General features: G+C 43.2%; 8 protein-coding genes and 1 non-coding gene across 13 annotated transcripts; 5 read left to right on the top strand and 4 right to left on the bottom strand.

The window, feature by feature from the left end:
• Nucleotides 1–7,151: 7,151 nt before the first annotated feature.
• RCOR1 (REST corepressor 1) lies at nt 7,152–30,549 on the bottom strand. Its single transcript, XM_072116220.1, has 12 exons — nt 29,998–30,549; nt 29,855–29,914; nt 18,105–18,185; nt 15,622–15,674; nt 14,680–14,841; nt 14,199–14,317; nt 13,097–13,175; nt 11,701–11,895; nt 11,175–11,252; nt 9,292–9,349; nt 8,485–8,714; nt 7,152–8,355 (listed from the first exon to the last, which is right to left on the bottom strand). Exons 1-12 carry the CDS (start codon nt 30,155–30,157, stop codon nt 8,317–8,319), a joined length of 1,314 nt encoding a protein of 437 aa, XP_071972321.1. The 5' UTR covers nt 30,158–30,549; the 3' UTR covers nt 7,152–8,316.
• A 76,778-nt stretch (nt 30,550–107,327) lies between these two features.
• Nucleotides 107,328–123,306, top strand: ANKRD9 (ankyrin repeat domain 9). 2 transcript variants are annotated; one of them, XM_072116219.1, is made up of 2 exons: nt 107,328–107,387; nt 121,190–123,306. In XM_072116219.1, exon 2 carries the CDS (start codon nt 121,244–121,246, stop codon nt 122,126–122,128), a length of 885 nt encoding a protein of 294 aa, XP_071972320.1. In that variant the 5' UTR covers nt 107,328–107,387; nt 121,190–121,243; the 3' UTR covers nt 122,129–123,306. The 2 variants fall into 2 exon arrangements, with proteins under 2 accessions (XP_071972320.1, XP_071972319.1); XM_072116218.1 differs by lacking the exon at nt 107,328–107,387 and adding an exon at nt 119,301–119,452.
• A 4,036-nt stretch (nt 123,307–127,342) lies between these two features.
• On the bottom strand, nt 127,343–166,907 carry TECPR2 (tectonin beta-propeller repeat containing 2). Of its 2 annotated transcripts, XM_072116211.1 has the most exons (20): nt 166,748–166,907; nt 162,632–162,906; nt 161,443–161,571; nt 158,661–158,792; nt 158,406–158,563; nt 157,807–158,119; nt 156,661–156,790; nt 149,435–149,827; nt 144,475–145,277; nt 143,026–143,209; nt 142,256–142,429; nt 141,965–142,145; nt 140,885–141,026; nt 140,513–140,753; nt 137,848–137,937; nt 137,151–137,384; nt 133,108–133,256; nt 131,286–131,427; nt 130,964–131,113; nt 127,343–129,968 (listed from the first exon to the last, which is right to left on the bottom strand). In XM_072116211.1, exons 2-20 carry the CDS (start codon nt 162,848–162,850, stop codon nt 129,820–129,822), a joined length of 4,113 nt encoding a protein of 1,370 aa, XP_071972312.1. In that variant the 5' UTR covers nt 162,851–162,906; nt 166,748–166,907; the 3' UTR covers nt 127,343–129,819. The 2 variants fall into 2 exon arrangements, with proteins under 2 accessions (XP_071972312.1, XP_071972313.1); XM_072116212.1 differs by lacking the exon at nt 161,443–161,571.
• CINP (cyclin dependent kinase 2 interacting protein) lies at nt 166,876–173,666 on the top strand. The gene is made up of 5 exons (XM_072116217.1): nt 166,876–167,010; nt 169,660–169,822; nt 170,468–170,576; nt 170,657–170,786; nt 173,243–173,666. Exons 1-5 carry the CDS (start codon nt 167,004–167,006, stop codon nt 173,443–173,445), a joined length of 612 nt encoding a protein of 203 aa, XP_071972318.1. The 5' UTR covers nt 166,876–167,003; the 3' UTR covers nt 173,446–173,666.
• A 3,990-nt stretch (nt 173,667–177,656) lies between these two features.
• Nucleotides 177,657–184,592, bottom strand: ZNF839 (zinc finger protein 839). The gene is made up of 8 exons (XM_072116213.1): nt 183,630–184,592; nt 182,321–183,046; nt 181,858–182,070; nt 181,204–181,296; nt 180,485–180,619; nt 179,639–179,731; nt 179,095–179,221; nt 177,657–178,503 (listed from the first exon to the last, which is right to left on the bottom strand). Exons 1-8 carry the CDS (start codon nt 184,557–184,559, stop codon nt 177,956–177,958), a joined length of 2,865 nt encoding a protein of 954 aa, XP_071972314.1. The 5' UTR covers nt 184,560–184,592; the 3' UTR covers nt 177,657–177,955.
• A 118-nt stretch (nt 184,593–184,710) lies between these two features.
• Nucleotides 184,711–207,209, top strand: MOK (MOK protein kinase). Of its 2 annotated transcripts, none has more exons than XM_072116214.1 (12): nt 184,711–184,829; nt 192,134–192,248; nt 195,442–195,531; nt 196,130–196,200; nt 201,777–201,855; nt 202,274–202,322; nt 203,232–203,410; nt 204,309–204,410; nt 205,258–205,431; nt 205,509–205,617; nt 206,555–206,749; nt 206,834–207,209. In XM_072116214.1, the coding sequence occupies exons 1-12, from the start codon at nt 184,742–184,744 to the stop codon at nt 206,909–206,911; spliced, it is 1,329 nt and encodes a 442-aa protein (XP_071972315.1). In that variant the 5' UTR covers nt 184,711–184,741; the 3' UTR covers nt 206,912–207,209. The 2 variants fall into 2 exon arrangements, with proteins under 2 accessions (XP_071972315.1, XP_071972316.1); XM_072116215.1 differs by lacking the exon at nt 184,711–184,829 and adding an exon at nt 190,200–190,444.
• On the top strand, nt 189,949–190,021 carry TRNAK-CUU (transfer RNA lysine (anticodon CUU)). The gene has a single exon. It is a non-coding gene; the product is annotated as a tRNA-Lys (tRNA).
• A 2,120-nt stretch (nt 207,210–209,329) lies between the features above and the next one.
• On the bottom strand, nt 209,330–231,710 carry WDR20 (WD repeat domain 20). 2 transcript variants are annotated; one of them, XM_072116209.1, is made up of 4 exons: nt 231,350–231,709; nt 219,643–219,825; nt 217,706–218,983; nt 209,330–210,337 (listed from the first exon to the last, which is right to left on the bottom strand). In XM_072116209.1, exons 1-4 carry the CDS (start codon nt 231,596–231,598, stop codon nt 210,284–210,286), a joined length of 1,764 nt encoding a protein of 587 aa, XP_071972310.1. In that variant the 5' UTR covers nt 231,599–231,709; the 3' UTR covers nt 209,330–210,283. The 2 variants fall into 2 exon arrangements, with proteins under 2 accessions (XP_071972310.1, XP_071972311.1); XM_072116210.1 differs by lacking the exon at nt 217,706–218,983 and having other exon boundaries at nt 231,350–231,710.
• A 35,732-nt stretch (nt 231,711–267,442) lies between these two features.
• On the top strand, nt 267,443–274,044 carry LOC140069927 (heat shock protein HSP 90-alpha-like). Its single transcript, XM_072116207.1, has 11 exons — nt 267,443–267,658; nt 268,297–268,444; nt 269,582–269,948; nt 270,079–270,212; nt 270,577–270,885; nt 271,300–271,465; nt 271,585–271,775; nt 272,212–272,359; nt 272,446–272,714; nt 272,831–273,164; nt 273,623–274,044. The coding sequence occupies exons 2-11, from the start codon at nt 268,298–268,300 to the stop codon at nt 273,730–273,732; spliced, it is 2,175 nt and encodes a 724-aa protein (XP_071972308.1). The 5' UTR covers nt 267,443–267,658; nt 268,297; the 3' UTR covers nt 273,733–274,044.
• The last annotated feature ends 2,133 nt before the right edge of the window (nt 274,045–276,177 follow it).

Below are 276,177 nucleotides of genomic sequence, written 5' to 3'. Positions count from 1 at the left end.
TGAAAATGCAACCAAAGCGCAACGTGTGAACGCGACCTTAATCTGCACGGATGCTGTGTCCACAAGTTCAGGTTTTGCAGCTGTGGATTATATGGGTGAGAAATATAATTCAGATGGGTGAAGCCCCCCCATTTTTTTTCCACTCCACTCCTGGACATGAAAACCTGAACATGTGAACAATGCAAAACACCAGGTGCTGGTTACAGATCACATGCGTTTCATTAGAAACGCATATGTGATTGGGACAAGCCACGCCCCAATCGCAACATGTGACCGCACCCCAAGTGTCTGACATTAGGTAATATTCTTTAATAACAGGCAGGTAAAAGGATGTATTCAACATTCAGATCCCTAATGATCACCAAAACAGGGGTCCAGTGTTTCCCAATTTAAACAGAGATAGGTGGGGAGAACATGCTGGCTGCTCTTTTCAAAGGGACATCGACCACCAGGATAAAAGACTATATGCAAATCAGCCTGAGGGGCTCCAGGCCCCATTAACACATATGGAGCCTGGAGATGCACCAGTTTCACATCATTTGATCAGTCAAGTTCGCTGTGCGCCCTGGCCAGAATGACTGACCTGAACACTGCTGCTGCAATCACGCGCTCCATTTACATTGTGTTTAGAACCAAAAATGCTCGGGGGCGGAGCACTGCCCGATCACATATGCATTTCCAGTGCAACAATTGGTAACGGCCACCCAATGCTTTGCATTGTTTACATTCACTTGTTACCGATCACTTTCATTTCAGTTGAAACGCATATGTAATTGGGCCAAATCCCATTTTCACACAAGCAAGTTAGATCAAACTCACTACATGAGCTCCCGGAATGTCAGGCCTTGATCACACATCACATTCCTAAATGCAGTACTAATGATATTTGAAAAGCTTCAGGGAGGAGCTTGGCCTAAGTTAACATATAACATTGCATTTCTATATATACAATGTTAAGGGCAATGTCATTAGCTCCTTCATGCAGCCTCTGAATTGCATTTACAAATTAAAATCAAATGCTGTGTGTGAACAGTCTCAATCTCTTGTGACTATTTTCCCATGAAGCAGTTGCAGCCTTTATATAGATGCTCATTTTGAGAGCCTTGTACCAGGATATGGAGCTATTCCTTTTCTCTTGCATCAGAAGCTTCTTTACATTTTCATTCCAGGATGTCAACTGCTTTCAATGGCAGAGAAAGTATTTGGATCTGAGGTTAATTGGATCCCCATGGCAACCCACAGTTAAATGAACAACTTCAGAAACAGTACACACTCTTCAACACTAGATGGCACCAAACAAGAACTTTTCAATGAGCAATGTCTGAAAAAACAACTCAAGAACCACTAAAGGCTAAATTCACACTATGTACTACAGTACGGCGGACATAGAGCGATGCTTACCCCCCTCTCCATAGGAATACACAGCGCAGCATTCTGTAGAAAGATAGGACATGTCCTATATTTCTATGGGCTATGGATAATAATAATAATAATAATTCTTTATTTATATAGCGCACACAGATTACGCAGCGCTGCACAGGCATGTCAAATTGGTCCCTGTCCCCATGGGGCTCACAATCTAAACAACCTAACAGTATGTTTTTGAAGTGTGGGAGGAAACTGGAGTACCCGGAGGAAACCCACGCAAACACGGAGAGAACATACAAACTCTTTGCAGATGTTGACCTATGGGTACAGTGGCGCACCGTACGGCGCTGAGAGGCCATAGAACTGTAACTGACCTTAAAAAAGTTAGGAACAGAGGTTTAAAGTATCAATTAAAAATCTCATTGACATCAATATAAATTTTATGTAATCCGTTATGCTCCTTTGCGGCAGGGATCCATTATCTATGTTTTTTGTTTTTTTTTCTTAAACAGAAAAAATGAAGGAGGCTTCCGTACTTTTACTCAGTGTAAAAAAATAAATAAATAAATATGCATGGATAAGAGATACCTGCCTAAACGGAACGCAACAGATGACACTAAATTTACATTGAGGTCAATGGGATTTTTAATTGATACGTTAAACCTTCATTCTATTTTTGCCAAGGAGGTAAGGAACGGTAGTGTGAAATTAGCCTAATTTAAGAATTAGCATAATATTTAGGTTTCAGAAAACTCCTCTCTAGGGCCACATATATGACTTGGTTATCTTAGGCAGGTCTATTTTCTAATTTGATAAAAACATCCAATATTTGTGTAAAAAAAACGAAAAAAAAAAAACCCACAAGTCTGTGAATATGGTAAAAAAAATAAATGAAATGAAGCAGTGATGAGCTTGTGCAGGTCCCTCCAGCTCTACCAGGAAATCACATTCATATTATAGCACCTGGCTGTTTATAGCTCTGTAATGTCTTGTTGTGTAAAGCACAACCACCATTGTTTGGACCTGCAGGGCATTTTCTCCCACTTTACGCAAATCGCAGAAAAAAAAAAAAAGGCGGGTTGCAGATTTAGCACAACCAGTATTAAACTTTTTCTTACACCGAGAAGGGACTGACATGGATTAGAGCCAAATTTTAGAGGGTTTTTTTTTTTTTAAAGAAGGCAAAATGTCAAATCCAACTTGCACATCTGGAATACCCTGATAAAGCTGGAGTTGGCCCAAGGGGAAAGTGGAGTAGGTTGGCAAAAGATGCAAACAAGGATGAATTCGTCCAATGCATATACACACAAACACAACAGAAAATTTGTTTAAAGGACTAGCACCAGGATGAAGGATGTAAACCAAGCACACTGACATACTGGTGTGTGACCCCTCTGGCAGGATCTGCTCTTAACTTCTTATCTCCTGGTTCTTACAAGAAAAGGCTTAAGATTATGCAAATGACTAATTTTAATTAAGTTTAGTTTTTCTTCCTTTGATAAACATAAGAAATGACACTTTTTCATGTATAAAGAATATATTTAATTATGTAAGATCACAAATTCAGCTTCCACTAATCTTTATTTCTTTTTACAGTAAAATATTAAAAGTCAAAATAAAAATTTTAAAAATGTAACCGCCAGTGTCTGAGCAGGCTTGGTAAGCAATGGACATTCATCTCACAAAATCATAGAAAATGAGCAACAACAGAAAAAAAAAACTATTTTAACGACGACACATCTATCACAACACACAATGTTTAACCCGTTCTGGGCCTAATTTCATATTTCACATGTCTAATTTTTCTACAAGTATTGCATGTTCTCATCCTGTAAATCTATAGCAAATTGTAAGCATCAGGTAACAACGGTTTGATGGAACAGTCATTCACTCCAGTATAAATGCAGTTTGATACATGTAAACACTCTATAATACAACATGCATAGTCTAAGCCAAGGGTAGGCAGTGCTTGGCATGACAGTAATACAACCCCCATCATGTTTGCTAGTAAATAATTGAGGGTAGCAAATTGGAGCCAGAGTTGTAGCCAAAAGCAGTGCACCCCTGGATTCAAGATTACCACCTGCCATACAAGCCACACAGCTATTGTGCTTTGCTTCCTTTAGAAACGGAAGCTTTTTTTTTTGGTAAATAAATAAAAAGTGATAAGGTTTATTTCCAGGGAGACGCAGAATATAACTCTAAGGGTAGCCCTGGTGTTGACAGCAATGTAAATGCAGCAAGCCATATTTTTCCATCCTACTCAGCAACATGTACACTCAGTGGAGGCCATTGGAGGCAAAGGGGGGCAGATGCAACACATTGCATTCGTCTCCGGCCTCCGCTGAGCATGCACTCAGTGTACAATCGCATCACGTTTTGGCTCTGTTGTAGAGGGTGTTGACACCACTGCGGACTTCCCTATGTATATGGCAACCTAGTGTAATGCTTCAGAGTGTAGTAATGAACCCAAGCTTCTCCAAAAGTTGACATTGCTAATGCAGCTCTAGTAGTGACTGGAGTATTTAACTCCGTAAGTTAAGTAAATGCAAAGATTTGTGAGTTATGAACATTCTTTGTAAGACAATGATCAAAAGGAAAGCTAGCGTTTAAATATTCATTTTTCTGAAAACATCAACATATTACAGCTCAAGCTCCTTGCACAAGCTGCGGATACGAAGCGCGACAAATCTGTTCTCAGTTGCCTGTGAAGTCCTACAAAACAGAATTTTAATTGATCACCTTAAATAATGGAATCACATGATGCCAGGAATCCAACCCTGATACAATGTTCATTTATTATTGGGATGCTGAAGATTACACTGTAGTGGCATAAGACCAGTGATGGCGAACCTTTTAGACACCGAGTGCCCAAACTACAAGCAAAACCCACTTATTTATTGCAAAGTGCCAACATTGCAATTTAAGCAGTAATTTCTTGCTCCCTTCTCTATCAGAGCTTTTAATCGGATCAGTATCCTGAGAACACCAATATGAGAGAAAGGAGTGGTAAATTCAGGTTCCCCAAAATAGGAAGAATTCTCGGACCTGAAGTCGGTGTTACAATGATAATCCAGATCTGCCCACACCTTCCTATTCCTCTTTTAGTCTCAGGCAGAACTGTCACTTTAAGATGGCACTGAGTCCTGGGCTGTCTGGGAATCCATGAAGATACCTCGCGTGCTCTTTGGTGTTGGCATTGATGCCCACAGTAAGGGCTCCGAGTGCCACCTCTGGCACCCGTGCCATAGGTTCGCCACCACTGCTCTAGAAGAAGCGGAGAGCTGCAAGACCTGCATCCTTCAGCACAGGCTTGATATATGTATGGATCAGGCACTACTAAACCATTGAAGTATTTGCATCCTGCTCCTTTATGGATGGTAGAATAAATAGACTATATTTATATACAATATTATAATAAGACTAATAAAATGAGGAAACACGAGTCATTACAAAAAAAACATGGGTAGAGTTGGGTTTATCCTCCTCATACTTCAGTTTTCACATATTCTTGCAGTCAGTGAATTGCCCTGTAATTAAATATTCCGTTAAAACTTTCAAAAAATAAAAAAATTGCCTGTAAAATTATAGATTATAGAACTACTTTTCTGACGCACATTTTCTGCTTTTACTAAAATCTTTACTTTGAACAGTGTAAAAGAAACAAACTTTTTATTTAGCAAAAAAAAGGGAATAGATAAGAGGTCACTGAAACGAAAGTTAACAGAACCACACAATGATAACTATTCTTCCTGATCATTTGATATTAGAAGTGATAGAAGTTTCAAAGGAGGTTTTTTGTGCAACTATTCTCTATAAATTAGGGTAAACAAATACTGGATATAGTAAGGAAAGCTCTCCTGGGCTGGTTACATAGCTTTCATGGCGTTCTCAGAGAATTTAGGAAAATCTATAGTTTAGTTTATGGATTTTCTGGTGATTGTCAGTGGTCAGACCACCACTGAACTTATCCCCCATGGTGTAAAGAGGATAACAATACATGGGACCTCCCTTTAAGTATACTTACCATGCTACTAAGCTGCCTTCAGTGTGTCAATACTCCCGAAACCACTGAGGCCAAAGAGGACGCTAGAAGCCAGAGCTTGGCAAGTATATTTTTTCCCCACACACCTGCACTGGCACCCAGGGGATTTTGCTGGAATTCCCGAGAGACTGTCACATATGGTCATGTAGACCTGAAGTTCACTGCAACACACTGACAGTATTATCTGCAAACCACAGCTCTCACATAGACAACAGGAATTGCCGTTTCTCACCACTTGTCACTGCCTCCAGACTGCATAGATACAGCACCAAAATATGCTGCACTTGTAGACAAAAGGAGATGATAGGAAAGTAATTTAATAGATGGGCCACAACTGCAACTCAATTGCATGGTATTCAGTTTTGATATGGTTTCCAGTGAAGTTTCTTAAAAGAAATCTACCATGATAACCCAAGGACACCGACTAATAGAACCAGACACTAACTGTGCAAATCTGATAATGTGTTATCCATGGCCTTCTTCCTTCTAAAATCAACTTTTAAATTTATGCCAATGAGCCAGAAGGGTGTTAGGGCGTTATCAGGGGCCCTCCATGTTGCAGCTACACATAAGGTTTAAGCAGTCTCAGCAGAGAGTTTCAGCACACAATGGCAGGTAGAAGTGCTCCTACACAGACTGTGAATATGCAACACAGAGGGGCTCTGGAGACACCAAAAGCCCTTCTGGTTAATTACTTCAACTGTAAAAGTTGATTTTAGAAGGATGACCGCCATGGATAATTGGATTGGATCCTTTCAATAAATGTGCTTCATTTGTTAAATTAAAGGAAACCTTCCACCATGGACCTACCTATTAAAAGGGAGATTGGGTGGTAGGTGCCTCTATTGTATGTGAGGATAGCCCTTTTAAGGGCTATTCCTCATGTCCCTTGTATCTTTTTCTAACTTTTATTGCCCTAATATGCAAATTTTCTAAAGAGGCTCCTCCCGGCATGTATTCAGTGTGCAGCGACAAGGAGCTGCACGCCCTGGCCCACAAAGCCGGAGTTCTGCGCATGCGCAGTACCTCCGTCTTCGGAGCAGTGACCGTGCAGCAGCTGGCCTGCCGTTTTGCGTATATGACCTCACGGGCAAGGGTGTGCATCTCATCACAGCTGCGCCTCAAAGATATGGGGTAGGAGAATCAAGGAGGCTACTGGGGGTGTGGAGTAGCCGCACCCAGTAGCCTCAGCTGCAGCTACTCCACAACCCAGTAGCCCCTTTAGAAAATTAGCATTAGGGCAATAAACGTTAGAAAAAGATACAGGGTACATCCGTGGTGGTAGATTTCCTTTAACAGGCTGCAATAAGACGCTCCGATTGGATTGAGTAGGCCCTTGACCCAATCACACATGTGTTTCAAGTGAATTACGTGCGATCGGTAAGGAGCACCATAGGCCTTGCATTGTTTATATGTGTGTTTAGTAACACAATCCAACCAGAATGTGTGAAAGCAGCTTCAAACCAGATCAAAATGGATCATGCTGCAGTGGAGATGCAGCTCTAACTGTAAAATATGAACACACATCAGGGTTTTAAAGTGATTCTCTTTGATAAACTCAGAATTGAGTTTACAAAAAAAAAAAAAAAAAATGTAAATAAATATAAAAAATACAAACCCAGAATGCTCACATACAATAGGTAATGTGACCAAAAAAAAAAAATATATATATTATTTTTCTGAATCAGAAATCGGGGGGAAGGGGGGGGGGGGGGGGTGTTAATAAAAATTCATACAGTACAGAAAGAGACCTTAATATAACTGCTGATACAGCTCCTTAGCCAGTAGTAAACTGTAAAGGCACATAAGACAAGCATGCAAATAAAAAAAAACAAAAAAAAAAAACACAACTCTGATTAAATAAACATGATCTGTAAAAGAAATAAATTATTCAGCAAAAAATAAAATTGTATTTATAGTATTGTGGAGATACCAAGCATAGGATTTCTGGAGTTTAATATCGTTATAAAGGCTAAAATATAGACATAAGTAGTTTACACATGCGTTTACACCTATGGATTGCAGATGGGATTCAGCTGCACGTCCCTTAATGCTTGGAAAAAAAAACTCCAGTTCTGAAGGACATCTTACAATCTATCACAGTTTAGATCCATATTCAGTCATCTTTCTTCTGCTTTTCAATTACATTACAATTTCTCAGCAATTTCTTGGGTCACAGGGGTCATTGGGTGGGGCATCACCCAAGTTCAAAGTGAACCAAAGTTATCAGAAGATGTAAACTGTGACAAGAAGTTATATCCGCTTTTGTACAAGAGAATTTTATATATTAGGACAAGCTGCTGTTTAAATTAAAAAAATCTCGTTATGGAGAATGAAAAAAAATAAAATAAAATATTCCCTATAATTTAGGGAAATTCCAATGGTTTTCACTCCCTCCAAAACGATGGCCAAAAGTATAACCAGCTTGGGCAAAAACATTTGTATAAGATTTTCAATGTTCCACAGAAAAGAAAAAGAAAATATCTATATAAAGATTGGACCATCAGGGAATCAGTCCATAATTAAAAAGAGGAAGGAGGAGGGGAGTCTTTAATGCTAAACTAGTTTAACGACATCCAAAAAGCAAAGAACACAAGTTTGTGCATGCAGCATCTGTACATCCAGGACTGTGGTCATCAGGCAGCCATGAACATTGGAGTTGTGGTGCGGAGGGACGGGTGGTCGCACTGTTGCGAGTTTCAGTTCAGTCCTCACTAACATGAGTGGAAGCAGAATGTGGATGTGTGTAGGGGTTAAGGCAGATATCTCAAATGGCTGGAAGTTATTTGCCTTTTTGGTAAGTAGCTGCTTGTCCACAAAGCAAGATGCGGGTGGTTGGCCGAGTTCTTTTAATACCTGAAAATCTGGGCAAATAAAGTAGCAAACACTAAGAGTTCTTGGTCTCATGAAGCAGTAGGGTATCTGACATCTAGAAGAGCAGCCTGTGCAGAGATGAGAAGAATAAAATAAATTTTACAAAGCAATAAATAAGAGCAATCTTCAGTATTATTCCATTATACATCTTCACTAATTTTATAAACTATTCAACCAGTAAACCAAAGATGTCTCACCTCTTCTTCCTCATCGGACATCTTTATAGCAGTGTCTGGTAATTTTATTGGCTTCTCAAGGCAATCACCATTCTCCTCAGATTTCCCATGCTCCGCTTCCCATTCTTGTAAAACTTGGTCTATGTTGAAACGACGACGATAATTTACAAAGAAATTTTTAACTTGAATTACGGATTTGTTTCCAATTACGTCAGAGATGGCTTGGAAGTCACGTCCATATTTTCGGATAGCTATTGGCACAAGTGGGGAAAAAATAAATTAAAAAAAGTAAATAATCTATAGGGCTAGACACATTCTATACTCCTTTGTGACCAGGCCTTACAAAGCTTTAAATGACCAGAGAAATCTACCACTAGCTAATTATGCACGCCTCCAGCGAGTCATCACCTCCTATGGGAGAGGGAGGTGGTGAGAGCATGCATAATTAGCAACCAGGATCTCTCGTCCCAGTGCTCCGCTCTGCTAATTATACGTTTCTTTTCTAGGTGATCGATGAGTCAAGCTTAGAGGAGGACACTGCGGGGATCAACATCAAGAGGAGAAGTATATGCAGTTTAATGCGTCAAGGACCCTTTTTTTGAATTTTTTTTAGCAGTAGCAATACAGGTTGTAACCTTGACAGGACCGAAAGTGAGTTTTTTTTTTTGCCAAACAAGAGGTCGGTGACAATGAACAAATACCAAAGCGATTACTTTGCATCAAGGCCATGAAGGTGTACAGCACACCTCTAATCATGATGGTGCATAAACAATATAGACATCACATGGTAGATGCAGGGCTGTCCTAGAGCTGGCCAGTCAGTAATACCTTGTACAGCAAGGAGTTGTTCTTCAGTTGTCCAGCGGGCATTAAACTTTTGAGCAACCTAAATGTATGATAAAAACAAATATATAAGAGATTACCCTCATATAACCTATATAAATCCAACAGCAGATCTTTTAGGCTTTTGTTGTTTCATTGTGGGTGGATTGAAAAAAGTATCCCCATGTTTATATATACACACAGATGTAAGTTTGACAATTCTATCAGCATGCAAAACCGTTCTTACTATAAAATGACACTATCACATTATAAGAGAAATCAGAAATTAATAGATTTTGGCTAGTTTCTGATGAAGGTGGAATAAACAAAGAAATGCCGCTTCATCTGCAGAGAGCCTTATGAAGACATCATGATAAAAGGAGAAAAAATAAATAATTTTTTTCCCTTTGGTGACGCTGCAGAGAGGAAACCTTTTCTTTCTGCCAAGGAACCCTGCATAATAAATGAGATTGCTGGGGACACTAGAAACAGTCACTAATAACAAGTTATAAACGAAAAGAATTCTAAAAACTTTATCTGCTACATGTAAATGCTCTGCCGCTGAATGCACCATGGAGCTCATGGACTGTGTCGAGTCCCAGTAGAGTCGAATACATTTGGAAAATTCCGTATATGCATCTGACTCTACAGACCTCAGCATATTAAAGTGTTCAGGATGGTAAAAATGATTTCAAAAGGACGTCAGATAAAGCCTCCTCCTAAACAGAAAATGCACAGATTTGCAACTGAACAAAAGCAAAACTTTTGGAAAAGTCTTGTGTTGGGACCAAAAACTGAAAAATATGTCCATAATGCACAGCATTTGATTTGGCAAAAAAGAAAATCAAGCATAACAGCACAAATGCCTTATACCAAAAGTAAAGCTGAGTGTTTAGGGGGGGGGGGGGAGTAGTATATATTATGCATAGGAGAGGCTGCTCAGCAAAAATCAAGCATAGCAGTATGTATAAAAAGTGCAATGGTCAGGGGGTATGATATTTCAGCGGTGTAGTCTATAAAATGTGTTCTATAGAGTGTAATACCCCCGATTCCCTGAAAATAAGACACCCCCCAAAAATATGACCTAGTGCAATTTTTTTCACGCTTAGAAATATAAACCCTCCCCTGAAAATAAGACCTAGTGGCCGCCAGTGCTGCAGCTCCTTGCACAAGGTGGTGGGATAAAATCACTGTTACCTGGGCAAGAAGTCCTCTTTAAAAGGAAAGTGGGCCAATGGTTCTTACAGAAATGGAGGCAATAGAAATTCAGGTTTTGGGGAGTTATGATGAGGTTCCAGAAGATGATACAAAATAGTGGGACTATAAAAGGTACCATAGATTATTGTACATGGAAATAAGAGTCACAAGAAATTCTTGATGGAATTCAGAGTTTGGACGGTTATGCTGAGTACGGGATATTAATAAATGTAGATTTTTTTCCAACAATAAATTTGAACTCTTGTGCATCCCTGAAACTAAGACCTAGCGACTCTTTAGGAGCACAAATTAATATAAGACTGTCTTGTTTTTGGGGGAAACAGGGTATGTTACACACAATTCACTTATTATGTTAAGAACAACTTTAAAAGGACATCTCCCACCAAAATGAAGGAATGTAAGACAAGCACACTGACATACTGGTGTGTGCCCTCTCAGACAGGACCTACTCTTCTTTAAGCTTCCAATGCCCTTTTGCCCAATGCCCATGAACACCTATGGAGCCCACAGCGCATTTGCATAGTTTTATAAGTCTTATGTAAAAACCAGGGCATAAGAAGCTAAAAAGAAGAGCAGATCCTGCAAGGGGGGGGCACACACCAATATGTCAGTGTACTTGGCTTACAATCCTTCACCCTGGTGGTAGATTTCCTTTAAGGTTGAGTACTTACTTCTGGAATCCTGAACTCTTCCACTCCACCCTGTAGCTTCTCCTTAAGAGCACTATTTGTTTGTTTAATATTTTGGATCTAACGAGAAGAGAAAAAGATAGAAAATGAATAAAACAAACTGATAAATAGCTGGGTTCTAGCAAATAATATTATGAAGCAGACCATGGATATGCGTTTCCTGGCAACAAAATAAATACATCCATTTCTGAACAATCCAATTTTTTTCCCCACACTCCTGGATTTTTTTTTTTTTTTAAATGATAAAAATGTTTCCTGCTTATAGGACAATCACCCACCCCAGAGTCACTGCCTGCATTTGGGAATAGGTTCTATGTTGGATCAAATATGGCATATTAGCAAAAAAAAAAAAAAAAAAAAAAAAACTGGGCTTAGAAGTGTATTGGGCTGTACAGCTCCGCATTCCCTACTCTTCAACATGAAACCTCAAAAGTATTTTCATTGAAACTGGTTCCCTTTAAAATATCACAATCCATGGGGTCACTGGGTGCAGGCCGCTGGTACTTGCCTGTCTTTTTATGGAGACCAGTTCCATATCCAGTTGTCTCAGCAGTGTGGCAGCAGCATTGGCATTTGCAGAAACTGCTTCTACATCTTCTTGGGAAAGAAACATTCCCTTGGGAGGTTTCCTCTTAGCCCTGTTCTTGGCCTGTGACGGATGTTTCTCCTTCTTCACATGAGGGATTGTATCATTTTTTGGTTCCTGTCCGCATTAAGAATAAAATGCATTATAGCTTTTTACGGCTTTTACTACGGTTACTCTAAAAACTTGGTGACAATGTAGCGTCACATATACAGGTTTGCTAAAGCCCTTGCCAAATATGACCAATAGGCCTGTGAGAACAGATCAGAATGGGGTTTCTGTTACTTTAATGCAAGTGAAATTGTCTAGAAAATAAAAACAGAAGTGTGAATAAAGCTCTGGAGTATGACACAGGCTGTAAGTGGGGAACAGTGCATGAAAAGTACCATTACTACACAACCTGAACTTGTCATGTACATTATACAGCAGAATAATGGTTCGTGCTCAGCACAATATGTTGAGAAAGTTAGAGGCCCTACTAAAAGGTTTTTATATATAAAAGGCTGATCATATAAGAATCACACAGAATTACAGATGCTGTACTTAAAAAAAAAAAAAACCACACACAAGATTAAGTCTAAATACATTAAAACTTTGGACATAAATGTTTCCCTTAAGATCATTATCACTCATGCCCATAGTCTTACATAACAATGCTATTTTTGATACTTCTAGGAGAATAGATGTTGAAATAAAGCACAAAGAACAATTGTTGCATAATGAGCTTCCTCAACAGCAACTGATCCTCTAATTCAATTTTTTGCTAGTGAATGTGGAGCATGTGGAGAGCAGCGAGAAATGAATATTCACCATTAGCACACAAAAGCCGGCTGACAATTAAACACAACAGATTCATTTTCCTCATTCATAGCAAGGACACACTCTTCCATTTATGGCTGCAAAATTACCCTAGAAAACAGCTTAGAAGAGAGCTGCACCTAAAATAGAGGCCATATTGCTACCTAAAAGCTTTATACACAGATACGGCAATAGTTATCACAGATGTCTACACATTAGATTTCTGCGTTTGGCCAATCATATATTGTTCAAGACATCAGATGTGATAGAAGATAAAAAATGAATTTTAATTGTCGATTCTTTTCTTATTGGGCAGATAAGTTGCTGCTGCTTTACCTGGCGTGTATAGTGTATGGCTAGCCTGAGCTTCCAGTACATTCACTGCACACTTGTATTTCTCAAAATGACGGCGTTGAAACAACTTTACTAAATGATATTTCAGATGTATAAAACACATATATGGCATACACACAGCGTAATTAAAAAATACATTTCACACATTACTAGTTTTATAATAACTTGCCTCTTTTTTAGGTTCTTTTTGCGGATCAACCTCCATATCAATTGGGTTGTTGCCATTTTTCTCTTCCATTTCATCTCCACTAAATAAAAAAAAAAAAAACACATTATGTATCAAAATTTTCCGAAGGCCAAGATCACATGGATCATGGATGTCACTGGTTAGGCTGCAGCTGTTACAATGTAGGCACTGCTACTTGGCTGGCAGACAGGGAGCCCTTGCATCATATTTATCCAAGTTCCAAGGAAGTTGAATCTGAACACTGGTTCATTCCCACAGATCAAGCACGTTCGTGTACAGCCAGCCTAAAGCTGGCCACACTTGTAGGATGTGGGATCGCTGAACTACAACTTCAAGTGTATGTGGCAGCAAGATTTACATCAAAAGTATTTTTAAATGATTGTAAGATATTTTAAAAAGGTTATCCGGGTTTAAGAAATAATTTAGGGCTGGGCCATTTAAAAATAAACATGTACTTACCTCCTCCGGCACTGCTGATGTTCCGCACCACGCACCGTATGATCCATGCCCGTTTTTCTACAGGGGCATAGAAGCCGCACACTGGGACCTTTCAGCAGGCAAGGTGGCCGGCCACATCCATCCGTACCCATCTCACAGCATTGTAGAGCGCTGGGAGACAGTGTCGGATGGGAGCTTCTGGCCAGACAGAAGCTCTCTTTGCGCCACTCTAAACGAACCGGCACAGACCAGACGGTCTGCGGCGCGGGACATCAGCAACACTGGAGGAGGCAAGTACTTTTTTTTTTTAAATAACCCACCCCAGCCTAAATTATTTATAAAACTCGGATAACCGCTAAGCATCTTCATAAACTGAGATAGATATAAACTAAACAAGCATCAAAATTCATGTACCCTTATTCCTACATGTAATTGACAAAGTCACCAGCCGTCCAAATAATGCTGGATATGTTGCTATGGATATTTTCCCCTCCAGTGGATTGAAGACCATTTTAGCCTATTCCTGGAGTGATTAACAAAAGGACACTTCACTGTAAAATACAGCACTGGGAACAGAAAATACATTCATAAATATGAAGTTAAAGACGGGAGGATGGGATAGATAGGACTAGAAGCCTCCATTTACCTTCCTTCTCGTTCACGTTTCTGCTTGCGTGCATGGCGATCCATCACACTAGTCTTGGACCTCGTCTTTTTCCACGAGTAATAAAATTTGACTAGGCTGGCAATGGATTTATCAGGAAGCTGCAAGTAAAAGTGAATGTTTAGCTGTTAGTAATAAGTCTGTAAATGCCAGTACTGTATAGCTAAATATCCATGGTGCCATGTTCTGGACTGACGTCATGACTGCATCGATAACTACACATGGATGGATATATAAAAGTTCTAAATACTACATTAAGATCTATAATTTGTTTCTATTATGCAATATAATACTGTAATACTTGACATTAGACATCAGTGGCTTGCCATGTTGCTGTAATAAAAGGCCAGGTAACTGGTCGTTGCCGGGGATGACCCTCCTGCTCTAAGTTTGTGAATATGTACTGAAAGCCACATGTTCTCAGTATAACTCAATCCAGAATTTACAGCTTTATTGTTCATACCATTTGCTGGATCCGGTGAAAGGTTTTTCCATGAAAACTGAAAGCTTGTTCAAATAGAACTTTATCCTCCACAGTCCATTCATCAGGAAATGGGGTAAAGTTAGGTAAGTCGGCCAACGACTTCTCAATGTTGTGCTTGTGCCAAAAAAGCATTCCGAGAGCCTGAGAGAGAGAAGTATACAATCATGTAAGCCACAGGGAGGCGTTAAGAGACACTTGACAGGTCTAAATGCAGAGCAGTCCAATGGTTATGTTCAGCATGTTACAACATATGCCAAAATATAAGAGACTGTCAAACTGCATTAATATAAATAATACAACACCAATGTTTTCAGATCCCTTTCAAAGGAAACCTTTTATTACTCTTCGCACCCTTTGAGCCAGGAGCTGACAATTAAGGTCATCCACATGTGTAACATTTTACCTGCAGGTTGTGCGCCAAATTTCGGTCACCCACACGTTACATTATCTGCAGGTTTTGTGCGCCAAATTTCCTTGTAGTAAATGCAAAGTGTAATACAGCAGCAGTTTGGTGTAAGGGGAAGTGTGTAAATCCCACGTACATATCTGCATAAATATCTGCAGTGGAAACACATCATCACACGTCACTTATTGCTGCAGATCCCAATGCGGAAATGAACTTCAGCAAAATTTAGGCATAAACCGCATCAGAGACAAGTGGATAGCTGCTACCTTGCCTTGCTGAACTACCACTTGTGTAAATTAAGCAACTATTCTGCTGCGCTAGCAGTTACCTCAAGAGTGACCAATTGGGGGGGGGGGGGCTTGGCAGAACAGGGTGAACCACACCCGGTTGCCACAGCCATGGTGCACCAAAAAGTGAGAACAATGTACAAATAAAAAGTAAAGTTCAAGAATCAGATTAGCTTTTACAGTACATAAAACGTTTTGTAGTTTCACTAATCTAAACCTCTCGATTACCTGTTCCATGTTATATCCATGTTTCTCTTTTGCAACTGAAATATATTCATCCACTAAAAGGCAAAGACAAATGTTAGAATCAGTTTAGGCCTTCACAGATTTTTGTTAGTGTACATCTTAAAACATATGAGGCCAAATACCATTGGACAGAAAGAACTTTTGTTTGGATTGTGGAGTTACCTTAAGTGGGTTGTCCGAAACACAAAAAAAAAACCCACTGGTGGCAGGGAGGGGGCTGCTTAAAATAAATACGTACTTGCCTTTGCAGCCTCTGGTCCATGCTCCTGTAAACAAACAGGAGCACGGTAGCTGCACTGCGTTCAGCTTAGAGCCGGCCATGTCCACCCGTCCCTATTCCCAGAGCTGTACAATGCAGGACAGGCAGGAGTGGCCGGTCGGAAGCTAAACGCAGCGCATCTTCTGTGCCCGGAATGGAGAGATGACAGCAAGGGGCACCGAGGGGTAGGCAAGTGTTTATTTATTTAAGCAGCCCCGCTCAAGCAACCAATTTTTATTTTTTTTTACGGTCTCAGACAACGCCTTTAAAAGGAAGCCTACCATAAAGAATCAGATTTACTTCTGATGGTAGATTCCTCATACCTCTGCCCTAATCTGCAATTGAATAATCCTGGAACCTAACTTGTTAAAACCGTTATTTTAGTAATATGTAAATTAACTGCAGAGGCTTTAGCCTTAACTCCCATCGCCTGGCCATCTACCAGGAGATCTACCTCTGGTAAACTTGCTTTAAAAGACGTGTCACCAGAATACAATTTTTATTATAATTTATAAAAAAAAAAAATACTACTACTAATAAAAGTTATTTAAACCAATGTTAGCCCCAAGAGGATCCATCATCTGTGTACTATATCAGAGCAAAGCACAGAACAAAAATTGACACACAAAAAGCAAAAGGTGATCACATCATGGGTTGAGGGCAAGAATACTCAAAGCAGACCACTACATTTTTTTTTTTTCAAAACTGTGCCAGTAGCTGTGTAGCCTGGGTGCATTGACACTGTATACAGCTGAAGCTCCCTCCATTAGCCAACAATGTGAATTATTAATAGTGTAACAATTCGTCAAACAGAGGAAAAAAATAAAATATATATATACACGTACACACACACACACACACACTTTTGGAGATCTGTGTAACCATATCTTTGTGTGTTAGCAGCGGCAGGACTGTTAAAAGTACATCTGTATCTCATGCACATGATCTGGGCGAGTATTTCAGCCTGTAGAGCTTTCGTGCTCTTCTCACAGACGATCTCCACAGCCTCTACCCCTGCTATAAGAACTGTTCCAGGATTCCGATTGGATACTAAAGCATTCCCTCAACAAAGGGAAGAGTTGTTAGTTCAATGCAGAGAGTTGAAAGTCCCTCTGACACATGCTTTATTATGTCCAATTATTACAGTGTCAGGCTACATGCACACGTCAAAAGTAGCAGACCTGTGCAGTAAAGCACAAGCCAGGTGGAGAGGGGAGGGGGTCAGTGCTCCTCACACCTCCCCTCTGCATAGGGAGCTCAGACACTACAACGCACAGGTATAGGAAAGGAAAAGGCAGGAATACTACCTGCTCCATCCTTTGCAGCGTGGCTGCACGGCTTAGACACAGTGCAGTGAGAAACAATGTGCTAATGTGTGTCCGTGCCTAATGCACGTCATTTGCGGCTGCGAGCTAGCGGCCATGTGCATGCTCCCTTAGGCTGCTTGCACACGAACGCATGCAGCCATGTGCTGGAGAGCCCAGCCATACATATGGGTACTGTGGCTGGGCACCACAAATTTTGCGGCTGGATATGGGTCCCCCACACATTTGTCTGAAAGTGGCCTTAGAGAGATAAGGAACCGCTGATAACCAAATCTGCTATGAAGTGGGATTTATACACAGTCCCTTGCTGCCATCTAGTGTTAGAATATAGATTGCAGTTTAAAAGCAACCCCATTACCCAGAATGTCATTTTTAGTTGGTGACAGGTTCTAACAGCCTATGCTTTGCGAATTTTAAAAATGCCTTTGTCAGCATTCTGAATCATTTTTTTTTAGTAATATATAATAAATATTTGATTTACATTAGTTGGCTCGCTGACAGCAGCATGTGTGCGTGTGTGGATTGCCCGTTTGGTGGGGCTGCTGCAGTCTGTGTGCGCCTGTGTCGGTCTCTTCCACCCTCATCCAACTCCCACCTGACCGCTTCCTATCATGTGCATTTGGCAGGCAGGGGAGGTAGGGGATGGTGTGGAGTAGAGGAAAAATGCATTATAAACCACTATAAACTACTGAAATGATTCAGAGGGTTGACAAAGACATTTTTTTTCAATCAGTATAGCATAGACGATTGGTCATTTATGTTAATATTCATCAGAGCTAAAAGGAAAAAAAATATTCATGTTGGTACTAAATAATATCTTAAGAAACCAAAGCAACAGCATATGAACCAATCTATCATATTATTCAGGACTAAATACTTACATTTGGCTTCCGAAAGATTCTGATTAGGTGACCACACCAACATGCCGAGGTTCTCTCGCTCCTGACAAGTTTTTGCCACTTCTGTATGAAGTAAATATGTAAAATATTTAGTGAATAGGAACTATTGATGGAAATAAGAGGCGGATCATAAAATAAAATATCCTTCTACTGGATATACATAACTGTCTGTATTGGCTTTAGAATCTGTATATAACAAACATTACTGGGATTTAATAATGTACAATAAGACTGCAATAAGACTAGAGTGCACTTCATATGCAGAACTCCCCTCTTGCCCCTAGATGGCAAAGTCTCTGCACATTTTAAACATCCTAACAGGTTCCCATTGAGGAACATTTATAATATTTGACACTACGAACAAAAAATAAAGCTACAACCTGTGGTAAGAAATCACAGGAAACCTAAATATTTTCTGGGTATAACTCAGCTTACCACAGACCCTGAACAGCAAATAAATCTAGAATAAGGGAACCATAATATGGTAACTTCAGCAGAAGAGTGCAACTCCGGCACATACAACAGACTAGAAACCAAGTCCAAACTAAAGAACTCATTTCTATAACCTAGAGTATAATAAAGTTTATACAATGCTGCACTCTGTTTCTGCTTCTCCAAAGAGACAGTGTACAAAATCTATGCCATTACTGTAAGATCTGCCTCTGTGGTGAGCAGAGAAGATCCTAGAAGAACAGTGTATAAATAATTGAACAACAGGTCGTCTACTTGATACAGCCGAGGTGCACGTTCTCCATCTGCCAATTGTCTATCTGAACGTCCAAGTACCACATCACTCCATTATAGGATCATTGCCAAGCAGCCACTCAGTATGGGCTGCACCTATAGACTCAGGAGAGAGTACAGATAGAAGACAAATCGCTGAGCACCTGATATGAAAGCGCACGTCTCAGTGCTTAGGATGATGGACCCTGAACAGCTCCTATGGTAAAGGATAAAAACACAGAGACTTATGGAAATAGAAGCAGACAGAGGTCAGAGTGCATAGTAAATCCATATAATTATTGTAACAAAACACTAGTAAATGTCAGTCCCTTGAGCAACAGGCAGAAAGAAATTCCCTCCTCCACTCCCAATTAAAAACTGCCTTTGAGACTTTTTTTTTTTTTTATAAATGTGTATGAAATACAGTATTAGAGAAAGCAGCCCTAGATCTTAACCCCTTAAGGACACAGGGTTTTTTTGTTAATTTTTTTGCTCTCCACCTTAATAAAATCCATAACTTTTTTATTTTTCTTTGTACAGAGCTGTGTGAGGGTTTAATTTTCTGCATAATAAATTTTACTTCTTAGTGACGTTGTTTATTATTCTATGCTGTGTACTGGGAAGCTGGAAAAAAAAACTCCAAAATGTGGTAACCTATTTAAGAACACCCGACTTACAGACAACACCTAGTTACAAGAGGCCTCTGGATTTTGGTAAATTACAGTACTTTAGCCCAAGGCTACAATGATCAGCTTTAACAGTTATCACAGGTGTCTGTAATTAAGCTTTATTATTAATCCTGGTTCTTATGACAGCCCAACATTTTTAAAACCGGATTGTCACAGACCAAAAAAAAAAATTGGCTGGTGTTACAATTATAAAGTATATGGTTCCGACTTGCATTCAAATTCAACTTAAGAACAAACCTACAGAACCTTTCTTGAACGTAACCTGGGGACTGCCTGTACTGTGTTTAAATACATTTTCAAAAATTAAAGTAACATGTACCAAAAAAAATAAATACATTTCGTCATCTTCTGATGTTAATAACTCGCGAAAATACTGAACGTGTGGGCGATTTGAATTTTTAGGGTCTTTTTAATTTTATATTTTTAATTTTCTTCTATTTTTAACTTTAACCCTAGATCAGTGGTGGCAAACCTATGGTACGGGTGCCAGAGGTGGCACTCGGAGCCATTTCTGTGGGCACTCAGACTATCGCCCCAGGACAGAGTTCACCACACAGGACCAATTCTTCCTGCAGTCCCAGGCGGACTCTCCATTCTTTCTTTACAGAGATCCTGGAGAGAAGCTACAACGAGAGTCTGATTTGCCCTCCTTCTTTCAACAGTGTTGGTGACCTTAGGCGGCCGATTCGATTGAAAGATGTGGAAGAAACAAATTGTCATGTTGGCACTTCACACTAAATAAGTGGATTTTGGTTGTAGTTTGGGCACTCGGTCTCCAAAAGGTTCGCCATCACTGCCCTAGATGGTCTGATTGCACCTACCATATATTCCAATACTACTGTATTGCAATATATGGCATTTTACATAGTATTCATTACAATGAGCCAGTGCCTCCGCACTTCTGTGCCCTACAGAGCAGAGCATGAAGGAGTTAAAGGGCATCTACCATAAATTTCTGATGAAGTTAAACTTGGTTTTGCCCACTGATCTGGAGTATGTAGGCGCATCCTACAGTTCTTGACGTTATGAAAGCCCTTTCCTCATACTATAAAATGCATCCAAAGCAAGTTTTGAAATCTGAAATTCTGATGGTAGATCTCCTTTGAATCTTTTAAAATTAAAGGACACCGGTCATCAGGTCTCTGTCACTACCTATTGGAGCAGCTCACAAGGATCCATCCCAGCCTTTATCTAGTTATTTCATACATTAATCATTATAAAATCATCTATTCTTTATTATGTAAATGTGGCTGGTCACATGGTCAGATGCAGTGATGTCACTCCTTTTACCCCTCCCCTCTCCTCCCCCTGCTCATGTCTGTGTGTAAATGTGTAGTAAAGCATTGCTAGTGTTTGTGCTTTATCTTCTGACATGCTGCATCCTCCTAATACACATGTGAGTGACACAGACATCAGCTACACATGAATCTGACATGTTCTGCTATAATATGGCTGCCTGGAGCTGTTGTATCTCTCCAATATACACACAGGCTGCAGGGAGCGCCAGCAACAGAAAGCACATGGAGGAGACATTACACCATTATAAAGGCTGTCACTCAAGCATTGGGGGGTGTGGCTGTGCCTCCCACTCATGAATAAGCTGGACAGCTTGAATATGCTAATGACTCATTGGACATTTCACAGGTCATTTGCATACAGCTTTAGGACCTCATTGCTTAGGTTTACAGGCATGTAAAAGGGACAATGCTCTCTAATGGCAGCTTATGAAAATATATTTAATTTGCAAGACAGATTCTCTTTAAGGACCTTCCTTCATTAGGAGTTTGTCAGGACATTTCTGCTTCTGGGAACAGGGAGGAAAGTACAGAAACCAGACATAGATCCTTAACATGTTTTTCAGGGGATGTAGTCAACATTTTTCATTAACAAATTCTTCTTGGTGGGAAAAAAAAAAAAATATATATATATATATATATATTATATATACACACACCCTCCTATAGAGATGCATATTCCAGCTTGTACAGTGCGTCTCCCTGTGTGTTTGAATATTGTGCTCATAGCATACTACAGCCAGGGAGAGAGCAGGAAGGGTTAACACTCAGCTGTGTAACAAACAGTAGAAGAGAGATCCCTCTTCAATCCTGTAGACACATTTATCATAACAATGAAGAGGTAACGTTGTAACTAAGGGGCAGGTTGCAGTCTTCACAAATTAGAGGGTTTTTTTTTTATGAAGTATATTAGAAAAATGTTCAAATCACACACACAATATCAAAAATCATCTGAAATTACAGTCACACTTTGACTCCGATTTATATCTGTTTAACGATCAATTATATATTTAGGATAAAGTGATCCCTGAGCAACTCGCAAAACAGGAAATGAGATAGGTTTGTGTCAACAGATTGATAAATTCATTACAAGAATCTCATCTGTACAACTGAAGCATGCAAAAGGATAATATAGCATTTAATAAGAAATCTACCATCGAAAATCCATCATGATTTACTCACTGATCCAGCCACAGTGACTGTGGTAATCTTTGTTATCCATGGCCACCTTCCAAAATCAACTTGTAAAATTATGCTAATTAACCTGAAGAGTTCCTGGGGGTGTTACCAGAGCTGCAGCTTCAAAGGCTACTACACTGTGCACTCCTCCAATGCATGCTGCAAATTACTTTACTGCGCAAAAAGGGTCTCTGGTAACGCCCCCACTCCAGAGCCCTTCTGGAGCTACGAGTTGGTGTGCCTAGTTTCTCATATTTAATTTTGATAGTAGATTTCCTTTAAAAAGACACAATTCATTACACAAGTAGGGAACTTCAGCTGTCATATATTTTCTCTAAAATTACAGAGAAATTTGAAAGTTATTATTATCTGTAGACAAGCCAGCTTCTTGATCACCAATGAGGAGGGTGATATCCGTTTCCCCCTTTACACGAATGATTGACCAGAAAAAAAAAAATAAAAATAAAAAAGTGTAGAAATAGAAAATAAGTGCGCCAGCAAACATGGTCCAGCCCCATGAGTGCCAAAAAGTTAGTTGGTGCCATTGCCATTTTACAGTTATGATCATTACTTTTTTTTTTTTGCAAAATAAAGGTTTTATGCTGATATACTTAGGTAATTTTGTAAAAACCTGTTCTAGTGGCATGATGTTGCCCTTACAAAAAAAAAAATACATCAAATGTTGATCAATGAAGATTACATACATACATTGTTCTCTGATACTGATCTCCAGTGTACATTGTACTGCATTACACAGCACACCAATACTGAATCTTTAACCCTGTGCACAATCCTCTCTTTAGGTAGTCACAGCTAGTCTGGATTTACCACTAATATCTTTACTAGCTTCTTGGCAAAAGTCCGTTGTCAAAAAGTCCAAAACCTTGGTTTGGCAACCTTTACCAAATATACTCTGCACAGGAAGTTAAGCAGAAAGACTTCCAGGAAAAAATTGATTTCCCCTTCTACTCTTGCATAGTCTGCCGTATGGTCTATAGATCTGCAAGGCCTTGAAAATCTAATTAAAGCCAGATACAAAGACATCGTACACAATGTACAATGAGCACACATGGACTATCCCGTGTCATAGGAAAAGCTACATAGGATAGATGACCTCCACTGCCCACCCATTCTGTGTGATAATCTCCACTGTCTGACACTTGGATAATCTGCCTCCACAGAACTAATCTGCCATTACTTTTTGTCAAATTGGGGAAATCTCACATTTACAGCATCTACACTGCATACAACCTCACAACACAGATTCTGAAAGCAGCGTCCTACAATATCCACCACCTAGCTAGTTTAGATTTCTCTAGCCTCTGCCCAATGAAGCAGCTCAATGCAAAAACAAAAGAGGATGACATTGATGTGCATCACTTCACATGTCAGGATATGCATTTATTTACTTCTGCACCGTTTTATTCACATGAAATTAAATGTACATCATGTTATGAATTTTAAAGATTTTTGCATGTTCCCTAAAACAGGCAATGAGAATCTAATTCTCACATGTGTGCTGAAAAGGAGAACGAGCGAAGAGAATCTCTGCTCTATTTTATTACAAACACATTGATATGAGCAAAAGGAAAGAAAAAGACAAAACAACTATTGGACTGAACAACAGATCGAAAAAAAAAAATAATCCTCTTCCTACAAAGACCTTCCAGAGCTCACAGTGAGAGCGTGACTCGTCCACTTTCAGGATATTTGTGAGTGTTGGGAACATACATTACAACACAGATATCTGCCGTGTTTGTGCAGCGCTGAAGCCTGTCTGCTGTCTCCAAGCCTCTTTGCTCTAAGGAAATGATGTGTAACGTTCCTGTTTAACGTCACAGTTTTGGATTCTCTTGCCGTCAGCTCTACAGCTGCAGAGGGCCCTTCGGGTAAGACATGAACACATTGTTGCAAGGGAAAGACACGGAGGATAAGAAGAGGCGACTTTCAGAATTGAAACTAGTATTTAAATCTGAAGACCCCCAACAAAACTAATAGAACTCCAACATGATTGGAAAAAAAAAACCCTCCCTTCCCCAAAAAGTAGAAGGGGCAATTCTCCTACAGGATGCATACAAAGAGCTGCTGAATGCAAGAGGAAGCAGACCCTCAACTTCCTGTATGTCTCAACATCAGAAGACAAGTCTGAAAGGTACTGGACCCCAAGAGAAATATATATATATATATATATATATATATATACACACCCCAAGTATTTACAGCAAAAACATCAAACGTGTTAAGCATGGGTTGGGCCAATAACATAGTAGAAGCAGTCTGAAAAACAGACCACTGAAAACTATCCCTGCAGGGCTCAGGGTGTGACCACCTCTGCATGGATGGTGGCATTTTCCACCTTGGTTACACAGCACAGCTCCGTACACACGCCATACTGTGCCTGGTACTGTCTGCAGCCCTGTCCTATGCTCCTGATTGGGAGTGTGCTGCAGTACCAGGCACAGCTGCCTGTACAGACCTGTAGCTGTACAAGCATTCTTCATCACCCTGTCCCAATCACTCTGCTTTAAAGGGAATGTGTCACCAAGTTTTATTTTTATTAAAACCAGATGACAAGAATCAAATCTATTTTTTTTTTTTTTTTTTTTACAGGTTCAGTTTCAAAACTGCCATGAGGATGCAGACAAACAAGTCACCATCCTGTTATCAAAGACAGCAACAAGTTCAATGATGACTTTTATATTCCAAGAAACCATGCATTATGCAGAAAATGAGCCTTAAACATACAAGTGAACTGTAACTTCAGCAACTGGTTGTCTTGCAAGGATAAACATGGCCCCTAGGACATCAATGAAGCTTGGAGAAGTCATCCCAGCATAATTCATCTCCACCCCCATGGTTCCTTACAGGCCCGCTAATTTTGACAATACATTTCATCCTATGGTGTTTCAGTTAAATCTACCATCAAAATCCAGCATGATAAACCAAAGACACTTACTCATAGATTCAGGCACTGCTACTGCGGTAATTACCTAATATTTGTTATCCATGTCCTCCTTGCTTTGTACTCATTACCATAAATTTAAAGTTGATCTTAGAAGAGCTCAAGTGTAGGGGGGTTATAAGAGCCACTCCATGCTGATTTACAGGAGCCCATCTCAGCCTCCGCTCTATTCCTTAGCACTCCCCTCCTCCCCTGGTCTGTACCGATCTGTGAAGCTACACCATGCAGATGTTCTGGAAATGTCCCCCCAGCCCTCGCGGTTCATTAGCATAATTTATACATTGATTTTAGAAGAAAAGGGGGCCATGGATAAAAATGTAAAGATTACCTGAGTAAGTGTCCCTGATTTATAATGATTGATTTTGAGGGCAGATCTTTTAACTAAATGTTCCAGAATATAGATGGTCATCACTGTGATCCGGTCACTGTCCTGGATAACAGGTTGGAGCCAATTTGTGTTCTTAAATCCTCATGACAGGTTTCCAACTGATGATAGATTTTTCTTCTATTTTCTGTCCAGGATTATGGCAGCTGCCATCTTGCCTGAGCTCTAGTAAAAGCATTTAGTGACACTTTACAGTATCCTCACGGTCATAGGCAGAAATAGTCTGGAGACGAATTACTGAGCTCTAGGGTTTTCTACACATGCTCTTTGCAGACAGCTCTATTGTGTGACATATGTCACTAGTGCAATTTGATGGAGTTTTCTACATAGGTGTTATCTTCTAATATAATACAGTCTTGTCAAATGTAAAGGAGGAGGCTGCTGCATAAAAAATTCCTTCATTATAGGCAGTCTTCTGTTAAACCCAATAAAAATAAAAAAGGGGGGAGGGGATCATTGGAACATTAAGTGTAAAAACATGTGTACACAGATTGTAAGTGTAGCAGATCTGATGTAGTTGCGAGAAAGAAAAAAAAATTGTATACAATTTTTTATTTAAACCTGTACAACCAATGGCCCCAAACGTAACCTGGCCTATGGATTGATCAATGGCAGAAAACCTTGGAAACAGAAAAAAAAATATATAGCACCATGCTGAAACCATAGTATATACACACACTCAGATGGTGGTCAGTCAGCAATGCAATCAGTTAAAAATATATCAATGACTGAAGAACAGCTTCTATATACTGCTGAGATATACAATAAAGCGTGATTAGTATATAAAGTGCTTGGTTATCAATTATAGATACACCAATAGGCAGGAGAGAATAACAAGTACCTTATGGTAAGCAGAGAGGAGGGTGGTAAGAAGACCCCTACCCCCTCCAGCTCACGCTCACCATATTGTAAAGTAGGCGGGCTGGTAGTGTCACAGCTCATGAGGAACACAATGAGGAAGGTCTTTGCAAAGAACAACTGATTGAATCTGTCATGGCCCATGCATCCACCATTAGCATAGTCTAAAAGAGTGTCTCCCTGAAAAGCAAGGGGAGGGTGTTCAATGTATGCAAGGCATGACATAAAGTGCCTGTCTGTATAAGTCGGATAAATGATTTCCCACCATAAAAGGGTATATATTGACAACACAATAAGCTGGAATCTGAATAGGACATGTGTCTATTACTCAGTGCACTTCTATAGGCAGAGTCTCAGAAAAAGCTCCTTCCAGCAAAGTCAACACCCTCCACCGACAAAGGTGCTAGACGGGGAAAGAGCAGCCAACTACAATATACTGCATTAGAAAGCAGCATGCCGGCTCAATACTGCACAGCCACATCAGCTCCAAGGGATTATCCCAAAGATATTCCCCACTCACGGTCCTCAGGAAAAGCAGCATCATCTATTACATACATGGACAACTTCTGCCAACACAGTGGCACCACGCCACTCACATTAACTCCCTGTGCTTGCTAATGACTTATCACAATCTCCAGAAATCTAGGGAAACCGATGCTCTAGTAGAAGGGCATTATTCAGATCATGTGACAGGAGGAGGTAGACGGCACACACAGCAGATCCTGTGCTTTCACATTGCAGGGTGATTTTTATGGCTTGCAATTCTATCTCTGGACACTGGGTGCAGATCTATCGCCCTTCACTTCAGCCTTCTCATAAACAGAACTACACAAACTTATTACCCCCAGGATTATCCACTTGACCAACAGAAATCTTACAAAATATAAATATAGAGAAGGTTTTTGCTTCCATAATAATTGAAGCCATTGCAGCCATTATAGATTTCTAATGCAAGATATATAATGCTGCCCCCTCCACCAATGGGTCCCCTTTTGGGAGGAGGAACTACGGTACTCCCTCAGGCACCAGGTGTGACCTAATCTCTGCAACCCCCACCCATAGCAAATGGTTAGGGCTGATGGCAATGATGTACAGTAATACCATTTGTGAATAAACAGCTAAGATTTGTAAGTAATCTGTTCAGATCCTGGAAGATGGGAGTTTTGACTTTTTTTTTTTAATTTAATAAAAAAGGAACAAACCATTTCAGGAAAACAAGTAAACAAATAACAGATCAATTAATCTGCAATAAATTGTTTTAACACCCCCCCCCCCCCTTCTGCCTCATGTTTTGTCCCACATAAGCCTAGTGATGGTGGAAGGTCACATTTCCTGGTCAGATATTTGCTCCTTAAGGAGAAGTTGATCAGTTTCTCCTTTCATCAGTCTGTAAATCCAGAATAAATATAGAAGGGTGATGGGTATTGGGGTGGAACAGCAGAATTAAGGGGATTGTGCCCCCTGCTGTCCACATGTGGGATTAAATAACAGCAGACATCTGCAGCATGGCAGCAAGTGCTGAGAGTTTGAGGCTACCACACAGTCAGAAGATTTTTGCTCATAATAAGAAGTTAGAACAATACTAAATATAACAACAAGATAAAAGAAAGAAGTTACAATCAGATATTTATTTGACCAGTTTCTGTAACAATAGAGACATACTGTTAGAGCTCCTGTAGAGATTACTCAGCTTTCCCAGGCTTCAGATTAGAGAATCATTACACTTCATGGTGATACATTCCTAATTAACCTGCCGTTCCCCAAGTAGGCAGAGATTTGCGAATCACCCTATAGACAAGAATAGGTAAATCACTCATCTTCTCAGAGGCCTGTGGAACCAATTTGAGGTTCATGAGCTTCAGAAAGCTGGGTGCCAGAGCCTATACATTCTCCCCCTTGAATCTCAGGGAAGTGTTACATGATTACCCAATCACTCCACCAAAACTATAAGGTTTAGCGGTTCACAGCTGGTTGCCTACGCCATCTCCCCTTTGTAAATAAATTCCTTTATCCTTAAGGCCATTATTTTCAGAGGTCAGGGTATTCTCTCCATTATCGCTACGACACTCGTGGATCCGAGAAAGCTGGGTGACTACCATTTCTCTCCATTATAGCTATGATTCTCATGGGGGTGGTAAATTTGGTTGACTACCTCTGTTCTACCATGAGTTTATAACTCATTAATAAAGGTGGTGGTGACGCTCATGGGTCTGGGAAAGCTAGATGACTCTTTGCCCCTCTTGAAGCGGAGCCAGGCTACATGGATTGAATATGGAATTTCCCCATGTGGAGTTTTTCTTTTTTATCAGGAGCCCAAGAGGAGAGCTGGTTGACTACCTATTCTCTCCATTATTGCCATGACACTCGTGGATCTGGGAAAGCTGGGTGTCTACCCATCAACTCCATTCATGCTATGACACTTATGAGTCTGGAAAAGCTGGGCGACTACCCATTCTCTCCATTATAGCTATGACACTCATGGGTCTGGGAAAGCTGAGTGAGTACTCATTCTCTTCATTATTACTATAATATGCTGGGTAAAAATTTACTTATTTCCTTAAACTGGGTAGCTCAAGAGTCTGGATACCTGCCCCACCACCAGCATACATGAAGCCCATGAGTCTGGGAAAGCTGGATACCTGCCCCACCACCAGCATACATGAAGCTCATGAGTCTGGGAAAGCTGGATACCTGCCCCACCACCAGCATACATGAAGCTCATGAGTCTGGGAAAGCTGGATACCTGCCCCACCAGCAGCATACATGAAGCTCATGAGTCTGGGAAAGCTGGATACCTGCCCCACCACCAGCATACATGAAGCCCATGAGTCTGGGAAAGCTGGATACCTGCCCCACCACCAGCATACATGAAGCCCATGAGTCTGGGAAAGCTGGATACCTGCCCCACCACCAGCATACATGAAGCCCATGAGTCTGGGAAAGCTGGATACCTGCCCCACCAGCAGCATACATGAAGCTCATGAGTCTGGGAAAGCTGGATACCTGCCCCACCAGCAGCATACATGAAGCTCATGAGTCTGGGAAAGCTGGATACCTGCCCCACCACCAGCATACATGAAGCCCATGAGTCTGGGAAAGCTGGATACCTGCCCCACCACCAGCATACATGAAGCCCATGAGTCTGGGAAAGCTGGATACCTGCCCCACCACCAGCATACATGAAGCTCATGAGTCTGGGAAAGCTGGATACCTGCCCCACCACCAGCATACATGAAGCTCATGAGTCTGGGAAAGCTGGATACCTGCCCCACCACCAGCATACATGAAGCCCATGAGTCTGGGAAAGCTGGGAGCCTTCTCGTGGCTGATGACCCCTGAGGGCACTGCCTTCCTCTCCTACTCCGCCGGGGGAGGCTGCACGTTTGCAGGACACGTTTTATCTGCTGCTATTCTCCATCTGAACAGTAGGTGAAAGCAGGAAAAGAAACTTCTATTTTTCTCTGAATATTCAGAACTATTAATCACTGCTTCTATGCCCTGATGCAGACACATCCCATCCTAGAAGGCGCAGAGGTGCCAGTGCCCCCGGGATGCCCCTATACACGGGGTGATGGCTGGCAGCCAGTGCTGCGAGTTTGAGGCTACCACCACCGTCCGCAGCACAATAGTCCACAACTTACCCTGGTCATACTCGGGCACCACCGCCTGGTACTGGCTGCCCACTCTCATGCCCCCGCCACCTGTAAGAGAGGACAGGGAGAGGGTGAGGGCAGGGCGCGGGGGGCACCTCGCGGGGGGCTGCGAGTTCGAGGCTACCACTTACCGTGCTCATCATCGCTGGACGAGGTCGAGCTGCTGCCTTCTTCCCACGAGTTGCTGCCATTGCCATTCTGAGCCGTCAAACTTTTGCTGCTGGCAGCGTTATTCCTGCCCCTCCTTTTGCCCGACCCCTCTGCCCCCTTCTCTATCATGGCTGCTGGCATTTAGAGGGGAGCTCCTCGGGGGTGTAGAAAAAAAAAATGGGGCCAGCAGTAGTCACCAGGTGTGAAGTGTAATGAAGATGCAGTAATCCCCGGTGCAGAAGAGATGACTAATCTGCCTGTGGTCGCCCCCAGTGCCCGTGCGAGTCACCCACTAAACAAGCGACAACTTTCTCGTCACATCGCCGCCCGCACTAAAGCCACACTCTGCCTCACAGCCACAGCGGCTGAGGGCAAACCTACCCCGCTGCTCCAGCTATTCCCGCCTTTCCACCATCCCTATTGGACGCTGGGGAATTTTGGAAGGAGATCTCGCTTTCTATTGGCTACAGGTCCCGTCGATCAAAGAAGCCGGCGCTTCCGTTCGTTTATGTTTGGTTGAGGCGCAGCTCCTCTCTTCTCTTGTACGTGGGTTTGGGGTTTGCAATCTCTACGCCCTTGATATCAGGTTCTTTTTTATTGTGAAGGGTTTTCATAACACTTAGAAGGAGATGGACGCACAGTTGAATGAAACTCAGTGGAAAACCTTGAGTAAAGGAAATAAGGAGCCTCTCCTTGGTGTGGGAGAGACTTGGAAAGGAATAAAAAGAATTACAAGTCAAGGGGACTATTTTTTTGCTCACTAGTGCGGAAGGATACTCATAAGAGACTTCTTATCCCTCAGTATAATAAATAGGAAAGAGTCATATACTCATAATGGGGGTTATTAATATAGAATGGGGGTGTCGTTTAACATGAGAGGGAACCAATAATTTAGCATTTTCACATAGTAAAGGATTATATTTGTGAGTTGAAGAATACATACACTAGGTAGGGCTAGAAATATCTGCCATTCACTTGTCACTTGTGGAATTAGCACATTTCCAGCATCCTGGGCAAGAATTGTTGTTATAACATTTCACCTTATCAGATTATTGCAAATTTTTTTTTAAAAAATTGAATATTTAGAACAAGGACTATCTCACAATATGTGAATGGGAGCGTGGACATTTCATATTTCTTATTGATAGCGAGTTGTGATTAAAGGACATCTACCCCCAGGATGATGTTTTTAAAAAATTATTAGAAAATTATGCAAACAAGCCTGAGGGGCTTCAGGCTCCATAGGTGTTAATGGAGCCTGGAGCTCCTCAGGCTCATTTGCATAATTTTGAAATCCTTTTTTTAAGGTAAGATAATAGGAAGCTTAAAGAAGATTAAATCCAAGCTCTAAGATGTTCTGCAGCAGCAAGATCCTTTAAATGACAATTCCACCTAAATTACAGGGAAATAAACTCCATGTTAGTCTCCATGATGCCCTCTTAGGTCAAGTTATTAAAATAATTTTTTTAGCTATTCTGTTTCTGGGAAAACTGGCTATCAATCAAGAAGGCTAGGTTTGTCCCTCCTGAATGGTTAGATATACAGTGCTGTCTACCTGCATGGACTATAATTAGGTTGGTAAGTCGGAAGAGGACTATTGTAGACAGAGGCGTGTCTACAAGGGTCAGGGGTGCACCAGCCATGAAACGAGTTGAGTCTCTTGCCTCAGGCAGCACCCTGGGGGCACCATGCAGCAAGATGGGGAGCAGCATTATGGGTGAGTCATCTGCTAAAGGAAAAGCAGAATGTGACACTTAAAAATAGCATTTCTTCACACCAGATGCATGGGTGTGATACACAGCATGGAGAAGACACGTACTAAAAAAATAACCTGATATATTACTACTGGAAGGGGTGGAGGGGGCGTCATTCTTTAACTCGCCTCAAGCAGCAGAGAGTTTAGGTTCAGCCCTGACCAGGGTGTTTAGATAAGTCTTTAGAGTAATAAACCTAATCTTGGACCTGAATGAGAGGTGAATAAGAAAGATCAGAGCTTACAATAAGGTCTGTTGGAGCTGAAGGGTATCATTACATAAGTATGGGACTCAAGGACTTATTTACCTAGGATTTTCCTTAAATTAATTCTCCAGGCACACGAACATTGTTTTTTATTTTTTTTAATTATTTTTTTTTGCATGTGGCACACTGACACACTAATTTCCATGGACCCATAAACATGAAGGTGCATTACACGGCTCAGTGGGGAACATGGGAACACATGTTGCGTTTTGGTTGCGTTTTCATTGCGTTTGAAACGCATATACAACAGCTGATGAGAGGTGATTTGCCTAATTACATTACCGTTTACGTTTGTAAACGCAATGTTAACGCATGCGTTAACAAAACGCATGTGTTAACACGTTGTTAACGCATGCGTTAACATCGCGTTTACGATGCGTTTTGTAAATGAATCACCCCTCCTCAGCTGTTGTATATGCGTTTCAAACGCAATGAAAACGCAGGTCAAAACGCCCTCAGGGTGATGTCAGACGTGGCGCTTTGTCTGCGCTTGCAAACGCAGACAAAGCCGCGCCCCCCCCGGGGCAGCCCGCGGCACGATCGCATCGTCGCTTCTATGGAAACGCCTGCGATCGGGAATGAGCCGTCGGTGTTTTGCGTTAAGTTAATGCAAAACACCGGCGGCTCGTTCCCGATCGCAGGCGTTTTCATAGAAACGACAATGCGATCGGGCCGCCCCGGGGGGCACAGCTTTGCGTTTGCAAGCGCAGACAAAGCGCCACGTCTGACATCACCCTCAGGTGTCCAGGTATCCATTTGCAGTCTGTATTTGCTATTTAGTTGCTATTTGACATCATGTGACCCCCTCAAAAGGTTGGGACATATAGTGGACACAAGGACTGTTTCTTTTTTTTTTTTTTTTTTGCAGACATACATTAAAATAGACATTTCTCTGAGACTCTCCATTATAGGACAACTCAAGAAATTCTGTTTGAATTCTCTTTTAGGCTAAATTACCATTACTTCCCTCCGTTAAAAAAAGTGAAGAATGGAGGTTTAACAGAGCTGCAATGTATCAATTAAAAATTCCCATTGACATCAATGTAGATTTTTCGTCATAAAGACACATGGATAACGGATATCTGCCTAAAAGGAACAAAATGGATGACATAAAATTTACACTGAGTTCATCAGGATTTTTAAGAGATACGTTAAGGAACGGAAGAAAAGAACGGTAGTGTGAAATAAGCCTTAATTATGTGCTGAACTACATTCATGATGGTAACAGTGCAGTTGAATAAGATGCTCTGCAGTTACTTTGTTGCAGGAGCCTTTAACAATATTTTGTTTTGCTAAAATGACCCAAATAAATAGGAAATGAAAAATACTGAGCTCTCCACCCAGGGAAGACTGTTCCCTGCTGCTCTGGGACATTTCAAGCCTTTATAACGGAACGTGCTATGTGCCAATAGCAAGGAATGACCTCCCTCTCAATGGACAATGCTCTGCCACACTCCGGCCTATACACTGCAGCCATCCACTTTCTGCACAGTTTAACTCTTTATTGTATTATTGTATACCACACTCCAAGTTTTTCAGCCTGCTGGGTGGGTGTGGGGCACAGTGGTCTCAAAAGATTTCCCAACTGCTACAGGGGTGGTGACTCCATTGAGTTGTAGACACAGTGTGATGTTAATCAAACTACACTGGCTATTGTGTGACAAAGTGGCCTCATCCCATGTGGTTCATTAGCACCTCTGCACTGAAACATCCAGTTATACCCAAAGATAAATCTCAATGCATTTTATAAATCCTTTACTACTTTATAGGTTTTCCATTACAGCTCTTATTGAGAGGATCATTTAGCTTCCCAAGACTGCAGAAATATATTTTTCTCAGGTTGGGAGAAAATCACTGTATGCATTTTCAGATCCTAAGAAAGATCAGGTTGACTTTTTCTCTTTGATTTTGTTTACACAGAATTAAAACTTTGTGGATGAAACTAGTTTGGAGACTTAGGACAAGGTAATTGTAAATGAGCACCTCCAGGACACTTAGATATGTAGATATAGTATGTTTATACTCAATGCCCACAATGGCTAATGGCCACCCACTGGGACAGGTTGGATCAGGAATTTCCCTAGAGATAGGTGCAGGTTTGTTTCGGCTTTTCATTTCACAAAAGATCATTATGGATATTAATAAATATTTATTCTTTCAAACTCCTTTGATGCTGAGTTCACTCCAGTGGTATTTCTTTCTATGGCTAAGGAGAACAATTGAAACTAATTACGGATCATCTGTTTAGAATCAATTCACATTGATACTCATGCATTGAAAGGTTCTGTAATAAAATACATAAAGTAACCCAGAGTCTTGGCCTGTTTTGAAATGTTAGGGTTCTGTCCCACGGGCCGCAGCCCGATAGCATCGGCATTTTTATGAAAACATCTGCGATCGGGAACGAGCCGCCGGTGTTTTGCATTAAATTAACGCAAAACGCTGGCGGCTCGTTCCCGATCACAGGCGTTTCCATAGAAACGGCGATGCGATCAGGCCGAGCGTTTGCAAACGCAGCCAAAATGCAACGTGGGACAGCGCCCTTAGGGCACGTTTACCGATTGCATATGAAAACATATGGAAACATATAAGCGATCGTCCTGCCCCCTGTGCGCTAGCGGCACGTTATGAACGCAACGCTAGAGGAACGTTTGAAAGGGCCCTCAGGCCAGTGACCCAACGTTTTTGTCGTGTTTCTGTTGAGATTTTGAATGCATTGAAACGGATTTGTTTTTGCGCATTCGTTTTTCAAATGTTTGCCTGCATTGCGCAACACTTGATGTACGGTAATTGCATTCAGCTGTCTCTTGGAATTTGTAAAAACGCAGTGATCTTGTTCTCCATGCAGTTTGTGCAAATAATTGCATGCGTTTAAAAAGGGAGACCACAAACGCATGCTTTTTCAAAAACGCAACCGCTTTGAAAAGCACAATGAAAGCGCACCTCAAAAACGCAGACAAAAATGTGTTTTTCAAGGATGCAAAAACGCAATGAAAACAACGCAACAAAAACACCACGGCTGTCACCGGCCTTACCTTGTAACATTGCTGTGTGATAAAAATGTATAGTGCTGGAAATAGTTCCCTGTAGGTTTATATCTTATCCAGTATTCAGGTGATGTACATCTTCACTAGGGTTTTGATATTGGATCTGTTTATATAACATGAAACCTTTTTACATCTGAGAAACATGCATACATTGGAAGTCTTCTAAAGTAAGGTTGCTCACATACAAGTGAGTTTGATGCATGTGCTGGCTGCAGCGTCCGGCCTGAACGCTGAGCAACCGGAACTGAACTCAACATATCACTGCAGTTCCAGATGCTCTTTGTCCTGGACAGGCGGTTTTCCAGCCAGCACACACTGCGACTAGGATTCAAATTGATACACATGTTTAGTTTTTCAGATACAGTTTTTGGAGCCAAAAGCAGTTGTGGATGATAATGGGTTGAGAATAATATTTGAAAGATTCTACTTCTACTACTTTAAAGAGGACCTGTCACCAGATTTGACCCCCCTGAGTAACAATGTCTGCTGATAAAGGGTTACAAGTCCCCATGTTTCCATAAAATCAGCTGCCAGGGGGGCGTTGTAATTTAATTACAGACATTTTTCTGATATGCAAATTAGCTTTTCTGACTCTCCTGAGGGAGGAGAAAAGTCAGTGAGCCGTGCCCCATTATTCTGACTGACAGCTCTGTATCTCTTCAAATCGCCACTCTGCCTCCTTGTACTTAGGGACCATCTGCTAATATTCAGCTACAGACATATAAAACTCTATGTACAGATGGGAAATATTGTGTCAATCTTTTTACACGGTGCCTTGTGCTACATTGATGACATGTGACCAGTGACATCATCGCAGGTCTCTCAACCTTCTAAGAATAGCAAACTGTACACCATGTATGTGATGACATGAAATCACAGCAGCCTCCATGGAGGATAGAGAGGAGTAGAAGTTCATGGAGGCTGCTGTGACTTCATGTGGTCAGATGCATGCATGGTGTTCACTTTGCTATTATTAAGAGTCTAAAGTACCTGAGATGATGTCACTCTGGTCACATGACATGAAATGTGACCAGTAAGGAGGCATAAGGCATGGGGAGGATTAGATTGGAGGGGCCGGCTGAGCAGGACACGTCCCCCACTGATGCCAGGTAATATAAGATAAAAGGTGATTTATGTGAATGTAAGCAAAACACTTTTTAGCTAAAAGAAGGGGGTCAGTCATTTAATAGAGCTCTATAGGAACCTGTCACTGGCTGTATATGTGCAAATGTGCTGACAGGTTCCCTTTAACTCCATTTCTGGTTTATGCCCTGAGGGCGCGTTCACACGTTGCATGTTGCCTGCGTTTTCATTGTGCTTAAAACGCATTACAACAGCTGAGGAGAGGTGATTTGCATTACTGCTAGCGGAACGTGTGAACGCGCCCTGAAAATGAAGCCTGTTCCACAAATGTCTTTCACAAAAACTACACCTAAAACCACCTCAAAGCTGATTGCAATGCAGTTTTAACTGCACCCTCTCACAACCGTCTCCAGGACTTCTCACATGCATCCCCATACTCTGCAACTCTCTACCACCGTGTCAGAATGTCTCCCACCTTAGAATTGGCCACAATAAACAATCTATTCTCCTTCATAAAGATCCATGGGAGCCCTCATTGGCAGGCTTCTCCTTTTGCTTAGACCAGCTCAGTCTACTTATGTGTCTTTTGATCTTGTTTTTGTCTGCATGTAATGTATGTGAACCCCTCTGCAAAGCACCACGAAATTAATGTCCCTCTATAAATAAATAATATCAAAAGGGGGCTTCTGAATCTGGGCTGATTCTTAGGAAGGATCAATCAGGTAAAACATTTACAAAATATGTATACATAGATGTATATAGATGAGTTGTTAGCTTTGTAAGCTCCATATGCGTCTATCAAGCAGACCTAGAACTACTTCCTGTGCAGTGTGAGGATCTGCAGAGGTCTATTTCACCCTCTGTTTAATAAGGTGACATTGCTGAGCTATCGCTGGAGCACATTCTGTATGGAGCTGATCCCAGCAGAACACCAAGGGTTAATGCTTGCAGGCCAAATGAACGTTATTTATTCTTGATAAACACAGTAATGACAGGATGAGTGATTGACCTGCCAGCAGTGCAGGAGTTAAATCTGCTGTTTACTGTAAAGTGAAAGTATGTAATGAGAGGGAACATATGGAGCCATTTAGTAAAGCCAATTTCATAGTTACACTTTACTGTATCGCACGTTGACATGTAAGATATAGATGACCGCCTTTAATTGGTCTGATTATCATTAACTCATATATAGGATTTAATAAATGTTCTTACGACAGGCTATAAATAATAGGAAATTCATGTTTTCCATGCACTGACCCTACATTCATCCTGAGCCTTCTGGTTCATGAATAAAAATCTAGAAAAGTAAAAACTGACAAAACGGCTGGGTAGTAGGAGAGCAATAGCAGGGTTATTAGGCACAAATCCTATTTCGCCACATAGCTGTGAAGCATCAGATTGTTGAATAGCCGTTTATGTACATAGAAGTCTAAAGCCCCTTCCACACTGGCATTTTTCACGCGCGAGTTCTGCGCGTGCTTTTGACGCGCAGAACTCGCATTGCACTCTGTCCCATTGTATTCAATGGGTCTTTCTTCATTAGCGTTGGTTTTAACGCGCGTGCTTGCGTTCGTTTTCACGCGCGTCAAAATCGCAGCATGCTCTACTTTTCACGCGCGATTTTCACGCCCCATTCAAGTCTATGGAGATGCATCAAGAACGCATTGCACTCGCAATCATTGCAAGTGCAATGCGAGTGCAATGCGTTTTAAACGTAAGGGTTGCTAGGTGACCAGAATAACATTATTTCCCCTGCTCGCGATCGAGCATTTAATTAAAAAAACACAATGAAGAACAGTGAAGAATAGAATAAAAACATTGAACACAGTGAACACAGTGAACACAGGATCATTTAAGATAAAAACACAGTGCAGAACACAGTGCAGAATAGATTACAGATGTTCGGCACATCTGCTTACTTGTCGGGAGATGGGCACGGAACGGTGCGCCCAAAATAGCATGTGAAGAACAATATATATGTGTGAAGAACACATTGCAGATGTATTTAAACATCTGCAATGTGTTCTTCACACACATATATATTGTTCTTCACATGCTATTTTGTTCGCGCCGTTCCGCGCGTATCTCCCGACAAGTAAGCAGATGTGCCGAACATCTGTAATCTATTCTGCACTGTGTTCTGCACTGTGTTTTTATCTTAAATGATCCTGTGTTCACTGTGTTCAATGTTTTTATTCTATTCTTCACTGTTCTTCACATCTGCTAACTTGTCGGGAGATAATATACGCGCGGAACAGTGAAGAATAGATCGCAGATGTTTGCAAATTATCAGAAGACATTATTTTTCAATTAAATAACACATTTTAATCCCAAACCATGGTCCCTTTGAAAAATGCTTGAGTCTCCCATTGAATCGCGCGTGAAAAATGCGCCGAAAACGCAAAACAACGCTAACAACACGCGCGTGAAAAACGCAAAAACGCTAATTACTCCAAGGAAAAATGGAACAAAAACGCAGGCAAAAACGTCAGTTTTTCACGCATTGCACCCTGACGTGAAACGCAACGCTAGTGTGGAAGGGGCCTTAGGGTGATGCCACACATGGCGTTTTGAATACGTTTTTGGCCCCAGACTGGTGTGTCTGTGTGCATGCTGCTATTTTTTCCCTCTCTATGCAAATCCAAGAAAAAAAAAAAACTATGTGTGAACCCATAGGAATCAATGGGTCAGTATGCCATCTGCAAAAATGGATAGCATACAGACGTCAAAAACAAATCTGAAGGAGCAATAAAAAAAAGTCTTTGTTAAATGTTATCTTAAATGTGGTATAAGGAGAGTTTTGCTGTTCTATATAAATAAATCTGCATTCACATGCTGTGTTTGAATTGCATTTAGAAACAGTCTGGAGGAGTTTCTCCTGATCGCAGATGTACTTAGACCTAAACACTGGTGATCAGGAACAAGCAATACTTCTTCCTGAGAAGCTCCTCCAGACTGCGCTTGAATTGCTGGTCACAGCAAGCGGAGTTCTTGGAAAGAGGAAACAAAACACAACATATTTTATAAACAATAAATAGATCTTTATTTATATTGCTTTCACCATGTCTCCTTTACAGGGTTGGAGTTAGGGGACGGAAAACTGTGTATTTTCCCAGGGCCCTCTGTCCTAAAGGGGCCCCCTGCATGTGGACTTTTGTGGGCAGAGGAGGTACAGCTGCCTTAATACCCCTTGGTTGAAAGCCTGGGTGAAGATGCTATCTATCTATCTATCTATCTATCTATCTATCTGTCCTGTTATCTATCTCCTATAATTTGACTATTTCCTATCTTTGGTATATGTCTAATAGTTTATCTTCTATTTATTATCTATCCATCTATCTTCTACTATAACTATCTCTCATCTCTATCTATTTTCTATCTAGCTATATATATATATATATATATATATATATATATATATTTCTTCATCTATAATTCTATCTATAAATCTATATCATCTTCCATATTTATCTTCTATCATCTATCTATCATCTGTCTATCTCCTATAAAATTCTCCTACAGCCCCATATTACAGATTTCCTTTTATTACTACTGTTTGTAAACTACAAAGTGTTATTATTGTGCAGGGCTAAAATAGCCTCTTACTAACTGTGACTGTTCATAAAAAAAAATATTTTGGGGCCCCACTTTTAGTTTTGCCCAGGGCCCCACATTGTCCAAAACCATCTAATTGCATCTGAACATATGAAAGGGAAACTGGCACAGGGTACTATATGTGTGACCCCTACCTGTCATTCTCTTTAGGTTGGGGTCCATCTCCATTCTAAGCCCAGCGATTGGCTTTAGTGGTTACATGTGCCTGTGTTGAGACGTCATCAGGGGACTGAGATGTGCAGAGGGGCAGGGAGCAAGCAGTGGCGGGACAGAGGCAGCAATAAGGACCATGACATGAGACTTTTTATGCAGCAGTCTGAGCAATATTTTCATATAATTTTTCTTGCATAGAAAATACCTTAAATCTATATCATCCAGAGGTTAAGACAACCCTATTCAACCCTTGATACTCTCATAGCGGTCACCATGCTATGGACCATTCTATGTGTGACCTTGAAGGAGAGTGGCAAATGACTATAGGGATTTGCAGAGGTTTTTTTTATTCCTTATAATGCATTTCCTCCTAGTCATAGAATAGTTTCATATGAAAACTCTGCAAGCCATTTATCAAAATGTCTTTAAACCCAAAAGCAAAGCGGGGGAGGGGGTTTTATTGCTGTAGATTAGGTTTTTCACTTGATGAATCTGTAGTCTTTCCTCCAGCACAGAGATTGTGGTGGATCCTGCTAGTGTCTTTAATCTTTCTTCAGAATGGTGATCAGGTAGTAATGGAATGCAGTACACAGGCCGCACTCCTGGACTGGCCTTACTATCCGCAGCGCCTGCCATAGAAAGCAGGCAATCAGCCCGTGTCAGTCAATGCAGTCCACCCCTCCCTACACAGGCTTCCCTTTGGGCCTGTATTTCAGGTAAACAGTGTCATTATATAAGATTCCCAGACATTTATAGAATTACCTAACAATTTATATTGATTTCATTATTCAGAAAAAATGTAACGTCTCTGCTTGCTGTCATTGAAATTCTACATATTTGTCATTCTCACTGCTGAGTGTTTACTGAATTTTTTATCCATTCAAGTCTTCTGTGAATGAAGGAGAGGGATATAAGCTGATAAGTTTAAACAACATAAGCCTACAATGCTGCAGCTTGTTATGGCACATTCGTAATGTTTCACGGCCAATAATTGCTGGAGCGGTTTTCCTACAAAATTTGTTTGATGACCAATCCATACAAACAGGGGCGTAACTTGAGGAGGTGCAGAGGATGAGGTCACAACCAGGCCCAAGAGGCTTTGGGGGCCCATGAGGTCTCACTTTCCCATATGAGAAGACTATTACTATAAACCATACATTATAGTCGGGGGCCTGGCACAGACTTTGCACTGGGGCCCATCAGCTTCAAGTTACGCCACTGCATACAACCATCTCCTGTGGGTCACCCCTTCTCCTCCATAGAATGTAAGCTCTTGCAAACAAGGCCCTTATTTCTATCCGATCATGTCATTGCTCTGTGATGTCTTATTTTGTCTGTAAATTTACCCCATGATCCGTAAAGCGCTGTGGAATGTGATGGGGCTATATACAAAGATTTATTATTATAACTACAAATCATAAGTATAAGAATGATGCGGTACAACACTCAGGACCTGTGCTGCTCAACTCAATATCAGCCCCTCATACAGTGGGTACGGAAAGTATTCAGACCCCTTTAAATTTTTCACATTGCAGCCAATTGGTAAGATCAAACTTTTTTTTTTACTTCTTAATGTACACTCTGTATCCCATATTGACAGAAAAAAACTGAAATAGCAGATATTTTTGCTAATTTATTAAACAAGAAAAACTGAAATATCACATGATCATAAGTATTCAGAACCTTTGCTCTGTATTGAGTTTAAGCATCTTTTGCGCCATGAGTCTTCTTGGAAATGATGCAGCAAGTTTTCACACTTGGATTTGAGGATCCTCTGCCTCTTCCTTGCAGATCCTCTCCGGTTCCTGCAGGTCGGATGGTGAACATTGGTGGAAGCCATTTTCAAGTCTCCCCAGAGATGCTCAGTTGGGTTTAAGTCAGGGCACTGGCTGGTCCAGTCAGGAATGGTCACAAAGTTGTTCTGAAGCCACTGCTTTGTTATTTTAGCTGTGTGCTTAGGGTCATTTCTGCCAGTTTTGAAACTAAAAAATGTAAAGGGCTCTGAATACTTTCCGGACCCACTGTGTAGTCCACCTCTGTTCTCATATGCCCACTAATCAGATAAAAATTACACTTGGTACCATACCTGTAACTTGCAGAGGATGGAAGTAGGTTCATTGGCGGCAAGCAAATAGGTTTTTGTACATTTATTTAGATTGTTTATACAAGCAAGGCCACAAAAACATGTTATATTTAATGAATTAAGACAAACACATAACATGTTATATTAATTACATTAAAATCTTAAAACATGTATTGTTACTTAAATAACATTAAAGGAAATCTACCATCAAAATCCATCATGATAAACCAAGGACACTTGCCGATAGATCCAGGCACCGTGACTGTGATAATTATATTATTATTATATTAATTATATTTGTAATCCATGGCCTCCTTCCTCCTAAAATCAACTTTTAAAATTATGCAAAAGAGCCAGAAGGGCTCTGGAGGCATAACCAGAGCCCCTCCATGCTGCAGCTTTACAGGTTGTTACAATCTCTCCATCACCCTGAACCCTCAGCGATCTCCCCTCGCTCTGCCTGATGTAATATTGCACAGTGTGTAACAGCTGGTAACACCCCCAGGAGTCCTTTAGGCTTAATTTGGCATAATTTTAAAAGTTGATTTTAGCAGTAAGGAGGCCATAACAAATATAAAAAGATTACCACAGTCACTGGCCCACATTTACTAACGGTAAACTAACGAACGGTTACTAACCGTATACTTACTAAATGTATAATACTCTAGAGCTGCACTCGTGACTTCCCTGAGTACACACATTCATTACCTTTCCTGTAATGATCCTGAGTTACATCCTGTATCATACTACAGAGCTCCACTCCGTATTGTGCTGGAGGAGTCACTGTCTACATACCTTTCATTATTTATCCTGTACTGCTCCTGACTTACATCCTGTATTATAACCTAGAGCTGCACTCAATATTCTTCTGCTGAACTCACTGTGCATATGCATTACATGACTTATTCTGCACTGATTAGGAGTTACATCCAGTAATATACCCTAGATATGAACTCACTTTTTTTGGTAGTGATCTCATGTGTTCTAATCCTGTACTGATTGTGAGTTGCATCCTGTATTACACTCCAGTGCTGCAAGTACTATGAAGACAATGAACAAGTAGGGTATTCTGAGTGTATGCTGCTCTAAAGATTTGTGAATGCATCTCTGGAGTATAATATAGGAATTAGACTTTTGGAATTTAAGATCACAACAAGATAAATAATGCAATATGTTCAATTTATATGTTAAAAAACAGAAAACACCTTTTCGAATAATCACTCCCTTATTAATGCAGCGGAAGGGAATACATTGACTATGTATACAAAAAAGTGAATCTCCTGTATTAATTCATATTCTTCAAGGGTTGATCCTCATCCTAACCCTTCTCTATTCATGAATTAAAGTACTCAACCTGCAATTAGCTGCATTCTCCTGCTGCATACAAAAGATAAGCAGTATGAGGATGGAGAATTATTATTTCATGTTACAAGAACCTAAAACACTTGTTCATTGGTGACATAAGCTCCGTGCCCAGTCTCTGCTGTTTTTGTGTAGGTTGGGGAAAGATATTAATTTGCCAACAGCAAGGGCCACTGATGAGACGAGGCACATTTACCACTTTGGAGTCAGGGGACAGCAGCTCTCCTTCCGGGTGGGCTGACGGTAGCTGTGTGCTGCAGGCTGTCTGCCAGGGAGCTCACAGAGTAGAAAGCCGGGGGATATGTTCTTGCTATCCACAGATGAACTCATGATGATTCGGCTTTAGAGAAGACGTTGCATGCCTTGCTGTCTAAAAAGCTGACACAGACTGTATAAATGGAGTGTACCCCTTCATACCATGTCTCCTGATGTAACCTTCAGTCTAAGGCATTCTGTGATACATCTCACATTACTTTGTTTTAAAGGGTCTCTACAACCATTTTGTCTTTATTAAAGGATTGTACAACCATGCTGCAGCCGCACCTTTCAAGGGGTGTTTGAGGCTCAGTAACTTCCTACCACCATTTTATTTTATGAATGGAAGGATTTCACGCAGAGGCATTTCCACTCACAGAAGAAGGTTTATTGTATCGTAATGCATTACAGGGAATCTTTAATAATCTGGCGCACTCTGCTCGTAGTGGAATATGCCTCACTATGGGGGCCTGCGTTCTGTTGAAGCCCTAGAGAACAATGTAATCATAGCTATCTATGTGTATGCTGTCAGCAGGGCCGCCACTAGGTATTTTGGGGCCCCTAAATGGATATTTTTTTTGGGCCAACCTCCCATGAGTTTTCCATTATTTACAGAAACAAGTGGAACCGAGATTCCCGTAACCTGTATATCCATAGCCCCAGCACATGCCTCCTCCACGATCCCGGGTTGCCTAAGGTTGCTCTTTATGACCCTAAGCAATGGGGGTGGCATCTGGGTCGCACAAAGGTCGTAGGCAGCGGAAACATTGCTGACTGTGTCCAGTGATCAGCAGTGTGTGCACCTTAAAGACGCACACAGCGCTGATCAGTATTGAGGGTCGGTATGGCGCTGGGGAGTTGTGGATACAGTGGCTCCTCTGGCGCCCCCTTTGATTGTAAAACAGGGGGGGGGGGACCCAGAAACAAATTGCCACTAAACCTCACATGATGGCAGCCGTGGCTGTCAGTAGCATCAAATATATACAAAATGGGTTTATTGTCTAATATTTTAGCTTCCCCAAATGAACTGGTGGTATGTCCTCACACTGCTGTGCATTTATCTTTCCACATTCACTCTCATATGCTCCTTGTAAAACCTGTAGCAGGCTGCTGGTAAAAAAAAAAATATGATAAAATATAACATATATATGCCCCCATTTCTGTAATATGAATACATTCAGTTGCTGCTAACAACACACATAACGGTATTATTAGACATCTCTGTGGCGCTGCTCCCTACCACCATGTGCTGCTTTGGACTGTGTAAACTGCTGACACATTCCCTTTAAGCTTACACAGGAGCAGCAGTGGAACTGAATTGTGACCAGGACTTGTAGCAGAAAAAATGTTGTGGTTTTACTCTCCGACAGTTTATAAAACCGCTTTTAGTGTAGTAGTGCCTCTAGTTACATAACTGTGGGCCCTTTCACACAGCAGTGTTTCACGCATAAGTCCTCCGTTTTTTTACGGACAGGGCCTGCATTGTACAATGACCCATTATCCCTTGTGTGAAACTGGCCGTAGGTTGCAGACAATAGATCCTTAAAAGTGAATAATAAAGAGATAATAAATATACATAAGGAAATTGCTATTTGTGTAGTTTCTTGTTATGTAAGGGGAAATTTCTCAAATATAAACCTAAAGTAGAAACATCAGTGAAATAGTTCATTTTCTATGTACGGATTTGTCTGATCTTGTCATTTTTTCAAAATTCCTGTGTTGTATTTCTCTAGTAATTCAGGCTTCTTGTTCATTAGCCAGTACAGAGTAAATTTAAGAGTTGCTTTTAGGTTCCCCCATATTATAATCGTTATTACAGCTGATCTTCAGAAGTCTCAGCAGTCAGACACCTTGCAGTCAGCTTATTGGGGACCCAATTATCCAAAGGAGAACACCGCATGAATCATTGGCTTTATTTAAACAGTCTATTCATTGGTTAGGATGAGGGGGGGTTCCCTGAAATCAGGTTATTATTACTGAACCTTCTAGTGAACCCCATGTGAGCCTCCTCTCGGCTGTTGTTAGACTTCGGCATTTCCTTCCCAGCTGTTTCATGATCATGTTATATTCTTAGACACTATAATCTCCTCTGGTCCTGCTATTGTGTTAGCACATTTATTTATTTTTTTCTCTTTACTTGTGTTCTTTGTGCCTATTGTAATCACAGTCTATAGTAATTTGCTGTATTTTTCCTTATTTATATGGGCCTGTAAGGTTCATGAGGTAAACAATACTATTTTTATTATATAATCTATCTTTATTTCTTGATCTGTACCCCTGATCCTATTTCTTAAGATTGCTTAGACACCACTTACCTTTCTGTCTAAGTCATAACCAGTACAAAAAAACAAGAGGCCAAAAGGACCAATGGAAGCTATTGTAGAATTTCTGTAAATTTTATTGTGGTTTTCCACATTTATTGCTAAATGTAACCACACTTGCAATAAAAGTAAGAAGTACAATCCTTAAATATGCATTTCTTGAGAAAAGCCAAAGCCTCTTTACAGATAATTTGTCATGCAAATGAACAAAGCAGTGCTCCATGTGCATGGCCATGAGGCACAATGCCCCCTGTCTGCATTGAATAGCAGTGCCCTGCTCCCAGGTGTGAAGTACAGGGTGCACCACATGTCATTACCACTGAAGTGCTACTTTGTATGTTAACATATTTCTATGCATTCAGGGTATCAGTTTTCTCTAAAAAGGTTTGCTTATGATGAAGAACACTTCCCCTACAAGACCATGCCTTAAGGCATAACTACGTTTTTAACAAAATGTTATGTTAATTGTGCAGATGATAATAGTAAACTTTGTAATATACTTTATCAAGAGAAATATTTTCCACTTCTTTTCCCCTGCCTTTCTTCCTTATTTAAGCAGTTTATGTAAATCAGCTTTCTTCCCAGTTCTCCACTGACAGCTCCGAGATAAAACATGATAAAGCATCTTATGACTTAAAGAGTAACTGTAAAGTCAAAAAAACTTACTAGACCTTCAATAAGTGGAAATAAGCACTTTTGTAACTATTTCCGTAACTATTTATAGTTTTCTTGCTAGCAGACTTTACCTACTCCTTCTAGCCTCTCTCTCTGTCTTGGGGCACTCATCATCAAGGAGCCTCTGTAGCAAATCTTGTGGGCAGCGTCACTAGGAGAGGTACATGCTCCCAATATGCCACCCAATACTGTTCCAATGGGAGATGTACATGAGAAGATATTTGATATAAATGCTATGCTGCAGGGGGTGGGAGTATTTAATACACACATCCCTCCAAAGAATAGCTTATATATTGTGAAAAACCTTCCCCCACCTGCATCATAGTGTCACAGAGTCATCATCATTATCTGCACACTGTACTTACAACTTCCTCCTTCCCCCTCCCTCATGCAAACATGAGCTGATCCCGTGCTGCAAGCAAATCTCTCTCTCAGTTCACATCTGGATTAGAGGAGGGGACGAATGGGGTAGGAAGGAGAATTGTTATAGCAGTGTGCAGATATTGATGCCTCCATGACTGGATGCCGTTTGCTGGCAGGGATCCAGGTATACTATATACTATACTATACTATATAAGTTTATATGTGACCCAAACTTTAAAAGGAAACCTGACATCAGGATCACACAGACGTGAGTTGACCCCATGCTCCAAGCAAATCTTAGCAGAGAGGAAATAATCATGATAACAACAATTGTCAGCAGAGAGGAAGTAAAGGTGATGACAACACTGCGGCTCAGAAGCCTCCATGACTTGATGCAGTTTACTGGCAGGGAGCCAGATATACTTTTATATACATTTAAAGGATATCAACCACCTAAAAAACATAAAAAAAACCCTATTAATACTCATCCCCCGCTCTTCTTCACCTTCATCCCTGCACTGTCCATCGCTAATATTGACACGCCGGGAACACCTAGAAAAGAAAGTTATAACTAGAAGCATGGAGCGCTGGGACTAGACGTCTGGTGCTTCGGGCTGCTAACTATACATGCACCCGCCTTTTCCAGCGTGAAATTAACACCTCTCACATGACATTACCTCCCGCATGGGAGAGGGAAGTGGCGAGGGCATGCATAATTAGCAGCCAGGAGCGCCGGACATCTTGTCCCCATGCTCCATGCTGCTAATTATAACTTTCTTTTCTAGATGATCCTGGCAAGTTGCCACAATGTATCACATGGAGTGCCGGCAGCTTTGTAATCCAGCCAAAGCTATGTTCATATACTTAATATTGCAAGGCAGCCAGGGATCTCACACTCTAAATATTAGAGAACTGAGATTAGGGGTGCGCATTGGCTAATTAAGAAGTCAATATCTTGGCCCTTAATGTGAATGGCACAAAGGCGAGCACAGGGGAAGGATGCAGGGCGGATATCACTGCTTGCATTGTGTTTGCCTGCCGAACCAGAAATGCTGCAAAACGTATTTGATTAATACTTAAGATCATCCAGATTCCTTCCATCATCATATACATTGCCGCACCTTGGATCAATCCTTGTGTGACTCCTCTTAATTCTCATGCTCTGACACGGATCTGGATATATTCCTGGGGATTCTGACTAGCAATCTGCCTGGTGAATAATTTACTAGGGACACCAAAGGCAGTCTATGAAAATCAGCAACCGACACATTAACCCCTCACTTGCCAGCTCAGGCTATAGACACTCAGACCAAATCTCCATCCAGCCAGAGTATACTAATTCAAGGCAGTGGGTTCATGATTGGAATTATTCGAGTCTTCCATCCCTCTGAGAAATCGGAGAAATCCTTGAGAGCATAATAATAGTCTGCCAGTAATAAAAATATCACAGCATGTCCCTCACATTTTCACCAGCCATAAAGGGCAGTTTAGTTGCCATAGACGCATAGATTACCAGCATGATGGAATATTATTGGTGATAATTAAGCAAATTATCTGTGGTCTTTAGACAACCTCAAGCAACAGGGTTCAGTTAACAATCTAATGTAAATGGGGGAGGTGAGGCAGAAAAATATCAGATCAGATCCAGATTTGGTTGTTCACACTTCATATTCTCTGCCTATTAGATGTAGAGGCTTATTAAAGGTACATAGACAGGACAAATCCTATGGAGAAGTGTAGAAATAGCAGGGTTTAGCTATATTTATATTCTTATGTAAATTCTGAGTGGCTGCTGGTGTTATTTCCAGGATATAGATACCACAGGTCATTTACTACAGCTCCTATTGCATAACATTTTTCTGTTTAATGCTGTGTAATGTCACTTTTTTTTTTGCAAAATTATGGACATTTCACTACATCAGTAAACTCAGTCCACTCATCCCGCATAGTTGGAATTTTCTCTCTAGCCCCCACCGTTCCGGAGCAATCAATGTAATATTTTTTTGCATCTCTACTGGCAGATGGGTGGTGCCAGGCTGTCTGCTTCACTTTTGAGAGTAGAGAATCTAATTAGCCTATTGGGTACTGAAATTACCCCGAAACTATACTTATAAGGGTCCTCTGTCATATACCGGTAGGTGGTCCTGGGCTGGATCAGGCAGCCTGGGTCTGTCCAACAAACCATAACCCTATACAGGCAGTCCCCGGGTTACGTACAAGATAGGTTCTACAGGTTTGTTCTTAAGTTGAATTTGTATGTAAGTCGGATCTGTATGCTTTATAATTATAACCCCAAGCAAAAATTTTTTTGGTCTCTATGACAATTGGGTTTTAAAAATGTTGGGTTGTCATTAGAACCAGGATAAACCTGAGACTAAAGTACAGCAAATTACCAAAATCCAGAGGTCCATTTGTAACTAGGGGTCATCTGTAAGTCAGGTGTTCTTTAGTAGGGGACCGCCTGTACTGTTGGAAAAATATGTCATTATTTGCTCACTTATGGTAGAGATTAGGAAACAAAAATTCCAACTGCTCCAAAATCAGTGGAACATTGTCCCTTATTTAACACTTAATGACAACCACATCGGTTTTCACAAGTCAGTAAGGGTTCTTTTTAAGATGCAGCGCAGTAGAAAGCATCAGACCCTAACGATTTCCTGACTGCAACCAGTGACTTTTCTCTCCTCATTCTTCTGGATCTCCTCTTCAGGGTGCTTTCCTCCATGGGCCTGCAGTCTCTTGTTTTTCTTCCTATCTATGTGACCACACTTTCAGTGTCTCCTTTTCTGGATCTCTCTCATACTCTCTCACTTTTGCGGTTCCTCATGGGCTCAGTCCTTTTTTCCCCCTCTATACTGCCCCCATTGGACAAACCATCAGCAGATTTGGTTTCCAAATCATCATCTCTATGCTGATGGTATCCATCTATATATGCTCCTCAATCTACCAATGATCTCAGATTATTCTCTACCTTAAGTTGAACCTCTCACTCGTGTCTCCAGGACTTGTCCGAGCTGCACCAATTCTCTGGAATGCCCTACCCCAGACTATCAGACTAATACCTAACCTCCAAAGTTTCAAACATGCTCTTAAAATCTCTTTAGGCAAGCCTATCACACTCCTTTCTGTTATTCAGCAAAAAGGAGAAACTTCAGGCTTCTCTGCAGTCCCATTGACCTTGGACTCTGTATAAAAGATGGCAGCTGATGACTGGCTCAAGCAACAGCATCTCTATTTATTAAATTATTTTATTCTGTTCCCTTGTACAGAATGGCTGAACCATTTATACAAGCTCTTATACCTCATCCTCATAGACTGTAAGCTATTGTGTCAACCCCTCATCCTCATAGACTGTAAGCTCTTGTGTCACCCCCCCTCATAGACTGTAAGCTCTTGTGTCACCCCCTCATCCTCATAGACTGTAAGCTCTTGTGAGCAGGACCCTCACTCCTATTGTTCCATATGGCTGTTGTTACTCTGTAATGTAATAGTATATTTGTATTTGTCCCCTATGATTTTTAAAGCGCTATAGAATATGATGCCGCTATATAAATAAAGATTATTATTATTAATAGTAGCCTTCTCGTGTCCTAATGATTCCATGACTTAGCACATACGTTACCTAATTGTATGTGGTGGCATGAATAATATGTGATCTTTCTTTTGCCCCTGCATAGCTTCATTATTTTGCCCACTGGGACACTGTTACTCTGAAGCCCTGTTAGTATGGGCTACTGGGGCATAGTTATTAATGGCTACTGGGGGAACTGTTACTATGGGCTACTGAGGGCACTATTAGTATTAGCTACTAGGGACACTGTTGCTATGGGTTACTGAGGGTACTGTTACTATGGGCAACTGTGGGCACTATTACCAGGAGATCATTTGTACTGTGACTATATGTACAGTGGGGCCATGTTTCTATATTGGCTACTGTGGTGGACACTGTTAGTATATACTACTGTAGGGGCACCATTACTATATTGGCTATTATGTGGGCACTTTTGCTACTGGAGACAATGTTACTATGAGCTAATTGGAAACTTTTACTGTTGGCCGCTGAGGTACTGTTAGTATTGGGTACTGTGGGGACACTTCTAGTATATTAGGGGCACCATTACTATATTGGCTATTATAGGGATCACTGTTGTTACTGGGGGCACTGTTACTATGGACAACTGGAGGCACTGTTCGTATTGGCTTCTGGGGAATAGTTCCTAATGGCTGTTACTATTTTCTACTGAGGGCACTGTTAGTATTGTCTAATGGAGGCAGTTACTATGGGATACTCAGGGAACTGTTACTATGGGCTACCGGGGCACTATTATTATGGGTACTGGGAAACTCTATAGGCTATAGGCACACATATCTACCTTCAGACGGTCCATTGATGCTAGGTGCAAGTTGCATTTGTGAGGACACTTTATGGCAGACACTTTACTGGAGTACAGTACTCTCTTGTTTTAGCATTATTTAAAAAGGAAATATTTGAGTGGCAGAAGGGGCCACCCCCTATGCTCTTACATAGAGGTCTGGTTATTACAGGTGTAAAGGATTTTAAAGAAATGGTATCAAATACTCCAGAATTTGAAGTGTGTAATTTACCTTCATATAACCAATGTACACTAACTATATGAAAGGCTAATATATATCCATGTAATAGTTCATTAATATAAGATTAGTGGGGATCCAACACCCAGCTACCTCTCAGATCAGCTACTATTCCTTTGAATGGAAGCTAATCTTCACTGACTCAGCTCAGCATATGTACTGAGAACTAGACCACAAACACACAGTAACTAATCCTCCTTCATCAGGACCATTGTAATAATGATGTCCTGCTCACATGAAGATGGAAGAAAAAAACATTGTGATTTTTCCAGAATGTGATTATGTCTTTGTTCAAAATTGTTCCCCCTGTTTCTAAATAATACATCATATTGTTGTGGATTTGATGCTTGGCACCCCATCAGTTGTCACACTTTGTGACTGCTGCATCCTTGTTTTTTCACATGAACTGTGATTTATCCAAGGTGGTCCCATACTGCAGAAGTGTACACTGTAGATGTGTTGCAGTGGAGCACAGGAGCTCTTAATTCCTGAATTTGCTGCTACCCATATCAAAGGCTGCATGCAAGAGGCACTGTGACTACTGGGGGCAGAACTGGCTACTGGGGGCATCACTGTGACTAATGGGGACAGCACTGTGACCACTGAGGCCAGGCACTGTGATAATGACTATTGGCTACTAAAGACAAGTTCTGTGACAATCAGCTACTGGGGACAGATGTTGTGACTAGTGGCTACTGGGGCAGACACTGTGACTAGTGGCTACTGAGGCAGGTGCTGCAGCTAGTGGCTACAGGGAGCAGGTGCTGTGACTAGTGGCTACTAGAGGCAGCTGTTGACATATCCCCCAGATAGAAGAAGATGAGTTGCCCGATTTACATTAAATGCTGGTTATGGTTCTGTTTTCATGTGCTTAGACATGGCTATATATATATATATATATATATATATATATATATACACTCACCGGCCACTTTATTAGGTACACCATGCTAGTAACGGGTTGGACCCCCTTTTGCCTTCAGAACTGCCTCAATTCTTCGTGGCATAGATTCAACAGGGTGCTGGAAGCATTCCTCAGAGATTTTGGTCCATATTGACATGATGGCATCACACAGTTGCCGCAGATTTGTCGGCTGCACATCCATGATGCGAATCTCCCGTTCTACCACATCCCAAAGATGCTCTATTGGATTGAGATCTGGTGACTGTGGAGGCCATTTGAGTACAGTGAACTCATTGTCATGTTCAAGAAACCAGTCTGAGATGATTCCAGCTTTATGACATGGCGCATTATCCTGTTGAAAGTAGCCATCAGATGTTGGGTACATTGTAGTCATAAAGGGATGGACATGGTCAGCAACAATACTCAGGTAGGCTATGGCGTTGCAACGATGCTCAATTGGTACCAAGGGGCCCAAAGAGTGCCAAGAAAATATTCCCCACACCATGACACCACCACCACCAGCCTGAACCGTTGATACAAGGCAGAATGGATCCATGCTTTCATGTTGTTGACGCCAAATTCTGACCCTACCATCCGAATGTCGCAGCAGAAATCGAGACTCATCAGACCAGGCAACGTGTTTCCAATCTTCTACTGTCCAATTTCGATGAGCTTGTGCAAATTGTAGCCTCAGTTTCCTGTTCTTAGCTGAAAGGAGTGGCACCCGGTGTGGTCTACTGCTGCTGTAGCCCATCTGCCTCAAAGTTCGACGTACTGTGCGTTCAGAGATGCTCTTCTGCCTACCTTGGTTGTAACGGGTGGCGATTTGAGTCACTGTTGCCTTTCTATTAGCTCGAACCAGTCTGCCCATTCTCCTCTGACCTCTGGCATCAACAAGGCATTTCCGCCCACAGAACTGCCGCTCACTGGATGTTTTTTCTTTTTCGGACCATTCTCTGTAAACCCTAGAGATGGTTGTGCGTGAAAATCCCAGTAGATCAGCAGTTTCTGAAATACTCAGACCAGCCCTTCTGGCACCAACAACCATGCCATGTTCAAAGGCACTCAAATCACCTTTCTTCCCCATACTGATGCTCGGTTTGAACTGCAGGAGATTGCCTTGACCATGTCTACATGCCTAAATGCGCTGAGTTGCCGTCATGTGATTGGCTGATTAGAAATTAAGTGTTAACGAGCAGTTGGACAGGTGTACCTAATAAAGTGGCCGGTGAGTGTATATACACAGGCGTGCCGCTACTTAAGAACACCTGACTTACAGACGACCCCTAATTACAAACGGACCATTGAATATTGTTAAATTATACTTTATCCTTAGGCTACAATAAATAGCTATAACAGTTATCGAAGGTGTCTGCAATTAAGATTGCTTATTAATCCTGGTTCTTATGACAATCCAAAAATCCAATTGCCATAGAGACCAAAAAAAACCTGTCTGGGGTTACAATTATAAAATATACAGTTTCGACTTACATACAAATTCAACTTAAGAACAAACCTACAGAACCTTTCTTGTACGTAACCCGGGGACTGCCTGTAATATGAAAAAAAATACAGAGCAGCACAATGGGTGAAGGGTGGGTGCACAGCCGTAGGTTACGTGGTGTAAAATAGGCAGCAATCTAATTTTGAATGAGTTCAAAAATCAAGGGTAAAGTTTATTCATATATTTTATGTATATTGTGTGTGTATATATATATATATATATATATATATATATATACATACATGGCCTTTATGATTAAAGGGGTTGTCCAGGCTGGTATACTGTTTTTACCAGTGGAGTGGGGAGGCTGTAAAAACAAGAAAGCATTTGTACTTAACCCTTCTCGTGCTCTGGTTCAGCGATGTGCCTCCTATCATTGCAGAGATGCAGCAGTGATGTTGTAACCAAACCACAGCTCGTCCCCTCTGCAGCCTCTGCCTGCATCACTTGAGTTTCTCCCAGTTGCATGTATACAATACAAAACAGGATCAGAAGCGTTTCAGTGTAAATGCAGATACAATTGGGAGAAACTCTGCTTGAATTGCGTTCCCAAATGTAATTCAAGCGATTTGTTTGCAAATGTATTGGGAAAAATGCATCACCAAACTGATATGTGCCTTGTCTTATGACATTAATAGTGATGGCTAACGATGTCACAAACCGCACGCAAGTTGCTACTCAGAAAACACATTTACATACGATAAAGCACTTTGTCCAATGCAAATGCAGTCTGAAGCAGTTTATGAAGCTAATGCTAGCAGTGGGTCATTGGAGAGGCTGCTCCTGGGTTCAGCGCTCCTCTCTTCTAGTAACGTGCTGAGGGTTATGGGCAGAGGTGTTAGCTTGATGGGGTCATAAACAGTTAGAGTAGCTAGGAATGCATAAACACTAAATACGACCCTGGATCTATAGAATTGAAAATAGAATCAATTTAGGGGATAAGTCAAAGGTGAGCAACTATGTCTTTTGTACTCTGCATGCCTATAAAGTTTTACTTTATGGGAATAAACATTTGAAGCTACTAAGGAACCAAAAAGGGATATAGTCTAGGTTGACCTCACCCTCTTGCTCAGAGGTTGAAGCTCCACACCAAACATTAGCAAACACAGGCAAAGGCTGGCCCAAGGGTCATGCTGCCCTTCTTTTTTTTTTTTTTTTTACAAAGGATAGAAAGGGGAGGGGGCCTCTCCTAGGATAAGGGGAGTGGTGGTATGATCCAGCCCTAGGAAGGCCCCCTTCTTTATCCCTATGGGGCCCTTTCTTCTTTGAGTTTGTCCTGGATTCTGTAATGTGACAGTCTGTGTGATCAGGGATAGCAGAGGGTTAAATTCTCAGAGTTACAGCAATGAGGATCTACTTAGCTTCCTGTGTGCAGTAGATGAAATATGATCTTGACATGTACGCTGGATATGCACTGAGATATGGACCCGAATAGTGTTGTACTGCATCTTTCTACAATGTCAAGAAATATACTGTTCAGCATAGATACTTGCCACAAAATATCAAAACTTAATCCATTCACGTGTCCTTGAGAGTTATAAATGCTGGGTGTTATTTATAAATACTACTACTATTCTGTTGAAAAGTCCTGCCTAATGATAACATAACGGACACCCACCAGACCCCATTACAGTCAACAGGGGTCAATTAGGATGTATTGATGTCTATTATGTAATAGATTGGGAGGTTTCTATTTTTGTGTCCCTATAACAAAATTGAAAAGTGGAAATCTTGTTGTGAACTTTGCCTTACAGTCTCTCATTCTCTCCTATATTGCTCCTTGTAGTTGTGGCCGTTCTAATTAGCAACCCTTAAAGGGAAAAAGTATGGCATGTGAGAGAACAGTGTAGATAAGAAAACCTTGAATTCTTGCATTACCCTTTTTTGTGTATGGAAAAGGGGACAAGACCCGTTCACTGACTCCCAATACACAACATCGAAATAAATGTCTGAAGCCAGGGAGGGGAGGGGCAGGGTGTCAGCATAGTGAGGGCAGGCACAGAGATGAACACTACAGTAAGTGGGATAATCACAGGGTTAGCAGATCAGTCATTGAAAACAAGAGCCATATTGTTGCTGAGCAGCTGCCATGTTTGCTGCCATGCAGTCTGCACAGTCATGTGTGCCCAGGTTTTTTCCGTGGACCTGGCGGTCTCTGCCAATACTGTATATGTAAAGGAGATAATTGTGCTTATTCTTTATAGATTTGCAGCTGCCGGATATTTCTAACTTCAGAGCCGGAGACAGGATTCTGGGATTTTCCCCTGGAAATGTCCTCAATAAGCACAGTAGGGGGTTATTTCTAAAGATAAAATGCATGGAGGAAATGGAGTCCCCTATCTGTAATGTATGGATGTCAGATTTCTGTAGGCATAGCTGCAGATGTTGGTACCACAAGCGTCACATATAGCACTGTAAATGATTGTGACATTATTTTGTATCCTGTTTCTATTCACATCTAGCTCAGCATCTGAATACAGTGTGATTTACTGCAATGCTTTCTGGGAGATGTAGTGCTTTTCTCAGACACCTGTCTGAGAAGTGTGTACTTGCTAAAGACCTGCCCTAAAGACCTCAGCTTGCACCTCAAAAACATTTAAAGAATCCAATTTTTCTTGACATGGAAACTTCTGTTTCACTCCCGTCTACACTACTGTAATTCCCTACCAACCGGTTTTTCAGTCAGGGGCTTACTACAGTGGTAGCAGCCACAGGAGCTGCAAAGTCAGGGGGCCCCAGAATCTGACCTAAAGAATGGCGGATGTGCACCATTATAAACATTGTACATCATAATATGTATATAACAGTGCACATCGTTCACAGTACACAGCATGAATTGGTAGATAGGAAATGTTGGGGGGAAAAGGGAGGGAACAGCAGAACGACACAACTAGGTAGCTCTGATCTCTAATTCATGCCGTGTACTTCCCCCATGTGGTCAGCAACTAGCGGGGCAGATCTGTGTATATATGTATATATATGTATATAGACCAATAGCTTTGCAGTATACTATTCACACCCCTTTGATGACTCTTTTGTCTGATATATATTATGCATTTTGATTATTAAAGGAGTAGAAGATCTTGACTAAGAGATTGACATGTCTTGGTCTCTATGTTCAATCAAGGGTTAATTAGGACTCACCTTACAAAAGTCAAGAGGGCTGTTGGGGCCCTGCATAAAAATCCCTAACAATATTTGGCGTCCATCTGGGTGGGTTTAGGAGTAAACAACAACAACACCGAGACAGCCTCCGTGAAGAGTCCCCGCCGGCTTGGTGAACAGAACTGACCAGAGCGCTCTCAGGGTAAGATGTTTTTTATTGTCTACCTTGATATGTCACTTCTGGTTCACTGGTTGGACGGACCGGGTAAGACTGTCTCTGTGTTATGTATTTGCCACTGTTGTTCACTGTAACCTAAGCTCATAGTTTTTGGCAAAGAACCACTTTGTAAGGTGATGGACAGAGACTGGACAGAGACGGATGGTCAGACAGTCTGTGGTGTTATCTGGTTGGAGCTGTGAGGCGGGAAGTAGTAACCCTTAGATGTCTGCAATGCTAGAGTGGGAGATATTCTGTTGTGATTGTCATAGTGTCAATGATACAGTTTTGTCATTAAGGGTTGCCCACAGATTTTCTTTGGGAGTCTGAGCGGTCTCGTATGACTAAGAACTAGTCGAGTCTGAAAGAGAGCGACTTGGAGAGTCAGTCTGAGGACAGTGACCTGAGAGTCAGTCCAGTCAGGCAGTGATCTAGTGTAGAGTCCCTTGTGGACCTGCAGGGTCAGTCTGAGGGCAGTGACTTATTCTAGCGTCAGTCCAGTCAGGCAGTGACTTAGTCTAGGGTCCTTTGTGGAAGACTCAGGTGTCTAGTTTCTTTGGGGTCAGTAAATCGAGGTGTCGGCATCCGTTGTGAGACCCTCTTGAGTCTGTGGGGACAGGTTCCTTTGACAGTATTGTGGTTATGGACGCTTATGATGAGTAGTGAATTGGAATAGAGCCAAGTGCATTGCAGGCAAGAAGGAAGATTGTGTCCCACATGAAGGGGAAAGATGATGAGTAATAGTGAAGGTTTGAAGGTTTTGGGATGTGTCAGATGATCTGATGATTGTACAAGTGAGAAAACTTGATCAGATTTGCAAAACAGACACTTATAGCCTCTGACTGACGGACGGACTAGGACAGAGTGACTGGGATTCTTCAGAGTGCCCAATGAAGAAAGAGACAGGCGATAAGGGACATTTCAAAGTTTTTGATGTGGAAAGAATTTGAGAAAAAGAGATTTTATTATATTTTCCTTGGAGTGAAAAATGGCCCCTGTAATCCAGACTCCACCCCTGTATCTGGTGGTTAGAGAAGATGACACGCCCTACCATTCTTCAGTGGCGGCCATCTTAAGACAGTTTATTTTTCAGTGGCGGCCATTTTAAGTTATATTCCCTTCAAGTCAATGAAAGTTGATTGCTGTTGGCAGCCATAAAAGCTGTTGTGGGGCTTTGTAGGAGAACACCTGACCATGTTTCGGGCGTCTGCTAGTGGTCCTGGAGTGAGGGAGGTTGTTTGTTTGAGTATTATTAAAATTTATTGATCCCGACAATTAGAGAAAAATTACTATAAAAAGTGTTACAATGTCTCCGGTACCTGCTTTCTGGCATTTAAGGGGTTAACAAAAGGGTGGGGGCTGTTGGAGCTGCGTTTTGTTTTGTGAAGAACTGACATGTGCTGTGTCTCTTATCTACGAGAGAGACGATAGTGACCTTGATGTTCACGGAAAACTGAATTTCTCCATATTGAGTTGCTTGGAATCTGTGTTCTGTTATCTCGTGGTTTACAGGCTAGTGAGAACATTTACATTTGGGAGGGATAGATCGCTGCGTTTAGACTTCTCCCTGACAATCTAAAAAAGACTTGAAGGAATTTATTTGATTGTGGAACAAGAATACAGTATGATGTGATGTCCTCCTGTGTACCCCATGAACAGACTAAGCAAGAATGAGCCCCCCAACTGTATTACACAGCCTATGACTGACTTTTGTTCCTTTTTGATTAAAAACCATCTTAAGTGTACCTGGATTTTATTGAGACGTTGGAGTCTGGCCAGAACTTTATAGGTAGCACAGAACACTGGGCTGGAGATGTGCTGGAGGGACTCTGACACATTGACGTACAGAGGGAATAGAGGATGTTTCACAGACCACGCCAAAGTGAGATTGACAACATCTATGGAAGTCTCAACCGGCCAACCCAAGTGGGCGTTGTGGGGAGGAGACATTACTGTAGTGAGTGGCGGAGACGGCCCCGACAGGGCAAAACAAGGGGGGTGGTTATGGACAAGGATGTCAGCGAGAACAGCCCCCCCAAACAGAGTTATCGTCTTTCATTGTAGAACTCTCCTCTGCTAGCCCGATGATGATTTTAGCCCATTCCCGGTCAAGAAAAGACTCAGAAAGAACAGCCGGATACATGTAGCATGGTCCATGACCTCCAAGCTGCCAATGAGTGTACTGAAGCCCAGTGGTCCCTAGCCCAAACTGGCAGCAGTCCCTGAGAGTGACATATTATTCACTGTTATTGATTTGGCAAATGTTTTACTCTCTGTGCCCCTACATGAGGATTGCCAGGACCTATTTGCCTTTACCAGTTCAGTATTCCAGTATACCTGGTGCAGATTCCCACAGGGGGGGGGGGGGTAAAATCACAAAGCCAATACCCCACGGCCCTACAGGGAGTAGACTGACAGATTAGCCCCTTACTGGATGTTCTCCTTTCAGTATGCGGAGGACCTGCAGTTTTTGTTTGCCAGGATGCATTTATTGACCTTATGTGTTTTCTATTCCAGAAGGGTTGCAAAGTTTCCTGAGACAAACTCCGGTACTGCCAGGAGAAGGTGGTCTTCCTAGGCCACTGCTTCTCAGCCACAGGCAGATACCTGACAGAGGAAAGAAAGCTGGCAGTCCAGAATGTGCCCCTGTCCTGAGGCCCTAAGCCTCTTCACATGTTTCTAGGACTGGCCAGTTCCTGCAGGCCTGGGATAAGGTCTGCTGCCCCCAGCCTGATGCTGCCCCTTTCTGACTGAATTGCCTCTTCCCCATTTGCCCTTAGTCAGGAGGCAGTTGATGCATTCCATAGCCTTAAGCTGGCAAATCCTGTCTGCCCCGGCCCTAGGCACATGCCACTGAGCCAGACCTTTTATTTTATTTTGCACGGAGTATCTAGGCCACAGGTGTCTTAGCCCAGGAACGTGGTGGCCTCCCCAGTGACCCACTATTAGGCCCGGTTAGACTCAGTTGTGAGGGGAGCCCCTCATGTGTCAGTAGCTGCAGCCAGCAATCTGCTCAGCAAGGCCAGTGAGTTGATCCTAGACCCTAGATCACTCAGTTACAGTGCAAACCCCACATACCTTGCACAGTGTCCTCACCCAAGTACAGCCCAAGCATGTGAGCCAGGGCCAGACAGCTCAGACTCCAGTGTGCACTCCTGATGCCCCAGGATACACTGATAAGGTGCACAGCTCTGAATCCTTCATTCTATCGCCAGTCTTCCAGGATTCAGAGAGGGGGGGGAGAGAAGGGTGATTAACCCAGATGTTGAGTTTTTTCTCATAGATGGCTCCAGGTCTGCAGGAGAAGACAGACGGTTCTACACTGGATATACAGTGGTCAGTGGCGCACATGAGGTAGTACAAGCAGAACCACTCCCTCCACACAGGTCAGCGCAGGAGGTGAAGTGACGGCACTCAGGGAAGCGCTACAGCTGGTGAAAGGTAAAAGGGCGAACATCTATACTCAAGGTATAGTTTTGAGGTCTAAACACGACTATGAACCCTTATGGAAGGCTAGAGATTTCCTCACCTCTGCAGGGACCCCCGATAAGCATGGCACGCTGGTTAAAGAGCTCATGGATGCTCTCTTACTTCCACAAGAGGTGGGGTTAGTAAAAGTAAAAGAACACACAATTTGGTAACTCCACAAGCCAAGGGCAAGTATGTGGCTGACAGGATGGCGAAGGCAGCTGCACAGATGGAGCCAAGAGACTGTCCTGAAGTCTCAGCGGTGAGTTCTGAGCTAAAAGTTTGATCCACAGGTGTTCCAGTCCCTGGTGGCCCGAGAGTCCTCAGAAGTGAAGGAAGTGTGGAGGAAAGCTGGAGCCCAGATGCCGATGGGACCTGGATGCTGGGAGAGAGGGTGTGCCTGCCCGGAGCCCTGCACCCGACAGTAAGTCAAGTAGCCTACAGACACATACACATCCAACATGGCCATGCTAGTGCTCATAAACCGCAAGTGGTTTGCCCCGGGCATTACTACCCCTGTCACTAGACTAGTGAAAGCCTTTATAGTCTGTGCCCGCCACAACCCGGGTAAGGTGGTAAAGACCCCACGGAAGGTGACACCTAAGCCGCTGTATCCCTTCCAAAGACTGCAGATGGATTTTATCCAGCTACCAAATAGTGGTAGATAGGAATACGTGCCTGTGTGCATTGATCTCTTTCCAGGGTGGCCAGAAGCTTCTCCCATGACCAAGGCTACTGCCAGAGCTGCAGCCAAGAAGTTGGTGAGTGAGATTTTTCTGCAGGTTTGGACTTCCAGAGACCATAGAGTCCGGTCGCAGAACCCACTTCACTGGACAGGTAAAGACCTGAAACCTTGTCCCTCCTGGGTGTAGAACAGGCCCTGAACACCCCATACCCTTCCCAAGTTGGTGGTGCGTTTGAGATACTTTAAACAGCACTCTGAAGTTAGAGATCCGGGAGGCCATGGAAGTAACAGGAAAACCATGGCGTGAGTGCTTTCCTGCTGCCCACCATTCAGTTAGGACCACACCCAACAGAAAGATGGGATTGTCCTCCTTTGAAGTACTTTTTGGCTGTGCACCCAGACCAGGCCCCTACTTCCCACAGACCCTATAGCTGATGGCAGGAAACCAGGTGGAACATGCCACAGTTGAGCCAGGCCTTGAAAAAGGTCGGCAAAAGTGTTTCTGATTCCTTTTTTCAGATCCAGACAGAGACCTCAGGACGCATAACCTGAAGCCTGGAGACTACGTGGTGGTAAAGAGATACCAGGGAGAGAGTCTGGAGCCTCGCTATGATGGTCCTTTCCAAGTCCTGCTGACCAGTGCCACGTCTGTGAAGCTAGAGGGAAGTCAGCATGCTTCCATGCTTTCTATTGCAAACTTATTTATTCTTCTTGCTAGCTGGTCTCTTCTGACTGACTGTATGCTCAGGGACACCCCAACCATGACTATCACTGTAACTATAGGATGCCCCCAGGGTAGGAGACTTTACCTACGGTTGGTGCAACAAGACAATGACCTCCTTTAACATTGACAGCACAGGTAACCCTGTATTAGCAGTGTCTGGTGTGTACTGGATTTGTGGGGATAGAAGAGTCAGGTCAGGCCTAGAGGCTGGGAAGGTGAGTGTACAGTTATAAGATTTGTGCATTCCTTCCTCGTGATCCCCAGGGATAAGTTTGATCAGACACATAAAGAAAAGGTAGAGAATCCCAAAGGATTCTGGAGGTCTGAGAGAAGCACCTAGATGACAACGTTTATATAGATACAGTGGGAGCACCAAGGGGGGGTCCCAGATGAGTACAAGGCCCACAATCAGATATGGGCAGGTCTAGAGTCCATTATTCCCCAGAGAGCTATGAGCAAAGATGTTGGTTGGGTAAACTGTTTTTTTTATTGTAATCAACAGAGATTTGTGAATTATATCGGAGATGCTTCCCAGAACCGCACGGCTTTGGACATGATCCTTGCTGAGAAGGGAGGAGTCTGTAAGATGGTGGGAGTGGCTTGTCGCATATACATCCCAGATGACATCGCCCCCTATGGATCCATTACCCATGCTCGTGAAAAGATTGAAGGACTGTCCAGGGAACTCAAGAGAAACTCTGGGGTGGACACTTTGTCCTTCACTTTGTGGTTGGGGGATTGGAAGGGTTTCCTTTAAGTGGGGGTGATGTTGGGGATTGTGATTTTGCTCTTGTCACTTATTGCGGGTTGTGTGGTCCCCCTCATCAAGTCCACCATGTCCCAGATGGCCGTCAGGAGAAGTGCCCGGAGCGGAGGATGATGCTGCCTGTTTACAAACCTATGGACTATGGGGACTCAGTGATGTGATTTGAGTGTGCGGGCCTGTAACCCCTGAGTGACCAGCCTCCAGGGATCTGGTGAAGAGGTAACAAGTCCAGCAGGTACGGGCTTAGCCTACCTGTGGGTAGCTGGAGCTTGAGGAGGTCGCTCAGGATGGAGTTACAGGCCAGCAAAGCTCAAAGGGGGGAATTGTTAAGGAGGTCGCACTGGTTTCGGACGCCATCTTGACTACTGTCCGCCATCTTAGATACAGCGGCCATGTTCCCTGACCATTGTCAAGTTAATGTCATGATTCAAACTTCATTTTATGTAACCTGTTTGCTCGCCTGTCAGCTAATACCCTTTGACATTTAATGAGAAGCCAGTCTGTCCTCGAAGCTGCATAATAATATGATTCTGGAGCCACTTATCATCTCCTTCTCAGCAAACTAGTATAAACAATATCTGTGTACAAGGTCTCTGAGAACTGAGCACAATTAATTAACTTTCTTTTCCCAGAATTTGCTGATGACCAATAGCTTTGCAGTATACTATTCACACCCCTTTGATGACTCTTTTGTCTGACATATATTATGCATTTTGATTATTAAAGGAGTAGAAGATCTTGACTAAGAGATTGACATGTCTTGGTCTCTATGTTCAATCAAGGGTTAATTAGGACTCACCTTACAAAAGTCAAGAGGGCTGTTGGGGCCCTGCATAAAAATCCCTAACAGGAATGAACCCAGAGTGTTTAAGAAGTCAGTGAAAGGTAGTGGAGGAAGTGTCATTGTTTGGGGAATGTTTTCTGTAACAGGAGTTGGATTTACAGCTACATGGCAAAAGAAATGCAAACAAACAACATGTGATTCCTTCCTTTCGGTTATCACTCAATCATTACTCATGCATTTATAATCTTTCTCTGTACTACAGTCATTGATGTTCTCTAATTATGATCATCACATTTGTTTTGCAAAATAAAGGTTCTATGTTGGTGTACTTTGGTAGTTATGTAAAACACTGTTCTAGTGGCATGGTGTACCTTTTACAAAAAGTCTATCAAATGTTGATCAATGGAGATTTCACATTATTTGTAAAAAAAAAATAAATCAAGGGATCATATATTGTTCTCTAATTTTAATCTCAGAACGTGCACATTTTTCTGAATGGGGTCAGATTTCAGGCTTCTGTGCTTGAAAACCACACCCAGAGCTGCCTGTGAATGACAGCTCCCTTTCTGATCTTTCCTTGGGAAAGCTGGGTGTGAGTTTGAGATTGTTCTGTCTGCAGCTGTGGCTTGAGTGATGGAAGGCTGAACCACTCAGTGCTGGACGTAGTGTCCATTGCCCCCTTTATATTCTGCCCAGTTCCTTCAGAGGGTGCTGGTTATTCAGTCTCATCTTAGCTATTTAGTTCTTTTGCTATTTTGTTGTTTGCTATTCTGTGTATTTGACCTCTGCTACGCATACTGACCATTCTATTACTATACGATTCTGTACCTTTGCCGCCATCTTGGTTTTGACCTGGTTCTTTTCGACACTGCTTATCTGTCTGTATCTGTTGTTTGTCCTTCAGTGTCATCTATCTCCTGGTGTTACCCCGCTTCCCCTGTCCCAGGTTTGTTTAGTTCTGGCTTAACACTTTTTTGAAGACTAGTGTGAACTCTGGTTTATCTCAGTATTCCGGTTACCTGTCTGCTCCACCATCCAGCACCTGCCAAACGAAGTTAGTCTTCCTGTCACCTTGTAGGGTCACTTGGGGACCGTTAGTTAGGTTCCTGGTAGCGGGTTCACCCTTGTCAGGGCAGTTTTATCTGCTGCAGGAAGAGCCCTAGCTCACAGGGACCTCACAAGGTTAGGTTGCCACCACTTACCCAGTCTGACAGCTAATGACAAGGCTGGTTGTGGTTGCACTGTTGCTGGACAGGTTCATTACATCTCATTTGTATGAACACAGTGACTCAACTTTTTATTAATTCTATGAGTAAAATGATGCATGTGTGACCTATTAGAATATGAGATTCACATTGCAGGCTCTACTCAAGAGCTTTTGCCTTCAACCACAGATAAGCTGGGTGGTGCATTGCATGTAACTATTTTAATACTTGAAATAGGAAAAACTTTATCATTATCTGGTAGATTGCTGCTTGGATAATGGAAGAACAAATCATAGCAGCGTGCCCATGCCAGATGGCCCTGTGAATTCCACCAGCAAGAATGCAGGCTGTGTCAGTCTCTAGCATCAAGTGACTAAGCCTATGACAACAGGAAACATTCATTTCAAGCACCTGCCGGTGATAAGGTACAAAGGCAGCAGAAGGCAGGGAGGGTCAGGACGGGGTCCAGTGCAATGTATGCAGGTGACTCCGCTATATATGGTCTCCTGATAGGAAGCAGGAGGTGTGGTATATGTGGGGAGTGATGAGGACTAGAGTAGGGATTGGATCGCTAAGCTCAGGTTTTTGCATTACCAGCAGAATTATTTCACTGCAATCTGCTTTATGCAAGCTGAATTGCATAAATTTGCATATCACCAAGTGTAAAGAAAAGCAGTTATTTTAGGCTTCTCTGTTCAGAACTGTCTGCACCGTATTGATTTCATCATTAAAAAGAAATCTACTGGGTGGTAGCCAAAAAGCTTTCCAGCAATTCACATGCTTCATGGGGCAGATTTACTTACCCGGTCCATTCGTGATCCAGCGTCGCGTTCTCTGCGCTGGATTCGGGTCCGGCCGGGATTTATTAAGGCAGTTCCTCCGACGCCCACCAGGTGGCACTGCTGCGCTGAAGTTCCCCGGAACGCACTGGAATACACCGAGCCGGGCTGAGTGAAGGTAAGTGCAAGCTCCGTGACACATTTTTTTTTTTAAAATGCGGCGGTTTTTCTGAATCCGTCGGGTTTTTGTTCGGCCACGCCCCCAGATTTCAGTTGCGTGCATGCCAGCGCCGATGCGCCACTATCCGATCGCGTGCGCCAAAATCCCGTGGCAATTCAGGGGAAATTGGCGCAAATCGGAAATATTCGGGTAACACATCGGGAAAATGCGAATCGGGCCCTTAGTAAATGACCCCCAATGTTCTGCTTGACCTGCAGGAAACTTTTAAAAGGGTTTTCAGAGGAACAAAAGTTAGGCCCCATCCATGTGATCAGATCACGAAAACGAGGGGTCCGATGGGGTCCCACGTACCTCTGTCGCTCTGTCAGACTAATGGAGCAGATGGCCGTGCATGACCGTTCTGCTCCAGTAATCTCTATGGAGATGCCGGAAATTGCCGGACCCCTTGTTTTCGTGATCTGCGGGGGTCTCATTACCCCTTTAATTATAACTGGACCCCTTTAATTATAACTGGACCACTCCGTAGTGTTTTTAAACATCAATGGGAGTTCCATGTACAGGGCTTTGAGGGGCCCACTCTTCAGGTTTCAACTATCTGTGACCCATGGAGGCAGATGGAGCTGCTTAAAAATGACCCCAGTGCAGCCCTGCATTCCTTATTAATACATATATATTTTACAGCTATAGGACCTTCAAGGGTGCTCCAAAGGTCCTAAACAGGCAGCACAGGAGGAGACACAGGAGATTTGTTAGGTAAGTATTGTTCGCCTCATTTGTGACTCCCGAGGGCACAGTCACACGCTGCGCTAGTACTTCATTAACAAGCACAGTGCTAGTGCAATGGGAGCGTGCCTCGGGCCGAACGCATTTGTGTTTACAGTGAAACGTATGCAATCAGTAAACAACTGCATGCATTTCACTGAAAAACTGATTGTGAGGGGAACATTGCCCCCTGCACTTGGAAACTCCATGGCCAGTAAGTCTTTGCTGCATATTGCAGCAAACACTTGCCAGTAACACCCGCGCTAGATATTAACCTGTGGATCGTTGCCGGCTTGGTGAATATTGTTGATCCCTGTGACATCATCTGGGGGCGGTGATCAGTTTCCATGACAGCCTCGGGTTTTCTGAAGAACTAAGGCTGTCTGGATTTAACCTATTCACTCCAATGTGCGATGAATGAGGAGTAAATTTCCCATATACTGCTATACTGTTGTATGGCAGTGTATGGTAGGATCAATCAGACAACCTAAGGTGAAAGTACCCCAGGGGGTCTGAAAAACTGTAAAAAAAAATAAAATAAAAATAATATTTAAAAAACCCTAAAAATTCTAATCATCCACTTTTCCCTAGAATTCATATAAATATAACAGTAACAGGAAATAGCGCCCAAAATCGAAAAGGTTTTTTTGCCATTTTGAAAAATATAAAAAATTCAATAAGTGATCAAAAGGCCATACAGTCCTAAAAATAGAAGCACTGAAAGCATCATCAAAAGTCGCAAAAAGATGACAACACCCACAGCTCTGTACACAGAAGTATGAAAAAGTTATTAGCCCCAGAAGATGGCAAAATAAAAACTATTTTTTATGTACAGGAGGTTTTACTTCTTGTAAATGTATAATAGCATTATAAAACCATTACAAATTTGGTATCCCCATGATTGTACCGACTCAAAGAATAAAGTAGTAGTCATTTTGGGGCGCACAGTAAAAGCCGTAAAATCCAAGCCCACAAGAAAATGGTGAAAATGCAGTTTTTCACCGATTTCACTGCATTTGGAATTTTTTTCCTGCTTCCCAGTACATGGCATAGAATATTAAATACTGTCACTATGAAGTGCAATTTGTTACACAGATAACCAGCCCCAACACAGCTCTTTACATGTAAAAATAAAAAAGTTATAGATTTTTGAAGGTGGTGAGTGAAAAATGAAAACACAAAAATGAAAAAGGACCTCGGCGTTAAGGGGTCAAAAGCCATTCCTGCCATAGGGGGCACACACCAATATGTCAGTGTACTTGGTTTATTATCCTTCATCCTGGTGGTTAAAAGAAAGGAAGGCGAGAACTTTCAAAATATACAAAAAAATTACAGTTGCAGATGTGCACCACACTCACTTTATGCCAAAATCCTTTAAATAAAAAATGAAAGACCATTCTTTTATGATAATGTGTTCACACACTGAAGTGGGAAGGAGGGGTCTTCTCCTTATAACAGATGCATTTAGAAACAAGCAACTGGTGCTTTGCCTATAAACAATGCAAAACATGTGCTTGTTCCCAATCGCAATCGTTTATTTCTAAATGCATCTGCAATCAGAAAAAACTCCCCCACTAAACTTTAATTGCGTCTGTCAATGCAAAGCAGGGGCATAATTATAGTAGTAGCAGCTGCTATGGGGCTCACAGTGTCAGGGCCCGGCATCAGACCAGACACACTAAAGAATAAAGGATGTGTCCCAATATATATATACACATATATATATATATATATATATACACACTCACCGGCCACTTTATTAGGTACACCATGCTAGTAACGGGTTGGACCCCCTTTTGCCTTCAGAACTGCCTCAATTCTTCATGGCATAGATTCAACAAGGTGCTGGTCCATATTGACATGATGGCATCACACAGTTGCCGCAGATTTGTTGGCTGCACATCCATGATGCGAATCTCCCGTTCCACCACATCCCAAAGATGCTCTATTGGATTGAGATCTGGTGACTGTGGAGGCCATTTGAGTACAGTGAACTCATTGTCATGTTCAAGAAACCAGTCTGAGATGATTCCAGCTTTATGACATGGCGCATTATCCTGCTGAAAGTAGCCATCAGATGTTGGGTACATTGTGGTCATAAAGGGATGGACATGGTCAGCAACAATACTCAGGTAGGCTGTGGCGTTGCAACGATGCTCAATTGGTACCAAGGGGCCCAAAGAGTGCCAAGAAAATATTCCCCACACCATGACACCACCCCCACCAGCCTGAACTGTTGATACAAGGCAGGATGGATCCATGCTTTCATGTTGTTGACGCCAAATTCTGACCCTACTATCCGAATGTCGCAGCAGAAATCGAATCTTCTACTGTCCAATTTCGATGAGCTTGTGCAAATTGTAGCCTCAGTTTCCTGTTCTTAGCTGAAAGTAGTGGCACCCGGTGTGGTCTTCCGCTGCTGTAGCCCATCTGCCTCAAAGTTCGACGTACTGTGCGTTCAGAGATGCTCTTCTGCCTACCTTGGTTGTAACGGGTGGCGATTTGAGTCACTGTTGCCTTTCTATCAGCTAGAACCAGTCTGCCCATTCTCCTCTGACCTCTGGCATCAACAAGGCATTTCCGCCCACAGAACTGCCGCTCACTGGATGTTTTTTCTTTTTCGGACCATTCTCTGTAAACCCTAGAGATGGTTGTGCGTGAAAATCCCAGTAGATCAGCAGTTTCTGAAATACTCAGACCAGCCCTTCTGGCACCAACAACCATGCCACGTTCAAAGGCCTCAAATCACCTTTCTTCCCCATACTGATGCTCGGTTTGAACTGCAGAAGATTGTCTTGACCATGTCTACATGCCTAAATGTACTGAGTTGCCGCCATGTGATTGGCTGATTAGAAATTAAGTATTAACGAGCAGTTGGACAGGTGTACCTAATAAAGTGGCCGGTGAGTGTATATATATATATATATATATATATATATATATATATATATATATATATATATATTATACTGCATATAAGAGTGCACATCTTCCACAGTACATCGCATAATTCAGAAGATCAGATACAAAATTTTGGGGAGAGGAAGGGGACGGCAAAACAACAGAATTAGGGAGCGCTCAACTGTAATACCTGCCGTGTACTTCCCTCATGTGGTTAGCAGCTATTGGAACAGAACTGTGTATAAATGTATATATCAGTGCATAGACGTGTTTGCATAAATAGAGGGGCCCCATTCATAAGTCTGCTATAGGGCCCTGCCTCTCCTAGTTACGCCCCTGATTCAAAGGTTGTGTGTGAACATGGTCTTAGGCTACATGCATACAGCCAAAAAAAGTGGAAGCATTATCACACAACCAAGCCAAATCTGATTACATATAGACCAATTCTCTCATTAAACAGAGAAGGTCTGTGAAAAAAATGCAGCAAATGTGTCTATCCAAGTAGACCTACACATATAACACAATGCATGTCAGGGTACATAGCATTTAACACCTCCTGTACTGACAACACACAAGTCTCCATCCCCCACTGTCAATGCATACGCCTCCCCTACTGATGACACACATACTCCCCTCCCCCATTGCCAACACACAAGCCTCCCCACCAGAGGTCACACTACATTTTTTCCCGAAGAGTAACAATACTCATTTTACCATTTTTAAGCAGTATTTTTTTCCGATGAGGAGTATTAGATTTCCAGAAATATAGTGTGTGGTGGGGGTATTATACAGTATGGGGAAAGGGGGGAGGGTATTATATAGTGTAACGTGTAAAGGGGGGCATAATACAGTATTGGATTAGATTTCCAGAAATATAGATTAGATTTCCAGAAATATAGTGTGATCTGGGGGCATTATATAGTGTAAAGTGGGGCATTATACAGTACGGGGGAGGTGGGATTATACAGTGCTTTTGTGCAGTGTTAATATACTGCCATTCATTCAAGGATTGTGTAACTCCTATTGTATGTGCAGGCAGTGAGGGCATAAGAGATTGTGCAACTTAAGTGGCGCATTATGCTGTGTAGGGACACAAGGCTGGAACTACACTATTTGGGAGTAAGAAAGAGGCATTATACAGTGCGGGGGGGGGGGGGGATGGGCATTATACAGTGCGGGGGGGGTTATACAGTGCAAGGGGGATGGGCGTTATACAGTGCGGGGAGGGGGGGGCTTTATATAGTGCAAGGGGGATGGGCATTATACAGTGTACGGGGATGGGCATTATACAGTGTACGGGGATGGGCATTATACAGTGCGGGGGTTATACAGTGCAAGGGGATGGGCGTTATACAGAGCGGGGGGGGGGGCTTTATATAGTGCAAAGGGGATGGGCATTATACAGTGCACGGGGATGGCCATTATACAGTGCGGGGGGTGGGTGTTCTACAGTGAGGGGGGATGGGCAATATACAGTTTGGGGGCATTATATAGTGTGGGGGCATTATACAGTGCAAGGGGGATGGGAATTATACAGTGCGGGGGGGGGGGGTTATACAATGCAGGGGGACATTATACAGTGTGGGGGGTTATACAGTGCAGAGAGATGGGCATTATACAGTGCGGGGGGTTATACAGTGCAAGGGGGATGGGCATTATACAGTGTGGCGGGGGCTCTATATATACTGCAAGGGGGATGGGCATTATACAGTGCGTGGGGTGGGTGTTCTACAGTGAGGGGGGATGGGCAATATACAGTTTGGGGGCATTATATAGTGTGGAAGCATTATACAGTGCAAGGGGGGTGGGAATTATACCGTGCGGGGGGGGGGGGGGGGGGTTATACAGTGCAGGGGGACATTATACAGTGTGGGGGGTTATACAGTGCAGGGAGATGGGCATTATACAGTGCGGGGGGGGGCTCTATATATACTGCAAGGGGGATGGGCATTATACAGTGCGGGGGGTTATACAGTGCAAGGGCTTATACAGTGCAAGGGGGATGGGTGTTATACAGTGCGGGGGGGGGGCTTTATATAGTGTGAGTAGGGGCATTATACAGTGTGGAGGGTGGCAGTAGCGTAACTACCGCCGTAGCGGTTGCTACGGGGCCCGTGAGGTTCAGGGGCCCGGGGATGCACGCTCCCTGCAGTGCTTTGCCACCCACTTGGAGTAAGTGGTCCGGGGCTGCAGTGCCGGATGCCTGCCAGATCGTACCCCCGGGCCCCTCCCTCTCTGTGCATCTACACATATCTCATGGCCCACCCACCTCTTTCCAGGATCCAATGCCTGCTCATCTCCTTGACCCGCGCCCCCAGCCACCTCTCTGACCCGCGCCCCCAGCCACCTCTCTGACCCGCGCCCCCAGCCACCTCTCTGACCCGCGCCCCCAGCCACCTCTCTGACCCGCGCCCCCAGCCACCTCTCTGACCCGCCCCCCCAGCCACCTCTCTGACCCGCCCCCCCAGCCACCTCTCTGACCCGCCCCCCCAGCCACCTCTCTGACCCGCCCCCCCAGCCACCTCTCTGACCCGCGCCCCCAGCCACCTCTCTGACCCGCCCCCCCCAGCCACCTCTCTGACCCGCGCCCCCAGCCACCTCTCTGACCCGCGCCCCCAGCCACCTCTCTGACCCGCGCCCCCAGCCACCTCTCTGACCCGCGCCCCCGCCACCTCTCTGACCCGCGCCCCCAGCCACCTCTCTGACCCGCGCCCCCAGCCACCTCTCTGACCCGCCCCCCCAGCCACCTCTCTGACCCGCCCCCCCAGCCACCTCTCTGACCCGCCCCCCCAGCCACCTCTCTGACCCGCCCCCCCCAGCCACCTCTCTGACCCGCCCCCCCCAGCCACCTCTCTGACCCGCCCCCAGCCACCTCTCTGACCCGCCCCCCCCCCAGCCACCTCTCTGACCCGCCCCCCCCCAGCCACCTCTCTGACCCGCCCCCCCAGCCACCTCTCTGACCCGCCCCCCCCAGCCACCTCTCTGACCCACTCACTGTTTTGAGCAAAAGAGACAGAGCGTAAGAACGGCCATGTGCTCTATTCTCTATGGAGAGGGGAAGGCTGAGCTGCGCTCACCTCTCCTTCTCTCCAGTGCGCCCGACGTGTGCCCGCCACATATATATATATTTTAAGGGGAAGGGGGGCCCCATGCAGAAATCTGCTATGGGGCCCAGCCTCTCCTGGTTATGCCCCTGGTGGGTGGTTATACAGTGCTTGGGGGGGCATTATACAGTGCAGAGGCATTGGCATTGTACAGTGTAGGGGGTGGTTATACAGTGCGAGGGGGGCATTATACAGTGCAGGGGATGGGCATTATACAGTGCGAGGGGACATTATACAGTGTGGGGGTTTATACAGTGTGAATAGGGGCATTATACATTGCAGGGGGGATGGGAGTTTAACACAAACCATTGTACTGTGCAAGCAACAACACTGACACATTCATACATTATACATGTAAATAAACATGCACAAAATGTTCACATATAGATCAGACATCACACCTACATACACAAAGAACAGTACACAAAAACACATAAACATCAGAGACATACATACTTTCAGTGTTTCTGATAAAGATCAGGGCACTGACTGCAGGGCTGAGTAGTAACTGGTCCTGGCTGACATGAACTTCCCTGCCCCTCCCCCTCCTGGTCCTGGCTGACATGAACTTCCCTGCCCCTCCCCCTCCTGGTCCTGGCTGACATGAACTTCCCTGCCCCTACCCCTCCTGGTCCTGGATGACATGTGCTTCCCTGCCCCTCCTGGTCCTGGCTGACATGTGCTTCCCTGCCCCTCCCCCTCCTGGCCCTGGCTGACATGAACTTCCATGCCCCTACCCCTCCTGGTCCTGGATGACATGTGCTTCCCTGCCCCTCCTGGTCCTGGCTGACATGTGCTTCCCTGCCCCTCCCCCTCCTGGCCCTGGCTGACATGAACTTCCCTGCCCCTACCCCTCCTGGCCCTGGCTGACATGTGCTTCCCTGCACCTCCCCCTCCAAGCCCTGGCTGACATGAACTTCCCTGCCCCTCCCCCTCCTGGTCCTGGCTGACATGTGCTTCCCTGCCCCTCCCCCTCCTGGTCCTGGCTGACATGTGCTTCCCTGCCCCTCCCCCTCCTGGCTGACATGTGCTTCCCTGGCCCTCCCCCTCCTGGCCCTGGCTGACATGTGCTTCCCTGCCCCTCCCCCTCCTGGTCCTGGATGACATGTGCTTCCCTGCCCCTCCTGGTCCTGGCTGACATGTGTTTCCCTGCCCCTGGGAAACCTGGTCCTGGCTGACATGTGCTTCCCTGCCCCTCCCCCTCCTTGCCCTGGCTGACATGTGCTTCCCTGCCCCTCCCCCTCCTGGCCCTGGCTGACATGTGCTTCCCTGCCCCTCCCCCTCCTGGCCCTGGCTAACATGTGCTTCCCTGCCCCTCCCCCTCCAGGCCCTGGCTGACATGTGCTTCCCTGCCCCTCCCCCTCCTGGCCCTGGCTGACATGTGCTTCCCTGCCCCTCCCCCTCCTGGCCCTGGCTGACATGTGCTTCCCTGCCCCTCCCCCTCCTGGCCCTGGCTGACATGTGCTTCCCTGCCCCTCCCCCTCCAGGCCCTGGCTGACATGTGCTTCCCTGCCCCTCCCCCTCCTGGCCCTGGCTGACATGTGCTTCCCTGCCCCTCCCCCTCCTGGCCCTGGCTGACATGTGCTTCCCTGCCCCTCCTGATCCTGGCTGACATGTGCTTCCCTGCCCCTCTCCCTCCTGGTCCTGGCTGACATGTGCTTCCCTGCCCCTCCCCCTCCTGGCCCTGGCTGACATGTGCTTCCCTGCCCCTCCCCCTCCTGGCCCGACTGATGTAGCAAAGTTTAGCAGATACACAGGTGGGGGAGGAGCTGCTACAGTAACACAGAGGGCAGCACAGAGCAGGAAGCTTCTCCCTCTGCTCAATGCTGTCAAGTGCTGATTAGTGATGGGAATTCCAGTTCCTCTTAGGCTCCGCTCACTAAGAAGAGCCGGCTCTTCTGGCTCCTGAACGACTCCCTATTAAATATATAATAGGGAGAGGCAGGCCAGTCAGGCGTCCTGCACCACTGCACTTTTAACCCGATATTATGGGGATAAAGGGGGTGTGGTGAGCCGTTTAGGGGCAGGGTTTAGTGAGCCATCTCCTTCGCAAACGACCCATCACTAGTGCAGGCTGCCTCCCGTCTGTCTACTCTGCTTTAGGTCTGGAGCCTGTGATAAGTACATGAGCTTTGGTCACATAATCTTCTATCGGGCCAGTAGCTACAGCAGTTACATGAAGAGGCTGCAGCTCCAGGCATAGAGATTTGAGATGTGGATTTATATTCATCAGGAGATTTTCAAGGGGTAAAACTGCCTCTACATGCGACAGAGACGCTTGCAGAGGCGTTAATGGGATCTCAGGGACCTCATTTTCACTAAAGACAGGTTGCAGAAGCCCATCACACCAGCAGTGCAAATCTGCCTTTCTGCCTTTTCTTAGCATTTGCATTACAATATAATTGTGTGTTATAACTCACCTTGCACCCTGACAAAATCCTGGGGTAGTCACAGGGACTGCACTTTGGTTTAGATGCATTTTAAAAAACAACATGTGCCTTGTCTGTGTTACTCACTCCTCAGAGATTGGTCCCCACCTTTGTGCTCATGTACAGCTCCTCCTCCTGCTCCTTCTCAGAGGTCACAGCCTGGTCAGCCTGACATCAGTGGGGGAGGGACAAGCTGTACAGGAGCACATAGCTGGAGGCAGCCTGCAGCTCAGACAAGTCACATGTTGTTTTTTGAAATGCATCCAAACCAAAGTCCAGCCCCTGTGACTACCCCAGGATTTTGTCAGGATACAAGAGTAAGGTATAACACACAATTATATTGTAATGCAAATGCTTAGAAAAGGCAGAAAGGCATGTTTGCACTGCAGGTGTCATGGGCTTTTACAACCTGTCTTTAGTGAAAATGAGGTCCCTGGTGACAGGTTCCCTTTAAAGTCCATTTCAGAAAGGAGGTCATGGATAACAAACATAAGAAGATTACCTTCTTATGTTGGCTTGAATTTTATGGCTTTTACTTTGCGCCACAAATGACGTCTCCTCTATTCTTTCAGTCAGTATGATCATGGGGATACTAAACTTATATAGGTTTTATAATGATCTTCAAGTAAAAATGAAAACCTCCTGTACATTTTGCCATATTTTGTCGCTACAAACTTTTTCATACTACAGTGTACAGTGTGTGGTGTCATTTTTTGCATGATGAGATGTCGTTTTCAATGCTATCATTTTGAGTACTGCACATCCCTTTACCACTTTATAAAATTTTTTACATGTTGCAAAATGGAGAAAAAGTGGCATTTTTCGAGCCACTATTTTGGGCGCTATTTTCCATTAACCCCTTAAGGACGCAGCCATTTTACAGCTTAAAGCTCAGCCCCATTTTTTGGATTCTGACTTGCTTCACTTTATATGGTTATAACTTTTGAACACTGTCACTTATCAAAGCGATTCTGAGATAGTTTTTTCCCCACATGTTGTACTTCATTTTAGTGGTAAATGTCGGCTGATAAGTTTTGCGTTTATTTTCCAAAAAAAGAAAAAATGATGAATTTTTTGAAAAATCTCACTTTTTTGAAATTCAAAATCATTACATTTTCAGGTAGATAGATTTACCACCTAAATAAGTTGCTGCATAACATTTCCCATGTGTCTACTTTACATTTTCATAATTTTTTAAATGTCTGGATAATATATTTTGATGTTGCTCGGCTTACAAATCGAATAGCGATTTTCCGTATTTTCAGAATTTACTCTTTTGCGGATAAATACAGTTTTGAATGAAATGTTACATATTTAGTATCAAAACCCTCGTATATAATCAACCCATTTTCAAATCTGCACCCCTCAAACTATCAGAAACAGCTTTTAGGAAGATTGTTAACCCCTTGAGATCTTCATAGTAATTGAATCAAAATGGAGGGGAAATTTAGATTGGTCAAATTGTTCCGGTTATATGCTCACTTAGCCCTAAAATTTACACATTTCCAAAAGATAAAACTAGAAAACCCACCATACAATTTGTTCTGCAATTTCTCCCGAGTGCAGAGACCCCCCACATGTGGACGTTACTTGTTTTATGGGTACACAGCGAGGCGCAGAATGGAAGGAGGGACCTGCAGCTGCCAGGATTTTCGTTTCCTCTTTGGTCCCTTTTGTAGGCTATAAATTTTCGCTTTTTCGTTATTGGGGCCATGTGCTGGCATTTTTTTTTGCAGGATGAGATGCTTTTTCCAGTGTTGCCATTTTGGGGTTGGTATCACCTATTGCTGAAAATTTAGGAACTCGTTTTTGAGGGTATGAGTAGAAAAGCATCAATTCTGTACTGGATTTTTGACTTTTTTTTTTTCGTGTTCACCGTTTAGCCTAATAATCATGTTAGCTTTATTCTATGGGACGATACGATTACGGGGATACCAGACTTGAATATATTTTCTTACATTTTACTAAATTTGTCAAATAAAACCGTAATGTGGGAAAAAATCTATCATTTTTGCATTGCCGTCTTCCAAGTGGCATAACATTTTTACTTTTTTGACTTGGGAGCTGGTTGATGGCTTGTTTTTTGCGGGACATGCTGTACTTTGCAGCAGTATCATTATGGAGTACATATGTTTTTTTGATCACTTTTGATGGCATTTTTTGTAAGATTGAATAGGTAAAAATGTTAATTTTTGGTGGGTTTTCAATAGTTTTTTTTAACGGCGTTCATCGTACGGGTTCAATAATGATTTACTTGTATTCTACAGGTTGTTACGGATGCAGTGATACTATATATGTGGGGTTTTTGTTATGATTTAGACTTTTTTGGGGTTATATGTCTCTTTATATGTTATGGGGTTTATGGGCATTTTTATTGATTTATTACTTTATTTTTTATTGAATAACATTTTTTTTTTTACTTTTTCACTTTTTCCACCATGGGAAATGACCAAGCAATCATCTGATTGCTTGTTCATGATAATACTCTGCAATAATCATGTATTGCAGGGTATTATCAGTGTTAGCCTTTGCGCTTGCATAGGCTGGCACTATGCCAGTAAGATGACGTCACAGACGCCATCTTACTGGCAGTGCCTGCAGGCAGTGCTGGGGACCAGATCGGACCCCAGCACTTCCATAGTAGCGATCTGCGTCCCCCGAAAACGGTTCAGTGGGGCCGATCGTGGGAGAAAGACCCCCAGAGGCATGTTAGATGCCGCGGTCATGCTGACCGCGGCATTTAACGGGTTACACACCCGCGATCGGAGCCCACTCCGACCACGGGTGTTACACTGGGGTGCCGGCTATTAGTTACAGCCGGCACCTCGTGTTTCCCGATGCCGGTTCGGCTCTGATCCAGAGCCGAGCCAGCATAAGCGCCGTGGCGGATATATCCGCCATTGAGCGCTAAGTCACTGCGCTCCGTGGCGGATATATCTGCCACGGAGCGTGAAGGGGTTAAGGGGTTAAACTGTTAATATATTTTGATATATCGGACATTTTGGGATGCGGTGATACCTAACATGTTTATGATTTTAATTGTTTATGTATATTTATAACAGTTCTAGGGAAAGGGGGGGGTGATTTCAATTTATAATTTTTTAGTACATTTTTTTTAACTATTTTTCAGACCCCCTAGGGTACTTTAACCTTAGATTGTTTGATTGCTCCTACCATATTTTACTGATTGTGTATTACAATGTACCACTGGCACATTGTAAGATATGATCAGCTGCTATATAGCCCTGGGTCTTACAAAGACCCAAGGCTGTCATACCAACAGTTCATTGCTGCCTGAGAGACGATCAAAGCCACAATGGCAGCACCCACACGCCGCAGGCTTTTTACAGCTACTGGCAGCTTTGCCGCCGGCAATCGCTAGGGAGTTACCAGCGAGTGGGGCAGATTTACATACCCGGTCCTGTCGCGATTCCCGCTGTGCATTGTCTGACGAGGATTCGGGTCTGCCGCAATTCACTAAAGTCGTGCGTCCAATTTCCTTCATGTGTCGCTTCCCCACTGAGGTCTGCCGGAGTTCACCTTCTTCTTCCTGGTGCATGTAAGTGCTTGATCTTGCGACACAATTTCGTTTTTAAATTCTGCGGTTTGTCCGAATCAATCGGGTTGTCCGACGGCACGCCCCCCGATTTCTGTCGCATGCAAGCCGACGCCAATGCACCACAATCCGATCGCGTGTGCCAAAAACCCGGGGCAATACGATGCGGTCCGGGGACCCTAAGTAAATGTGCCTCAGTGTTTGCTGCAATATTTTCCGCCACATGCCTTGCAACATGATACATTTAGTATCTTCGTACCATTTTATGGATAATGAGTCTTTTTGATAACTTTTAGAAATTTTTTTAAGCAAACTTGTCACCAGGAATTAGATTTTTTGCTGGTGTCAGGTTCCAATAGCTTACTCTATGCTGGTTTGTAAATGTCTCTGGATGTGGAATCATATTCAAAATCAAATTTCTGTCTGATTCAACTTCAGTGGATATGCCTCAAGACCAGGAAGTAAGGCTAAGTAGTGTGTGTGGCCTCCACGTACCTGTATGACCTCCGTTACAATGCCTAATAGGCTTCTTCTGATGAGGGATCTCCTACCAGACCTGTATAAAAGCATCAACCACCTTGACAGTCTGTGGTGCAATTTGGTATTGGAAGGAGATATGATGTGCTGGATTGGATTTAGGTCTGGAGAATGAGCAGGACTGTCTATACTATAGCATCAATGCCCTCATCTTGCAGGAACTGCTGAACATTACAGCCACATGAGGCCTAGCATTGTCCTGCATCAGAAGGAGTCCAGAGCCCATTACACCTGCATATGGTCTCACCATAGGTCAGAACAGTGGCATAACTACCTCCGTAACAGCCATAGCGGCATGCACGGTCCCCGCAGGACTTTGCCACAGCCTGTGGTGATGCACTGCCGGGTGCCTGCTGGATTTTGACCCAAGGCCCCCTCCCAGCTACCACCCATATCTCTCCTGGCCTCCATGACCCGCCCACCACCTCCCTGACCGCCCGTAAGCCACCTCCCTGACCCACCCGCTCCTCCCGCTCATCCCCCTGCAGGGCGGCACAGTCGACAGTACGCCCCTGGGTCAGAGGATCTCATCCTGGAACCTAATAGCAGTCATGGTACCTCTGGCTTGCACTTGGAGGGCTGTACAACCCCCTCAAGAAAAGCAATGGACCGATTTATAGAAATACCAGCACTTTTTCTTTGCTTAACATCATTATTGCATTTTATTCCAAAGCAAAATGTTGCATTTCGGTTTTGTGAATTTATTAATGAAATCAAGTTGAAAGACGACCTCCTGCTGAGACCTCCCCTGCTAGACTTGTTTGTCTGGATGTCAGGGTCCAATCACTTTCTGGACCTGGACTCTGATATCTCATAAGAGGACTGTCTGCTCACTTCACAGTGCTTCCTATAAGTCTTCCCTGGAGCTTGCTAGTGTATTCTGAATATCCATATTGTGGACATATATTTCTTGATTTTAGGTAGGTTCTAGCTTTAGGGTTCAACGTCTGTGTCTTTTCCACCTTTCCTTTTTATTGTCCATTCCCTAAACGCAGCATTACAATTACAGTATCTAATTATATTGGTATATTTGTCTCTGAATACCATGTTACATATTAAATTTAGTTTATATATACTGTATCTTTATCTAAACTGTGTTATATCTGTCTGTTTATCTCTCAAAACTACAGTATCCTTCAAATATCTATCTATCAATCTATCTATCTGTCCAGCTACCAGGTCCAAGGATACTGCTGTAATCTACAGAGAACTAAAATGAAAATATAATGTAATTATGGACAAGAATCTTGACATGAAGACAAGAAGTGTCAGAATCATGAGATACAAAATAAGAGTACCTACATGATTATCTGCCAGTGGTCTCTATGGTGACCATAGTGGTATCACTACAGTGTATGATACTTGCCGTATGCTGCACACTGCCTATGTACAAGCCGTATAGTGACATCACTGGTGCAGTCATTATTGCTTACTTATATGGTTTATCAGATTCTCTATGCAATATATATTGCTCTTTTTTTTAAAATTGGTGTCACCCCCTTTATTTCTTGGGTGGGGTGCCGTCCGTCCACTTTCTTCAGTGTTCATTGTCACTCTCTTGCTGAATAATGTTTTCCCTGCCAAGATAAGTGGGAGAAATAAAAGAGCAGAGGGTGCATTCGCATCAGGTCCCTAGAGTCATAGGGGGCCAAAAATGTGTTTTTTCCCATTACAAACATGCCATTGCTATAAGCAATACATAATAGCTAGGGGCCCAAGTATACAGTTTTTACTGGGATCAGTAATGTAAAGTGATGCCTCTGTCCACTATCTTGTAGTAAGATCAACTTCTGCATACATAGGGACACAGAACCCCAGTTTAGTTTTTGGGGGTCCCAAAGTTTGTACCCCACCATTACTAGCTTATCAGCTATCCTGAGGATTGGTAACAAGTTTAATGTACACCTGTTTAAGATGACAAACCAGTAGAAGGAGCTTTGCATGTACTCTATGGGACACATTTACTAAGGGCTTTGCGCCACTTTGCAACGCACTTTAGTTGGACTGTTCATGATCTTCATGGCTTAACTGGCTTGCACAGGTATTTAAAGGGAACCTGTCACCAGTAACCTCATTTTTCACTAAAGACAGATTGTAAAAGCCCATGACACCAGTAGTGCAAATCTGCCTTTCTGCCTTTTTTAAGCATTTGCATTACAATATAATTGTGTGTTATAACTTACTCTTGCATCCTGACAAAATCCTGGGGTAGTCACAGGGGCTGGACTTTGGTTTGGATGCATTTCAAAAAACAACATGTGGCTTGTCTGTGTTACCCACTCCTCAGAGCTTGGCGCCCACCTTTGTGCTCCTGTCTAGCTCCACCTCCTGCTTCTTCTCAGAGGTCACAGCCTGGTCAGCCTGACATCAGTGGGGGAGGGACAAGCTGTACAGGAGCACAAACATGGAGACAGCCTGCAGCTCAGACAAGTCACATGTTGTTTTTTGAAATGCATCCAAACCAAAGCCCAGCCCCTGTGACTACCCCAGGGTTTTGTCAGGATGCAAGAGTAAGTTATAACACACAATTATATTGTAATGCAAATGCTTAGAAAAGGCAGAAAGGCAGATTTTGCACTGCAGGTGTCATGGGCTTTTACAATCTGTCTTTAGTGAAAAATGAGGTCCCTGGTGACAGGTTCCACCCGATTTGTGATGCATGAAAGTCAGCGCGATTGCCCCAAAAAACTGTGCGTGCCAAAAACCCCTGTTAAATGCGGCGCAAAACGGAAATGGTTGGAAAACCCGACTGAAATGCGGTCCGCGGACCCTTAGTAAATGTGCCCCATTGTTTTACATACATATCACATGTAAGAAATAATTTGTTGCACATGCAGCCGCACTGAATACGTTTTTGGGCCTGCCACAAATGAGGAACAATGCCCCATACTGTCCTTGATAAGGACATGTCCGTCACCACATGTGTTATTCTATTTTCTCATAATGTAATTATTCCAGTGTATATGTTATAAGTAGAGATGAGCGAACATACTCGTCCGAGCTTGATGCTCATTCGAGCATTAGCGTACTCGAAACTGCTCGTTGCTCGGACGAATACTTCGCCCGCTCGAGAAAATGGCATCTCCCGCCGTTTTGCTTTTTGGCGGCCAGAAACAGAGCCAATCACAAGCCAAGAGACTCTGCACTCCACCCAGCATGACGTGGTACCCTTACACGTCGATAGCAGTGGTTGGCTGGCCAGATCAGGTGACCCTGGAATAGACTAGCCCCTGCCTGCGCTGCTCGGATCATTCTGTGTCTGAATGCTAGGGAGAGAGCTGCTGCTGGTCAGGGAAAGCATTAGGCTGTTCTATTAGAATAGTGTTAGGCAGGAGTGATTCTACAAGAACCCAACAGCCCTTCTTAGGGCTATAATAACGTTATACATTTTTTTTTTTTATTTGCAGCTAGTACCATATTGTGAGGAATTTGCAGGGGGACTTGCTACCGTTGTGTTTAGCTCTTAGTGACACACATATCCACCTCAAACACCAAAGTGGGACAATGTATTAGGGGTTTGAGTAGAATTAGGCAGAGTCTGCTGATTTTTTTTTTTTTTTAGCTGTATTTCATTTTATAGCTCAAACTCCTCTTGCAAAGCAGTGTGCTCTCATTGTAGGCTACAAAATAGCCATAGGAGAACCCCAACGGCTTACTTAGGCCTACAATAGCGTTATATTTCCCTTTTTTTTGTTTGCTTGTGGCTGGCCTTGCTGGCACTAGAAGTGCAGCTAGTACCATACTGTGAGGAATTTGCTGGGAGACCTGCGACCGTTGTGTTTAGCTCTTAGTGACACGCATATTCACCTCCAACACCGAAGTGGGACAATTTATTAGGGGTTTGAGTAGAATTAGGCAGAGTCTGCTGATTTTTTTTTTTTTTTACCTTTATTTCATTTTATAGCTCAAACTCATCTTGCAAAGCACAAAATCCAGTTGTGTGCTGTCAGTGTAGGTTAGAAACTAGCCATAGCAATAGGATAGCATCGTTTTGTTAAAAAAAAAATAAAAAAACTAAAAAAAATTAAACACAAAATTTTTTTTTTTTCAAGTTTACACTTTAATTTGGAAAATGTTTAACCCGAGGGCTAGGGGTAGAGGACGAGGGCGTGGACGTGGGCGTCCAACTACTGCAGGGGTCAGAGGCCGTGGTCCTGGGCGGGGTGAGACACCACCTGCTGATGGGGGAGCAGGGGAACGCCGCAGAGGTACACTCCCTAGGTTCATCATGTCTCAAGTTACTGGGACTCGTGGTAGAGCACTGTTGAGGCCAGAACAGTGCGAAGAGGTGATGTCGTGGATTGCAGACAATGCTTCTAGCCATTTGTCCACCAGTCAGTCTTCCACGCAGTCCACCCATGTCACCGAAATCGGCACTCCTCCAGGTCCTCCACTTCAGCCTCCTTCCCCCCAGTCTGCCCCCTCCCACCAAAATGTGGCATTTGAACCGGCATACTCTGAGGAACTGTTTTCTGGACCCTTCCCACAGTCACAAACCACTTGTCCTGCTGCTGCTGAGCTATTTTCCGATGCCCAGGTTTTCCACCAGTCGCAGTCTGTGGGTGATGATGACATTATTCACGTAGTGGAAGAAGTGTGTAAAGAGGTGTCGGACGATGAGGAGAAACGGTTGTCAGACAGTGGTGAAGTTGTTGTCAGGGCAGGAAGTCCGAGGGGGGAGCAGACTGAGGGATCGGAGGATGATGAGATGATAGACCCAAGCTGGGTTGATAGGCCGGGTGAACACAGTGCTTCTGAGACGGAGGCGAGTCCTATAGCAGAACAGGTTGGAAGAGGCAGTGGTGGGGCCAGACGGAGAGGCAGGGCCAGAGCTGGTGCATCAGCACCAAATGTTGCCCGTAGTCAAGCTCCCGTGGCGAGGGCTAGATTTTCAGAAGTCTGGAGGTTCTTTAAAGAAACACCGGATGACCGACGGACTGTGGTGTGCAACCTTTGCCAAACCAGGATCAGCAAGGGTTCCACCACTACTAGCTTAACTACCACCAGTATGCGCAGGCATCTTAATGCTAAACACCCCACTCAATGGCACCAAGCCCGTTCACCTCCGGCCGGGCACACCACTGCTCCTTCCCCTGTGTCATCTGCTAGTCAGCCCCCTGCCCAGGACCCCGGCCCAAACACCTCCCGTGCGAAAACCCCATCTTCGCCTCCACGATCCTCCACAGCATCCACCAGCGTTCAGCTCTCCATACCCCAGACGCTGGAGCGCAAAAGGAGGTATAGCGCAACCCACCCACACGCCCAAGCCCTCAACGTCCACATCTCCAAGTTGCTTAGCCTGGAGATGCTGCCCTATAGGCTGGTAGAGACCGAGGCCTTTCGAAACCTCATGGCGGTGGCCGCCCCTCGGTATTAGGTCCCCAGCCACCACTACTTTTCCCGATGTGCCGTCCCAGCCCTGCACAAGCACGTGTCAGAGAACATCCTCCGTGCCCTGACCAACGCCGTTTCTGACAAGGTCCACCTGACCACGGACACGTGGACGAGTGCTGCCGGGCAGGGCCACTATATATCGCTGACGGCACATTGGGTTAACTTGGTGGAGGCTGGGACCGAGTCTGACCCTGGGGCTGGTGATATACTGCCGACGCCGAGGATTGCGGGGCCTACCTCGGTCCAGGTCTCAAAGGCCTACTATGCCTCCTCCTCCTCCCACCCTTCCTCCACCTCCTCCTCTGAATTACTATCCGTGGGCATGGCGCCATCAGTCGGTAGCTCTAGGCACAGCAGCAGTGCCATCGCTAAGCGACAGCAGGCGGTGCTCAAACTGCTGAGCCTAGGCGATAAAAGGCACACCGCCCAATAGTTATTACAGGGCATCACGGCGCAGACTGATCTGTGGCTGGCACCGCTGAACCTGAAGCCAGGCATGGTTGTGTGTGACAACGGCCGTAACCTGGTGGCAGCTCTGCAACTCGGCAGATTGACACATGTGCCATGCCTGGCCCATGTGTTAAATCTCATAGTTCAGCGTTTCCTGAAGACATACCCCAATCTGTCTGATTTGCTCACGAAGGTGCGCCGCATCTGTGCGCATTTCAGGAAGTCCAGCACAGATGCTGCCACTCTCAGGGCAGCGCAGCGCCGCCTCCAACTGCCCGCTCACCGACTGTTGTGCGACGTGCCCACGAGGTGGAATTCAACACTGACCATGTTATCCAGAGTTTACCAGCAGCGCAGAGCGATTGTAGACTGCCAGATGTCAACTTCCACCAGAACTGGTAGTCAGGTCAGGCAGCTTCCTCAAGTCTACAATGAGGAGTGGACGTGGATGTCTGATATCTGTCAGGTGCTGAGTAACTTTGAGGAGTCAACACAGATGGTCAGTGGTGATGCCGCCATCATCAGCCTCACCATCCCACTGCTTGGCCTGTTGAAAAACTCTCTGGTCAGCATGAAGTCGGAAGCTTTGCGCTCGTCACAAGAAACGGGGGAAGAAGATTCCCTTGTTGATAGCCAAAGCACCCTTAGGTCTGTTTCTCAGCGCATATCGGAGGAGGTGGAGGTGGAGGAGGATGAGGAGGAGAATGTTGAGACAGAAGAGGGGACCATTGTTCAGTCCTTCACTGTTCAGCGTGTATGGGCAGAAGAAGAGGAGTTGGAGGAGGAGGAAATGGACAGTCAGGCCAGTGAGGGGAGTGAATTCTTGCGCGTTGGGACTCTGGCGCATATGGCACATTTCATTTTAAGCTGCCTATCCCGTGACCCTCGCGTTCAAAGAATTTATTCCAGCACCGATTACTGGGTATTCACTCTCCTGGACCCATGGTACAAGCAAAATCTTTCCACTCTCATCCCTGGAGACGAAAGGAGTGTGAGAATGCATGAATACCAGCAGGCCCTGGTGCACAAGCTGAAACAGTATTTCCCTTCTGACAGCGCTAGCGGCAGAGGGCGTACTTCTGCGGGACAAGTAGCGAGGGAGAGTTGGCGACCAGGCAGCTTTTCCAGCACTGGCAGGGGTACGCTTTACAAGGCCTTTGCCAGTTTTATGTCACCCCAGCAAGACACTGTCACCTGTCCCCAGTCTCGGCAGAGTAGGGCTGATCTTTACAGAAAGATGGTGAGGGAGTACGTAGCTGACCATACCATCGTCCTAAATTATCACACAGCTCCCTACAACTACTGGGTTTCAAAGCTGGACATGTGGCACGAACTGGCGCTGTACACCTTGGAGGTTCTTGCCTGCCCTGCCGCTAGCGTGTTGTCCGAGCGGGTTTTCAGTGCAGCTGGTGGCATCATCACCGATAAGCGTGCACGCCTGTCGACTGACAGCGCTGACAGGCTGACGCTTATCAAGATGAATAAAGCCTGGATTTCTCCGCATTTCCATTCTCCACCCGGTGAAAGAAGCTGAACCTGAATAATGTATGCACTCCTCCTCCTCATTGTCCTCCTTCTCCTCCTCTTTGTACACTAAAGCAGAGGAAACTGGCAATTTTTTTGCCAGGGCCAACTGGCTCTGGCTATAGTACTCTATGTATTTAATTTTTCTGGAGGGCCAACTACCCTGTCCTCTGTTTTAAACAATTTTTGGGAGTGCCACATACAGGCACTCAATCTATGTAATTTTTCTGGAGGACCAGCTACCTGCTCCTCTGGTTTGAAAACTTTTTTGGACTGCCACATACAGGCACTCAATTTATTTAATCTTTTTGGAGGACCAGCTACCTGCTCCTCTGGTTTGAAAACTTTTTTGGACTGCCACATACAGGCACTCAATCTATGTAATTTTTCTGGAGGACCAGCTACCTGCTCCTCTGGTTTGAAAACTTTTTTGGACTGCCACATACAGGCACTATCCAAATTACATTGTCTCCATAGCAGCCTCCACACGTCGTCTTTTTAGCTGCCTTCACACGTTGTCTCCATTGCTACCTCCACACGTCATCGCCATAGCTGCCTCCAAAAGTAGTCCATATAGCTGCCTCCATACATGGTCCCCTTATCAAACGAGCTGTGTCAGGCAGAATTTTGGGTTGTTTTCATGGCTTCCACATCAAACTTGTTAACTTTGTCGCCACCCTGCTGTGTAATCCACAAAATATACTGGCAAACTTTTATCATTTACCAATATTATTTCAGCGCTTCTTGCGCATCTGTTTACATTCCCCTCACCCGCCATATCCTAAACTTATAAGAACGCTACTACACTTGATCTTATACAAAAGGTTCTTAGAAGTGCTGTTTGGGGAGTAGCCTAGAGACAGGGGCTTGGATTGGCGAAAGCTCGCCTGGCAGCGGAGCGCCAGCTCCATCCCAAGATCCAACTAACATAGTTTTAACTGCAGCACCTTTAATCTACTACTAGTTCACTGCCTCCATACATGGTCCCCTTATCAAACGAGCTGTGTCAGGCAGAATTTTGGGTTGTTTTCATGGCTTCCTCATCAAACTTGTTAACTTTGTCGCCACCCTGCTGTGTAATCCACAAAATATACTGGCAAACTTTTATCATTTACCGATATTATTTGAGCGCTTCTTGCTCACCTCCTTTGGTTCCTCTCTGCCACCCATTGGTTTTAAGCCTGAGTCCATTTGGGGTATGTTGCCAAGACACTCTCTAGCCTGCCGCTGCTGCCGCTGCCTCTGCATGCCGTCCCCTAAAGTGTCAGGGTCAATTATTGGATGTTTTAGATGCTATCTAGCCTCATTCGGTCACTCTGTCATTGCCATGCTGTTGCCCATAATTTTGGCATAATGGTGCGATTAAGCAGCCTCAGAGGCATCCATGCATGCTGCCCCTGCTGTTTCCTGTCCATTTCCGTGGTGTTTCCATCCTTTTCTGAGGTTCCCAGGTGTTTGGCCAAGCTTCCCTGTGCAGATCCTTGGTCCCCTTGAAAAATGCTCGAGTCTCCCATTGACTTCAATGGGGCTCGTTATTCGAGACGAGCACTCGAGCATCGGGAAAAGTTCGTCTCGAATAACGAGTACCCGAGCATTTTAGTGCTCGCTCATCTCTGGTTATAAGTCTTTATCTATTTCATATGCATTTCTCTGTGGGGAGAAGATTTTTTTCTGTACAAGCATTCCTGCCAAGACAAGCAGCCGGGAAACCTGGAAGGGGACGCAGGCTCCAAGATGCTGGTGTCTGCGTGTGGGAGGGATTGTTCTGTAGATGGAACAAATCTTGGAAGTGTTGCCCAGGAAGCAGAGGTTGTGCCTGTCACAGCAGCGTCTAGAGGCACAACTGCAGTCCACACTGTCAGCGCCCGCAGGAAAAATGAGCTGTGGGATGAAAAGCTCTGAGAGGGCCCCAATGCAGAACAGGGCCCCTCCTGGAATGTCAGCTGCCAATTAGAGGTTACAGCAAGGAATCCAGTCCAGCCACATATGAAATCACAGAGCTGCAGCTTCCTTATTTCCTATTAATTCAAGCTCCTTATGTGCCAGGAACAGCTGAATTTGTGGGAATAGTTTCCTATAATTGTTTGGCTATTTACAGTCTAAGAGGAAGCCCTGGAGCAACAAAGTCCATGTCCAGTGATTGTCTGAACTGTCTTTTTTACAAAATGCAAGATAGCCCTGAGGGTTAGTTGGTTGGTGTTGACTGAAGTTGGTATCATAGATGAAGACCTGTCTCCCGTCTTTATTGTCTTCTCTTGCTGAATAATGCACTTACTAGAGAATTTACTATACCACTATACGTATGTACAATAATAAAATTATTATAATACAGCCACTAATATAGAATATAATGAATATAATATTGACCATATGTAGAAGAAAACAAGCATTCTAATACTACCCTCTTTATGGAAAGGAGCATAACTACTAAAATAATGCCCACATTGTACATGAATATAACCACTATAATACTGGCAGGCAAAAGAACATATAGTCATGTAAATAGGAGGCTAAATTATATGAATTATTTTCTTGTGAATGGAAGCAGTATTATAATTATTATTCTTGTATGTATGAGAAGCATTGTAGTAGTTGTATTCTTGTTAATGGGGGTATTATATTACATACATAATGTACTGTACTCTTATTCCTAGTGGCAGTATTATAGTAGTTATATTCTTGTATATAGGGGCAGTATTATAGTAGTTATATTCCTGTACATAGGGAGCAGTATTATGGTAGTCATATTCTTGTACGTAGGAGGCAGTATTATAGTAGCTATATTCTTGTACATAGGGGCAGTATTATAGTAGTTATATTCTTGTACATAGGGGCAGTATTATAGCAGTTATATTCTTGTACATAGGGGGCAGTATTATAGTAGTTATATTCTTGTACATAGGGGGCAGTATTATAGCAGTTATATTCTTGTACATAGGGGCAGTATTATAGTAGTTATATTCTTGTACATAGGGGCAGTATTATAGCAGTTATATTCTTGTACATAGGGGGCAGTATTATAGCAGTTATATTCTTGTACATAGGGGGCAGTATTATAGCAGTTATATTTTTGTACATAGGGGGCAGTATTATAGTAGTTATATTCTTGTACATAGGGGGTAGTATTATAGTAGTTATTTTCTTGTACATAGGGGCAGTATTATAGTAGTTATATTCTTGTACATAGGGGGCAGTATTATAGTAGTTATATTATTGTATATAGAGGGCAGTATTATAGTAGTTATATTCTTGTACATAGGGAGCAGTATTATAGTAGTTATATTCGTGTACATGGGGGCAGTATTATAGTAGTTATTTTCTTGTACATAGGGGCAGTATTATAGTAGTTATATTCTTGTACATAGGGGGCAGTATTATAGTAGTTACATGCTTGGAGGTAGAAGGCAGTATTATAGTAGTTGTATTCTTGTACTGTACATTGGAGCCAGCATTAGTGTAGTTATATTATTTTGACAACAATAAAAATAATCTTTATTTTTGTAGCCCTATTTATATATCCCATAATCATGGGGTACATATAGACCCAAAATAATACATTACAGAGAAGTAAAAGAACCATAAGTTCAAACAATAGGAATAAGGGCCCTGTTCACAAGTACTTACACCATATGCTAAACAGAGGTGCGATAAGTGGTAAAAGTGCTTATACAAGGGTGCACTTGTTCTTTCTATAGTATCCAGAATAAAAGAGAGATGCATTAGCCAGTCACCACCGGTCTAAAAAGTAAAGATACCAGCTTCCTACTCCTAAGTACATAGGAGTAGGAAGCTGGTGCCTTTATGTACATTATTATAGCTACTATAATATTGCAATCTAGGAAGAAATACAATCTAATAATATTGCTCAATATGTACACGAATACAACTACTATAATGCTTCTTCCTATATTCAGCATATTACCATAATACCACCCCTATGTATAAGAATTTAACCGCTATAATATTAACCCTATGCACAAGAAAACTAATATAGTCCTGCCCCTTATATACACAAATATGACAACAATAATAATACACCTGTGTACACACATATATCTACCATAATAATGGTCCTATGTACAAGAAAATAACTACTATAATACTGCTCCCTATGTACAAAAATATAACTACTATAATGCTGCTCCCTATGTACAAGAATATAACTACTATAATACTACCCCCTATGTACAAGAATATAACTACTATAATACTGCCCCCTATGTACAAGAATATAACTACTATAATACTGCCCCCTATGTACAAGAATATAACTACTATAATACTGCCCCCTATGTACAAGAATATAACTACTATAATACTGCCCCCTATGTACAAGAATATAACTACTATAATACTGCCCCCTATGTACAAGAATATAACTACTATAATACTGTCCCCTATGTACAAGAATATAACTACTATAATACTGCTATTATGTACAAGAATATAACTACTATAATCCTGCTCCCTATGTACAAGAATATAACTACTATAATACTGCAACATTCAAAGTCTAGCACACTGAGGATCCAGGATAAAATGTAGTATATTTTTATTTCTCATCCATTTAAGGGCGAATTCACACGAACGTGTGCACGTCGTACCGTAGCATGGGAGAGGAGGAGTAAACGCTGCTCACCCCGCCCCTCTCCATAGAGATATATTGCACACAGCACCGTATTGTGGAGAAAGATAGAACATGCGCTCTCTTTTCCCCTGGTACGGAACAATACGGTGCCGCATGTGTGCTGCACTGTACTGCTCTGTAAGACTCTGTGCGCCGTATGGGGGACGTATATATACAACTTATATATGGCGGCCGTATATACGTCCCCCAACGCCTGTGTGAATGTACCCTAATGGTGGCAGTTACAGCAAGAAACAAGATGCATAATAGACCAACAAGACCAACAGGTTGGTCCGTTATGCGCCTTGTTTGTTGCTGTAACTGCCACTTTTTAAATGGATGACAAATAAAATATACTGGGGGACATTCACTATGACGTTTCCGCCAGTTTTGTGGCTTTCCCACCGCATGTTCTGCTCTCTGACCTATTTATTAGCTGGCGGCGCCAGAAAAAATGACCTTTTTCCGCCTGCTTTGACTCTTTTCCAAAAATTCAGACACGATTATTATGCGTCGCAGCCATTTTTGGGCACTGTAAACTGGCGGAAAGTAGACCAGCGCTATTGCACTATTGCCTGTTCTCTGACTGTTGGACACATTTCTGGTGCTCGGGAAAGATTTTGGTCCCAGGGACAGAAAATGGTCTCAGCACCAGAAATGTATCTGCACAGCTCCACAATATTAAATGTGTATCTTCTTTCCCGAGAGCAGGTTGGTAACAAAGCCAATGCAGACACCGACACTTTATGTAAATATCCCCCACTATGTTTTATCCTAGATCCTCCATGTGCTGGACTTTGAATGAATGTTGCTGTTATCGTCTAGGATCCCTGGATAGATTCCTTGCACACGAGGTGGATGACTAACCGGTGAGCTGAAGCCTTTGTTTTGGACTTTGTACTATAATACTGCCCCCTATGTACAAGTATATAAATACTATAATACTGCTCCTATGTACAAGAATATAACTGCTATAATTCTTCCCTCTATTTACAAGCATATAATCACTTTAATTCTGCAGGAGATTTATTTGATGAAGAATGTCACAAGTTTCAGTCAAAAGTCTTGAAATGTTGCAGCACTATCTATATAAAAGCAAAAAGAAGTTGCTTCCGTGAACAGGGTGACAGTTCTTCAGTTCTTTTTTTTGTCTATGGGCAGCCTCAACATGTCCTACGACATGAATTGCTGCTGTAGGTTCACTGCTCTCATGGCTGAATAGACCTCACTGAGACACGAGGCCTTGGATGACTTGCGGATTTATTGTCTACATTGCAGAAGCGCTGGGAGAGGACAAGCAGTTCATCCTCGCTGCCAATTACATTCCATCATCTGTAGCCTTTTCCAGGGACTTGAAGTGTTAATTACTTGGATGACAAAAGTGGGCAGCTCACCCCGCACCCCCTTATATTCCACCCACCTGTGTCACTATCTGCCCTGCCCTTACCTCTCCATTATACAGGTAAGACAGGTTCTCTCCTGCTGCCAGCTTTAGATGGAGAGCGCTGCCTAGAGGTCTGTGGTCACATCTACACAGGGCCTGCTGGGGATTGAAAAGGGTTCAACGCCATAAAAGACCTGCTTTCCCTGGTGGTGCCAAATAAAAACTTCTATTTTCAGAAGGTTTTCTTATTTTGGACATCTAATAGACCTTATATATAGCCAGCCTGTCCCTCAATATTCATTTCATTTCAATAATCTTTGGGTCTAGGGGTTCACTTCAAGCTGCTGGACCCCAAAGCAGAATCTGTTCAGCTCCCTCAACCCTAATGTATTGTTTATAGTAACGGTCTCACCCATACAAGAGAAAGGGGGTCTTATTGTCTCTAAAAGGCTCTGAGGCACCCTCTACTCCTCAACAAAAAGTGGCAGGTGCATAACATGAATATATTGACAAATCTGCACCCATTCCCAGTGCAGCTTACAGAGTAATTTCCCATGTCAGATACAATTAGTATCCACATAATTCCTGGAAAAGTGCTGCTCACCGATGCGCTCTATACATACAGAATATACAGAATATGGGGCCTTACAAGACAACTACAGGAAAGGAAGGTGCTATTTCTTCAGTGCCCCAAGAGAAGTCATTTCACATAAAAACTGCCTTAATCTGCCCCCTAGAGGCACAAAACTGCATAGCACTAGCTTAGCGTGACCCAGTTACTGAAGCTATGAAAAAAATGGAGACAAAGACAGGTGCTTAGAAGCACAAGCCCTGTGCTGCGACAATGTTATGAGACTCCTATAGAACAAACATATCAATGGATCCAGTCACATAATTATTTGTACTGCTTGGGGTGAACCAGGAAAGGGCAGCGTGTCACGTCATTGTCATCCAGCCTTCCGTCTAGTTCAAAATAGAAGAAATCCTTGAAGTCCTATGCATAGTGTGACCCCCCTCCCCTTCCTTTTCCCCTCCTTTCTTTATACTGCAGCTTTGCACAGATTTCATGACCTAAGTTTGGTTTCCTAGAACAGTAGTCAATGTCATCTGCCTGTCTATGGCTACCATCAAAGCATAATGATGATGATGCCTGGCCCCTGTTCCCCCTCCCTAATTTCTTATTTCGCAGACCGTCTGTCTGAAATCTGACTCCTAGTCTGCTGCCGCAGATGCTTCCTTCCTGCTGCGTCAGCCTCTTTATGCTGCTGCTGCCTCCTGCTGATACTCTCCCTACATCTCAGCTTTCCACCTGTTGTCTTTTTGTGCATCTGTAATGAGCCTGGGGCTACGGATGTATCTGACTGTAGGTACAACATCATAACTGGGCATGTGCAACCTACAGCCTCGTGCTACTTAGTATTCTGCACTATGTGTAGTCATGTAACATAAGGACGTGGATTCTGACCTGGCATTAGGATGCCTTATTTGGTGGTGACACAAATATCATTGTATCCTTAAAAGTTCTGTCCCTTTCTGTTTCAATTCTTCACTGATTTAAAGGGGTATTCTCATCTGGGCATTCCGTTTCATTAATCTATATAAACATTTCTCCAATTAGATGTTATTAAATTTTTTTTACCTGTGTGAAGATAATTTCTCATGAATGTAGTCGTATGGTCCCTTAGAAACAAGACTGTGTCCTTGGATACGACCACCTCTGCTGGAGGGATTTCACAAAGAAACAGAAGGTGTTTGTATATGATATGTCCAAGAGTTACTGCATGTCCCACAGCCGTCCTATGGTAATTATTGCTGAATCCTGGAGGTCAGACAGGGGTCAATAGCGGATGTCTGGCCACCGCTGCCAAAATGTGAGGTGGTCGCATCCGAGGAAGCTATCTCGTTTCTTTGGGACAACATAAACATTTTTTTTAATAACATCTAATTGAAGAAATGTTTACATATGGCAAATTAATTAAATTAAATGTGAATGCCCTGATGGGAAAACCCCTTTAAAGATCATTCTATTGCCACCCAGATACAATCCTATATTTTTCTTCTGCTTGCAGAAGTGTCCAGTCAATCTAGACAAGAAATAGCACAATATTCAGTACTATTTATGTAGTCAAAATACTGTAAGCAGGGTGCTCTCACATTTGTTTTGCATTTACAAACGCAGTGAAAGGCAACTGGCTCGCCGTTGAAATGAATGTGATGAATGTGATCGGTAACCAGCACCCAGTGTCTTGCATTTAAACAATACAAAACATCGGATGCTGGTTGTCGATCGCATGTGTTTCCATGAAAAAGCATATGTGATTGGGTGGAGAAATGCCACGTGTTACTGCAGCCTTAAGAAACCCTAATAAGATCATAAAGGTGAACAAAAAACGGATACATTTTAGTTAGGTACACATTTTCGGACAGGAGAAAGATTTACGCTATTGATAAATAATTGCAGACTTGACTAGATGCAATTGTCGCCAACCCTCAACTGCGAAAAATGTTAGCCATCTACCTGTTTTCAGCTTTTGATTTCACTGACTGCAAGCAGTGGTCTTGTCACAAAGTATGTGAAATAAAAGATGCTGAACTCTTTATACTAAGTTTTGGTTATGTAAAAATAGAAAGTCAGAGACTCTGGATGTCGCCTCGTCTTCCCCATCACAGATGACTGCTTGCTGTGGATGTGATGCCAGTAATGCAGTGTTTGCGCTCCCTGTGTTGATCTCATTACAATCCCCTTGCTGCATCATCACTGACAGCCTGTGTAAGCAGCCAAGAGCAAGAAGAAGCGCCACATAAGCTGAAAGGCCCTTTAGGAAGAAGCTGGCTTTCCTGGATCCCTTCAATTTGCAACTCCCTCTCATATATAAGGGTTGGGAACCTTGACTGGAGCCGTCATCAATACCCTGTTAATCCACAGAAATGAACAACATATAAAAGAAAGCATACAATAAAAGCACGATTCCCTGTTATATCAAGTGTCATGAGAGGAGGGAAAAGGGAGGACCATAGCTTTGTTCACGCAGCGCCTGATAGATTTTCTTCAATCTGATTCAAAAACCATCAACCAGGGGCACTTACTCATAGATGCAGGCCCTGTGACTGTGGTAGTCTTCTTATATTTGTTATCCAAGGCCGCCTTCCTTCTTAAATAAACTTTTATAATTATGCTAATGAACCAGAATGGCTCTTGGAGGTGTTACCAAAGCTCCTCCAGGTAGCTTCACAGGTTGTTACACAGCACAGGATCACTTCCCCTCTAACTGTGTGCTGAAACTCCCTCTGCTTCAGTGAGATTACAGCAGGCGGAGCGAAGTGGGAAGTTCTGAGGAAGCCGAGGGGGTGGGGGAAAAGATAAGGATAAGTGAAATAGTTTATGAAGACAGTTCATGGAGGGGCTCTGTTAAAACCCCCAGGGCCCTTCAGTCCCCCAGGGCCCTTCAGTCTCATTAGCATAATTTTAAAAGTTGCTTTCTATAAGATATTGAGCCATGGATAACAAATATAAGAAGATTATCAGTCATGGAGCCTAGATCTAGGAGTAATTGCCTCTGCTTTATCATGGTAGATTTCCTTTAAAGAATATTGACCACTAGAATGAAGGATTGTAAACCAAGCACAAAGACATGTAAATGCAAGTGTGGATCCCCTCTGGCAGGATTCACTCTTCACTCTTATTTAAGCTAGCTGTGCCTTTGTTTTTAAGGAAAATAAGGCTTTAAAATTATGCAAATGGTCCCTCAGGCTCATCTACATAATTTGTAAAAAAAATAGTTGATAAGAAGCTAAATTAAGAGCTTGAATTTTGAAAATGGCAAATTTTCATTCAAAACAAGTTACAAACGCCTTTCTGAGTGAGTTCTATTAGTGGAAAGCTGACCCTGACATCCTAAACTTCCAGGTCTGTGAATATAGTAAAATAACTGCTTTAAAGACTGACACTCAGGCAGAGAGAATAAACTCTGTAAATCCTCAATTAAGTTATGTTTCCTCTTAAGCCCCTTCTACACTGGCGTTTTTCATGCGCGAGTTCTGCGCGTGCATTTGACGCGCAGAACTCGCATTGCACTCTGTCCCATTGTATTCAATGGGTCTTTCTCCATTAGCGTTGTTTTTAACGCGCGTGCTTGCGTTCGTTTTCACGCGCGTCAAAATCGCAGCATGCTCTACTTTTGCGGGTCACGCGCGTTTTTCACGCCCCATTCAAGTCTACGGAGATGCATCAAGAACGCATTGCACTCGCAATCATTGCAAGTGCAATGCGAGTGCAATGCGTTTTAAACGTAAGGGTTGCTAGGTGACCAGAATAACATTATTTCCCCTGCTCGCGATCGAGCATTTAATTAAAAAAACACAATGAAGAACAGTGAAGAATAGAATAAAATCATTGTACACAGTGAACACAGTGAACACAGGATCATTTAAGATAAAAACACAGTGCAGAATAGATTACAGATGTTCGGCACATCTGCTTACTTGTCAGAAGATACGCGCGGAACGTTGCGCCCAAAATAGCATGTGAAGAACAATATATATGTGTGAAGAACACATTGCAGATGTATTTAAACATCTGCAATGTGTTCTTCACACACATATATATTGTTCTTCACATGCTATTTTGTTCGCGCCGTTCCGCGCGTATCTCCCGACAAGTAAGCAGATGTGCCGAACATCTGTAATCTATTCTGCACTGTGTTCTGCACTGTGTTTTTATCTTAAATGATCCTGTGTTCACTGTGTTCACTGTGTTCAATGATTTTATTCTATTCTTCACTGTTCTTCACATCTGCTAACTTGTCGGGAGATAATATACGCGCGGAACAGTGAAGAATAGATCGCAGATGTTTGCAATTTATCAGAAGACATTATTTTTCAATTAAATAACACATTTTAATCCCAAACCATGGTCCCTTTGAAAAATGCTCGAGTCTCCCATTGAATCGCGCGTGAAAAATGCGCCGAAAACGCAAAAAAACGCTAACAACACGCGCGTGAAAAACGCAAAAACGCTAATTACTCCAAGGAAAAATGGAACAAAAACGCAGGCAAAAACGTCAGTTTTTCACGCATTGCACCCTGACGTGAAACGCAACGCTAGTGTGGAAGAGGCCTTAGAAGAGTCATCCCATTCACTGACAGCAGACAGAGATCTTGAAAATAGGAAATGAATAAAACACAAACTGTATGTAAAACTGTAGACTTGTTTGTCCTGAGCTCTGAGGGTGCAGGAGAGTGGAGTGTAGAAACATGTTTACAAGGAATGAACAGGAAGATGAGCAGACTTTTCCTATAAATACTGTATATTCCCAGCAATCACACCATTACTAAGAATACAGCAACTAGAACCGTTTAGATGATGACCCCCATCTGACATTATTTGTCCCATTACATCACTTATTAGAAGTGTTGAATTTTAGACCATTTGAAAACTTGACTCCGTCACCACATTTAGGCAGTGTCACACCTCCTGTTTGGCATGGTAACAGGCACTGCTTCCTGCCATTTCCTCACAAGATTAAATAACAGGCAATTAAGCCACAGATCAATTTAGTTGGGCTCCCTGGACGTATTTTAAGATATTTTTATCATAGACGGTTGTGCCCCCAATGTCCTCACTTGTCAGGAATTCCCTGGAGTCAATGAAAAATACAAACCCAAAACTCTTCAGTGAGATCAGTGAATTCTACATGTGGAAATGCTGGATTAAAAACATGACATATTCTGAAAATATTAATTACAGGGCATGGTCTAAATGTAATATTCTAGTATTTTGTCTTTGATTTTGTCTAAAAGTGTAACAAACTTTTCAAATAAAATAAAATTAATTTGGAACTGGTGACTTGGCTGCTGTGACTCCCCACCAACCTTCTATATATTCACATTTTTCTTTGAATATCTGTCCCTCTTGCTAACAAGACTGAATTCAGCATCACGTTTTAGAGAGCTTTCATTAGCTGGAGGTTGTAGTAAAACTCAGTCAGATGCATGCAAGCGCCTTCAAGGGGGTCTTCCCTGAAAGACCAGCTGCTCCCTGAAACCCCCACTGAGTTTAAAGAAAACTCATCACTACAATATACCTACCCATACCAACTGCTATGCTACATGTGGCTATGCCCATTCATGTTACCTATACCTGATTTTATTATACAGCAGCTACTTACATTATAAATCGTAAATGAAATCTACCACCATAATCCATTGTGATAAACTTACTCTTAGATCATAGATCCAGGCACCATGACTATGGTAATATTCTTATATTTGTTATCCATGTTGCTGCTGAGACAGTGTAACAGTCTATAAAGACAGATCACAGAGGGGCTAGGGTAGACCCACAAGCTCTTTAGTTTAACAGTTTTATAAGACAGGAGGCAATGGATAACACTTATAAGAAGATTACCACGGTCAGGGTGCCTCAATCTATGAGTAAGGTTTATCATGTTTAGTTTTGGTGGTAGATTTATTTTAACTTTAGAAATGTGCTGAAGTGATTTGGGAGGAAGGAGCTGCAGGGCCCATTTTGCTGGACCCAGGAGTGTTGTAGCTGAAGTGGGATCAATGAGTAAATGTAAAAGGGGCTTAGTTATTGCTGTGTAGCCAGTGCCCTGAGGTGTTCTGCTAAAGGTAACCCAAAGCACTTCAGTCTCATTTTCATATTCCTATTAGCACAAGAAGCAGCAGAAAAACAATAACATGGTAGATGTGGGCATAGCCCTTTGTAACATAGCGGTTAGTGGTAAGTGGAACATGGTGACAGGTTCTCTTTAAGCACCACCGACTAACTACTGCTCAGAGTCTTGGGCATCTCAGGCTTTCTTGCCAGTTGCCATCCTGACTCTGACTCTTTCCTAGCATATGCCAAGCACCTACCATTCTGCAATATGGCTCATGTGCAAATCAGTGCTAACAATGGGTAATACACAATATTAGCCAGAAAAACCAAGAAGCAGTGCCAACCAGGAAGAGAATCCTAGGATGCATTCCATCCTTACTAAGGGTGCAAGCACACGGTTGCAGGCAGGCATACGTCAGGCACGCTGGAGAGAGGAGAAGCAAGCGCTGCTCGCCCCTCCCATCTGTATAGAAAATATTGTACTAATGGACAAAAGATAGAGCAGGCTCTATCTTTTTTGTGGCTACGGCACGGTACGTTGAGCCATAAACAACTATGGGGGAAGTAAATGTGCTGTATATGTGCGGCTGTATATATGTCCCCCATACGTTCGTGTGCTTGCACCCTTAGACTTCTTACTATGAGCATTACAAAATGTGCCTGTTTTCTGTTGGTCACGCAACCCACAGCGTACGAGAAATTTTAACAGGGTAGCAAACAAGTTTAGTAAAAGTGTCCAACCTCACAAGACAGTCTCAATATTTAGAAATTGTATCCTTCAGCCACTGTGATCAGTAAGTCAGCCCCAGTTTTACCCAGAGTATTTCTTTCACTACGCATATAGAACAGGGCTTGTGACTATCCCTGGAAATAACTACAGAGGCAGCAATCCAAGAATCATGTGATCCGGGACAATGAGGCGTATGATTCCAGCACGTGCACTGCAGAGTATCTCCCGCAATGAGTTGCAGACATTGCAGCTTGGCCTCACTGAGTCAATCATTGCATCAGCTGCAATACTTCCCTGCATGGGACATTAATCTCCTTACACACTAGGCTGCTTCTATTGTGCTACCTCATCCCCCCTGAGGAGACGTCTCCTGGGCACTGTGTGATGAAATAAAACACGATTCCTCTACAAGGCGGCTGAGGCCATGCTTCAATTTAACTCTCCAGTAGCCACTCTTAAAGGAACTTTACCAACCAGGAATAATCAGAAAATACCAGGAAGGGGAAGTTCACATCATCAGTTTTTTGCACCAGGTGCAGAGACCACAGATCCAAATCTTTACCTCATCTGCGTGTAGTCTTCAGAATGCACAAATAAAATTTAGCCTCGACCACTGGGAGCGCGGGCCAGCCAAATGATAAAACATATAAAGACATGTTTATTATAAATTAACATTCTTCAGTATATTGAGATATTTTTTGTTCCATTTTTTAAGTTATTAATTAAAAAATTAAACACATATTTGTCAACAAGAACATTTGATGCAAAAACCCCCCTCCTGTATTCCAGCAAACCAATAGGCATGTAGAACGACAACCCCTACCTATCCGTCAGCTGTGACAACATAGCGTATTACTGAACAAAAACATAAAACAAAGGTGGGATCCAGAAGAGAGGGTAGGAGAAGGCTGCAGCCAGTATTTAAGCTATACTCACTTCCTGTACCACCCATGATCCTAACCCAGCCCCTAATCATGTAGCCCACATCACCACACCATACACAGGAAATAGGGAATGGGGAAAAAGCCACCTCATGTTTAAAGGGCCATACCCCTAATTCCCACCAGCTATTAACCTCTATTAACCCGCAGTGATTAGCCCAGCAGCTAAGTGCCTCTGGGCTTACAAAACTTGCTCACAATAACTAATGCATAAAAATCTGAGATATGAAACAGCTCAAAATGTTTTTCTTCTATTTTTGTTTCCGATAAAGAATGCAATATTAAAGGTGACCAAAAAAAAATGCCACCTCCAGAACATGCTGCGTTTTGAAAAAACTAACATAACAAAGGGGGAAAAACATAAAATTAAAAATTGGAGAAAAAAAACAATGGCCCAACTGCTTGCACATGTATTTAGGAAGTGTCTGCACACGTTTTGTGGCGCGGCTCATGCAACACAAATTTCTGCACTGAAGGGGGCTTCCGGCATTTTGGTGTCTTACACAGACATGCAAAATCGCCCCCCCCCCCCCTTCTTTCACCACAATTTGTAAAATTATACCAAAAACACAGCAGAATCAGGGCCGATCCTGAGGTGGAAAATGAAATGACCCCTCCATCCCATTTAAAATCGTAAGAATGAAATCAGATGGTGGGAAATCCATATTTAATAAGAGCCCTGTCTAATTACCGTACCCTTATTTCATAGTTCTAGTCTTTGTACTCTTTCTAGTACTCTTTCTAAAAACATGACCTCTATGGAAATGTAATTTTTTTTAGCATACGGTCACACATGCCGCTATACTAGGGCACGGGGGTGGATCGCTAGCGGCATGTATGACACCCTTATTTTTACCTAATCTATATCTAGGTGTTATATCAGAGTTACTCATTAAAGGAAATCTACCAGTGTGCGGTCACCCTGTGACAATCTGGGAATAAAACTACATCTGCTACAGTATATAAGCTGTAGTGTCATTACCAGGTGTTATTTGGTGACTAAACAGTTAAACATATTAAAGGACACCTAGCTTAGTAGTGATAACTGAGGCTCTGGCAGCCATTACATTAGTGATCACGTTGTTACCATAGCAATAAAATGTATATGAATGTCATCAACCTGCCTTAAATGATCCTTGCCTCAAGTGAATCATTGGCAATATCAAAATAGTTATATGTTGTTACACAAGAGCCGTATCATTGGCAGTATATTGTACATATAACAGATCTGTGTGTTATAATCAGTCGTGCACCTGTGTGACATCACATGACCATAGACCGCTCTTTGGCAACAGGAAGAAGAAATCTAGAAAACAGGAAGGGATTAGAAAATGAGACAACCCGTTTAAGATAAGGTGCACACATCTGTGGCATCTGTTCTTCATTGATTCACAGAAATTTCGTCTATGAGTGATGTGTGCAAATCGATTCAGAGTAGGACATGCTCAACATTTTGATGGGCTGAGCCCTCTTCATAGCCGGTAAGTCTTTGCTGCATATTGCAATGATCGCGGGTGCCATCACATTTTGTCGAGAAGACACATTTTGACATCATCGAAGACCCGAGGCTGCCTCGTTTTGATAGCACATAATGTAGCATGACAGTATATGGTAGGATTGTACAGACAACCTAGGGTTAAAGTACCCTAGGGAGTCTGAAAAATAGTAAAAATAAAAATAAAAAAAGTAAAAAAGATATTATAATAAAAAACCTAAAAATTCAAATCACCCCCCTTTCCCTAGAACTGATATAAATATAAATAAACAGTAAAAATCATAAACACATTCGGTATCGATGCGTCCGAAAATGCCCGATCTATCATAATATAATAACGTTTTTCACTGCATTTAACCTCGTAACAGAAAATAGCGCCCAAAGTCAAAAATGGCACTTTTTTCCTATTTTAAAAAATATAAAAAAGTCAATAAAAATTAAAATGATATCATTGAAAACTTCATCAAAAGTCGCAAAAAAAAAAAAAACCCCACAGCTAGGTACACTGAAGTATGAAAAAGTTATTGGTGCCTGAAGATGGCAAAATCAAAAAACAATTTTTGTACAGGAGGTTTTAATCTTTGTAAATGTATGAAAACATTATAAAACCTATACAAATTTGTTATTCCCATAATCGTACCGACCCAAAGAATGAAGTAGACATGTCATTTGGGGCTGACAGTGAAAGCCGTAAAATCCAAGCCCACAAGAAAACGGCACAATTTCCCTGCATTTGGAATTTTTTTCCCGCTTCCCAGTGCACGGCATGGAATATTCAATACCCTCACTATGAAGTGCAATTTGTAACCCAGAAAACAAACCATGACACAGCTCTTTACGTGCAAAAATAAAAAAAGTTATAGATTTTTGAAGGTGGGGAGTGAAAAATGGAAATGAAAAAGCAAAAAAGGGCCCGGTCCTTAACCGGTTAAGAAGTGTCTGCGCCACTATTGTGTCGCATGCGATCCTTTTGTGGTGTTCTGCGCTGGCTTCCAAGCAACCCAAATTAGGGGCATGCCGGCGGACGGTCTGACTGATATGGACGGAGCGCCGTATTTAACTTTGAAATTGTGTCGCACGCCCTATGTTAAAAAGGCACCACAAAAAAAGATGGTGAACTCTGTCGAACCAGTGCAGGGAAGCGACACATTCATGATTTCTGGTGCACATCTTAGTGAATCACTGCATGCAGCATTATAGACGGACAATACACTTTCAGTGCACTCAAGCGGCAATGTAAGTAAATGTGCCCCAAAGTCTGTTAAAACAAATCTCTTTGTACATTGAGCATTTAAAAAAAAGGATGGGACACGTCCGATTTTCACTATTCTGGGCATGAGCCCCTTAGAGGAAGCAAAGAGAAGCTTTGCTAAAACCCACATCCTCCATTCTGCGGAAGTGCTGTGCTTCCCAGCTACCTTCAACCTGAAATGTCCTGTTTCCATGGTTACCAGCCAATCCAAAAAGAAAGTTTATTTTTAGTTGGTGAACATGGAGTCCTCCGGATTTCTCACTCTTGTACTTTCTAGTTTCCTCCCACATCTGATCCACAGCACGCTGCAGAATACACAGGCCATGTCATGCTGCTGTGTGACTCAACTCTTCCTGTAAAGCACGACACATAGGACGGACACTTCTCATTACTAATCACAAGAAGAATCTGGGCTAAAGCCTACAGGAACTGTCACTACGTCATCCCCTAGTATGACAAGTGCCAGAAAGCCAATCATTGCTTTATCTGTGGAATATAATCTGTTGCTTACTGTTTTCAGCCAAGGTTAACTAATGTCCTTATATACAGTTTAGAAGAATATTTTCCTCCTTGATGACAATTTTTTCACTTAGTTAACTAAGTATCCGGTTTTAATCATATTATACATCGGACCTAAGTGGACCTATAATACTTATGGTTTTGTGTATATGAGGGAGAATTATAGTACAGTATTTTTCGGACTATAAGGCGCACCATCAATAAATGCCTGCTAAAACATCTAGGTTCATATATAAGGCGCACCTTATTATAAGGATGAATGACCAGCAGGTGGCAGACCTGTGCACAGTTCAAGGCAGCTGTTGTCTGTCAGTATGGTCCTTTGATTTCTGAGGAAATAAAAGGATTTTTTGTGCGCCTCATAGTCTGAAAAATACGGTAGTTATATTCGGGTACATAGGGGGCAGTATTATAGTAGTTATATTCTTGTACATAGGGGGCAGTATTATAGTAGTTATATTATTGTACATAGGGGGCAGTATTATAGTAGTTACATTCTTGTACATAGGGGGCAGTATTATAGTAGTTATATTCTTGTACATAGGGGGCAGTATTATATTAGTTATATTCTTGTATATAGGGGGCAGTATTATAGTAGTTATATTCCTGTACATAGGAGGCAGTATTATAGTAGTTATATATGCATGTGTCTGCATAGATGGTTAGAATCCGACTCCTTGATGATGGGTGCGATATCCATAGGTGGGATTGTGCTCACAGCCCAATGCCGCGCAGGATGTTTGGCATTTGCCAGAGAAAACCAGGATTGGCAAATTCGCCACCGGCACCTCGTGCTCTTCACAGAAGAAAGCAAGTTCACATTGAGCACATATGACAGAGTCTGGAGACGCTGTGGAGTGCGATCTGCATCCTTCAACATGACCGGTTTGGCAGTGGGTCAGTGATGGTGTGGGGTGGCATCTCTGGAAGATCTCACAGCTCTCCATGTGCTTGCCAGAGGTAGCCTGACTGCCATTTGGTACCAATGAGATCTGCAGACCCCTTGTAATATGCTGGTGCAGTTGGCCCTGGGTTCCTCCTAATGTAAGACAATGCTAGACTTGCAAGATGAAGGCATTGAAGGTCTGGTCCTGGCCGTACCCCAGACCTGAATCCAGTTGAGCACATCTGGGACATCATGTATTGCTCCATCCACCAATGTCATGTTGCACCACAGACTTCCAGGATTTGGTGGATTCTTTAGTTCAGGTCTGGGAGGAAATCCCTCAGGAGACCATCCGCAACCTTATCAGCAGCATGCCGAGGTGTTGTAGGGAGGTCATACAGGCATGTGGAGGCCACACACAATGCTGAGTGTAACGCTGGCAATGGGTTCAGCCTCTTGTAGTGGTCCCCGTTGCAGGCTTACCTTCAGCTGCTGCGTCCAACCATGCTTCAGTTTCAGCAACCATGCCTTTCACTCCTTCTTAAGGGAACAGGGCATTTCCAAGCTAGGCAATCGCAGCCTATCAGCATGCACCACCCATCATATAGTCCAGCATGCCATACTCTCTGCATCTGAGCATAGGTTTCTAGTTTGCTAGTCCTGCTCTATGGTATCTGATTCAGTTTGTCTTCTTGTCTTCTTGACTTCCAGCTTGTTCTCTTACTCCGTTCCTGTTCCGTGTTCCCTAATATCTGACCCTGGCTTGTCTCCTGAACCTGTGCTTCCTGCCACGACCCTCGGCTTTTTTTATGAATCTGCTTGTATGCTGCCTGCCTCGACTCCGGACTGATTCTGACTATCCGCTTTGTCTGGGCCAGCTGCTATCCACTTTGGGAACCCCAGAAGAGGCAGTAGCCTTGTGATCTCTCTGCCGCAAAGTCCAGATCTTTGTAAAGGGGGAATACCAGAAAAAGTCCAGGGATAACACTCTTAGGGTGATGTCACACGTGGCATTTTTTGAAAATGCATCCGTTTTTGACCAGCTTGAATTTAGATAATTGGTCAAACCTGTCAAAAACAGATGCATTTTCAAAAACCACATACTTTTTTCAAAAACGGATGCGTTTTTTGACGGACTGCTTAAAAGTGGGCCAAAAACGTGTTCAAAAAACGCCACGTGTGACATCACCCTTAGTGTGTGACCCAAAGTCAAACCAGTTGGATAGCACAGTGGGTTCACAACTGCTGCTTGTCACACTGAGCCTCTTTTTGACTTGTGTTAGGGACATTAGATCAAAGTTGGATCAGCCTGTCGTGTGTTTTCCCACTTTAATTTTTTGGGTGACTCCAAATCCAGTCTTCCATTGATTAACTAATTTGAATTTCATTGATGATTTTGTTGTCAGCACATTCAACTTTGTACAGAACAAACAGCTATAAGAAGGAGTCAGCAGCAAGAACAAAGTGCATATCTTCTTTAGAGGAGCAGGGCTGGGAGGAGGGGTAGGCAGAAGTAGGCGATCGTCTAGGGCTCAGGTTTGATGAACACTGCGGGGCTGACAGCTGGGGCCGGAGATTCTCCTCAGCCCAGTCCGGTGCTGCCAGGCCCATCTCACTGTCAATTCTGTGGCTGCAGCTTGGTATAGAGATGACCACCCCTCCCCCAGGTACAAGAGACCTGCCCCTAACAACGTGAGGATGAACAGGAGTTAAGTGACATCTGTTTAGTAAGTGGGGTAGGTGGTAGTGGTTGTTGTCAGGAGACGGTGCATGTGATTGTTGTTAGTGGGGGAGGGGAAATGTGTGTAGTCTATGAGTGTGTCGTCAGTGGGGGAGAGGTTTGTGTTGTCAGTGGGGGAGGGCGTGCTCATGTTGTCAGTGGGGGAGAGCGTTGTGTGTGTAGCAGTGGGGGATAGGAGAAGTGTATGTTGTTGTTGGGGATGGGGTGTATGCAGTCAGTGAGGGGGAGCTTGTGTGTGTCAGTGGGAAAGGGCGCGTTTGTGTTGTCAGTGGGGTTGGGGGATTGTGGCTGTTGCAGTAGGGCAGGGGTAGGGAACCTATGGCTAGGGAGCCAGATGTGGCTCTTTTGATCGCTTGATAGCGATCAGCAGTGTGTACATCTAAGACATACACAGCGATGATCACTGGATGCTGGCAGGGATGTTACCGCTGCCTGGGTCCTTTGTGTGACCAAGGTGCCATCGCTGCACCGTTGCTTAGGTGACAGCGCCTGTGTCATAGAGTGGAGCAGCATCCATTCCTGTCTATGACATTGCTAAGTAATGATGGCAGCAGCGCCTGGGTCATAGAGAACAGTGTGTGAAGAGAAGCCGTTGAAGGGAGAGCAGGTAGGTGAGTATTCCCTTTTTTTTTGCTATGACTACCTATCTAGCTTGGGCATGTGCTGTGGCTACCTATTTATTGGGGAGCATGTGCTGTGACTACCTATCTACTGGGGAGCATGTGCTGTGGCTAACTATCTACTGGGGGAATGTGCTATGACTACCTATTTACTGGGGGCATGTACTGGGGCTACCCATCTACTGGGTGGCATGTGCTGTGGCTACCTATTTACTGGGGGCATGTACTGGGGCTACCCATCTACTGGGTGGCATGTGTTGTGCCTACCCATTTACTGGGGGCCATATACTGGGGCTACCTATCTACTAGAGGGGAAGTTCTGTGGTTACTTATCTACTGGGGGGCCATGTGCTGTGGGTACCTATTTACTGGGGGCATGTGCACATTATATGGCTCTCACAGAATTACATTTTAAAATATGTGGTGTTCATGGAATGGGGAGCTTGGATATTGTCAGTGTGGGAGGGGTGAGTGTGTGTTCTCAGTGGGGGAGGGGGGCCTTGTGCATAGTCAGCAGGGGAGGATGTGTGTGTAGTCAGTGGGGGAATGGGGAGCTTGGATATTGTGAGTGTGGGAGGGGTAAGTGTGTGTTGTCAGTGGGGTGGAGCTTTAGTGTTGTCAGTGGGAGAGGGGAAGCTTGTGTGTGGTCATTGGGTAGGGAGGACCTGGGTGTTGTCAGTGGGTGAGGGCAAGTCCATTTTCACTGCAAACTGCTTCTTTTTGTCAATTTTCTGGATTTTTGGCATTGCATTTTTTTGTATATAGGTATGGGGGGTAATAAACTAATAAACGATAGTGATATAGCGTTGATAGCCACACCACCTGTGCAGGATAGCAGGTGTGTGACTATTGATGTAAAATCACCACTGGCCTCTGCGTATATAAACAGCGGCCGATGGTTATGGGAGCATTTTATTTATACTTTTTTCACTCATAGTTATATATATTACGGGCAGTATGGTGGCTCAGTGGTTAGCATTACAGCCTTGCAGCGTTGGGATCCTGGGTTCCGTTCCCAGGGTTAACATCTGCAAAGAGTGTTTTCCTGGGTTTCCTCTGGGTCCTCTGGTTTCCTCCCACACTCCACAAAACATACTGGTAGCTTCATTAGATTGTGAGCCCCATGGGGACAGGGACTGATCTATCAAGCGCTGCATAATCTGTCTGTGCTATATAAATAAAGGAATCTTTATTATTCTATAAATAAATTATAGCCTGGACAACCCCTTTAAGTTCATACCACTTTTATGAAGCGTTTTGTTCGTTTCCTACAGTATGTGTTATGCTTGGTTTTAGCTTTTGTCCCCCTGCACATGGATGGGTGTATAATACATCTGGGGTTTGTTGTTTGAGGATGGTGTGTGATCAGTGTGTAAGTTCTGCTCGCGCACCAATGACAAGAGCAGATACTGCCTGAGCCACATGCTCGGGGAGGAATATCACAGTTTTGCGGCTCATACACTGGGCCATAGAAACCAGGACTGTGTGCATGAGCGCATACAAATACATGGGGAACACAAACAACTTTCATGTGCATGAGGCCTTACATAAATGTGTTATGTCTGGTGTAACTATTATTTATTCAACATTCTTGGGGGCCTGGTATGGTGGCATTGTCATGGCGCTACATAGTTTTGAGGAACGGGAAGGGGCAACATAGTTGTGTCCCCCGGCTCGAGATCAGTATTATAGTGTGTATTTTCCATTATTTTCTGTTCTCATAGGCATTTTCTGTTATCCTATTTTCCATTTTTAATAGGATATTCTTAACTTAGACCACCGGATATGGAAATACATTCATGTTTATTAGGAAATAGTTCTGCTCTCAAGGCTGAACTAGGAATTTCCATATTTTCTAGTGCACTGCAGAGCCATCTAGTGGCCAGGGCTATAATTTCAGTATTAATAATAATAGTAGTTAAATGTAACATGAATAGTAGCTGCTGTGATAATTAAAATGTGAGAGCTACTGCTTTGAGTTTACAGAATTTTTAATTTTAGTTTATTTTATTATCATACAGACAAGATAATACACTATTAATTGGAGTGTTTCCATCATATGGATTTAAGGGCAATAGCTTGTAAAGTGGACGTGTAAACCCTCTTATCATTACAGACCCATTGGTTTATTTTATTTATTTGTTTTCCTTACAATTAACCCCAGTCAACCCCTTTAAGAACATATTCTATAATACAGGTTAGCTTGTGTAACCGCCCCCGTCCTATTCTCCATCTTCCAGTACATTCTGTAGCAATAGGCTTTCATTTGTGTATAAATAAGACCTTCACCTGCTCTGTACAGATAATATACACGTAATCCAACCACTGAATGAAATGGCAAGTTGACAGACCCTTGTGTGCGCTTTCTTCTATATAGCGTCTTGCTTATACAATGTAGGACACTGGGTTTCCCCCTAAGGCACGACTGCCAAATGTGATAAGGATTCCAGTGACTGTGTCTGCAGAGGAGATGCAGAGCTGAAGTGACAAGTCCGATTAATTCCTGTACTCCTCAAGTGTTTCCTACCCACTGTAAATATTCCAGCCTGGCATCATTACTACCATAATATATGGAAATAATGTGCAGAGCTACACCTCAGACATGACATATCCAGAATACTAACTCGAGCAAATCTGTAGCTTACTTACCATATTATTTAGGGAAATCAGGGCGGCTCCCAAGCTACCCTGACAACCCCACCTTTGTGCAAATCCTCCCCAATTTTGGGTTACATTTACCACTTGTTTATTCTGTCTGGTATTTTTGAGTGAAAAAAGGGAGTAGCTTACCATACAATGTGCCTGTTCATTTGGAGTGTTACCCAGCATTGTAGTGTACACAGCCTCTAAATATTACAGTCATATAGTGACCATGTAACACCGCTATACAGTGATGAAATGATAAATCAAAACCACCACCACCTATTATCACCATATGTTGACTGAACAATGCCATTTTATTCTTACCAAATAATACCTCTCTGCACCAGAGAGAGAGATTTCATATTATATAATCACTAAATAGTGATTATATAATATGAAATCTCTCCCTTTAACCTTGGACCATTAATACCACCATATAGTTCTACACAGACACACTATAGACTGTAAATGTCCAGTTATTTCCACAGACTTGCCTCCCTATGTGCAATACCCTCCACCAGGGCCTAGCCTTTTCTGGCTTGGGGGCAGTTGGATCCCTTAGGTACCCGAGTAGCCGGTGGAGTGCTCGTCTGCTGTCACGGTGCTGGGTACCAAGGCCTCGTCCACAGCCTGGAAGGTCTCTTGGAAGCGCAAGAAAGGAGGGAGAGGCTGAAGGTGTGGAATATTTCTCCCTGGTTCAGCTACGATGTAGATGGAGGGATCCCTGGTGGTGGTTATTGGGGCACCCTTGATGTTATAAGCCTGACACAGGGATCACTCAGAGACAAGCTCTGTCAACCATAAAACTCACAGCTTGTTTATTCAGGAACACGGCAACGGCCAAACCAGCAGTTGCTCACAGCCTGGGATAGGTAGCTTCAGGCTGGAGATGGGGAGCTGCTTTGCAGTATTCCAAGGCAGGTAGATTGATGGAGTGATTGTTCAGAATCCTGCAGAGGCCTGATGGTTGCAGCCATGTGTGTCCTCAGGCACATGTGCTTCTTATTCCATCATGGGCAGTAAGAGACAGGGGCGTAACTACTGTGGTAGCAGCCATAGCAGCTGCTATGGTGCCCACAGTGTCAGGGGGCCCCGTCATCCTACATGACATATTAAAGAATGGAGGATGTGCACCATTATATCATACAGTACATTGTACAGCATAATATGTATATAACATATATGTGATTTACATATGCTGTATCTGTGATGCGTATATGCTGTATGTGTATGTTTGGTCTCTTTATATGTTGTATGTGTGTATATATGCTCTATATGTGTGGGCATGAGTGTATAAATGTGTGATTTTAACCTGCATGTGCAGGTATGCAGATACGTTTATTTTTTTAAGTGTGAAGGAGGCCCCATGCAGAAGCCTGCTATGGGTCCCTGCCTCTTGTAGTTACGCCACTGGTAAGAGAGCAAAGAGCCACAGTCCCAGAACTTTCCACCCTAACGGTTTATATAACCTTTGGGGGCGTCCAGCCCAGGTGTGTTATCCAACCAGCACCTTTGTTCAATATAATAATGACAACAGTGCATGTGATTGGTCACATATGAATAACATTCCCTTCTCAGTTAGATATTTAATAGTTGCATTACCGATTATAGACACCAGAGGGCTCACAAAGGTGATCAGTCTTTGTGGCATACATATATCTATTGGAAGCATTATTTGGTAACACACTGCTTTGGCAGGGTGTTACATATGTAGAATTTAAAAATATAGACACCATTGTGTTTTCAGTTTCCTAACATCCTCCCAGTTATGTCCAATCTGTCTCCTCTTACACACTGCATTATAACTGTCTCTATATCCCGATTTCGGGAATAACAACAGCCAGAGCCCCAGATGACAGTAGCTCTCCAATTAGTAACAGTGCCTCTTGTTTTACCCATGCGCCAATAGTGTTCCTTCAGTCTGCCAACAGCAGGGTTGGACTGGCCCCCTGTGCCCAGAAAACGACAAACGCTCCTGGAGGTGACTGAGCATCACTTAAAGCTAGGGAATATTTCTTATAGGATAATGCACAAATATTACAGATTATTAGATCTTATTCATGATACAGTACATCTTACTTCAATAGGAGAATTATTTACTGTGAGTGGTGCTTCAGCACCTTCCCACTGGCGGCTCAAAGGCACCCCAGTCCAACCTTGGGTAGTAGTGGTCCATTACTGTGATCCTTCTCACAGTATAATAGTGCCAGGGGATTATCATATTTTTCAGTGATAGTGCCCCCTTCCTGATCCTGCACATTAAATAGCGCCCCTCTTGGTGTCCCCTTTACAGTAATTGCGCCCCCTTTATAACCATATGCAGTAATAGTGAACTTACAGTATAACTTTGGAGTCTTTGGTGTCCCTATAGAGCAGGGGTGAACATCCCGGCCCTCCATTGTAATCAGCGGTGTGCATCTTTAGATGCACACAACGCTGATCACTGAACACAGGCAGCGATACTACCATTGCCTGCATATGAGCCAGGCGCTGACATCTTTGCTTAGGCAACAGAGAGAACTCCTCTCAATGATTCAGGCGCCATTTGCCTAAGCAACAACATCAGAGTAATGAACAGAAGATCCTGGGAGCACTACAGGTGAGTATTAATTTTTTCATTTTATTTGGCTGCGCTGCATATATACGGCATGTGTGTGGGGTATTTATATACCACTGGAGCATGTTCAGGGGGCTACCTATATACTGCTGGGGCACATTCAGGGGCTACCTATATACTGCTGGGACACGTGTGAGGGCCACTATATACTGCTAGGGCACATATGTGGGGGCTACTATATACTGCTGGCATGTGTGGTGGACGCTATATACTGCTTGGGCACCTTCGGGGGCTACCTATATACTGCTGGGGCACCTGTGGGGGCCGCTATATACTGCTGGGGGGACGTGTGGGGATCGCTATATACTCCTGGGGCACGTGTGGGGGCTACCTATATACTGCTGGCGCATGTGTGGCGACTACCTATATATGTACTGCTGGGGCATGTGTGGAGGGGCTACCTATATACTGCTGGGCATGTGTAGGGGCTTCCTATATAATGCTAGTGAATGTGTGGGGGTACCTATATACTATTGGGGCATGTGTGGGGGCTTTCTACATAATGCTAGGGAATGTGTAGGGGCTACCTATATACTGCTGGGTATGTCCTGAGACCCAGACCTGGGGGAAGAGTGATTCTGGGTGAACAGGATGGAGGACTATACCCAGGGGGCTTGCTTTTTTTTAGATCTGTGGGTAGCAGGCATGGAAGGGGGCTACCAGAGTGAGGAGAGAGACAAGACCTGGGGGGTGGGGGAGTTGTTTTATAGTAATTATATTCTTGTACATAGGGGCAGGATAATGGTATAGTGCCCATATACAGTGATAGCACCCCCTTAGTGCCAGTCCCACACTCATTAATACTTGAGATCGGAATACCCCAACTGTGACCTGAGATAACGATTATTCCTAATAGACATATGATGTGACCACAGGGTGGCAGTAGATCACTAGGGAAGATCAAAGGTCTAGCAACTGCACTGTTAAGACAGTTCAGAAGACTAAGCAAAATCTGTTGTTCATTCTGATTGCACAATAATATATTTGTGTCATTTTCAAACCAAAATTAATTTCTCGCCTGGGAGTGATTGCAGCAGCTCTGGCAATGAAATAAGTGGTTGTGGTCGTCTAAAAATGTGGGCCCATAGATTCAGCAGTTTTAATTTTGGTAGGAACTGTCTTATTTTCTGGACTCATTATATATAACTTTCAGCGTATTCCTGCATAATATGCGCAGTGAACCTTAAACTGGTCATCATTATCAAAAATTGACCAGGAGCCAGAAAACCCCTTTAACAAGATTGCAAACATATTTGAATGGACAGAAAGATATATGGTTGTGACTGCTCAAAATCCTCTAGTGTCCGACTACTAGCTCACATAGTCCTGATTGGAGGAAAGCACAGGTATACATGGACCACCATGGTCAGGGTTATATAGTTCATTCTGCTGCAGTCTCCTGTTTGCCAGTGACTGCTAGAGGTCACACCTGGATAGACGCTGATAATAAAGTACCTGTCAGCAGCCAAACTTCGGTGACCTTTGCATCAAGTCAAAAGGGTGAAAAGATTGATGTTACACACAGATAAGACTCCCGTGGTGGTTCTTATCTTTAAAGCTTATGGATCTTACAATGTTGTCTTATGTCAGGTAGGACCTAGATCTCAGGACTGTAACACACCCTGATGAAGTCATTTCAGAAACTGAAACAACATACATATTTTCCTGCTTTAGTATGACTTTAAGACAGGAAATCTTCCATCAAAATCCATCATGATAAACCAAGGGATCTTACTCAGATCCAGGCATCGTGACTGTGGTAATCTTCTTATATGTCTTATCCATGACCTCCTTCCTTCTAAAATCAACTACTTAAATTATGCTAATGAGTCTGAAGGTGTTACCAGAGCCTGTTTAGGGATTTATGATTTTTTTTGTGTTTTCCTTAAATTGCCATTTTTTGGTTATAACTTCCTCCTCCCTCTGCCTCATATAATCTCACTTCAGCAAAGGAAGTTCCAGAACATAGTGGGAGGGAGTGCTCCTGCACCGTGTAACAGCCTGTGAAGCTATGGTTTATTATGCTTGATTTTGATAGTAGATTCCCTTTGACTTTGCAACTTTTATTCATTCTTGCCACTTTTCAAGTGGGATAAGATAAGTGGAGGGGAATGAATCGAAGTGGCATACGCTGAAACATTACAGCAAAATGATACATTTTAGAAGCCAAAAATAATATAATCCATGATGGCTCATGACTAGTATAGATTTCAGTTTGTTAGTAGGTGCACCGTGATGGGGGAAATGGTGAACACTTAAAACCCATAAAGGAAATTTGTGAGGAGTATTAGAGTTTAGTTACATGTCAGGAAATACGGTCTTGTTTTTTAAGGTTTGCTAAAGAAGGGGTCCAGTGTCCAAGGCTCTGGAGGAAAGTTTCTTACCTTCTGCACATCCACTGAAAGCCCAGTTTCCTCTGAAGAAAAGCCACTTTGCTCATACGGCACCAGAACTTCATAAGGGATTTAGTGTACATCCCAGGCAGGCATTGGCTACTTTTTTGGGGTCCGGGGAGTAGTACAAATCCTGTGTCTCAATCTGACCTTAGACCCTGGGGTGGGGAGATTCGTAGAACTCCTAATGAAAAGATAAATGCAGATCCATGTTTAGTGCCCAAACATACTAGTGTCCACTCGGATCTGATGGCAAAAGTATTGCCCTTTGCCACACTATGTTCATCCACTGAGGAGTTCTGACCCCTCTTATTTTTGGAAAAGGGGGAGGAACACTAGAAGTGGGCAGGGTGTGTCCAACAAATGGGTTGAAGGGCATCTACCAACAGGATGAAGGATTGTATGCAAATTAGCCTGAGGGGCTCTAAGGTGTAAATGGAACCTGGAGACCTTCAGGCTCATTTACATACAGTCCTTCATCCTGGTGGTAGATGTCCTTTAAGTGCCCAGGTTAGACAGGTAGATCTTTGTTCTCTTCTTGAGGAGATTAAGCTGAACATCGTACTGGCGGAAACCTGTACATCGGGAGCAATGGACAAGGTGAGTATAAATTTAATTTTTTTATGCTGCCCCTCCCAGGCCACCTCTTCTGTTTTTACTCACTTTTGGACTACCCCTTTAAGTAGGACTGGGCTGCTTTTGCCCCATTCCTGAAGTCAGCAACTGTAGCAGTACTACCTAATTATCAGGACCACCTCTAGTATGGGTTAGTTTTGTCTTTCAAATATCCCAAAATGTAAGATCCAGTTTACCCAGTAGATAGCGACCAGGTAGCAGATCAGGTGTGGAGTATTCAGTATAGCAGTTATGGAAGCTGCAGTCATCACTTCTGTACACTAACCTGTACATCGCTAAGCCCATCCTGTAGCAGTCAGTTTGAGTTGACATCGGTGGCCCTAAATGGCCACTAGGGCGCTTCCCAGCTGGAGAACGTGGAGGTTTGGTAGACCACATTGTACAGAATGTTCTCTGATTGATTGTTAAGGCAATTAGATACAAAGGGTTGTGACTTGTTGTCTTCATTTTTATCAGATTACACACTCACAACAATTTGTTTGTCCTTAAAGAACAAAGAACAGAAATTGTGTTTACCCCGCCACCAACTGGTGTGTCACCCACAAAACATTTCTTCACATGTTCAACAGCTTAATGATATGACACAAGTGACATGAGTCAGAATAATTTTATGTGTTTGTAGAGAAGGAATCAAGTCTGTCCGCATCATTGAACTGAAATGATAACAACAATTATCCAATCCGCTCTGCAATGCAGATCTCCACCGGCAGGACATATAGTTCTTATGAACAGTGAAGACCATACATATAAGGAAGAGCATGGAGTGAGGGTTCAATTTTGTGTACAAATTTATATACCCATGATAATATAAACAACACCATTATGGATGTGAAGTTCCATGTACAAAGGGGCAGTATTATAGTAGTTATAGCCAAGTACATATTCTTATATTATGTATAGTAGTCCATTATATGTACAGAGTAAGATTATAGTTTTTAATACATGGGGGTATTGTATTGTATTTATATTGTTCTACAAAGGTGTACTAGAGTAGTTAAAATATTGTACAAAGTCACAGTATTAAAATAGTTATAAGCTTAAAGAAAATCTACCAACATGATGTAGGACTGTAACAAAGTACACTGATGTGCTTTTTTTCAACTATGTTCATAGTGTATAGAATGATGTTTACACATCTGATTTTAGAGGTCTTAGAGTACTGCCATTCAGTATTATCACGCACAATATCCCTGTGCATATATTGCATCCCCACATGCTGCACGATACTTATTTTGTAAAAATAAGAAGCAGAGTCTCAAGTAAGGAAGTATTATAGTAGTTATATTCTTGTACATAGGGAGCAGTATTCGAGTTGTTATATTCTTGTACATAGGGGGCAGTATTCGAGTTGTTATATTCTTGTACATAGAGGCAGTATTATAGTAATTATATTCTTGTACATAGGGGGCAGTATTATAGTAGTTATATTCTTGTACATAGGGGGCAGTATTATAGTAGTTCTATTCTTGTACATGGGGGGCAGAATTATAGTAGTTCTATTCTTGTACATAGGGGCAGAATTATAGTTGTTATATTCTTGTACATAGGGGGCAGTATTATACTAGTTATATTCTTGTACATATGGGCAGAATTATAGTATTTATATTCTTGTACATAGCGGGCAGAATTATAGTAGTTATAGTCTTGTACATAGGGGGCAGTATTATAGTAGTTATATTCTTGTACATAGGGGGCAGTATTATAGTAGTTATATTCTTGTACATAGGGGGCAGTATTATAGTAATTATATTCTTGTACATAGGGGGCAGTATTATGGTAATTATATTCTTTTACATAGGGGTAGAATTATAGTAGTTCTATTCTTGTACATAGATGGCAGTATTATAGTAGTTATATTCTTGTACATAGGGGGCAGAATTATAGTAGTTATATTCTTGTACATAGGGGGTAGAATTATAGTAGTTATATTCTTGTACATAGGGGGCAGAATTATAGTTGTTATATTCTTGTACATAGGGGGCAGTATTATACTAGTTATATTCTTGTACATAGGGGGCAGTATTATAGTAGTTATATTCTTGTACGTAGGGGGCAGTATTATAGTAGTTATATTCTTGTACATAGGGGGCAGTATTATAGTAGTTATATTCTTGTACATAGGGGGCAGTATTATAGTAATTATATTCTTGTACATAGGGGGCAGTATTATGGTAATTATATTCTTTTACATAGGGGTAGAATTATAGTAGTTCTATTCTTGTACATAGATGGCAGTATTATAGTAGTTATATTCTTGTACATAGGGGGCAGAATTATAGTAGTTATATTCTTGTACATAGGGGGCAGAATTATAGTAGTTCTATTCTTGTACATATGGGGGCAGAATTATAGTAGTTCTATTCTTGTACATAGGGGGCAGAATTATAGTAGTTATATTCTTGTACATAGGGGCAGTATTATAGTTGTTATATTCTTGTACATAGGGGGCAGTATTATACTAGTTATATTCTTGTACATATGGGCAGAATTATAGTATTTATATTCTTGTACATAGGGGCAGAATTATAGTAGTTATATTCTTGTACATAGGGGGCAGTATTATAGTAGTTGTATTCTTGTACATAGGGGGCAGTATTATAGTAGTTGTATTCTTGTACATAGGGGGCAGTATTATAGTAATTATATTCTTGTACATAGGGGGCAGTATTATAGTAGTTATATTCTTGTACATAGCGGGCAGTATTATAGTAGTTATATTCTTGTACATAGGGGGCAGTATTATAGTAGTTATATTCTTGTACATAGCGGGCAGTATTATAGTAATTATATTCTTGTACATAGGGGGCAGTATTATAGTAATTATATTCTTGTACATAGGGGGCAGTATTATAATAGTTATATTCTTGTACATAGGGGCAGTATTATAGTAGTTGTATTCTTGTACATTGGAAACACAATTCTACTATATTGATGTCCATAGAGGCACTATTATAGTGTTCTGGTAGACATGATTAATGCAGCAGTAAGTGCATATGAACCGATGAAACAAGAAATAATAATAATAATTCTTTATTTATATAGCGCACAAAGACTACAATATATTCAGTTTATAGAAAACTAGAAGTTGTCTCAGGTTTCAGCTTTTCACATGTTAATATATACATGTGCAATAGATCACGTGTGGGAACAGAAATGTGTATGTGTAGGTAATAAACAACTATGAGAATACATTATATATTATTGTACAAGCTCTGTCTTGTTCTCGTCACTGCCGTGATGGCATGTTATAGCATGGATAACATAGTAGTGTTCTATACAAGTAGCACCTTATAATATTGGCGATCATTTATCTTTAGATGGGTAAATGTTCCCATCTGACACTGTCTTTGTCAAGTCTGTGAATATGGCCAATGATATGTGGAGCTTCAGGCAGACATTTCTGTGGTGCCACACACCCATGTAATAGCAATATTATATGTGGTAATATTTGGCAGTCTCCCTCCTCCCACATCACCAGGGACACACAACACCCCCTACAACTTCGCTATCACTTAAGCACAGAAAACTTTCTTGGAAACTTTTCAAACTCTGACGTCACCTCGCCGGGAGCGGAGGGGGGTCCAGGGCATCCAATTAGAGCAGAGCATGTGACAAGCCAGCCAATCAGCACACACTGGACAGTTCCTCGGTGCTGACGACCTTCAGGACTCGGGAATAAAAATGCCTGGAGGAGAGAACAAGTGTTTGCTGGAGAGAGGCGGGAGCAGCGCGTACAGAGGAGCAGCACGGAGCCTCCGCAATGACAGGTCAGAGCTCAGGTGTAACATGCCCTCCATTATTCATATGGGGTCGCCCCCAGCAGGGGAGGGGCTGCCCTGCATCTGAGTAATGGCTGCTGCAGCCGCACTGGGGATGTATAGCTGTATACCAACACTGCGGCACAGGCTGGGAGGTATGCAGCCCGCTCTTCTCCCTGTGCATGGCGGGGGAGCTATACACTGTACACACACATACCTCACTGCAATGTCCTGCATGCTCATGTGGGATATAACCCCCGACAAAACGTATGAAGTGCATATATGGGTGCAGCATGTACTATAGTGTGTACGATCATGTATTACTGTAGAGATTCCTACTGTGTACTTACTGATGTAATGTGCCCCCTACCATTAGTGTAGATACTGGTGCAATGCCCCTCCCCCCCTACCATTAGTGTAGATACTGGTGTAATGTGCCCCCTACCATTAGTGTAGATACTGGTGCAATGCCCCCCCCCTACCATTAGTGTAGATACTGGTGTAATGTGCCCCCTACCATTAGTGTAGATACTGGTGTAATGTCCCCCCTACCATTAGTGTAGATACTGGTGTAATGTGCCCCCTACCATTAGTGTAGATACTGGTGTAATGTCCCCCCCCCCCCTACCATTAGTGTAGATCCTGGTGCAATGTCCCCCCCCCCCCCTACCATTAGTGTAGATCCTGGTGCAATGCCCCCCTACCATTAGTGTAGATCCTAGTGCAATGTGTCCCCTGCCATTAGTGTAGATACTGGTGTAATGCCCCCCCCCCCCCCCCCACCATTAGTGTAGATACTGGTGTAATGTGCCCCCGACCATTAGTGTAGATCCTAGTGCAATGTGTCCCCTGCCATTAGTGTAGATACTGGTGTAATGCCCCCCCCCCCCCTACCATTAGTGTAGATACTGGTGTAATGTGCCCCCGACCATTAGTGTAGATCCTAGTGCAATGTGTCCCCTGCCATTAGTGTAGATACTGGTGTAATGCCCCCCCCCCCCCTACCATTAGTGTAGATACTGGTGTAATGTGCCCCCGACCATTAGTGTAGATCCTAGTGCAATGTGTCCCCTGCCATTAGTGTAGATCCTAGTGCAATGTGTCCCCTGCCATTAGTGTAGATCCTAGTGCAATGTGTCCCCTGCCATTAGTGTAGATCCTAGTGCAATGTGTCCCCTGCCATTAGTGTAGATCCTGGTGCAATGTGTCCCCTGCCATTAGTGTAGCTCCTAGTGCAATGTGTCCCCTGCCATTAGTATAGCTCCTGGTGCAATGTTCCCCCTACCATTAGTGTAGCTCCTGGTGCAATGTTCCCCCTACCATTAGTGTAGATCCTGGTGCAATGTTCCCCCTACCATTAGTATAGATACTAGTGCAATGCCCCCATCCATTAGTTTAGATACTACTGCTAGTGTAATGTCCCCCTACCATTAGTATAGATACAAGTGCAATGCCCCCGTCCATTAGTGTAGATACTAGTGCTAGTGTAATGTCCCCCTACCATTAGTGTAGATCCTAGTCCAGTGCCCCCCTACCATTAATGTAGTTACTGGTGCAATGTCCCTAATGTTCTAATGTAATGATCCCCAATATTACTGTATGTATCTCTACCCTTAGTATATACTAATGCCCCCCTCTATGCTGACACCTCTCGGCCCTGATGGTGTAAGCAGCCTGTCCATAACACATAAGTGTAGGGCTTCTACTATTGGGTGAATGTTTATCTTCATTTATTTTGCACTCTAGGTGAACAGCAGCTTTGAGAAGAATTTGAGCACTGTTAAATGCTGTGTAGCCGAGATGCCTGGGACCATTCAATGGGCACCCCGCTCACCGGAGTACCAGTCTCAGAAGCAATGCAAGAAGACATCCTTTGCTTTTTACCAGGCAGTACGAGACCTGCTCCCAGTGTGGGTGCTGGAGGACATGCGGCTCATGGAGGTTCTACACTGGGAGGAGGGGGGCATAGTGAGCTCATACACACCCTCTGAGGCTCTGCTTTATGCCCTGGTACACGACCACCAGCCGTATGCACGCTACTTACTCTCCCACTTCCCAAATGAAGCCTTAGCTGTGCCAAGCAAGAGCTTCAGCTGCTGCCAGTCAGGAGCTCCACACCTCAACATGGCTGTACGTTATAACCGGCTGCAGATCCTGCAGGAAATCTTGGGCACCCTCCGGACATTACCTTCTGAAAGCCGGACTGTCTACATCAACCAGCGAGGATGCCAGAGGGTGGAGGGTGGAAAAACCCCCATACACCTGGCCTGTGAGCTGCAGCGAGTTGACTGCCTAACCTTGCTCTTGGGACATGGAGCCTGTCCATACATTAAGGATTGTAGTGGCAAAACCCCTTTAGATTCCCTTCTGCAATTTATACAGGACAGTCCGCAGGATATGTGCCTGAAGAAGCTGTGTCTGGACTCTCTGCTCCTATACATGCCTGGAGGAATGCCCCTCTCCACCAGGCAGCGGCTTCAGGAAGAGGGCACAGCCTGGCAGGATCTGTTAGGAAAGGACGTGTACAGATGGCTGAGCGGCATCACTCCCCCTACCCTGTTCACCATGTCTATGCAGACGCTGCTCAGGGCTCTCCCTGCTGACAGATTTCCAGAGGCCCTGGAAGAGATTTCGCTACCAGACTTCTTAAGACCCCCTGCTTTGCAAAAACAAGTCTCAAAATAGAACAGCACTTGTAAACGGGGTGAGGGTCATGTGCCAATTCTATAAATACAAGTTAGTTTTTCAAGAATAAGTATATGAGCCAGCTTACCATGACCCAACTCTCGTTAAAAACCTGCATTGTCACTGGGTTGACATTGGGGGCTGACAGATACCCATTTCTGCATTGGAGTGGCGTTCCATTATGTACAACACAATAGGCAGTAACCAAGTATCAGACTTGCTGAACAATGACCTCTTGGCATTGGGGTAAGGACTCAATGGGAGACTCTAAGGTTCTCCTGGTTTCTGCCATTACCCCTCCTTTACACTGCATATAATGGGAAGTTCTGCAGCAGTTTTCATCAGGTACTCTCATCCAGAACTTGTATGGCTGGTTAAAAACAAGAGCACTGATACACTAGGTGTAGGCAGCACATAAGCTAGACATTGTTTTTAGCCTCTGGAGGTTTCTTTAGTTTACCATCTTCACATGACAGAGCTTCACCTTATATGAGGAGCATGCTTTATTTACAGCAAACATGCAATCACTTAGAACGGGGGGATGCTTTTGCATTATAGGTTGAGTGGTCTTCCAGAGGATTCTCTACCTTATCCTTTTTATATCTGCTGATCCAATAATCCATATTGTTAGAATTTTATTACATGAATCTACTTTTTTAAACTTAATCCATATACAGAATGTAATCCTTAGTGGGACTTCTAGCTTATGCAATATATTGCGAAATATGCAATATAGGTTGCAGAATTTGCACTTTAGTTCTATTTTTAGATTGTTCATATTATTTTATAGGAATGGCTATGCTAACTGGAAATAATCTGAATTAGATGACCCTGAATTAGGGCCCAGTTGTCACCATGCATGGCTAGATGGGTATAGCAGAAGCTCTTAAATACCAAATCTTTATGTATTGGGTAGTGATCTCCAGCCAGTAGCCTTCCAGCTATTGGGACTGATGCTGTAATATAGCAGCAGCACTGCTCTAGGTTTTTTTTTTTTTTTTTTTTTTTAAAACTAAGAAAGGTACACAAAGGTGGACCCTTCTGAACCATGAATACCTCAGGGTCTAGGGTATTTATGCAATTGCAATATTTCCTGGAATTGTTCTTGGCAGTTGTCAAATGTTGAGGAAATACAAGAAAAGCACTTTACAAGACTGTAAAATTAAAATTCTACTCTACATGGTGCCTACATAATCGCCTCCATTTACCTCAAAATCTTTTAGATACTGTATTCTGTATTTATTTATCGTTCGTCTTCATTATGCTAAGAAATAAAATAATAATACTGTAAAGTTGCATTATTACATACCTGGGGGCTCATTGTCCTAAATGCCATTTTCTATTGTTAAAAAATGTTAAGCAGAAATGATAAACCTCTATGGAGTCCAGCATCTTAATAAGGCTGCAAAGAATGTCAAACCTTTGGGTTTTTACAAAGATTTAATGGCATATTGTCATAATCTACTGTCACTTTATAAATGGTAGGCTATGAGACCAATACCGCTCCAGAGAATAAAATAGGGCCCTGCTGTTTAAGTGTTGTATCCACGTGCCCCTACACTGCAGTTCTCTCAGGCTGCACTCACACATGGCGTTTCAAATTATATTAAACAATTGGCCCTTTTGCATATGCTATCGGGACTGAGCACAACGTTTTACATTGTTTACATGCAAAACATGTAGTGCTTATTCCCAGTTTCATGTTTCAGTGGATCGTACATGCAATCCCCCCAGTGTGAATACAGCTTCCTGGTGCAGTCACACATACCGCTAGCGCTGCATTTACAAGCGCTAGCGTAAGTGGGCGGACCTTGATCGCTAACTAGAACCTGCCTTTAAACAATGCAAGACAGCGGGTACTGGTTACCAATCATATGCGTGGCTGCAGTGTGTGCATGCGGCCTTATGGAAAGACGAGGCCATGATGTATCTTGAGGGTGCGTCCACACGTTCAGTTTTTGAAGCCAAAAACAGGTGTGGATGATAAAGGGTTGTGACAAATAATTGAAAGATGCTACTACTACTTTTAATCCATTCCAGGTTTGGGCATCAAAACCTGCATCTGAAAAACTGAACGTGTGGTCGCACCCTCAGTCTCAATCTTCCAGATCCTCCATTCATAAAGTGATGGCGTACGCTAGTTATACAAGGTTACTTTAACTTTCGGTTTCCTAGCCATCTGTGGTTGTTAAACTAAATGCCAGGGCCTGTCAGGGCTTGTATAGCTACAGTTTGTTACAATGGATTATTGTAGTGCTTTTATCCAGGAATTAAGGCTATTTGTCTAGACTGGATCCTTTGTAACAAACCAACAAATCCCCACTAATTGCTTAATGAAAAATGTCCTGTGACCTCCATGTACTTTCAATATGGTCCACAAATGGCTAAAAAATGCAATTTGCGACTTCGGGTGCTATTTTCCGCTACAGGGTAAAACGCAGTGAGAAACGATTATATTTTGATAGATGGGGCATTTTCGGACGCGGCGATAACTGTGTTTAGGATTTTTTTTTTTAATATAATTTTTTTTACTATTTTTCAGACTCCCTAGGGTACTTTAACCCTAGGTTGTCCGATTGATCCTACCATACACTGCCATACTACAGTATATGGGGATTTTGCATACCATCTATTACAATGTGCAGATCGCACATTGTAATAGATGGCCTCGATCATGACAGCCTCGGATCTTTGTGTGATCCAAGGCTGTCATGACAACGGATCGCCGCTCCCCTGTGACGTCACAGGGAGCGACGATCGGAGCCAAGCTTTGCCGGTTAGCGACGGGCGTTTGCTTCATTATGAAGCAAATGCCCGGTGAGTATGAAGAGGGCTCAGCCCGTGAGCCCTCTTCATACTCCCCCATGCGCAGCAAGATGTAAGGGTACGTCTTATTGCGCTATGGGGTTAACTACACAGATGCATTATAACAATCCATCAGTAGGGTAAGCCATACTGTGACAGCAGTCAGAAAGTGAGGGCTTAAAAGAAGGTTTTTCCATTGTTACTCTTGCATCATTGACTTAACTTGCCATACTATATACAGTAGTTTGCTACTATCCCGGTTGTTTACTTCAGATCATACCCTCTGATGACATGTAGGTGGTTATGTTTTGACAACACAATGGCCTCACTTATCTGCTTATCACCGGAACACACAGGGCTGAGCCATAGTACTACGTCACAAAAACAGATAAGCGCAATTTACACTTATCTGTCATTCATAATATTTTTCCCGCTACAACATTCTTTCTTCCTCACAATAACCAGCTAAAATTATAACGTTATTTTGGAAAGTGAAAAAAAATGTAATGTGGTATGCTGCATTTATTTTGTGTCGCAAGCCAAATGTCAACAAAACAAATAGTTGCAAATGCCTTTGACCTGTACAGAGTCTTCAATAAGAAGTAATTTCTTAAAATGCTGCACCTAAATTTTTTCTTAAAGGGTTTGGAGCTGACGGAGATCGGTGAATGCGGCGCTCGGCAACTTACTTGAGCTCCATAGAGATTAACGGAGCAGAACGGTCATGCGCGGCCATCTGCTCCATTAATCTGACAGCGTGACAAGGGTCAGACTGACCCCTCGTTTTCGCAATCTTTGGGGGTCTCGGCACCAACACCCCCACTGATCAGCAAGTTGGGCCCTATCCACAGGGTAGGGCCTAACTTTAGTTTGTGGGAAATCCCCTTTAACAGAATTTAGACATCCTCAACAATATGCAGGCAGAGGAAGACTTGAATGCATTATTTTGTGAGTTATGTGCACCACATTCATAAAGAGGCATATGCAACATTTAAAGAATTGGCAAAAGATTCCACGGCATCATCTCACAAGTGAAAGAAATGACTAACAGGCATGTCCAGTGATAAATAGACCTCTGTGTGTTTTGGGCAGGTCATGCTTGGGAAGCTGCTATACACAGATAAAAGGTTCTGTGTCACCATGTAGAAGTGGCTAGATGAAAGGAAAAGGATATTAGAAGATACAAATACATGTGTAACTTTGCTTCATCCAGGATGTGACAACCTCCAATAAAATACAAATGAAGGCATGCAGGAAAAAAAAAGTGATTGAGATACAAACACACAAATAATACAGTACATTCCAATGAAGGGTATGTCTCAGCCAGTTCTTACCTGGGCACTTGAGTGCAGTGATGATTGCAAATGGAACTGAAGGTTTACAGACCAAATCCAGACAAGAAACAGGGCAGGGTCAGATGATAGTAAAGTCCCCACTCACATGCACAGGGAAAAGCTGGATAAAGCCTACAGCAGTATTCTACTTCTGGTGCTATATGACCGCTCTTGTATTTTGAGGAGCTTTACAATGTAAAAGAGTAAGATATACAGGTAAAAGTTGTCTCGTATCCTAGGCAGCTATATGCATTAATGGAAATCTACTACAAGAATCAAGGATTGTAAACCAAGCACACTGACATGTTGGTGCACAACCCTCTGGCAGGATCTGCTTTTCTCTTAGCTTCCCATGTCCTTGTTTTTAAGAAAAGAAGGACTTTGAATAATTTTTAAATGAGTCTGTGGAGCACCTATGGAGCCCAGAGCCTCTCAGACCATTTGCATAATTTTAAAAGCCTAAAGGAAAAAAAAAAAAAGGCCGGGACATAAGCTAAAAGAGGAGCAGATCCTGCCAGAGGGGACAGGAGAGAGCTTGGATTACAATCCTTGGTCCTGGTGGTAGATTTCCTCTAAAGAAAAGTAAAAGAGAAGATCATGACTCTTCCAGGGAGAAAGAAAAATCTGGCCTGTTGTATTTCCATAAGCATAATATTTGTTCCCCATGAAGATCAGTCGCCCCCAGGGTTAATGGATATGATAGCCCAGCACCCATTAACTTGGTAGGATTGCTACACAGTGTAAGAAGCAGTCTGCTTCCAGCCCTATACACAATGTCCCAAAACTTTATGGTCTGATGAAAAGAAAAAAAAAAAAGAAGTTTTGCCCAATTCCATATTACATAATAAAATGTTGAAAAAAAGTTGATCAAGTCCAAAATATATTCCACATTCAGTGCGACTTTGGCAAAGTGTGAATATGGCCAAGACCTCAGACCTTATTATTCTATTGGTCTACTGTTAACTGTACAACTATTAGATGTAGATTCTGCCGCGGACTGTTTGCTTTAAAATGGAGAAAACCTGCAACAAGTATTTGACTTGTCATCCTTGCTCCAGTGGAAATAAGAACGGCATTCAAAATGTCTTTATTTTTATTTAAACAACAATATTAAAAGTACTGTTAAAGGGAATTCATATAAATGAGTCAAGCTAGACACGTAGTGAATAAATTAGCACAGTTTATCTCCACTAGAACCCCACAATTGCATAAGTAACAATATACATCTCAAAAATAAGAGAAAAAAAATTAATGTTGAGGTCACTGTAATGAAATGCAAACTGCTCATAAAGCCTAGTGAAATACGTGCAGATACATTCATCCAGGGAGATTGACCCATCCTACACCCAGGGATATGCAATGTCTTATCACACCTAGCCAGCCACATGAATTGTAATAGCGCTTAATACAAGGACCCATGGCAAAAACCATTTAGGAAAATAGACTGGAATGCTAAAAATTTGCCAAATATTGTGACTATGCATGGAAAATGTGCATGTTTGTCAAGTAATAGGAGTTGTGATGGGCAGTGACTGAACCTGAAAATAAGGAAAGTCCTTTAACCATCCTTGTCAAAATCTTATACCTTATTTCTCTTTTCTGTGAGAGCAGGATGACAGACAACAAGCACCACAGCATCTCAAGAGGTTGTCTAGGGTCCCTAGGTGGAAAACAATCAACTCCAACTTCTAAAAAGGAGTCTTGGACCCATTTAAGCTGCAGTATTCTAGTCTGGGTCTTACACCATGTAATTGTAAGCCAAAAACAGAAATAGATCTTAAACACAGAGGATGCACAAAATGTTTCTGCTATACGATTTCTTTGAACGCTGCACTCCTGCTTTTGGCCTACAAATATGTGAAATACTGTACAGAGCCATTTTTTCCAAAACTTCCTCAAGACTAATCCTTTCAGTTCTTTTTTTCGGTTACATTAACCAGCTACCAAACTCCCACACATTATGTAGCATTATGTAGTGCACTTCTTAAGCCTTATAGACATATACTTTCTGTTTTCCAGAATAAGTCATTTTACAGAAAACTTATCTTTATGCATGTTTGCTTCTTGGTGCAGCAGAGATGTGGCATCAGTATTTCACAGATCCTGATAACATGAAGTCAATAAGTGATCTGTGAAAACCTGTTCTGAATTAGGACATGCTCTACATTATAATGGATGGGTTTCATAGTCTGTCAAGATAGCGGCTGTGGGCACTGACCCGCGTAAATTGTATTCCATTCAGTGCAGCCAAGCACAGCCCTACCACTACTACACCAACAAGCTCATCTGCATAAAGATAAAGACTAAAATGACATTTCACGATGAAACACGGCAGATGTGTCTTGAAAGCGTGTAAAGTGCCCTACAGGATGCTTGTTTTACTTGTTGGTTGGTTGTGGAGGTATTCGACTCCAGAGTTGTAAAAGGTGGGATTAAGGGGTTAATTATATTATTTAAAATTTCCAATCTACAGATTTTTTTTTTCTAAAATAAGAATCAAAAACCATGTAGCTGCAATGAACTGTTAAAATTTCTAATAAAGTGATATGCAATAACCTTTTTAAAACTGGAATAAGATCAGGATAGGCCGCCACCTTATGACTATTTGGGGTTCAACCTCTTAGACTTCCACCAATCATTAAAATGAGAGGGTCACATCACCACCATAGTATTATCAATCATCACATTTAACAATTTCCCTAGCCACCAACTATGCAACACAGCCATATTTAAAGGAAATCTAAAGGAAATCTACCATCATAATCAAGCATGATAAACCAGGAACATGGCAGAGGTAATCTTCTTATATTTGTTGTCGATGGCCTCCTTCCTTCTAAAGTGAAGTTTTACAATTATGCTAATGAGTCACTTAATGCTGTATCTTTACAGGCTGTTTCAGGGCTCCCCTCCCCCTGCACTTTCTACTGATGCTAGATCACACAGGCAGAGGAAGGCGGGAGAGAGCAGGGGGTTGGGTAGACATGTTCTGTTCATTGTAACAGCCTGTGAAGCTGCAGCACTGAGTGCCCCTGGTTTATCATGATGGATTTTGAAGGTAGATTTTCTTTTAAGTCAAACAGGCTCCCTGCAGCTCCTGGGACAGCTGGGTGGATGTAGCACTGCTGTGCAATAAAAAAGAAACTTGGGAATGATGGGAATATCAGTGGGGTCCTTAAACCAATCTATTTATGTTGTATTTCAGGTACAGTGTGGAAAACTAAATGTGATGGTTTAATATTCACTGCAAATTCAAGTCCAGCTACCTTAAAACACAGTACAGTAAATATAGCAGCCTCTCCCTGCACAAATAATAACCTGCTATCTAATAACTTAGCATCAGTCAGTGGTTACCATCACAGTTGATATGACCTGTTCTATGTATCTATACACATGTAGATTACAATTTGGATTTTGTAACATGACTATAGTAAGGGGGAAATGCTCCGGACCAGGCAAAGTGCTGAGTGTGTTAATAAGGACAACACAGGCTTTTTAGCAGCATAAGAACTATTATCACCAAGATTAGCAGCCGGTTCGCATCGCAGCACTTGGTCAGATTACCTCCCATTCATCTTCAAAGTCCGACTGCGCCAGAATGTTGTCTGACTTTGGAATGCTTGGGTGGTGGCTGTAGGTTTTTGTGAGACGCTGAAGGAGAGATCCAGTGCTGCTTATACCCCACAATTCGTCCTGGGGTGCAACTGAAAATAAAAGAGTGAAAAGAGCTGTGTGATTATTTTCTGTGTAACAATTTCACAATTTTAGTGACAGTATTTAATATTCCATGCCTTGTACTGGGAAGCAGGAAAAAAAATTCCAAATGCAATGAAAATGGTGAAAAACCGCATTCGCGCCGTTTTCTTGTGGGTTTGGATTTTTACGGCTTTCACTGTGCGCCCCCAAATGATTCTATTTAATTAGTTAGGTTGGTGTGATCACGGGGATAACAACTTTGTATAGATTTTATAATGTTTTCATACAATTACAAAAGTTAAAACCTCCTGTACAAAAAATTTGGGGGTGGGTGGGGGGGATTTTACCAACTTCTGGCGATAACTTTTTTGGTGTGATTTTTTGCGACCTTTGATGACGTTTTCAATACTACCATTTTTCGTACCGTGGCAATCGACGGGATAACACCCGCAATATGCTGCAAAGACTTAATGGCTATGACTTATACTTAAAGAGTTTCTCTGGAGGTGGAAAAACATGGCTGCAGTCTTCCAAAAACAGCACCACACCTGACCATGGTTACTGCCAGTATTGCAGCTCAGCTGTATAGAAATGAATGGAGCTTAGTTGCAATACAACACACTACCCATGGTCAGATGAGGCAGTGTTTTTGGAAGACTGCAGCCATGTTTTTCCACCTCCAGAGAACCCCTTTAAAGCTTATCAGCCCGTGAGCCCTCTCCAAGCACCCACACCTGACCTACGCCGTACTATTATCGGGCGCGACAGTCTGGGGTTCCAAAAAAAAAAAAGACTGACCACCTTGTTCCTGCAATCACATGATCAGTAGGTACCACCTGGCATGGCAGTGCTGCCATGTATTAGCAGGTAAATTTTCCCCGCATAGAAAACAGCATTTCAATCAGAGATTAAGTCTCATACTGATATCTGTACTTCCCTCCTCTATGTAAGCTGTACGACCTACTATTCAATAGGAGTATCACCTGCTTTCTTATGCTGTTACCTGTTAGCCAGGAAAGATTTCCAGGAATCTTCTTCCAGTAGTCTCCAGCTGCATTTTTCTCTGTGATTCCATACCGCCTAGCTACATCTCCATTCGGACACAGGGCCCAGACCGTTCTTACACTAATGGCAAGCTGACAGGCCTGCAATCCTATGTAGACATATGACAAGCTTAAAGAGCATGAAAACTTATGCAATTTCTTTCTTTAATTTAAGGATTACAAATCTTAAAAAAAAAAAAAAAATCTACCGAGAGATAGATAATATATATATTATATATACACACCTATAAAATAGAATTTTTCCCAAAGCTCTATTCTTACCAGGTACATGTTCCCAGTCTATTCCAACAGGCATTTCGTCAGTGATGCCAACCCTTACGTAAACATTGCACTTGTTATCTAGCGTCCACAGCATACTGTCATTCGGACTGGAGTAAACATTTATTAAGTTGATCCCCACGGGCTGCAGAGACATCAAATAAGCCAATTATACTCCAAAAATATACAGATATTAGCATTTGACATCACCTAGCTCTGCTGCTGTTGGCTACTGTTTATCAACGTGTTTTGAACACTGTGGCATTGCAATGCTCTTTCCAGACAAACAGCTGTCCGCTTTCCTGATACTTTAATATAACTGCTCAGCTATTTAACTAATGCTAGGACAAGCATTTAGCCAACTAATTAAGGTTTAGGTTACTCATAGCATGCAAAAAGTTTGGAACTTTGAAAAGTCATACATTTTCTTTTATGTTCCTTTTAGTGTGTGCATCCCTGAATGCCAGGAGGCTGGAGAGAATCCCCACCAGAACAGCTCTGGTCTTTCCTGAGAATACCATTTGAGGTTACAGTTATATTTAGCTGCCATCACTGGAAGGAGCGTTGTTTATACACAGTTCGGCGATTCTCCAGAAGCTCTGCATTACATCAGGTATGATACAGGGGGTCATGTGGAAAGTATGTAGCCCGATCCTCTGAATATTTTCATTAACTTACAGCCTTTATGAGACCACTGTACTGGCTCAGTCTGAATGAAAATAATGTTACTTTCAAAACCCACTCAATATACTATATAAACCATATAACAGTGGCGGCAAACCTATAGTACTGGTGTCAGAGGTGGCACTCAGAGTCCCTTGGGTGGGCACCCAGGCCATCACCCCAGTACAGAGTTCACCAAACAGGACGCAAGGCTTCATCCTGCCTTCCCAGGCAGTGCAGGACATGCTGCGCTCAGTGCTTTTTTAAAGCCACACATCCTTTGCTGCCTGGGACTTTAGGAGGAGCGGAAGATGTGGACAGAGCTGGGTGATCCCTCAAGCTTTGGTTCCAGCCCCAACGTTTCTTCCTTTTCAGGGGACCCTGGGTGGAAGCTACAATGATAATCCAAATTTCTCCTCTCTACTGTAAAGTTTTGACAAAGCAGGGACCAGTAGGTTACTACTATAATTGGCTTGTGATCACTTTGCAATAAATAAGTGGGTTTTGGTTGTAGTTTGGGCACTAAGTCTCTAAAAGGTTCACCATCACTGCCATATGGTGTCCACTTTCTGTTCCCAACATGTTAAAGGGAACCTGTCACCACACTTTCACATCTACAGCTAGGGACAGGTTCCTATAGAGTCCTGTTAACTGACTGCCTTCTTTCAGCTAAAAAATGTTTCCCTTACATCTACATAAACTTTATATTATATTCCCTAGCAGAGAAGGCTTGTTCTGCTCCACCAGCCCCTGCCATCTACTCCTCCCAAATGTCCCATGTCTCTTCTCAGCATCATGTGACCAGAGAGCCATCATCACAGGTGCTTTTGCCTTCTAACATTAGCAAACTGTGTACCATGTATACATCTGATCATATAAAATCACAGCACACTCCATGGACTTGCCTGTTAAACAGGAACAAAGAGGCAGGGCAATCTAAGTAAATTTTATTATCAGGCGAGTTACATACAAGTTTACAAACTAGTTTTTGTAATACAGCCATGGAAATTAATTATTTAGGGATAAAAGGCAATGCTTTTTGGTTTTTAATGAAGCCTTTATTTTGGGTGGGTTAATTGCCTGACAGGTTCTCTTTAAAGTGTTTGTCTAATAACAGTCAGTCATCCAGTTAACTGGGCAAAGAACTACAACTCCATATTACCTGTATTGGGGGCTCGATCATGATCCAGGCAGGAAGCATCATACTTGTATTGAGTGGCTGAGTACCCACTCTGAAGTATACAACTCCGCTAGTGTCACAAGCCCAGATGTGCTGGTTACCACAGGACAGACTGCAGAGCTTGACTGGACCTGGTGCAATAAAGAAGAATCACATAGTTGGATCCCAAGAGCTATACAAGCTCTACATTCCCTTGCGCAGAGCACTAAGCTGTGGGTTCAAATATTTTTCTAGGATATTATAAATAGCAACAAAGATCTAGCTGTGCTCACACTCCTAACATATTTCTATCCGTAAACAGCTCCTGTGTGCGCCTCTCCCATACTCTCTGTGTATGCGTGTGAGTCTCTCCGACTCTCTCTCGCTGTCAGTCTGTGTTTATGGGGAGATTTATCACACGTGTGAAAACTGTGAAAACTGTTCTAGTTGCCCATGGCAACCAATCAGAGCTCAGGTTTCATTTTTCCACAGCACTTTATAAAATTACAGCTGATCTCCATGGTCAACTGGAACAGTTTTAACTCAGGCATTTCTGATAAATCTCCCCCTATGTCTGTATCCCTACCCATCTTACCTCGCACATAAGTGGTCTTATACTTTTTGCCTATAGTAACCAATCAAAGCTCAGAGCTCATATTAATTACCTGTGGGAGAATAGCAACCAATCACGGCTCAGCTTTTAATTGCCATAGCAGCATGCTTCTCTATATGGTGGTTAAAAAGTGGATTTTAGAAGGTGCGGGTGAAAATTTCGGCTGAAAACCGAGTCTATGACTTACCCAGAGTCTCAGAGAGCAGCTGTGCAAAATTTGTAAACGTAACGGCGCAGATTCCTTTAGCAGACATACATACACAGCTTTATATATTCAAAATAGATAGAGATAAATCCATCTAATATATAAAGCTGAGGACGTGCATGTCCGCTAAAGGAATCGCATATACAACCACCAAATTTTACACACCCGCTCTGTGCCTCAGGGAAACTTCATAGACCCGCTTTTGAGCTGAAATTTCCACCTCACGATTTCCAAAATACACTTATTAACCACCATATACAGAAGCCATGGTCTGCTGCGGCAGTTGGAAGCTGAGCCGTGATTGGTTGCTATATGCAATGAGTATAAGACACTTATGTGTGAGGTATCATGTATATAGAGGCAGAAAAACATGCAAGGAGTGAGGGGGAGACAGGGAGTGTGAGTGAGTGAGTGAGTGAGATACAGTGAGACAGGCAGGGATAGAGAGTGAGTGAGTGACAGAGAGATAGATAGATATTTATTATATAATATAAGAGCAGTTATTTATTTATCCCAATGCAGAGATCAACAGCTAACATATGTTTAGTAAAATATAGATTTTTTTTATTTGAATACCTTTTTTTTTTTAAGTTATGTGGTTTCATTATATCCCCCATAAGGTCATAAAAGACCCCCTCAATGACATTTTTAGGGGCCGAATTTTTGAGCATATCTGTACTGGTTCTCATAAGAACCAGAAACTCGTCACACTACAATATCTGCAATCACAAAATAGGCAGCTGTGGAGAATTTGTTGTACACCTTAAAGTCATGCATCAGAAAGCTGCTAATTTTGAGCATTCCTTTTAATAAGAATGGTTGTTGTAACTTTGTCTTAACCAGTCAGGGACAGGTAGCAGCTTCATCTAGTCATCAAGTATTTGTAATAGCAGATCTAGCTGCCAGTTTAGGGGATCAGAAGACAGGGATAAGGGGGCATCAAACTTTTTTTTTTTTTCCATTCAAGCTTTTTTGGTGTCGTTTTGCAAAGTTCTCCATATTTGTTTTTAGTGGTGTTGCTCCTAATTTGTGATTAGTTTCCCAATGTTTGATGTGTGAAAAAGTTACAATTTTGGTGCAGATCCATCAAAAAGTCACACAAAAAAAAGATGCAAAAACACTCCAGCACAGTACTGCCGTCTTTTATGGCAAATCTGTGAATCTGCAGGCAGAAGGGCTCTGGAAACACACCCCTAGAGCCCTTCTGGCTCATTAGCATAAATGTAAGAACCCTCATCGTTTTCTATCAAGAGGAGTCCTAAAAGGTGTGGAGTGTGGTTCTTACAAGTCTTACTTTTTTTTCTTTTTTAGTGTTGAAAATGACAAGTTATTATTTACAATAAATAAATAAACACCTAAGAGCAGATATTAAATAAGCATTGTGTGTGATATGAATAGAAGGCAGTGCTAGGGATTCTGCACCACAAAACAAATACCGCAACTACAAATCGCCTTCATGGTATCCAAGCAACCCCTACACATTCCTAAAAGGACAGGCACACAATGCAAAAGAGCACAACTGAAATACATTAAAAACCCCTGGTTACCTACAGAGGCCGCACCCCAAACAAGCTCCATCATATTCCAATCAGGGATTGACTCTGTACACAAGTGCTAGAGGCAAAACTGCCTAATGAAGAGAACAGATCTGTCTACCCACCCCTCTACTAGGGATCAGTAACAGGCTGGGAGATGTGGCGGGAAAATGTACTCAGTGAAGCAGAAATAGCTCATCCTGTGTGCATGTGGAGCATTACCGGGGAAGGTTACACTGGTATGCCGGCAGCCAACACGCTGAGCTCCTGTTACCCCCTAGAGCAGATCTGTTTAGATACAGAGCAGATCTGCTGTAGTGTAACAGGAACTTGGCCTGTCCACAGCTTGCAAAACTTGTTATTGTAAAGCCATGCCAATCTATGGTGGAATCAGAAAAGTGATCAGTATCTGGGAAGGATTCATATAGTTCCTCAATGTCTGATAACACAAACAGATATGCATAGTTGGGAATGTCTTACTTTGTAGATTTGGCAGATGCAAGCGAATTTAGTTTACAAAATACTTCAAACACAGTTAAAAGAACCCTCCCCCCCATTCTACCTTTTGCCCCACTCTTCCTTTAATAGTAAATTATAATTGGTTATTATAACATCTATGAGCTGCACTTTACTGTCCAAAAGTGTACCACACAATGTAGCATCTGACCTTGCTCAATTTTTCAGAACCTCCTTCTACAATACAGAGGCATATAGTGGTACAGAGGGGTGTGCAGGCTAGCACTTTGTGAGCCAGGGCTAAAATAAAATGAATAGAAATGGTGTGTTATGTAATCACATCTTCCAACAAAACTTTCTTTTATTTCCCCAAAAGTGTACAATAAACTTTGCAGGTAATGTCAGTTATAATTATTCACACCACAACAAACCGAATGTAGACTCTTCTGACAGTTGCTTTCATTTTTTTTTTAGTTTCTGTGCATTAAAACGATTTAGAAAAGTTTGGAGAGATGGACATATCTCACTAAATCTCACTAATCTGTTTACTTGTATTCCTATTTAAAAACAAAACACCCGGCAAGATGAAAACAATAACATATGGAGACTGTAAATCAGCAAGTCCTTAAAGGAAAAAATTCCAGGGCTTGACATTAAGCGGCAAAGTCGTCCCGGTGTACAGGGCCTCATAGCTCTGCATGCCTTGTCTAAGATAGCAATGTCACATGAGTCTCCAGCTGTTGAAATATCTTGTATGGACGTCACTAACCGACCGACTGGCATCGAATATCACTTACAAAGCTGCATGGCTGTCCTGTGCCCCGCTAGTGGGTACATTCTGTCGCACGCATTCACCAATACAAAATCTCTTCTGTCGGAGACACCTTCGTATGGCTTTCTGGAGTGACAACGTGTAACTATAACAACGACATTGAAACCTGCCACTCTTTGCTGAAAACTAAGCAGCCTCTAAGTATAGACGTCCTAACACTGATAGCGTAACCTTACACGAATGTCACTCTACAGATATAGCTGTTTGATGACAGAGGGCAAATACTGGGTTTACAGAGAACAAAAATGCAGCTGGTACGGTCTAATTTTTACAATATTTTTGCCGTAAGAAATGTTATGGAAAGATCCCTGCAATTTTCATCCAGTTTTATCAGAAGTAGCTACATAAGAAAAGCTTAATTATAGGTTTTCTATATAGTCAGAATATTCATACAGACAGACGTACCTAGTTGGGATAGATCCAGTTTTGTCCAATGCATTCCTGTTGGACAAGTCTTTGAGAGAGTGCGGATAAGTACCCCACCTCTTATGTCCAACGCCCATACAGCATCTGCACAGGCCGACACATGGATTATCTCAGTTTCTGTGGGAAGCTGGACTGTTGATGGTCTGTATGGGGCAGTCAGGTCACTCAAGCAGAACAGGTCTTTTCTGCTTTGGGACATCCATAAAACATTTCCTGTAAGTGTGATATTACCACATTAAATATAAAATATTGCCTAGATAACTATCTATTATTACCTTTCTATACAGAATACTTTACATATTACTTTTATATATTTAATTTAGTTATCAGTTTCTTGCTCATATGTCACCAGAAAATGAAATATATATCTGAACCTGGAAAACCCCTATCACCTCTTGTCAACATAAATATAGAGACATGAGGGAAATTGTACATGATCACTGGGAAATCAATTTCTGGAAAACCCCCCCCCCATCATTGATGAGCGTGTGGTTTCCACAAATTTGAATGAATTACTAGGGTGAATGCTTAAACAGAGACTCATTCACATCCATATGACTACAGTAACAGTCTGGATAGTTTTAGAAGTGAATAGCGGGCTAGTGCACTCCATATATGTGCTTGTAGTTCCAGTAATCAAACCATTATCCCCAACACTGAAAGAAAAGCTGCTTACCTTCTCCATTTGGGGAAGCAGAAGAAAATACATTTATCCATTTGGTGGTGGACGCTGTACCTCGTGGTACTATCTGATTCCAATAAGTACCTGCCAAAGAATTGAAACAAATTTGAAAAACACTAGAGGTGCCCCACATATCAGTAGCATATATCATATTAACCCCTTCCCGACATTTGACGTAATAGTACTGCATCGCGGGAGGTGCCCGCAAAATGCAGTACTATTACGTCATGCTTCTGGCACCGGCTCCTGAACGGAGACTGTGCCAGAAGCTGCAGGTGTCAGCTATATATTATAGCCGACACCTGCCTCTAACACCCGCGATCGGAGATTTCTCCGATCGCGGGTGTTAACCCCTGAAACGCCGTGGTCGCGCTGACCCCGGCGTGCAAGGGGCATTTCAGAAGAATCGGACCCCCGTGCGATTTAGGGGGCGCTAGTCCGCTGCTCCGATCGCAGCCCCGGGACTGCCAGTGCCCGGGGCTGCGCGATCCTCCTTCCTGTAGCCGGGTCCCTGCCTTCTGACAAGACCCGGCTGTAACACACTGAGCATTACATTGTGTAATGTGAAGAAGAGCTTGAACAAGTGATCAGTGGATCACTTGTTCAAGCTAACCTGTAAAAGTTAATAAAAATGTTAAAAACATTACATAAAATAATTTAATAAAAATAATTAATTAAATAAAGTTAGAGTCCCCTAAACACAAATATTCCCTATACACATGCAATAAAGTGAAAAAAACACAAAATCGCCAAAAACCCCCACATATTTGGTATCGTCGCGTCCGTAACAATCCGTACAATAACTCAGAAACATTATTGGACCCGCTCGGTGAACGCCGTAAAAACAAAACCCGAAAAACAAGCCAAAAATGTACATTTTTCATAAAATCTCTACACAAAAATGTTCTAAAAAGTGATCAAAAAAAGTTATGTGCGCAAAAATGGTACCACTGAAAAGAACAACTCAACACGTAAAAAATAAGCCCTAAACTAGCACGGTCAACCAAAAAATATTAAAGTTACGTCTCCGAAAAGATGGTTATGCAAAAACAAATGAGATTTCCTCTATATTAGTTTTTATCCAGTAAAATTGTAAAAATAAATGAAAAACTATATAAATGAGGTATCACTGTAATCATAGTGACCTATAGAATGAAGATAATATATTTTTAGTGTACGGTGTACGACCCCCAAAACATACGAAAAGAAAGTAAACCAAAATTGACAATTTTCTTTTCACCCATACATTCAAGAGTTAATAAAATCTCATCAATAAGCTAATGACCCACTAAAATGAAGTATTTGTAAAGTGCATCTCATGTCGCAGAAAATAAGCCTTTATATGTCCAAATTGCCAAAAAAAATAAAGATTGTATAGCCAATAAAAATTGACAATGCATAACCTGCTCTGAATGGCGCAGCTCCCTTCGATGCCCTGGCGTGTGCCCATACAGCAGGTTACCACCACATATGGGGTATTATTATACACGGAAGAGATTGGGTATCAAATTTTGTGGAGCGTTTTGGTATTTTATCCACTGAGAATTTGTACATTTTTTGAAAAACATTAATTTAGCCAAAAAAATTTTACTTTCAAAATTGCATCCGATTTTGTTTTAACCCCTGTAAAACAATTAAAGGGTTAACAAACTTCATAAAAGTTGTTTCACGTACGTTGAGGGGCGTAGTTTCTATAATGGGGTAATTTATGGGGTTTACTTTTATTTAGGTCTCTCAAAGTGATTTGAAACCTGAGCAGGTCCCTCATTAGCAGGATTTTGCGTTTATGAAAATGTGAAAAATCGCACCTAACGTTCAAAGCCCCATAACATCCTACAAAAATTAGAGTATGCATAAAAAAACATGTCCACATAAATTAGACATTTAGTGAATGTTAGTTATTACGTTTTTTTTCGCGGTTATGACTATGTATGGAAAAAGTAGAACATTTTGAAGTTCAAAAATTTTTCCAAATTTTCACCAAATATCTGATTTTCTCATAAATAAATGCAAAACATACCACCAAAATTTTTCAAATAACCTGAAGTACGATGTGTCACGAGAAAACAATTTTAAAATCACTTGGATATGTTAAAGCGTTCTGAAGTTATAACCACTTAGTGACACAGGGCAGATTTGAAAAAAATGGGCCGTGTCAGGAAGGTGAAAAGTGGCTTCAGCGTTAAGGGGTTAAATAATATATCATATTATACAGTCATCTTTTTCTCACATTTGCATTGTCAATCATGGCATGTCCAAAAGGGGATGCATTTTGTGTGGTGGAATGCAGTTGGAACACCTACCTGGTTTATACATGTAAAAAAGTGGATGGGATTTAACTAAATTGCCCTATTCAGCTAAATATGTGCTGCGGAAATATTCAATTCAACTCTGTAATTATCCCATGCGGACAGACGTCAATGGTATTTTAGCATAAGTAGCTCATGTGGTTGATCCTGGTAGCTCCAAAAATTTCACCTGATCCTTTTATAACAGCAATTAACTGGTAAAACGTGAACATACCTTACAAATCTAAAAGGAATCTTCCTTTCCCAATGAGCAAAAGTGAATATACATAAAAGGAAAGGTCTACCTTAACATTGAATTAACCATCACCCACCACACAATTGTACAGCTAATGCTGCGATGAGACACTCACCTACAAGATTCCCTTTTGCTACATGAAATTCGTTTTTGCCAGAGGTAATCCATACACCACTGCTGTTGACCCCTAGTAAACTTGGCTGGCACTGGGACTGCTGTGACCAGAATGTCATACGAAGCTTGTCAGCCACTTTTTCTACAGGTGCCTGGGCTACATTGGCCACAGTCTGCGTGGCCTGGATGAGTGTTTGGAACAAAGTGTAATGGTCGAACACAACGTAGTCTGTGATACTGACCTGTAAATTTGGGAGGAATTTGCAATACATAAAAATATAATCTGAGTTTTTTATAGAAACTATCACTCCATACAGTTTACCAACCAATGTTCACAGAAGTAAATAAATAAAAAAAAGACTAAAGTGCCTACTTGCCACCAATGGTCATCTTCTCCTTGAGGTTTTTTGGAGGTAACACCAGTTCTGAACCACAAGTTGCCATTGGCATCCAGCGTCCACACCGTGTCCTGATCCCCCAGTGTCACACAGACTGGTTCCAGAGCTTGTCGCTCACTGCAGTTGTAAAATGAGGATTAGCATTACAAGCCATCGTATAATTATAGTTTAAGAAAAATATAAACAATATGAAATGCATGTTAAGAAGGAATCTGTCACCAGGCTTTTGTTCTCTAAACCAGCAGCATGTTATGCTTTTAGAATCCTTAACCTGGCAATATCAAAACCACTTGTTAAATGTAAGAAAATGCATTTCATGACTTAATGGAGAGGAGTCTAGGGCTCAAATCTTTAGTTGTGGTTAGATACACAGTGCACAGACGAAACACAGGACCGGCCACCTGTTTTCACCGGGCACAGAACATTTTGCCAGATTTGCGCACATGCCTAAAGCTGCCAGAGACTAGACCAAATCATCTCTAGTAAGTTACATACAAGTTTGCCAAAATAGTTGAATTTTTCATTGCCAGGATTGGAATCCTAGAACACAGCTGGTGGTGTAGTGGTCCAACTTGCATACCCCCCCCCCCTAAGGGGTCACAAAAGCACACCAGGGGATGGGTTTCTTTTAATTTTTAAGATTTGCACTTGAATTTGTGCATAGAAGTCTGTTGTGTCATTAGCACCAACCAGGGTGTGCCAAGACCCAGTAGTTTGCCCATTTGTGTGCCTATGGCATTCATGTACTCATAGCTCTCACAGAAGCAGTGACATTGCGTCTCTCACTACCTAATTTGCAGACTGATAGGCAGATTTAAGTGGTTATACACCACAATCTTTTGCCAAGCATCCCTGGCTGCCCACATCTAGGCACTTCACCTGCTCCAGATAGGCTAACAGCTGCAATGTCAAAAGAAGTCGTTTGGTGGGGTAGAAAGGAAAAATGAAAGCTTAACAATACACATCTTCTTTGTCCTTACCTGCTGTATAATTTCAGTACTACAGCTGATAACACAAGAATCTATATCATCTAATTTACAAGTGTTGGAAATTACCTGATGAGGTCACACTGCCAGACTTCACCCTCAGGAGAGAAGCTGCTGACACCTTCCCGGTACAAGAGGCCGCGCTGCTCAGTCAGTGCCCAGACCACGTTATTCCTGGCTGTGATCTGGGATAATGGACAAGGGCAGTCAACCTTTATGGCTCTAGCACATGGGCGATCCACACTGAGACCTGGTATAAAAACCATAAATTGCAGTTATGCAAAATGCTGGTAAATCATGTGCTACAAATCAGTAAGGAGATAAGTTCTGTATTGGTAGTGTAGTGTTGTAACTATATACCTGTTTGTAAGTATAAATCTCCATTTGTTCTGATAATCCAGGCAGTATCATCACTCAAAGCCACAAATGAAGCCTGAGGAAGAGCTTCATACCAATGTCTCTTCCCTTTAATGGTCACCTTCCCACAAGCAAAGGCCTTGTCCGTCTTCTGCTCTATTTTCCATAGTAGGTTCCCTAAATAAAGAAACAAGTGTACAATTTTATTCTTGTTAGGAAACCCATACTGCTGACACTATAAAACAAATAGAAATCCATTAAAGGGGTTGGCTACTAATCAGAAACTTTAGCAGAGTAAGTTCAAGGCCCTGATAGGGTGAGCCATATTCTGCTTACCTAGTAAAGTTTGTTTAATTCATAGCAGCCACAGGTCACGTGACCCATTGGCAGCAGGATTTGGGATTCCCCAATTTACCTGTGATGTCCCAGTCATGCATACTTCCAGCAGATCAAGGGAGCCATGCACACATTACTATATGTACATCACCTGCATGAACACCACATATCAGTGGCTGGAGGGGGTGTGCGGTTATCTTTTGCCCACCACTCCAACCACCGACATGAGAGTGGTGTTCAACGAGGGGAATGTGTACACAGTAATGACTGTAAATATAATAGTTGACAAGTTTGAGAAAATTGCCATTTATCCAACGTGGACAGACATAAGTGAAAAACAATGAGGTTTATGGTCATATTCCTTTTTGTGGTCGCAAAAGTAATACCATAAAGCAGACACAAGAATGATATAGAAGATCCATCAGATATTGACAAACCTGAGGGAGATACTGCCACCTGCTGGACAGAGTCTTCAAACCTCTGCCATCGCAAACCGGCTCCTGGAAGAGAACTGCAGTACAGTGACCCCTTATAGTCCAGACACCAGACATACTTGTCAGACACAACTAGGCTTAGAATTCCACTGGCAGGTCCGGAATAGACCATCCAACTCTCTGCAAGCTAAAAAAAAGGGCCAGAGATAATAATAATAAATATGAGTCAATGGTCCTGTCAAGTACAGTGCTCTGCTAAATCCTAAAGACAGGGGCTTGGTGCAGCAATGACCTGCCTCATAATGGCACATCACAAACCACAGCCAAAACTATTAGGCGTCGCTGCTGGAATGGCAGGCATGAGAAGAATATCTACTTTAGCACAATTCTGTATTGAAACCTCCAAATTACACACACACCCTGTTAAGCACATGCATAGATGTCATGACAGCAGTCCATTTCAAATGGCTAGATCTTCTTAACTGTGACAGAATCACAGTTCTGGTGGCATCAGAAACAGATTATTGCATCAGGAAAAGGCGGGGGGGGGGGGGGGGGGAGAGATACAGCTGCCTATTCCCAAAATTCTGGAAATTTAAGATCAAATATCTCAGGTTCTTTATCACCTAAAAACAGAATACTTATAAATCAGAATCGGATGCAAGGGGAGATTCTCTCTGGTTTCCTTGTAGTGTATTAAGGTACCGCAGTTTAAAAAATATAGGCATTTGAAGTGTACCAGTCTGTCAGCTGGAGGCAGAATGGAAGCTCCGACTCCCTGCTGTTCTTTCTCCAGTTTGCGGATCCTGAGAAATTTTTCCCTTTGCACGTTTTAATAAGCAGTATAAATCTTTACCCAAATATGATATAAATATGAAATCTGTAAATCTATCACAATTTTCCAGGTTCAGAGGCAGAGGGCGCATGTAGTTTTGCTGAGTCTTTTGCAGTACCTTCTGCATTCAACTGACAGACTGGAAGGGGCTCACTTCAAATAGTCATATCTCCTGAGCCCTGGCACCTAGAAACACCATAGATATCCACTGTTAAAGATAGTCAGGTACTGAAGAAAAAAAATAAATAAAATTACATTTTTTACTGCACCTTGAACAGTGTATATCTTCGGTTCTATGTCACCAAGAAACACAATCCTGATATTGTTTCCACTCTCCAGAATAGTTTTTTTAGGTGCCACAGTTAAGGAGATATGACCGTTTAAAGAAAGACACTGTCTTGGTGTGTATACACCATATGTGCACTGGGCATGTGCATGTAGGAAGGGGGCAGTTATGAAGGAGGTAAAGAAGAATAACAAAAACTGCAAAGAAATTGGCCTGGAGACCCAGATGCCAAAAAGCATCATCCATACCACACATAAAATTGCATAACAAAAAAAAAAAAAAAAAGAAAAAAAAAAAAAAGAAGGGAGATAACCAACTTTTGTGGTCATACCTGCTCAGATTTCAGCAAAGTGCTTTCTTCTTGCATGGAACGTTCCTGGGATACAGCCATTTCGGCCACACTGGCATCAGAGGTAGAGCGAGGTATCCTGTGACCATAGATATCCTCATCATCACTGGATGCCAATGAATGTTCGTGCTCAGATCTAGTATTTCTTAGGTTTTCTATAGATTCCTTAGGTAAAGAATAGGTATTAAGTCTAAAATTCTCCCCAATAGAACTTGAGGGTACGTGGAACTGGACATTTGACACATCTGGCTGTTCTTCATACACATCCTTTTTGTTGCTCTCCAAGGATTTAGTATCTGCCGAGTCCTCAGGGTTAAAGGGTGATGAAGCCCCTAACTCCACACTTTGTAGTCTATAGCCATTAGCACCCTGCATTTCGTCTATAGGACATAATTCAGTGCCAACAGTGTGGTCCTCCTCTGCTGGCTGTGCCTCAGCACTGGGATGTATAGTCACTGTTTGGGCATCAGATGAAGAGACTGAGGCGGTTTCAGAGGCGGCATCCCCACTATTCTTCACGCTTCCATCAGATTCCTTGTCTTCTTCTCCATGATATGAATTGCTCTCACTCTCCACATCAGGAGCTGGAGATTCAGAAGTTGGGATTGAACTGAAGACCCCGGAAGTGTTTTCATCACCTTGAAACTTTCCAACTATACTCTCCTGGGAGCTTAAATGGTCTATACTGCCCATCATGGTGGAGGAAAAATAAGAGGTTAAAGAGAAAGGGCTGTCCACACTTGGTGTGCTTTCAAGAGAGCTGATACGACTCCTTGAATAGTTTTCTGCAGTGTAAAAAAGAAAACAGAAGAAAAACAGAAATAAAAAAACACTTTCTTAAACCCTATTTGCCATTCTCATTGGAAATACAGGCAAAAAACAGATGTAGTTGAGGCAGCTGATACAGAAAGATAATCCAAATCTGAAAGCCTTCTACAACACTCGACTTACATACGACCCGTAGTTACAAAACGGACCTCTGGATATCGGTAATTTATTGTGCTTTAGTCCTAGGCTACATTGATAAGCTGTAACAGTTATCAAATGTGTCTGTAATGAAGCTTTATTGTTAATATTGATTCTTATGACAACCCAACATTTTTAAAATCCAGTTGTCACAGAGACCAAAAGAGTTCTGTCTGGGATTACAATGATAAAGTATACAGTTCCGACTTACATACAAATTCAACTTATGAACAAACCTAGAGACCCCATCTTGTATGCAACCCGGGGACTGCCTGTACATGAGTGAAAATTCATATGAATGTAGCCAGAATCTTATCATTAGGTTAGACACCAAACTCTGGGATGACAGCACACATGTTCCAGCTAAGAAAGCCTCCGTCCTGAGTGGAATCATCCAGGGCTGGATAAATAAATCATCTAGGGGGCATAAATATTTGTGAACATCTAAATTATAAATCATACTGTTTGAATACCATGTACTCCAGGATGACTTCTAGTGTTTTTAAAATCATCAGTTATTAGATTTCTGGATAAAAAAAAAAAAAAAAGTGCATGGTCTTGCAATGTTACTCAGTTTGTTCACACAGCTCTGATTACTATAATAAGCCGTGCAACTGTGTGACATCACATGACCAGGGACGGGTTTATATCCACAGAAAGTAAACAATGAAGCTTCCTATAGACTGACAGCAAGCACAGACCTGAAGAGCAGTGAGGAAGTGATACAGAAAGTATATTGGAAAATTGTACAACAAAACCAATTATTTGCTGAAAGTGAACAAACCAATTGAAATCTTTCCAAATAAATAAATAAAGTTTTTCATCACGACAGTGCCAGTTTTCTGATATACAAGGCATGGAAAAGGCGCACTGGCAGAATGGCAAAGAATTCATTTTGGCACACGAGTGCTGCGTGAGAATTACTAATAGGCTGGAACCTCTTAGTAAATCCAGCATGTTGAGCGCTAGTGTGGGGATTATTAAAATGAATTATTACAGACCAATTTTTATAGAATTTACTCTATCCGATATTTTGGGAAGCAGAGATAGCAAAGTTTATCATTTATTTAAAAACTCAAATTGGTGTGACATATAAGAGTAAGCCAATCTTACAAGATTGCATTAGTGTGATGAACTAAATTACGCAAAGAACGCTACGGCTACCCTCGTAACTATGCATGCATACTTTAAACTAATAACTAAAGAGGATACGACATACCAAAAGTAAATGTAAAAATTAGTACCGTATATACTCGAGTATAAGCCGACCCGAGTACAAGCCGAGACCCCTAATTTTACCACCGAAAACTGGGAAAACCTATTGACTTGAGTATAAGCCGAGGGTGTAGTATACAGCCAGCCCCCAGTAGTATACAGCACAGCCCCCAGCAGTATACAACACAGCCCCCAGCAGTATACAACACAGCCCCCAGCAGTATACAACACAGCCCCCAGCAGTATACAACACAGCCCCCAGCAGTATACAACACAGCCCCCAGCAGTATACAACACAGCCCCCAGCAGTATACAACACAGCCCCCAGCAGTATACAACACAGCCCCCAGCAGTATACAACACAGCCCCCAGCAGTATACAACACAGCCCCCAGCAGTATACAACACAGCCCCCAGCAGTATACAACACAGCCCCCAGCAGTATACAACACAGCCCCCAGCAGTATACAACACAGCCCCCAGCAGTATACAACACAGCCCCCAGCAGTATACAACACAGCCCCCAGCAGTATACAACACAGCCCCCAGCAGTATACAACACAGCCCCCAGCAGTATACAACACAGCCCCCAGCAGTATACAACACAGCCCCCAGCAGTATACAACACAGCCCCCAGCAGTATACAACACAGCTCCCAGCAGTATACAGCACTGCCCCCAGTAGTATACAGCACTGCCCCCAGTAGTATACAGCACTGCCCCCAGTAGTATACAGCACTGCCCCCAGTAGTATACAGCACTGCCCCCAGTAGTATACAGCACTGCCCCCAGTAGTATACAGCACTGCCCCCAGTAGTATACAGCACTGCCCCCAGTAGTATACAGCACTGCCCCCAGTAGTATACAGCACTGCCCCCAGTAGTATACAGCACTGCCCCCAGTAGTATACAGCACTGCCCCCAGCAGTATACAGCACAGCCCCCAGCAGTATACAGCACAGCCCCCAGTAGTATACAGCAGCCCCTATACAGATAAAGAAATAAACGTAATACTCACCCTCCGTTGTCCCGATGTTCGTCGCGGCTCCCGATCCCCAACGCGGCTCCCGGCGGCTTCTTCACTCTTCTCTGGCCGGGAGATCGCGCTGGCCGTCGCACACTGTGATGCCGCGCTGTCGCCGCTGATGACGTCATCTGCGGCGACAGCGTCGCATCACAGTGTGCGACGGCCAGCGCGATCTCCCGGCCAGTGAAGAGTGAAGAAGCCGCGACAGGAATCGGGAGCCGCCGGGAGCCGCGAGGAACATCGGGGACACTGGAGTGTGAGTATTAATGTATTTATTTTTATCACTGACTCGTGTATAAGCCGAGGCGAGGTTTTTCAGCACATTTTTTGTGCTGAAAATCTCGGCTTATACACAAGTATATACGGTAATTTTTATTGAATGCAAAATATAATAAAATCGTGACATAAAATAGCATCTCAGGAGAGACATAAAAGATAAAGCACGCCAAGTATAGAGTCCATAAACAATATTCATTCAGACATATATTGTAATGGTATTGAGAAATGACTATCTGCAATGTATCATGTATACCAATGCCAGGATTATGTCCATCTGTTACATTCTCTGCAATGTCTAACCCAGCAATGTAGAACCATGGTATGATGCTGTACTATAGGGCAAAACTATAGGTTGATATGGGCAATATGCTGACATTGGTATACATGATACATTGCAGATAGTCATTTCTCAATACCATTACAATATATGTCTGAATGAATATTGTTTATGGACTCATGCAGCAGTAAAGTAAGGGGAGGAGCTGTTGGATTCAGCCTGAGGAGGCCACACCCACCTTGATCCACTATAGACATCCTTGGATAACAGGAATAGTTATAAAGTTGAATATATGGGAAACTGAGGGGAACAATTATAAGCTAAAAGAAGGGTGTCGGTTACTAGGGCATTATGGGCACCTGCCACTTGCTAAATGCGAACCTGTAACCAGGAATGTTATTTTTAGCTTGCGACAGGTTCCAATAGCCTATTGTATGCAGATTTTACAAAATGCCTTTGTCAGCATTGTGAATCATTTCTGAACTTTGTAAAAAATTTTATTTCACATTACCTGATAAAGACACAGGCACAGGCTGCTGCAGCTGCCCCTCACCCCCCAGGACTCACCACACACTGCTGGCAGGGAACCAGATAATGTAAAATAAAGTTTCATAAAAGTAGTGGCAGAATTCAGAATGCTGACATATGCATTTTTAAAATCAGCATAACATAGGCTACTGGAACCTGTCACCAGCTAAAAATGACATTCCTGATATCAGGTTTGCTTTAAGTAAGGGAGGAATTATAATATGATGGGTAACTGTACAGAGTGGGATATCACAGGACATTATATAGTGTGAATGCCAGTATTGGGGACACTCCAGTGTGTGGGGTCAGGACAGGACTAAGGTGTTTGAGAGCCAACATTTGGAGGTATGGAGTTAGACAGTACAACAAAAGGGGACAAGAACATACAGATAAGGTGGCATTATGCAAATAGTGTACAATTTTTTTTCCGTTAAAGCCAACAAATAAGAGTAAAGTTAATTATGTCATGTAAGATTTATAATCCAGTGTAAAACACTTGGATAGATATGGTGACCATAAACATATGGCCCGTTTATAGGATTTAATATTGTAGCCGACGGACCACGTACCTAATGGAGCCTCTAATGCAGATATGTACACAGTTTTCCCACAAAAGTAACTGGCCAGCTTACACCCAATACAGATGTGTTTACCTTGACGCTTCTTTTTCTTCTTCTTCACCTTAATGGATTTCACCACCAATTCCTGATCAAAGTCCTCATTGCTGATCATGCTAAATCTCTGTGTGGAGGAGCGTTGTTCAGAAGAGTCCTGATCAGCATCATTCACACTACAACCACTGTCCGTGTAGAGGCGGCCCCGGTTTGAAAATTCAACAGGGATAGAACCACTTTGGATTTTTGGTTCCAGTTCTTGCTCTTCTTCCCCTTCCTCCAGCTCTAGAGGACATATTTGGATCCGTTCCGTCTTCAGTGTCTGGACAGCAGGAGTCTGGTTTTCTTTACTTTTGGATAAAGAGCCATTTTGTAGCTTGTGTTCTAGTGAAGCATGCTTTGCCGGGATCCGAAAAGGGCTATGGAGCACAGCTGTTACAGAAATAAACAAACAATCTAGCAAGCAACTTCAAACAAATTTACAGGAGGAAATTAAATGGGAAAGGGGGTGGAAGCAAAGCTTGCCAACCCATTACACTTTTTACTTCAATCAAGCTACTCTAGATATGTTTTATTAATCCAGATATGGAAGACAACTTTTCAAGTTAAAAATTTAGATTAATTGGGAGAGATTTAGCAAAGTGTACTGGAATAAATGTGTGCAGAGTTAGACTAGAGTAAGACAATTGATGCTGGATGATTTATCTGGAGTAGTTTATGACTGTTGAGTCTACTTTTGCCCAGCTATAAGTTGATCTAGTTTCCTACTGAATTTTTCCGGCATACGGACTGAATATTCTGACACACAGACTACACCCCCTTTCAAGCTGCCCAAAATTGTTGTCAAACCCTTCATACATGTGGTATAAGCCATTTCAGGTGCAAATTATGCAACAATTCTGGCGTAGAAACTGATGAATCTCCCGGGTTACCCCAGTAATGCAAGTGACTTTGCTACTTTTTTGCTATTTTTTTGTTTTTTTCACTCAATAGCACCTCATGTGTAAAAATGAAACCCCATTTATCATTTAGACTCCACTATCCTCTAGAATAAATACCATCATCGCTGAGCTTTAGATCATAAAACATTTTTACTTCGGGTCAAGGTGAGAACACATGACCTCATAGCAAAGGTTGTTGTGCACACGGGAGAAAAAATACAATAGCCCCCTCTAAATATAATAAAAGATATCTTATTTGAAAAAAACAGTAGTTACTTACCGGTAATGATGTTTCCTCGAACCACGACGGCACCAACCAGAGAGAGGGATCCGCCCCCAGGGACAGGAAACCTGAGCATAAAAAACACGCCCTTCCTATCCTGCCTCAGTGGTTACAGAGACTTGGAAGAACCTTATTAGTACATCAGAAAAAACATTTCCATGTAAGCATAATTCTGATGCCCAAAATTATTATTATTTATATTTAATTATATTAACTCTACCCATGGACTACCACAAATAAAAAAGGTAGGAAAAAACACCCGGGTGGGAATATACCTGGTGCCGTCGTGGTTCGAGGAAACATCATTACCGGTAAGTAACTACTGTTTTCCCCATCACCACGACGGCACCAACCAGAGAGATTTTCAGAGAGAAATATTTAGGGAGGGATAACAGAGGAGAGCGATTTTCTCTGGTAAAGAGTTCAAGAGTACCCACCACATTTAACCGATAGTGTTTAAAGAAAGTGTGGGGGGTAAACCCGCATGCTGCCTGACAGATCCGGTCCCAGGATGCATGTCTAAATTATACCCAAGATGTGGCAAGTGCTCGGGTAGAAAGGGCACTGATAATTTTTTGAGACTACATAGGTCAAATTCTACTCTTTATAGAGGTCTAGACCACCGAGTAAACTGATTATTTGCCTTTACGCAATACACATACTCTTAGGATATATTATAACCCGAACCCCTGGCCTCTAGGTTATGAAAACCTTCTTCCCCTTCAGATTTTGAATTGGTGCCAAGGGACATAAGAATATTCTGTATGACCAATAATAGATAGTGGAGGTCAGATCGAAAATACTACCGAAGCCACAAGATTAGGTCAACCTTTGCGAGTAGGGACATCCTACTGTGGGACCTAATGTGGAGACTTTATGACCCAATTGCCTCTGGATTTCATGTCAACTTACTAACCAGAAAAAACTGAAGGGTTTTTTTTTTTTTTTTTTTAAGAGAAAAAAATGATACTAGAGAATATTAGAATGTTCCAAATCAATCTGAGATTTGCATGACGGACAAAAGCTCTGCCAGTCCTCTATTTATTTAGGATGTTCCTAAGGAATGTGTTACAGAGCATATTCCTTTACACTGTATGATCCTCTGACAATTTACTCCTTGTTTGTTCCCCGATTGTTATAATCTTCAGAACTTTGAGAATGACTTTTCGACCGACTCCAGATTCTCTGAAAAACTGTACCTTCTACCTAGGTTCCTACACCTTAAGAAGACAGTACATATAATAACTATAAGAACCTCTTAGAATCCTGACAGCAGCTTGTTTAGATTCCAGAGGACTGACCCCTAGACTGTCTAGTGAAAATTACAGCCTGTACCTTACTTGCAGAAAAACAAGTTGTAGAGGTCTTAAAAACTAAACTAAGACCTGGTAAACAGTAGATAAAAACTGGTTTATACTATATCCATTTTAAACCTTGCTATAAGAAGGGACAGCTTTGCCCCAATGGAAGATAACCTCCCTATATGCAACACAGAGGTATGACTGGACATGAATGGAAACATCAGGGCCATCGCTTCCATTGTTCCAGATGACTATTCAGGATCTGCGCGTGTGGCAAAAATTGACGCGGCTTGGGTTGAAGGAAAGAGGTGGTTTAGTATTATGTGGGTATATGATAGGTCAGTGATGGCGAACCCTTTATAGCCTCAGTGCCCAAACCTCAACCAAAAGCGACTTATCTATTGCAAAACTCCAGCGCAGCAACCTAAGCAGTAATGTATTTCTCTTTGTTAATTGACAAATTTCATTCCTTCAGCCTCCCAAGGACACCAACCCGGTTGAAAGGAAGAGGGCAAATTCATCTATCATTGTAAGAAGATTCTGCAGGCTGACTCTGAGATCTGTCATGTGAACTATTATTCTGTGGTGATGGTCTGGGTGCCCACAGAAAAGGCTGCCTCTGGCACCTATGCCATAGGTTTGCCACCCTTGTGACAGGTGAATGGCTCCCTGACATCATAAGGACTTGTGCACCTGCACACATAGTAATATCATAGTAACAATTTTTTTATCTCCCTTGGAGTTCTAAGTCATAAAAGTAAATGATTGTTATTTCACATGAATATATTTGAAACAGATGAATGTTGTTCACTACAAGTTATTAATGGCGGATTTGTACAATTTGGTTGTAAAATGCACCTGGTATGATCACATGCTTAATTGAAGTTGTTCATATATGTGGAATGTTGGATTTATCACATTGCTTGAAAAAAAGAATCCAGAACAGGGTCTGAAAAGTTACACTTGGGTAAATAAAGCACCCATCCATTTCAAAAAAATATTTTTTTATTTTTTTTTTTTTTTTTGAGTTTGGAATGCAGTCTAGTATATCTGCCTGGTGTGTCAAGACCAGTACTGAGGTTTTCACCAACAAAGCTTTTTGTTATTGTTTTGGTGCTACTGGACTTTCGAATGTTTTTCCAGGTCTGAGAGGATGCGCTGACAGCCTGTCAGGCTCCACTAGTTTAGAATCTGCAAAATATATTTAAATCTGCAGGACATGAAAAGAGACACTGACTTGCTCTATTTTTGTGACCTTGAAAGGAAGCAGACTGTTGGGCTTATACTAATAAGCAGACAACCATCAGGGGAATCATATCCCCTTGGGAAAAACTCCCCAAGTCTGGGTACACATGGATATTGGGAGTCTGCTGTACCAGCAAAACACAATGCAAGGAGCATATCCTACCCCAATTCATCATCTCTTGCTCCCCTGTAGAGCAACCGCTCGGAGCAAGGATTCCGGAACCATTCACATTACCTGCTTACCTGGGGACCAGCTGCTTCCAGCAAGGACTCTGGCATCGTTCACATTACTCGCTTACCTGTGAAACTACTTCTTCTATCAAGGTTTTTTGGCATACTTCCCATTATCTTGTGGGTACTTGTGGAGCCACCCCCCACAGACATTTTTATGTTATCATTCACATTACCTTGTGTATCTGTGGAAAACTGTTCACAGCCTGGATTATGTAATAGTTCACATTACCTTGGGTATTTGTGGAACCACCGCTCACAGCCTGGATCATTCACATTACTTTGTGTATCTGTGGAAACTATTCACAGCAAGGATTATGTAATTATTCACATTGCCTTGGGTATTTGTGGAACCACTGCTCTCAGCAAGGAGTATAGCATCATTCACATTACTCTGTATCTGTGGAACTATTCACCGCAAGGATTATGTAATTATTCACATTGCCTTGGGTATTTGTGGAACCACCGCTCACAGCCTGGATCATTCACATTACTTTGTGTATCTGTGGAAACTATTCACAGCAAGGATTATGCAATTATTCACATTACCTTGGGTATTTGTGGAACCACTGCTCACAGCCGGGATCATTCACATTACTTTGTGTATCTGTGGAAACTATCCACAGCCTGGATTATGTAATAGTTCACATTACCTTGGGTATTTGTGGAACCACCGCTCACAGCCTGGATCATTCACATTATTTTGTGTATCTGTGGAAACTATTCACAGCAAGGATTATGCAATTATTCACATTACCTTGGGTATTTGTGGAACCACTTAACAGCAAGGAACATAGCATCATTCACATTACTCTGTATCTGTGGAACTATTCACAGCAAGGGATATATCATAATTCACATTACCCTGCATCTGTGAAACTATTTCCAGCAAGGATTGAGGCATAATTAACAATATACTCTATACCTCATGTGATACAATTGCTGATCTTTCAGTGTACGGACACTCAAAGTCCACTTTCTCAGCGAATACATAGTCAAATGTTAATGTGTTAATGGTCCCGCAACCACAATGTGTTATATGAATAAACCTTTTATATCCTATTGTATGTAGATGTACAAGGTTGGAGAGAGCAGTTTGAATTAGGTTAGGAAACTGCACATCTGTTAACAAACTGCAATATGCCAACACTGAGTTGTTTAAAACCTAACAAGTTTTGCAGGCATAGCCCATATAATAAATGTTTTACTACATCTTGTAATCTTGAGTTTCCAAATGATCAATGTTGATGGGAACTCACTTTTAGTCCAGGCCATGCTTTATAAAAGCAGCATGTGGTTCATCAGACCTTCCAAGATAACTGAAAAATAACCATGTGCTCTGTGAGGGGTCTCAGTCCTGCACATCTCTCCACCTGGGAGGAGAGGCTAACCTGCAAGTCGTTAGATAATTAACTCATCCTGCAAGAGTAATTAATCAAAAGCTGTGACCTGAGCTACTAACCAGGATTACAGACCATCTTCCCATTCTGGGACTTGCAGATTTTAAAGCTGCATAGATGCAGCCCCCTCACAAAAGCAAGCACGTTTAGTTTAGAATGGCTGGTAGCCTTTCCATAGGTTAACCAGAATTCATATTACACACTACATATCATGAGTGTAATAGAAGAAAAGTAGACTTACCACCCAGAACTCTCATATAGGTACAGAGGTTCTGCCGGGTCTGTGGGGATACGGTGAGCTCCTTGTCAGGTTCCGTTAGCCCCTCAAATGGATAATCCAACAGACACAAACCAATCCAACTGGAGGCGTGTTCTGTACGGGACGCCAGAAGTCCCATCCTGTTAGCGCCATTCACCATGTGAGGTGTGTATGGAGAGTTGTCACACCATGTAAACTCCGAATCCTGCTTCTAAAGATGTCGGACACGGCTGGGCTCCCACTCTGGGGTCAGCAGCGTGCAGCAGGAACCCCGAACAGGCGCACTCTAGTCCCCACATCATGCTGTTTCTGGGGCTAGGCTTTGGATCACTCCAGATCTGGACGATCTCCAGCTCACTGGCTGGGTTCAAAACCCTAGTACCTGTTGTCTGACAGGTACTAGGTAATAGTTCTCTACACACTCAGGTTCCCGCCAGGGACAGGAAACCACTGAGGCAGGATAGGAAGGGCGTGTTTTTTATGCTCAGGTTTCCTGTCCCTGGGGGCGGATCCCTCTCTCTGGTTGGTGCCGTCGTGGTGATGGGGAAAAATTAGCTTTTTTTTAATACCAAACCTTTATTAATTTGCCACATTAACTGTATACATAATTGAATTCAGCGGTAGCAAATTTTAGGTGTGGCCAAAAGCTTCAAAGCATCTTCTCTTACCCAGACTCTCTGTAGGGAGAACTTTTACTCCCTGGACCCAGTTTCCCAGTGTCAGCCTTAATTGACATTCATAGAAGGGAAAGCATTAATATTTTAACAACTAGAAATTTCCTAGTAGAAGTGAACAAGAGCTATTTCCTTTTCACAGTCACAGCCAAAGCCAAATGGAACCTTTATTCCTTGTTAACACTTGAGGAACTTCTACTGTATATATGGAAAAGGAGAGTGACTTTAGAGCAGTGATGGGCAACCTTTTGAGCTTGGTGTGTCAAAATTCGAGGGCGCAGGCGCCGCTGTCTGCATCTCCCTTATGCCATCTTGGCATGGAGAAAGTGTGAGGAGCAAAATAATCGCAATATCTGGCGATTTGCAAGGCGTTGCAATTATTTCAGGGCTTGTAAGTCACAAAACTGACACACAAGCCCTGATGACTGTCTTCTATCATACAGTGCACTGACCTTACTTACGATATGATGAGAGTGGTTGTCCTTCCTTGCCCCTGCTGTGGAGATGGTCAGTGTAGAGGTGGCAGCTGCTGGGACATCACACAAGCCAGCAGCGATGTGACGTCTGACTTGCTGCCATCCTCCCCCCACCACAACTATCAGGAGCTGCAGAGGAGCCTCCTGGGTGTATGGCCGGGTCACCTCTCCTGCACATGGGGAGAGGTCGGCCCGGGGAGGAGGAGGAGGGGGGTGCTGAAAGCTCAGTGCAATCTCTCAGCCTCCCGGCTACTGCACCTAGTCATGTAGGATGAAACTTAACTCTCAGGCAGCCGCGTGTCAGTGAAAATGGCTAAGTGTGTCAGCACTGACACGCATGTCATAGGTTAGCCATCACTGCTTTAGAGCAAAAGTGGATTAAATAGATAACCAATGGGTGGTCTTGTATAATGCAGGGGGAGTAAGATAATGTGAAGAGAATATTTTGCACTTACCAGAAACCGCACCTTCTGGCATATCTGAAATTCTAATAATTTCCCGGTCACCTTTCAGGAAAAATATTTCATTGTTGATACAGGACACAGATACAATATCCCCGGCACTTTCTAGACCTCCAATCACAGCCTTGAGAGGGGGGAAAAAAAAGGGGCAAAAATAAATGAGCTTTTCTAATGAAAAATTAAAGATTTAAACTAAAAGGACAGAGCTCTTTGCTCTGGATAACAAAATAAAGTTTATATGTGATAGCACAGGCTTTAAATGGGTTGCACTAATTGGAACATTCCTATGAATTTGCCATACCCAAATATGATTCTTTTTGGATCCTTACACTGAACTGTTGCGTAAAAACAGATTACAGAAGCTTTAAAATCTATTATCTACAGTATTTTACGGACTATAAGGCGCACCGGAGTATAAGGCAAACCATCAATAAATGCCTGCTAAAACGTCTAGGTTCATATATAAGGCGCACCGGAGTATAAGGCGCACCTATAAGGATGAATGACCAGCAGGTGGCAGACCTGTGCACAGTTCAAGGCAGCTGTTGTCTGTAAGTACGGTTCATATATAAGGCGCAATGGACTATAAGGCGCACCTTTGATTTCTGAGAAAATCTCAGGATTTTTAGTGCGCCTTATAGTCTGAAAAATACTATAAATAAAAATGACTTTAAAAATTTTTTAAAGGAAATCTACCATTATATTTTAATACAGTTAAACTACACATACTTAACTATAGCTGTCTTCTCCTTGATTCTTAAATGTTGACATGCTGGGATCATTGTGGAAAAAGAAAAAAAAAAAAAGGTTATAAAAAGCAGCTACAGAGGGCCGGACACAATGTCCAGTGCTCTGGCGCTGTTAACTATTGCAGCTTCGGGATCATGGAGAAGAAAGCTATAGGCAAGTATGTGTAGTTTAATTTTACTAAAATATAATTGTAGATTTCCTTCTGCAGCATGTAAATTTTCTGATACAGATTCACAATCACACTTTTGTGGAATTCGCAAAAATATCTGGAAGAAAATACACAAAAATGAATCTGAATGGATTTACATGTAGTTTTCCATGCACGAGGCTTGGAGAATCTGAACCTTTGGGCATCTGCTCTTCAACTTCTACGGGTCCAAATTTAATTACCTGATTGACAGTGTCCAAAAGATAGATGCTGTACTCATCCCAGCTCAGCACCCATCCATCGTGTAGAAAACAGGTCACCAGCCCCAGGTGTTTCTCAGACATTGTATATTTTGCTTGGTTTGCTGTCTCTAATCTGGGATACAATTCAAAGGATTCTAGTCCACCAGCCAAAACATCCTTAAAAATGAAAGTTGACTGAACAGAGCCATGTGCATCGGCTTTCCAGAGGCGAAGTCCAGGCCGAGATGCAAACAATGTAAGGTCACTTTGTTTACAGAGGCTGGGAATAAAGCATGCTCCGTATTTGCCATTTCTAGACAACAAAAAAAAATAAAAATAGAATAAGGCCATCACTGAAGATGTGAAAAGAGCTATTTATATTTCACAACTTCTGATAGACACAAGATTAAAATAGTTGCATGGCAGATATGGCACTTAAGATCTGTCACAGGAGTTCACTTTCACTATTCAGACATTGTTAATAGATTTTCAAAATAATCCCTACATGTCTGCGGTCAGCACACCCCTTTATTCCATTAAGAAACAACATTTTTACATACTTCAGGCTGTGGTAAGGCGTTAATGAAGCAATGACTCACGATTTTCTAGGCTGATTTCCAACTTGCTTGATAGACTTTTCTTCTGTGTAGAAGAGCAGACATCTCTGAGTGGTCGATACCAGCAGAACTTTGTGGCTGTAATCCAGCTGAACTATAGAGGATAATTCTTCCAGTATAAGGCAGGAGTTACAAGTACCCTAAATGAAGGCAAGGTACAGGAGTCAGTGCTACAAAAAAGAGCGTGTAAATAGATAAGGGTGGGGTGGTGGAATCATTCTAATATTCATCATTCACCTTATCAAAATCCAAATTCGATTGGATAATCTTTCCCCTCTCATCCCCAGAGAATAATTTCATTCCATTGGGGCTCCAGGCCAGTGATGTGATACTACTCTTATGAGAGCCAAGCACATCAAATCTCCGCAACTGCAAAAAAAAAAAAAAATGTATTAATGTACAATCATTCCTGGCAAACACATACAGATCCTTCATTTTGCTTGGATAGATTTACATCTCTGACTGGATTTTAAAAAAGGGGGAGGAAAAGGAAAATGAAGACACAAAATGGGTAGACAGGTCAGAGAGGGGGCAGTTTATATTGGTGGGTGGTGAGGTGGGCAGTGTATGGGGGACTAAGGCAGTGGATAAGGAGTTCCACAAGTTACAAACAGTAGTGAGGATATATATTCCAGTAAAATTACTAAAAAAAAAAAAAAATTAAAGTGTATGTTCACAAATGCCAGTAGTATCGCAGGCATGGGTGATGCCCAAGTCTCTGGTATTTAGAGGAACAGTTAAATGTTGTTGGTGTAGCGGAGACATGGCTCGATCCATCACACGATTGGGATGTAAATATTTAAGGTTTTACACTCTTTGGGAAAGATGGCAAAAGGAGGGGAGGTGCAAGTCTGTGAAAGAGACAGTGGTCTCAGCAGAGTGTGAGGAGGCTGAAACTTTGTGGGTTGAAATTTAAAGCCAGAAGAGCTTTGAGAAAAATTTTTTTAATGTAATTTATAAACCCCCCCCTCCCCCCCAATATCTCTGAGGAAATAGAGGGTGACCTATACAAACAGATGGAGTGGGCTGCACAGGAGGGGACAGTAGTGATAATGGGAGACTGACTTTCCAAATATAAATTTGGGGTCAGGGCTCTTCTTCCTCTGAAGGGGAGACATTATCAACTTTCTGCCAGATAATTTTATGGTGCAACTTGTAGAAGATCCCACAGGAGGTGATGCATTTTTGGACCTTGTGATTTCTAACAATGCAGAGATTTTCCAAAATGCCAGTGTCCGGGAAACCCTTGGAAACAGTGATCATAAAATAATTATTTTCCTATAAACTATAAAAAGCAAAAACAAACATCTAAAACATTGAACTTTAAGAAGGCTAATTTCCAGAAATTCAGGGCTGCACTACAGGATATAAACAAGGATCAAATACGGTCATGTGATGATACTAATTTTAAATTGAAGACATTCAAATCTATCCTGGGTCATTATACTTCTAAATTTATTCCAATAGGTAACAAGTATAGACGGGCTAGATTACACCCCGTTTGGCTTACATCTACAGTTAAAAGGGCAATTAATAATAAAAAGACGGCATTCAAAAAATATATATATATATATATATCTGACAGGTCACCTGAAGTGTACTTACAAAACACTTAAAGAGGACCTGTCACCCCGAAAAAATACCCCCACCAAATATGTACCCCCTAATCCTCTCCCCAGCCCCTTCATATTTATTCAATTTTTATTAAAATTTTTGCGTGCGCACTTTGTTTTAATTGATCTGACCTCTTACCAAATAAGAGGTCAGATCCTTGTACAGGTCCCATGGCAGTCGGCCGTATTCATGAGGGGGGCGGACACCCCCCTCCACGCCCCTGTCAGTCGGCAACCTGTAAGAATAGCTGGCAGCAGCGCATATATTGCGCAATAGTTGTCGGCTTTCTGTGATGTGGCGCACTGACAGCGGCGCTCTGTGCTGACAGCAGCTGTGAGCAGGCGCGGCGCAGCCGCTGTCAGTTCCACAGAACTTATTTGGTTAGGGGTCAGATTAAAACAAAGTATGCACACAAAAAATGTAATAAAAATTGAATAGATATAAAAAAACAATATTGAAAAACCAATGTGTACAAGGTTCCTGGACTTGATGGGTTACATCCCAGAGTTTTCAAAGAACTCAGTTCTATTATTGCTGTACCTCTGTCTCAAATCTTCAGGGATTCCCTGATGACTGGTATGGTGCCAAGTGACTGGCACAAGGCGAATATTGCGCCAATATTTAAAAAGGCCTCTAGAACTTCTCCAGGCAGATACAGGCCTGTAAGCTTAACTTTCATTGTGGGGAAAATATTGAAAGGGTTGGTAAAAGACTACATACAGGAGTATGTGACATCACATACTCCCAGTGACAGCCAGTTCTGAAGGCAAAAGGGGGTCCAACCCGTTACTAGCATGGTGTACCTAATAAAGTGGCCGGTGAGCGAGTGCGACATAGAGAGATATAGATAGATAGAGATAGATTATATATATATATATGTATATATATATCACAATACACAATATCAATTTACTCTACTAAAAATGCTAAAACGAAAACCATGCCATATTTGGTTGCTATCCACAAATCTGTGCGGCATCATTCAAATTCTCCCTGCAGCCTGATGGCTAAGAATCTGGAAGGGGAGGGGGTCACTTCTGAGGGCTATATCTTTGGCTCTGTGGCAGCTAAAAACAAATTTTTCATACAAATCTGAATTTGTGTTTGTAGGCGTCAGGAACCCAGAGATATTAACTGTTAAAGTGCCATCACCTGAAATTCTCACTTTAAACATGAAGATCTCTGTTCCCTGACACCTAGAAAAAACTATTTTTGATTCCTTTCCAAAGAAAAGATTCTCTTCTTTATAGAAAATAGATGTGCGTTTCTAGTTGCCACAGAGCAGAAGTTACAGCCCTCTGAAGTGAGGACGTATCACATACGTCCTTGGCTATACATATGCCGCCCTTAATGGTCACAATACCAGATCTGAATTTGGATCTCGGCCATGGTTGTGAATACAGACCTGTTTGTTCCGTCCAGGAAGAGGAGACACAAGTTGGAAAATGGCCACCCTCCCAGAAACTGTACCCACTGCAACCAGATCATCAAAGCAGCTCAGAAGTTTAGTGGCAGATATAGATTCAGTCTTCCCCTATAGTAAGAGGGAAAACAAATTATGAAGATTTAATGCAACCTGGACAAAACAGTGCTCTAATTCAACAAACCATGACCAGCAGCTAAAATGGTGACATGCTTGTCTGGATTAATTTTAGGTGCCAGGTTTGGATGCAAGTGAATTTTAAGGATGATGTTTGGAGTGTGAATATGTTTTGTGGTCTGGAATCTCACGTGGTCTGGATTTCCCACTATTAAATAATAAATAGTGAGCTAAACAGTTCTAAAATTCTGTGGAATATTTACATCTTTACTGTAGTTGTGCAACTCTTGTGAGCAAAAATGAGATCCTTTCTTTTCATAGCAACAAATTTGGGGTATTCAAAAATACATTGAAATTTTTGGGTGTAAAGATCTTTAGTACGTACCAGATTTAAATAAAGGTCTATTCCCAAGTCCATTGGGATCCATGCCCACAGAACGTTGGTTGTGGAAAAAAAGCCTTGTTATCTGCCAAGACTGTTCTATTAGTAAGCAAATAGAGTAAAATGTTCTTGCTTCTAAGCCTCTCATAAACTGCTCTGGATGAAAGCTCTAATGAACCAGGCTAAGTGCTTTATTTTAATAATGCAGTAAGTCAAAGGGGTCTCTAAGAGCCAAGACATTATAGAGGATTCAGATGGGACAAGAGCGGCTCAAAGAAATGCAATATCATACAACAATAGCATTTTCAAAGTGATCACCAAGTACCATATCTGTACAGTATGCAGTGCTGCTCGGGGTTCCATAGCATTCTCTAAATAGCATTATTGGGGGCAATGATTAATAAGGTCACATTGTCACTTCCCCTAATACTGGGTTATGCTGGAATCCTGTAAAAACTACACCTGCCAACATGACTCCAGCATACCACAAACATAAATATTCATGGATAGGCCATGTTGGAAATCCGTGCCAGTATTTATTAAAAACATGCCATAAAGTTAAAAAGTAGCTCTCACAGCTTCAAGCCACTTCTGCATAGATGGTAAGCTCTTGTGGTTCCTACTTTCGAATATAAAAAGTTTGTACATTTTATATAGACACATAGCACTTACTTCTAAGTTATACTTCTTCATCTGATTGGTGTGCCGACAGGACAAATATAACATCCCAATGCTGCTACCAATAGCAATGTAGTCGCCATTGACATCAATAGCTGTGAGATAGACAACAAGGGAGCGGAAACCCCTTTGAATTTTAGCTGGGATGGCATTGAGAATAGAGTATAAGGGGCAGAACTCCTTAAATGTTACAGTTCCCGGAAGAGTGGCCATAGTTTTCTGTGTGACATATACTGGTAATTTAATCCATCATCACAGTAGAGACAAATCTGGAAGTAAAAAGGAAAAGTATAATTAATTTTATTTGGAAATCTGGTCATTTTTTTACTTACTATACAAGACATATATATTATTGGTGTACAAGCCTTGAAATCACAACTCCTTGCAGAGGGCCAGGAACTTATTTCCCCACTTATGCCAACTCCACGTTATGTGCGCCTGGAAGAGGCCATCCGCAGACCAGCCCGGTGCTGGACACACCTGACCACTAGGTATAACTTTTGCCAGTTCTGGAGCATGTTCTAGCACAATTCTATGTCAGGTAGGATCAGACATAGAACTGCCGCCCGTCGGATTTATCAGGAGGCCGGAACCTCTTTACACATAGAGTACAGTGTGTGTGTGGGGGGTGGGGGGGGGGTGGCGGCATACAAATCTCTCCAATAGAATACAATGATAAGGCTCCACTGCAAAAAATAAGCAGTTTGTATAAAAGAAGTGCAGAGGATGACAGTCAGGTGGGTGTTGCACAGACTTTCCACTGGGGAAGGGAGGGGAGTTACTTGCATTCTGTCATATGCTTTTATTCACATTTGCGTAAATTCCCCAGAAAAATATTCCCCTATAGAAGTGTATACATTTTTGAAATTTCCTACATATGTATAGCAACACAACATGTGCTAGAAGCAAGGCTACATACACAGACCCTAACAATTCTATGATAACTAGGCTTTAGCAACCAGATAATATTTCTGCCCTCAGATAAATAAGGATATTGGGAGAGATTTATCAGAAGTGTCTGAGGTAAAATTGGTTAGAACTGTTCTACAGCTCAGTCTTCATTTTAAAACTCAATTAAAACAAACCAAGCATTTGAGTTTTGAAATTGAAAACTTAAGAAAACGTTAAAAAAAAAAAGCATGCATTTTTTTCAAACACTACCTAAACACCAGGTGTGAGAGTATCAAAATAAAACTTGTGGAAGCAATGCCTACTGAACCCAACACAATGGACAATTATACTAAACACAGAGGGGTTGAAAAAGCTCATTCATGCAATGCATAGAAAACCATTCATTTAACCTGAAAATTGCCCTCCTAATAGAAGCCCTGGACAGCCCTGGGGATAATAGACAGAATACATTGACTGCAACAAAGCAATATATTCTCTTACAGAAAAGCAGAGACAGGAGGGGAAACAAGGCACAAAAAGGCAATGATGAAATCACTGAAATGTGAATGGCCCATTACATAGACTTTTTAAAGCTGTAATTTAATATTGGGATACATATGGGGAATGTTTCAATCATTGTTTGCGGTTTTACATCTGACAGAGCAGCTTAGGACATTGCATATAACAAAGTCATGTGATAAATCCAGATGTCCACTAGTGGTGCCTGGTCTTGCAGAGTTTCCAGCATCTTACAGGTTACTGTTTGCATCATCCATAAATCTATCACTTGCTGAGGCTCCATTAGACTAATGAAAGCCGCAATGGTTGCACTGTATGAGAGACATTACGAAGTGAATATTCATATGAATTTATACACATGCACATTTCCATATAGATGCTATCCCGCCGGTACCCTCAGTCTGCCAGCATATAATCTAAGTAACACAGTAAGCGGGTGGAGGATGCAAACCCACTCCAAAGGACACTGCGCATGACAGATTTGAGAAGAGGAGTGCACAGGTGCAGGAATTGGGCCGGGAGACGTGGATCAGGAAGATGGTGGCTTACTGAGGGAGGTCAGGAGGAGCCGCTTGACTCGGCCGTAGAGGCCACCCCCCAACTGACTCGCTAGCTTCTCTGCCTGGATACCACGCGAGAATCAAAGTTAATTTTACCGGCTTCTGTGGGTTTTTTTTAGGTAGAAGAAGGGTGACCTTGTGTCATTAAGGCTCTATGGGAACCTATCAATACTTTTGTTAGTTTTTTTTAATGAAAAAGGTGCCGAGAGTTTCCATTTAAAAGAAAATCTTTTAGCAAAATCAGTCACCTTGCCTGGACATATGATAATCTTCTTATATTTGTTATTCATAGCTTCCTTCTGTGTAAAATCAACTTATAAAGTTCTGCTAATAAGCCCGAAAGGCAATGGGTGTGTTATCAGAGCCCCTCTGTGCTGCAGCTTCACAGATTGTTACACTCTGAAGGAGCACTTCCCCCTCCCACTGTGTGCTCACTATGATACCTGCTGCTCCACAGTGTAACTACAACTTGTGAAACAAGAGCACAGACAACCATCTTCCACCTCCTCCTGTCCTAACCTGACTACTAACCATTATAATCATGTTCCCTGGATAAAGTGGCACCACCCCAACATCTGAACTTTTCAATACAAATGGAGGCAGCCTTGGCACGCACACACCCTTTGCACCCGTTTCCTTTGGCAGTGCTCTCGGTGTGCTGAAGATCTGGAGAAAAATGCGTACCTCAACAGATTTTATGTGTTCGAAATTCACGCTCAGAGCCTGCCCTTCACCTCGTCTATTTACCAAAATAATCTTCTTATTAATAAAAGACTTTTCTCCTGATGGTGCGTTCAAACGTTGCAGTTAAAACTGCATCGCAACTAGTTTTGGGGTGGTTTTAGGTGCAGTTTTGTTAATTTCACAGGTGAAAGACATGAACTGAATGGGTGAATTAGATTTTGAAGGAGAAAGCTGTACCACAAATTTCATTCACCTGTTGATTTGATGTCTTTCACTTGTTAAAATAAGTACCACCTAAAACCAACCCAAAACTAATTGCGATGCAGTTTTAACTCCAACGTGTGAACGCACCCGAAGAGACTTTTGCATACTCTTCGCATGTTTCATTAGATATGCATTTTATGCACAGTGGGGGGAGCTACCCCAGAATGCAGATGGGTTCACACCCAAACAGTTGCATCTGGGAAGAAGCAACACATATTCTGCATTGTATACTGGACCACTGTAACAACCCTTGAACATAAGAACATACAACACACATTGGACACCCCTTCCTTCTCATATATTGCCGGAAGGAACCTCATTGCTCTTGTTTCATATGACCCTTTGTGTTTGTATATGCACGGTGAAATGCTGCACAATATGATGGCGCTATATATATTTATATATGCATGTATAAAGATTTATCATTATTGTATTAGAATAAAGAACAAAATCTGTGCATATTGTCTGCATGGATTTCATACAGATTTCACATGCGGCGGAAAAGGCAGATTCCTTTATTATCGCAATGCAATAATTATGCATGAAAAACAAAACTCTTCTACACTACTTTAGCAAACATTGCACTTATCTGAATGCTACTGTATTACATAGCAGAGACCACAAAGAAATCACATGGTTTGTGTATTGTCTATACACGAACCATATGTCAGGACCACGTACACGTACTGGCTATACAGAGACACAGCATACGTGTCAGGACCACGTACACGTACTGGCTATACAGAGACACAGCATACGTGTCAGGACCACGTACACATACTGGCTATACAGAGACACAGCATACGTGTCAGGACCACGTACACGTACTGGCTATACAGAGACACAGCATACGTGTCAGGACCACGTACACGTACTGGCTATACAGAGACACAGCATACGTGTCAGGACCACGTACACGTACTGGCTATACAGAGACACACTATACGTGTCAGGACCACATTCAGCCTATATGGAGACACAGCATACATGTCAGGACCACGTTCAGCCTATATGGAGACACAGCATACATGTCAGGACCACATACACGTACTGGCTATACGAAGACACAGCATACGTAGAGCCTATAGGGAGACACAGAGTACTGTACATGTCACGACCATGTACACCTTATACGGAGTGACACCATACATGTCACGACACGCATAGATAATACACTGACACGACTACTCACCTCATCCAGGTGACAGTCCTCGGTGTCTCCTCAGCATGGAGCATCCCGCGGGCTCCACCACCACCTGTCTCCTATCACACTGCTCCCGCCGCCCCTGACGCAGCTAAAATACAGCCCCCACCAGACAACCAAAACAACGAGCCAGACCGGCCAATCAGCGGCCTCCCCCGTGACGTCACGCCACTTCCACTTATAAAGCGGAAGAAGGAAGCGGAGGATCACGTGCTCCTCCAGGGAGCTCTGACATGCCGGCGGGATGGAGAGTGAGTACACCCGAGGCTTGCTGAGACGTGTAGTCCGCCCTGTACGCACAAGGGAAGCTGTGTTACAGTGTGTGGGGACGCGGGAGTGCGGCCTCTATCACCTATAATAACAGTGAAGCGTTTAGTCTTACTCATCGCTCTGGAAATTTCTGAAACCAATCTGGGGTCCGGCCCACTGTCACCTTGTCCAGTACTGCTTCTCGCTGCCTGACATCACCTATGGCCCTGGTGAAGAGGGGAAAAAAATAAATGGCGAGCTGTTATGTGCTGGAGGTTTCTACCACTCATCCACAAGGTGTTCCATCTGCTTCAGGCAAGCTCCTGGGACATACACCTGTGGCTGTAGATCCCTGTATATCTGACCACAGCTCAAAAGAAACGATTCAGTCCACTGCAGGAAGATGACTAAACCTTTCCCGTGTATTTGCACATTCCAGGCAACCCCTTTAATTAAGGTTTATAGCATAAGATGACAATAATGGAGATATAGATTTTTTTTTTTTGCCCATAGTTAGCAATCAAGCACAGCTTCCAATTGTCTAAAAGTGCAACAAGAAATTAAAATGTACATCATTGCATATACATGGGCTAGGGTCAACATGGCCAGCAAATGCATAAGAATTATCATCTATTGCCAGGCTGTGCCCGCTAATTAGAGAATTGAAAGGTACCACCTGGTGTGACAGATATAATTCTCTACAGATGCCATTTTTGTCTTGGCAGGGGGGTTTTGTTGTACACTCAGAAGCTATATTGTAAAATGTCTATTGATCTCATGATTCAAACATCACTTTTGTTTTATCTACTCAGAGACCGTTCTGTCCTTCTCTTTTGTCCTATATATTTGCTTCAGCATCGGCTTATCTTATGTTTTGGCCTCACTGAGGAGCCATTGGTGTCGTCTTCTCAAGACTTTTAGTAAAAACATTGTCTTCCTGGAGAAAGTGCTCGGAGTCAGAAATAATATGTAAAGTTCATCTGCGTGTTTTGGGAAAGAGAATTCATGGGATATATTCAATATGGCCAATAGCATTGCTGTATTCTTTTACCTTTTCACGCCCCTATGAAGCTGATTTTCTGTGTTTTTATATATGTGGCTGAGTGTGAATCTGCATTTTCTAAGATATTGGTGTGTCTTGGTTTCTGCTCTTATCCTGGTACTTGGAGCTGTATTTGGCTAGAAAGGGTTAATTCGAAAGTCTCCTTACAACTTTAGGCGGTTTAAGCCCTAGATAAAGATCTTTTACTCTGGCAACTAGCGGCACCTGCCGTATAAATCAAAGTTGATGCATATGCAAAACTAGATAACAATTACAAGTTTTGTTTTTTTTTTCTTAATAAAGCAAATAAACCATATATAACAGGGCACCATTGATAAAACCACTTGAAAACACATATATAAATGTACATTACATCTCGGGCTTAACGAGTGATGGCCCATAACCCTCCCTGTAAACACTGTCACAAAAGGGCTAGTGCCACTATAACAGATAAATAAGCCAGTACAAATCTGTAAGCTATATCATTCGATTTCGCCATCACAAGAAATCAATATTTAGTAGTACAATACCCATGGAGTGCCAATAATAAATGGCTTAGGCAGACAAGGGGGAGAGAAGCAGACCCCACACAATAGTGACTTCCTCTGGGGTAAGTGAAGAAAATAATGCAAATGCGCTGTATAAGTACACACACACCTCAGCTGTACCCTGTAACGCAGGACTGGAAACCTTGGTTTGTCACATATATTTACCTTCACAAGACACATCGTGTACAGAGAATGTTGTCTTGACCAACATAAGTGTGTTCACACGTTCAGGTTTTCTGATGCAGTTTTTGAGAAGCAAAAGTGAACATTTAATGGTTGAGTATTTAATTGGGAAATACTACTACTCTTTCTTCTCTTCATTTCTGGTTTTGACGACAAAAACTGCATCAAACCTGAACATGGGAACAAAGCCTCCTAGATGCTGGTGCTGGAAGAAGACGACTGTGGAGGAAGTGCTTCATATAGTAATGCTGCACAGCCTTCACTCATCATTATTGTGTACTCATTAGTCTAGACCAGCGATGGCAAACCTTTTAGAGACCAGGTGCCCAAGTAACAACCATAACCTAATTATTTACCATCAAATGCCAATATGACAATTTAAACAGTAAATTATTGCTCCTTGTTATTCCAAAACATTCAATCAGATCGACCTCCTTAGTATAGGAAATAAAGTTCAATAAAGTTGAAAGCGGGAGAGCTTATTCAGACATCATTGTTGTTACTCTCCAGGGTACAGGAAGAATAATGGGGACAGCAAGGGAACCTCAAAAGATAATCTTGCCCTGTTCACACCTTCTCACGCTTCTTGTAGTTCCGATCAGTGAAGGATGTGTCACCTTAAAAAAAGCGTTAAATCTAGAACTGCAGGAAGATTCAAGCCTTGTCTGATGAACTTTGTCTTGGGGTGCCCACAGAAAGGGCTCTAAGTGCCAGCTCTGGCACCCGTGCCATAGGTTCACCATCACTGGTCTAGACTGCCAGTCCCTATAGGAGTCCATAGTACTAAGTAATAGTAACGCATGTGTAATGCAACTAATAGAAAAGTGTACTTGCATTAAAATATTTTTAAACTCCCTTTTTTTCTGTAAAACTTTTAGGTAAATGTACAGTTACTCCTAAAAAATCAGCATTGACGGGAAGTGCAAGAAAGATCAAAGACAATGCTGCGGACTGGCACAACCTGATGCTAAAATGGGAGAGCTACAACAACACAGCATTCAGTGCTGCAAACAAAATTGTCAATCTTAAAATAAGTTCATTGTAAGTGTTTAAGGCAAGTTTTATGTGGGACTCTCAGTGACAGTCAGATTTCCCAGACTGAATGTTGTACGGGTGAGGTCACACAGTGCATTCTTGGTGGGTTTTTAAATGCAGTTAAACCGCATGCATTTTTGGTGAAATACTGCAACCTTTCCTTTCTGGGAATATGGCCTTGTGCTTTACCCACATGACAGCATGTGTTTTTCAATGGACTGAAAACGCATGCTTAAAAACGGACCAAAAACGCCACGTGTGCATCACCCATTGCCTTTCCTGCACACAAGCTTGGACTCTATCTGAGCTACATCAAAGGATTCATATTCTCTATAATCTGGCTCATGCACCATGACTCACTGTATTGTGACCATGCACAATAGAAGGCTATGTGGGCCGTCCTCTAGCTGTAGTTTGTGCGGCTAGCACACAGCCTTTGTATATGGCACCTAACATGCAGCAATATGTCAGTCTGAGAGATGTCATCCAAATAAATCACGTGTGGGGGACAGTAAAGCAATAACCTGCATTGCAGCAATTGGTCAGTGGATGTTTTACATCATTTACCCTACAGGCTAAGGGGGAAGTTGCATACAGATGTGAATAGGAATTATGTTGATATTCCCCTTTTTAAATTCATTATTTTCCTAGATCAACTGAGAAGATGTTACTAGATGACACAAAGACTCCTCGTGATAGCACAGATAAGGAAGAACTGGAAAAATTATGCTCTGAACTACTGGAGCTGTTCGAGAAACAGGTTGTTGCTTCCTCCCACTTCCTTCTTTTTTCTCTCTATTTTGCAGATTATTAAATGTTTTATTTATTTTTTCCATGCAGCAACAGATCCAGCTGAAAATGGAGAAGCTGACATCAACTTTTAAAGGCGTGTGTGATCTTGAAGCTTACCAGTGCAGCGGTGATATTCCCAGGCCTATACTTTTCCATACATGGCCTACAAATCTGTTTTGTGAGTATTTGAAATTGAGGGCTTGTCGTTTCGCAACTTTAAGTATCTTTAGAATGAGCTCAGATCTATTTTGTTCCCTTGTTGCTGTTGAGAAAGCTATGTTATATATGGGTCATGTGGGGTTACTGATTTATCTACTGGTTAAACTCTTTAAAATAGTATTCTAACCTATGCCAGGGGACATACATTTACCGAAATGGAGAGTAGGAGTGGTGACCCCTCTCCATTGCGATGCATGGCGCCGTAAGACAGGAAAAGATAGAACATGCCCTAACTTTTCCACGTGTACGGTGCCGCACGTGTGCCCATTGCCGCAAGCTTGCGGTTATATACGTTCCCCAACGGTTGAGTGAATGTAGTGGTTTCACATTGGCGTTTTTTCCACATTGGTGATTTTTCACTGAACCCATTTTGGCTTATGGACACATACAGATTGGTTTTCTCTTCCTGGCTGCAGTGATTTTTCACTGATGTCTTAGTGGCCCATAACCTTCAATTTTATTTTTCACGCTTCAGTTTTTTCAGTGATCAGTTTAGAACCTATTCAGTTTTTTTTCCACTGATCCACTATCAGTGAACACAAAAAGAAGTGTGAAAAAGCCCTTTGAAAATAATGGTTCAGTAAGAAAAGTGCAATATCACTGAAGTCAGGAAGAGTAAACCAATCTGCATGTGTCCATAAGTCAAAATGGGTTTAGTGAAGAATCACTGATGTGAAAAAAGCCCACCAATGTGAAACCACCCTAATGATAAGTGGTCCTTTATACTGCAACAACTGTTACAAACTGGGAACTATAATCATGCACCCTTGTGGCTCTTCTCTGTATTGACATGTTATATTTCATACTTACTTTGTCTGCTTTGGTCCAATAAACTTGATTGAACCATAATAGTAAGTGGTAAGATATTGCTTGAATATGCCATTAGACATAGCCCAGCAGCACACATCCGTGGTCAGTCTGATTGCATTTCCGGACAGACCACAATGCTGTATGTGTATTTCTGACTTTGGAGTCTAAAACCTGGTAATCTGAAGCTGGTCCACCACAATTCTTATTCTTAATACATTTATATAGCCGGTGTGTAGCCTGTAGTACTCAAGTAAAGCATGTTGAGTGACAATAACAAGCATGGCAGCTATTCAGTGTATAGTACTGTGGCTTTTATACATCAGAGACAGTAGAACATTTCCAACACTTGGCCTCCTCATTTAGCAGAGTTGCCGAATTTTAGACTAAGGACCTCTATACTAAGGCCACATGTGGCAGTAGAATTGCGATCAGTAACTAGCACCAGGTTTTTGCATAGTTACATGCAAAACGTGAAAATTGGGTAAAGCCCCACCTAGGGGATGGGCAGATTTTTCTATAAGATACTTTCTAAAAATATGCAGATGAGCCACATAATATATGCACTACTCGACTTATTGCAGCCTGGTCCCGCCCGTCGCTCACACAGACAGACAATGACTTGATGATCGATGGGCAAAACCAGGCTGCAAAGCAAAGAGATGGCGGAGCCAAGAGGGGCTTTGGTGACGTAGACTAGAGCACCTCTGGCTCCTTTAGAAATAGACTTTCTAAAACTATGCAGAAGAATTCTCCCGTTCTTAGACATGAGAAAAATGTTGCCATACCCTAGATAAAAGAACGAGCATGCAAGTTTGGACATTAATTTAATGTCCTTTAATGGGAGCAATATAAATCTGCGTGCTGTAAGCTCCCTCAAACTTCAAAATGTAAGGTTTCCCCATCATCTCATAGTGGGCTTACACAGTGAAGGGTGTTGTTTTGTTTTGTTTTTTTGTTTTTGTTTTTTTTTTTAAAGATAACTTTGCACAACCACTATGAAAGAAAATTCTCTGCAGGGTGCACTTAGTTTCAGCACCAGATAGGTGGTCCCAAGCCATCTGTTCACACCTACCTGACATTATGGACCCCTATTGGCATATTCAGGACCAAATTAAACCAACTATAACGGAATCCATTGTACCCCTGTTGTACCCCAAAAGAATGAAGCAATTGGTCGCACACGTGCACTGCTGCTGCATTCACAGTATATGGAATCTCAGTCAGTTCAGCCGCCTGCCCTATTCATCTAACTTGTTGTCACTGGTAACCCCTTTTAAGGCCTCCTGCACACAGCCGTAGGTTCAATATCTAGCAAATGTCATTGTAATGTATTTCAATGGGTTCACAAACATAGTTATTTCTGCGTCCCTGTGTGTGAGCCGACTGCAGTCTGTTCTCTAGTCATTGGCATGTGAGCTCACTCACCAATGACACACAGATGTAAACATACCACTGGTCCTTTGCTTGCAATCCATAAAGAGCACACAGGGAGCCGAAAACTGTACATGTCAGCTTTGTAAACCTGTATAGACCTACTACTAAATTTGTATTTAGTTAGAAGCTGTAATTTGCAACTTGCTGAAATAAGTTTTTGTCATTTTGCAGATGAGACCTCCTTAAAAATGTCAGAAATGTACAAAAAAGAGATCTCCCTCAAGAAGACAATTGTTGGAGAAATAGCACATACTTCAGACCAGGACTTATTAATGGTCTATCTATCATGTTGGTTATATCAGCCCTTCATTGATAACAATATTAAAGTCTTATTAGAGAGCATGCTGCTAGAGACTGGGCATCGGCCCCTTTGAGGGGATATTCACATCTGATTCTAGATCAGTAGAATCGCAGCATCAGCTGCTTGGGAATGGGACTGATGCTGCGATTCCACTGATGTTGGCACTATATACTGCTCTAAGCTTTCTTGAACTGTATTATTGTATGCAAATTGAAGAAGGTCTACCAACCGATACGTCACGTCTTGTTGGCTGAAAAATGTATATGAATTAAAAAACAAATTTTCAAACTGCAACAGAGTGACTGGATCATTATCTCAGGGCGCAATTCTATACCAGACGTGGCATAGAATTGTATGCTGGCATGTCTATTATGGCTCTTTCAGGCAAGCATTTTGGACATCTGTATTCAATTTGTATAATTACATTTCAGGGATGCTATTCTATTCTGCAGGAAATATCACTATGATGCAAGGGGTCCCATCCTCTGTTCTGTGGCAAGTCTGGGACATTGGTCTGTAAAAATCTGACCATTCAGTGGCCAAACACAATAGTGCCTTTTTTGCATATTTTCACCGATTTTATGTAAGTTTTCTAGGATGGGATAAGGAAAACCACACTTTTAAGGCAGCTCCCTTGACAATAAGCATGACCTTCAGGACACCCAATGACGTGGGATTAAAACCAAACCAGTATCTATTCCAGAGGAATCTGCTGAAGACAATGCTGTAAGAACCTGGTTGGGTATCCTCAGTACAGCATAGGAAACTAGTTTGACTGAGTGAGAGGCTTTTGACTAGGGTCATGGAATAAGAGTTCTACTTATGGAAACTGCCAATTAAGGCCGTCTCATAGGCGTGTGGAGACTTAAAGCCATTGACGCTCCACTAGAGTATTCTGGGAAAATATACAAATAAGTTCTCCAGGGATAAGGAAAACCATTCCTCTTTAAGCTACCTTGTAAGGCAACTCCCTTGACATAAAGTGTGGCATGATGAGAGATTAAAGGGAGGGAGCCGGTGCACATGCAGCAAGATGCGGACCTGTCTGGGGTGTCGGAAGGGCGAGCACTCAGTATATATTTTTTTATGTGCTGGGCATACTAGGGGTTGGCTGTACATACAGAAACGCACTACAGGGGGCTGGCAGGCATGCTATATACTACTGGAGGCTGTGACCAATGCCTTCCCCACCCTAGGCTTATACTCAAGTCAATAGGTTTCCCAGTTTTTTTGTGGTAAAATGTTGTGCCTTGGCTTATACTCAAGTTTATATGGTATCTAGAAGTAATGCTTGATGGGAGCTGCCCTACAAGGTAGCCAAAGGAGGCATAGTTTTCCTTATCCCATCCTGGAAAACTTATTTGCATATTTTCCCAGAATCCCCTAGTGGAGCATCAATGACTCATAAGTCTCCATAAGGAGAACTCTTACTTCCTGCAGTTTGATATTGCAGGAACGTGTTATGATCTTCATCTGCCTGCTCTCATTCATGACCGATCACAGGAATAGATTACACGTTCATAATATAATGAAGACAAATTTCCAAGAAAATATCCATTTTATTTTTCATTTCAGATGGCCAGAGTAAAAAGACGAAAACATACACTCCTATTTAATTCACCAAATTTCAAACCTGCCAAAAACTATTTTCCATATTGGAAGAAATCAGTCATTTTCTATTATGAAGTATCTATATTGGAAGACACTTTCTTAATGGAAAGATTTTATTACGCAGTTTTATGGCAGTTACATTTTTCCTACAACTGGCACAAGCTGGTAGTAGTAATGTATGCAATTCCTTTAAGCACATCCATTTACATGTTTAAAATTTCCAATTAAATCTGCATAAAATGCTGATATACTTGCTCCAAACAATATGCAGTTAAAATGTCTTAATGTGACTGCAAAGAGAACTATAGAGCCTTTACTGCAAAAAGGTCCAAAATAATACACGCAAAAGTGACTCAACATTGGATTTGAACTATTCCATCTTCAGTAATATATGAAACATCTATCATATACATTCCTTACTGTATCTAATGAACTAGCAGCTTCAGATTCTCCCCAGGCTATAAACATTAAAAAACATAACAGGAAAAATTAAAGGAATGATGAGGATAAACCTTATGACTGAGTCCTTGTATACAGCAGTGGTATATTCTGCTACCCACAACTGCATTAGAGTCCAGCAGTGTATGGAAAACTGTAAGATTGTCCTTGGCTTCTGTTAGGAGTCGCACATGACTTCTCATGGATGTGCTCAGACTTGAGAGGACTTGGTAAAAGCAAAAAGACCTAAGCACACTCTTATCGATTGTCTTCAGCAACTATTAACATATCAATTTCCAGTTCTGATGCTCATTTTCTAAGCCCCTTTATGACCAACACAGCCAATATCTCTTGTCCTGATAGTAACAGTAGATAGTGTATATATCCACAGGATATTAGATTGCAAATTAGGCTTCTTTACGTGGCACTAGATAGTCAATGGCCATAATGCATAGTACAAATTGCATTTGTATGTTAGAGCTCACATTGGAAGTAACCTTAAGCCACAATTCACCCAGTGGAGGCAAGTGTGTTATTTTGGCCTTAGGTAAGATGAGTGACAGTAATTTATTTATTTTTTGCTTTGTTTTCCCTATAAACACTTTCACAAAGGTAAACTATTCAGTATACCTTAGCTTTACAATATGACCCTATAGGCAACATGAAACTATATACCCTTTGCCCTCCTACACACCACCATAATTTTTGGCCAGCACAATAGCTTTCCATGGGTTTTCAGAGGGCTTACAATGACATATCACAGGAGTGTCAAAGTAGTACAAAGATAATGTGGAAAGGCAAATCATGCCAGCTCCAGTCCCTTTCAGAAGTTGGCAGTGTTCGATTGATATTATCTCTGTAGAGGAGGAATTTTACACTATGGAAGATGTTGGGAGTCATTGAATCCATCTCACACCCCCCAGGAGTTCTACAGCAATAACCACCAGGGCACTCTCATACGTGTACAACCTTGAAGTGGAAGTGCAGCTATTTAATGTATTTTATTGGTAGATCCAAGCGGAAAAACTAAAAGATGTAAATGGCAGCTGCAGAATGTAATAAACTGATTTTTCAGCAATTGAAATGGTTCACACAATAAGAGGTGTTTTCTGAACTTAAGATATTAATATCGCTCTCATAGAAAATGTGTTTCTTACAAGATTAGAAAACCCGATCTTTTGGGGGTTCTAGTTGTACCCTCAATCACCTGATGCACAACACAAAGAAGGAAAAGAGACGGGAAGAAAACTGCTCCATTCTGTGTGTATAGTGGTCAGATCCGCTTCTGTTTATGTGACTATGAGCTGTGGTGACTTGGTTCACATGGGCCATGTTCACATGCAGCATTTGAATTACGTTTTGAAGCACCACATGTTTTGTAAGTAAACAAATGCAAAACATGTGACTTTTGTTACTGATCACAAGATTCTCAGTAGAAACGCATCAGCAATTGGACCGAGACCCTGCAACTTTGAATAGCGATACAAAATGAAATTCTAACGCTGCATTTGAACAAAGCCTTATTTAAAAGGGAACCTGTCATGGCAATTTGGGATACTAAACCACCCACACATCCTTACAGACCGGTGGTTTAGTGTTTCAAATTGCCCATGATGATTTTTAAGTGATATGACAGGTCCTCTTAAAGCCCATTGCTCAAAAGTAAGTTTAATCAGTCAAACTTGCTCAATGGACCTGTAGGATTTGCCGGACCGAACCTAGGTTCACAGAACTGAGTTCAGCACGTCGGATCAGTTCTGTGCTTCTAGGTTAAGTCCGGTCATTCCTGTAGCCGCAAAAAGCAAGTTTAGTAGACCAATAATAGACAAATATTATTTAGTTCTACTGCCCTGATGCTTTGTATATTTTTGCTTTGGACAAGATTTATTTAATATCTACATGGGGCTTTTCAATTTACATAAATATTAGCAACTCCAATGTAATCTTACAATGACATACATTGTCACAGTAGAAAGATGATGTGGGAGGGAAAGTCCTGCAACTTTCTAATATACCTCGAGATCTCCGCTTGTACACAAACTACTTACACTTGCTTTCTAGTAGCTATTTAAACTACATATTGTCTACACTGAAACGCTTTACAAATATTTGAGATATAATAGTGATATGCCAATTTCTAGCTAAACTAGATAAACTTATAGCTGATTTACGAAATATTAGGTTTTTCTTCAAAGTAAAAATCCTTCACTGACCGTAAATAAAACAATATATAAGAAAATTGCAGAACCTTTTATTACAGGATAATGAAGCTTTTACTATTCCTGTATATAACTATGTGCACGGTGTTCGAAACGATGATGCCTGGTCGACTGCTGCAGCAAAAGGACAATAGTGCAAATACAAAACTGCTACTTCGTACAAAATAAAACTCTCATAGAAAGGCTTTACAAATAAGTTATAGGATTCAATTTAGAAGAATATATATAGGAATTTTCCTACATTTATTTAAAAAAAAAAAATCCAAGCATAGAAATCAGAAAAGTAACAGTCACCTCAGTGTGAGATGAATAGATTCACTTCCTCTCCATAAGTGCCACTATGTTATCCAGCTGTGTATTAGCAGGAGGCTCCATACCGTCATATACCACAACTGCCTCTGCCATTGTAGTTTCCTCTGAGCTATCAACAAATACCAGTTCTTGTCCATGGTGGAAGGTAAAAGGTTGTGTGCACTGGTCACTGGCAATGATGTCTGCGGAGATTAAGGTGTCTACTACACCTTGGAAACTTTCGTTTTGTGGCTTTTCAGCTATGGTGGTGGTAAGATCAGAAGGCAAGATGAGGCCATTGGCGGAAGCATGTGGACTTGGCTGATCATTATGGCTTTCTAGAAAAACCTCTTCAGCTTCTGTGTCCTCCTGTATAACTTGAGTCTGAATTGCATCTGTTTCCCCCGGGTGTTGATCGGAAATTTGCGTAGAAACACCAAATTCTGGAGAACTCATACCAAGCACAGATGCGTCCATTTCACATGGAATAGATTCTGGATTGCTAGTTATGTGTACTTTTTCAGCCTCTTCCTCTTTTTCACAAGATGATCCACCATCCATGGATGCAAAATCTGTGCATTCGATGTTATAGGTTAAAAAAAGAAAAAAAATGAGTCTTTACATTGTTAAATTTTAATTTGTAGCTTAGTATATACACCTGAGAATACTAGAGTGCGGTCACCTATGTGGTGATGACACTGTCGTCATCCCTAGAAGTATTATAAGTATTAGGATACTGCCACCTATAAACAGCCCTACCCACTAAAGTACAATATAACTGTTACAAGGCTGATTTCAGAATCAGTGTTTTGGGGACCTGTGGACTGGCAGCTTGTGCCAGCATGATTTCAGATTCTTGGTATATAGGACAAAATGTGTGCACCGGCAGGGGCAAGTGTCAGGAATGGTGCACAAAGGAGCAGTCATGATAAATCCCCCCCCAATGAATGCAAATACAGGTGAATTTTGATGTATACTGAAGCTTCCAGTATACATAAATTTTCTGTATCCTAATGACAGACATATTACAAGTGATCTATGATTCAAGTAGTCCCTGCCAGGCCAAGAAGCAGCACCAACACTGTCCTGCTCAGGGACCCAATACTGCCTCCTGTGTACAAGGAGCAAAACAAGAATTCAAACATCTTTTAGGTGTAGCCTACCCATCGTCAGTTCTTCTTTACGGACCTCTGGAACATTCGCTAAAGTAACATCTTCAGATGAGCTGATAGTTTCTAGTTCATCCAGTTTTAATCGTTTAGATGGTGGCATGAGGTCGTCTTCTAAAGACTAAAACGGTGAACATAGAATACAATAGCTGGTCAATGACAGTTTGTCAAAACCATTAAAGGGGTTTTCCCACAAAACAAGTTAGGCCCAATCCACAGTATGAGACCCCTACAGATAAGAGAACAGGGGTCCGATATAAACCCTCCACCCCACCCCCCGCCAGACCCCTAGTTGCCCCCCAGAGATAAGCAGAGTAGCCAGTCGCGCATGGCCGGGATACCCCTTTCATCTCTATGCCGCTGACTAAGATTGCAGAGCACCGTACTTGTCAAGCTCCGTCAACTCCATAGAGATGAAAAAGGTAGCCCAGCCATGCACACATCGGACCCACATTCTTGTGATCTGTGCGGGTCACCGAGACCCTCCCGCACAACTTGTTCGGTGGGAAAACCCAAGCAGCTACTTGAACCATCTTACCTTACTCTCATCTACCACTTGCATCTTCTCTTTTGTAGAAGGTGGGGAGGCTTCTACCATTTTTTCTGCAGAAATGCCTAGTGATGCTGCCACCTAGGGGGACATACAACACATTACACACTGATAGTGAGAGGGTGCACGTTATACTTTTAAACCACACTTGTTTCCACCACCCTAGAAATTCCAAAAATCACAGTGCAGCCCAGATACCACCCCAAGGCCCACATGTGCACTTTGCAGGCTGCAAACAGGGCAACATGTTCCCATGTTTGTGACCTGTTTGACATCTTCAGGTAAGTGATGCTCACACTGCAAATGTCAATAGAAAATGACTGCCCATGCCGCAAAGGCAGGCAGGAATAGGACATGCTCTGTAATATGTGGCACAGGCAGTTAGCTAAAGGCATGAGCATGGGGCCTATTACTAGCACATAGCCCCTTTACACGTCTGTGTGAATGAAACCCAACACCACACAAAATAAATATTCACAGTTTCTTCTCTGGGCTCTGTATTGATAAAGTGTAACGACTGCTACTTGTGTCCTCCTGCTCCCTGATAGCCTTCACATTCAGGAAGGGGAAAGACACACGCAGTGCCATGCAGGGAGCAGGATACGACTAGGTACTTGTCACCCATTCTTATTGCTACACAGTTTACGGAAAAAAAAAATATGGGAGCTGTATATTGTGCACCCCTTAATTAAAAAAAAAAAATTGATGGTGTATCTATAAGATGCATAGCGTTTATTTGTGAGGGGTCTGACCCACCACCTTCCAATGGTCATGGAAGAGTTACTGCAAAGTAGAGGCCTAAACCTTCATTAATTGTGCCCAGTATAAACTCACCTTACAATCTGTCACTTGAAGTGCCTGTCCAGTACTTAAATACTCTTGAGCCAAGATTCGGACCGCAGCATGCAATGTCTCAAGTTCTTTATAAAGGTGCGGAAACAAAGGCTTGTCTGGGTGTTCTTGTTTGACCTGTATAACATTGTATAGAACAGTGATGTATCACAATCATAGTAAAGTGACTAAGTATTACATTAGTTAGATGATCTCGATTTCATTAAGGGGTTGCATCAAGTGGGTTTTGACTGCTTGGAGCACCAGTGATCTAGAGAACAGGAATCCGTTCTCACCAATTTAATGAATTGGCAGGTCAAGCATGCAGCCTGCCCCTCCTGTCACTATTTTGTGAGCTGGTTTATCATGGTGGATTTTAGATTTCCTCTAAGAGGTATTCCAGTTTTTTTATGATTTAATTTAACCCCTTTCAAACCAGTAACTTTCTACTTTCCTTTACCCATTTACAGGGTACATGAGCTACATAAAAGGGCTGTTCTCAGAAGCATCCACAGCAGCTTCCATTTTTGTATGCAGAGTGCTCTACAGAGGCCGGGATGTCAATAAACCACCCTGATTGACTCTAGTAGCAGTCTCCTCACTCCCACTGATACATTATCTCTATTATCTCCCTCTTACAGAGTTCCAGGATGTATTATACACAAATTCACCACTTTAAGAAAAAAAAAAAAAAAATTTTTTTTTCAATACAATACACCTACCTTTACCAACATAAAGTCATAGACTGAAAGTCGTTCAGAAAAACATGGTGCAACATATTCCTTTATATCTGCAGCTTCACACTGCTGGATCATCTGTAAAATAATGAAGATAAGAGAGAGAATATAAAGCTGAACCCACATAGCATGCACTTTACCAGAGAAGGCTGGTCAGCTCTTAAAGGGGTATTCACATTTAATTAAATTCATCTCTCATGAAACGTATGATTGTGCAAAGTAACACATTTTGTTTTTGCAAATTAAATGTCTGGGAGTTACTGCATGTCACAAAGCAGTCCTGTGATTTTGAACTCTGAACCCAGGTGGTGGGACGCCTTAATAATGCATGGTCATCTCCAAGGGCAACATTTATGGGAAATTATCTTCACACAGGTCATTGTTTTTTATAACATGCAATTGGAGAAATGTATTATATAACAGATGGAGAGTTAAAAATGAATGCCCAGATGAGAATACCCCTTTAACTTTGCAGAAAAGGGAGTACAGCTCTGGAGTATAATTTAAGATGTGACTAAAGAGGGGAAAGTATAAGAAATGTAATTTATGAAAATAGTGACCATTAAATTAAGGGGTCCTACTTGCAGTGACCTTGGGTAAATGTTTTTTCTTCTTAATAAATCAACACATTTTACATACTTCTGTTGCTGTCAGTGCATTCTGTTCAGATGATCCAATGGCCAATAATTTCCTTGGGCGTCCAAATCTCCTTCCTGTCATCTGGCGTCGTCCCCGACATGTGGTTGATACAGGTACAAACTCAAGACCATCTCTAACCAAGTTTGGAAGACTAGAAGCATCAGGGTTTAGGGGGTCCTCTAGTAGCCTCTTCCTGGGTCTAGGAGTTGGTTTCTAAATCAAAAGAAAACCCATCTGAGCATTAGGAAGTACTGGGGGAATAACATCATGTCTGACAAAGAGAACTAGTATTTTCAAAAGATCACCATCACATATACTCAGCCTCAAAAAGGTATCGCCTGATTTTTTTCACCCTTCTCCGTTGGCAATACACGTCAGATAGCTCTTTTACAACTACCCATAAAGATACACATACAAACTTGGATTGGTATCTGATAGAGGGGATAAAGTAACTACCACTGACCTTTGTTTCACTGGGTAATGAATGCCCACAAACACCAGATTCTCCATTTTTCTTAGCATCAGAAACAAATGGAGTTTCCATCTGCCCATGGCTCGGGTACAGTCTGTAATGGCGGGATAACCCTCCTTTACCCATATAGGATTTCTCACAGGTCTGACACTGAAATAATGCGTTTTTCACAGTGTGCGGTGCCGGGTCACAGCGTGCGTTCTGCTTTGAGCCCTTTTCATCCTCTTCTGTGCTCAGCTCAGAGTAATCTTCTGAATCTGAAGTACTGCCTTGAATCATGTCCCCCACTTTAAGGAATTTGTAGTCTTTTGCTTTATGTTTGGGAGGGCGAGATATACGCCCAGAACGGGTCTTAATCTTTATTGACTTTTTGCGTTTATGGCCCTTCTTTTGTGTATGGTCACCATTTTGTGGGTGAGCAACACAGGATCGGTGCTCCTCCAAGGATCCCATAGTGTTCTTATTTGGGTCTGTCTTGGGTTTAGCTGCAGACAGCTGAGTGGACCGGACAAGAATTTGGATGGGAGACTCGAGGGAAGAGGAGTTCACCACCAGCGGCTGCCCCGATTCTCTCAGATTCTTGATCTGCACGACCGGTGAACCAAGAAGATTGGAAGCAGAGTTTTTCATATGAACTGTGCTGAGATTAAGCACTACAGGATCGGCACTCTTCTTGGTTTGGACACCAGGCACCTGATAGTGGATGGATTTCAGCTGCTACAAAAAACAAATACAGAAGACATATATATTTACATCTCCAATGTGTTCATGTTTTACGTCTTCACTACTATATTAATATAACCATAATTGAGGGTTTTTTTGTTTTTTTTTATAATACAATGTACACAACCCTCTGAAGTCAGTGAGGCTGATTTATCTACAGTGTCTGAAAGCAAAACTGTTCCAGTTTCTTGTGGCAACCAATCAGGGCTCAGTTTTTCTTTATAAACTGCTAACGGAAAATGAAATCTGAGCTCCAATTGGTTCCCATGGGCAACTACAACAGTTTTGGTCTCAGACACTTGATGAATCTTGCCCACAGAATGAATGCATTGTATAAAATAAAGAATTATTATTATAAAGTTAACAAGTTATAGAGATCAAGGAGTAAAATCTTCAGCATCAACTACTTCTGAGGAGTCTGTACAGGCGGCAGCTGCTCATAGTTACATGCAATCCTCCCACACAAACACATTCGGCCCCAAACTGTTACACAAATACAAACCACAGCATGTCAGGCTGTGGAGCACTTTATAGACACAAACACTGATTCCCCCTCTGCGTTGATCCTGCGAGTTACCTTCTGGTTGAGGATTCTGGTGACCGAGTCCCCCTCGCTTAGGGCTACATGGTGTGCTACAGTCTTCAGCTGCTGGGCTGCATCTTTCCTCATGGGGCCTGGAGAGGTGAAGGTGGGGGGTCCAGAGTTGGTGGTTGCTCCAGGTTCTGGTATTACCTGAATGGGACCCCGAGTCACTATCTCAGGAGCTAGACTGACCTCAGGTGCTGTAATCTCTTGGGGCTGGCCTCCATCAGTGCATGGAGCAGCTTCCTTGGTAAGGTTTAGTGCAGTTACCATGTCTGGATGGGCAGACTCCAGATCCATACCAAGCTGCACCTGGCTTTCATGTACCTGGCTCACTACAGGGTGGACAGTCTCTTCTATGTGCCCTCCAGCCACCAGGATCATCCCAGAGGGTCCAGCCTCCACCGCTTGGCCTCTAGTTACCAAGTTCACAGCAGCCTGAATAGCCTCCAATCCATGGACTTCACTTTCCACTTGGCCTCCAGTTTCCAGTCTTCCACCAGGCTGTATGGCCTCCACATCACCCCCAGGGACTATGCTCGGCCCCGGTTGGGCAATGTCTTCCATTTGGCCACTAGTGACAAGGGTCAGCCCCGGGTGTGCGGCCTCCACTGCTTGGCTTTCAGTCTCCAGGCCTCCCGCCGTCACCAGCCTCACCCCGGACTGCACGTCCTCCAGGCTCCCCCCGGCCAGCAGGCTCCCATCGGGCTGCACATAGAAGACGGTGTCGTTCTGGGAGATGCTCTGCAGGATTTCTTGGCTCAGCTCCTGCACCGGTCTGAGTAGCTCGCCACCTCCCCCCTGCACCACCACCACCTGGCTGGGGTCTCCGTCCGCTCCGACCACCACCTGCACATACTCTTGCATCGGTTCCACAGCGCTCACTACGGTCGCCATGTTACTGGGGCAGCCCAGGGCCGCCATTTTGTTGGAGGTTCTATGGACTTATCGGTTTAGCAAATTCCCCCGTTCGGTTTAGTCGCCGTGTCCCCGCCGCACGTTGCAGCTGCAGTTGACGAAACAGTCACGTTTTTAGTGACAGGACCTCCCCTGACCGCGGAAGGTCATGAATAGGGGCGGTGTGAGGAGGTGCAGTACAGGAGCCGATGAGAGGCAATCCTCATTGCGCGTTTTTGTTTACAGTATTATGTAAGAGAAGGAACATAGTAGGAAATTGTTTACTAGAAATTTTAGGTGAGAAATAGGGGCGGAATAGTATTGTGATAATCTATAAATATGGAATAAATATATTAATTTATACACTCAGGGAAAAAAAAAAATAATGGCCCGTACGGGGATCGAACCCGCGACCTTGGCGTTATTAGCACCACGCTCTAACCAACTGAGCTAACCGGCCAGTTGAATGTCTCATCTTAGCTCAGGTATATATCCACATATAAGGCCACAGCAACATCTGTTCTAGTTTATGTTTTTCTAGTATACGTTTTTCTAGTATACATAATTAATGATCTGGAAAAAAAGCTTTAATAAGTTAAAGGGGTTGTCTGAGTTTGAAAAAAATATATATATTGTGGCCGGGAGCGGGCTGCCTAAAATAATAAAGCTGTACTTACCTTCCGGTGCCCTCTGGTATCCAGCGCTGCTGTCGCTCTGGTCCGGGCGCCATGTAAACAAACATGGCCGCCGGAGCAGCGCTGCATTCAGCTTCCGGCCGGCCGTGGCCAGACATGCCTATACGTCCCTATACACAGCATTGTGTATGGGGGCCGGAAGGTTGTCGTGTCCGGCCGGAAGCTGAATGCAGCGCTGCTCCGGCGGCCATGTTTGTTTACATGGCGCCCGGACCGGAGCGACAGCAGCGCTGGATACGGGAGGGCACCGGAAGGTAAGTACAGCTTTATTGTTTTAGGCAGCCCGCTCCCGGCCACATATATATTTTTTTTTCAAAACTCGGACAACCCCTTTAAGAAAGACAAGATGACACATCTACCATCAGTAAACCGATGGTAGATGTCCTTAAAATAACCCCCCGCCCCTCAAAATGGTAGCAATTATATCGTCATCTTGTTCTGCAAATAAATGCCTGGCTTATTAGTATCAGAAGAAGGCAAAATGAAGACATTTTAAATTTTACATTTCATACAAAAGGTTTAAAAATGTAAAAAGTAAAAAAACACAACATATTAGGTATCAGCGGGTCCCAAAATTCCCAATCTATAAAAATATATCCCGAACCCCGTAAGGAAAAATGCACTGAAATGTCAAAATCGGCACTTTTTTGCCCTTTTGCAACACATAAAAGAATGTAATAAAAACTGATCTAAAGATCGCACAGCAATAAAAACGTCAGCCCATCCCAGGAAAAATGACACCTTAGCCAACTCCGTACTCCTAAGTATTAAAAAGTTATAGGAGTCAGAATATGGCAAAAGTAATAATTTTTGGGAGGTACAAAAAGTTTTAATTTTTGGTAAAATCTATTAACACCTTATAAAACCTATATAAATTTGGTATCCCTGTGATCGTACTGAAAAGAATATATTAGAGATGCTATTTGGAGGGTACAGTGAAAGACGTAAAAACAGAGCCCACAAGAAAATGGCGCATATGCGGGTTCTTGTCAATATTACCGTATATTAAATGATATTTCCACTTTCCAGTACACAGCATAGTGTCACGGATGCACCCGCGATCCTTGTCGCGGATTGAGGGCACACCCATGCCTCCCTGTGTGATGCAGCGCCCCCTGGCCCGGACTTACCTTGCCACTAGCCTACTTCCCGTCCGACTAGGGCGTGCATGTTCCCGCTCCTAAGGCGCGCGTGTGCCAGCTCTTCAGGACTTAAAGGGCCAGCGTTCCTACGAGACTCATGTGTCTACAGCGTTCCATGCTCCTGTGTCTACAGCGTTCCATGCCTCTGTGTCTCCAGCGTTCCACGCCTCTGTGTCTCCAGCGTCTCTACGCGCCTGTGTCTCCAGCGTTCCATGCTCCTGTGTCTACAGCGTTCCATGCCCCTGTGTCTCCAGCGTCCCTATGCTCCTGTGTCTCCAGCGTCCCTATGCTCCTGTGTCTCCAGTGTTCCATGCTCCTGTGTCTACAGAGTCCCTACGCTCATGTGTCTCCAGCATTCCACCGTGGGCCTCTCCGTTCCTGTCCGCCTGTGCCGTGTGCCAGCTCCTGCTTGCCTCCCGTAAGTTCCAGCTCATCCTTCCAAGCCGTTCTCCTGCTGTCACCGTAGGCTCGGACTGTATCCTGGATCTCCTCCTATCCCTACCTTGGCTTCCACCACAGGCCTAGTTGCACCCGTGGAACGAACTGTTGACACCCCATCGCAGCAAGACTATCCCACTTTGCAACGGGCTCTGGTGAAGACCAGGTGCAACTTAGACTCCGGTCCTGGGTGTCGGCTAGTACCATCACCTCCCACGGTGGTACAGAAGGTCCACAGACTCTTCCCTAAGAGACTCTCCTCCCGGTACTACCCACTACCCTCCATGGGGCCATGGACCCCGCCAAGGATAGGGACTCTGCCAAGGATTCTCATTGCTTGCTGGCTGATCTTTCCGGAATGGTCGCCCAGCAGTCTCAACTGCTCACTTTTCTGGAAGAACAACTAGGCAGAGTTTCCTCCGTGCTTGACCCCCAGTAGCTTTGAGGTTGGCTTCCATGTCCGCCTCGCTTGGCTCCAGCTTTCTAAAAGCCGCTCCAACCTCCAGCTTTCCAAGAGCCACTCCAGTCTCCGGCTTTCCAAGAGCCAGTCCAGTCTTCGGCTTTGTCAATGCCACTCCAGTCTCCGGCTTTCCAAGAGCCACTCCAGTCTCCGGCTTTCCAAGAGCCACTCCAGTCTCCGGCTTTCCAAGAGCCACTCCAGTCTCCGGCTTTCCAAGAGCCACTCCAGTCTCCAGCGTTCCAAGAGCCACTCCAGTCCCCGGCTTTCCAAGAGCCACTCCAGTCCCCGACTTTCCAAGAGCCACTCCAGTCTCTGGCTTTCCAAGAGCCACTCCAGTCTCCGGCGTTCCAAGAGCCACTCCAGTCTACGGCGTTCCAAGAGCCACTCCAGTCCCCGGCTTTCCAAGAGCCACTCCAGTCTCCGGCTTTCCAAGAGCCACTCCAGTCACTGCAGCCCCCTCCTTCTCCTTATATTGTGGCCATCGTCTGCTTCTTATATTGCAGCCTCTTCCTCCTTATATTGCCGCTTCCTACTCCTCCTTTAATTGCAGCCCCCTCCTTCTCCTTATATTGTGGCCATCTTCTGCTTCTTATATTGTGTCCCCCTCCTCCTTTTTATATTGTGACCCTCTCCTTTTATTGTGGGGTATGAGATGGTCACAGCAATCAATGTATAATATACTGCAATGCAGAGGTGTTGCAAAGTATTATGCAAGCACATGATCAAATTCTGAAATAAAAGAAAGTAAAAATCCAATTTTCCTCATACAAAATGCAAATTATGGTTATCACTGCATCCGTAACAACCTGACCAGATCAATATTGTGTTGTTTTCACAGTATGGTGAATGGTATAAAGATTAAAGGGAAACTGTCACCAGGGACCTCATTTTTACTAACGACAGGTTGCAGAAGACCATCACACCTGCATTTCAAATATGTCTTTCTGCTTTTTCTAAGCATTTGCATTACAATATAATTGTGTGTTATAACTTACCTTGCACCCTGACACAATCCTCTGTGTATTCCCAGGGGTTGGGCTTTGGTTTGGATGCATTTCATTAAACAACATGTGAATTGTCTGTTCTGCAGACTTCTCAGCTCTCAGCCCCCACATTTGTGCTCCTGTACAGCTCCTCCCTCCCCCACTGATGTCAGCTCAACAGACTGTGAGCTCTGTGAAGGAGCAGAAGGGAGGATCGAATCAAAACAACCATCCATAACAACCCGTAAAATAAAATTGTTATTGAACCCGTACGGTGAGCGCTATAAAAAAAAACACCAAAAATTATGATATGTTCACATTCTTTTTTTTCATATTTGATTTTATTTGTTTTTACAGGTTAATACAGTTAATATAGTGCAATACAGGTAATAATCAATTCAAGACAAACATTTACGGGCAAACTATTCCACCCTCAACATAAACCTTTTCCTAGTAGGAATCCTTAAACAACAGGTAGCAAGTTGGTGAGAGAGAGTGCTCACCAGGTCATGGCAGAAAGATGGGATATGTTCACATTCAACTTCATACAAAACAGGATAAAACGTGATAAAAAAGGTAACATTTTCCCCAACATGGAACCAATACAAATGACAACTCGCAAAAACAAAACACTAAAACATCTGTCAACAAAAAAATTCAAATGTTATTTTTCACTCCAAAAGTAAAGAAAAAATAAAGTTGTTATCTATACAATATGGTGTATAAAACAAAAATATAATGGGGCCCATTTACTTACCTGTCCGGAGGCGTTCACTGAAAGTGCATTGTCCGATGATCATGCACTGTGCTGCGATACACAAAGATTGTGCACCCAATATCCTGCATGTGACGCTTCCCCGCTCAGGTCCAACAGAGTTCACCTTTCCTTGAAAATTTGGAAAGCTTTTGTCCAGTTTGTAAGCCACTGGACGTCTTGTTAAAATTAAAATGACAAAACTATGGCAAGATAAAGAAGAAATGTGGTAAATGTTAATTAGTAACTATTTTGTGTTGTTCGACTAACTGTATGATGTGCGTAGCATTTGGAAATCAGAAAATGATTTTCAAAATTTTCACCAAATTTACATATTTTTTTAAAAAATAAATGCAAAACTTATCAACTCCTAATGTGAACTATAACAAGTCACAAAAAAAAGCAATTTGAAAATCGCCTAGGTGAGGCTGTATTCACATTCTCCAGTCCCGTATTTCCGTACTGTATGAGCCTGTATATACGTGACGTTTTTCATCCATATGCAGCACGTATGTAACCCGTATTTTATACATCCCCATAGACTTCTAGGGCATACACAACTGAAATATGGGAGAAAATAGGACATGCTCTATATTTTTATACGGCCAGTATACAGTAGGGTACGGTACGATGTTAACAACGGCAATATAAATGGTTGCTAATTGAAATGAATGTGGCCGTATGTAACCTGTTAAAAAAAACATAGGGGTAGCATGCGGGCGTTCTCATTCGTTGTGTGAATGCAGCCTGAGTTAAAGCGTTCTAAAGTTATAACCGACTATAGTGACAAATGGCAGATTTGTAAAATTGGGCTTTGTCATGAAGTACCAAAATGAATGGGAACCAAAAGGGTTAAACAAACTACAAATAGGTAACCCTAATATGTCTACACTGATTGACACATAAGTGATTTGAATATGCTATCTCCAGTGATTTTCCTATCTGCCCGGCTAGCTCAGTCGGTAGAGCATGAGACTCTTAATCTCAGGGTCGTGGGTTCGAGCCCCACGTTGGGCGATGAGTTTTTATGTTTTTTTTTTATAACTGTTCATAGTTCTTCTTTATTCTCACTTTTCGGAGCCTACATTATACATTACATTATACATTACAATATTATATATATTTTTTTTGTCAGAGCAAACAACGCCCGCCTACCTGCATTGATAGCAGGTAGGCGGGGCGTAGATGCGATGACGTCATCACGGGGACGGGCTGACGTTTCCCTGGAGCTGCAGTGACAGGCAGAGGCCGTGGTGTCAGGGCGCTGAGCAGGTGCGGTTGCCTAGGAGACGGCAGTACAACATGGCGCCCTGACGCCTGCACCCTGCTCTCCCGGAGAGTGTGAATGTGGCGGAGGAGAGCGGGAGCGATGCCAGTGCCGGCCCCCGGCCGTCATTCCTGTGTGACAGACCGCGCCGTGTGAACGCAGCACCATGAATAGTAAGTGTGAACAGCAACAGACAAGGCGGTTTTGAGAAGATATACTTGTATGTGACATCATGTAGGTGACCTGTGCCCCTCACATGACTGATAGGGTCACATGACCAGTGGACATACTAATTCTGGGGAAATTCTGATAATCCGTAATATTATCCGGATCATAGGATGGAGCAGAAAAGGTATTAACACTTTTCTGACCATCCTGTAGTCAGATCCCGGCACCTCTGCCCGGGTGTCACCCACATTTACCATTCCTGTGCAGCCGCCGCTGTAATTTATCGGTCATTTCCCATTTGGTTCCTTCAATTCAGCTGAAGGCTGCAATATCCCACATCTGGACCCGTTATCTTATGTCTGGAAACACGTTTCCGGTTTCGGTTTTACGCCTTGCCTCCCCCTGCTCTGGACTGGCTGTTATTTGCCCAAATTGCGACTTTGCACTTCAATTGTGCTAAAATTGATGACTTTTTCAGACGTCAAGAAACTTCTGACAAATCAGGCGCTCCACTGAAAAAAAGCCAACGTGACAAATTTTGTGAAACGTCAGCAAAATTTGCAAAATAAGGCGCAAAAAAAAAAAATGAAAAAAAAACGAAAAAAAGTTTGATAAATGCCCCCCTCTATGTCCAGTGATAGATCCAGAGCTGCCATACTAGTTGCTATTGGAAAAGGAACGCTTTTAGCTCCTCCTTTACACAATACAAGACACCGGGAGCTGATTTCCGTTACAAAACGGAATCAAAATGCTAACGTGTGGCATCGCCCTTAGACGTTTCACACCTGAAAACCCATTCTGATGAGACTGCAGCTTCTAAATGGCAAAGTGTAGCAAGAACGGCGCTGCACATTGTATAGTGGCAGTGCTTGGTATTGCACTTGAAGCCCATTCAGTTGATTATGACTGAACCTTGGTCCATACCCCATGGACTTGATCTCTGTGAGGCAGAGGCAGCACTCACTGGATCTCTGCTTCAACCATAACTGCTGGTTGATGGGTAAAACAGCTGTTCCTGTATTGATTTATTCATTAGTTATCCTAAGGACAGATTCACACTGGCATGTCCGCTGCGTGCTTCCGTTCTTTGCCTGCTTCCTTTTTTCAATGTTTTGGTTGTTTTTTTGTTTTTTTTTTCATGTCCACAAAAAATAAACTGAAGGTTTTCTTTTTTTGTGGACTCTTTTATTTATATTGCCTTCTGGACAGCACAGGTTCTAAAAAGATTTTCACGGACAACGGATCAGTTGAAAGCAACTGAAATGTGAAAACACCCATAGAAATCAGTGTCTTAGGCCGCAGTCTCGCGTTCGGCTAGGCGTCCGTTAATAACGTGACGCTAGCACACAGGGGGGCGGTCCTCGGCCCGAAAGCACCTGCATGAGCGTTTCGGGCCGAGGACCGCCCCCTGTGCACTAGCGTCACGTTATGATCATTGTTATGGATCTGTCATTGTATGATATGGAATTATTATTATCTACCGCTAACCCTTGCAAAGACCAGGTCTGCACCTGGCTCTACGCCTGTTAAGAAACTACGACCCTCAGTATGTCCTGACTCCTAAAAACTGTCAAGGCTTGCTGGAAGTTGTAGTTCCATTGCTGCAGGAGAGCTGCTATAGTTGTATAGTGCTGCTGTAAACAGTGTTGTATTTTGGTGTTTTTACTTTTTGATCTCTTTTTTTTTAATTGCAGAATATAAAACTATTCACAAAATAGGGGAAGGGACTTTTTCAGAAGTTGTAAAGACGCAAAGTTTAAAAGATGGAAATTACTACGCGTGCAAGAAGATGAAGCAGCTGTATAAGAGGTATATGTGTCAGGAAGTGAATTCCGTGTACAGGCGGTCCCCTACTTAAGGACACACAACTTACATATGATTCCTAGTTACAGACGGACCTCTCTGCCCACTGTGACCTCTGGTGAAGCTCTCTGAGTGAGCTACTTTTGTATCTGACTGCAATGATAGCTGTAAGGAGTCTGTCATGAAGTTTTACTCATAATCCTTGTTCCCGTTACAGCAAAATATTTTGAAAATCCAATTGTCACTGGGACAAAAAAATTTTTTGTCTGTAGTTACAATTATAAAATATACAGTTCCGACTTACATACAAATTCAACTTAAGAACAAACCTAAAGAACCTATCTTGTATGTAACCCGAGGACTGTCTGTATTGGCTTAACGTACCAGCATCAGTGGGATGGGTCATTAGATACTGGAAATGTTGGGTGATCAGATCCACCCATTTGAGTGCACTGTTTTTCAATAAACTTGTTATAGGGTTTGAGATAGGTTCTTTGGTATGTTTTTAAGTTGAATGTGTATGCAAGTTGGAACAGGTATATTTTATGATTGTAGCTTCAGACAATTTATGATTGTAACCCAGTGACAATTGGATCCTCAAAATATCTTGCTGAAAAGGGAACAAGGATTATCGATAAAACGTAATTACAGACACCTTACAGCTGATCATTGCAGCCTGGGACTATAGTAACATCCTAAGGAGCATCACCAGAGGTTATAGTGGGCAGAGAGGTCCTGTAACTGGGTGTCGTCTGTAAGTCGGGTGTCCTTAAGTAGGGGATCGTCTGTATACAGCAAGTTTTAAATGCATAATCCTGGGTTTGGACCTGTGTTCAGAGATATATTGTTTGAAGTTACTGTTCACATTGTAAAATTTGTACTATAGTATGTGTCCTTCCACATTGTGCAGTGTATTTTTGCCATGGAGCCTGTGTGAGGTTGAGACATTTATTGGGGCTAAACCGTTTACCTGCAGTGGAAAAGTGACTGACACTGTAGCAGCATACGGCAGAATGCTTTTGTTTTTCAGTTTTATTAAAAAAGAGACGTGATAATTGTCTCATACCCCATAGACCCCAGGTGTGACTACACTCCTATAAATATGCAATGTAAGCATAATCTGCAGGTACCCCCTGCCAGATATACGAGACTACTTTAGCTTATGCTATGTCTATACAGGACACATTGTAAAAAGAACAGTCATACACATATATAGGGATGATGTGGCTGAGCTCTGCCATTTTTACTTCCACTCAATAATAAATCCAGAATTAGTGTAACTAAATCCATGTATTCCTCACTCATTATGATGGCTACAGTGTAGATTGGCACTAGCAAAGGCCTGTGAGTCTTGTAATTCTTCCAAGTAACATATATTTGTTCTAAAACAAGCACTGGGCTAGCAGCAAACAAATCTAAATTGGCAGAACCGGACAATTAGGCTACATATACATGATTGTATATTTTGGACGTGTGCTAGCCATTGTTTCAACAGCTATCACACGTCCCCATGACTTTGTATGGGCTCATATACACGTCTGTGGTTTCTAAAGCTACGTGCATGAGCCACAAATTATTAGATAGTCCTATTTCTACTCGTGATTGTGGCAAGGGTTGTGTTTTTTTGTTGTCATGGGCGTGTGAGCCATGTTTTTTTTACCTTGTTTCCACCCCGGAGATTTTTTTTTTTTTTTTTTTGTGGACACGAAAACAGATGCGGATACAACACGGACAACACATAGGTAACCAGACATGCAGTCTGCACATAATTACATGTGCAAACTGGTTGCACATGTATTTATGAAGCGTTTGCACTAGTATTGTGTGGCAGCTGCATTATACACGCCATAACACAATACTGTGCACAGAAAGAGGTGTTCCAGTGCGTATTTGCGTTGGCCGACAATGTTGACAAGTCCGACAGAAATGTGGCGCACGACTGAGATCCGGTCTTCATGAATGAGTGACTAACTGCACATCAATGAGGCAATTGGCACGTATCGTCATTTTCTCTTTACTAATAGTAAATCTGACCAATTGACTTCCAGTGGATGCAATTTTTGCAGTCTCACTAGTATGAAAGAGCCCCAACTATAAGCTTACAGGGATATAACCAGATAATATATGTAAATACAGAAGTGTGTCTGTCTGTGTGTGTGTGTGTGTGTGTGTAGGATTGCTGGATGACCACAGTTTGGATACATTACTAATATACCGTGTGCAGTCTCCACACTAACCTATAGGTGGAGGGGTTTTGGCTTGTACAGTCCACGATAATTGGTCCCCCTGAGATTAATACTGGCTGTTACATGTGAATTGTTTTGATAATCTGATGTGTTTGGCTTCCTTGTTACTAGTTGCTGTTTGACACATCTGATAGTAATATAAGTTTCCAAGTTATTTATGACCTGGGCAAATTGACAACTCTTAAGGGCCTCTGTAATGGCCACCCTTACAATAGTCTTACAGTACCTGCATATCTGTACCTCGGAGATCCAGGAAGTCTTAGGGACAATTGTCCTATCATCCTGTTCTGCTGGGTTAAAGGACCCAAATAAGAATAGATTTGCTGGTTAATTTCCTGTCATCAGTGTGTTGTCATTCTGTGGCTCTATGATGTCACTGCCTTCCACATACATTCCATGAAGCCTAATACTTGCAAATTATAATCCTATCTAAACCTCAGTGTGTGTCAGTGGATTATCAGACAAAGTATTGCAGCTCATAGGATTGGGCCATACAATACAGTATTAACAGACCAACAGTAATTTCTCATGTACTTCATTGTGTGGTGTTATACCTAACTGTGGACAGCAGGTGGCAGTGTTTCCTATACTTGTTCAGAGGTCATTGAGTAAACAAGTGTGTAGTCACATCCACCTGCTATAGATGATGAGTGTCTTACTGCTAGGATCAGAAGGACAATGGTCCTATTACCACACACCCTAGGGAACCCTACTGTAACCACCATTCTGTTTACATTTTGGTAACTTGTTAGATGGAGAGAAATGGCTGCAAGTTTCCTAGGTCACCAATTAGGGGTCATTAGATTCATTTGTACTTTTCCAAAAGTTGTCAGTAGCACAGGGTAAAATTATCTGTATGTGCTAGTGGGTATCAGTGGCTGCTACCCTATGGTTGGTGGGCTATGTTTGCTTTGCTTTATCTAATATATCTAATAAACATTGTATATTTCCAGCATTGAGCAGGTAAACAATGTCAGAGAGATCCAGGCCCTTCGAAGACTCAGCCCTCATCCCAACATCCTCACCCTGCATGAAGTGCTCTAGTAAGTCTGCTCCTCCTGCTGTAATATATATATATATATATATATATATATATTATTGCTCTTTTTGGTGCATATATGCCCTATGTTTTATTTGTTCAGCTACCACTGGTACTATTATATTTTCTGTACCTGTTACAGGCAAAAGATAGTTCTGTAAACTCTTTGAAGGTAATAGATATCTACTGCAGTTTGTTACAATGTAGTAAAACTGTACTATATTTCATTCAGAAGCTGAAGTCAAAGAAGTCTAATATAAGACTAGACGCACACAACCTTGTGCTTTACCTGGACTGTAACCTGAAGTACACAGGCAGGTGGAGAAGGAAGGGGTTGTATGAGCTTTCCTCATTCCTCCCCTCTCCATAGGAAGCTGAACGGATCTTTATAAAAGGAGTTGTGAGTGATGCTCAGTTCATACATGCATTGGGAAGGTCAACTCTTCTTCCATTCCCCATAGATTTTATTGTATCTTCTGTCACCTTCCATTACGTATCTGTTATTTATAGAAGGAATAAAACTAAGACTGCTGCCCTATTTCTCCTATTTTCCCACTATTAAGGGCCTTTATCGCCAGTAATTTTCTTTTTCAATCTTGCAGCGACAGAAAATCAGGATGCCTGGCGCTGATCTGTGAGCTTATGGATATGAACATCTATGAGTTAATTAGAGGCAAGTGTTTGACTCAATGCTGAGAGATATGTGACAATTTAGGAGTCCTCTGTTGTTTTTACCCAAAAGTTATTTAAGGGGTTCACTGGCCCTATTTTCCATACTGCTAACAGCCAATACACTGGATGGAGCCAGAAGCTGAAGACGCCCACCCCTGTAAAGCAGCACAGGGTTTTACAAAGATTAAAAACTTTCACTGTAACACAATAAAACATCTATATCTATAGGAAAGGCATAATAACGTCATAAACAAAGAGATGCTTTACGTCTGAAAATAGCAGGAAATTGCATTTACTCTGCCCTCTATGCTAGTGTGTTCTTGCCTGCGCACATTCAGGTATAGGCTAGGGCGCAATTCTACGCCAGGTCAGACCTCGTGTCTACACCAAGTGCCCCTTCTTTGCAACGCATTACAGCTGCCGCCAGAATTCATCAGGAGGCCAGAGCCTCCTAAAGGATCTGGAGGGGGGCAGGGGCACCATAATATGATAAATGTGCCCCAAGGTTCCTTCGTAGGACCAACATATGTGAGACAGAGCAGTTTCTACACTGGGAGATTAAACCTGACCAGAGTCCAGCAAAGACTAGTTGACACAGTGGGGCTCATTTACTAAGGGTCCGCGAAAAGCGATTCTGTCGGGTTTCCCAAATATTTCAGTTTTGAGCCCAATTGCTCCGGGTTTGCGGCGAATTGTGGCGCATCTGCGCCGGTTTGCATGCGACAGAAATCAGGGGCGTGCCCGCCAGACAACTCGACGGATTTATACAAACCACGGAATTTAAAAACGAAATTGTTTTGCAAGATCAAGTACTTGCATACACCAAGAAGGTGAACTCCGGCTGATCTAAGCAGGGAAGCAACACATGAAGGAAATTGGACGCACGACCTTAGTGAATCGCAGCAGACCCGAATCCATGTTGGACAACGCACCGCGGGGATCGCGACGGGACGGGTGAGTAAATCTGCCCCATTGTATTTTAAATGGGGCTACAAAAACACACAGAAAATTAGCCTCACATCCATTTAAAGGAAACCTACCATGAGAAATCTACCTATTTAAGTAGATCTGATGGTAGGTTCCTATTAACCTACTAAACCCTAATCTATCTTTAGCTAACCCTATAACGCTTTCTATAATAATCTAAGCTCTCTAGCTTATATGTAAATGTTCTGTGCATGAGGGCTCAACAGTGTGAGCATTATGGATGCATTTCTTCATGCTTGTGTGTAGTAAGTGCTCTTTCTGATGTATTGGGTCCCCAATATCCAATGAAATGTGATGCAGCCACATCTCCCTCTAAACTATTTGCTGTTTTGTACTAGATGACTGTTCTAGGGACAGGGCACAGTTCTGACCATTTGCAGACATCCTAGAGAAAAGAAAGGGCCGCAGAAACCACAGCAGGTGACAGCATAGGGATTAGCCCAATTGTACAAGGATTATTTCTACTGCCATTACTGCAGGCTTGTTGGGAGAAAATGTTCATTCCTCAGCAGCGCCACCACAGGGCAAATCAGATATTACACAGTTCTTTATGAAACCTGTCTGTGTGCAGATATCTCAGGTCCTACACGGAGGAATTGCTTAGTTGCTGTGTGTAGTTGTTGGAATGCTATGTGCTATGAATGGGAGGATGTACATAGAATTATTAGAGCTATGTACATATTTATGTACATATTTACCCTGCAGTTCTTAGGCGCTTTGATATTGGAAAATCCGGCCTGTGTTCTCTCCTGAATTGTAAATGATTCCTGCTTATTGCTGTGGGTTTTGCACCGGCCCCAAGGTCTAGTTAAACATAAACCTGAAACTGGTTTTACAGTCTCAATGAGATTTATATGATGTTTCCTGTGATAGGTTTACCAGGGGTGTAACTATAGGGTTCTGAGCTGGGGAAGATAGCCGCACTTTTCCCTTGGGTGAAGGAAAGCCTAGATCAAGTTAACTATAAATGAATAATACTATAGGAACAAGTGCTCTGTGTGTGTGTCCGTCCAATGAATTCTGACCCCCACTTACTCCATACTCTTCTACATTAGATTCATTTTCTCTGGAGCATGTATGGAGCATTACATATAACCTGCAGGAGGGGGAAAACTAATACAGAAGACACTTACCTTACAACCTGTTCATCTGCTCTCCTGCAATATGCACTCATGTGAACCAGCAGTGTGCAGGAGCTCTGGGTTAAGAATTGGAGCTGCTCCTTGCTTGTTCCTGCTTTGTCTTCCGCTTTACTTGTGACATTTATTTTCTGGAATCAGTGCCAGCTTCCTGGTGTTGTGTATTTTTGGTGTTATGTCAAAAAATACCATTGTTGTGGCTGAATATTATAAAAAGGTAATACTGGGAATCAATGCACAAGGCTGAAGACTATGTGCCATGGATGATTATTATCTACAGGTTTTAGGTCAATGAACTGAGAACTGTTCCTCTTCACCGCTAGTAGAAATGGAATGAGTCTGACATCATCTGTTGTGACAGACACATCGCTGCACTGTTCTCCATTATGACGGATTCATCTCTCATGTACTATTCCCTCCCCATAGGTGTGTGTGTGCTGAAGCTGCCTCCTGGTCCATGACTCTTCTACACTGTGTAATTGCTCTCATCTCTTGCTCACTGACCTGTCCTGACCTAAGGGTAACTGCACACATTGTGAAATGGCTGCAGGATGTACCCCAGCGGTAATCCCAAGAGCCATTCTGCAAAGATAAGTCATACGCTTTTTTTCTGATAGGTATCATACCATGATTTTCCAGCAGCCGGGGAAAGTCCACAGCAATAAGTGATAATCACACATTACACTGTGGAATTACCACATGGAAGGTCCGCTTGTAAATCCTGCAGCCCTTATGCAACATGTACAGATAACCCTTGTTCTTCTCACAAATGAAGGTCTTCTAACAATAGCCAATGCAAAGTTTAGTTAAGGATGAGCTGCAGTACCAGACATATCCATTGTACATGGGTGGTGCTGTTTTTTCATGTCCAATAGTTTTTAAGTGTCCCTTCTAAGAAGATGTGTATTTAAAGGGAACATGTCACCATCGAGGAGGAAGGGCTGGGGAGCCAGATGCATGGAGTGGGCAGAGCAGTCAGAAAACAGGGAGGCGGGGGGTCACCTGACTGCAGGGAGGGTCACCTGACTGCAGGGGGGGGGTCACCTGACTGCAGGAGGGGGGGGGGTCACCTGACTCTGACTGCAGGAGGCGGGGGGTCACCTGACTGCAGGGAGGGTCACCTGACTGCAGGAGGGGGGGGGGGGGGTCACCTGACTCTGACTGCAGGAGGCGGGGGGTCACCTGACTGCAGGGAGGCGGGGGGGTCACCTGACTGCAGGGAGGCGGGGGGTCACCTGACTGCAGGGAGGCGGGGGGTCACCTGACTGCAGGGAGGCGGGGGTTCACCTGACTGCAGGAGGGGGGGGGTTCACCTGACTGCAGGAGGTGGGGGGGTCACCTGACTGCAGGAGGTGGCGGGGGGAGGGCCACCTGACTGCAGGAGGCGGGGGGAGGGTCACCTGACTGCAGGAGGCGGGGAGGGGGCAGGATCATCTGACTGCAGGAGGCAGGGGGGGGGGGTAAGCTGACTGCAGGAGGCGGGGGGGGGGTCACCTGACTGCAGGGAGGCGGGGGGTCACCTGACTGCAGGAGGCGGGGGGGAGGGTCACCTGACTGCAGGGAGGCGGGGGTCACCTGACTGCAGGAGGGGGGGGGTTCACCTGACTGCAGGAGGTGGGGGGGTCACCTGACTGCAGGAGGTGGCGGGGGGAGGGCCACCTGACTGCAGGAGGTGGCGGGGGGAGGGCCACCTGACTGCAGGAGGTGGCGGGGGGAGGGCCACCTGACTGCAGGAGGCGGGGGGAGGGTCACCTGACTGCAGGAGGCGGGGAGGGGGCAGGATCATCTGACTGCAGGAGGCAGGGGGGGGGGGTAAGCTGACTGCAGGAGGCGGGGGGGGGGTCACCTGACTGCAGGGGGGGGGTCACCTGACTGCAGGAGGCAGGGGGGTCACCTGACTGCAGGGGGGGGGGGGTCACCTGACTGCAGGGAGGCGGGGGGTCACCTGACTGCAGGGAGGCGGGGGGTCACCTGACTGCAGGGAGGCGGGGGGTCACCTGACTGCAGGGAGGCGGGGGGTCACCTGACTGCAGGAGGCGGGGTGGAGGGTCACCTGACTGCAGGGAGGCGGCGGGGGGAGGCTCACCTGACTTCAGGAGGCGGCGGGGGGAGGCTCACCTGACTGCAGGAGGCGGCGGGGGGAGGCTCACCTGACTGCAGGAGGCGGCGGGGGGAGGCTCACCTGACTGCAGGAGGCGGCGGGGGGAGGGTCACCTGACTGCAGGAGGCGGCGGGGGGAGGGTCACCTGACTGCAGGAGGCGGCGGGGGGAGGGTCACCTGACTGCAGGAGGCGGCGGGGGGAGGGGGCAGGGTCATCTGACTGCAGGAGGCAGGGGGGGTCACCTGACTGCAGGAGGCGGGGGGAGGGTCACCTGACTGCAGGAGGCGGGGAGGGGGCAGGATCATCTGACTGCAGGAGGCAGGGGGGGGGGTAAGCTGACTGCAGGAGGCGGGGGGTGGGGTCACCTGACTGCAGGAGGCGGGGGGGGTCACCTGACTGCAGGAGGCGGGGGGGTCACCTGACTGCAGGAGGCGGGGGGGTCACCTGACTGCAGGGGGGGGGGGTCACCTGACTGCAGGGAGGCGGGGGGTCACCTGACTGCAGGGAGGCGGGGGGTCACCTGACTGCAGGGAGGCGGGGGGTCACCTGACTGCAGGGAGGCGGGGGGTCACCTGACTGCAGGAGGCGGGGGGGAGGGTCACCTGACTGCAGGGAGGCGGCGGGGGGAGGCTCATCTGACTGCAGGAGGCGGCGGGGGGAGGGTCACCTGACTGCAGGAGGCGGCGGGGGGAGGGTCACCTGACTGCAGGAGGCGGCGGGGGGAGGGTCACCTGACTGCAGGAGGCGGCGGGGGGAGGGTCACCTGACTGCAGGAGGCGGCGGGGGGAGGGTCACCTGACTGCAGGAGGCGGCGGGGGGAGGGGGCAGGGTCATCTGACTGCAGGAGGCAGGGGGGGGTCACCTGACTGCAGGAGGTGGGGGGGGGGGTCACCTGACTGCAGGAGGCGGGGGGGGGGTCACCTGACTGCAGGAGGCGGGGGGGGGGGACCTGACTGCAGGGAGGGGGGGTCACCTGACTGCAGGGAGGTGGGAGTGGGGTCACCTGACTGCATTGTACAAAAGAATAAAAGATGATTTTTCATTCATGCTGCAACCTACACATCCAGGTGATGCATATTAGAGAAGAAGGTACTCTTTGAGGGCTTTGAAATCTGCATCAATATATGACATGTTCCCCATGGAAGTGTATTCTGCGCAGGTTTGTATATGCAGATTGGCTGTATTGTAATCCACATGCACATCTCCAGCAGAATACTGTGCATCAGCCTCAGGATCTGTTCCAAACAAAAACTATATATCATTCTGCTCCTCCTATTTCATACAATGCTGTCTGCAGATTTCGCTGCATTTTTATTATTAGCAATATTTTCCTGTTTATTTCCTCACAGAGAGAAGACAGCCTCTTCCAGAAAATAAAATCAGGAATTACATGTACCAGCTATGTAAATCTCTGGAGCACATACACAGGTGGGTTTACATTCATGTGCTGTCTCTTCACTGATAATCACAATCCATATTACATTACCTACCTGGAGCTCCTAGCATCAACTCCCAGCATGTCTTTTTGGCCACAAATCTAGCTCCAAAACCCAGAACCACTTCACACTTCCACAGTACGCTGTAACCCTTCAATGCATGACAATCAGCAGATGCTGAGTAATTCCTTACATTGAAGATGACAATAGCCAGGGTCTCAGCAGACAGCCCTGCACTATTCAGCTTAGAAATAAGATTTATCAGATGGGACTATGGAATTATATAACGTCATCTGCCTACTGTCACCACTAAGGGACACCAGCGGCCATTGATCTAAATAGAACATCTGCTTTTTTGCTATTTTGTTATATGATTTCCATTTATTTTTGTATTTCTTAAATTGCAACAGAAATGGCATTTTTCACCGAGATGTGAAACCAGAAAACATTCTAATAAAGGTAAATCATTGTCCTGTATGATGTCATGTATGATGTGTATATGCAGTCATTGTACTGTATGTTTAACACCTATCAGTCAGCCTCTTGTCTTGTGTTCACCTCACGCTGTTTCGCATATGCATACCTCCCAACTTTTTGGCCCACCCTCAAACATAGTATAATATCGACCTTTACTGTCCCCTACATAGTACAATGCTCCTAACTTTGCCCCCCATGGACCCATATAATACCCCTAATGCAACTGTGCAACATATAAAACCCCTCTTTAATTTTATCCTCCCTTTTACAAGTTTTCCACTTTTATTTATCTCCACAAATTTACACATAATACTATCTGTACTCCTACCCCCACCCCTCCTCACATGGTGTGGCCCCTGTTCTCTGTCTTCCTCTACCTGTAGCCTCCTCCTGTACTTCAGACCCTCTTGTGGCCCCCTGTCCTCCTGTAGGCTCCTCCTGTCCCCCAGCTTCCTCCTGTAGCCTCTAGTCCTTTAGCTTCTTCCTGTAGCCTCTATTCCTCCAAAAGCCCCCTGTCCTCTAGCCTCCTCCTGTTTGCTATCCTCCTCCTGTGCTCCAGCCTCCTTTATGCCCTCCAGCAGCTCCCTGTCCTCTATCCCCCTCCAGCAACCCCCTGTCTTCCTCATCCTGTAAGGAGGTAGTAGGGGCTGCTCCCGCCCTTCAGGCCCCCATGCTTCGGCTGCTCTGCAGCTCTTATGTAGGGGACCAGGAGGAGGCGGGACAAACCAGGGGAGGTGGGAGGAACCCGGGTCATTCTCCCAGCAGCCCGTGGCTGTGGGATAGAGCCCAAAAAACGTGACTGTCCCTCCAAATCCGGTGCGGTTGGGAGGTATGCATATGATGTAGAATTTTAGTTTCATGCTGAATGTTTCATCACCTTTTTTGTTTTAGCAAGATGTCCTCAAGCTGGCAGACTTTGGCTCCTGTCGTAGTGTTTTCTCTAAGCAGCCCTATACAGAGTACATCTCTACCCGCTGGTACCGAGCCCCTGAATGTCTTCTGACTGATGGGTACTATACCTACAAAATGGACCTGTGGAGTGCAGGCTGCGTCTTCTATGAAATCTGCAGGTGAGGCTGAAGAAGATATCACATTGCATGAGAGTGAGTTACGAATACTCCATCTTAATAGGCGTCACCTGTCATGTCAGCACTGTTGTACATTTTTTTGCATATTGTAGGCAGGTGGATCACTATGGGGCAGGTCACGTTCTTGTTCACACACCAGTTACATATGAGAGCACTGCTTTCCAATGGGATGTTGTCCCCAAGCTGGAGACCACCACCAATTTCGAGCCCATGTGTTATCGGCGTGTGAGGTCTACTCGCCCACGGATGACAATAGGAAAAGACTGACAGGGCATAGACATCGCTGCTGTGTGTATGAGCCTATAGAAATACATGAGGCCATTGAAACAAGGTTAACCACATGGCCAAAAACAACATTCATTTGCATGTAGCCAAAGGCTGGTGTCAGACCTCACCTAGATCCATGATCCTTTTTTGTGGTCTGTATGTAATTAGTGTATAATCAGTTTTTGTGAAAAACATGTTCCTGTGGATGGGTCCACTGAAATGAGTGCGCCTTCCACAAAAACACTGATAGCACGCAGACAAGAACAGCATTTGTGCGCACGTAGTCCAAGAGGGATTGTAGAAAATAAGTTATTTGTAGTAGCCGGCATTGTCTTGGTGGCCGGTCACAGTTCTTGCCCTTCCACGGTCCCCCTAGAATACTGTAACTCAGAAAAGTGCTTACTCCTGGGGCCCTGTAACTAGCACTGGCCTTTGTACAGACAGCTAATGCCAGCACAGCGTATCAACCCGGCATCAGCATTCCCATTTGTCTGTGTCAACAGAAACACTCTCTCTGCAGAGAACTGTGAACACAAGCATGACTACATTCCCCAGTAAGAATAACACCATAAATGGCAGCCGCTTACTCTTTCTTTTTTTTTTTTTTTTTTAGCCTCCATCCCCTCTTCCCTGGCCTGAATGAACTAGACCAGATATCCAAAATCCACGACATACTTGGCACCCCGACCTCGGCTGTACTGCGGAAGTTTAAACAGTAAGAAACTTGGTCTGGACACTGAGAATTCATGTTTTATCTCATTTCCATTTATACTTCTGCTTTAGTTTTTGTTCTTCTTTGATTGTATGTAGATATAAGGGTATTCCAGATTCACAGTAACATTCACGTGGGGGATGGGTCTGACTTCCAAGTATTTCCACTCATAATCAATCCATATAGTAGGCCTTTACGTACATCTGTGCGAGTTCTTGCAGCAGTAGGGTTACTAAGGCCGGTTCCACACTTGTGAGTGTGATGCGATGAACTCACAACGCATGCTGCTTGGAACGCACGGCTCGAACGCTTTACACCGGGAGTGAACTCAGCATGTCGGTTCACTCCCGGTGTGCAGCGTTCGGGCCGTGCGTTCCGAGCAGCATGTGTTGCGAGTTCATTGCATCACACTCGCAAGTGTGGAACCGGCCTAAGAGGAGGACCCCAACTCATCTGATATTCATGAACCATGAAGGACAATCCTTAAAGGAAATCAACTACATAGATTTTGTGGTTTAACCCAAGCATACTTACATGCTGGTGTGTGCTCCCTAAAACAGGATCCAGCCTGCAATTTAGTGTTATTTTTTTTTGTGAAGGAAGTGTGAATAATTAGCATTGGATGGAGCCATAATGGGCTTCTGTGACATATGCAGGAACCCCTGATGCTGATTTCCATAATTTTGTTAATGGATATTTTTTGTTGTGAGAAAGGATATTAACAGCTAAATGAAGACTGACTCCTGTTCCAGAGGGGGGGAGGGGGTGGTAGATGGGTAGCACACACCAGCGGGCAAATATGTTATTTTGGCAAATTTAAGATCCAATTAATATTTTCCTTTTTATACAGGTCAAGAGCCATGAATTTTGATTTCTCTCCTAAGAAGGGGAGTGGGATCAGACAGTTGTTACCTGGCCTCTCATCGGACTGCATCTCTCTGATGTCTGCAATGCTGGAATATGACCCTGATGACAGACTCAGTGCCAGTAAAGCCCTCCAGAATCCCTATTTTGAGGAGCCCAGGTAGAATATTTCAGTGTATTAATCTGTTGTAGCTTTTTGGCCCCCTCCACTGTGTCTTATCCTGCAATAAATTTCAGGACATTAGAAAAACATTCCCTACCTCGTAAGATAGGATTTACAGAGAAGTCAAACACTGCAGCCTCAATGAATTACTTGATGCGGATCGCAGGACAGGGACGAAGACAGGTAAATATTTCTTTCTAATTTATGGGGAAACATTTTGTGGTTTAAGTGAGTTTTTTTGGATAATGTTTAATTTAGTTTTTGGATGATTTAAAATGTTTTATTTTCTGCTCATGCATTGACTTGATTTTTAATACACTATCAGTATTACTGGAAGAGGCAGTCCTTGGGGCCTTTTATTAGCCCCCCATATGTCCTTATCTGTACCTGGGAACACTGGGTACTCTGATGTTACAGAGCACGCAGCATTGATAGCGAAGAAAGATAAAATGCAAAAGAGAATCAAGTGGAGTGTTCTCTTACTGCTGACCTGATTCATCGCTCATAGTAGTGAGTGGTTCCAGGGGCCATCAATCCCAGGAGTACAGGACAGACATCACACATGATTTGACAATGCTCCAATACGTGAATAGGGATGAGCACTCGCGCTCACTAGCACAGATCCTGGGTGCTACGCTTTAATTTACAGAAGCTCATGTGTGCCACCATTTGAAGAGGATTATGGTTCCTAGTAGCACCATCTGGAAACAACGATCCTAGAGTAAATAGCAGCACCCAACCGCCATTTCAATGCCACCAGCTTTAAAGAGTTAATACTCTCAATCGGGTAAAGGGGTATTTGTGCCCGAATGCTAAACTCTGTCGAGCCAAGTTATTAATAAATATATAGATGTTGGATAAAATTCCATCCCCAGCAAGAGATGAATACTTTATATTGTAGCCAGGCTATCCATCAAAGGGTGCCCTAGAATGGGGTCTGTGGTGGTCCCTTCTACTTGTTAGAAACCATTTTGTAAATCTAGAGGCAGTCATGTATAATACCCCCCCATCATACAAAATGCCCGCTGTTGCCCCCTCCTCCACACTGCACATACCCCACTACATCTGTGTAGTTGTGATGCTCCTTCTAATACATTTATAAATGTAACTTTTGCTGCAGGCCATGAAGCCACTACCAGAACTTGCTTTCCAGCACCATGGACCTACCTTTCCAACAGAGCTGCCAAAACTTAATGTTCCAAGTGTGTCCAAGACTGTACCTTTTTCCACACTAAAGTTTCAATCAGTTTTCCCTACTCCTGGAAATGGCGGAAAACTTCCAATAATCCCAAGTGTCAAATATATAGACACCAAGGTAAAGTCACACTTTAGAAAGTTTTTTAAATAAAATGTTTTGCATTTGTCAAGCAGCTTGTAATTTTCGGTCATATCTTAACAGTTTGACATCCACCAGCATGGGAAGTCTATGATGAAGCCATATCACTTACCTTCTCTAGAGAGAAAAGGAGGATTCTGAACTTACAGCCAGATTGTTAACTTTTTTTTTTGCGAACGGTGCCTTTAACTGACACTAAAAAGTTTGCTGCACCAGCCAAAAATAATCACTCCCTCTATTATCAGAGCCTACTCCTGTTTGTGCGATTAATCTTCTCTTCCTAACAAATTTCAACAAAATTTGAAGCTCAATTTGCACTTTAGGATCCAGAAAATAATAACTCTCCAACCAACTCTTTGCCATCCTTGATTTGTGTTGTTACTAATGCGATAATTGTTTTTTTAAATTTTATTTTGTATTAAATCTGAACATTATCACAGCCATGGCTGTAGTTTTTCATAAGAATGAGGACAGCACATGTCCATGAGATACAAAAGTGTGAAAAGGGCCTAGTACTGTCCAATGCATGTGCTAGCTGCTTGAAAAAAAAAAACCTGCTAGCACACGCTGTCATTTCACATTTGTGCGTATGGGCCCTTGGAGTCTTTGCACACTTTATATTATGTGAATATTTGACAAACATTTATGTGAAGTAAATACACAGCGTAATACAGCATTGTATGGGATTGATGAAAATCGCTTATTTGTCATCTGCAGCAATTAAATGACCTGTCACTTACTGATGTGGAAATCGACCTTTGCCGTGCAGAATTGTGGCGGTATCTGCATCAAAAACAAGTGGGATTACTGCTGGCTAAATTTCATATCCATAGGGCTCAAACAAAAAGGATGTGTCTAGCCTAATGCAGTCCATGAGAAAAAGAAAACGCCACATGAACCCATTTAAATCAATGCAGCAATTGATTTGTAAAGCGTTATGGAATTTGATGGCACTATATAAATATCAGAAATATTTATCATAAATAAAGATTATTATTTATACATCAGTGGTTCCCCCCCCCCCACTTCACTGACCTTCAGACCAAAAAAAAAAAAAATTTACGATCTGTGGCGTATTCTCTCCTATGTAAGTCTATGGGGTTATGGTTTAAAAAAAAAAAAAAAAAAAACCTGGACAAGACACAGAACAAAAAACAATCGGAAAAAGGACTGTTTTATGGTCCACAATAGGTGAAGGAAGTAAGATAACTAATGACACTCCTGACTGAGGCACAGGTCTGGAGATCAAGATTTATAGCATCATGGGTATTTATTTGGCATGCCGCATTGATATCATATATATTAAAAAAAAAAAAAACCCTGTAAAACGGAAGGTAGTATTTTGCTCTTGTCCTCCAAGGAGGTCCATATAGAGGTCTGCTAAGCTACAAAGGCAAATGAATATGAGCTTATTACATTGGTGTAGCGCCATACAGGAGCAGCCATTGGTTGCACTGCCTGACCAATAATCCTATTTAACTCCTGAAAGTTCATGTTCTCTCAAGGTCCATTCCTCTATAAACCATTTGTACTCTATGAATAAAATGGGCGTCACCACTTCCTTGGTTCACTTAAAGTAAATCAACCATCAAAATCCAGCATGATAACCAGGGACACTTACGCATAGATCCAGTGACTGTGGTAATCTTCTTATATTTGTTATCCATGTCCTCCTACCTTCTAAAAATGAACTTTAGAATTATGCTAATGGAATAATTAGAGAGCACCTCAGTCCTGCAGATTCACATGCTGTTACAATGAGAACATGTCTCGCCCAACACCCTGCTTTCTCTTCCTCCTGCCTCTGCCTGTGTAATCGAGAAGCACCCTTCCAACAAATAAAAGATTACCACAGGCAAGGGGCCTGGATCTATGAGCAAGTGTCTCTGGTTTATTCTTGATTTTGATGGTAGAATATTTTTATATGGAGGTTGTACTGCTGTAAATTAGTACTGAACCCCTTCAGCTCAGGGGCACCAACAATGAGACTCTACTTTTCATAGAATATGCCATAATTTTACATGATGGGAACCCCCAAAATAAGCAGGAGGTACCCAAGATCAATTAAAGGGTAGCTCTGTTAGGAACCAACTTCCCCATACGAGTCATTATAATCCATTGCCAACTCCAGCACCGTTGCTCTGGCCACCCATTGATTACTTGGTGTGTATACACATCTAGTATAGTATACAATAATACTATATAAGAGAAGTTGGACATTTGTCACATTTCTGAAAGCAGCGTTATTTATTTAATCTTGGAAAACCAATTGAAAAAAAAAAAAAAAAAAGGGAGGATGACATGATGGTAGCTAGCTCTTAATACAAAAATAAAATTTCCTTTTGAAATTGTAAGTACTTGGATTGTGAAAATAAAACTTTATTACTGTAGACAAACACAAGACAGAACATCCCTGTGCTGGTATCTAATGGGAAATAATGAAAGGACGATCACCGTAGGGAAACCTAGAGACGATGCAGTGTCCTACTGCAACAGCACATACATTTATTATAGCTGGGAGCACAGTGACCAATAAAACAGAAGGCATATGCAAAAATGTCATATTAATATGTATCTTTTAATTAGAAATCACTATTTTCATATAATGAAAATGACTAGTGTAATGATCAAAACCCCTGCAGCCCACCACTCAATTACATTATTTATACATATCATACATAGGCATTAGAAACCACAATATTAAAATAAATGTTTAATAGGTACAAAGGAGATTTATCTTCACAACAGTTTCCTTTTTTATTTTTTACCTGGGAATTTTTTTTTCCTTGTTTTTTTTCTTCCATTTTATTTCACCCAAAAGTAAAATTTTCTTGCATTTTAACTTTTTTTTTTTTTTTTTTAAGTGCAAACATTGTTTTATAATTAAACAAAAAGAAAATAAGGACTAAAAATTGCAGCTTCCATCTTCCTGAAAAATTACATTTCAAGTCACTTTAGGAAATGACTCTTCTTTCACATCAAGTGCATTCCAGATGCTTATCTAAACCATCGTAGTAGGTTTAAAAATAATAAAATAAAAATCAGTGCAATACACACAATGGTGAATTAATTCTTAATAACCATCTAATAATTAAAAAAAAATTACTGGGGATTTTCAATAAGCAGACTTTATTTTACATTATATTTATAAAGATTAAATTACATTAAAGTTGAAAAGTATAAAGCAAAGAGGAATGAATGGACTAGTATCGAGTTCCACGGTAACGGCTAAGGAAGTTGTGTTTATTGGAGATTTTTTTTTTTTTTAATATATACACATATATATTCGGGAGGACTAAAGACCAAGCTGACACAGATGCTCTCCCAAGTATATCCTGTCATTTGTGTGACTTTAGTTTTTTTTTTTCCTGTATATTTCTTATTAAATAGAGATCCGTATAGACAGTCTGCCCATGTTCTACTCTGACGCTCTGTGGCTGAAGAGCAGCTCCTGGTTCCTCTGTCCTTACGTCTGCTCCTGTAGTGTGTGTCTCGCTAGCGGTAGTGTCATGGCTATACTACTGTTCCACTTGGAGAATTCGCTTGGTTTTGGGATGATAATAAACCCTGTGGACAAAGCATTTTTTAATTAATCATGAACAAAAAAAAAAAAAATAAAAAATTAACCGAAATACATTCCTACAAGATTTAATAAAAGAATGACAAATATTAGTATTAGTCAAATACATACGAATACTCAGACTCTGTCCAAACCGTGTTGCGGCAAAAACAGTGAAAAAAAAACTATATACTGCAGTTGAACGGGTTGGACAGAGCCCTGTTATAAACCTGGGTATATTCACAGAGAATATTCTGCAGGGGGAGTGCGGGTGTAGAAATTTCTGCCAACAGATCTACCAGTGTGAATATATTTTCTAGTACTCCTTCTGATAGGATGAGAATTTCACATTTGTACTTTCTGCTTGGTGGAAAAGATGGAAACTTGCCACCTGTAGGTCATGGCCCGAGGGACAGAGGTTCCCATGCGGTTTCTGTAGCTCCCAAGTTAAGGTAACAGATGGGCTACACAGTTTCTGCATCTCCTGCTCCTTTCTAGGAGATGTACAGAAACTGCATGGATGATCCCATAATCCTGCCCAACGCTAACCCTAGCCGGCTATAGAGGCTGGGAATAGCCCACTGAGACCAACCTTACATAACATACTTAAACAATGCACATAAAACATGCCAGGGCTTCCATCTCATACAGATTCCCTCACCCAGAAATAGGATAAAACCCGTGAGCTCTATCCCCCTACTTAATACATCTCCCCCAGTAGCCTTTAAGAAAATGGCCAACATTTTGAGCTCGTTCTGTCAAAATCTGCCTTAGATGACTCTTCTATCCCCCCTGTAGTCTCTAGAATGGATCTTGGTACAACCGTCTACCACCGACAGGGCAGCTGTGGGACACAATACATTTAGTACGGGTGGTAGCTCTGGCTTCACTGCCAACTAACTGCCTTCACTAAACGTGGTAATATGGCCACCCTTCTCACTGTGCTCTCAGCATGAGAGTTGCCCCACCTCAGAATGCTGACACTGTTAGGTAGTGAAGCCAGAGCAGCAAGCGGACAGCGTCAGCATCTGAAGAAGAGGCAACTCTTGCCCAGAGCACAGCGCAGCCATCTTACCTCCATTAGTGAAGGGCACTGCACCGCGCTCTCTCAGGAGAGTTAACCCCCTCCTCTGTATTCTGTCTACTCGCTGTGTGTTGGCAAAAACATCTCCATCACTGTATTAGGACAAGCTGGCATGTGTGAAAGGAATTGAAGGAATGGCACTCACCACCTTTGGATCTTCTTTGTGAGTATTTCCTAATAAATGTAACACTAAGCTGTTAGGCAGACAAAAACCACATAGCAGGGAGGGAAGTTTTGTGTGCAGGACATCACGACGGCCGTTTCGCACTAGATAGCGCTTCATCCTGTACGCTTGTGCACAATAAATGGAACACTAAGAAGATCCAAATGTGGTGAGTGGCATCCCTTACTTCAATATCTTTCACACATGCCTGCATTAAAAGTCCTGCATATAAGTCCTACATATGGGGAATAGAGATCCGCACAGTCCTTGGGGATTTTACTGCTCCCGTCAGTCCAAATGTTATAAAAATCATATAAATAGAAGAGTACACACACTTATATTGGAACCTCTGGTACACAAAAATTGAGGCAGTAACCAATCTGCTTCTTTCCTTTTTTGTCTTGCACGGTATTAAAGACAAGACCTTCAGCACAAGGCTGCAGAGAATAGCACCCAATTCATTAAATACCTGCATATTCCTTGAGCTATAATTAATTAACCCCATTTAATATTACCACATTTGACAGTCCATGACGTCTGGTGCAAAACATATGTATATAATAAATCCCCTTTCATTGTAATTGAGCAGAAGAAGTAAAACAGGTAAAATCATAGAAACACAGCTAATTCTTCTGGCTTTTCGTCCCAATCACTTCAATGAAATTACACTTTCCAAATCCAAACTAAAACTACAACATATCCTTCTACATGCACAACCTCACACACACCAGCACTCAGGCTACCTGCAGGAGGAGATGGATGGGAATCCATACAAACATTTTCGGCCCATATGCAGCCTGGGCCATGCATGTGGATAGGACACAAGGGGGACCTACATCTCAGGGGAGAACAATACACGGCTGCCCTTCTGCACAGGTAAGTAGAAACGTCCTCCACTTCAGTGTTCAATGCTTTCAGAATCGGCCATACACTTTAATGGAGGGCGTCACATGCATGGCCTTTAGATAATATATTGATACATAAATAAAATATAATTCCTTGGTTTTCTTCCCCCAGAGCTCCAGCACAGCAGCTCCCAGTCTCTTATGAAACCAATTACATGTGACCACTACAGCCAGAGGTGATGTGCTAGATGCTTCATAGCAGGGGTAAAAACAAGGCGAGCGAGTGTGTGTGAGTAAGAGTGTGCGTGTGAGAGTGAGCTCAAACTCTGCAAGTCCCTCAATGCTGAGCACAAAGAAAGTTATGCGCACTCTGATTTATAGCAGAGGACTAATTTTGTTGTAGCATGCAATAACTACTTACGAAAGAGGGATTTCTTGCTGATCTCTAACTATGCAGATCATGGCTCTAATGTATAAGGAAACCAACCAATAAAGTCTTCCAGTCATAGAGAGGCATAAAAGGGGTTGGCCACTTTACCTCATGTGGTATATATAGTGTGTGATATTTATAGGGGGCAGGATAATAGGTAATTTACCAATGTACATCTATAATAATAATAACTACATTTTTTAATAGTACTGCACTGATTTCTTAAGTAAGGTGAAGCCGCCTGTCTTTTACCTCAAAAAAGCAGAGCAGAACTTTTAAAAGATGTACATTGGTAAATTACCCTTGAGATGGCCTTTGTATTGGGTGCTCTATGGAAGTAGAGTGGCTGGTCAGTCATGTAGGGCCCTCTGCCGTGAGACAACCCATGTGTAACTTGGGTTACATCCAATACACTTCTATACCTATGAGTCAAGTAAGTAGAGATCTATGGTGCTGTATGCAAGGTCCTCAAACAAGAGTCACTAGAGTCATCTTTATGTACCCGTCACTGGAAGGGAAATATTACATCAACTGCTAAATACATGAAAAGCATAAAAAGACCAAGGTTACAGGATAGTTATAGTAGATTGGTTCTAGAAATCAGTCTAAATAGGTCGAAAAGTGTGAATTCGGAATGTCCCACTAGCATTACAGCAGTTTGTAGGGGCAAAGCATATACACACGTCCCCCCTAGGACAAATTGTCCTTTTTTACCCAATAAGACGCTTCTATTAGAAAACTCATACGTCAATGGAAAAAGGAACACACTGCAAAAGGAAGGAAAAACAAACCTATTCTATGCAATTACCAGTGCCTGGGCTGATGGGATGGAGCACATATCAGGGACCCATCAAACTATCCCCAACTCATGCTCCACCCCCTTGACCCTTGCACCATATTTTCTCATATCAATCACAGTTTTGCATTTAGAAAAAGTTATGAACATGGCACTTACCTGGACCCAGGCTCCGACCTCAATACTCTAGATCTGCACCATTTTTGGTACTGCATACTCATCTTTCAGAAACATTTGAAATTTTATTTTTTGTGTAGTTCAGCAAATTTACCTCAATATACTTACATTCAATTTGCTTATATTTTGTTTTGTTTTTTGTTTAAGATATTGTAAAATAGATTTTCCTTTTACCAACCAGCAGCTCTCTCCCCTCCTCAGTATTCACTTATACATAAAAGCATAAAAATGAAAAACAAGTACAAAAAGAGTTTACAACACAAAGCTAAGCTCATACCACTGCTAGTGGTGTCCGTTACCATCAGCATTTAGGGAAAGTCGCCTTCCCTTTTAATGGCTTCAAAGATTTACATGAAATGGAAAAAAAATACTGTGTATTCTGCAGGCAACATGCTATAGAGCAGGAGGTGCGGTGCAGAGCAGAGCAGAACAATATAGTTTAAATCTTGCCCATCAGTTATTTATAGTGCAAATAATACTTCAGAAATCTACTAATTTGATCCTATTATATATTAAACAGAAGGTGAAAGGAACATTCACCTTCCCCATTACAGAAGAACATAATGGAACCAGGGTAGAGTAATTTACAGATTCATACTTGCAAGGATTTTAGCTGGTTTTAATTCAGGTATGAAGCCAAAACCAGGGTGACCCTAGACAGAGATAACATATGATAGAAATACTTGCATCCGTTCTGTGTCTCCGATCACTTATGCATCAAGTTCACAACAACCGATGCAAAAATCTGAGAGAAAATCTTTCAGCCCTCCTGATCTATAACATGCTGCCTGCAGATTACACGGCATCATCAGGGAAGTATTGTGTAGATGTGGAAATACAGGCACTAAGTTATCTGTCGTAGGTTACTGACACATGGTTGGGGCAGCTCCAGGTATTTATGGGCCTTGGGCACTGTCTCAGATGACATCCAGTGCTCTTCACTTTAGGCTTGATAAACATGGGAAAATGTTCCTCAGAACACTGGAGCCTCTCAAAGGTTCATTGATTTTAGCCAACATTTGCCAAGTGAAGGGATTGGTTTAATTCTGTGCTCCACACGGCTGCGGCCATGGAAGGTGAGGGTTCATCAGACTAGATTTCAGCCAACAGACAGCATTGTTATCTTTTACACTTTTACAGGGGGTAGGAAAAAAAACAAACAAACCTATATTAGCTATTACAACATCTCAACAGCTGCTCCCGTCTACAATTGGTTAACATCCCACTATGGGACATTGCTAACAGAGGAAAATCATTCTGATAAAAAACAAAAAAAGCGCAAAGTAGGCAAGTGTTAAACTTATGATAAAAAAAAACACAAAAAAAAAAAACAAACATATCTGTGTCCGGTCTGACTGACTGGATTTCATGGAGCGACCACATTGCAGAGAATGGGACTCTTAGTAATATCTGCTGGCTGTGCACCCTAGTGATACATGATGCAAGGAGTCTCTGTTATCTCTGCAGTCATAACAGTTTGGCGCTGCTGTTCTGCAAGGAAAGCGGAGACTCCTTGCATCATGTATCACTAGGGTACAGATTCCCATCCATAAAATCCAGCCAGTGCGCGGACTGAATGTGGTCATGTGCTTCTAGAAGGGACCAATATTCTGAGGATTCAAAAGAAGAAAAAAAAAAAAAAAAAAAAGTCAGAACAGCACACTCTAAAATTTAGTGATATTTGTAACAAAAAAACAGGGCCAAACCCCATCCATAACCAATATTAATTCATATACACAATGGGGACAAAAGGTCACTGCTTTCCAGGCGCTTAAAGGAAATCTACCATTTTAAAATGGTCATTCTAACCCAAACATACTTGTACTTAGGGGTAGATTAGCTGATGCTGGAGGTGGTCTTGATATGGCATAGAAATCCTTAGTTTCATCCAAAAATCTATTTATACACTAGCCAAATGACCCATTTGGTGATCCTGGGCCCCTGACACAGTTTGCTCGTAGCTTGGTCACTTGCATAATAATGCAAGTGTCTTGCGTGCTTGTAAGTTCTCCCCCCACCCTCCTGCTTTGTAGTGCGGCCGTGCATAATGAAGATACAGTGCGCATGCGCCATTGCTCTCGAGAGCTCGGTAGGAGGAAGGGTGGGGGGGAGATCTTACAGGCACGCAAGGTGCGTGCATTGTTATGCAAGTGGTCGAGCGCCCTGTGTCAGGGGCCCTGGAGCACCAAACGGTTTCCTTTTGGCTAATGTACAAATCGATTTTTGGATGAAACTAAGGGGTATATTAGCGGATCCTGGAGGTGGTCTTCGTATGGCACAGAGATCCTAAGTACGGGTATGTTTGGGTCCAAATGTCCATTTTGAAATGGTAGATTTCCTTTAAGTGTCCATTACTATACCATCAAATGGCTTACAGGCCGTATCTAGCTACTTTTAATTTTTTTTGCACATATCAGAGATATGTTGTTATCTTTAATATATAGGAGGGGGGGGGGGAATACCCTTAGAATTATTGTTCTGGTCCCTTTTAAGCTCAAACTTGTCTCGTTTACTAAATTCAATTTTGTTTCTTCCTTATCCTAAAATTGGGTACAACTCAAGACAACAAACAAAACCACCAACCCTAATGCCTCCATGCCTGCTTATTTGACATTTCTGGCCTCATAGTAGGATCTGGAGTCACACAAAGCTACATGAAGAATTGTGGCAATTTTTGCTTGGACTACCAAGTGACATGTCCCTCAAAGCTCAAGCTAACCCCAAAATATGTTCTTGTTTGGATAATGATCCAAAAAAGGACTGCAACAATACGAGAGATCAAGATGCAGCCAACAGAACTCCAAATGCAGCTCTGTATGCGCTAGTCATACAAGATCATGCAAGTCACCAAAGACAGAACAAGATAGAAGATCACACGATAGGTGTGATGTAGATGCAGACATGAATCTGCCCTTCGAGTATTTAAATTCTAGGACTGTCCATTATGGTCTCTGGTGCCAGTCTACTAGGGCGACCGTTAGAGCTGCTACTGCATATTGCACAGCTATAAAAGCTATAAGGTGAGAAGGACAAGAAGAAACCTTAATATAAACGGCTATTGAACTTTTTAGAAATATATTATAACAAAAAAATAAATAAAAATATGTTAAAGTATCACTATGATTTTTATTTTTGGGTTTCCCAGATTTGTGACCGGCAGAACTATCCATCAAGTGTTAGAAGAAAGAGTTACACACTAAGAATGCTAAAGAAATCAAGGTAACCGTTTTATTTACAGAAATACAGATCAGCTGTATCGGATAAACTTGTGTCCACGATGACTTCGTTTCTAGATTGACTCGTACACTTTTCTTCTTTTTTTCACCAATACATTAACAAGTGCCTCTGTATAAGCAAGCTGGGCCACGTTTGGTCCCCCCCATAATCTGCATGCCTCATTGCCCATTTACCTTATCTGCCTAAACATTGGTTGGGAGATCATACACTTGGGTATCGCAAACATTGTACAGTGCTTCTGGTTAATTTTAGTGTTTGTGTTTTTTCGTTTCTCTTTGGTTGGCACATTATGCTTCGATATAACATGTAATTTTTTTTTTCGTTCCAAAAACATACGATTTTTGCCGTGGCAAAATTTCAAATGATTCAAAACGGTATGACATGCAGTAACCAAAATATGTCTCGAAATTAAACAAAAATTACCAGCTGTCTACACTGAATGGAAAGAAGTGTTGGAATCACCCAACAGATTGCAGCAGACCAATCACATGCCCACTGCGGAGGGTGCCACGGTGTCAGCCCAAAAAAATAAGAGACACAGAAGTCCATGGGCCAAAGTGACAATCTCCTTGGTGAGAAGGTGACAGGTCAAACATGAGCAGTCATATTCTAATCTTGATGCAGCATTAAGGATTAAAACTTACCACTTTACCAGGCCTTGCCCATGTGCAAATAAATCCTTCCTGACAAGCAGTGACTATACAGTCTTCAAGAAAAATAAGCACAGTTAGTCTTTCGTGTGCTATCTTTTTACAGATAAGAGGCTCTAACAAAGGGACATCTTCCATCCTAGGACAGAGCGCGGTCCCCAACGTTTTAGCAGGGTCCGTTTTGTTTTTTGTTACTAGGTTTAGTTTGTCGCTACTCTTGCTCGATATATGTCCCATACTGTGGTTCCTCTTGTGGTCTTTGTCGTGATGCCTCTCCTTACGATCATGAATGGACAGGGTGGCAAACTTGCTGACTCCGGAGGCAATGGCACTGTCTACGCTGCTTTTGCTGCCGGTGTTGGACACAGCAGAGTGGGGAAGGCTGTTGGACCTTGGAAGAGGTGGAGGTATGGTGTTGCCTGGGGTCGTGATACTGTTGCCGTTACTTCCTGGGTTTGCAGGACCACTTCCTGCAGGAGGACTCGTGGCGTTCATGACATTGGTATGTGTCCTTGTTCTCGACAGAGGTTGATGAGGAAAAAGGATGTCTTCTGTAAGGTCCCATAAACAGAGTTGCGTATCTTGGCCTACTGAACCAAATCTATAAGTCACGCTTACTGGACGACTGTCAGTGGAGTTCCTTTTGGACAGTCTGGACTGAGTACTGTTTGCCCTATCTCTACCAAAGCTGATTAGTTCTTGAAAATCTTCGTCACTTCCACTAAACTCCATAGGGTCAGTCTCTTCCACACTGGTGGTATTTGGGTCAAACGCCACTACGCTGACCCAAGATTTGTGCCCCTGACCTCTGGCTATTACACGACAGTCAACAAAAGACCAAACAGTCACCAAATCGTCCTCTCCACCAGTTACTATGTACTTTCCATCTGGGCTCCAACACACACATAGGAGTCCACCAAAGTAGCTTTTCATAGTACCATGCAACTCCACAGAATCGAAGTTGAACACACGTAGAAAGCCATCTTGGCTCACACAGGCTAAGAATTTCCCATCTGGGGAAAAAGCAAATTCATTAAGGGCTCCCTCTCCGACAGTCCATTTCAGTAGAGGGTTTCGGGTGGACTTGCTCTTGCATGTATGAACAGCAAAGCTTTCTCCTTGCTTAAGTAGCTGATAATGGGGTGCCGTGGTTCCACAAGTATGTTCCACATTATACAAGTACATGTTCCCACTGGAATGAGCTACAAGAAAGAGGCTTTCGGAGCCTGGAACCCATTTTACACAAGTTACTCTTGACTTGTCTATTAGTCTCTGTTGAAGACAAGAGAAGTAAACAATATAAACACAATAGATATTATCAACATAGACTTCACTCCAAACATACATGTATTATCAGTAGCATTCTAATGTCTAGGGCCCCAACCAATCCTAAAAATAGAGGGCTCGGAGCAAGGGTTTAGCGCCGGTTCCCTTTATCGCTGCACAGTTAAGTGCCCAGGGAATAGTAGCGAGTTTCTTACACTCGAATGGCTGCTGTTCTGCAGATCATTGCACCGCAGGTGGCTGGGGGCTGCTATGCTGTCACTTTATAAGTGATAAGGAAGATAGCGCTTCCACCGGCAATAGGCTGGACATTTACAGTACACCCATACATGGCAGATTTGTTGCTCAAGGAAATTGCTGAACTCTGAAGCCTTTCAGAAGGGAGCATTTCTAGCCAACAACTACAGCAGCCTGTCATGTGAGCACTCGCCGAGCTAGGATGAAGCTGCACTGATCCTGACATCATTGCTGAATTTATTATTTATTAACTTAAAGAAACAGCCACGTCTTTCATAAAGAAGTGCAGTGCTGCAATCTAAGCTCCAGGTAGACAGGGCTGCTCTATGAAAAGGTCAGCACGTCTACTGTACACCATCAGCCCGAAATAAAATCTGCACATTAATATCATTGATCCTATCCCCACTTACCTCCTCATTGAATAGCTTGCTGGTCTCCTTCTTAATGGGGTCTATGAGTTGGACCTGGCCAGCGGAGAAGCCGACCAGTAGAGAAACGCTCTCTGCTGTTGCGGTGAGATGATTGAAGTCATGACAGGTGGGCTGCGTCCCTTTGTAGATCCGCTTGTCTATTGGTTTGCTCAGATCAGCAGCCTGGAGAGAGGGGGCAGGAAACAAAACATTGATTTATCAATAGTTTTCTATTGTTACTTGGTAGCTTATAAGTGGCCATGTACATAGGGGATACAAAACAATCCCTCATTATTCATTTGAGGGCACTTTTTATGGAGCATTTCCAGCAGTGAGGAGGAAGTAACCAGACAGGGAAAAGTTCCATTAGTTTGCAGTTTTAGAGCGCAGTCAAGGTCAGTGCTGCAACATGTGAACATTGCTATGGAGATCAGCAGAGAGGAAGGGGGAGGTCTAGGTACACAAAGCAGGTGAAGCATTGCCTTAAAGGAATACAGCCAAAGCACTCATTGCCTTTGTTCCATATAACACGACCCGCTGTAATCTAACCCGGTACTTCCGGAAACCTGCACTATTGATGACACCAATGGGACAATCTTTGGGGATTTTAGCATCTCATTGAGACACGGCTGGAGAATATATAGTATATATATTTATTGAGGCTACTTTTCAAAACGTCTGGTTCCAAGCTGATCCCCCAAGAGGCGCTGTATGCCGCAATGACACTAGGCGCAACCCGACAGAGATGTTCTCATCTGCAGCCCGTCATTGGAAGGAGCAATCATCAAGAACAAAGCTAGAAGGGAAGATCCGTTCTTAATTCCAAATTCATTTCATGTAAATGACTCCTTGCAGTAATCTGCTTATAATGCTCCCAGGTCCCTAAACCTCCACGTTGTTAATGCCTTCTGCAAATCTACAGAACAGGAAAGATGAAAATCCACTGGATGCTGAACACTAATCGGATTTCACATCACTGGGGCAGTCAGAGGCGAGGGGGGGGGGGGGCTGTCAGCATTTCTCCTTTATAAAAGCTGCCAGAATCAGAATGTAAGAGAGGACCCCAAAACTGGGACAAGGTTTTTAAATGACCCCATTCGCACTTTATAATGGGGAGGGGTGCACACAACTACATCTACAAGTTGTCCATTTGAGTTTTGCACAGCCGTATCTCCAACTCCACATCTACCCCAGAGTTCTGCTGGTCATCGGCTACATGTTGCTGTGAAATAGAAACGCTCTACCATCTTTACCATCATGAGGTAAAGTGGCCAACCCCATTTACAACACCTTTCTTCACCGTTCAGTCTCCTTCAGTCGTCAGCCATATGACCAACTTGTGTAGCTGAATTTGACACTTAGAGATCGCCCATAATTGAATTGCCAATGGGTTAATTGCTTGTACCCAGAGCTCCCACCCAGACCCCAGAGTGACCCAGATAATAGGCATAGAAATTGCTGGATTTGTCCTATAAGGCCACCTGATCCCAGGAATCTGAGCTATTGTTAAGAGCGATTGTCTTCCAGAGGACCATTTTTTTCTGTGAATAGCTATATAACAGTCTGCAAGAAAAATCAAAAGCTTCTCTCCATCTACAGAGCCAAAGTATCTATACTCCCTGGGCACCAAGCTGCAGTCTCAATCACAAGTCTCTTGTATGAGTCAGCGCCATAGCAGGTGCTGGTGGCCGCCTGAGCAGTAGCCGCTGACACAAGTGACGCCATCAGACAAGGGGGAAAAAGCTTCACAGCTGCTGCAAAGTCAAAAAATTACCAATTATAGTACAGAGATATTAGAATACCTGCAGTACATCACTGTAATAAGAGGGAGAACCAGCAGAACAAACACAAAAACTTTCAAGCAGAAGTGTCTAGAAGCAATGAAACGTAAAACCGCGCTCATGTTTTATTCCTAAATGAATAAACGCTGACAAAGTGAACCATTGAGAGGTGACCAATTACACCAGGGGCATCAGCTTTCAATACACAAAGGAGATTAACCTTTTAATTCTGCAGCGAGGCAGTGACCGGGTCCTACACTAGCTGAAGCAGTCACTTCACTGGAGAAAAGCTAGTGGAATCAACTTCTGTTACTTCGGGTCCTAAATCACCTTAAAATACAAATACACATACTGGGGGAGTTCTCAAAGTGCTCTTTACTTTGTATATCCCTGGAAAATAAGCAATTTACAAGATAATGTCCAGCTGTAATATACATGGCAGCAAGTTGAACCATCGAAGGGGAAACCAAGTATTACTAGTCTCTAGGTTCTTGTGCCCGTACTAAGGGGTAGGAGGGGAAGTGACAATCGGCTATCGGACACTCGGAGCCACATACATCACCAGACCTGCTGAGCTCATTTTTCATAGTCCACTGCTAAACTTACATCCCCACAGTGTAAAGCAGAAAATAATCATTGTGAAGCCATCTGTACCACCCTCCCGTCTCCAGGATCTGGCCGGCAGCATACGCCCAGATTCCGTTCAGGTGTGCCACCATCAATGCCATGCCTGATGCCACAACAGAATGGACTGTTTAATGACAACAGAGCTGGAAAGAGGTGACAGTACAGCGTGTAGGACATCTACCAAAGACAAGGATTCAAACATGTAACTAGCATTAAAATTATTTAGAGCACCATTAGTGCAGGGAAGAAGGGTTGTATTTGGGCCCGAGAAGTGCGCATAGTAATAGAATGAAGCTGAAGGTCCTGTGAGGAACGGAGATTAATGGTGGACGGTATTGGCTGATGAATTCAGAGATATATGAAGGGAACAGGTTGTGGTCGGCTTTGCAAGTCATGGTTAGTATTTTAAGTTCTCTGTGGTAACCAGTGGAGAGACTGGCCTTGGGGAGAAGAAGAGGACTATTCAGACAATGTTACAGTGTAGTCATATGACCAGCTAGACAAGTCATGGCCAGCACTACAAGGACAATCCCCTTTAATAAGGGCATCTGCGTATTTCCAGGAGGAATAACAGAGAGAAAGCACAATGCAGAAGTCTTAGCAAACGACTCTCCGGCATTACTGCTATAGTAATAAACTAGACACGTCAGGGCAGTGACCACTCTGTACAGTGAAGAAGCAGCTATGGACGGTCACTGGTAGACATAACCGATGACCCCCAGGAGTGTACTCATGGACAATGTGTTCTGGAGGTGTCAATGACCTCTCTGGCTGCCACTATCCTTACCATCTACTGGATTCTGAGAAGAGAATGAATGAGAGCAGCAATGGAGGATTACCCAAGACAAGCAGAACCTCACTCCAGATTTATCAACAGTGATGCAAACTGCACTACGTGACAGTACTTCTCCATTGTGGTAGTCACTACTGGGTTTGGCTTCAAATATTACATAAGAAATACCTGAAATGTTTAAAACATGCCCCAAAAGAAAGAGAAAATAAGTCTGAAGAGATGTATCGTGGACACCCAGCTGGTAGAAAATTGCTGCTTTCACATTGCACATTGAAACAGCTGAAGAGAGGGGATCTGCCCAATGAAATTGATGTTAACATTTGTGTTTGCAAATGTTAACAATCTAGGCAGATCTCTCCTCAGCTGGAGTATTGCGCTTTAAAACTCACTGAAAAAGCCATGTGTGAACACAACCAAGAGGTTCTAGTTAAATAGGGCCCAGAATATTAATATAATACACTGTTTCAGGTGCCATACCCGCCCTGAGGCCACATTCAAAGTGGAGTATTGAGACTCCACTCACTATCATAAGTATTCCCATCACGTTTAATACTAAACACGATGGAAACACATACTTAGCCTCTTATTTCTAAATACAATTCAAACACTGCGTGTGAACTCCTCATACGACTAGGATAGCCATTCGGCAATAGAATAAACTAGAAATTCTGCAAGAATTAGAAAGAAGGTTACTATTGCAATTGGTGGGCAGAGCGCAACCTAGCACAGGGGTGACAAACCTTTGCCACATGTGAGCCCTGTAGGCACCCAGGCTGTCACCCTAGCATAGAGTTAACCAGACAGGACTCAAGGCCTCCTGCAGTCCATGAAGCCCAGGACACGTCGTGCTCCGTTATATTTCCAGACACATACCCTGAAAAAAAGTATACAGGCACAGGGCACCAACCCCTCCACACCCATATCAGGGCTTCTATGACAAAAACTAGCATACAAGCATTGATAAATCTCCCCGTGTGTTCATTGTTACAAATTAGAGCATGACCTAGTCTGACTTGTTTTCACCGACTGTCCAATAAGAAAAAAATTGGACTGCATTCAGATGACATCATGTGGCGCTTTGAAAAACAAATATTTGCTAGGATACATTTTTGAAATGGATCCATTTTCCTATAAATAAATTTGAAGAAAAAAAACCCACATACATATATATACATACACACTAATATATATACACATATATACATATATGCAATGTGTTTTAAATTCCACCAATAGTGTCTTTTTATTGGACAACTAGGCAGTGCCCTGGCATAGACTCCTGATGCAAGCTGTACCAGACCCGAGTTCCTGTCCCGGCCCAGTCACACCCACTCGTCATGCGGTGGGTGCACAGGCAAGAATATGCTATTTTATCATGGATTGTACACTAGAAAACTAGCGGACAGGACATGGTAAATTCCCCCTTCTGAGATCCAAGAAGGATTTGAATTGGCTGTAAAAAAAAAAGGAAACCCATCAAGAGGTAGTGTTCCTAGGAGCAGATGTTCCCGATAATTAGTCTATATCAATGTGCTCCCAATCAGCCGACAAACTATCAAAGCGGATTCCAGCTTTTCTACAGAATAAAAGAAGCTGGACTGTCAGCATATCCCATTTATATAGTGCCATAAGACGGCATGTGTAGCCACAGCACACGTTACCTCTGCAGACAAACGACAACTCGATTCAATGCAAATTAATTAATGGTTTTCTAAAGGAAATAACTAACTGTATAAATTATATAGCAAAGTAACTAATGAAAGTAGAAATATATTTATGCCATACAGTGAATGGTGAGAATTAGTGGGGTAGAGAGAAAGTCCACAGAATAGGGTCTAACTTACCGATTGGTGGGAGTCTCATTGAGGAGACCCCCACAAATCCCAAGAATGGGTGGTTCAACGGAGTCCGATGTACCTCCGCCTGACCCCTAATGCAGCATACAGCCACGCAAGTTAGTTCTGCTCCATTCACCCCCCCCCATTCTAGTGATCTGTGGGGGTCTCATCACCGAGACCTCAACCGATCAGCAAATAAAGGCCCTATCCTGCGGGAAACCCCTTTAATATAATAAGAACAAGACATATTATGGATGGCATTCCATATTCAAGCCACAATTTTTTTTTTGCACAATTCTGTGTGCCAAGAAATCACTTTCTAATCGAAAACTTATTATACATGGTACACTAACAAAAAACAAACAAAAAAAGAAAAAAAAAACAAAAAGGTGCATCTAGTCCAATTTGTTTTTTTTTTTACTTTGTGACATTGATATAATAGTCAAATAGAAAATTGGTGTTCTCTTTTAGCTAGTGATCACTTTTCTGAAATCCGTTATTTTATTTCAGTAGCTTTTTTGCTACTATTTTCATTCCATAATAGGAACAACCATTACAGCAAATAAGTCCGATACTCTGAAGTGTACTGGAATACAATCAAGTGGTACCACGCTCCCTTGAATTTCCAAAGGCCAATATGATTTTTTTTTTTTTGGGGGGGGGGGGGGGGGGGAGACATTATTGCCATTTCAGGGGAATAGAAGCTAATAGGAATACCACAAAGGACTTTATGTGTACTTCAGAGCTCTGTCCCCAGAGTCATAAGTGGCTCGCCTGACTGGTCTCGAGGCAAGTTTAAGTGCTTTTGGGACAGTAAACCAATTACCCATTAGGACGTCGGGATGGTTTCTTGTTGCAAATCACTGTAACAGGTTCCATTTAAGAATCAAATTCTTCAAAACGTCACTTGCTACACACCTTAGTACATGCTGCATCACTACATTGTAGCGTTAAGGGTTTTAATGGGGGTGGCCATTTAGTCAAAAAAGATATCGGAATAAAATTTCCCAAAATGGCTTCAATGAAAACTACAGGCCGTCCTGAAAAACAATCACACAGTTTATTACCACAGCTCCTTAGAAAGCTTATACGCACAAGGAAACGTTATGGATGCACAAATGAGAGGAATATGTGTCTTATTGTTATTGTGATACAAAGATCCCATCTAGACATAATCCCATACACCCATATTAAGAATGGCTGGACCATTGTACAATCCTGCATCACCCATTATTCCTCATTGTGACTTCCTACAAGCAGGGCCCCTATTCTTATTGTTTCAGCTGATTATGTTATTGCTCTGTAACGTCTTATTGTTCCCCATGACAATGACGGCAGCATGAATGAAGGTTTATTAGGATTGAGCAGCCATTTATGACCTAGGCACACGCAGACATGACCTCACGCATCGCGCTTTGATCACGGCAGTTAAGTTGATCTTGCAAGATTTTTTTTTTTTGTTCCCCTACAGAACACACACACCCATCATTTCCTGGAAGGAACGAGAAAAGTGTCAAAGGCCTCGGACTCAAGTTACAAGAAATGTTTGACATTGAGATTAGAATATGCAGAGCGGCCTCCTACAGGTGAGACACAGAACCCCCTCCACCTGTGGAAGTTTCTCCTGTTCTCCTGCGCTCGGTCAAAGGCGGTCGTAACACTTCCAATTCCCAGCATGTTCAAGAGCCACAACCTGGTGAACTTCCCCACAGAACAGAAGTGCTGACACTAACACTATTTGCAGGTTTCTTTTTTTCCCACAACCAAAAAACAGATGGTTGTCAAAAACTGGATGGCAAATTACCAGGTCCCCAGCAAAATCTTAATGTGTAAAAAACTGTACAGGCGGTCCCCTATTTATGAACTTACAGACGACCCCTAGTTACAATCGGACCTCTAGATGTTGGTAAGTTACTGTACTTTATCCTTAGTCTACAATAAACAGCTGTAACAGGTATCAGAGGTGTCTAATCAAGCTTTAATGTTAATCCTGGTTCTTATGACAATCCAACATTTTTAAAATCCAATTGTCACAGAGACCAAAAAAATTTTGTCTGGGGTTACAATAATAAAATATACAGTTCCGACTTACATGCAAATTCAACTTAAGAACAAACCTACAGAACCTATCTTGTACGTAACCCAGGGACTGCCTGTATATGCTCATGTATAAGCCGAGGTTTTTAGCACAAAAAACCCCACTTACACAAGTCTACATTAAAAAAAAAAAAAAAAAAAAAAAAAACCACACCTTACAGCACTCCCAATGTTCCCTGCGGCTCCTCTTCTTTCTGCGTGTAATAGCGGGCAGAGGCTCGTCCATGCGCTCTGCCCACTGATGCTCACTATGACATAAGCAGCGACACCGCCGCATCATAGTGTGCATCGCTGGGCAGAGCGCATGGACGAGCCTCTGCCCGCTATTACACGCAGAGAGAAAAAAAAGAAGTGGAGCCGTGGGAAGCATCGGGAGTCCCGGAAGGTGAGCATGTAAATGAATTTTATTATACGCCGATGGGGTGCAGGGGCCATTTCATAACTGGAGGAGGCTATGACCAATGCATTTCCCACACTAGGCTTATACTCGAGTCAATAAGTTTTCCAAGTTATTTGTGGCAAAATGAGGGACCTCAGCTTATACGTGGGTATAGAATAAGAATAATATTGCCTTCTGTGGATGTCAGAGGACCACACATGTGAGAAAGTAGTACATAAAAAAGAAAAAATGCCAGAATTAGCCCATAAATATAATGTGTCACTATACCATCAGTGTAAATCGCCCATAGCACACAGATGTAAAAAACACTAGTCTGTATACAGCCTCACGATGCACACAAACACTTTCATCCTTGTGCTACCCAACCAGATGGCAGACAGGAACGTTCCTTTTTAACCCCTTCCCGCTCCATGCCATACATGTACATCAGTATTGCAGGGTATTATAAAGAAGGAGTGATCGGATGATTACTAGTCTTGTTATGCAACATGAACAAGCAAAGGAAAAAAAAAACTAAAAAGAGAAAGCCCTCATATGGCCATATTTATGGAAAAACATATTTTATAGCTCACAAAAATGAAGAAACTATAAACCAATATATCCAATAGGGTAACTTTTATCTTTTATCTTTTGTGAATCTGTACATTTTATGGCTAACTGAATGCATTACTGACAAAATTAGACCATTCTAAAATTTCACCTCCATTTTGTTTAGGTTAGGGTCAAGAAGATTTCCGCAAAAAAAATAAATTGGTTCTGAAATTTCTGTGAAAATCAGTGTTTGTATTTTATGACAATTTTTTACAAAATCTGAGAATTTTTTTTAAATGATGAAAACAAAGACACAAAGGGAATGTTAGGAACTAATTTGGGAAGTAAAACGGTCTGAAAAGGAGAGAATTTAGAATTTGAAAAATAAAAGCAAAAACATATTTGGTCTTAAAATCATTTTAAGTAAAAGAGTTTAAAAGTAATTTATGGAGCGCTGGCATAGTCACCGTCTCTCTCTGGAAATTTTGTGCATGCACGATAACACCTCCTTGCGCAGTTCTCTCTGTCGGCAGCGCAAGGAAGTTCAACCTGTTGCTTCATACAATCAGTGATTGATGGGAGTCCCTCTGGATAGGGGAAGAAGTAGCATCAGGCATTGCCTTATAGTGATATTTACTAATGCCATTATATCTACATGAACGGGACAGCGTTGTGCCCCCCCCCCCCCCAAAAAAAAAAACATAATTGACGCAGATTTGTAAGAATTGTTGGTGAATAGACCAGTGCAGAGTCCACAGTCATATTCTGCGCCAAATAATTAAAGCTGGGTGTTTTATTTTTAAGAAGTTTACAGCAGCTATTAGTTAGTCTAGTTTAGATCAGAATTTTCTGTTGCCCCGGTTAGGCCACGCAAAAAGAAAAAACAAACTACTCCAGAATTCTGCCATGTTGATGAAACTCTCCCATTATGCTTTGTAATATACATGTATATAAATATTGGAAAATTAAATGCAAAAAAAAAACAAAGACAAAATTGTAAACACAAAACAGTATATAACCACCAGTAAGAAAGGACATATGGAGCGCATCAGTAATTTAGAAAGCTCTCAGATTTGCTTTGATGATGTTGAATGGCTAGGTTTGGTTCTGAAACTTTACATGTAATTTTGCACATTTGCCTAGAAAGCCATAAACACTGAGGCCCGATTCATATAGAGCAGTGACGGCGAACCTATGGCACGGGTGCCAGAGGTGGCACTCAGAGCCCACTCTCTTGGTACCTGAGCCATCACCCCAGGGCAGAGTTCGCCTGACAGGACTCAAGGCCTCTTGTAGTCCCAGACAGCCCTGGACCCTAGAAGGAAGCTACAAAGATAATCCAAACTTCTTTTTACTGTAATGGTGTCCTCATGTGCCAATACAATTTAAACATGTGACAGAACAGGGAGTAATAAGTTACTGCTTAAATTGGCACTTTGCGAAAAATATGTGGGATTTGGTTGTAGTTTGGGCACTCTGACTAAAAGGATTGCCATCACTGATATAGAGGGTCTTAAAATGGAATACAAAATTTGCCTCAAATCCACCAAGAATAGATATGATGCAGCTGTAGAAAAAAAAACAAAAACAAAAAACATGAACCATTTTGACGAAAATTGTGCAGACATACCCATTGGTAAATGAAAGTTTGAAATCTGGAACACTAAAGAGAATTTATCCTTTTCCAAAATCATCCATGTGAACATACCCCAAATATCTCTATACGGTTAGGCTCAGTTCACATTTTTGTTTCTGCAGCAGTTCAAAAAAACAAAAAAAAACAAAAAAACTGATTACTAAAAATGTGAACTTCAAATAAACTCACAGTAGCCCCAAGCCAGCAGCATCTCCCAGCATGCTCTTCCACTGAGCACCTAGGCTTTTAATAGAAGACAGTAGAAAAGCACCTGTTACACCTGGTCCAGGTCATATGACCACCCTTGTTCCAGGACAGTGAGGTCCACGTGTGAATAAATAAGCCTCTGATCCCCAGCTATAGAATTATAGTATATTATATCAAGACCCAGGAACTATAACCCCCAACACACTGTAGAGGCAACACACAATTTTAACAGGTAACAGCAAAATACACGGTCACTGAGCAGATACCCGATAGTGTTATCCAGGACTTCATGTATATCTCATGCAGGTGCCTGGGAATAGTAGCTACACTGTGGTCCTGGATCTTTGCACAAGCATTAACCAGCATTCCAGTACTATCTGAGGATCCCTGCAGAGATTATTAACCAGTACTACAATGATATCCCAGAATTCCATTCAGTATAACTGTTTAGGATTATTAAATAGTAATTTCCTAGTATCCCAATCTATAAAGGTGCTGGTAATATTCACTTGTACGTCACTAGTATCCAGAACTGGCAGCTCCCTAGTATCCCAGAATTCCATTCAGTACAAATGCTTGGGATTATTAACTGGCAGCTCCCTAGTATCCCAGAATTCCATACTGTATAAACACTACCAATGGTTAACCAGTAGTAAAATAGTATCCCAAAATTCCATTCTGTACAAATGATTGAGATTAATAACCAGTATCACAATAGTATTGAAGAAATCCATACTATACAAATGATTGGGATTACGCTCCATAGTATCTCAGAATTCCACACTGTACAAATCATTGGGATTACGCTCCATAGTATCTCAGAATTCCACACTGTACAAATCATTGGGATCACTAACCAGTAGCTCCCAAATATCCCAGAATGTGATACTTAGTAGGTGACTGACTAGGAGCCAGTAAAGTGTCAGTTTTCTCAGACAATACAAACCGTTGATGGATCTGGTCTAGCTATAAAATTATCCTCTGATTACTAATAGGTAGCTCAGTAACCAATACTTCACCAGCATCACATCAATCTATACTGTGTAGGAGCATGCCAATAGTAGCTGAGGCTGTGTCAGTGACATGCCCAGCCCCTACAGTACTATGATGGGGAATAAGCCAATGCCTGATCTGCGCAGCCGGCTAGTAATACTAACAAGGGCTCTGCTACTATTAAAGGGAGGTTTTACATTGTTAAATAGATATAAGATTTGCCAAGAATTGAAGGATGAGGGTATTAACCAGTTAGTCACTGGTATCTCCGGTGATCATAATGTGCTGGTGTCAGAGTATACTAGCCAGTACATCACCAGTATCCGGTCTGTGGTGCCAAGGAATATTAACCAACTGTGTGTCAGTTACTTAACACATTTCAAATTACTCAAAGGACTGGCAATATTATTCTGTATTGTGCAGACTAATGACAACCAAAGAATATTAAGTATAGTAGAACATAGATGCACACACAGGTGGATGGGAATACTGCAGAGTAGCCTGGCTAAGGCTGTGCCCCCCACACCACAAGGGTGATCTACTGTATTCTGCACCCATGGTAAGCCAGCATTGAGCAGGGGCTGCTGTGCCCGCCCACAATAGGGTGATGCCCCATCAGGATGGCACAAGAGCTGGGTACGGGAGCAGTGCCCTGTGTGCGGGGTGTGGAGGCTGTCTCATGTGATGACAGAGACTCCATTGAGCAGCAGTGTTTTGTAACCTGACTCTGCAGTCACACCGCCGCCATTCCGGCCCAATGTGACAGTCCTCCGCCCGGCCCCGCCCCCTCCCGGGTGTTATTACCTTCCTGACGCCTTTATAAATGTAGAAATAAAGCTCTCGGCCCACATTGAAGCAGATCCTGTCCCCGTTACCAGACTGATCGTTGACGTTGACGAATGAAACCTTGACAGGGTTGGAGCCCTGCGAATTAAAGGGCACCCGGTTGGGGCGGCTGTACTCGGAGTGAGAGAGGAGCTTATAGAGGCCTTCCCGGGTGGTGAATTGGGTCTTAATTTCGTTCATTTCCTTCCCTCCTCCCTCCGCCGCCATCTTGGAAAGCAGCTCTCATCCTGCCAAATACCCGGATCTGACCGAGCGCGCATGCGCAGGACAAGCCCTCAGGGGGTTCGTACACTACAGCGGACAACCTCTCCTCTGAGTGGGCGGGGATCGCGTGACGTCAATAGCTACACAGCGCATGCGGGCTTGTGGCAGGGTGCACGGTCCTGCAGTGTTTAGTCAGCGCCCTCTGTTGGACATTTTAGAAACTGTATGTAATTGGCATCTTCCTGCTCATTACTTGAGCCTTGATGTGAGGTCTCTAGGGCTCAGGCTCATGTGATGTCTTCTATCTGTTGTGCAATCATGTGAAGCATGAATCAAGCAGTATATTCTTGTTCGCTGTATGTGGTAGTGTTGGGGACTTCTAAGTATGCATCCTACATAGTGGTTTTCATAATGTAACTCATGTAACTGTATGGGGCGCTGGACATGAGGTGCTGTCTCATGTCTTAAAGGACACCTACCATCAGTTTACTGATGGTCAATGATCGGCACCCCCTGAAAATGCGGCGGCGGCTCTGATCGAGCAGGGAATCTCCCTGCAGCCATTTAAATGCCTTGGTCGTGCTGACAGCGACATTTAAAGGGCCAACACCTGTGATCAGAGCTTGTATCGGGTTAAAGGGGGCGTGGTGAGCCAGTTAGGGGGGGGGCTAAGGGAGCCATCAGCCCGTCGTTTGCGATTGACTGATCACTAGATGCCACAGAAGCTTACCTTATAGAAACCATGGGAGTAACTTCCAGGGTAACACAGAGTGGCCCACATTTTTTGAGGGCTTTGCGCCAGTATTCTGGTGGTCTTTGCACGTAAAGACGTGCAAACTATTTATGAAGCTTGTGCTCCAGTTTTGTATTGCAGCTGCCACGAGACAATACTGTGCACCTAAAGGGGCGCTTTGGTGCGTATTTGCACTGTGCACCACATTTATGTTGGCAAGTCTGACACCTGCGCCGCGGTCACACGTTCCCTGGAAACGCATGTGCGTTCGGGCTGAGGACCGCCGCCTGTGCGCTAGTGTCGCCTTATGAATGGACGCATAGCGGAACGTGGAGACGCGGCCCTGTTAAACTGAGTGTGCTAGAAAAAAAACTGTGCGGTTTGGCCGCACTCGTTGTGTGCCAGATTAATGAAGACTGGGCGCTTTGCCTCACTATCAATATATCTGGGCCAGTAGCTGTTATGTGCCCATATGATAAGATTACTCATAGACATAAGCAGGGCTATGGACTCATGGAGTCTGAGTTGGTGAAGTTGGTGATTAAATTGACTGACTTCACAAATATATAATAAATTATAAAAATTGTGAACTCCCATACTCGAATGACGTCCCCCCAACTGCTGTGTATCGCAGGTACTGCACCTCAGAAAGGCTTTTCTGACACTTTACAGGCTCGATTGTCAGACTGGCTTTCTGCATATGCTTGAGCACCTGTGACAGGCGTATCGATACCATTCAGACTTGCTTAGCAGTTCGCTCGTCAAGCATGAGAATGTGAGAGGTGCCACAGGACATGACTTTGTCCAACATGGGTGGTGACTGCTAATTTTTCCCAGGCCTCAGCAGACATGGGCATTGGCTTTACTAGCAGAGTTCCTCTTGATCTTTTTATGGTATCCCCTGTGGACCCCTCTCTCCTTTGCCTACACCACTAAATTAGACAAGACCTCATCTTCTCTTCTTTCAGACAAAAAGGATGCAAATAAGGATGCAAATAAATAAGATGCATACACTCAGCGGCCACTTTATTAGTTACACCATGCTAGTAACGGGTTGGATCCCCTTTTGCTTTCAGAACTGCCTCAATTCTTCGTGGCATAGATTCAACAAGGTGCTGGAAGCATTCCTCAGGAATTTTGGTCCATATTGACATGATGGCAGTTGCCGCAGATTTGTCGGCTGCACATCCATGATGCGAATCTCCCGTTCCACCACATCCCAAAGATGCTCTATTGGATTGAGATCTGGTGACTGTGGAGGACATTTGAGTACAGTGAACTCATTGTCATGTTCAAGAAACCAGTCTGAGATGATTCCAGCTTTATGACATGGCGCATTATCCTGCTGAAAGTAGCCATCAGATGTTGGGTACATTGTGGTCATAAAGGGATGGACATGGTCAGCAACAATACTCAGGTAGGCTGTGGCGTTGCAACGATGCTCAATTGGTACCAAGGGGCCCAAAGAGTGCCAAGAAAATATTCCCCACACCATGACACCACCACCACCAGCCTGAACCGTTGATACAAGGCAGGATGGATCCATGCTTTCATGTGGTTGACGCCAAATTCTGACCCTACCATCCGAATGTCGCAGCAGAAATCGAGACTCATCAGACCAGGCAACGTTTTTTCCAATCTTCTACTGTCCAATTTCGATGAGCTTGTGCAAATTGTAGCCTCAGTTTCCTGTTCTTAGCTGAAAGGAGTGGCACCCGGTGTGGTCTTCTGCTGCTGTAGCCCATCTGCCTCAAAGTTCGACGTACTGTGCATTCAGAGATGCTCTTCTGCCTACCTTGGTTGTAACGGGTGGCGATTTGAGTCACTGTTGCCTTTCTATAAGCTCAAACCAGTCTGCCCATTCTCCTCTGACCTCTGGCATCAACAAGGCATTTCCGCCCACAGAACTGCCGCTCACTGGATGTTTTTTCTTTTTTGGACCATTCTCTGTAAACCCTAGAGATGGTTGTGCGTGAAAATCCCAGTAGATCAGCAGTTTCTGAAATACTCAGACCAGCCCTTCTGGCACCAACAACCATGCCGCGTTCAAAGGCACTCAAATCACCTTTCTTCCCCATACTGATGCTCGGTTTGAACTGCAGGAGATTGTCTTGACCATGTCTACATGCCTAAATGCACTGAGTTGCCGCCATGTGATTGGCTGATTAGAAATTAAGTGTTAACGAGCAGTAGGACAGGTGTACCTAATAAAGTGGCCGGTGAGTGTACATCCCTATCATGATGAGCATGTCCACATACAAGACCTGGTGCTCTCTGTGGACAGGATCGACTGTGACTATATTGTTGTTTAGGCATTGATTATATTTGGATTTGGTTCTTCCCACATAGCTTGGAGATTGTTTTAGTTCGTGGGATCCTGAATCCACACCCTTTGATCCACCTCATCTACTCTTTCCCAGGCAATGTGATCAGACCATCCTTGCAGATCTGCAACACCCCTTCCAACACAGGGTTGCAAAATTAAAACCTCCTTCCATTCAATAGTGTTTCTCTTGGCCTGATTAACTATGGGAGACCTCCAGTGTCTGGAAATGGTAATGCAGCTGTTAACTATCAGCCTGAAAAGAAATGTAGGATTCTTGCAACCAATAAGATGTCTTGTTGTTATTGAATTGAGTTATTAAATTAATTAGCTTGCCACCTTACAAGGGAAATTGATAAAACCCCTTGAGGCTGGAAAGTTCCAGGGTTAGTCCTGAGGTCAGTCCGTCCTGAAGACTTCTTGTCTACTGAGCTTTATTGAAGCACATGTGTCTGTGGCCCTCTGCCATGACACACCTGGCTTGCGTGGAGACCAAGCAGACATCCAACTTCAGGAGTCTGCATTATCCTGGTGCTGAAGCAGCCATCTATCTCCACCCTGAAGCTACCTATACCAGGCTGTGAGCAATTCCTGTGGAGCACCATCCATCTCAATCCAGTTGATTGTTACTGCTGTTTTGGCCATTGCCGTGTTCCTGAATAAACAAACTGTAAGTTTTATGGTTGACATTCCTTGTCTCTAAGTGATCCCTGCATAAGGCTGATATCATCAAAGGCACCCCATTTTCCACCACCAGGGACCACCACCTTACATGTACATGGAGAAACATTCTCATTTTCTTGTGCTTCCGCATGTCGGAGACCTGCCAGACTGTGGACAAAGACTTTGTCCTCCTGCCTGCCCACTGTCCAGAGAAGGATTAATTGTGCAACAGTGCAGCTGATCCTGAGTGAGTACCACTGGGGAAGTTATAGGGGGATCAATGGTTTCTCAAGCCAGATTCATATTGGCTCACCTCCATGGAAACAGTGACTTTGCCTTATAGGGACCACATGCCCATTACCAGCCAAGAAAAGATGTTAGCCACCTTCACTCTTTACCAGTGGTGGCAAACCTATGGCACTGGTGCCATAGGTGGCACTCAGGGACTTCTCTGTGGGCACCCAGACCATCGCCCCAGCACAGTGTTCCCCAGACAGGACTCACAGAATCTTTCTGCAGTTGAAGGCTGTTGAGTTCCCCTTCTTCTTCCCGGTGTATGTAAGTGCATTGGTTGCAACACAATTTTAATCTTAAGTCCCATGCTCAGTCCGAATCAATCGGATCGCCTGATGGCCCGCCCCCCCGGTTCCTGTTGCATAAAACGCTGGCGCTGCTCCAAAATTCGATCGCGTGTGACACAATCCCCTTCTAAATACCTGTCCCAGCGGCGCAAATCCTGCATACCATGAACAATCTGACGGAAATGCGATCCATGGACTCTTAGTAAATAAGCCCCAATACAAATTACAATATATACAATGGGGCTCATTTACTAAGGGTCCGCAGACCGCATTTTCGTTAGTTTTCCCGACGATTTCCGATTAGCACAGCATTTAACAGGGGTTTTTGGGGCACGCGATCGGATTTGGCGCATCGGCGCCGGCTTTCACGCGACACAAATCGGGGGGCAGGCCATCGAACGATCCGACGGATTCGGACAATGCGCAGGATTTAACATCGTAAATTGTGTCGCAAGAAGCACCGGGAAGAAGGAGGTGAACTCCGGCGGACCTCAGCGGGGAAGCGACAGATGCAGGATCTCAATGTTGGTGAATCGCGCCGGACTTCATCTTCGTCGGACCATCCGGATCGGGGATCGCGACAGGACCGGGTAAGTAAATGTGCCCCAATATCTTAAGATCCCAAATCTTATGTGCACATTCAGAGATTGTGTCAGGTACAATATTCTTTCTCACAATGTAATAGATGTTATGTAAATTTGGTGATATCCTAAATAAAGAGTAAAAGTTGAATCTCTGAATGTGCACATAAGGACCACATGTAATTTGTATTTTGGTGTAAACATATGTATTTGATCACATGATACTGTCACATGATTGCATGAAGTTTGTATAAAAATGAGTTTGTATCCTTGACACTTGGCTTGAGAAAGGATTCTGAACAGGACCTGAAACGTAGCACTTGGGTGAATAAAGTACCCACTTTCTTTTTATCTATTGGTGTGCTGCCTATTTTTTGATTTTTGTACTGAGCACCCACACTAAGCATATTTAAGTGGTGCAGCTGAGAATTTGTTTTTAAAAAACTGAAAGCTATTTATAGTATTGTTGCTAAAGCAAGTTTATAGTCTTTAACATTGAGTGTGTAGATTCGTATGTAGAATATATCATTTTCTACTTCATATATTGTATTGCTGTAACATAACATCAAAAAGATTGAGCTGCGATCATAAAGCATTTAAGATGTGCTTTAGACACAACAAAGAAGCTGAGCAGCGATATAAATGGCGCAGTGATGAAGTGTAGAAAGGCAGCTGAGCTGCATAGTACACCATTCAGGCTGAGGGGCATTGTAAAAGATAAGTTTCAACAAGGTTTTATTGTTTGAAAAACATAGGAAAATGCCTTACAATAAGTCTAGGCACAAGGTGTACCCCACGGATTAGTAATGAAAACAGAATTTTTTTGATACATTATCAGCTTCTGTATCATTCAAAACAATAAAACATTGGGGAACCAGGGTGAGGAAGGGGACACAGGGGGAAGGAGAAAAGCATACAGGTAACAAGATCACAAGAACTGTATAGTGTAGAATATGTATAGACCAAGACAATGGGGCAGATTTACTTACCCGGTCCATTCGCGATCCAGCTGCGCGTTCTATGTGGAGGATTCGGGTCTTCTGGCGATTCACTAAGGTAGTTCCCCCGATGTCCACTAGGTGTTGCTGCTGCACTGAAGTTCACCAAGCCTGGACGGGTGCAGGTAAGCGCATGTGAAGCGACACCTTTTTTTAAAAAATGGGGACGTTTTTCCGAATCCATCGGGTTTTCGTATGGCCACGCCCCCAATTTCCGTCGCATGCACGCCAGCGCCTATGCGCCACAAACCGATCGCGTGCACCAAAAATTTGGGGCAATTCAGGGAAAATCGTCGCAAAACTGAAAAATTCGGGTAACCTGCTGGAAAAACGCAATTCGGGCCCTTAGTAAATGAACCCCAATGTGTGAAGAAGTGCTGGAGCCACATTGATGCATAATGGACCATTAAGGAATAGAGCTCTATTGATGATGGGGAGCATTGTGTAGCAATCCACAGGTTCCAGATCCCTTCAAACAGTGGGAAGGTATCTGTCCTAGTCGCCTCAATTCTCTCAAACAGCATCAGCCGGTTAATTTTGTTCTTAACCGCGGTAAAGTATAGGTCCGGAGATTTCCATTTAGCTGCTATGTGAATTCTAGTCTCTAAAGCTATGAATTGGACAAACAATGGGCTCTGTTCTTAACTTTTGCTGGTTTATCTCCTATTCGGGGGACTGCTGGGGTTACAGGTGTTGCATTACAGAGAGCGGATGAGGGTTTTCACGTGGTTCCAAAGGGAGGCAACTATGGGGCATAGCCACCATATATGGGCAATATCCCTAGGGCATTGCAGCCTCGGAAGCGACTGTTGGGCAGGTGGGGGTACATATTGGCAAGATGTGTGCAACACCCTCGCCGATGCAAGGCAGAGCTGTGTTTGCGAATACGTCCCACCATGTAGCTTGCAGCCTGTGTAGGGTCTAGTCAGCCCCACAGCAAGTCACTACATCACACAGGGGACATTGCAGTGGTAGATCCTGCCTGGTAAGGCAGGAGTTAATTGTTTTATGTGATGTCATATGTGTCAGCCAATCACATGTATTGCATCTGTGAGCTGAGAGGTAATTGGAGGAGCAGCCACCACCTGACCAAGGGGAGTAATAAAACCCCTGGCCAGGAATGTTCTAGAGAAGACTCTTAGAGGAGTTCCAGACAGACCAGAGAGTCTGAACAAGTTAGACAGAGAGAGAGAGGAAAGGGGTATCATCCTACCTTTAAGGGTGATACCTGAAGCAATCCAGGATAAAGCTGAAGCTTCCTATTAGGACACAGCTGCCTCACAGCCTGCCCTTGCATCCAGGCTGGTGATCTACATCCTGTGGCTCCCTCCAAGTACCTCTCCAGTACTCCACCATCTTGTTAAAGGCACGTTGCTGATGTTCCTGTCGGTTCCAATAAAGAACTGTAAGTGTTTCTATTCAACCTCTGCCTCCGTCTGGTCCCTGCTACTCCGGCTGTCACCATCACGGGCACCCTGTCCACCACACAGAGACTCATACTCTAGACACCAAAGGGTTGCCCCAGGGAGATCCGCTATAGCAGCCTCTCCCTCATCATTTCTTGCCAACACCACCCTGCTGGAGACGTCCCAGGCTGTAGGACAGCCCTCCGGTTCCCCATACCAAGCACCGTGACACTAGCGTGCTTAGGCCGCAACCGCCAGCCGCTCAGGTACTGCGGGCCCCGGCTGACTCCAGGCCCCAAGAAAAGGCTAGGCCCCGGTGGGGGATGTGGCATGTGCAACATAGTTTGTTCTATGGAGTATCCTAAGAGAGGTCTCTGTTTAAGAAACTAGCTTGTTGCCTTTCACTACAGTGCTACAGCAGTGTCTCTACCTTAACAGGGAGAACTGGAAACCCATGTCAGACTCCCACTGTTCCATAAAGCATGACTTGATGTCCGGTGGGGGCGCATTGAAAATAGAGTATAGCAGAGAGATCGTTCCTCTACCGAAGGGGTCAGTTATACAGATATTTTCAAAGGCTATGCGGGAGTTTGAGGACGTACCTCTTGAAATTGATTGCACAAAATGTAATTATTGGTTAAGTTGGAAAAATTCTGAGGGAGGAACCTCATATTTGGATACAACCTCGTTATGAGACAGTGGTCAACCTCTGGACATCAGATGCCGCAAATGGGTGATACGCTGAAACAGATTTTTAATGGAAGCAGATTTTAAATCTGGAGAGATTTATCATTAGCCAGGCTCCTTGTGGTAGTTCTATACCTGTCTTTGGAGCTGTGCTGCTTTTCAGATTTATTAAAGTGTCATTGGCCCTTTAATAAATCTCTGGGATTTATTAAAAATAGTCGCAAGAAGAGTAAAATAATCGAAAAAGCACGTACGCCAGGAAGGGAGTAGAGTGACCTTGCAACTTTTATGCGATTATTTAAAAAATTGCAAGTTATAAATCAGGCTTTACATGGCATTGCACTAGTCAACAGAGGAGAGAAATATACTAATCCTGTCTCCCTTGTACAGGAATAAAGCTTCTTTTTTAAAAGAACACAACTTAATACTGCCTTATATATACAAAAAAAAACATCTATAATACCTTCTCCAATAAACAAGAATATAACTACTATAACAGTACCCCTAAGTAAAATGTATTATAATACTGCCTCCTATGTACAAGAATATCACTACTTTTTTTATCGTCCGTTCGGCAGCACATACACATAGGTTTTGTTCCTCTAGGTACAAATCAGAAGAGAACAGGTTAATAAGCAGTACAATCAATTAATTAATTAACCTTCTGGTAGCCCCTCCTAAAAGTAGGCGGTAGACCTAGAGCCCCTTTTATTTTTCTCTTGACAACAGAAGAGAATGGAAAAGTCCTTTTTTTTTCTTTGGGACAAGTTCCTCCAGTGGGTTGGCAGAGAACATCCTCTCTGAGGTATAATTTCCAAAATAGCCTGGACCAGGGGTTAACCGCTGACCTCCAACCCCCCCCCCCCCCCCACATACCATTTTCCCCCCTAGTGAGGTCATATTATGTGGGTTCCTACCCGTTTACCTTATGGAGAGGCTGTGTAGGCTCTGGTGCTTTCCCCCCTATGATACAATAGAGGACAGGAATTTGTTTTAGGGAACCTCCATTTAGGTTGTTCTTCCGGTCCCAGGGTTTCCTCCCTGGGAGGTGGTGGACAAGCCTAAACCTACACCTCCCAGAGGAGAGGGTCTGCCTTTAAAATTGTTACCAGACGCGCAGATCTTGGCTATATGCTTCACCTATTGCTCTCTGAGCATACTATCAAATTTGTGTGACGACCTCCACCCGGGTTAGTCATCTTGGCGCATGTCCCAGAGTCCACGTTGGGTGACAAAGCCAAAGCCGAATCTGTCACAGTCAGTATACTCACGTTGGGTGACAAAGCCAAAGCCGAATCTGTCACAGTCAGTATACTCACTCCCATCTGACACCAGTAAGTCTTGCACGCGATCCACAAGCTCCATTCTCCCGTGAGAATCCAGTGTTTCCCAGGCCTTTCTGTGCATGTGCAAACAAAATCTCTGCTCTCGTGCGCTTAAATGTTTGGCGGTAGATCGGGCTTGTCCCACTTGCTAGGCAGCCAAACCCCTCTGTGTTTGAGGTTAGAGTGTCGTCGCCAGCTGCTGTGTGCTTTGCGCTGTGCCTCACTGTGTTTGTATTTTTCAGATGTCCTCCCATAATGAGGTCTCTGAGTGCTCCCACAGAAGTGGTAAGAGGAAAACAAAAACTAGACACAGTCTCTGCAGGGTGTGTAATCAACCTCTTCCTGATGACAGAACACCTGAGGAGTGTTCCTATTGCACTGCATCAACCCACACAGACTCTCTGAAGTCTCCAGCAGGTTCATGTTGCGAATAAGCCCCTAATATGTGTGTTTCCCTAATAGTGAGTCTGATCAGCTCCTTTGCAGGACACTACACATATAGGTAATTGTGCAGCGGTAGATTCTGCCTGGATAGGCAAGGGTTAAATGTTATTTATTGTTATCGTCCAATGATATGCCTCAATGCACTTAATTGTGACCTGGAGTGTGATTGGAGAAGGAGACGACCTGACCAGGGATAAACTAAACCCTTAGTCAGGGGAGGAGTCAGTGATGTTCAGGCCCAGCTTCTGACTGAGAAGCACCGCCTGAGAGCACATGCTCTGCCCACAGGCCTCAGCAACTACATACAGAGTGACACAAGACAAACAGGACCAAGCTGCAGCTTCCAGCATTGGACACAGCTACATCACAGCCTGCCCCTGCATCCAGGCTGGTGACCCAACTCCTGAGGTTCCTTCTCCAAGAGCACTCCAGTACTGCCTTTGTACAGAATCATTTGGCCTGTTGCTGCCGTTGGTTCAAATAAAGAACTGTAAGTTACTTTTATGCACAACATTTCCTCCGTCTGGTTCCTGCTATGGCTCTATCACCATCAAGGGCGCCCCATCTATCTACCAGGGACACATAATACAGACTCTGCCCCAGTACCAGTACCACAGCCTCTCCCTCATCTAATTTCTTGCATGCACCACTGGAGACTGCCAGGCTGTGGGACAGTCCTTCTGGTCCCCATAGCACTAGCGTGACACTAGCGTGCCTAGGCTGCAACCGCCAGCCACTCCGGTATTCGGGGCCCCAGCTGCCGCCAGGCCCCAAGAAAAGGCTAGGCCTCATCCTCCCATCTTAAAGGTATACAAAGCTTTCCTTCTAATCAGATGTCTATAGCTCTCGATCCACTATCCTCTGCTTCAGAAGATTCCACTGATATGGAGGTCATATCCTTAAATGAGGACTCTGATGATTCTAATGAAGTGTTTCTTTTTAAGAATGAAAAGATTTCTTCAAAGCTATTAAAGCTACTGTTGAATCTTCAGGGTTGCGGAGGAGAATTCTGATAGAGAAAAATTGTTTCTACTGTATCCAGAGACAAAGGGTATCCTAGTCACCCAGTTCTCACTAGTTTGATAAGGCAGGAATGGGATACCCCCCAACCAAGCATTCTAATCCATCCTTTTATAAGCTGGATCCCAAAGCATGTGCAGACTGGGAGGCAATACTAAAAGTGGACGTGCCAATTATTAAACTGTCAAAGAGATCTATATTTTCATCATAGAAAGCTGCCAGCCTTCCAGACCCAGTTGACAGAAAGGCTGAGAGCTCTTTGAAAAAGACATATCAAGCCTCCTCTTCTGCCTGCAGGGCAGAGAGCCTGTTTGGCCCTGAATTGGCAAAAATGTTGGAGGCTCTATCTGAGAAACATTGGGGCACATTTACTAAGGGTCCGAATTGCTTTTTTCCGCCGGGTTTCCAGAATTTTTCCGATTTGTGCCGAATTGCCCCGGGTTTTTGGCGCACGCGATTCAGAAAAACCGTGGAATTTAAAAAACGAGTTGGCAAAGTATCTGCCTGTTTTTTGGAAAAAACATCGGCAAAGTCCAGGTAGCATGCTCCTGACACAGAAGAAGTCAGGACAGGGGCGTAAAGCTGCAGCCATGATAGAGTCCGGAGAAGAGATGATGTGGAGCGTGGCAGGACATAGAACAGTCTTTCTTTGTGAAGAGATCCAATTTGAGGAGAGACGGGTTCAGGGCGGTACTGGACCAGATTGGACAAGATTTGTCCACTGACTGAAGATATGGCTAGGGGCTTCTCAAGAAGAACCACCGAAATGTGATGCAGGGAGCGGCATCCACAAAGTTCTCCGCAGAGCCAGAGTCCAAAGAAGCAGAAACTTGTATAGGAGTGCAGGAACTGTCAGGCGAGAAGTTGTAGTCACACCTAGGGATGCTTCTCCCATGACTCTAGGTGCTAGCGTTTCCTGGACACTCGGGCAGACAGGACAAGCCCCAATGAAGTGCTTTGGACTGGCACAGTATGGGCACAGCTTCTCCTTGCAATGTCTGGAACGTTCCATGGTGGGGAGACGGACCTTGTCCACTAGCATAGGCTCCTCTGCAGACTTTGCGGCTGGAGGCTGGAGTGGCCTTTGGAAACCTGGAGCCAAGTGAGGTAGACGTGGAACCCGGGCCTGTGGTTGCTTGTGAAGCAACTAATCAGCATGCTCCATGAACCGCACATCACGGCCAGGTTGATGAGACCACTCAGAGTAGCCGGCAGGTCAAAGGCGGGCAATTCATCTTTGACCTGAGAGGACAGTCCTTTTTTAAATGTTCCGGACAGGGCCGCGTCCTTCCAAGAGAGCTCAGAAGCCTGGGTATGGATCTTGACAGCATACTCGCCTACAGACGAGTTCTCTCGAATACGGACCGGATTTTAGCCAGGAATGCAGTATGGGTAGCCGTGACTGAATCGCCCCTGTCTCATAGGGGGGTAGCCCAGACCAGGGCTTTCCCGGAGAGAAGACTGACAACGAATGCCACCTTGGAGAGTTCGGTGACAAACTAAGAGGGCATCAGTTCAATGTGCAACGAGCACTAGGTAATAAAGCCTCTGCAGAGCTTGGGATCTCCATCATACTTATCAGGCATAGAGTGTCTGAGCCTTGGTGCAGCCGCCAGTAGACAAGCCGATGTAACTGGAGAAGTCGTCGGAACTGTCGCAGGAGTAGTTGCTGGAGCCTGATGCTGAGAGACAAGCAGCTGTTGCAGCGCAGCGGTAACTTGACCAAGCAGTTCTTATTGCAACACAATCCGCTGGGACTGCTGGGCAAAAATGCTGGAAAGATCAGCCAGAATCAGGAACGGCACCATGGCGGGGTCCATGGCCATTTCTTTCTGTCAGGGTTTGGGGTCAGTGAACCCCCTGGACCACCACAGGAGATGGTTCTAGCTGACACCAGGGACCGGAGTCTAAGTGGCACCTGGTCTTCACCAGAGCTCGCTGCAAAGCGGGATGGTCTTGCTGCGGCAGGGTGCCACCAGATCATTCCACCAGTGTGACTACCCCGTGGTGGCAGCCAAGGTCACAGTACAGAACCAGAGTCCAGGCTCGAGGTCAAGCACAGGCAGGTTGTCAGGGCGGGCGGCAGAGATGCAGAGGTCAGGTCTGAGGTCACAACAGGAGTACAGCAGGGAACAAAGAACAACGCAGGGAACACAGGGAGATTTCTCTATGGCTAGGTAGTTCAACGATCCGTCGGGAGTGATGGGAGACACCAGTCTTTATGGGAAACCCGGAAGTGCCAGGACAGGACCAGGAGTGTGGAGAGGTGAGTTCATTCCGGGGGCGCAGTGCCACAGAGAGGGGCACGGGTGTGCCTGCGATCTGTGACATGGATCGCGGGGGGCACCCGTGACACAATTTTTTTTGCAAAATGGTCAGAAACTTTCTGCGATGCCTGGTCGCATTCCACCATCCAAAAAGGCTTGTCTTTGGTGTTCATAGCTCCCCCTCCAGACAGATTCATATTCAATCCATGAAACAATATTCTTTTTCTCCAGATACAGGAGCTAATAAGCAAAAATGCTTTAGAGGAAGTCCCCTCATCCCAGCGAGGTCAAGGGGTTTATTCAAATATATATATATTTTTATAGTCCCAAAACTGGGAAGCAAATGGTTTCTCATTATAGACCTGACATACCTCACTCAGTATTTTGGGTATGGATCTTGACAGCATACTCGCCTACAGACGAGTTCTCTCGAATACGGACCGGATTTTAGCCAGGAATGCAGTATGGGTAGCCGTGACTGAATCGCCCCTGTCTCATAGGGGGGTAGCCCAGACCAGGGCTTTCCCGGAGAGAAGACTGACAACGAATGCCACCTTGGAGAGTTCGGTGACAAACTAAGAGGGCATCAGTTCAATGTGCAACGAGCACTAGGTAATAAAGCCTCTGCAGAGCTTGGGATCTCCATCATACTAATCAGGCATAGAGTGTCTGAGCCTTGGTGCAGCCGCCAGTAGACAAGCCCAGGGGCGCACCTGCCATGAGGCGAGTTGATATTCTCGCCTCAGGCGGCGCGACTCCTACTATATGAGGGGGCGGCGTCGGGCTCCCGTGTGCCGGCATGTCCTTCGACCGGCACATGGACCTGCCCATAGCAGCAAACCACCCGCTGGCCGGCACACTCCCCCGCCCATCACATCCACCCGCCCGCACATCGCCCCGCGGCCCGCCCATCACATTCACCAGCATGCCGGCACTTGCCCCCGTGGCCCACCCATCCCATCTCCCCGCATGCTGGCACTTCCCCTCCCGGCCCGCCCATCACATCTCCCCGCATGCCGGCACTTCCCCTCGCGGCCCACCCCCAACACATCCACCCGCCCGCACATTGCCCCGCGGCCCGCCCTTCACATACACCTGCCCGCCGACACTTTCCCCCACCCGCCGGCACAGGTACTTGCCCCAGCCCAAAGTCCCCCGCCCTCCAAACGCCCGCCGGCACATCCACCCGCCGGCACAGTTACATGCACCAGCCCAAAGTCCACGCTGGTTCCCCCCAGGCTCCGATTCACCCCTCCCCCCAGGACCGATTCCCACCTCCCCAGCAACCCCCCCCCCCTTCACCCCCTGGAGGACAAGGCCGATGATGAAAGAAGAAAAAAGGTAAGGTAACTTCTATGTATGTTTGTATATGTAAGTATATAGGTATGTATGAATGTATGTATAGATGTGTGTTTGTATATATTTGTATATATGTATATTCTGTATATGGTAAATGTGTGTATATTTGCTGTACATATTGTTTATATATGTGTATTTGCTGTATGTATACTCAGTATGTAAGTGTGCACATTCAGCGTGCCAAAAAGTGTAAAATATACTATATGGCGGCACGCTGTATGTATTATATGGTATATGGCGGCACGCTGTATGTATTATATGGTATATGGCGGCACGCTGTATGTATTATATGGTATATGGCGGCACGCTGTATGTATTATATGGTATATGACGGCACGCTGTATGTATTATATGGTATATGGCGGCACGCTGTATGTATTATATGGTATATGGCGGCACGCTGTATGTATTATATGGTATATGGCGGCACGCTGTATGTATTATATGGTATATGGCGGCACGCTGTATGTATTATTTGGTATATGGCGGCACGCTGCATGTATTGTATGGTATATGGCGGCACGCTGTATGTATTGTATGGTATATGGGGGCACGCTGTATGTATTATATGGTATATGGCGGCACGGTGTATGTATTATATGGTATATGGCGGCACGCTGTATGTATTATATGGTATATGGCGGCACGCTGCATGTATTATATGGTATATGGCGGCACGCTGTATGTATTATATGGTATATGGCGGCACGCTGTATGTATTGTATACTATATGGCGGCACGCTGTATGTATTGTATACTATATGGGGGCGCTGTATTAATTTTATATTGTATGGCGGATTGTTGTATGTATTTTGTTCTTTATGGTAGCTCGCTGTTTTTTTTATACATGGAGGGAAGCTCTATGTATTTTGCATTGCTTTATTTTCACATTAAAACAATATGATTGGGTCTTGTCCTGACACTCCATGATATATTTCATATATGGAGTTGGGGGGTCGTCTTTTTATAGCTCGCCTCAGGCAGCAGAAAGGCTAGGTTCACCCCTGGACAAGCCGATGTAACTGGAGAAGTCGTCGGAACTGTCGCAGGGGTAGTTGCTGGAGCCTGATGCTGAGAGACAAGCAGCTGTTGCAGCGCAGCGGTAACTTGACCAAGCAGTTCTTATTGCAACACAATCCGCTGGGACTGCTGGGCAAAAATGCTGGAAAGATCAGCCAGAATCAGGAACGGCACCATGGCGGGGTCCATGGCCATTTCTTTCTGTCAGGGTTCGGGGTCAGTGAACCCCCTGGACCACCACAGGAGATGGTTCTAGCTGACACCAGGGACCGGAGTCTAAGTGGCACCTGGTCTTCACCAGAGCTCGCTGCAAAGCGGGATGGTCTTGCTGCGGCAGGGTGCCACCAGATCATTCCACCAGTGTGACTACCCCGTGGTGGCAGCCAAGGTCACAGTACAGAACCAGAGTCCAGGCTCGAGGTCAAGCACAGGCAGGTTGTCAGGGCGGGCGGCAGAGATGCAGAGGTCAGAGGTCAGGTCTGAGGTCACAACAGGAGTACAGCAGGGAACAAAGAACAACGCAGGGAACACAGGGAGATTTCTCTATGGCTAGGTAGTTCAACGATCCGTCGGGAGTGATGGGAGACGCCAGTCTTTATGGGAAACCCGGAAGTGCCAGGACAGGACCAGGAGAGTGGAGAGGTGAGTTCATTCCGGGGGCGCAGTGCCACAGAGAGGGGCACGGGTGTGCCTGCGATCTGTGACATGGATCGCGGGGGGCACCCGTGACACAATTTTTTTTGCAAAATGGTCAGAAACTTTCAGCGATGCCTGGTCGCATTCCACCATCCAAAAAGGCTTGTCTTTGGTGTTCATAGCTCCCCCTCCAGACAGATTCATATTCAATCCATGAAACAATATTCTTTTTCTCCAGATACAGGAGCTAATAAGCAAAAATGCTTTAGAGGAAGTCCCCTCATCCCAGCGAGGTCAAGGGGTTTATTCAAATATATATATATTTTTATAGTCCCAAAACTGGGAAGCAAATGGTTTCTCATTATAGACCTGACATACCTCAATCAGTATTTGGCGGAGAAACGTTTCAAGATGGAGACAATTTGCTCTGTTCTGACCTTCCTGCAAAAAGACCATTTTATGGCGTCTCTGGATCTCACAGATGCATACCTTCATATTTCCATCCTGTTGGCACACAGGAAATTCTTCAGACTATCTATCCAGACACAGTCAGGGATCCTGCATCTTCAAATCTGCTGTCTCCCATTCGGGATCACTTCAGCTCCTTGTGTGTTTATGAAAAAAATGTTTTTATTAATTGCATCCCTCCGTCTTCAGGGGTTAACCATAATACCATACCTGGACGATTCGCTAGCAATTGCTCCCTCCGTCTCAGTGCTGACACTTCATCTACATCTACATTTGCAGCCTGTTCAAGAAATAAAATTTGTAGGCTTTATTATCAATCTCAGCAGATGAGCATCTGCCTTACAGAGGACAGAATCAAGAAATTTACTTCAACAGTGTCCTCCCTACTTCTATCACGCTGTCACAGTCTATGGGAATAGTCCCTTAGGAATAAAGTCTTGTGGACTCCCTGAACCACAGCGGGAGATAAAGATGCCAGCTGCAACCCGGGAGCGGTGTCTAAGTGGACTCCTGGTCTTCGCCAGAGCCTGCCGCAAACCGGGATGGACCTGCTGCGGCGGGGAGCCACCAGGTCGCTCCACGGGTGCGAGTAGGCCCGCGGTGGCAGCCAAGGTAGGGACACAGGGCAGGTAGGACCACGGGAAGGCAGGACCTCGGGCTGAAATGACCTCGGGATGACAGGACCTGGGAAGGAGGCTGGCAGGACTTCGGAAGGACGGCTGGCAGGACCTCGGAAGGACGGCTGGCAGGACCTCGGAAGGACGGCTGGCAGGACCTCGGAAGGACGGCCTTATAAAAGTGCATTTTACAGCTATCAATGCACAATAAGAATCAAAATTCTTACACAATTCACTAATTTGAAGATTTTTCAAAGCAATCTGCAAGTTGAAGCCCATCATTAAGGAACCATTTCCTTCCTGGGATCTACCACTAGTCTTGCGAGCCTTAAAGGGTCCTCCCTTTCGAACCTATGTCTCGAGCCTCTCTAAAGTACAGGCAGTCCCCGGGTTACATACAAGATTCTGTAGGTTTGTTCTTAAGTTGAGTTTGTATGTAAGTCAGAACCGTATACTTTATTATTGTAACCCCAGTCAAAAATTTTTTGGTCTGTGACAATTGGATTTTAAAAATGTTGGATTGTCATAAGAACCAGGATAAACAATAAATCTTAATTACAGGCGCCCTTGATAACTGTTAAAGATGTTTATTGTAGCCTAGGGCTAAAGTACAGTAAATTACCAAAATCCAGCGTTCCGTTTGTAACTAGGGCTCGTATGTAAGTCAGGTGTTCTTAAGTAGGGGACTGCCTGTAAATGTCATTTAAAACTCTGTTTCTTACAGTGATTACTTCCGCAAAGAAGATAAGTGAGCTACATGCTCTTTCATCCAAGGATGAAATCCTACCTGATTATTCTGCGGACTGACCCGCAGTTCACACCAAAGGTAGCCTCTTCCAATAATATCAATCAGGAAGTTGTCCTTCCCACATTCTTTCCTCATCCACAGGATGACCACCAAGAATATCTCCACACTCTACACTCTGGATCAGGGGTAGGGAACCTACGGCTTGGGAGCCAGATATGGCTCTTTTATTGGCTGCATCTGGCTCTGAGATCTTTGATAAATAGTGATGGCTGCTGTGTGTCTCTTAGACTGATCACTGGACACAGGCAGCGATGTTACCGCTGCCTACATCCTTTGTACGCCCAGGTGCCATCGCCACCATCATCTAAACCTGGGACAAAGAGAAGAGTGTGGGAGCGATGAGGAGCTGGCTGCAGGGAGTGAATATGTGAATATTCTTTTTTTTTTTTGCTGTGACCACCTATCTACTAGGGGGCATGTGCTGTGGCTACCTATCTACTGTGGGGCATGTGCTGTGGCTACCTATCTACTGTGGGGCATGTGCTGTGACTACCTATCTACTGGGAGTCATGTGCTGTGCCTACCTATCTCCTTGGTGGCATGTGCTGTGGCTACCTATATACTGGGAGTATGTGCGGGGGCTACCTATCAACGGCATGCTGATGTGATGGGAGCAGGAACATGGAGAGATGAGTGAGCTCGGACAGGGGCGCCATCACGTAGAGGGGCACGGGTGTACCTGCAATCCGAGACGTAGATTGCAGGGGCACCCGTGACACTGGGACTACCTATCTACTGGGGAGGGTATATGCATATTGTACGGCTCTCACAGAATAACATTTTAAAATATGTGGCGTTCATGGGTCTCTCAGGCAAAAACGTTCCTAACCCCTGCTCTAAATGTTAGGAGAGCAATTATGAATTACCTAGATATTACATCTACCTACAGAAGGTCAGATTCTCTCTTCTTTCTTTTCCATGGGTCGAACAAGAGAAAAAGAGCAAGCAAAGCTTTGCTCTCTAGATGGTTGAAAGATACAATCAAGGAATGCTTCTCCCTCTCAGTCTGAACTAGACTGGAACTGAGCTCTAGAACTTTCCTGACCAGGGGTTTTATTACTCCCACTGGTCAGGTGGTGGTTACTCCTCCAATTGCATCCCAGCTTACAGATACAAGATATGAACACATGTGATTGGCTGACATATTACATCACATTCAACAATTAACTCCTGCCTTACCAGGCAGACTCTACCGCTGCAGTGTTCCCCTGTGTTATGTAGTGACCTGCTGTGGGGTTGATCAGACCCTACAAAGGCTGTAAGCTAAATGGTGGGACGTATTTGCAACAACACCTCTGCGTTGCATCGGCAGGGGTGTTGCAGATACATAATAGAAATGCATCAGGCAACTCATGGAAAAACACATCAGTATTAATGATGGTAAAAACCCAGATGTTTTTTAAGTTGCATGTTCTTGTTGTGTTTACAAAATGCAATTGAATTGTGTTTTAAACTGCATTTCTAGCATATCTGGAAAATCTCCTCCCCAAAGCAGATATGTCTAGACTTAAAAGCTTGTGTTTTGTAAGTAGCCACTTTGTCAAGATAAAAAAAAAACACCCTATGTTTCTAGTCCCTCATACTATCCCTCATAAGTGATGCCTTCATCTCCCTATCCATATCTTATTTCCCCCTCATATTGCCGTCCTCTCTCATCTCCCCCTCATATTGAAGCCCTTCTTACCTACCCCTCATATTGTGGCCCCTCATTATTTATGTCCCCTTTATCTTGTGACCCCCTCATATCCCCCTCATATTATATCATCATACTGTGTCACCCTCACCCTCCCCATGCTGTGGACCCCTCAATCCTGTGGGCCCCCTTTATCTCCCCAATATCTCCATTTCCCGTTCCCCAGCAGCTCTCGTCTACTGTTCTTCCTCTGCTGCTGTACGCAGTAAAGCCGACATGATGATATTGTCACATGGCACCTGCCGGCCTCTACACATGGCTGCAGCAGGGTAACAGTGATGATGAGGAGAGCTGATGGCTCATCTTATTCAACTCTTTGGGGATGCCACTCCGTGTCCCGCCAGATACATTGAGAGGTTTAGGCCTCTTGATGTATCCGTCAGGGGTCACGACTGCCGGGCAAAACTGCACCAGGTCTGAGCTTGGCTTAGCTTTGGTTAAAAATTATGCAAAATTATACAGGCACAGGATGGGAATACCCCATGCCCGCCCACTCTCCAGCTGCCACGCCCCTCTACCCTCCTCCACACCCACATGACATGGAGATGGCATAGTCACTGTAAGAATTTCAAGTTCTTTCACTGCTTCTACACCAGTAAAGTGACGTAGAAGTAGTGATAAATCTCCCCCTATATCTTTATATACCATTGTATTTTGTAGCTTTAGCTTGCTAAGATATAGGAGCCCTGACTGGGGGAGAAAGGGTGATAGCTGCTGATAGGTGCCGCAGTTTCTACCTCAGGCTGTATCATTTTTGGCATGAATATCCCAGACCACTTGATAGTGAGGCAGCGTAAGCACAGTACAGCCTCCAGTGACTTAAAGCATAACTGTTACTTGACAAAAAAATTATTTTAGCACAGCTGGAGAGAGCTTTTGACAACAATTCCAAAGATACCTATATCATGCTGCTGGCTTCATCCCATCCTGAACTATAGCCTCATATATCTATCCTCCCTATCTATAAAATCCTCTCAGTTTCTCCTGAAGTGGGTGGGACCTTCTGGTAGTGACATTAGCTAAGGCCACTGAGGCTGGAGCACTGAGGGCATTTATGTGAACAGGGAGCGCTGCCAATAAGGACACAGCATCAGCTTCTGCTTGTACAGAAATCTGGTGCAGGGCAAGGCAGCACAGAGCTGACAGCACAAAGCACCGGATCTCTGAATCTTGGTCAGAAATGATCATACAGTAATCTAATACACCACAAAAAAGATATATTAAAACATGTCCACCTACACCATAAAACACTTACATAGGAATAAAAAGAAATTTAAAAAAACGTAGCAACATCACAGTATGTGTGCGTGTGTATCTACACACACAACATGAAACCTCAACTAGACGATCATGTCTATGAAAGGAGCCTTTCCCTAAAAGGTTCAATCACTAGCTTTTTTTATTTTCATTTTTTTGCCATTATATTCTATGGAAGCTGCCTCCTATCTGCAGAACACCCTTTTCTGTAAAAAGAGATCTACTTAACCCCTTAAGGACGCAGCCATTTTGTAGCTTAAGGCTCAGCCCGATTTTTTGGATTCTGACTTGCGTCTCTTTATACGGTTATAACTTTTGAACACTGTTACTTATCAAAGCGATTCTGAGATTGTTTTTTCCCCACATGTTGTACTTAATTTTAGTGGTAAATTTTGGCAGATAAGTTTTGCGTTTATTTACAAAAAAAAAGAAAATATGATAAATTTTTGGAAAAATTTGCCATTTTCGAAATTCAAAATCATTGCGTTTTCAGGCAGATCGATTTACCACCTAAATAAGTTGCTGAATAACATTTCCCATTTGTCTACTTTACATTTTCATAATTTCTGAAATGTTTGGATAATTTATTTTGATGTCACGCGGCTTGCAAATAGAATATCGCTTTTCCGGATTTTCAGAATTGACTATTTTGGGGATAAATACAGTTTTGAATGAAATTTTACATATTTAGCATCAAAACCCCCTATATAACCAACCCATTTTCAAATCTGCACCCCTCAAGCTATCAGAAACAGCTTTTACGAAGATTGTTAACCCCTTGAGATCTTCATAGTAATTGAATCAAAATGGAGGTGAAATTTAGAATGGTCATATTGTTCCCTTATACGTTCATTTAGCCCTAAAATTTACACATTTCCAAAAGATAAAAAGAAAAAACTCACCATACAATTTGTTCTGCAATTTCTCCTGAGTACAAAGACCCCCCACATGTGGCTGTGACTTGTGTTATGGGGGCACAGCGAGGTGCAGAAGGGAAGGAGGGCGCTGCAGCTGCCAGGATTTTAGTTTCCTCATTGGCCCCTTTTGAAGGCTATAAAATTTTCGCTTTTTCGTTATTGGGGCCATGTGATGCCATTTTTTTTGCGGGATGAGATGCTTTTTCCAGTGTTACCATTTTGGGGTTTGTATCACCTATTGTTGAAAATTTAGGAACTTTTTTTGAGGACAGGAGTAGAAAAGCATCAATTCTGTACTGGATTTTTTACTTTTTTTTTGTGGTGTTCACCGTATAGACTAATAATCATGTTATCTTTATTCTATGGGTTGATACGATTACGGGGATACAAGACATGAATATATTTTCTTACGTTTTACTAAATTTGTCAAACAAAACCCTAATGTGGGGAAAAATCTATCATTTATGTATTGCCGTCTTCCAAGTGGCAAGTTAATCTGTGTATGATGTAAAAGCTTGCAACATCCCCCACCGGGGCCTAGCCTTTTCTTGGGGCCTGGAGACAGCCTGGGCCCGCAGTACCTGAGTGGCTGGCGGTTGCGGCCTAAGCACGCTTGTGTCACGGTGCTTGGTATGGGGAACCGGAGGGCTGTCCTACAGCCTGGCAGGTCTCCAGCAGGGTGGTGTTTGCAAGAAATAGGGTGGTGTTGGCTAAGGGTACAGACTCCTAAGAGCCTGTACTGGAGAGACTCCAGTCTCCCCCTGAGCTACAGCTCAGCTAGCTACTAACTCCTCACATTCCTAAGTCCTCTAGAACATTCTGGGCCAGGGGTTTTATCATCTCCCCTTGGTCAGGTGGTGGCTGCTCCTCCAATTACCTCTCAGCTTACAGAGACAGGATGCAATACATGTGATTGGTTACTAGACTCTTACATCACACAGAACAATTAACTTCTGCCTTGCCAGGCAGGATTAACCACTGCAATGTCCCCTGTGTTATGTGATGACATGCTGTGGGGCTTATTCGCAAGCACTCCTTCGCCATTGCATCGGTGAGGGTGTTGCATACCCCCGGGGCAATTGAAAGAGCCGCCCTCGGCTCGACTACAGATGGTTGGGGCGCATAGGTGCATACGGGCACTTCGGGGAAGTGCAGGCTATGTGAGGTGTAGGGACAAACCGCCCATGGTCCTGGAGACAGGCACCTGGGTTGGTGTCGGACTAAGACACATATATGTAGATGCGAAGTAAGACAGTTGGTCGCTAACGCCATTAAACCGAACTGTACAGTAGGAAAGGTGTGGTGTCATGTCCTGTAATCCACTCCTTGCACCAAGGCCTGTATATTTGTTATGTAAACACTTCTTCCCTGGCGACAAATATATAATGTGTATATCTGCATTGCATTAGCATATGCGACACGAGTACCTCCTGACGTCCTTACCCATAGTATGAGTGGCATCCAGGTGCTATCTCTGTAACACCCCCGGTCCCCGAAGGACCCGCAGTTTACGGACTACCCCCATGTGCAAACCTCGGTTTGGGGAATAAGGTAGCGGTCAGTGTTTTACAAAAAGACGGTCCGACACAGCCACACTACAACCTGTAAAGCCTATGAAAGGGTTAATGCAGACTACTGGCATATATCTTGACAGTGTGCAAACAGTAGGTAAATTCACATTGGCTTAGGAGCCCAATGGGTACACATCTTGAACGTTACAAACGTTACAGGAGGTAGGCTACTCAGGGTAGCAGGATAAAATGTCTCTTTACCTGAAAAGGAAAAGGCATAAAAGTGCAGGCAGAATGTCCATACCTAAAAGGAAGGCATTAAGTGCAAAATAATAATAAATTACATGGCAACTTTTCCTGGTAGTATCTGGCAAAAGTCTCACAGAAGGTCTTTAATAGCAAAGTCCATCTTCTGGGTACAGCCCTTGATGTGGGGAAAAGTGCAATACAAGAAGCAAAGGGTCTCCTCTTTGTGTAGAGGGACAGAGTCCTTTGGTAGGAATCTCTGCTGTGGCAGAGGAAGGGGTGCTATCATAGCACATAATAGTGGAAAATCTCTTCACTGAGATAAATAAGGGTAAGAGTCTCAGGACAGTTTCTGGCTCTGTAGGGACAATGGAAATAAATATACAATATGTACACAGTACCTGAAGAAGGCTTTCAGCCCTTCAGGGGTTAATCTTGCTGCTCAAGAGCAATGGCTGCAGGCATGGGAGCAGGAACTGCAGCATGGACATCATCAGCCTGGGTGAAGAAAGCAGTGTTGAGATTTGTCACCTGAAGACATCTGGTGGTAGAAACTGGAACTGCTGACATGGAACACCAAGAAGCTGGAGCTGGAACAGCAGGGAGGTCATCTGCGGCGGCAGGCATCTCAGCAAAGGAAGAAAGCAGGCACTTCTCTGGCTGACCTTCTGTAGCTGGGGGCGCTGTGGAGCGCATGATGATGACCGCAGGAGCTGTAACTTCTTCATTGCTGACAACTGAAGGATTGTTGTTCCTGGACTGACCTGTAGCTCTTGGGGGCGCTGTTGCGCTGGCGGTGGTAACCTCTGTAGCTGGCAGGGCGTTCTCACCGGACAGCCTGGGCCTCTTAGCAGGTGGTCCTGGATACTCCGCAGGACGGTCAGCAATGGCTACAGGAGTGTTGGGCTTTTCTGAGATGGCTTCCAGGGCAATGGGAGCCCAGGGGAATAGCAGAGGTTTCTCTCCCGCTTGGGCTGGCTCCGGCAGGTTCCCCAAAACAAAACGAAAACCCTCCGGTGCATATGGAACCTGGCCACCAATAGTGGAGAGGGTCCTCTGAAGGGGTGGAACCGGAGTCCCAGCCGGGGAAGATGGCTGCTGAGGAGGGTCTGCCATTTTGGACCTATTGCAGAGAAGTCCGGCAGCTAGCAAACTCGATGCGTGTAGAGGGGCACTCTCCATCCCAGACTGGAGGTAAGTGTCCGCAAAGGAGGCCCGAGTTGTACCGCCATGCAGCCGGTGCGCAGCAAAAGGTCTCCGGACGGGATGTGCTGCCACAATGATTAGAGTCTCAAAGGCCTCAAGGAACTCCGGTTCCTCACTGGGAGGTGAAGGCCTCGGTCTCGCTACAATGGTGGCTGCGTCTTCACTCCACGAGGCGGTCAGCGGTTCACTTCCTGCGCTGAGGTGGAGCGGGAAACTTTCGCGCCAGAGGGCGGGGCTTAAGTCCTTCCCGCCAGGAGCTGTGGCGGGCTGAATTTTCTGCTGCGCCACAGCGCGCTGAGGCAGGATTCGCGCCATACACGCAGGGGGCGGAGCTTAGCAATGCCTCTGGGTTTTCCCGACAGTGAAGGTTTTGGCGGGCTGGAATTACTTGCTGCGCCACAGTCTCTGAGGTAAAATAGTTCAGGCGCGGCAGCGCCGGATGTAGCAGAGCTGACAAAGTTCTTTGCAGGGTTTAACCTCTTGAGTGCTGGAGCGGAGCTCGACAGCACGTGGCAGCAGTAATACAGTTCAATGTAGAAATATAACACAAAGTCACTTGGGCCTATACCCGAATGGCAGCAGGGTTAGGCAGTACAATCGTTTCTTAATAAAGTACAGTCTTTAGTGCCAGGATAAGGCACAGAAGTATATATCCTGTTCGTGACGCCACTTGCAACATCCCCCACCGGGGCCTAGCCTTTTCTTCGGGCCTGGAGACAGCCTGGGCCCGCAGTACCTGAGTGGCTGGCGGTTGCGGCCTAAGCACGCTTGTGTCACGGTGCTTGGTATGGGGAACCGGAGGGCTGTCCTACAGCCTGGCAGGTCTCCAGCAGGGTGGTGTTGGCAAGAAATGATGAGGGAGAGGCTGCTATAGCGGATCTCCCTGGGGCAACCCTTTGGTGTCTAGAGTGTAAGTCTCTGTGTGGTGGACAGGGTGCCGGTGATGATGGTAGTTGTAGTAGCAGGGACCAGACGGAGGCAGAGGTTGAACAAAAACAACTTACAGTTCTTTATTGGAACCGCAGGAACTTCAGCAACATGCCGTGAACAAAGTGATGGAGTGCTGAAGAGGTACTTGGAGGAAGCCACAGGAGTAGAGCACCAGCCTGGATGCAGATGGCAGGCTGGGCGGTAGCTGTGTCCTAGTAGGAAGCTTCAGCTTGTTCTCAGGGGCTTCAGGTATCACCCTTAAAGGTAGGATGATACCCCTTTCCTCACTACACTAACTCCTAGTTCCACTCTTCAGAGGCAGGGGCTAGGCTCTTCCTGCTCTGGTCTGGTGTGCTAAGGGTACAGACTCCTAAGAGCCTGTACTGGAGAGACTCCAGTCTCCCCCTGAGCTACAGCTCAGCTAGCTACTAACTCCTCACATTCCTAAGTCCTCTAGAACATTCTGGGCCAGGGGTTTTATCATCTCCCCTTGGTCAGGTGGTGGCTGCTCCTCCAATTACCTCTCAGCTTACAGAGACAGGATGCAATACATGTGATTGGTTACTAGACTCTTACATCACACAGAACAATTAACTTCTGCCTTGCCAGGCAGGATTAACCACTGCAATGTCCCCTGTGTTATGTGATGACATGCTGTGGGGCTTATTCGCAAGCACTCCTTCGCCATTGCATCGGCGAGGGTGTTGCATATGGTTTTTTGATCACATTTTATAGCATTTTTTGTGGGATTGAAAAGGTAAAAATCATAATTTTTGGAGGGTTTATAACAGTTTTTTTTTACGGCGTTTATCGTGCGGGTTCAATAATGATTTACTTTTATTCTACGGGATGTTACGGACGCGGTGATACTATATATGTGGGGTTTGTCTTATGATTTAGACTTTTTTTTGAGTTATATGTCTCTTTATATGTTTTGGGGGTTTGGGGCATTTTTAGTGATTTATGACTTTATTTTTTTATTGAATAACTTTTTTTTTTACTTTTTCACTTTTATACCATGGGACATGAAGAAGCAATCATCTGATTGCTTGTTCATGATAATATTCTGCAATACTGATGTATTGCAGAGTATTATCAGTGTTAGCCTATACACTTGCATAGGCTGGCACTGTGCCAGTAAGATGACGTCACAGACGCCATCTTACTGGCAATTCTTGCAGGTAACTCTGGGGTCCAGATCGGACCCCAGAGTTACTATAGCAACGATCGGCGCACCCCGAAAACGGTTCGGGGGGGCCGATCGTGGGGGAAAGACCCCCCAGATACATGTTAGATGCCGCGGTCGCATCTAACATCGTCTTTCCCGATGCCGGTTCGGCTCAGATCTTGAGCTGAACCGGCATCAGCTCAGCGTCCGATATATCGGACGCTGAGCGCTAAGTCATTGAGCTCAGCGTCCGATATATCAGACGCTGAGCGTGAAGAGGTTAAAGATGTTTCACAGTATATATACTGTGCTGTGTGTGACATATGGTCCGTTTCTTCTGAATAAAATTGCAGGATCATTACCGTATATACTTGTGTATAAGCCGAGTTTTTCAGCACAAAAAATGTGCTGAAAAACGTCCCCTTGGCTTATACACGAGTCAATACTGGACATGAGTCAATACCGGTGGCCCCGATGTGCAGCGCTGCTCCCCCGATGTCCGTGCGGCTCGTCTTCTGTCTTCCCGGCTCCACTTCTTGCTTCAGCGCTCGTCTTCTGTAACGTCGTGCTGGGCGCCGCCGTTGTTCTTCTCCCGGGCGGCGCCTAGTATGACGTCAGCAGCGGGGAAAGAGCAATGGCGGCGCTCACCATGATGTTAGAGAAGACAGAAGACAGGCGCTGAAGCAAGAAGAGGAGCCGGGAAGCCAGAAGACGAGCCGCGCAGACATCGGGGGAGCAGCGCTGCGCATCGGGGCCACCGGAGGGTGAGTATATAAGTTTTTTGGTTTTTTTTTAATTCTGGGCAGGCTGTATGCTAATGGGGCAGGCTGTATACTACTGGGGCTGGCTGTATACTACTGGGGCAGGCTTTATACTACTGGGGCAGGCTGTATACTACTGGGGGCAAGCTGTATACTACTGGGGGCAAGCTGGGCAGGCTGTATACTACTGGGGGCAGGCTGTATACTACTGGGGGCAAGCTGTATACTACGAGGGGCAATCTGTATACTACTGGGGGCAATCTGTATACTACTGGGGGCAAGCTGTATACTACTGGGGGCAAGCTGTATACTACTGGGGGCAAGCTGTATACTACTAGGGGCAGGCTGTATACTACTGGGGGCAGGCTGTATACTAATGGGGGCAAGCTGGGCAGGCTGTATACTATAGGTGGCTGGCTGGCTATATACTGGGGGGGTCTGTGACCATTGCATTTCCCACCCTCAGCTTATACTCGAGTCAATAGGTTTTTCCAGTTTTTGGTGGTAAAATTAGGGGTCTCGGCTTATACTCGAGTCGGCTTATACTTGAGTATATACGGTAGTTGACATCACTCCAGGTCCGGGATATTTCTTCTTACTGCCAGCAATAATGAGGACTGATATTCTCCTGCACCTAGCAGACTACAGATTGGGAGTGCGCATTCTGGCTGGATGAGACTGTCCGCCTTGTCTTACCCCTACTTCTAGCAGAGAGCTGGTGGCATCACCCAGCTTTCTCCAAATTAGTGATTGGAAGTCTGGCTCTTTTTATTGAGGTTGATCATTAAGTTATGCTCACTTAGATGAGCCGTCTCTTTTGGACAATAAACAGCTCCCTATCAAATATATCATAGGGATCCACAGGCCTGCCAGTCCCCCACAACAGCTGATTTTATTGGGTTAAAGGCGGCATGGTGAGCCAATTAAGTGAGGGGAGCTGACTCCGTCATTCACGCAAAGGAGCTGGCTGTTCATGCCGGCTCGTTCGGGAATGAGCCATCACTACAGCAAATCCTGTGGTAGTTTTTTCATTTTAGCGATGTGTCGTTCACAACAAAAGCCGGCTCTTGTTTGTGAACGATGGCTCCCTTAACTCCACCGCTAACTGGCTCACCACGCCCACTTCAACCCAATGTAATCGGGTTAAGTGGAGTGGCGTGGGGTGATGGACCGGCCTGCGGCTCCCTATTATATATATTTAATAGGGAGCAGTTCAGGAGCCAGAAGAGCTGGCTCTTTTTAGTGAACGGAGCCTAATGAACCAGCTCACTAAGAAGAGCCGGAATTCCCATCACTACTTCCTTTGCATGGCTGTGCAAGGAAGATACTACCATACATGTGTCTTGTCTCGCCCCTACTCCTAGTAGAGAGCTGGTATTGTGCACATACACTATAGTAATTTTCTTGCACAGCCGGCTGTACAAGAACGATACTACTGTGGGATTTGCAGAAACCCGGAGGGCTAGCTTAACGCTAGAGGAGTGAATAATTTTTAATACAGCAGAGCGTGGAGGGCTCCATGGAATACCACATAGCCCCTCAGGCTAATTTAGATATTTTTTAAAACACTTTTTTCAACAAATTTCAGCCATTCCAGTTTATAAAAGACACACATAAGTTCTGAACTGGCTAAGATGAACATTTAAGTTTTAGGGGTCTACAATCAGAACCACTAAGTTCCATTGTAAGATATGTAATATTATCTGCAAGATATATAATATCGTGAATATTAAATTTGTGAAATATATCTATATTCGGTTCCTGTAGTCAGGAAATTTGGGGACAGTTAATGTTAGCATAGTCCTTAGGTACTCTAATTGGGTTCCAAGGTGATGCTTATGTTAATCAAGTTGTGCAGACACCGTATGCAGGATCGGACTGGTATAATGGTGTTTGCCGGTGAAAACACTGGTGGGCCCCAAACCTGCTGACTCCTCCCCTATCCACACCGACTTTGCCCTTTTTTGTCGGTCGCGACTTGAACTCTGTGCCCTTCGGACACTGTTGGTTTTCAACACAATAATGATGCAGAGAGCTATGAGCTCTTCACATCATCATTGAGCCTCTCTGCTGCTGTGTACAGCAGGTCGGGGGGTGCAATAGAAGAGGAGCTGCTGGGGAACCTGGAAAAGTGAGGTATGTGCTGTTTGTTTTTTTTTTTTTAACTATGCTATTGAGAGGAGAGGGGGCCACACTAAGAGGGGGGGGGGGCACAAAAAGATGGGGAGATAAGAGGGGCCACATTAAAAAGAGGGAGATGAAGGGCCACCAAAAAAAGGAAAAATGAGAGAGGGCCCAACAAGATAGGGGGGGGCACGATGAGAGGTGAAGTTTAGAGTGGGCCAGAAAAAGAGGGGGAGATGAGAGAGGGAGATACCAGGGGCCCACAATGAGAGGGGGAGATACAAGGATATAACATTAAGAGGAGGGAGGTGAGAGGGGAATAAATGAGAGCGGTGAAAGGAGGTACAGAAGATCAGGGGGGCCCACAACGAGAGGGTGAGATACCAGGGGGCACAGAATAAGAGGGGAGAAATTAAGTGGCTACAGAATGAGAAGGAAATGAAAGTGGGACTATAATAAGAGTTGGAAAAGCAAGGGGGCAGCATTGAGAGGAGGAAGATGAGAAAACCACAAACTAGGGGAACAGAAGATGGGGGGGGGCAGCAATATAGGGGGAGAAAAAGAGTGTGTTAGAAAAAGAGGGGAGATGAAGGGGGATACCAGGAGACCCACAATAAGAGGGGTGATGGGCTATAAAATGAGGGAGAGGTACAAGGAGCAACATTAAAAGAAGGGAGATGAGAGGTGTCAAAGAAGATGAAAGGGGCCCACAATGAGAGCAGGTCAGAAAAAGAGGGAGACATACCAGGGGGCTCACAATAAGAGAGGGGGGGATGAGGGGCTACAAAATGATGGGCAGATAAAAGGGGATCCACAATAAGAGGGGTATATACAAGGGGTCCATAATAGAAGGGGAGAAGAGAAGGGTCACAATAAGAGGGGGAAATAAGAGGGGACCCACAATTTTTCAGTATGGCCTAAAAATGCACCTGTATATGCTTGAGTGTAAGCCGAACTGAGTATAAGCTGAGGTACCTAATTTTAACACAAAAACTAGGAAAACTTATTGACTCGTGTATAAGCCTCGCATAAACCCTGCAAGCAACATGCCTCCATTATATGTCCAGCAGCCCCTGCCACGAGTATATAGCATGCAGCCCCTGCCCCAGTATATGTCCAGCAGCCCCTGCCCCCCAGTATATAGCCTGTAGCCCCTGCCCCCAGTATATAGCCTGTAGCCCCTGCCTACAGAATATAGCCTGTAGCCTCTGCCCCCAGTATACAGTCAGCCCCTGCACCCAGTATATGTCCAGCAGCCCCTGCCCCCCAGTATATAGCCTGTAGCCCCTGCCCCCTAGTATAAAACCTGTAGCCCCTGCCCCCAGTATATAGCCTGTAGCCCCTGCCTACAGAATATAGCCTGTAGCCTCTGCACCCAGTATACAGCCAGCAGCCCCTGCCCCCAGTCTATAGCCTGCAGCCCCTGCTCCCATTATATAACCTGTAGCCCCTGACCCACAGTATATAGCCTGCAGCCCCTGGCCCCTAATAAATAGCCTGCAGCCCCTGCCCCCCCAGTATATAGCCTGCAGTCCCCTGCCCCCAGTATAAAGCCTGCCAGCCCCTGCCCCCAGTATATAGCCTGCAGCCCCTGCCCCCCCAGTATATAGCCTGCTGCCCCTGCCCCCCCCCCAGTATATAGCCTGCAGCCCCTGCCCACCAGTACATAGCCTCTAGCCCCTGCCCCCAGTATATAGCCTGCAGCTCCTGTCCCCTCCAGTGTCTAGCCTGCAGCTCCTGCCCCCCCCCCAGTATATAGCCTGCAGCTCCTGTCCCCTCCAGTGTCTAGCCTGCAGCTCCTGCCCCCCCCCCCAGTATATAGCCTGCAGCCCCTGCCCCCCCCAGTATGTAGCATGCAGCCCTTGCCCCAAGTATATAGTGCGCAGGCCCTGCCCCCAGTATATAATCTGTAGTCCCTTCCAGAGGAATGCCAAGCCAATAAGACAAAAAAAGTAAATTTGGACTCACCTTTTGACGCCCACCTGGCAGGTCCGTTTCTTTCCATTGATGCTCTCGATTTCCCGCACCATGCTGTCGCTTGCATCATGACATCAGCCGCTTGCTGACATTTAATTGTGTGCCGATGGTGGCGCACACACTGTAATTCCAGCAAGCAGCTGACGTCATGATGCAAGCGGCGACACCACGCAGAGACACAAAGCCAGATCATCGATGGAAAGAAGAGGACGTGCATTGGGGCATCGGAAGGTGAGTACACATTTTGTTTTTATTTTTTATAGGCTCGAGTATAAGCCAAGTTAGGCTTTTCAGCACATTTTTTGTGCTCAAAAACTTGCCTCACTACTTATACTAATTTATACAGTACATTTAATATTCGGATATTGGCAGTAGGTTGGCCCCCAAATTTATAGTTGCTGGTCATAAATTGATTTTTGATTGAAAGAGCCTTTATTCACAAGTACACAATAAAACTTACAGATAGTGTGTGCCATGACGCAGAATGGGCTTTGCACAAATCACACAATAAATTAAAATACACTCCTAGCACCTTTCATAACACTTTGGCAGAATAAAGTGCTACTCTAGCATTCTAGCTCAGGCAAACAAAAAACATACATTTTCAGTTAAAGCAACTACCTGCAACAGGGGATACAGATGGGAGGGGTTAAGTTATCACAGGCCCGTAGCTTTATTGAAAAATAACACAAGTCCCATAACTCCCTAAATAAAGTCCATAATCAAATAAAATAAAAAGGTCAAAGTCCACAAGAGAAAGGTGAAGAAGTGTCTTTCATTCCTCTTCTTCTAAGTCTATCCTGCTGTCAAGGGAGGCTTAGTCTCTGAGCTGGCTCAAGACTAGCCGGTGACAGTCCTGGATGGACAAAGTTTCTCTGTGTATGGTGGGGCGCCTCCTGGCGTACCACAAGACGTCTTTAAAGCAATTCATGAGACGCCAGGCATCCTGGATGGCCCCCACTGCGTGGGTACCTTGGAACAACCTTAAAGAGCAACATGGCACGTCATGGTGTTCCTGGGCACAGATAGTAGGAGTTCGTGATCCAGGGCTTTCAACAGGCCCCAAACAAAGGGGCATTCCCACAATAAGTGCAATGATTTGTCCTCAGCAAAGGAACACCGGGGGCATTTAGAAGTCTGTCTGACCCTGCCTCTCCTAGTTTCCCCCCTTGTGGAGTAGACAGTATTGTGGCGCACATCAGTAATAAATGTGACAAAGCACTAACTTGCTCCTTTAGGTGCATTGTCAGACACAATGCAGCCACAACACAAAACTGGCGCAGAAAATTTACAAATACATTTGCAATCAGTTTGCACATTCTTTTTAGGGCAAAGTCTGACGCAAACGCTTTAATAAATGTGGCCCTATATGTAGAACAAATCTATTCATTGTTGTTACTCTCCTTGCAGTTAGCAGATCTGGGTCTGGCTCATAATAACTCATGTAAAAACTGATTTTACAGTTTTATTTGTGATATGACTTTGACCCTAGGACCTTTCTCAACTAGGACCTTTCTCATTTCTATTTCTTTGTGTAACTTTATCATTCCTAGTAATCTTTGTCTTTATATAATAATTTCTGTAGTTGTACTCCGACACTAGCAGCAAGATATCCTCCACATGGCACACTGACAAGGCATTTGCAAGGAAAGCCATCAGTGTTATGTCTATTTATAGAGCTGAACAGTATTACTACAGATATATATATAGAACAGACACACTTAGAACACTTGGCTACTTATAAATGTCTAGAAGCTTCTAAAAAGATCACCAAGGACATTATTAGAGTGCACTTCCAGATTATAAATCTAATGATATAATGTTTAATTACATTTTATTTCTGGTGCTGTATTTCTATAATTGTTTGTCCCATTAAGGACAAACAATTATAGAAAATATTTAAGACATTGAACATACAGTATATACACACACATATATATATTTGATTTTTTAAGTGCCCAATGGTCCACAAATAACATAATGAAAGTTATATAGTTTTTTGCTGTGCTCTTGATGATTTTGATTCGAGAGACATGCATTGCTACAAATGATGGTGATTAAACAGTTCTGGTGCTGTATTTCTTTAAAGGGTCCAGTTCTTGTGCAGTGTTTCTGTACAGAGCCTGGTTCTGGTGCTGTTTTTCTGTACTAAGCTTGATTCTGGTGCTGTATTTCTGTATTGTGCCCTGCTATAGTGCTGTATTTATATACAGAGCCCAGTTCTGGTGCTAAGTTTATTTAAGGAACTAGGTTCTGGTGCTGTATTTATATACTGACCCTGGTTCTGGTGCTGAATTATTGTACAGTGCATTGTTCTAGTGCTGTATTTATTTACTGAGCTGGTACAATTAACAGGTTTTGGACCATTCACTGTAGATTTATGACGGGTGGTCCCTAAAGCACACAGCATAGTTTATTTAAAAATGTGGCATTAGGAGACTGCACAGACAATTGGACAGAAGAATGTAGAGAGGTCCCTTATGCATCCCATAATCATGTGGCGGAACATGTGAATGTAGGGATGCCAGTGCTAAGATGCTGAGGCGGGGTCAGTCTATAATTGGCACAACCCAAATATTGGCAAAAGTAGCCACAACTGTAACTGTGGATGCACAGCAACTACCATTTACAGTGGGAAAGTGAAATGGAAAAGATAAAATAAGAATAAAGTTTTCTAAAGTCTGTTCTGACCTTTGAGGGCACAAAGTAAAAATGTAAGAGTAAAAAGAAAAATGAATAGAAATACATTAAGAATATACCCCAAAAAATGTGTTTGCCCTTCTACTCACTCCAATCTAACATCACCAATGGGACACCCAGTTACCCTAAAACAGACATGTGATATATTATATTTTGTTTAAAAATAAAAAAAAGATCATACCTGTTGTTAACCTAAAAAATAGGTCAGATCTGAAGACTATCTAGACCACTCCAGGACCTTGAAATGGTTCTTATGGAGCCATCCGTGGTTGCCCTGGATGTGTGTTTTAGGTGATTGTCATGCTAGAAGACCCAGCAATGACCTATCTTCACTGCTCTTACTGGGGGAAAAAGTTTGTAGGGCAAAATCTCACATACATGGCCCCATCCCCCCTTTAATTAGGTGCAGTCGTCCTGTCACCTTTGCAGAAAAGCATCCCCAAACCCCTCTATGGGACTTCCACATGCAATCATTTGATTTCTTGTATAACACATTGCAATACTTCTATATTTTAGTATATTGTACATTGACAACCAACCTAAAAGACAACTCATCTGAATGGGGGGGCCTAACAGACTTACCTAAATGGGAGACCCGGCGGTCACAGCAGCTGAAAAGTTACAGGCTGATGACTACTGCTATAAAACAATGACAATGATTCCTAGTCTGATTGCATTGTTTTATCAATGTGTTCATGCTCTGCCCACAATCAGGGTCTGATAAAGGTTTTTATGGGCCCCTGGGTGCAAAATCTGGTGAGGTCCCCGCTGAATGTAGCACATCCTCTTGCTCACTATCCACTACTCGAGTGCCCCTAGGAGTGTGCTATCACTGAAGGTGTGGGGTCTCCTGCTTGTCATGTGACCCTGGGCGTGTGATGTCACTGAAAGTGCGGGGTCTCCTGCTCACTATCTTGTACTTACCGTCTTTAAACTTTTCACATTTTCGCTATAAATTTTCTTTGCATATTTATACGTGAAGAAATAATTATCATAATACAGTACCATCTATCTACAGAAGAAATTTAGAAAGTCATTTACTGTCATGTCATTAGGTTACTGTGTTGCTGAAGTTATCCACATACAAATTGATCAGCGTTGCAGATTATGATACATACAGGATGTCACCAGTTTCAGTGTATTTTTATTGTAGAAGTCTTGCCTTGCAAAGCCAGAAGAAATCTGGAAATGTTTCACAAAAATCGGAGACAAAATGTAGCCTTCTTCTCCTGTATGAATGGATGGAGCACTTTCGGGATAGTGTGACATTCTGCAGCACATGGAAGATAGATTAAGATATAAATAAACCTTCACTATTTTGTGACACAGATGACCTCCCTCCGTAGTGCTGACACCCAACACCATGTGAGTCTGGAAGCTTCTGCTTCTCGTTCCTTCTTCCAGATCTGGGACTCTTCCAGAATGCGGCATCCTCTGGTATAAAGAGCAGACACAGAGCAGAGAGGACACAGTCACACAGACTGATAGAGATACTACACAGCCACATACAGGGCAAGGCGGATCTGATAGAAGAAGAGCCAGCTCACGGCGACTGCACTGACAAAAATAGAAATCGAGTGATTTTATAGATTAAGCTTGGACATCGATCAGGAGGGGCCACGATACATATAGATCAGGTAAGCAGATTCAGAGGTTCTTACCATACTGCGTCACTTGCTATAGGCTGGGTATATGGATGGATTAAGGGTGGATTAAAAGGCTATTTTGTTTCATAAAATAATACTTGATAATAATTTTAATAATATTAATTGAACAATACAATAATTCACTACAATTTATGAATATATTTTCCAATATTTGCTGTCATTGAATAAGATCCGGCTTACAGATATTGGTGTTCCTCATGTGTCTATCATAACATCTGCTTGAGAACCACTTGCCATTACATAAATGCATAGATACATATGGAGCACCACCATGAGCAAGACAGATCATTATCTTCTAGATGTGACCAAAAAAGGTCACAAATAAAGGTGACCAATAAAGGATGCCAACTATTTAGCACAATGCCCTTTTGTGTGACCAGAGCACCCCATTTTTGTTATAGAGGTACAGCAGAACAGGGCATAATGCCTGATATAGCAGTTCATCCTTTTCATTAGATAGGACTGAACTAAACTAAATCTCCTACAGGGTGGGGCAAAGCTCATATTCAGTCTTTATTTGGTTCTACATACTTTAGTAAAAATATCATCGAGTTGTCTTCAGCTTTCGAAGTGGGGTTGATAAAATATATATTTGTGCCCCCTTCCAGGATGCCTGAGGAAGCCAGAATCATGGAAGAGGACGTGGAAACTTTTGCTTTCCAAGCTGAGATCGCTCAGCTAATGTCCCTGATCATTAACACCTTCTATTCCAACAAAGAGATCTTCCTACGTGAACTTATTTCCAACTCATCTGACGTAAGTTCAAACACTGTTGAAATTCATCCGAAGGAGCTAGTAATTCATTGTGATCAGATTCATAGCTTAAAGCTCCTTCTGGAGGGATGCATAGCTATTCATCCCTCCTCAGTAATATGTCCTTTATTAAAGGGGTATTCCAGGAATAAGCATAAGTCATATACAAATGGGTACTCAAAATATAAGCTAATATGTAATGAGTTTTTATTTAAAATGTTGCGCCCCTTAGCAGAAAATACTGTGGACATAGACTTTAATGAAGAATTTAGATGCTACTGGTCCTGTAATCAGTCCGTTGATTCCCTCCGCACGGAGCAGACACAGGACAGAAGATGGGCGCTAGTCACATGTACACATCACATGTCCTGCACCTGCCTGGGCAGGTCATCTGATCACCACTTAGTTCGCCTGTGTTGGTTGGTTGCAGTTCATCCAGTATGACAAGTGTTGTGGTGGAGGGAGGAGGTGTTATTGAGAACTAAAGGATCATGGGACTTGTAGTTTCCAGTGGCGGCCATGTTGGTGATAACTCAGCATACTTTAGAGAGGCCATAAATTTTGTGAATCATAAAATCAAACTATTTAAGTTTCATTTTGTGACTAATGACATTGAGTTTTGTTGTATTCATTTACTTATATCATCATGGTTTTTTTCTGTCAGACGTTCATATTCCCAGAATACCCCTTTAATGAGATGTATACATTAAAGTGCGCCTTCATATGCTTCCAGACATTTTTATATTTTTATATTGACATTGTTAAATTGAACCCAATTGGGGGGATATATCATTGTAGTTATTTGTGTTTTTGTCTTTAAAATGTCTCAAAATTGCGGCTTTTTTAGAGTGAGTCTACCTACTCCTTTTTTCATTTCAGATTTTTTTTTTTGGAATCCAGATGTGATAGTTATTTATAAATTAAGATTTAAAAACTTGAAAACTAAGTCACAGCTCAACTTCAATCCCCCACTGGTGCAAGCTATGACTTGTAGCAAATGTAGCAAATCTACTCAATACCTGAATACCTCATGCGCTGAAATTAAACCACAATTACTGTATCAAACTTGTCCTGGCCACTACTATAAACTGCTATCTGTGATCTATTTTGTCTTCACCATGGTATATTTTGATATTTTAGGCTTTGGATAAAATCCGATATGAGAGTCTCATTGATCCCAGCAAACTGGATTCAAAGAAAGAGCTAAAAATTGATCTGATCCCAAACCAGCTTGAGCGCACTCTAACTATTATTGACACTGGTATTGGTATGACCAAAGCCGATCTCATTAACAACCTGGGCACCATCGCCAAGTCTGGAACCAAGGCTTTTATGGAGGCTCTGCAGGCCGGAGCAGATATTTCCATGATTGGACAGTTTGGTGTTGGTTTCTACTCTGCCTACCTTGTAGCAGACAAGGTGACTGTGATCACCAAGCACAATGATGATGAGCAGTATACCTGGGAGTCTTCAGCTGGAGGATCCTTCACTGTTCGAGTAGACAACAGTAAGTATCGTTATCATACAAGCACAATGTGACAACCAAAAATTCAGGCAATTGCCCTATCCTGCTAAATTAATATTCATTGATCAATGGCCACAGACTCTGATATAAATAACCTATGGCTTGTTTCTAGGTGAGCCCCTGGGACGTGGAACAAAGGTTATTTTACACTTGAAGGAAGATCAGGCTGAGTACTTGGAGGAAAGGAGGATTAAGGAGGTTGTGAAGAAACATTCTCAGTTTATTGGCTACCCCATTACCTTGTATGTAAGTATACATAATAGTACTGTCTCTTCTATTGGATGACTGAAGAGTACTGCCTACCTATCCCCTTCTATGTCACACGAATCTTGAGCATGGGGGCCCCTCACCCCTGTTCAGTGGCCAGGCAAAATGGAGAGTTGGCCATGCATGCACAGCTATTCACTATTTATATCTACAGGAACACCAATAATAGAATAGTCTATTTTCTGTGGATATATCATAAATGCTCCAAAAGCAAAGATGTTTTACAGTTGAAATGTTGCTGGTGCAACCTTACCCTAGTCTTTTTAGAATATTTTACTGAAGAGCTGAATTTGTTGAGATTATGGATTTGTACAAAAATTCCACTTGTTTTTTTACCATACAGGTGGAGAAGCAGCGGGAAAAAGAAATCTGTGAGGAAGAGGTTGAAGCGCAAATCACAGAAATCAAGGAAGATGAGAACAAAGATGATAAGCCCAAAATTGAAGATGTAGGATCTGATGAAGAAGAAGATGACACAAAAGGTGGGAAAAGGAAGAAAATAAAAAAGATCAAGGAAAAATACATTGACCAAGAAGAACTGAATAAAACCAAACCCATCTGGACCCGGAACCCTGACGATATTACCAATGATGAATATGGAGAGTTCTACAAAAGTCTTACTAATGACTGGGAGGACCATTTGGCAGTCAAAGTAAGCATACACATTCTATCTGACATCCTTTCAGTAATATATTTTCCTGCCTTCAGTATTCTGTATTATAATGCTTGTATTGTAAAACATAGGGGCATCATTGTGGTGGTTATAGTATAGATTATATTTTCGTTGTAGAATTGTGCATAGGATAAGTATTTTTCAAAGATATATTCTTGTAGATAGGAGGCATTATTATATCAGTTATGCCACTAGCTATAGTGTACCATGTTATAATCCTTATATTCTTTTCAGTACAATGAAAAGTCCTTAACTAGAACTGCTTCCCATTTCCATCCATTTTTGGAGAAAGATCCTCCTCAGGCAATATGAGCATAAAACCAGTGCTCCACCTTGAGATTTACCGGGATTGTTCTGCAACATTTCGTCTTATTCCCCTGTTTCTGTTTGCAGCATTTCTCTGTGGAAGGACAGCTTGAGTTTAGAGCCCTCCTCTTTGTCCCGCGAAGGGCATCTTTTGATTTGTTTGAGAACAAGAGGAAGAAGAACAACATCAAACTGTACGTGCGTAGAGTCTTCATCATGGACAACTGTGAGGAGCTGATCCCAGAGTTCTTGAGTGAGTTGTTGTATACATACTATGGTACCTTCCCAAGCTCATTTACATTGATACAATCATTTTTTATTTTTGTCTTGGAAGAACTTGTGGTCTAATCACCTGATTATTTTTTATTACAGATTTCATGAAGGGAGTGGTGGACTCAGAGGACCTGCCTCTCAATATCTCCCGTGAAATGCTACAGCAGAGCAAAATCCTCAAAGTCATCCGCAAAAACCTGGTGAAGAAGTGTCTGGAATTATTTGCAGAGCTGGCTGAGGACAAAGAAAACTACAAGAAATTCTATGAGCAGTTCTCCAAGAATATTAAGGTAAGAGAAGTTGGATGTATCGCTATATGCATTTAATCTAGTGTAGGATAAAGGGGTACTGGTCCTCCTTAGGGAGCATACAATGAAGTCATGAAGATGTAAAGAGTCCTATAGGCAGTGGCGTAACTAGAAGTTGATGGGCCCCAGTGCAAAGTCTGTGCCAGGCCCCCGACTATAATGTATGGTTTATAGTACTAGTCTTCTCATATTGGAAAGTGACACCTTATGGGCCCTCTAATCCTCTTGGGCCCTGGTGTGACCACAACCTCTGTACCCCCTCAAGTTACGCCCCTGCCTATAGGCCAAGCAATAGTTATTTTAGGATTGCAAATACGTTCATTGCCAATAGGAACATACAAACCATGGTTGGCTCTTACTTTGGAAATAGAAAAGACATTTCTGTTGAGTTATGAATTTACCATTTTTAACTTTACAGCTTGGAATACATGAAGATACTCAGAACCGTAAGAAGCTTGCTGAGCTTTTACGATATCATTCATCCGTTTCTGGAGATGAGATGATCTCTTTAGCTGAATATGTATCACGTATGAAGGAAAATCAGAAACATATCTACTACATTACAGGTATGAGCAGATCTTTCAAGTTCTATTATGAGACCATTAAGCAGTCTCTCACATCTTCTGTAGTACTGATCACTTTATCTTTTCAGGAGAGACCAGGGATCAGGTGGCTCATTCAGCCTTCGTAGAGAGGCTCCGCAAACAAGGCCTAGAGGTGATCTACATGACAGAGCCCATTGATGAGTACTGTGTTCAACAGCTCAAAGAGTTTGATGGAAAGACTTTGGTCTCAGTGACTAAGGAAGGGTTGGAGCTTCCAGAGGATGAGGAAGAGAAGAAAAAGCAGGAAGAAATTAAAACTAAATTTGAAAATCTCTGCAAGATAATAAAAGACATTCTAGACAAGAAAGTGGAAAAGGTAAGCTTTCAATAGGTTGTCTACGCACAGGAAGCTTTCATTGGTTCATTTAGCATTTCTCTGTCTAAGTCCTAATTGATTTGATATGTTAAGCTGTATCTTATTATAATGTGCAGGTGGTCGTCTCAAACAGACTGGTTGACTCCCCGTGCTGCATTGTAACCAGCACCTATGGGTGGTCTGCTAACATGGAGCGTATCATGAAGGCTCAGGCTCTTCGGGACAATTCTACAATGGGCTACATGACAGCAAAGAAGCACCTAGAAGTCAACTGTGAACATCCCATCATAGAAACTCTGAGGCAAAAAGCAGAGGCAGACAAGAATGATAAGTCTGTTAAGGATCTGGTTACTTTACTCTATGAAACTGCCCTCCTGTCTTCTGGCTTCACCTTGGAAGACCCACAGACACATGCCAACCGCATCTACAGGATGATCAAGCTTGGTTTAGGTAAGTTCCTATTTATTGGGGCACCAATCTATTGGAACCTTGGCTGAAGGTCAGATGTTGTAGAACACTTTTACATTCAAGCTGGCATTAGACAAGATGGGATCAGACACTTCTCTTAACTTCCATGATCAGCTCAAGTAAACCAACAATGACTTACCTCAAGTAGTGGAAATGTTTGATGACGTCTTAATCTATGATAATTACCTGCTTGGGCAGGGATTGAACAAATTTGGTGCACATCAACTATATCCATAGTTTGTTTCAAAAGGATTCAAAACCCTAAATTTTATTTGAATAACAGGCATCCTACTAGTATTAATTTAATCAGGTTTAGTCAGTATATAATCATCAGTGTCATGAGAAACACTGACCCCACCCTATATCTATGTATGCTGAATACACTATGACCTATACAGCGATTAGACACTTGAGTCTCATGTTCTTACTTTTATACACAGGTATAGAGGAAGAGGATGTCACTCAGGAGGAGATCTCAAGTCCAGTGCTAGAAGAGATGCCTCCACTAGAGGGAGATGATGACACATCCAGGATGGAAGAAGTAGACTAAACGTAATCAAAGTGTGTTAAAATATTGAGCCCTAAAGTCTTATGTACAGATGTGAATATTATTTTTATAGCATCATACACAGAGAAGATGGTAATGCTGATAAAAATACGTATTTATATTTTTCCCTTCGTGTGATATGATACACAGGGAGATATAATATTTTTTTTATAATTGCTCATTACTTCTGAGCTCACTAATTTACTTGAAATTCGCAAGTTGTTTTTTTGTATAAACTAGCATGTTATATAAAAATATTTGAAAGTTTTGGCAATATGTAAATTATTTTGATAATAAAAATCTTTAAGCTTCAAATTTGTCAGTTGTGGCATTACTTAAATGACACCTGTCATCAGGTCTCTGCCACTATTTCTGTCACTACCTGTTGGAGCAGCTCACAAGGATCCATCCCAGCCTTTATCTAGGCAATTCATACAGTGATCTTTATAAAATCATCTTTTCTTTAATATGTTAATTAGATTGGTCACATGGTCAGAGGCAGTGATGTCACTTCTGTTCCCCCTCCCCTCTCCTCCCCCTGCTCATGTCTTTGTGTAATGTGAAGTAAAGCATTGCTGGTGTCTGTGCTTTATATGGTGAAATGCTGCATCCTTCTAATATACAGAGACAGACATCAGCTACACATGTACCTGACATGTTCTGCTATAACATGGCTGCCTGGAGCTGTTGTATTTCTCCTATACACACACAGGCTTCAGGGAGCGGGGTCACCAGCACCAGGAAGCACATGGAGGAGCCATTACACCATTATACCTCACACCATTATACAGGCTGTCAGTAAAAAGTGGCACATGAAAGACAGTTCACTGGGTAGCTTTAGCCCTGCTCAGATTAATTGCACGTAGAAGAGAGCAGTTAATCATCCCCTGTATACAAATAGGTGAAAAATCTGCTGACAAGATCCTTGAAATAAGAACATTATCTATGGTCTTTCTAAGATCAGTTCCTGGTGTCCAGCGCTATCTGTGTTCTTGCCACAGATCAACAGGTGCCATGAATTGATATCTCATTGTAGTCTCCAGATCATTGACCAAAACACTGATAAGCATAAGGCCTATTCATTAAAGACTGTAGGCTGCAGCTCATCAAGATACCTGCTAAAGACAGTGTTAACTAACCAAATCCTTATCTGCCAACTTATCGTTACTTAAAGTTACCAACTCTCTCACCAGTCAATGGCCACCAATCCTTAGAACGTAACTGAATAAAGCTGATACTAATAAACTTTGTACTATCCTTTATTAAGGAAATCACTTTTTTCTGTGCCGTTTTTCTGTTTCTTTCTCTTATAGCAAAGTGTATCTGAAAGTGCAGGATCCTCCCACTGGAGCCTGACCTTTGATGTGGGGGGGGGGAGCTAAATTCCTCGGTACCTGAGTGGCTGCCTTGATATAGCTTGGACCAGTTGAACAGGCAGGGCCCATGGGGGGATACAAGAAGAGATGAAGGCTGCAATAAAATGGATGGGTCCCCCTGGGGCTCTCCTGGTGTGCATGTAGTGAAGGGGAGGCCTGTGATGTTACTGGCATCCAGGGATTACACAAGGAGACAGAGGTCATGAACATAAAACAGGATTGCAGTTATATTGAAGTCTGGCCCTGGCAGCTTGGGGCTGGGGAATACGGTAGGCTGCTTGGGCCGCAAGTTTAGGCAGGCTCTGTGGAGAGGCAGAGCTGCAGGCCTGATGGAGGGGAAGCCCTCTCAGGAGGAGACAGCAGTAGCAGGCTGCTAGATTCTGCAGGCCTAGAGATATTCACTCATAGAACTCAAAGCTTAGAGAGTTCTGGAAAAGCAGCCAGTGGGAGTAGTCCACTCTGAGGGGAATTCCAGCCCTCCAACCAATTGCAGACCTCAGTGCAGAGAGGGATTAACATAGTTGTTACAATTATCAAAATACTGAGGAATAAATAGGCTAACCATAGGAAATATCAACCAACATAATCCAGATTGGTATAATAGAGTTGGCCATACTCTACTAAGTTTCTAGGGTCAGATAAAGCATAGAAGTTAATATGGACCCAACCTGTGGCCCATTACAAAAGCCTTTTTAGGTTCATTACTACTGGACAAATATGGATAAGATCTTCAACTCTTAACATACCTAGAGAATATTTTCCTTGATGATTAATCTCTTTTTTTAGCTGCCTTCAGTTTAAAGACCTGCTTTCTGTAAAATGTATGTAAATTTATTTTCATTTGAGCAAAAAACATGCTTGCAAAAACTAATAAACAAGTTTTCTTATCATGTGACTTTTGATCTTTTAACTTAAACTTGCTCATTTACCTATGAATAAAATCACCTTAAAAGCCATATGAGAATGAGAACAGAGAAATGCTTAGAGCCTAAAATGAGCTAAACTGAGAGGTTGAAGAGTTTAAGTAATTTCAGATGCCAATTTCTTGAGCTCTTTATTACTAAGAACCATG

This window comes from Engystomops pustulosus, chromosome 7 (genome assembly GCF_040894005.1).
Source record: "Engystomops pustulosus chromosome 7, aEngPut4.maternal, whole genome shotgun sequence".
Lineage (NCBI taxonomy): Eukaryota > Metazoa > Chordata > Amphibia > Anura > Leptodactylidae > Engystomops > Engystomops pustulosus.
The sequence above is the reverse complement of the archived record's forward strand: the minus strand, read 5'-3'. Positions and strand labels throughout refer to the sequence as shown.

What these genes read in the sequence shown, in the direction of transcription:
- LOC140069927 (XM_072116207.1), top strand. Translation starts at nt 268,298, where the DNA reads ATGCCTGAGGAAGCCAGAATCATGGAAGAGGACGTGGAAACTTTTGCT. An exon ending in GCTGATCCCAGAGTTCTTGA is followed by an intron (nt 271,466 to 271,584) that starts GTGAGTTGTTGT and finishes TTTTTATTACAG; the next exon opens with ATTTCATGAAGGGAGTGGTG. An exon ending in AGTTCTCCAAGAATATTAAG is followed by an intron (nt 271,776 to 272,211) that starts GTAAGAGAAGTT and finishes TTAACTTTACAG; the next exon opens with CTTGGAATACATGAAGATAC.
- MOK (XM_072116214.1), top strand. Translation starts at nt 184,742, where the DNA reads ATGAGAGGCAATCCTCATTGCGCGTTTTTGTTTACAGTATTATGTAAG. An exon ending in TTGTTTACTAGAAATTTTAG is followed by an intron (nt 184,830 to 192,133) that starts GTGAGAAATAGG and finishes TTTTAATTGCAG; the next exon opens with AATATAAAACTATTCACAAA. An exon ending in CATCTATGAGTTAATTAGAG is followed by an intron (nt 196,201 to 201,776) that starts GCAAGTGTTTGA and finishes ATTTCCTCACAG; the next exon opens with AGAGAAGACAGCCTCTTCCA.
- WDR20 (XM_072116209.1), bottom strand. Translation starts at nt 231,598, where the DNA reads ATGGCGGCGGAGGGAGGAGGGAAGGAAATGAACGAAATTAAGACCCAA. An exon ending in TTTATAAAGGCGTCAGGAAG is followed by an intron (nt 219,826 to 231,349) that starts GTAATAACACCC and finishes CCCTCTCTCCAG; the next exon opens with GCTGCTGATCTGAGCAAACC. An exon ending in GGGCAAGGCCTGGTAAAGTG is followed by an intron (nt 210,338 to 217,705) that starts GTAAGTTTTAAT and finishes CTTTGTCCACAG; the next exon opens with GGTTTATTATCATCCCAAAA.
- TECPR2 (XM_072116211.1), bottom strand. Translation starts at nt 162,850, where the DNA reads ATGGCCACTCTTCCGGGAACTGTAACATTTAAGGAGTTCTGCCCCTTA. An exon ending in GCCAGAAGGTGCGGTTTCTG is followed by an intron (nt 149,828 to 156,660) that starts GTAAGTGCAAAA and finishes TTTCTGTAACAG; the next exon opens with CTGTGCTCCATAGCCCTTTT. An exon ending in GGTGGCAGTATCTCCCTCAG is followed by an intron (nt 142,430 to 143,025) that starts GTTTGTCAATAT and finishes TTCTTTATTTAG; the next exon opens with GGAACCTACTATGGAAAATA.
- ANKRD9 (XM_072116219.1), top strand. Translation starts at nt 121,244, where the DNA reads ATGCCTGGGACCATTCAATGGGCACCCCGCTCACCGGAGTACCAGTCT.
- CINP (XM_072116217.1), top strand. An exon ending in TGGAGCTGTTCGAGAAACAG is followed by an intron (nt 170,577 to 170,656) that starts GTTGTTGCTTCC and finishes TTTTCCATGCAG; the next exon opens with CAACAGATCCAGCTGAAAAT. An exon ending in ATGGCCTACAAATCTGTTTT is followed by an intron (nt 170,787 to 173,242) that starts GTGAGTATTTGA and finishes GTCATTTTGCAG; the next exon opens with ATGAGACCTCCTTAAAAATG.
- RCOR1 (XM_072116220.1), bottom strand. Translation starts at nt 30,157, where the DNA reads ATGCCAGCAGCCATGATAGAGAAGGGGGCAGAGGGGTCGGGCAAAAGG. An exon ending in AAACGTGAACGAGAAGGAAG is followed by an intron (nt 13,176 to 14,198) that starts GTAAATGGAGGC and finishes TTTTTTATTTAG; the next exon opens with TGGAGATGAAATGGAAGAGA. An exon ending in AAAAAGAACCTAAAAAAGAG is followed by an intron (nt 11,896 to 13,096) that starts GCAAGTTATTAT and finishes TAATGCGGACAG; the next exon opens with GAACCAAAAAATGATACAAT.
- ZNF839 (XM_072116213.1), bottom strand. Translation starts at nt 184,559, where the DNA reads ATGGCGGCCCTGGGCTGCCCCAGTAACATGGCGACCGTAGTGAGCGCT. An exon ending in TTCAAGTGACAGATTGTAAG is followed by an intron (nt 179,732 to 180,484) that starts GTGAGTTTATAC and finishes ATGTCCCCCTAG; the next exon opens with GTGGCAGCATCACTAGGCAT. An exon ending in TAAAGAAGAACTGACGATGG is followed by an intron (nt 178,504 to 179,094) that starts GTAGGCTACACC and finishes TCGAATGCACAG; the next exon opens with ATTTTGCATCCATGGATGGT.